The sequence below is a fragment of the Pongo pygmaeus genome, chromosome 15 (genome assembly GCF_028885625.2).
Source record: "Pongo pygmaeus isolate AG05252 chromosome 15, NHGRI_mPonPyg2-v2.0_pri, whole genome shotgun sequence".
Classification (NCBI taxonomy): Eukaryota; Metazoa; Chordata; class Mammalia; order Primates; family Hominidae; genus Pongo; species Pongo pygmaeus.
This window is the reverse complement of record NC_072388.2, coordinates 100,794,579-101,037,793: the sequence shown is the minus strand read 5'-3', so window position 1 is coordinate 101,037,793 and position 243,215 is coordinate 100,794,579. Positions and strand designations below refer to the sequence as shown.

General features: G+C 45.8%; 2 protein-coding genes, 1 long non-coding RNA gene and 1 other non-coding gene across 15 annotated transcripts; 1 reads left to right on the top strand and 3 right to left on the bottom strand.

The window, feature by feature from the left end:
• Positions 1-25,899: 25,899 nt before the first annotated feature.
• Positions 25,900-191,704, bottom strand: PPP2R5C (protein phosphatase 2 regulatory subunit B'gamma). 12 transcript variants are annotated; one of them, XM_054447708.2, is made up of 16 exons: positions 190,349-190,570; positions 189,298-189,363; positions 166,413-166,578; positions 96,221-96,420; positions 70,699-70,809; positions 69,624-69,716; positions 69,411-69,541; positions 63,020-63,079; positions 60,214-60,322; positions 58,758-58,811; positions 51,463-51,633; positions 46,806-46,933; positions 43,648-43,749; positions 41,009-41,081; positions 35,623-35,739; positions 25,900-28,490 (listed from the first exon to the last, which is right to left on the bottom strand). In XM_054447708.2, exons 1-16 carry the CDS (start codon positions 190,373-190,375, stop codon positions 28,359-28,361), a joined length of 1,740 nt encoding a protein of 579 aa, XP_054303683.1. In that variant the 5' UTR covers positions 190,376-190,570; the 3' UTR covers positions 25,900-28,358. The 12 variants fall into 12 exon arrangements, with proteins under 12 accessions (XP_054303683.1, XP_054303690.1, XP_054303685.1 ...); XM_054447714.2 differs by lacking the exons at positions 25,900-28,490; positions 190,349-190,570 and adding exons at positions 31,582-31,640; positions 191,554-191,653; XM_054447709.2 differs by lacking the exon at positions 25,900-28,490 and adding an exon at positions 31,582-31,640 and having other exon boundaries at positions 190,349-190,487.
• On the top strand, positions 142,594-156,948 carry LOC134738173 (uncharacterized). The gene is made up of 3 exons (XR_010123792.1): positions 142,594-142,709; positions 144,476-144,657; positions 155,721-156,948. It is a non-coding gene; the product is annotated as an uncharacterized LOC134738173 (long non-coding RNA).
• On the bottom strand, positions 149,591-149,695 carry LOC129013509 (U6 spliceosomal RNA). Its single transcript, XR_008493968.2, has one exon. It is a non-coding gene; the product is annotated as a U6 spliceosomal RNA (small nuclear RNA).
• A 27,966-nt stretch (positions 191,705-219,670) lies between the features above and the next one.
• Positions 219,671-221,748, bottom strand: LOC129012209 (uncharacterized). The gene is made up of 4 exons (XM_054447665.1): positions 221,698-221,748; positions 220,730-220,841; positions 220,222-220,410; positions 219,671-219,962 (listed from the first exon to the last, which is right to left on the bottom strand). The coding sequence occupies exons 1-4, from the start codon at positions 221,728-221,730 to the stop codon at positions 219,952-219,954; spliced, it is 345 nt and encodes a 114-aa protein (XP_054303640.1). The 5' UTR covers positions 221,731-221,748; the 3' UTR covers positions 219,671-219,951.
• Between the last annotated feature and the right edge of the window lie 21,467 nt (positions 221,749-243,215).

Sequence of the window (243,215 nt, the reverse complement as noted above, 5' to 3'; positions counted from 1 at the left end):
GGCTTGAGTCCAGGAGTTCAAGACCAGCCTGGGAAACCTGGCAAAATCCTGTCTCTACAAAAAATACGTAAAAATCAGCTGGCTGTGGTAGCACATACCGGTGGTCCCAGCCACTGGGTGGTGATGGGGGACTGAGGTGGGAGGATCACTTGAGCCTGGGAGGTGGGGGTTGCAGTGAGCTGAGATTGTGCCACTGCACTGCAGCCTGGGTGACAGAGTGAGACCCTATCTCAAAAAGAAATTAAAAAAAAAAAAAAAGGAGCACTGCTCAGACAGCCTATGAATAGCAACTTGGAGGCCTGAGGCCTGTTGATGGATCTTGCAAAGAAAATGGGCTGCTGGGGCCAAAGAGATTTGGGAATCACTGAGTTAGACAAAGCTTAAGGGATGTCATCACCGTAGCTCATTTCAAATCCCCTAGGAGGCCCTTCCCAAACTTACATGGCTGTGAGACTATTTTTCTTTTTATTTATTTATTTATTTATTTACGAGGCAGGGTCTCACTCTTGCCACCCAGGCTGGAGTGCAGTGGTGTGATCACAGCTCACTGCAGCCTTGACTTCTCAGGCTCAGGTGATCCTCCCACCTTAGCCTCCCAAGTAACTGGGACTGCAGGTGCACACAACTGTGCCCAGCTATGAAACTATTTTTCAGTGGAGCATCTGTGGGGCTAGAAATCTATAGGTGACGTCAGCCTGGAGAACACTGTCGTAGAACATAGTATGTGTTTAATAAACACCGGTCATTATTTTAATCTTTTTAAAGAAGGCAAACAGCCCTTCCTCTTGCTAGTCCTCATCTGGACCAGAGGGCTTATTCCACAGGCACCTGGCAGCCTCCCTCCCGGGCTTGGCGAAGGACACCTCTCTCCTGTTATCGAGGTGGCTTTGGAGGAGTTTGGGAGGCTTTGCTGGCACTGACGTGGGTGGTGAGAAAGAGCTCTGGTTCTGGAGGGATCCTGGTGCTGCCACTCCCAGATGCATGACCTTGGATGAGTCCCTTAACTACCCTGTGCTATGTTCCCATGAGCGTACCTGCCCCTGGGGCTGTGTGAAGAACAGGTGGGACCATGTGGTACAGCTGCTAGCACAGTGAGCAATCAATCATGGCTGTTGTTGCTATCACCATTGTCATTAGCAGTAGCAATGACGGTGGTGCTCTAGCCCCATCGGCACCGATCCCTGACCCCTGTTCTGGGGGTGAACCTTACTTGAGGAATGTAAAAGGCTTACAAGGGACAGACTAAAAAAAATACTTCCCTTTGCTGAAAAGCAAAAAGCAGAAGCCTTAAGTTGCATTTTATTTACTGAGGTTTTAAAAAAAATGTGGTAAAAGATAAATAAAATTTCCCATTTTAATCATTTGAAGTGCATAATTCAGTGGCATTAAGTAGATCTGTAAAGCTCTACAACCATCACCACCATCCATTTCCAGACATTTTTGTCATCCCAAAGAGAAATTCTGTACACATCAAACAGTAACTCCCCACCACTCCCAACCTGACGGGCGGTGTGGGAAGGGACACCATGCAAGGTGAAGAACCTTCCCAGTGTCCTGCATTTTGCAAGGACCTAGTGACTGCTCAGCTGTCACCCGTCAGGCAGAACACCAAAACTCAGCCCAAGCTGCTGCTGCCATCCCCAGCATGTAAAGAAGGAAAAATTAAGCAAGTATGTGCTTCTTTAGCCTCCTGTCTTAATACTGCAGCTTCAGAATTAAAACCATGGTGGACAACTAAATGCGACATGGTGTCCTGCATGGGATCCTGGAACAGAAAAGAAACACGAAGAAAATCTGAATACACTGGGCATGATGGCTCATGCCAGCACCTCCTGGGCCAAGGCAGGAGGACTGCTTGAGCCCAGGAGGTCAAGGATGCAGTAAGCCGTATTCATGCCACTGTACTCAAGCCTGGCTGAGAGAACAAGACTCCATCACTTAAAAAAAATTATAGGCAGGTGGATCACTTGAGGACAGGAGTTCAAGACCAGTCTAGCCAACGTAGCGAAACCCCATCTCTACTAAAAACACAAAAATTAGCTGAGTGTGGTGGTGCACGCCTGTAATCCCAGCTACCTGGAAGGCTGAGGCACAAGAATCACTTGAGCCCAGGGGGCAGAGGTTGCAGTGAGCTGAGGTTGCACCACTGCACTCCAGCCTGGGCAACAGAGGGAGATTGTGTCTCAAAATAAATAAATAAATAAAATCATGACTATAGACCAGGCATGGTGGCTCACGCCTGTAATCCCAGCACTTTGGAAGGCCGAGGTGAGTGGATCACCTGAGGTCAGGAGTTCGAGACCAGCCTGGCCAACATGGCGGAACCCCGTCTCTACTAAAAATACAAAAATCAGCCAGGTGTGGTGGCACGCACCTGTAATCTCAGCTACTCGGGAGGCTGAGGCAGGAGAATCGCTTGAACCCAGGAGGCAGAGGTTGCAGTGAGCTGAGATCGTGCCACTGCACTCCAGCCTGGGTGACACAGTGAGACTCTGTCTCAAATAAAAAAAAATTATGTAGTTAATATCTATTTAACAAAGAAAGTCAAAATTGTCACTGGTGAGCCTCTTTGGGCCCAGGTCATGGGTGCTGGGGTAGGGTCCATCATTCCTTCCCTTTCAGAGGGACTTCCCAGCAAAGCAATGGGATACTATTTTCTTTATGAACCAGTATAATTTCCCCTCCAAACCTCCCCTCATTCAGGCAGCTAGGCCAGAGCTTGCCATTGCTCTTAGTGGGGACTATTACAACAGGACACAGAAGAGCAAGAGCCAACTCCTTGCTTTTGACTTTCCAGAGGCTTGTGAGCACACAAGACCCATGGTAGCTCAGAGGTGCCTTTGTGGAAATGAGGAAAAGGCACCTCTCCACCTCTTTGTACGCAGGCCCAAGCCTGGACAAGCAATGTGCCAATTTCACCCCCACTGGCTCACTAAACACCTGTATAACCTTGCGGGGCAGCCTTGGAGCTGAGAGCTGAGCCGGGGATGGTGTGGAGGGAAGTGCACACCTCACAGCCAGAGTTTCTCTGGGAATATTCCACAGACCAGCGTGGGGTCAGGGATGGGAGAATCAGAGGACAGGCAGGAAGGTGAGGTGCTTGAACAGGGGCAGCTGCCCTGGACCGGACAAAGAGGATAGACACTGAGGGTGGTTTGGGGTTCTGGGAGCAAAGGGCATAGCTCCTTCTTGCTCCTAAGAGGTGTCCAGCTCAGTGAGAAAGGCAAGAAAGCTGCTGGGGGCTGCTTGGGAAGGAGGCCTGAGACCACCTGGCAGTTACAAGGCAGCTGGGTGTGGAGGCAGCTGAAGGGAATCTAGATGTGGGGTGGGACACGCTGTGCCCCATGTGGGCCATCCTGGAGTGAGATGGCCTCTGCAGATGCCAGTGGAGATGGACAAGGTGACAGGGGACCACCCACACCACCCATGACTTGGCTGCCACAACCCCCAGAACTGAAGGATGGGATCCTGGATGGACTGAGATTGAGTTTCTGTCCCTCTGTGGAATGGAAACTTGAAGCAAAAGTGAAAGGAAGGTGCCTTCATGAAGAGGAAGAAAGGTTTCCAGGACAGCGAGCCTACGGTTGGTGATCTGGAACTGGCACCCATCCAATTCTACCTTTGGAATACCTCCAAAACCCAACTCCTTTTCCCTCTCTGCACTGCTGCCACTGTGGTCCAAGCCACCCTCATCTCTGGGTTATCTCTGTAGCCCCCCACCCTCCAAGGGCTCTCTGCCCCTACTCTGGTCTCAAAGAGTTAATTCTCAACAGACCAGCAGAGTGCACCCGCTACAATGCAGAGACCATGTCAGTCCTTAGAATCCTGCCATGGCTTTATGCCACTGGGTCCTTTTTTTTTTTCTTTTTTTCTTTTTTTTTTTTTTTTGAGATGAAGTCTTGCTCTTGTCCCCCAGTCTGGAGTGCAATGGCACGATCTCGGCTCACTGTAACCTCCGCCTCCTGGGTTCAAACGATTCTCCTGCCTCAGCATCCCGAGTAGCTGGGATTACAGGTGTGTACCACCACGCCCAGATAATTTTTTTTTTTTTTTTTGAGATGGAGTCTCTGTCGCCCAGGCTGGAGTGCCGTGGCACGACCTCGGTTCACTGCAAGCTCCGCCTCCCGGGTTCACACCATTCTCCTGCCTCAGCCTCCCGAGTAGCTGGGATCACAGGCCCCCACCACCATGCCCTGCTAATTTTTTGTATTTTTAGTAGAGGCGGGGTTTCACCGTGTTAGCCAGGATGGTCTCGATCTCCTGACCTCGTGATCCGCCCGCCTCAGCCTCCCAAAGTGCTGGGATTACAGGCGTGAGCCACTGCGCCCGGCCGCCACTGAGTCCTTTTGGTGGCCACGTATTACCTCTGACCATCACCTGCTACTCAAACCCACAGTCACGCCACTGCATGATCACTTCCACCCCAGGGCCCTTGCACACGATGAGCCCCTGGCCCGCAATGCCCTTCCTTCACTTCCTTCATAGTCACCTTCTCAGTAAAGCCCTCCCTGCCTCTTTTGTGAATTTCTCCCCATCCTCTATACCCTTCCCACCTCTCTCCCCATCTTTAGCCTTTCCCTGTGTCACTTATTCAACACAGCACAGATTTTGTTGAAGGCAGGGATTTCTGCCTCTTGTTTAATGCTAGCTGCCCAGTGCCTAGAAAAGTGCCTGGCATCCAGTAGGTGTTCAATAGATATTTATAGAGTTAAATGCACTAAGCTTAGGAAGGGGGAGTTGTTTTTCTTTGGGCCTTTGACCATTTCACTCCCTCCTTCCCGTTCCAGCTTCTAGGTTTCTCATTCCCTCTGCTTCTCCTCTTTTGCTGGCTCTGGCCTGCAGCCCTCTTGCCCCTGCTGTAAAGGGCTCAAAACGCCAGACAGCTCTGCCGCCATGGGGAGGAGACCCTGACTGAGAAGCCAGGGCCCCGGCCTCCAGGGTCACCAGTATCTTGAGCAGGCTGGGGCTTGGGTGACTCCACCAGGCATGGAGGGGGTGGGTACTCCCAGCTGGCTCGCCAACCCTCGCTTCTTGCCTCGCAAGAGCAACCTGGCAGAGGGTCTGTGGGTCAAGCAGGGTCCAGCTCTAGTTTCTCCCCTTCCAGGCTGTGCGCCCTCAGCCAGGCCTCTCCTCACCTACACGGCTCGCGAACACTTCTGACCCTCACTGAGCTCGTAAAGATTACAAAAGTCAGTGGTCCACACCGACTGGCGTCGGGCCCGCCGCATATCCACTACGTACGACTGGCTGCTGAGTCAGCCGAGGCCTTGGGACTCCGCTCCACAACCCAGCCCACGGCCAGCTTTCCCGGGCTGCTCCGTCCCGCGAGGCCATCGCCCCATTCATATTCGGCAGGGCATTTCCACGCGTGCCGTCTCAGGCAAGCCCCAAAGCACCCTTTTTCGGGCAACACTGTGCCCACTTCACTGGAGAGGGAACTGAGGTCCACGTCATTGGGAGAGGAACACGTGACATATTGAGCTCTTTCCTTAGCAAGTGACCTAACCCGCCTTGCCCACGGCCGCGAGCGGAGGGCCACACCGGAAGTCCGCTAGCTCAGCTGTTCCGAGGCCGGCCAGTCTGCGAACCCTGGTCTTAAATCGATGTCTCTCTGGCCCCTTCCCGCCGCAGCAAAACCCTTATTCCAGGACTACACCCGACGGGTCACACGACCTAGGCTGTCTTGGTCACGTGTCCCGCAGTCCGGTCATGTGCACCGTCGGACCAATCCCAGCGGCCAGGAAGGAGAGGCATTGTGACTGGCCCATGCCCTCCAGGGGGCGGGACTCTTGCTGAGGAGGACCCTCCCCGTTCTCACCTCTATGTTCCGCGTGAATCTGGCTCACTCGCGAGATTGGGCGTCTGACAGGTGCCCTTAGGTCCCACAATGCACCGGCCGGAGGCGGGGCGGTCCTGCATTGGCGCAGCCTGGCGCGCCGCTTGCGTCATCTCTCGGTGCCGCCCTTGAGATTGGGGCAGTTCTCGCTGAGATCCTACCCTTGGCTCCAGGTAGCCTGGAGAAGGTAGCCTGGGCCCGGGAGAAGTTTAGGCCCGCCGTCGTCCCCTCCCTGCCCCTAAGGCCCTCTCCTCGCGACAGCCTCTGAAACCGTCGGCTCATTCCTCATTTCTGTCACGGCCTGGCTTGCATTCCAAGCCAGGCACTCATTTCGTGTTTATTGTTCCAGCTGGACTAGGGGTATTTAAAACTGTGGTGCATGGCTGGGCTTCTAGGGCCGTGACCCCCTTCAAATTATATGCAGTATGTAGGTTGTTGTGGGTGGCTTCTGTCACACTTAAATGCTGAGTGCCATCACAGGACTGGCAGGGCCCTACTGTGGTCGTCAGTGCGCTCTTTGTCAGCACAGAGCCTGACGCAAATGTCCAAAGGTGCTAATTAGACAGAAGCGAATATCCCAACTGTTATCCTCTGCACACGCCTCGGTCTACTCTTTTGAGACTACTTGCTGTTACCTGCACACACATTTATTTATTTATTTATTTGAGACAGGGTCTTGCTCTGTCGCCCAGGCTGGAGTGCAGTGGCGCGATCTCAGCTCACTGCAGCCTCGACCTCCCGGGCTCAAGCGACCCTCCTGCCTCAGCCTCCCGAATAGCTGGGACTACAGGTCTGCGTCACCACGCCCGGCTAGTGTTTTTTTTTTTTTTTTTTTTTTGAGACGGAGTCTTGCTCTGTCACCCAGGCTGGAGTGCAATGGCGCGATCTCCGCTCACTGCCAACTCTGCCTCCCGGGTTCAAGCGATTCTCCTGCCTCAGCCTCCCAAGTAGCTGGGATTATAGGCGCTCGCCACCACACCCCGCTGATTTTTGTATTTTTAGTAGAAACGGGGTTTCGCCATGTTGGCCAGGCTGGTCTCGAGCTCCTGACTGCCTCGGCCTCCTAAAAGTGTTGGGATTACAGGTGTGAGCCACTGCGACCGGCCGTTTTTGTATTTTTTGTAGAGACAGGGTTTCGCCATGTTGCCCAGGGTGGTCTTGAATTCCTGAGCTCAAATGATCCTCCCGCCTAGGCCTTCCAAAGTGCTGGGAGTATGTGAGCCACCGCTCCTGGCTCTGCACACAGCTTTTGATTGTACGCCTTCATCCTGTCATCATGCTGTTCTCTCTGACCGAACAAGTCTCTCTTCATCTTTCTATCAAACATCGATTGAGTTTGAGCGAGGGCGTGGAGGGGTTGAGCACAGTGCCAGACACTGGAGGCACGTTGGTGAACAAGACAAGCCTGGGCAATGTTCCCACAGAGCTCACGATCTAGCGGGGGAGACAGGTTGGAGATGGGGGAGCGGCTGCGGGCGTCTCAGATCTGGCACCAGAGAGATCCTAGACTCCAGGATAAGCAGTCAATAGCCAGGTCAGGGCTGGGCGCGGTGGCTCATGCCTGTAATCCCAGCACTTTGGGCGGCCGAGGCAGGTGGGTCACGAGGTCTGGAGTTCAAAACCAGCCTGGCCAACATGGTGAAACCCCATCTCTACTAAAAATACAAAAATTAGTCAGGCGTGGTGTCGGGTGCCTGTAATCCCAGCTACTTGGGAGGCTGAGGGAGGAGAATTGCTTGAACCCAAGAGGCGGAGGTCACAGTGAGCCGAGATGGAGCCACTACTCCAGCGTGGGCGACAGAGCAAGACGCAACTCTGTCTCGAAAAAAAAAAAAAAAGCCAAGTCAGGGCAAGATGTGAAATAGCACGTTGGAAGGCTCCTGGGTAAGATTTGACTTGTCGCAAGAGGAGAGAAGGTAGCTGGGGCAGCGATTTGATTTGCGGAATGGTGGTTGCTAGGCAGGGTTCGGGATGGATCAGATGGGTGTTTTTGGAAGACCCCTCTGGCTGTTAATGTTAGGGGTGCAAGGGCAGGAGGGAGTTGGGCAGCCAGAGGCGGAAAGAGAACAGCCAGAACAGAGGCTGGATGTAGAATTCTGAACATGTGTGGGAACCTTTCTGGGCCTCAATTTGTCCATCTGTAAATTGGGAGGTAGACTCAATCTTTAAGGTCCTCCCACCTCTGATTAAAATTAAGCAACACTCAGCCGGGCGCGGTGGCTCATTCCTGTAATCCTAGCACTTTGGGAGGCCGAGGTGGGTGGATTGCCTGAGCTCAGGAGTTGGAGACCAGCCTGGGCAACACGGTGAAACCCCGTCTCTACTAAAATACAAAAAAATTAGCCGGGCGTGGTGGCGGGCGCCTGTAGTCCCAGCTACTCGGGAGGCTGAGGCAGGGAGGCAGGAGAATGGCTTGAACCCGGGAGGTGGAGGCTGCAGTGAGCCGAGATCGCGCCATTGCACTCCAGCCTAAGCGACAGAGGAAGACTCCGTCTCAAAAAAAAAAAAAAAAAAAAAGAAAAAATTTAGCAACACTTCAGGTAGGTGAGAATTTACAAGTGGTTAAAACAGGGGAGAAAGATAATGGGAAGGAAAGAAGGCAGGAGGGAGGGAGGAAACAAAGGGGATACCTGCGAAAGAAGAGACTCCAGTGAAAAATCACAAAGGGTTGGTCAATGTCATGTGATTAGACCAGCTGTCAATTATATAAGTTAGGATTCTGTCTTCCCGCAGAGACTGGAGGAGTCTAAGCTTCTTCATGCTTACATTTCAAAAGGACGGCTTTCAGGTCCTTAAGAAAGACACTCCTGAGCTGAAGGAGATAGATATACATCTCAAAGGGATAGAGGCAGGATTCGTATTTGCAAGCCATTTTTAGTAAATGCTCAAAGGGAGGGCCCAGGAGTCTTTCATTAGGTGTTGGCTAAAACAAATAGTAAATTCTCCTGGCATCATTGAGCTTCTCTGGCAGGCATTGTAATGGGGGTGCTGGGATCATCCTAGGACCTTGTGCTTCTAGAAGCATGCTACTGTTTGGTCATCTCTTAGTGCAGAGGTTAGAATGGAGTTGTCACGTGCTGAGAGGTCTGCAGTTCTCAGGGTGCACTTTTTTTTTTTTTTTTTTCTTTTTTTGAGATGGAGTCTCCCTCTGTCGCCCAGGCTGGAGTGCCATGGCACAATCTTGGCTCACTGCACCCTCCACCTCCCAGGTTCAGGGAGTTCTCCTGCCTCAGCCTCCCGAGTAGCTGGGACTACAGGTTCACGACCCCACACCTGGCTAATTTTTGTATTTTTTTTTTTTTGGTAGAGATGGGGTTTCACCACGTTGGCCAAGCTGATCTTGAACTCCTGACCTCAAGTGATCCGCCCGCCTCGGCCTCCCAAAGTACCGTGATTACAGGTGTGAGCCACCATGCCTGGCCAGGATGCAGTTTTATTCATTTAGTAATTTCTTCACGGCTTCTATGTCTTTTTCATTATGGAGAATGATGCTGTCCTGAGCATTCTTGGGCTTGTAGCTGTCATTCTTTTGTGCAAGTGCTGGTGGCTAAATTCCTAGAAGCAGAATTGCAGAGTCAAAATGTATGACATTTTAGACATTTTAAATGTTTAGCATTGTAGACATTTTAAATGTTTAGCCTTGTAAACATTTTAAACATTACCTAATTACGCTTCCAAAGAGTTGTACAAATCTGCGTAGCCATCAACAGTAAACTAAAATGCTCTTTCCTCCCATCTTCCCCACTAGCATTGGAATCTCTTGTCCCACCAGGGCTGCTAATTTCTTTTTTTATTTTGTCTTTTTTTTTCCTTTTTGTGGAGAACGGGGTCTTGCTATATTGCCCAGGCAGGTCTCGAACTCCTAGGCTCAAGCTATCCTCCTGCCTCTGCCTCCCTAAGAGCTGGGGTTATAGGTGTGAGCCACCACGCTCAGCCTCTTTTTTTTGGGGGGGGCTCTGGTTGCCCAGGCTGGAGTGCAATGGTGTGATCACAGCTCACTGCAACCTCCACTTCCCAGGTTCAAGTGATTCTCCTGCCTCAGCCTCCCAAATAGCTGGGATTACAGGCATGTGCCACCACGCCTGGCTAATTTTTTCTATTTTTAGTAGAGACAGGGTTTCTCCATGTTGGTAAGGGTGGTCTCGAACTCCCGACCTCAGGTGATCTGCCCTCCTTGGCCTCCCAAAGTGCTGGGATTACAGGCATGAGTCACGGTGCCCGGCCAGGGCTGCTAATTTCAGTGGACCCCTTTCCCTCTCAGAGCCTTTGTTTTCTCAGTGTGAAATGGGGATAGGACAATGATATTAATGACAGCAGGTGTCATCGGCTGAGCTTCCTCTGCCTGCTTTACATGATCCTCCCGAAGACATACTTTTTTTGGTTGGTAGGCTATTAATTATTGCCTCAATTTCAGAGCCTGTTATTTGTCTATTCAGGGATTCAACTTCTTCCTGGTTTAGTCTTGGGAATTATTATCTCCTTTCCACGGATGAGACCACTGAGAGGCAAATGGAGCTGAAATTGCAACTCCACTCTGACATCAAGAAACTCTTCTTGGCCGGGCGCAGTGGCTCACACCTGTAATCTCAGCACTTTGGGAGGCCAAGGAGGGCGGATCGATTGAGCTGAGGAGTTTGAGACCAGCCTGGGCAACACGGTGAAGACCATGTCTCTACAACAAATATAAAAATCAGCTGTGCCTGGTGGTGTGTGCCTGTAGTCCCTCCACACAGGAGGCTGAGGTGGGAGGATCGCTTGGACCAGGGAGGTGCAGGTTGCATTGAGCCAGTATTGTGCCACTGCACTCCAGCCTGGGTGACAGAGTGAGACCCGTCTCATAAAAAGAAAAGAAACTTGGCCGGGTGCATTGGCTCACGCCTGTAATCCCAGCACTTTGGAAGGTCAAGGCAGGCAGATCATGAGGTCAGGAGATCGAGACCATCCTGGCTGACACTGAAACCTCGTCTCTACTAAAAATACAAAAAATTAGCCGGGCATGTTGGTGGGCACCTGGTAGTCCCAGCTACCAGGAATGCAGTGAGCAGAGATCACGCCACTGCACTCCAGCCTGGGTGACAGAGTGAGACTCCATCTCAAAAAAAAAAAAAAGAAAAGAAACTCCTCCCTAGAGCCCGCCTGAGCTAGAAAGTTGTACAGATGTGGGTCCCCCCAGCATTTGGGACTTTTCGTTGTCACAGCTCTGTTGAATATTATGGTAATTACCTGTTTCATGCCTTGTCACAGTTTAGAGGGATGCTTTCCTGGGGAGGCTCTGTAGGAGGAAACAAAGTTCCCCCAGCATCCCTTTAGAAGGAGAAATGCCAGTTACCTCTTGTCAATTCTGGGTCATCACCCATAGTCTCCCTTGAAAGGACATGTCCAGCGCAAATGGTGCCAGTCACTGAGGAAAATCTCAGTCCTGGGGAAGGGGGCACACAGGTGGGCAGCAGTTCTGGGTCTTCCACTCCCCCAGCCTCCCTACCCCAGTGTGGCCATAGAGAAGCCTGCCATTGGTTTCACTTTGAATTCTTGATCAAAGCTTCACTTGAACATACATAATTTGTGGAGAAACTTGAGGGTATCAGAGGGCAACTCCTTAATCCAGCCTACCCCAAATCTATATATTTACCTGCATTTGCTCCTTAAATCTTTTTTTTTTTTTTTTGCCTTCTGTTAAAATGGATTCTCTGCTCCTGTTTAAGACCAACCCCTCCCTTGAGCTCTGGCTTCGAGTTGCCTGTCGCCTTCATAAACACTGCATGGGCTTGTCCCCATCACACACAGATAGGTTCCAGTGTTTGCTTTCTTTTAAAATCTCCTCTTCTAAAATTCTCTTTTTTGTTGTGTCTCTGCCAGGCTTTGGTATCAGGATGATGTTGGCCTCATAAAACGAGTTAGGGAGGATTCCCTCTTTTTCTATTGACTGGAATAGTTTCAGAAGAAATGGTACCAGCTCGTCTTTGTACCTCTGGTAGAATTTGGCTGTGAATCCGTCTGGTCCTGGACTTTTCTTGATTGGTAGGCTATTAATTATTGCCTCAATTTCAGAGCCTGTTATTGGTCTATTCAGGGATTCAACTTCTTCCTGGTTTAGTCTTGGGAGGGTGTATGTGTCCAGGAATTTATCCATTTCTTCTAGATTTTCTAGTTTATTTGCGTAGAGGTGTTTATAGTATTCTCTGATAGTAGTTTGTATTTCTGTGGGATTGGTGGTGATACCCCCTTTATCATTTTTTATTGCATCTATTTGATTCTTCTCTCTTTTCTTCTCTATTAGTCTTGCACACGTATGTTTATTGCAGCACTATTCACAATAGCAAAGACTTGGAACCAACCCAACTGTCCATCAATGATAGACTGGATTAAGAAAATGTGGCACGTATACACCATGGAATACTATGCAGCCATAAAAAAGGATGAGTTCATGTCCTTTGTAGGGACATGGATGAAGCTGGAAACCATCATTCTGAGCAAACTATCGCAAGGACAGAAAACCAAACACCGCATATTCTCACTCATAGGTGGGAATTGGACAATGAGAACAATTGGACACAGGGTGGGGAACATCACACACTGAGGCCTGTTGTGGGGTGGGGGGAGGGGAGAGGGATAGCATTAGGAGATATACCTAATGTAAATGACAAGTTAATGGGTGCAGCACACCAACATGGCACATGTATACATATGTAACAAACCTGCACGTTGTGCACATGTACCCTAGAACTTAAAGTATAATAAATAAAAATAAAAATAAAATCTCCTCTTCTGACCAGTCCTCTACAGCAGGGCTCTGTTTCTGTTCCCTAATCACCAAAATGTCTCTTACGTGATTATCCTTTTTTTCTGAGACAGGGTCTTGCTCTGTCACCCAGGCTGGAGTGCAGTGGCACCTCCCAGGTTCAAGTGATCCTTCTGTCTCAGCCTCCCGAGTAGCTGGGGCTGCAGGCGTGCACCACCACGCCCAGCTAATTTTTTTTTTTTTTCGTATTTTTAGTAGAGATGGGGTTTCACCATGTTGGCCAGGCTGGAGTGATGATCCTTATTTCTTTTTAAATTTTTTTTTCTTTTTTTATTTGAGACAGAGTCTCGCTCTGTCGCCCAGGCTGGAGTGCAGTGGTGCAATCCTGGCTCTCTGCAACCTCCGCCTCCCGGGTTCAAGCGATTCTCTTGCCTCAGCCTCCTGAGTAGCTGAGATTACAGGCATGCGCTACCATGCCTGGCTAATTTTTGTATTTTTAGTAGAGACGGGGTTTCACCATGTTGGCCAGGATGGTCTTGATCTCTTGACCTCATGATCTGCCTGTCTTGACCTCCCAAAGTGTTGGGATTACAGGGGTGAGCCACCTCGCCAGGCTCACCTTCTCTCTTATAGACATATGCATATATTGTCTTTTATCTGATCTGATGCCCCAGCAGTCTTGATTTCCTGAGTATACCTCCACCAACAGGAACCCTCTCCTACTTGACCTTCTTATGGACCTTGTGTCAGGAAATCAACACTGTTAAAAACAATGTGAATTTGGCTGGGCGTGGTGGCTCATGCCTGTAATCCCAGCACTTTGGGAGGCCAAGGTGGGCAGGTTGCCTGAGGCCAGGAGTTCGAGACCAGCCTGGCCAACATGGTGAAACCCTGTCTCTACTAAAAATACAAAAATTAGCCAGGCATGGTGGCGCGCACCTGTAATCCCAGCTACTCAGGAGGCTGAGGTGGGAGGATCACTTGAACGCAGGAGGCGGAGGTTACAGTGAGCCGAGATTGTGCCACTGCACTCCAGCTTGGTGACAGAGTGAGACTCTGCCTTAAGACAAAACAAAACAAAAGTGAATCAACATCAGACTCCATTCCATTTCACCAGATACCCGCAAAGTCTTCTTTCCCTTCTGTCCTATTCTGTATCCAGAATGTGCATGGCAATTCCTTGCCATGACTCGTCAGCCTCCTGTCAGGAACAGCCCCTCAGCCTCACATTGTCTCTAGTGTCCTTGACAGTCTGTCTTAGTCCATTTGTGCTGCTACAACAAAATACCACAGACAGGGTCATTTATAAAGAAGAGAACTTTGGCCAGGTGTGATGGCTTACGCCTGTAATCCCAGCACTTTGGGAGGCTGAGGTGGGCAGATCATGAGGTCAAGAGATCGAGACCATCCTGGCCAACCTGGTGAAACTCCGTCTCTACTAAAAATACAAAAATTGGCCGGGCAAGGTGGCGCATGCCTGTAGTCCCAGCTACTTGGGAGGCTGAGGCAGGAGAATCACTTGAACCCGGGAGGCAGAGGTTGTGGTGAGCAGAGAGACAGAGAGACACACCACTGCACTCCAGCCTAGGCGACAGAGTGGGACTCTGTCTCCAAAAAAAAAAAAAAAAAAAGAACAGACCTTTATTGCTCCCAGTTCTGGAGGCTGGAAGTGCAAGATCAGGGCACCGGCAGATTTGTTGTCTGGTGAGGGCCTGGCCCCTGCTTCCAAGATGGTGTCTTGACTGCTGTGCACTCCCGAAGGGATGAACTCTGTGTGCTCACATGGCAAAGGGGTGAAAAAGAGTCAAACTCTCTCCATCAAGCCCTTTTATAAGGTCATCAAATCCCATTCATGAGAGCAGAGCCCTTATGACTCAGTCACCTCCCAAAAGCTACACTTCCCAGTACTGTTGCACTGGGGATTACGTTTCTTTTTTTATTTTGCTTTTTTAAAAAATATTTTTTCTACTTTGGGAGGCTGAGGCAGGCAGATCACCTGAGGTCAGGAGTTCAAGATCAGCCTGGCCAACATGGTGAAACCCTGTCTCTACTAAAAATACAAAAAATTGGCCGGGCATGGTGGCTCACACCTGTAATCCCAGCACTTTGGGAGGCTGAGGTGGGCGGATCACGAGGCTGGGAGATCGAGACCATCCTGGCTAACACGGTGAAACCCCGTCTCTACTAAAAATGCAAAAAAAATTAGCCGGGCGTGGTGGCAGGGGCCTGTAGTCCCAGCTACTCGGGAGGCAGAGGCAAGAGAATGGCGTGAACCTGGGAGGTGGAGGTTGCAGTGAGCCCAGATCGCACCACTGCACTCCAGCCTGGACGACAGGGCGAGACTCCATCTCAAAAAAAAAAAAAAAAAGAAAAAAGAAAAAAGGTTGGATAGATTTGATTTACCTGTGAAGCCTTCTGTACGTATTTAATTGACATAAGTAGTTTTTCCTTGTTTTTCTTTGCCACTCTGTGAGCCAAACCCTGGCAAATCTTCCAGCCCCCCTCATCTTCGGGTCTTTGCACGGGTCCTTTTGCTTGGGACATTCTCCACTTTCATCGGGGGAAGCCCAGTGGGAAGTCTCCCTGCAGTGCCCTAACCTCTCCCCACTGCGGTGCCAGCTTCCTGCCGTGGAGCCTGACTTGCTGGACTGTCTCAGGACATGGAAGCAGGGGCATCTGCATTGGGTTCACCACCGTCATTGCTTGGCACGCTCCACAGACACTGGGATGAGCGAGTGTCCTCCCACGGCTCTGCCCGCTTCAGGCACAGTCACTGTGGGTATGCATCCTGCTCTTTACACCTGATTCACTTCACAAGCTGAGCAAGCTGTCCTGTCTGCACCGGGGATGGAGCTGGGCACTGGAGACACCTCCAAGAAAAAGCAGATGAGCTCTCTGCCTCGTGGTGGAGGCACTTTACTAAGAAATAAATGAAATGACAAATTGTACCAGGGCTCTGATGAAAATGGGGTGCCCTGATAGAAAGTAAGGGGATGGAGGATTCCCAATTTCAGGAGGATAGTCAGAGAAGGCCCCTTTCGAGAGAAACCATTGCATTTTAGACCTGCAGGTTGAAAACAGTCAGCCCCGCCACTTCGGGGGCTAGAAGTAGGAAGTGACAGTGAGAGCGTGTGCAAAGGCCCTGGGGCGGGAATGAGGTTGGTGGGTGAGAAGCAGAAACCAGTAATGGACCAGTGGGAGCACGGCTGGCCATGGCTGCAGAGGTCAGCATGGGGAGGGCTCAGGCTTTATTTAAGTGCCATGTGAAGCCACTCGAGGGTTTTAAGCAAGAGGGCGACGTGATCTCCATTTTAACATGTTCTGGAGAGAAAGCTGTCACTGTAGACTAGGGAAGGGGCGGGGCTGGGGTGGAAGAGCAAGGCTGGGCTAAGGTGCAATCTCTAGGATCTAAGAATCCTAGGAAGGGAAGAATCATGGCCAACCTCTGGGTTTCTGGCTTGATGAGTCTGCTGGGTGGTGGTGTCAGTTCCTGGGTGAAGAAGATCACAGGGACTGGGCTGGGAGGGGGTGGGCAGGTGTGGCCCGTGCTGCTAGTACTGACCCCTCTATGCTGTGGGTGTCCACTCTGTCTACCCAGAGGGTGATGCTGTTCAGGGCATACTGAGGCCCCAGTGCCCACATGGGCCACCCCACAGATAACCGTTGATTGAAATTCTTTTCACTGTCTTCATTTGGGTCAAATCCTCACCCAAGGGGGTTGGATTTGATTTTTTCTTTCTTTTTTTTTTTGAGACAAATTCTCACTTTGTTGCCTAGGCTGGAGTGCAGCAGTGCAATCTTGGCTCACTGCAGCCTTGACTTCCCAGGCTCAGGTGATCCTCCCACCTCAGCCTCCTGAGTAGCTGGGACTACAGGTGTGTGCCACCATATTTGGCTAATTTTTATATATTTTTTGTAGATACAGGGTTTCACCATGTTGCCCAGGCTGGTCTTGAATTCCTAGGCTCAAGGGGATCTGCCCATCTTGGCCTCCCAAAGTGCTAGGATTACAGGCATGAGCCACCATGTCCAGCCAGATTTGACTTTTTACACCCTAGTTTTTCAAGGTCAACTGGTGGAAAACATAGGTACTTCTTTTTTTAAAAAAAAAATTATATTTTTTTAATTTAAAGAGACAGGGTCTTGCCATGTTGGCCAGGTTGGTCTTGAATTCCTGGCCTCAAGCAATCGACCCACCTCAGCCTCCTAAAGTGTTAGGATTACAAGCATGAGCCACCAAGCTTGGCCACTTCTTACTTATTTATTCTAGAGCTCTTTGTTAAAAATAGAAAACGTGTGGCTATAAATGAGCATTTCTGGTACATCCTGTATGGCAGACTGAAGATGATTCCAAAGATCTTTTCTCAAGTATTCTGAGAAATTTAGCTTTTTTTTTTTTTTCTTGAGATGGAGTCTTGCTCTGTCACCCACGCTAGAGTGCAGTGGCATGATCTTGGCTCACTGCAACCTCCGCCTCCCGGGTTCAAGTGATTCTCCTGCCTCAGCCTCCCAAGTAGCTGGGATTACAGGTGCACACCACCATGCCTGGCTAATTTTTGTTTGTTTTTTGAGATGGAGTCTTGCCCTGTCACCCAGGCTGGAGTGCAGTGGCGTGATCTTGGCTCACTGCAACCTCTGCCTCCCGGATTCAAGCAATTCTTCTGCCTCAGCCTCCCAAGTAGCTGGGATTACAGGCATGTGCCACCATGCCCGGCTAATTTTTTTGTACTTTTAGTAGAGATGAGTTTTCACCATATTGGCCAGGCTGGTCTCGAACTCCTGACCTTGTGATCCACCCACTTCGACCTCCCAAAGTGCTGGGATTACAGGCGTGAGCCACTGCGCCCGGCCTCATTTTCCCAGAGACTTTAAAAAAATGCACAACCTAGAAAGAAACCAAATGGGAGTCAAGATAAAGTACTGCCCACGAACGCACAACTTTGTGAAATTTTTTTTTTTTTTTTGAGACGCAGTCTTACTCTGTCACCTAGGCTGGAGTGCAGTGGTGCAATCTCAGCTCACTGCAACCTCTGTCTCCAGTGATTGTCCTGCCTCAGCCTCCCAAGTAACTGGGGCTACTGGGATGCACCACCATGCCCAGCTAATTTTTTGTATTGTTTTTTAGTAGAGATGGGGTTTCACCATGTTGGCCAGGGTGGTCTCGAACTCCTGATCTCAAGTGTTCCACCTGCCTTGGCCTCCCAAAGTGCTGGGATTACAGGCATGAGCCACTGCACCCGGCTAACTCTGTGAGATCTTATTAGATACACAACAGGGGCTGGCTCGCTAGTTATGGGGCTTTCCTTTCTCTATTTCATTTTCTGTAAAACCAGGGTTTGTACTAGACCAGGGGTTCCTAGAATTTGGGATTTCATAGGTCTGGAGGCCGATCAGCATTATCATACTATTCAAATTTTAAAACGGTATTGCCAACTTTTTTCAAGTGGAGAATTATAAAAGAAACTCGTATTTACACTTACCATTTCCAAAGGTATATTTCAATGCTGAAAGCAAAGGAAAAGCATGTCAGAAAAAGGGTCCTTCTTCAAATTGAGTTTCCAGAGGAACCCATTCCATTGCTCTTCTCTCGTTTTCTTTTGTTTTTGAGTCAGGGTCTTGCTGTGTAATCCAGGCTGAAGTGCACGGCTCACTGAAGCCTCAATCTCCTGGGCTCAATTGATCCTCCCACCTCAAGCCTCTCATGTAGCTGGGACTATGGGAACGCGCCACCACACCCAGCTAATTTTTTTTTGGTAGTGACAAGGTCAGTGTTACTATGTTGCCCAGGCTGGTCTCGAACCCCTAGGCTCCAGCTGTCTTCCCACCTAAGCCTCCCAGAATGCTGGGATTACAGGTATGAGCCACCTCACCCAGCTGTCTTTTCTCTTGTTTTGATGAGGACATGGAAACACAGTCATGCCCGGGGCAGGTCTGCAGACTGGCTGTGGGGACCCTGGCAACCACCAGGTCCTCCTAGTTATCAGAGATCCAACACTGGTTCCAGGGTCAACTTTGGTGGAGCAGATTTAGGGTCTCACTGCGGTACCATATTGATGCAAGTGCGGGGCCAAGAGTTGAGAGATTGGGGTCTGCCTGACACTGTTGCTGTGCTATTGTTCAGGGTATTGGGGTTCGGTGGTCCTGGCTGTCCTCACTCATAAAGCCATGGGCTGCCTAACATGGCCATGAGGTCTCCTCCCATGAGTCACGCCAGTCTCTACGCTGGAGAAAGAAGCTAGTGAGAGTGGCAGCTATGGTTGCTTTCCTCATCCTTAGCTGGGGCAGTGGGGCCGTGTGTGTTCTGTTATGAATAAGTGGATGTAGTCACAGAAGTTTCTTCCGCTTGAGATTTTTGCCCACTGGAGACTCTACTGGGCTTTCACCTTGCTGAAGAGCTCATTCAGGAAGACTCAGGCTCTTGGGTTCCACTGAAAACTTTCCACTCCCCTACATTTTTTTTTTTTTTTGAGATGAAGTCTCACTCTGTCACCCAGGCCGGAGAGAAGTGGCGCGATCTCGGCTCACTACAACCTCCACCTCCCGAGTTCAAGTGATTCTCCTGCCTCATCCTCCCGAGTAGCTGGTATTACAGGCGTGCACCACCACACCTAATTTTTTTTTTTTTTTTTTTTGAGACGGACTTTCGCTCTGTTGCCAGGCTGGAGTGCAATGGCGCAATCTCACCTCACTGCAACCTCTGCCTCCCGGGTTCAAGCGATTCTCCTGCCTCAGCCTCCCGAGTAGCTGGGATTACAGGCTCCTGCCACCACACCTGGCTAATTTTTTTGTATTTTTAGTAGAGATGGGGTTTCACTGTGTTGGCCAGGATGGTCTCAAACTCTTAACCTGAAGTGATCCGCCCACCTCGGCTTCCCGAAGTGCTGGGATTACAGGCGTGAGCCACAGCACCTGGCCCCTACTCCCCTACTTATTGCCGATTAGACCATACCAGATGCTTATCCAGCGATGAACTGGCTTACCACACATTCAGACTCTAAGTTGAAGGGGGAAATAAAGCTAGGTATACCCATATGTATTTAATGTTGATATAAAATAAAGCTCATCTCCAAGCTACTTCAAGGTATGGGATTGTTTTGTCTCTGAGTTACGGGGAGTGGTCCACATTCTGAAGGCAGGTTCTGTTCCTTCTCCTCTGCAAATTATTTAGTCTCATTCTGGAAGCCTCTCCTTTCTCAGATTCACTGGAAAGCAGGTGTCACCATTTAGCTGGGAAGTCCCTTCTTCTTGCTGTGTAGCGGGAAGAGCTTTGAGTTAGGGAGGTCCTGGGTTGACTGTGGGACCATCACATTGCCCTTAGCTACCTTGGCCCAGCAGATGAGCCTTTCTGTGCTCCAGTTCCTCTTGTGGGGAGGACAGCTGTTCAGTAAAGGTTCAACCTTGTTCAAACGGAAGTCTGGCCTTTTCCCCAGCTTTGCAGTAGCCGAGAGGCCCTCGGTATGCTGTGCCTGGTGAGAGTGGCTTTGTTTAGCTGGCGGCCTTGGGCCCTGCTAGACAGTCTAGGCAAACAACATGATTTACGCTGGGGGTCTCGGGCCACACAGGATGGCTCCACCTCTGGAGGGGCTGTACACTGAGGACACCATGTACACGATTAACCAGTAAAACCGTGGACGCCAAGGCTCGGGCGAGCTTCCCTGGTTGGCGATACTCCATGCGAGCTGGTGCGCACCGTCACCGGGAGAAGCCAGCGGGCCGCAGGGCTCCACGGGGAGAGGATGGCTGGCAGCTCTGAGCAGAGCCCGCTATCTCCTGGATGGCCCCGCCTTGTGCATCTTGTCCTGTTGCTGATTTTCATCAGTGTCCGTTCACTGTCATAATTGTAGCCATGTGTCCAACAGCTTTACTCACCTCCGTGAGTCCTTAGAGGGAACTCTTGAGCCTGGGGGTGGTCGGAGACTCCGGGTGGGCCCCATGTCCTCCATCTGCCCCTCCTGCCAGTCTCACGCTGACCTCTAGGCCTTTAATTATGATGTCAATTTTCTGTGGCAGGCTTTTTATTTTACTCTGTTTGAAACTCACAAAGAAGCAATCCTGAAAGAAGAAACCTCCAGGTTTCCCGGCAAAGCATTTACTAGAGAATCACCTGGGCTCTGACAGCACTGGAAACAAGGCAGCTTCTCACAAGTCATCTGATAGCAACACATGATATACATGACTGTTTGCTTTAGCTCAAGCCCCGGGGTCAGCCTTGGTTCTGTGGGGCCACGTGGGTCTAAAGAGGCTCCAGCCTCAGCATGGATTCCTGTTTGAAAGGAGGAGGTGACCCTGCTCTAAGCCTCAGGCATGGCGCTCAGTCTGGGGGTCACTCTTTGATTGAAGACCCATTTTCTTTTCTTTTTTTTTTTTTTGAGACGGAGTCTCACTCTGTTGCCCAGGCTGGAGTGCAGTGGTGCAATCTCGGCTCACTGCAAGCTCTACCTCCCGAGTTCACGCTGTTCTCCTGCCTCAGCATCCCGAGTAGCTGGGACTACAGGCGCCTGCCACCACGCCTGGCTAATTTTTTGTATTTTTAGTAGAGACGGGGTTTCACCGTGTTAGCTAGGATGGTCTCGATCTCCTGACCTCGAGATCTGCCCGCCTTGGCCTCCCAAAGTGCTGGGATTACAGGCGTGAGCCACCGCGCCCTGCTGATTGAGGACCCATTTTCAACAGGCACCTAAACACCCAAGAAGTACCTGGTGGATGGGCTCACCTGCATTGCATTAGACATGGAAGCTCCGGCTCAGGGCAGCGCACAGAGGGAACCCAAGGGAGAGTCAGCAGGGGGCTTGCTAGCAGGAAGGGAGCCTTGTTTTGGAGGCAGAAATGAAGATGGATGAGGTCACCACACCTGAGAAAGGGAGGGAGGGAGGAGCGGGGGAGAATGTCAGCCTTTGGCTTCTCAATGTTATGCTTCAGCGCCAGGATCCGGCCTAACCCTCCCCTTGCTTGGCACCCCCTCTGATCCATATTCTGATTTGGGGGTGGCAGGTGTGTGTGTGAGTGTGAGAGACACTTCTGGGAGGCAGAAGCACCTGAGCAGCGCTGTTGGCTGTAAAGTGCCCATTTAGCATCTCTGGGGCTCCCGGGCACTGGTTCTCCTCATTCTTCCTCCACTATTCTTTTTCCATCACAGCTGTGCTGCGTGTTCGTTCACCAACAGTATCTGTTACTGGTTGCTTTTGTTACAGAAATTAAGAAGATAGGTCAAAAACTCTTGGATTGCCAGGTGTGGTGGCACAGGCCTGTGGTCCCAGCTACTTGGGAGGCTGAGGCAGGAGGATCGCTTGAGCCCAGGAGTCTGAGGCCAGCCTGGGCAACAAGACCCCATCTCTAAAAACAAAGGCCCCAAAACATAAACAAAAACCCCTCTTGGATTGGCCAGTAATCAATTTGTTACATATTATCCTATAAAAGTACACAAATCAGTACACCTGGGCCAGCCCCAGCTTGTTTATTTACCTGTGTATTTCTTTTTCTTTTTTTTTAAATACAATTCCGGATTTGTTAAAAATCAGGGCTCCCCTGCTGTGCCCTTACCTGTGTATTTCTAAAAGTCCCTCAAGAGCAACCACCCTACACCAGACATGCCAGGAAGAACTGTAAGTAGGAAAACAGGAATTCTAGAGATTATGGAGTTTTTATGTGGCCCCCGCCGCCACCCCCAAGTTCTGTGGAATTTACATCACGCTTTTCATACAAAGCAGAAAGTCTTATGAGAGTAGAGAGCACTTGGCTTCTAGTCAGTTTGGGCCCATCTCTGCACCTCTAGGTCTATTCCCTTCTCTAAAAAAGGAGCTGAATTAAGCTTAATACATTTCAAACTTTTTGACAGTGGAATCCATTTTTTTTCCTCCAAATGAAATCTTATATAAAACTACATGTTAAATAAGAGCTGAATTTTTGATAATTTTATAGCTTCACTTTAGTAATATAATGAGAACAGAGGCTAATATGTTGGTGGTCTCCAAAGTGCTGAAATTTAGCATGTTTGTTTAAAAAAAATGCTGATGTTTTATAAAATCTAAACTTACCTAAAAACAAAAGCCTCAGGCTGGGCGCGGTGGCTCACACCTGTAATCCCAGCACTTTGGGAGGCCGAGGCACGTGGATCACAAGGTCATGAGTTCGAGACCAGCCTGGCCAACGTGGTGAAACCCCAACTCTACTAAATGTACAAAAATCAGCTGGGTGTGGTGGCGCACGCCTGTAATCTCAGCTACCTGGTGGGCTGAGACAGGAGAATCGCTTAAACCCGGGAGGCGGAGGCTGTGGTGAGTCAAGATCGCGCCACTGCACTCCAGCCTGGGCGACAGAGTGAGACTCCGTTTCAAAAAAAAAAAAAAAAAGTTTTATAAAATCTAAACTTATATAAAAACAAAAGCCTCAGGCTGGGTGTGGTGGCTCACGCCTGTAATCCCACACTTTGGGAGACCAAGGCGGGCAGATGACCTGAGGTCAGGAGTTCGAGACCAGCCTGGCCAACATGGTGAAACCCCGTCTCTACTAAAAATATAAAATTAGCTGGGTGTGGTAGTGGGCGCCTGTAATCCCAGCTACTCCGGAGGCCGAGGCAGAAGAATTGCTTAAACCTAGGAGGCAGAGGTTGCAGTGAGCTGAGGTCGCGCCATTGCACTCCAGCCTGGATGACACAGTGAGACTCTCTCAAAAACAAGACGAAACAAAACAAAAAAACGATAGCCTCCGAGGAACGGGAGCCACTGGACTGGAATCAAGCTCTTCTGGTTCTGGGGTCAAGTGCACCATCAGAGCCCACAGCTGTCACAGCTATCCCTTGACACTGTCTCCATAGGGGCTGCTTCCCCAATGCAACATCGGGGCTAAGCATGGGCTCCGGGCGGCCCTGGGTGTCTCCATGTGGCAATGGTCATGAAGGACAGATCCTGGGGCCCATATGACCGTGGTCACCCCTCGACCTTGCAGGGCCCGGGGTTCTCCCCAGTGTCAAGTGGTGGTGAATGCAGATGCAAGGGTTTCACCTGGAGTTCAGGATAAGAAGGAAACACTTTTTACCTAAGGTGAGCCCCCTTTCGGCGATCAGGCCCAGAGGCACGGGAATGAGACAGCAGCCACGCCCCACTCCCCCTCCTGCCTTGGGAGATCGTCTCCTGAAACCTGCTGTGTGGGCTCCAGACTGGCACCAATAGCTACGCATGTACCTAACAATGCCATGTTGGACACCGTAACTCGTGGCCTGTAGTTCAACAATGGATAGCCAATCATTCATCAAGTGTTTCTGTCAACCAGTGAGAACTAACCAAGTGTTTCTGTCAACCAATGAGAACTCCGGAAAAACAACGAGTAATTGCCCCTTTCCTGATCCGTCCTTTTCCCTTTAAATGCTGAAGCCTCTCTTTTTCTCCCCCAGAGCATTTCTCAAGGCAACTTGGAAGTGTTTCCTAGGCTGCAGCTCTCAACCTTGGCCCAAATAAGCTCTTTCTCTGTATTTTCTTTTTGAGACAAGGTCTTGCTCTGTCGCCCAGGCTGGCATGCAGTAGTGAGATGACGGCTCACTGCAATCTCAACCTGTTGGGCTCAAGTGATCCTCCCACCTCAGCCTCCTGAGTAGCTGGGATTACAAATATGAGCCGTGGGGCCTGGCCTCTCCCTATATTAATTTGTCTGTTTCTTCCTTTAGGTTGACAACACCATAACTTCACACTGTCCACCTTGGGGGTTGTTCCTATGGCCTGGCATGGTGCTGCGGCGATATACCCAGGCCCTCACCTGTGTTCACCGTCACCCATGACGCTGCCCATCTAGAAGGCATTTCCACCATGTAACATGATGGTCGGGGCTTGGACCCCAGGCCACACTGCTTGGGTCGAAACCTGGCTCCACTCAGTATTTGTGTGACCTCGGGCAAGTGACTTCACCTTTGTGTGCCTCAGTTTCCTCATTTGTGAATGAGGGTAAGAGTAGTAAATTATTTGGTGGGTTGTGAGAACTAAGTAAATTAACCCAGGGAAATGAGGCACCCACCACAGGGAAATGAGGCACCCACCACAGCTCCTGGCATAAAGGCAGTGGTAAGAAATATGAGTTCTCCTTGTCATTACTGCTGATGGGTGCTGCCAACCCTCAAGGAAGGAGACACGAAGCCAGTACAGTTTTGCCTTTATGCTTCTTGCTACCCCAAAATAGCAGCAGCATGCAGCTGGGCTGAAATCACAGCGTGCCTCTGTGAGTCCTCTCGAACTCTCGTGCTGTAGGAAGTTACTAAACACCAGGTTTCCTCCAATTTTAAGGTGGGGGATAAGGACCGCAGCGGGCGAGCACCTAGTCTGCGGAAACATCGATCTGAGTAGCGGCTCAGGATGTGAAGTCTTCTGGCTGGCGTGTCCACTTTTAGGTGGAAGTGGGGCGTGTGTGGTTCTTCAAAACAGCCAGCAAAGTTACCAGACCCTTGGGCGAAGGCCACACTCCGCCTGGGTCTCAGCCTCATCCACGTGCCCCCAGCTGCAGAGAGTGACGGTGTCCGCACCTCTGTCAGTGTGAAGGGAGCACAGATGCCACTGGGTAGAGAAGGAAGCTAAGGACAAAGCTTGCCCTCCCATGCCAGCTGGCGTGCTGACCACACGCAGCTCTGGAGAGGTGAGGTTATAACCACGACACGAGCAGATAACACTTTAGTCCTGTTTCCATGGGCTTCTTGCAAGAGCATCAGCGAGGATAATGATCTCTCCACTGAGGAGGTGGGCGAACTAGGATCCCAAATTCATACTTTCAGCAATTCCCTATTTTCAAGACTTTCATTTCTATAAATTGTATTGATTCACCTTTTTTTACTCAAAAAAAGCCCCAAAACCCAAACCAAACCAAGAGGTGGTCTATAAAAAGTCACACTGCCTTTTCCACTAAGTAAAAAAATCAGTGGATAGACTTAGCTTTGAACAGCTGTGGCTAGCATCTGGCGCAGCCAGCGCTCCAGGCGGGCTGGATGGAGATGGCCAGCCCCTCTGCAGTCAGCGTCCCTGTGTGTGGGCGGCCCTGACCTAACGGGAACCTGATAACGTCAGAGCCAGCTTGCTCAACACCATGGCTAAATTTAGTTTCATGATGAGCAATAAAATTCACATGTTCTTTATTTAGTCCATATGATACACCGTTTTTTAGAGTTTTTGAAAATTAGATAAAAGAGCATATTAAATGGCAAGTGTATGAAGTTTCTCTTCATAAACAATGTCAAAACAAAAAGTTTTGAATTACAAAATGTTAAAAAATATGTCGGTACTTAACATTTCACTAATGCATAAAGTTACAGATATTTTCTAAAGAAAAATAATTGTGCCACTTACCTATATTTGCTGTTTCTATGAACTTTTTTATTCTGTACATAGGACATTTTGTACAAAATATGAAGTCTACATATTTATTACTTATTACCATAAAACAAAGATACAATGTATGTACAATATTAAAAGGAAGCCATACTAAAGCCACACTAAGAAGACACTTGGAATAGTGACATTTCTGATGTACAGATACATTTTGGAAAGAGTGAAGATGCCAAACGCAGAACTTTATGAAGAAAAACAGTCACCGGTTTATTTTCAATGTAGTACTTTTGAAATCAGTTTGGTACAGAATAAACAGTCTCTATACAATGATATGTAAGCTGACAATTAGCACAGGAGTACTAACTAGGGAAACTTTAGGAGGCCAAAATATTAAGTAATACTCTTGCCAAAGAAAATTAGTTTCTCTGAAAACTTTTATTTTTCTTTTTGGTGAGTGTTTGTCTTCAATAAAGAGCAGAAAGAAAACCTAGACAAAAAGATGTTCTTACACACTGAGCTTTACACAGTCACCCAAACATTGATATTTTGCTTTTTCCCGAGGGCAAAAAGAGAGTCTTCCCAGAAACCTCTCTCACAAACATACTGAACATCCAAAATCAAGGATATTTGAGAATCTATCAGCTAAAGACGGAAGTTCAAACAATGGTATATCAAAATACATAAGACGCTGCTTTATACAATAAAAAGCACCCTTTTTCCCTCAAAAGGAGAAGGCATCTAAACTGTTTTTTTTAATGATAGTTTTCAAAATGGTAAAATGGAGAGATACTTGTCAAGTTTCTCAGGAAGAATTCATCTCACAAAGCGGACTTGTCCACTTTTAGCTGGGGCAATCTTCGCATTTCATACCCGCACTTGCTCTTAACACAAGAAGTCCCCTCCCCCCAGGTGATTTTCCTCCAAGACACGAGGACAGAAGCATTGCCAGTGGCTTGAAATGACAGCAGTGGGCAGCAGGTACTAGAGCTGCACAAGGAGCAATGTCTGCTTCTCACCATCTTTGAAAGGATACCCAAGACCTCGATGAAAAAACAGATCCTAAAATAAGCCACATTTTGTCTTTTATGCCTCAAGACACTTAACAGTAAGTTATATAATCTTATGCCAGAGATGAAAGAAACTAGATCACGTGTTTAGAATAGCAGTACACATCTCAAGTAGCTTTCAAGCAGGATAAATAAGTCAAAATACTGGCCACCCTGAGAGAAATAAAGAATAGACAAAGCACTAAGTTTAAAGATTTTTCTCCTTGTGCTATTCCATCTAAAACAAAAGCTCAGTACATGCAAGGAACTCTGTGGAATACGTAGCAGCATTTGAAGACCGATGAAAACTCAGACACTGTATTTTCCTTACAAGGTGTTGATAACGTGAGCTCTTTTCAACAGAAAGAGCTCCACTGAACATCATCCTCGCTGGTGCCTCCTCCAAGCTCTCAGAACCGCATTGCAGCCTTCAGTGAAGGCAGCGGCAGTGCCGGCCCCGTGCAATGCTGTTGTGTTACTTTATGCTCAAAGGCAGCTGCAGTTTGCATTAGGCTAAGAACTGGCTTAACTCAAAATGATTTTGCTCTAACTTTCCATAAAATGTGGAATTCTTAGAGACTATAATTTTATTAAATCAAGAGCCTTGTTGAAGGGCAACAATGTTTAAGTTGACGGAAACGAATTCTGCAAATAAAAATATTAACACATAATTTTTAAACTCCAATTTCTGTCAAGGTAGACAGAGCAAGCTCTTTTAAGATAAATTTCAGAGCAATCTCTTCTAAAATAAATTTCTTCTACAAGCTTACTCCTGGAATCCTGGAGTACCACAGACTTGGAAATATGGCTTTAGGTACACACAAGAGAAGGAGACATGGTATTCATGTCACTCATCAAAGTGAAGAGACCCCTTAGAAAATACCAGCGGCTGAGGATTGTCATTTGCCCAGTACGTTGTGTGAGAACTCGAAAGCAAAGAGCCATTTCACTGAGATTGAAAAACAAACGAGAAATGCTGGCGTAACAATCACGTGGAAACCATTTCAAAGGCTGTAAAGTCTTAAAAAATAGGTCCTATTTTTTAAAGCGTTCCTTTGATTTGGAAAACATTGATGTTATCACAGAACCACCTATGTTAAAAGATCCTAAGTTCCATTTGGGAGAACATGAAGATGAAGGGCAGGGTGCTTTCCTATCGCTCTTTGTGAAACAGTCTGACTTGGACTACGCTGGGGTGGCGACGACACTGTGAGGACACCGTCGTCAACCCGCGGCTCTGCCAGCGGGCTCTGGGAAGTCACCAACCATTGTTTGAACTCCTAATCTCGCGCTGAGGCGGACGCACGTTATTGCCTACAGAACGGGGTCCGAGAAAGCTTTGAGTGTAACTGATTGGTATGGCACAGAAAGTATGTATTTTCTACAGAATCCAGAAAAGAACTGGCGGGCCCAGCCCCGACGCGGCGCCCCGGAGGCTAGCGGCCGTCCTGGGAGGCCAGCTCATCGGCCCTGCAGTGAGCTTCCAAGGCTTTCTTGGTGTGGGGGTCCTGAGGCAGCTCGGACTTGCGGCGTGCAAGAGGACGGTCCTTCTTCGGATCTTTCTGTGCCTGGAATTAGAAATGCAATGGCGTTGGCTACAAACTAAGCTATCTGAAAAGCAAGCTTACTTCTGAGGTGGAAGTCAAAGGATAACCGCGAGGCACGTGTGCCTCACCCACTCGCTGTCGGCACCCTGGCCACAGGGAAACGGCCTAGGTCTTATCATGGAAATTCGCCAAAAATGTCTTGCTACTAAAAATCGTGACTCGTTTGAGGGCTGTGTGTTCGATACTGGCATTCTGGTCTTCTGAAATGTGCAGTGCTTGTACAAAGGACTCAGTACCTCTAATTTGCAGAATTCATGCATTTTAGTAAATCTCCTAAGTAACCTCCTATTTCATAAATGTCATTAAAGCCATTTCATGGGCATGTCCCCTACAGAAGCATTTCAAGAATTAGAAATTTCCGGCTGGGCACGGTGGCTCACGCCTGTAATCCCAGCACTTTGGGAGGCCGAGGCGGACGGATCATGAGGTCAAGAGTTCAAGACCAGCCTGACCAACATAACCCCGTCTCTACTAAAAATACAAAAATTAGCTGGGCGTAGTGGCGCGCGCCTGTAATCCTAGCTACTTGAAAGGCTGGGGCAGGAGAATCGCTTGAACCCGCGAGGTGGAGGTTGCAGTGAGCTGAGATTGCACCACTGCATTCCAGCCTGGGTGACAGGGCGAGACTCCGTCTCAAAAAAAAAAAAAGTAGAAATTTCCTTGGAGGTAAAGAAAAAGAATGAATGAAAAACATATTTAAATTGGATTTCAAACTTCTATCAAATTGAAAAAAATATACTCTCTTCTCCAATCCATTGTCTTTCTAAAGTCTAGGAAATTTTGGTTTCACTTAAAAAAAAATTAAGTGAATCCCATTTTTGCATGAGGATTTGGATAACTGTACCTGCAATGAAAGGGAAACTTAATTTGGGGAGTTTACATATCAAAAGCATCCATTTCCATGAATACACACATAATTCAGTTTAAAAGTAGAGACACTGTATTAATACCAATATTTTGAAACAAAACAATAAACCATCTAAATCACCCAAACATGATGTATATGCCAGAAGACTGACTGCCAATTAGTTAAACTTTTCTGGATAAAGTTTCTTAACCAGAATTAAGTCTTCCTTTTTGTTCAGTGTATTGAAAAAGACTAAGTTACCTTTGTGGTATGTCTAGCAGACAAAATTTAAGTCAGTCATTTGACAACAAAAAGAACATAAGCATAAAAACGCCTTACAGATTCCAGATGTCTGATTTTGATATGGATGTAAAATACATTTTCCTTCGCTTTAATGAAAAATTCAAGGACCTGCAGAAGTCCTGAATGAAAAGTTCAAATTTTTGCTAAGTGTTTCTCAGCAGGGTTCTTTGCAAATTTATCGATGAAAACAGCAATAATGTCAAGGTTTAAAAAGAATTTTGTGTCACATCACTTTAGGATTATTTCTAGAAATGTTATTTGAATATTAACATTCACTCATGGTAGGGGCAGGACTTTTGGTTTCTTGTTCCCTGGAAACCAGCGTGAGGGTTTTAGGAGAATCATCCACCTCTGGAGATGGTGAAGGTCACGGTCCCCTCACCCATCACGGTACTTGTAAGAGCGTGTTAATGTGTGAGGATGTAAAGCATCCTCTACCTTCAACCCATGAGAAACTCAGAGGTGAAATTCTACGCTGAATTTTATGCCCATTCTATGTTGATCTGTAAAACACAGTGAAGCAAAACAAAACCAAGATTTTTATATACTTGAAATATGTAATTACAGCTGAAACAGGCACTCCAAAGAGAAGAAACATATTCATAGAAAAAGGCAACAGTAAAAAGCTTGGAGCTGGAACCAGTGAATGCAAACTGAGAACACAAACATGACCCCAGAGCTTCTGAAAGGACAGAAAACCGGTGGACATATCTGGGCCTTTCTGCTTTGACATTTTAAATTGATGTGCAAAGCAGAGAATAATTTTACTATTCACAAGGCAAAAAAATGAGAACAGCAGGAGGCAGGGAGAACAAGACAGCATGCAGATGGCGGGCTGATGGAGGGCCTGGCAGAGGGGATGTGCCGGTGAACATGCTGACGGGGCGGAGCGGACCACGGGAGACACAAGTCAGAGAGAGGTGGCCTCTCTTCTGCAGCCCACGGGCAGACCCGGAAGGCTCAATGTAAACCGTAAATGCTGAAGAACACCAGGGGTTGGGCATACATGGCTATGCAAGTTTTCTTCCTCTTAAAAGGTGTAAGTTCAAACTTTACTACTTAATTTGAGATAGAAATAATCAACATTTCTTAAGGGACTAAATTTCTTTAAAATTTTTTATTTTTATTTTTATTGGAGACAGGGTCTCTGTCACCCAGGCTGGAATGCAGTGGCGTGATTACAGCTCACTGCAGACTCCAACTCCTGGGCTTCAGGGATCCTCCTGCCTCAGTCTCCTGAGTAGCTAGGACTACAGGCATGCGCCACATGCCTGGCTATCTTTTTTTTTTTCTTTTTCTAGAGATGAGGTCTTGCTGTGTTGCCCAGGCTGGTCTCAAACTCCTGGCCTCCAGCAATTCTCCTGCTTCGGCCTCCCGAAGTGTTGGGATTACAGGTGTGAGCCATGGTGCCCAGCCACCAAATTTCTTTCTTTTTAAAAATTATTTTATTTTTATTTTTGACACAGAGTCTCGCTCTGTCACCCAGGCTGGAGTGCAATGGTGCAACCTCGGCTCACTGCAACCTTTACCTCCTGGGTTCAAGCGATTCTCCTGCCTCAGCCTCCCAAGTAGCTGGGATTACAGGTGCCTGCCACCACATCCGGCTAATTTTTTATTTAGTAGAGATGGGGTTTCACCATGTTGGTCAGGCTGGTCTCTAACTCCTGACCTCAGGCGATCTGCCTGCCTCGGCCTCCCAAAGTGCTGGGATTACAGGCATCTGCCATTGTGCCCGGCCTCCCAGCTGCCAAATTTCTTTCTTTGTTTTGACCATCACAAGCTGGAATGACATGGACAAAAGGGAAAATACTTCATGTCCACGTTAACTCGTCAGTTCTTCTCCTGGAGAACAGGCCTTCAATGTGCTCTACACGTTCAGTAATGAGAGCCTGCACTGCCCACCTTCCGTCTCTCTACACCTTCCTGACTTGCGTGGTTGACACTGCTTTTCTCCCGACCAACTGTTAAAAATGAGAATTGCAAACATTTTAAATGTCTATAATATAAATGTCATTCACATGATATTTGCTAGTTTTCTTTGAATGTTCTGTATAGGGTTATACTAGTTTCTTGAAGGAAACGTAAATAAAGGATAGGTAAATACACGGTTGAATTTCTCCACAAAAATCCAGCCTACTCCATCCATCAGCATCAGAGCCTGCTTCCCACTCTCCAGCTATTCCTTCAACTACCTCTCACACCTCTCCCTACCCAATACTCACATCATCTCAAAGAAATGTGAAATTATTTTGGAAAAATAAAGTTAGCTGAAAATAAAATTAAAAGGGCACTGAATATAATCAAATGACTATATGTAAAAACCAAACAAGCTTAATTTTTAGCTATAATTTCTTACATCAATTTGGTCACCAAATTGTGCACATTCTTCCTGCATCCTGGTACCTTTTTTTTTTTTTTTTAATTTTGAGAGTCTGAGTCTGGCTCTGTCACCCAGGGTGGAGGGCAGTGGTGCGATCATAGCTCACTGCAGCCTTGAACTGGTACCTTCTTTTTGCTTTAACAATAGTGCTTTTCGGAATTTCCGGAAAACAACTCCAAACATTTTTCAATTTAAGAAAAGTTTATTGGCTGGGTGTGGTGGCTCATGCCTGTAATCCCAGCACTTTGGGAGGCCAAGGCAGGCAGATCACTTGAGACCAGGAGTTTGAGACCAGCCTAGCCAACATGGTAAAACTCCGTCTCTGCTAAAAATACAAAAATCAGCCGAGTGTGGTGGTGCTGGTAGTCACCGCTGCTTGGGAGGATGAGGTGGGCGGATCGCTTAAGTCCAGGAGGCCGAGGCTGCAGTGAACCAAGATTGTGCCACTGCATTCCAGCCTGGGTGTCAGAGCAAGACCCTGTCTCAAAACAAACAAACAAACAAACAAAAACAGAATTTATCATTTCAAATTTATACCTACAGACTGCACTTCATAAATACCTTCATCTGGATAGGTTGAATTCAACTGAATTCAATTGATTCAGCTGATCCACAGAAATCTACAAGGAATCAGGCCAGGCACAGGGCCTCACACCTGTAATCTCAGCACTGCAGGAGGCTGAGGTAGGAGGATCGCCTGAGCCCAAGAGGTTGAGGCTGCAGTGTGCTGTGATCGCGCCACTGCACTCCAGCCTGGGTGACACAGTGAGACCCTGTCTCCAAAAACAAACAAACAAAAACTATAAGAAGTCTTGGAATTGCATAGTGTTATTAGTCTTCCAACTTTGTTCTTTTTCACAGTTGTTTTGGCTATTCTAGATCCTTTGCATTTCCATGTTAATTTTAGAATTAGCTTTCTCAACTTCTTGAGGATAAAAAGCCTGCTGAGATTCTAATGGAGAGCACATTAATCTGGGGAAAACAGACATCCCAATGATATTGAGTCATCTGACTCAGGAACATAATTCATAGAGATCTAAGGATGAGGTGAGGGAATCACTGTTGTAAGAATATCAGTCACACAGGAAACTCGGTGACAGAACACAATTTCAAGAATTGTGAAAACAAGGAAGCAGACATGCTACAGGAGTTCTCCAAGAACTGTCCTGCCTGTGTGTGTATTTAGAAGTAGACAAGTGGATGGCCACAGGACCGGTTCCTTCCTGTCACTGTATAAGGTAACCCTCCCAGGAGGGGACATGCCCCTTTCCAAGGGCAGTGGACAGACCAAGCAGTTGGATGTTCTGGGGCCCCGAATATCACACAGATACTAGGGCTGACTTTCAAAGGCAGCTTTACTCAGGAGAGAATGCTATTTTGGTTTGCATTCTTGATCAAGTTCTTGATCTACTACAGAGCAGGACCTAAATTGCAAATATGCACACACCTTTCAGGTACATCACATTTTGGACCTAGTTTATTCTTTGTCTAGCTTTAATTCTGACCTAAGTCAAAGGCTATACCAAAAATAAAAATTCCCCAACCCTAAGCTATTTAATGTCTAAGAACTGTTTTTTTTTTTTTTTGAGATGGAGTTTTGCTTTTGTTGCCCAGGCTGGAGTGCAATGGCACCATCTTGGCTCAGTGCAACCTCCACTTCCCAGGTTCAAGCGATTCTCCTGCCTCAGCCTCCCAAGTAGTTGGGATTACAGGAACCTGCCACCAAGCCTGACTAATTTTTGTATTTTTTAGTAGAGATGGGGTTTCACCATGTTGGCCAGGCTTGTTTCAAACTCCTGAGCACAGGTGATCCGCCTGCCTCGGCCTCCCAAAGTGCTGGGATTATAGGCGTGAGCCACCACACCCAGCCAAGAATTGGCTTTTTAACTGTGTATAGCCTGGTGTCTTAAAAATGAACACGTGGCCACAAACTCCCAGGCAGGTTCCCTCACAGGAGAGACACTGACTGTGATTTCCTTCTGTGTGCAGTAACAAGGTCAGCTTACAAGTCTTGAGCAAATTTGAAGCCACAAAATCAAAATGGTAATAAAGAGGCAACCTTAAATTCCTGAGTTAAAAAAAAAACAAGAACATTAACACTCCCACCAAGAGAGAAATATATACAGATTTTCCTATTTTTGATGACATCTATTCATTGCTAAGCACATTCATGGTGAGGAGAGTATGGAATCCAACCGGATTAGATAGAAAATTAGTTACTGATGTTCCGAGTGTTCAGTGAGCTTTTCCACTGTATTTCTAGTATTTTCAGGGTTTGATGAGCTAAAAGAAGCATTCAGTCATCTATTTTGCTCTTAACCTGAGTTGAGGAATTAGGGGGGCAGAAGAGGCCGATGACCGTGGCTGCCGTGGGGACTTGGTGCCGAGAGCCGTTTCCTGTGCAACTCCGGAAAGGAGCCGGGGCCAGCGCAGCCCCATCGGGATACGGCGCCAGCCATGTGCTAATTCCAAATCTTCTAGGAGTCACATTCAAGAAGTAAAAAAGAAATGGGGGACATTCATTTAAATAACATATTTTATTTAATCCAGTAAAGGAATAAAGGAATGGCTACTCCACAGGCGGGGCGCCTACTTTCACTTTTTATCTCAGAATTTTAGAAGGGGATGTCTTTTGGAATTCTTTCACTGGTCAAAAAGAGGTTAAAGTTTCTCAGCGAGAAAGGCCAATGTCCCCAGGCCATTTGGGACTACTGTTTTAGTTGACAGGCATTTGAAACAGGGAGGGATGCTCAGGGAAACACAGCAGTTGAAAGGCTCCTTGAACCCAAGCAGGAACTGAGTAGTTGTCCTAGGTGTCTACAGGCCCAATTGAGGAGTAACAGTGGTCGGAGGCTCTCTTTGGAGGTGGCCTGTGACAAAAGCACTGAAAGACAGTGCCCAGGAGGGGGCGAGGGGGGTCAGGGGGGAGAGGGGGAGGGGTGGGGGGGCGACAGGAGCGGGGGGGATGAAGGGGGGTGAGGGGAGAAGGGTGAGGGGTGAGGGGGAGGGGTGGGGGGGCGAGAGGAGCAAGGGGGGGTGGGGGGGTGAGAGGAGCAAGGGGGATGAAGGGGGTGAGAGGGGAAGGGGACGGGGGCAAGGGGGGAGGGGCAAGGGGGGGGTGAGGGGACAGGGGGAGGGGCAAGGGGGGTGAGATGTCCTAGGGAGAAGAGTTGTTAGCACCTGCTCTGAAGAGCTAAAAGGGAGCCTCTCTGGGCCGAAGCAGAAGCCAGAGGGCTGTGAAGAAAACAGCGAGGGGTGGATATGGCTGTGAAGCTTTTGATTTTGCTGGAGTGAACATTTAAAGAATAGTTAAGAGTTGGGATTACTACTACTGTTAGTAAATGGAGAGACACATCTCAGGCACATAATCCTTAAAAACTGTTTCTAGCAATTTGATCACTAAGATCTATCGATACAATGTTTCTTGTAAGACTAGCAAAATTTAATTTTTAATTTCAGCTTAAACAGAAGGCACTGATGCAAATCACATCGCCTACCAAAAGTATGTGCATTTCTTAAGCAAGTCAGTCATGGGTGCCCAGCTGAGCTTGGTGTACTTTTACCTGATGAGCCTCGTCCTTCACTGTCTTTCTCAGCATCTGCACATCTTCAAATAAAGGCCCATCTGTCTCCATTGCAACCGGAATGCTCACGGTGCTGGCTTGACTATACACTGTGTACTGCAATGCAAAGCGTGGAGTCACTCTGTTAGGTGCCCAGGCTCTGAACTCCAAGCTTCTCATCCTGGCCAGGGACGCATCTCCCCTGCCACCCCCCAGGGCCCTCTCCCGCAGGAAGCCCACTCAGTGGGAGACTGGCCTACACCTGCAACATGATGCGGCTGCTGACTTCTGAAACCAGAAAGCACTCAGTGGAGACAGCAAAGCAGCTGGTCCCCTCCTGGCCCCTCTGCACTTGATGGACAGTGGCCCATACCCTGGCCCACATCCATGGCCTCTGCAGTTCTGACTCCACGTGAGCAGCCAAGCGCAAGGTCGCACCCTGGGCTCGGTGGCGGGAGCTGTCTCACTGCTGGCACCCTCACCTCTGGCCGCCCATTCTTTGCCAGTGACCACCAACCTCATGATTCTTTTCCCTTTCCTCTCACGATCATGTCCTCTCATCGAGGCAGCTGGCACGGTTCTCTCTCCCCTTTATCCCATTTTCCCGGCTTGCTTATGAAACCCTCTCATCACATCCCGGGTGACTTGTTCTCCACCAAAACAAATGCAGCCTGGGTGAGCCTGACGCTCCCTCTCCGTTCCCTACGGGCGGCCCTGGGACTTCTCCACTCTCCCTGTGCTCTGGATTGAAACGCAGATGGCTCAGCCCTCAGTCACTGGGCCCGGCTGACTCCATTTCCATGAGTGTAGTGCGGGGGTAAGGTCACTCCGGAGGGTGGCTGTGAGGGTTCCATGAGACAGGGTGCATGGGACAGCATGACTGTGACGAGCATCTGCTGGCTCTGAGGGCACAGGCGAAGGAAGCGGCATCTGTGTCTGCTGTGAGCTGGGAACTGTGTGGGGCGCCTGTCCTGCACGGTCGTGTGTGTGTACTGCCACCCTCACCTGGCTGATGGGGGAACTGGGACATGGAGGGGCTGGGGAACTTGCTCAGGGCCTCTGAACTCAGGAGAGGGGAGCGGGGGTTCCTGCCCAGGCTGCTCTCATCCACACCCCTCCATTCTCTGCCCAGTGAGTCCCACAGCTTCGGCCTCTTTCAGGCTGCGCCCCTGTCACAGCAGCGCCCTCCTGCTGACCTGCTTCACCCCTGCCTCTCACCTCCTGCCCCCTCACCCTTGCCCCTCACACCCTGCCAGCCCAGAGCAGCTCCGTTCTCAGCCACCGTCTGGTGTTGGCCCTCACCCTCTGACGGAGCCACCTCTGGCACGAGGCCTATGGGTGCCCTCTGGCTGCTAAGCCCTTCCCGGCCTTGCCTCACTGGCCCTCTCTGAGGAACGATGACCTGAACCTGCACCCTCCCTCGGTCTCTGTGACCCCAGCCTCTTGCAGGTGTCTTGGGCTCCTTCCTCTGTGGGCCTTTGCCCCTCCTCATTCACCCCGGCTTCCATGCCTCCAGGCCCAGGCCCTGCTGCTCAACTCTGGGCCCACCTGGCTTCCACGTCCCCCAGAAACAGACGGGACGCACACTCTCACCTGGGTTCCTTCCTTGAACGCCAGTCAGACCAGGTCCTCAGCGCCCTGTGCCTACACTCCCACAGCTTCGCCCAGCACCACGATCTCCACACATCTCCACATCCCTACCCCGACAGCCCCAGCACTCCATCCATGCTGTGCCAGAAGAGCTTGCAAAAATGCAAGTTGGGCTGGGCCATTTTGCCCTTTATGGCTCTTTAATATCTGCTGACATTTGGGGGGAATTCTGCTCCCTCTCCACCCTCACCTCTCAGCAGATCGCACTGGCCCTCCCTATAACTGACACCCCGGCAGGACCGACACCTGTTACCCACTGTGTCCCTGCTTTTCTCTACCTCTGCCGCGGGCACCTTCCCTCAAGTCTGACTGGGTGAGGCCCCCTCAGTCAAACCAAGAGGCCAGGCCCCCGTACTGTGTGTGTCTTTCTTTAGAGATGGGAACGAATAAGCTGGTCTTGCCATCTCCAGCACACTCCCCCAGATTAATACAATCTGATCATCTGAGCTGAATTCATCTGTCTCTCCTAATGGACTGTAAGCTCCCTGAGGCTGGGGGCTATGTCTTGTTCTCATCTTTGTATCCCTAGAAATTTCCACAATTCAGGACACAGCACCTTGTCCTCGAGGGGGCTCACAGTCAGGTGGGAGATACAGAAACCTAAGTGGCTGCAAGACTCCTGAGACTTGCGGGGACTGTTTCACACCAACACTTCTGCTTTTGACTACTCCAGGCAAGAAGCAGTGCTTTTAATGGGACCCACCAACAGCCTCCGCTTGGAGCACGGCTCACTGGCCCTCGGGGCAAAGGAGAGTGTCCCCATACAAGAATGCTACCGATGTTCACAGCAAAATAAACCTCACAGAGCGGGCACCGGCAGGAGAGGGTTCTGACTAGGAATAAAAACCTTCACTGAAGTCCAGGCGCGATGGCTCACATCTGTAATCCCAGCACTCTGGGAGGCTGAGGCAGGTAGATTACAAGGTCAGGAGTTCGAGACTAGCCTGGCCAACATAGTGAAAACCTGTCTCTACTAAAAATACAAAAATTAGCCAGCCATGGTAGCGTGCACCTGTAGTCCCAGCATACTTGGGAGGCTGAGGCACTCCGGAGGATTGCTTGAACCTGGAAGGCGGAGGTTGTGGTGAGCCGAGATCATGCCACTGCACTCCAGCCTGGGTAACAGAGCAAGACTCCGTCTCAAACAAACCAAACCAAACCAAAACAAAAACCTTCACTGAGGTGCGTTCCGCACATGAGCTCCTCTCTCAAAGGAAGGGCAGGCATCCGTCCCAGACCCTGCCCCGGGTCGCTTACAGCAGTTTTGGTCGTTGCAAACACTGAGCCACAGCTACTCTGAGTCTCACAGAAGTGCCTGTCTTCACTTCATATGGTTCCCACAAAAGCTGGGGGAAGTGAGTAGCAAAATATTATATGGCCCCTTTTGATGGATTAGGAGAAACAAATTTATGTTAGAAACTGCCAATATTTCATAATTTTAGAAAATTAAATCATGTGTGACATTAAAAACCCCGATAAAGCTGCCACAACTGCTCAAACAAGACACAGTCCTGAGGGCACCGCAGCCTTCCCGGGTCCCCAACGCCTGCTGGGTACGTGCTGTCACACGTTTGAGTGGACGAAGGCTCGGTCTGCAAGGACGGGGGGCATCAGGGAACACAAGAGTCCCTGGGAACCCGCCTTAAAAACAAAGCCCGCAAACCAATTCTCCACAGGCAGATCTGAGATGGAAAACCAAACTTTGAAAACCCAACTATTTCACTACAGAAATAACCAGACTGTATTATCCACAAAATTATTGACTTTTTGTTGCTGTTGTAATGGGAAGCAGTGATCAGAATTTAGAGATTTTCTCCTGAGAATGAGAAGCAAGTACGAGGCCAGAGTTTCCAGCTCTGAGGTATTGACCCATGAAGTATTTTCTGTTTAGGAGACCATGTGCCATGCAACTAGAGCATGTGGACAAGACTAAAGGGGACTGTGTCACAGATGGCATCAACACAGAGATGAGGACAAGGCAGGGCTAAGCTCCCAGCATCACAGTTCGTCAAAGCTCCTATGCAAAACCACGGCATGCCTGCCATCACCACAGACGTTTGTAAAGAGAGCAACCAAAAAGAATACATAAAGTTACTAGAGAACATTCAGGAAAAGTTGAGAAAAAGAAAAAAGAGAACAATACATATTTCAGAAGAAACATTGGTTACGTACAGTATTTACAGTAGTGAAACTCGGCCATGTTTGTCAATACAAACAACCAGCTCTTGACTTGTAATGTGACAATTTTATGCAATTTTTCAGTAAGTTATCTCTATATTCTAGGTACATAAAATCAGACCTTCTGATTTGTGTGTGTGTGGTTTGTGTGTGTATTCATTTATCACGTTTTCGAGGCTATTGATTTCAACTGCGTGTGTGCTGGGCTCCTTGACAATCCTGAGGGCTATCAGCACCCACTCTGCCTGAGGCTCTTCAGAACAAAGCAAGACACGCAGGGCAGCGTCAGGCAGGGCTGGGCCTTGTAAACTTGCCCAGGTTTATAGTGTTACCATGTTTTAAAACAAATATCAGTATTTTAATCACACTTTCAACATAAATTCAATTCGTTAAAATAGACACCTATAGCTACCTACCTCAATTAAGGACTACGCAGTTTTAGACAGTAATCTTAAAACAGTATTTCTGTCAGCATGAGTAAATACTGCTAGAAAAATGCTGGCTACCTGTTTTAGGTGGACTCAAGGGCTTACAATTAGAAATGTCATTCTGTTTTCCTGATTTGAGTTTCCTGATTGCAGTTTTATCAGAGTATACAAACCAATACGTTGTTATATAGGTAAATATATACTTTTAACTTTATATTCATGTATAACTTTTTATTAAATGTCAGAGAAATTTAAAAGCCAACTTAGGTAACTATGCATATCTCTCACTAAAAGAAATACATTGTTCGGTAAAATCTTTTCTGGAGAGTTGAAGGAAAGCTTGAGAATTCTTAAGAGTGGCAAAGATTCAGACAAAAGATTTTCTGAAAAAGATTTTCTTTTTAAGAGGCACTGTTATAATCAGGCACACAAAACGTGAAGAAACAACTGTCATAACGCTCTAATCATTTACACCAGTGTACATCAAACTCAAAGACCATGACACCAGGAAGCCCTCCCGGACCCTGGCAGCCTCGGCAGCTGGAACTGCCTGCAGCTCCGGGATGTCCGGCTGTCGGCGCACTCACCAGAGCACAATGGCACCCGCTGCTGGGGTGGGAAGGAGGTTTAGCTGCTAACGTGGCAGAATTCAGCTAATTTTTAATGATAAAAGGCTGGCTTACAGAAACCTCATACAAAGAAAGAGCACATCAAAACGTCATACTTAATCTATTTCCAATCTAATTTCCTTTCTTTTAGAACTAATTTCATATGAAAAAGAAAGGGAAATGCTGTTTGAATGACAGCATCTATGACATCTGAGAGAGGAAGCACAGTCTCGGGCTGTATTCGAGTTTTCTTTTTACCACAGTATATTCATAAGATTCAGATCTTATTTAAAAAGCAGAGGAAAAAAGTCCATTCTGTGGTAAAAACGATATGGGGCAAAATAAGTACTTGTACAAGAGGAGGGTTACAAAGTTTAAAAGTACTTTTTATTGCAGACATTTTCATATACAACGTTAGTGAAATTGAGACTCCCCCCCCCGCATGGTGAAGACATATATTCCTATCTTATAAAAACATTCAAGTAACCCTGGGCGTTTTCATGTTACTCTCTTTTTTAGTACCTGGGGATTGGCTTTGGCTAGATTTTCTATTTTAACCCATGCTTCTTCTCGTTCTTTCATTTTTAGCTTCTCTCTGAAAAACAGGAAAATGTCATCTGTGTTAGAGATGAATCAGACACAAGAACACGCTGAAGGGATAAAGGCACAGGCATGTTGAGCAGCTCCTCCCGCAGCCCCTCTGCTCCATTTCCCCACACTTCACAGTGCTGAGCACAGCATGAAAAACAAACCGAGATTTAAACATGAGAAAATATCAAAAAATTTAACATGTCCAAGAATTGGAATTCTTAAAAGAAATCTTATATAAGTAAGTCTTCTGTCTCAATCCTTCCCCCTTCCCCCGGTTAGTTGTTTCTTCATGGGACCCATATAATTTTGACAAGAAGCTCATACATCCACTGAAAAAACGAGTATGCAGTACAGTGTAAAGGGACCAGTGTAAAAGGAGCCAGCATTCCCATTCCTACAATATTAAAAAGGAAACGTCTTAAGAGCCAGGAGACCTGGGTTGTTGACTGACTCCACTGCGAGAGTCACATGACTTTCAATCACTTAACTCAGATCCAGGTTTTTTTTTTTTTTTTGAGACAGGGCCTCACTCTGTTGCCCAGACCAGAGTGCAGTCGTGCGATCTTGGCTCACTGCAACCTCCACCTCCTGAGCTCAAGCGATTCTCCTGCCTCAACCTTCCGAGTAGGCTGGGATTACAGGTGCGTGCCACTACCGTCGGGCTAATTTTTGTACTTTTAGTAGAGATGGAGTTTCACCATATTGGCCAGGCTGGTCTTGAACTCCTGACCTCCAATGATCCACAAGCCATAATCTCCCAAAGTGCTGGGATTACAGGTGTGAGCCACTGCGCCCGGCCAGGATCCAAGCTTTTCAACACAGAAAATGTACTACACAACCTTTAAGGTCCTGTTGGGAAAGCTGTGGGACTCCATGAGGAGGATCCGCCATCAGACGACCCTGCTGCTTGCGTGCTTCCTACCTGCGAACTGCACTGAGAGCTGAGATGAGAACGGACCATGCAGCTGGCAGCTCTAGAGGAATGGCTGGCCTGTCTCCCTGGCCCTTTCCTGACTGATTTGTCATCTCTCATGCTCTATAGTTCACTTAGGTGTATTTTGCGTTCTTTTTTTTCCCACACTACCCAGAATATAAACCCCAAAAGGGCAAGGATTTTTTTTTTTGAGACGGAGTCTGGGTCTGTCGCCCAGGTTGGAGTGCAGTGGCGTGATCTTGGCTCACTGCAAGCTCCGCCTCCCGGGTTCCTGCCATTCTCCTGCCTCAGCCCGAGTAGCTGGGACTACAGGTGCCCGCCACCACACCCGGCTAATTTTTTTTTGTATTTTTTTTTTTTGAGATGGAGTCTCTCTCTGTCTCCCAGGCTGGAGTGAAGTGGTGTGATCTCAGCTCACTGCAAGCTCCGCCTCCCAGGTTCACACCATTCTCCTGCCTCAGCCTCTGAGTAGCTGGGACTACAGGCACCTGCCACCACGCCCCGCTAATTTTTTGTATTTTCAGTAGAGACGGGGTTTCACTGTGTTAGCCAGGCTTGTCTCGAACTCCTGACCTCACGTGATCCACCTGCCTTGGCCTCCCAAAGTGCTGGGATTACAGGCATGAGCCACCATGCCTGGCCTTTTTTTTTTGTATTTTTAGTAGAGACAGGGTTTCATTGTGTCAGCCAGGATGGTCTCAATCTCCTGACTTCGTGATCCACCCGCGTCGGCCTCCCAAAGTGCTGGGATTACAGGCGTGAGCCACCGCGCCCGGCCAAGGGGCAAGGATTTTGGTGGGTTTTATTCATTGCTATATTGTCAGAATCTAAAACAGGGCCTGGTGTATAGGTAAATATTCACATACTTGTCTAAGGAATGACTAAATGGCAGTTGTTTCATATATATATACATATATACACACATATACATACACACATATATATACGGTGTATTTTGAATTACATTCGTGCAAAGCTTATCTACCTTAGCCAGTTTTAAGCGACAAGCAAAAAATAAAATCTGCCAATAGTCCATACTCAACTTGGAATAAGTGACCTCCAACAACCATTTAATCACATTATTACTTGCACAGCCTAGGAACGAAGTACTTTGTCACTTAGATCATCCCTGGACACATGTGGGCTCAAAGGCACGAGGGCAGGACCCTGATTTTGCAAAGGACAGACTAGATTCCAGAGAACGCTCACATTACTGAGTTCATTAAATCAGAATAAAGCTACATTGAAATGAAGATTCTTGCTCTCTCGGATAAACGTTATAGGATATAATTCAAATCCCTGCCTTATAAACATGAAAATGGACTACACATTATAGCCTTTAAGCCCATTATAGCCCAAGAAAAGAAAAAATTCTGAATGTTAAATTCTTGCCTACACAAGCACATTTTGCAAAGATGATTAATCTGGCAATACAAGCGGGGGAGAATAGCTAACTTTAAACACCTGTTCTTTCAAGATACGTTATTATAACAGTTTCAATTTGCTTTCCAAGTATGAGAGGCCTGGTTTTGCTTTCAAGTGAAGAATAACGTTTTAGGACAAAACAGTGGAAGAGGTTTACTTAGGATTAAGAAAAAAATCCTGGAAACAGTAACTTGTGAAAGGAACAACTCACTTTAGTTTCTCTGCTTTGAACTGTTGTGTACAGTCATCAAATAGCTTTTGGTTCATCTCCATGAAGAGTTTCAGGGCGTTGTATATCAAGCCATGTATTGTCCTATGAAGAAAACCACACAGTGAGCCTGGGAGCATGCGTTCCTGCTGAGCCCTTGCCTCTCCACACTCAGGCTGCTCCATATTCCAACAGTCCCACATTGCACAGGATCCCCAAGCTCCAAAATGCAAGGTCTGCTCATTCCGAGTTACTCGTTTTCTGACAGCCACACATCCCGAGACTTTCTTCACAGTGGCTCTCACATAACCACGGAGGCCACTCTACTCACTCTCTCCAGCTGACAGTAGCCAAAAACGACCTTGCTCAGAAACTGAATTAAAAACATTGAAACGTGAACAAATATGGTTAAGACAAAATTATAAAGAGGACAATAATGGCTATACTTTATTTCCTATAAATGTCAGTTTCTTTTCATCTTATTCCCTGAGGACAGAAAAATTAATTTTAATAATGGCAACATAGAGCTTTGAAAGAGAAAAAAAAATGAGCATAAAACAGCTTAATCAATGCTTAGCTCTCAGGCTCTGACACACATGGAGAGGGAAAGAGGCCAAATTGTCCCAGCTGAGCCTCTAGGTGACTCTAGTCCCAGCTGCCATGGGACTGCAGCCCTGTAAGAGCCCCGATCCCCCAGCAGACACCAGCGAAAGCCTGTGCAGCAGAGCCTGCTCGACCCACAGGATCGTCAGCAACAGTTGCCAGTAGCTAAAAAACAAACAAATCCCAAAAAATGTAACACTCAAATCATAATTCCTTCTTAATCCACTTTGTAATAAAACCCAAGTTGTACTTAGAAAACACTTAAAAGAACATTTTTTTCTTTGCAATGGGTGGGGATTGAAAGTCAGTTATGAATTGTACTGACTTTCATACCACACTAAATGACACACAAGAAACATGGTGACGCTCCAGGGGCTTTTATTGTCATTGTTGCGATAAAAAAAAAAAAAATCAATGCAAGCCAGGCGCGGTGACTCACACCTGTAGTCCCAGCACTGTGGGAGGCTGAGGCAGGTGGGTCACTTGAGGTCAGGAGTTCAAGACCAGCCTGGCCAACATGGTGAAACCCCATCTCTACTACAAATGCAAAAATTAGCCAGGAGTGGTGGCTCGTGTCTGTAGTCCCAGCTACTTGGGAGGCTGAAGCGGGAGAATCACTTGAACCTGGGAGGCGGAGGCTGCAGTAAGCCGAGATGGCGCCACTGCACTCCAGCCTGGGCGACAGAGCAAGACTCCATCTCAAAAAAAAAAAGAAATAAAATAAATCAATGCCACAAAAAACAGGCTGTTGAGGGTGGATGTGCTGTATGAACAACTACAACCACCATGCTTTTGCCATGAGGGTCTTGGCTGCTGCCTCCACTGCTATCAGCGCGGCTGCTGGCCCTATAACCACTAAGTGACAGCAAATGCTTACCTGGTGCCTATCATAAGCCAGGTACTTTATGCATATTAACTTTATCTTAATCCTCACAACCAAGTGAAGATTGTTGCAAGGCAAAGCACTTTACTTTCTGTTTTTCCGAAAAGAAACTGGCTGAGAAAGATCTGGTGAGAGCTAACTTCCCCGGGTTCGGACAGCTGCTCAGGAGGAAGGCAGGAATGTGAACCAAAGTCATCCTCACTCTGATCTGCCTGCCCTTCTCTGTTGAATTCCTAGGAGGCAACCCTCAGAGGACTTGATGCAAATGGACTGGCTGGACCCTCACTCGGGGGTCTGGCTCAGAGCTCCAGGGCTAACACCTGTCTGGCTGCTGCTCTGCAGAATTCTGGGAAGGAGGCAGTGCCACCTGCAGCCTCGAGCGGACAAGGAGAGAGGGTGCATGGGAGAGGGCTGGTCCACCGGCAGCAGGGTGACTGTGCGGCAGAGCCGGAGGGGTGCCCAATAGACACGGCGAGTTAGGAGACCGCACCGGGCCAGAGTGCCGCTCACCAGCTTCGGGACCGCAGACTGGGCTGCGAATGCCCTCCAAGTCTCACCTTCCTCACCCATAAACTAAGGGAGGAGGGCTGGATAGCATAACTGTTCTTCTTTAAGTTCTGAGTTATAATTACAATATACACTGGAAAGAGATGAAAGAAGGTAGGGAAAGAAAAACTCAGATACTCGTATTTCTTGAAATACAGGAATATTAGATGATACCATATTAATAAATAATATAGCCTGGGCGCAGTGGCTCACGTTGTCCCAGCACTTTGGGAGGCTGAGGTGGGTGGATCACCTGAGCCCAGAAGTTCGAGACCAGCCTGGGCAACATGGCAAAACCCCGTCTCTACAAAAAATACAAAAATTCGCCAGGCGTGGCGGTGGGTGCCTGTAGTCCCAGCTACTCAGGACCCTGAGGCAGGAGGTTTGCTTGAGCCCAGGAGGTCGAGGCTGAAGTGAGCCACGATTGTGACGCTACACTCCAGCTGGGGGGACAGAGCAAGATCCTGTCTAAAAATAAACAAATAAAATACAAAATTTAAAAAAGAAAAATAAATAAATAATGTGGCACCCATATCAACAGTTTCCTTTTAAAGTCTCAGAAGACTACTGCTCAGTAAACAGATTTATTCATCCTCTTTAAGTCAAAAGATGAAGGAGTGGAGTAGGAGGAAATGTCTTTGGCTCCTGGGGCTATGGGGCTGTGTTCAGATCACCTGGCTTCCCTCTTCTTCTCCAGGTAGTGACCACCGTGGGGTGGTTCTTGGGTCTCACACAGGGGCTCATCCAGGGTGCATGTCAGCAGAGCTCAAGAGACACCCCGAGAATGCGGTGGCCACTGTGCCCCTGCCGGGGCTGAGCTCCATGAACTCCGCAGAGACTTTCAGCTTCTCTGCAGGACGCTCAGGAAGAGGCCTAGAAACTGCTGCTACTGGGAGGTGGCTGCAAACCAATGTGCCTCTATACTGGCAGGAATGAAGGTATAAGGTGGTAAAATCAACGGCCACAGAAACAACCCACACTGCTACTTAATTTATGAGTCCACAAAGCAACTGACATTCTTGTTTTTTAACTGATATTTAAAATTCTGATATTTATTCTAACTGAAGTAGCAGTAAAACGTGCCATATTTTAAAATGACTGAAAAAGATGGCAGCCAGTTCTTTCTTACTTGTTCCAATGGGTCTTTGAGTTGCGGTATAAGGAAGGAAACATGATGGGCAGAATCTTCGCTGCGTTGTCACTGATTAAACTCATGATGTATTCATTATTCCAGTAATAGAGAGCTCGCTCTGCCACCTGAAAGACACAAGTGGATGGCTTGCTGGAGGTTGTGCCTGAGACATCGGGCAGCTGTCCTTGCTGTTAAACCTGTGAGTCGGGTAATGAACTACCTTGGACCAGAAAATCATGATTATTTCTATAAATTCAAAATATTCTAGACTGTAACCTGTAACCCTGAAAAGCCTTCAACAAAGAGGCAGACAACTTCTTGTACATCAAGTCATCAGGAACATTGTCACATATTTCTCCACTTATTCAGTAAACATTTATGCTAGACGCTGGCTAGATGCTGAGGAGACAACTCAAAGGAGGCCATTCCACCTATCCGCCTGCCTCCCCCATCTGTCAGGTCAAGAGGGTGTGCTGTGTTCTGCTGAGCGTTCAGCACTGAACAAAGCACGGCAGAAATCCTTGACTCCACGGAGCTTACATTCTAGTGGGGAGGAGACAGGTGATGGATGATTATTAACTTACTAGAAACGATAAGTCACATACAAAGGGCAGCAGGGCAGGGGAACAGGCAGCAGCGGTGCGTGTGGGGTGGGGTGGCTTCAAGGGGGAGGAGGTGACATCTGAGCAAGGACCAGAGGGAGGAGAGGTCCTGAGTTGTCAGCACGGGGCTGGCTGAGGACCACTGCAGAGGGCAGTGGGGGCATGAATGAGAGGAGGGCAGGGGGACAGGGCCTGAGTGCACTGGCCCTTACTCATGGGAAGCCACTAGAGGGTGGTTCCCCCATTTTTCTTTTCTTTTCTGAGACGGATTTTTGCTCTTGTTGCCCAGGCTGGAGTGCAATGGCGTGATCTTGGCTGACTGCCACCTCTGCCTCCCGGGTTCAAGCGATACTCCTGCCTCAGCCTCCCGAGTGGCTGGGATTACAGGTGCAAGCCACCACACCTGGCTTTTTTGTATTTTTAGTGGAGACAGGGTTTTGCCATGTTGGTCAGGTTGGTCTCGAACTCCTGAGCTCAGGTGATCCACCTGCCTCGGCCTTCCAAAGTGCTTGGATTACAGGCGTGAGCTACCATGCCTAGCCCATCCATTTTTGTTTTCTAAAGGTTTTTTTTTTTTTTTTTTTTTTTTGAGATGGAGTTTCACTCTGTTGCCCAGGCTGGAGTGCAGTGGTGCCATCTCGACTCACTACAACCTCTGCCTCCCAGGTTCAACCGATTCTCCTACCTTAGCCTCCTGAGTGGCTGGGACTACAGGCATTTGCCATCACGCCTGGCTAATTTTTGTATTTTTAGTGGAGACGAGTTTCAGCATGTTGGCCAGGCTGCTCTCGAGCTTCTGACCTCAGGCGATCTGCCCGCCTCGGCCTCCCAAAGTGCTGGGACTGCAGGCGTGAGCCACTGTACTCGGGTCCCCCATTTTTATTACTAAAACTTTCAAAAACAGACAAAGCTGCAAGACTAATATAATGAGTGCCCACCTCCCTCCACCCAGATTCAACAACTGTTCATACCCTACCCTATTTGCTTTTTCTCTCCATAGTAAATCAGCACACAAGTGCACGTTCCACAGAACTATCTGGGAGTTCGCAGCAGTCGCCAGGACACTTGGCCTGTCCCCATCACAGCATGTGTGCCTCTGGGAAGAGGAGCTTCTCCTGTATAACTACTGTCACCACGCTCCATCTGCACACAACTCACAGCAGCACTTGGAGGCTCTGAGAAGTGTGGGGCTGATGCTTCTCCTGCCAGAAGCCTACAGCTTAAGAGATCCTGAGGTTGTGGTGCGGTGTGTATGCGTGGGATGCTGAGAGAATGGCGGGTGAGCCTGTGCCAGGCTCAGGAATCAGGGCTGATGCCTCAGAGGCAGTGAGCTGGGATGAACTTTGCAGAACAGAAGTGAGTTAGGTAATGGGGGAGGGGAGGGCATGCATGAGAGTGTGGCGTGGATTCAAAACAAGGCACAATCGCATCACAGCTCCTAGGCTAGTCCTTACTTAAGAGTTCAATACCTTGTACTTTAAAAAGCAACCATCTAGGCCGGGCGTGGTGGCTCACGCCTGTAATCCCAGCACTTTGGGAGGCTGAGGCAGGTGGATCACTTGAGGTCAGGAGTTCAAGGCCAGCCTGGCCAACATGGTGAAACCCCATCTCTACTTAAAATACAAAAATCAGCCAGGTGTGGTGGCAGGTGCCTGTAGTCCCAGCTACTCGGGAGGCTGAGACAGGAGAATCACTTCAACCTGGGAGGCAGAGGTTGCAGTGAGCCGAGATAATGCCATTGCACTCTAGCTTGGGCAACAAGCGCAAAACTTTGTCTAAAAAGAAAACAAACAAAAAACAAAACCATCCATCCAACCACCCACCCACCCACCACCCACCAATATATTTGGGGGTAATATTTTAAGCCTGATTTAGAAAACAGAAGCTTCAGATGCTTGATGGTTTAAACTTTAAATTTTTCCAGTTTTTAAAACCAGTACTTTTTTTGGGTGGGAAAAAAACATCTACAAGTTAAGAATGAGCCGGCGCAGTGGCTCATGCCTGTAATCTCAGCACTTTGGGAGGCCGAGTCGGGCGGATCATGAGGCTGGGAGTTGAAGATCGGCCTGGCCAATATTGTGAAACCCCCGTCTCTACTAAAAATACAAAAATTAGCTGGGTGTGGTGGCACGCACCTGTAATCCCATCTACTCGGGAGGCTGAGGCAGGAGAATCACCTGAACCTGGGAGGCAGAAGTTGCAGTGAGCTGAGATCGCACCACTGCACTCCAGCCTGGGGGACACAGTGAGACTCCATCTCAAAGGAAAGAAAAAAAAATTAAGAATGAGTTGGCCTCATGTATATGTGTCTGCAAAAGATTCTGGAATGTACTCTGTGCTGATCAGGTCCTCTAAGAAGCAGAAGCCAAGATGGGCACAAGCGTGTGTGGGGGACACAGATGAGGGCGAGTCAGGGGGCTGGGCCTGCAGCTGAAGGCCTGAGGGGGTCCTGGCGCTGAACTCCCTCATCAGAGGCATGGCAGGCCGCCCTGGCAGCCTTCATGCTCTGTTCCTGGCAGGGATGTGAAGGCTTCTGTGACATGTGGAGTGGCACCCAAGCCCCTGGCAGCTGCGCAGCCACCTTGGCTCTGCTTTCCCCACCTGGACTTCCCTTCCTCCTTGCCCTGTCACATGCTTTTATACAAAACAGCACATTGTGAGTCTGCTCGTCCCTGTCTTCTCTTGGAAGTCTAACGTTACCCATATCGATAGCTAATTTTGCATCTGGGGAAGGGGTTCAAGTTTTTGGGACACTTCCCACGACTGCCAGTCTCTCCTTGGCATACGAACGCCCTGTACTTCAGCCAGGGCTCCGTGGCGCTGGTCTCTACAGTTTCTAGGAAACCATGCTCCTTTGTGCAAAGTGCTCACACTGAAAGGCTTGAAAAACATTATTTTCTCTGTAGGCCAGGATTGATGAAAAAAAAAAAAAAAAAAACCCAAAACATCATTTTCCTTTCTTAGTTCCTAATGTGAAAACTCACTGGCATTTATAAAATGAAAATAACCTGAATATTTGTAATGGAAGAGACTACACCGCGGCAGTTCCCTCCTTTAACCTGACTCAGCCTGGCCTCACTTTACTACGGCTGCCACGTTCCAGAGCTTCTTACTCGTCTATCACTTGCCTTCTTGTCTTAGTTTTGTTGGTTTCAATGATCTCTTTTCAAAGCCATCTTGAAAGGCTCAGTTTGGAGGACCCCTCCTTCTTGTGGACTTTTTCTAACCACTTAGACTTGTGCTAAGGTAACTGCCCACGTGTTTCCGAGAGCCTGCTGCACACGCCACCTGGCCCTTCACGTTTGGCTGTAAGGTGGTGGTGTGACATGGTCACACTCTTGCACTGTGTGGCCTGCTCCCTGGGTACCGGGAGGTCTTATTTTGTGCCTATTTTCACCTTGTTCATGATGAGTGCACAATAAAATCCGCTCAATGATGCAAAAGGACAGGTGGCTAGCACGTCCAACAGAGGCAGGCAGGCTAGGAAGGTGGGTGGGGGTGGCCTTCAAAGGAGGTGATGAGCCGAGGCTGGCTTGAAGGGTTAAGGAAATTAAAAGAAAGTAGAAAGTAGCTCTGACCAAGGTCGCCCTCTCGCCCAGGAATTTGGACAAAAGTCAGAGCTGTCAGCCTTTTTGAAAGGGTAAAGGGAGACAGATTTACACAATGTCAGGAATGAAGTGCCTCAGCAGCAAGAGCATCTCAGAGCCGAGGCTTTGGCCACCCGTTGTCTATCCATATTGATGCTCAGGTGTGGAAAGGAGGGTTTTATGAACTTGGAAGCATACTGAACATGAAGACAAAGACAGCTTTACAGAGACGCCAGATGACTGCTCTTATTGAGAAAAAGTATTGCGGTAGAGGGGACAAGATGCTCAAGGGTATTCTATAGAATTCAAGTTACAGCATCGTATTTGAAGTATAATTCAAGTAAAAACTTGGATTTTACCTTTAAATTGCATGAGAGGCAAAGCATGGCCAGCTACGCATGGAACTTTTCCTTTCCCAAATGAACACTGGAACGATTTAATCAGGTCTCCCCAAGCCCCGCATACCTGGAAGTGTGGGCTGGAGACACATTTGGCCAACTGCCGGAAGAGGGGTTCCATGATCTTCACAAATTCTGATGGTTCAATGACATCTAAAATCTCTTCTAATTCGTTTAAGAACATTACTTCTTTTGGACTGTGAGTCTTTGGCCAGTATTTGAGAAGTGCCATCACCACCTACAAAAGAAATGACATGTGGAGTGACTGATGCCCACGAGGCCCCAACACCTGCATGGTAAGAAGTCTGTGTTTTCACTGCAGTGGCCCCACTGTAAGGCAACACAGGGAGATGGTGCCATCTTCCTTACAGAGGGAACAGTGACTCAGTCATTGTATGTGATTATCTGTATTTGAGAAGTAGGTCTGTCTGTCTGGTTATCTAACTATCTGATCAATCAATTTATTTAGAGATGGGTCACACTATGTTGTCCAGGCTGGACTTGAACTCCTTGGCTCAAGTGATCCTCCTGCCTCAGCCTCTGAGCAGCTGGGACCACAGGCACGTACCACCTGCCTGGCTTAATTTTATACACTTCAGAAATTACACAATTTTAGTTTATATAACCCACTTTCTCTGATCAAACACCATTTCAGTAAGAGTCCATTCCTTTTTTTAAAAAAAGAAAAAAAAATAAGAAGTTAGGACAATAATTTAGAAAGAATAAGATCAACGGAGAAAACACAGAGCATTATCAATTCATGTGTACATTTTAGTGTGGAAGCACTGAAACTGTTGGCCACATGTACACAACCCATTTCTTTCTCAAATTTATCAACCATCCATATGTGTTTATACACAAACACACATACTTTTGTATGCATAGACAGTGTTTTCAACTGTGTTAAAATATATCAAAAAGAGTGATGTGAACTAAGCTGACCTTATTAACTCACATCCACAGGTGCTGTGATGGGACCCCCTGGGAACGGCGCACTGTGCTCTCTGTGCACACACCTGTGGGCGTCAGATGCCACAGCCTGAGCAGTGCTGGGCCTGCAGTGAGCAGGCTGCAGCGGCAGCTGTAGCTAGGATTGTCACCACCCAGAGGGTCTGTGCCACCAGCTCTCTGCCAGGCACAGCCCGTCGGACTGCAGTGGTTTCCCACTTTGTGGATAGTGGATGTTTTATGTTCCTTGGCCAAGTCAGACAGCTAGAAAGGATTTCCACTGGGCAACCTTTCTTTATATGTTCCTGTAGTTTCCAAATGTCTTACCACAATCATACCAGTACAAAATACTGAATTTGAATCCATGCAGATTTCATATTTTTAGAGTTTAGCCATCTTAGTTCTAAAAAAGTACAACAATCCAAAACAGGCATTTGCATATGAAGTGCATATATACGCTTACACACATAAATTGTACAAGTGCAATCCGGTACGTTAGAGTAGCCGTTTGGCCTAGTCACAGCAACATCGTGGGGCTTCTACCCGACTCTCGTGCTGTGCAACTGCCGCAAATGCTGGCCCCTGGGACCGCCTGGTCGTTTTCACTCACTAGTCATTTCCAGCTCAGTAGATGGCACCAACTCATGGCTTAGCAGGCCAGCCTTTTAATCATTACAGTGATTTTTTAAAAAGGTGGACATTTAACATCCATTTAGAAAAATTTTGTTTTGATGCTTTGGCATTTGGGCTCCCAGATAATCTTTTATGATATTACACTTTATAAAACTCCAAAATCTATGAAACAAAGGCAGTGAGGCCGGGCATGGTGGCTCACGCATGTCATCTCAGGACTTTGGGAGACCAAGGTGGGAGAAATGCTTGAGCCCAGGAGTTTGAGACCGACCTGGGCACCCTGGTGAGGTCCTGTCTCTACACAAAATTTAAAAATTAGCCTGGTGTGGTGATGGGCACCTGTGGTCCTAGCTACTCAAGAGGCTAAGGTGAGCGGATTGCTTGAGCCAAGGAGGTTGAGGCTGCAGTGAGCCATGACTGCGCCACTGTACTCCAAGACTCTAACAAACAAACAAAAACCCCAAAAAAGCCAAATAAAAATAAAAAAGAAAGTGCTGCTAGTTTTGAAGTTTGACATAAAAATCTACCATACAAGTGTCTTTAAAAGGAATTATTTCTAAAAATGCATCACTTAATGGTTCTCCTAGCTCAAAACTATTGAATAAGTATTTATTGTGTTCCTACCACACTCTGCGTGTATTGGAATCACTATTAAGGACACAGCAGATGGAAATCACTTCCTACATCTATTTCTCTTCATTTGTCAAATGGAATTTTATTAGGAGAAATATGTTAATTTGTGAACTATATAACACAACTGATTTAGCTATTCCGTTTCTCTGGAAAAGGTATCATTTCTGGAATCGGATTCACACACGGGCCTTCCTGTTCACATTGTTTGGAATGAGCTGTGATCGGTACCAGCTATTTTGCCGCGTCAGTGTGGCGTGCTCTGTGGAGGAGGGTGTCTGCTCAGGGAATGTGAATCCGAGGCAACAATGGCTGTGTGCTGCTGGGTGCAGCACAAGGCCTCGAGTTTTCCTTTGGAAGCCCAAGGACTGCCCGCTCCCTGCAGAGGGCAGACGAGCCAGTGGCCCCAGCCTTGAGTCTTGGGGAGCCCCCTTGCTGTCCTGGTAGACCAAGGAGAACGGAGAGCCGCTACTATGCCATGTAGTAAAACGTGATGAGACTGAAGAGGCAGGTGGGTGAAAACGGAACACAGTTTTACTTCTGTAAACTCTCTGATGAGCTTCTGTTATTCTTCCAACAGAGAAAGTGTTTCATGTGCCCAGAAAGCTTTTGAGCACTTACAAAATCAGCAAATGAAAAATACTAATTACAGGCTACAAACGGGGCAACACATGTCCTTCGTATCTCAGTCTTCTAAGCGGATCTTACTTTAAACATTCCTGAGCCTGGACATTTGATGGCTTCAGGAGTCCCTTTGGTGCAGGCCTGGGAGATAGACGTGGACACCAGGTGTCCTTAGTGCTACCAAGAGATGTACACCTGCACAAAAGCCTATACTTTGATCATCTCATTAACAAGCTTTCAATGCTGAAGTAAGACAAAATGGCCTTTGTGTTTTCATAAATAGGCATCTCAAAAGAGGGAATTTACTGACATGAGGGTCTGAATGTTCTTAACATGTAGGAAATTAAATCTGCTTTCTAAAGCCAGGACAGTACTATTACATTATCTGTGCAGCAGGAAACTAAGCAATGAAGTGTCCCTGGGTGGGAATATCGGGGCCTGGGTTGGTGGGGTTTGCACCTCCTTTGTGGTGGTGCCAAGTCAGAGTCCTGCATGTAACATTTACGCCAGAAGGACCCAACTGAAGCCAGCACGGGGTCTCTTGCCCTCTTTTAGACGCGACTGCAATTAACAGCTCTCACTCTTGCAAAGTGATATTCACTTTATTTACTATATTAGTGGGAATTAAAAACATTCACAAACGTTCTCTGCTTTTGTGTTACTTTTCGGTGGAAGAGAGAATAGGGTGGGGCTCATTCACCGAGCCCTCGGTGGAGAAGGTTAGGGTCAGGCTGACAGACAGTGGATGGTGGGATAGAGATGCTTGGACAGCGGCTTAGGTGGGAACAGCCTCTGTCTGTGGTAAATGCAATGTGGCACTGGGTGAATTGTTCAGCCACTACAGGATATGAGAAATATGCACAAAGAAAATTCATGAAAGAAAACTACATAATTTCAAAAAATCTCTCCTTCCATATCTTTTTTTTCCTTCTATTTGTATTTACTTATTTATTTGAGACAGGGTCTTACTCTGTCACTCAGGATGGAGTGCAGTTGGTGCGTTCATAGCTCACTGCAGCCTTGACCCCCTGGGCTCAACCGACTCTTCCACCTCGGCCTCTCAAGTAGCTGGGACCACAGGTACACGTCACCATGCCCAGCTAATTAAATTTTTTTTTTTTTTTTTGGTAGAGAGGAGGTCTCACTATGTTGCCCAGGCTGGTCCCAAACTCCTGGCTTCAAGGGCTCCTCCTGCCTTGGCCTCCCCAAAGCTGGGATTAGGGGCATGAGCCACTGTGCCCAGCTCTCTTTTATTTTTGAATAGGAAAAGGTGGGAGAGAAGGGGAGAGATAAATTTTTTTTTTTTACATATTACTTTCTCCAGTAAAACCTCTGTGATAGTTAATACTCAGTGTCAACTTGATTGGATTGAAGGATGCACTGGGTGTGTCTGTGAGGGTGTTGCAAAAGGAGATTAACATTTGAGTCAGTGGACTGGGAAAGGCAGACCCACCCTTAAGGTGGGTGGGCACCACCTAAGCTGCCAGAGAGGCCAGAATATAAAGCAGGCAGAAGAATGTGAAAAGACTAGACTGGCCTAGCCTCCCAGCCCGCATCTTTCTGCTGTGCTGGATGCTTCCTGCCCTCGAACATCGGACTCCAAGTTCCTCAGCTTTGGAACAGGCCTGGCTTCCCTGCTCCTCAGCTTGCAGATGGCCTATTGTGGGACCTGGGTGACAGAGTGAGATCCTGTCTCAAAAAAAAAAAAAAAAAAAAAAAAAAAAAATACAACCTCTCACCCTTCAGTTTGGAGAATACCTCAAATATAGGCAGAAGAGTTAGGGCATGTAACCACCGGAGAAAATACAGTGTAAAAAAAAAAATCCCCAATGAGTTTTATTAACACTGTTCATTTTTCTTTTTCCTACCTAAACATGTCTTCAGTCAGTTAAGGAGGATAAAAATAACACCTCCTCACCCTAAGCCTTGACTATGCTTGATGCTGAAGTGTGATGAGATTTGATACACTTCCTTGGGAGGTCCCCAAAATCTCAGGCGGAGGCATCTAGGGGCTGGAGGGAGAATGTGCAGGCACGCGTCCCTCCACGAGGGCCCGGCAGGGCAGGGCGGGCCCAGCTCGCAGCTCTGTAGCACCTGCTACCTCTGCAGTCATAGGACAAGAACTCTTCTTGAATTTTGTGGGTGAAGTGGAGGGAATCTACACATAGAATTTAAAAGCTTAGAAGAAAGCAGAGTCCAAAAGCCAGTTTTACTCAGAAATTCAAAGTTAAGAATTTCTCATGCAATTTCACTATAAAAATTACAACGTCACAAGAGAACCGTGAAAGAGAGAAAGGGCCCAGGAGTGACAAGATCTACCTTTTCTAGTCTAATGGTGACTTTTAAAAGAGCATTCAAACATTTGAACTGGCTCCTAACATTCCTTACTTTGATACTCAAATAATTAAAAAAAATGGGCAATGGATTTAAATGGACATTTCTGCAAAGAAGTTATACAATTTCTTTTATTTTTTTGGAGACGAGGTTTCACTCTATTGCCCAGGCACACACCATCATGCCTGGCTAATTTTTGTATTTTTTGTAGAGATGGGGTTTCGCCATATTGCCCAGACTGATCTCCAAGTTTTGGGCTCAAGTGATTCACCCGCCTCAGCCTCCCAAAGTGTTGGGACTTATAGGCATGAGCCACCGCACCCGGCCAAGAAGATATACAGATTTTGGTCAATAAGCGCTGAAAAGATGCTCGACATCATCAGTCATTAGGGAACTACAAATCAAAACCACAAGATACTATTTCACACCACTAGGATGGCTATAATTGAAACAACAGGTCGGGTGTGGTGGCTCATGCCTGTTATCCTAGCACTTTGGGAGGCTGAGGTGGGTGGATCACTTGAGGTCAGGAGTTTGAGACCAGCCTGGCCAACATGGTGAAACTCCGTCTCTACTAAAAATGCAAAAATTAGCCGGGCGTGGTGGCAGGCACCTGTAATCCCAGCTACTCGGGTGGCTGAGATAGGAGAATCGCTTGAACCCAGAAGGCAGAGGTTGCGGTGAGCCAAGATTGCACCACTGCACTCTAGCCTGGGTGACAGAGTGTGACTTTCTCTCAAAAAAAAAAAATAAATAAAATAAAATAAATAAAAAGAAAACAATAGCAGCAGCATCAGCACTGGTGAGAATGTGGGGAGACAAGAGCCTCTGTGCATTGCTGCAGGGAATGTAAAACGGGGCAGTTGCTGTGGAAAACAGTATGGTGGTTCGTCCCACAGCCAAACATACAATTACCGTAGGATTCAGCAATTCCACTTCTGGATATATATCCAAAGGAACTGAAAATGGGGATTATAGCAAATATTTGTACGTCAGTATCCAAATAGCAGCATTATTCACAATAGCTAAAAGGTGGGAACAACCCAAGTGTACACTGAAAAAACAATAAATAAACCCACTGTGTTCTATCCATATGGTAGAACAGCATTCAGCCATGATGAGGAATGAAGTTCTGATATGCAACCCAAGGATGAGCCCTGGAAGACATTATGCTGAGTGAAATAAGCCAGGTGTGAAAGGACAAGCATTTTATGATTCTCCTTATATAAGGTACCTAGAATAGTCAAATTCAGAGATAAAGTAGATTACAGGTCAGCAGGGGCCAGAGGGAGGGGGAATGGAGAGTTATTGTTTAATGGGTAGAATTTCTGTTTGGGATGATGACAAAGCTTTGGAAATAGTGGTGATGGTTGCGCAACACTATGAACATCATTAACGCTAGTGAACTGTACATTTAACATGGTTAAAATCACAAATTTTATGTTATATGTATTTTACCACAATTAAAAAAAATTCAAAATGTAACATATCAAAAATTTTTGAATTGTACTCTTTAAATGGGTGAATTGTGTGACATGTGAATTATATCTCAATAAAGTTGTTTCAAAAAATGTATTTAAATGCTTAAACTGGCACCTGACATGTCTGGCTTTGCTAACCCTGGCTATGATGGCCTATTTTAATAAACATAAGATGTTAAGAAAATTATAAATCCTCTGACATAATTACAGAGGCTGAAAAAAAATTACAAATCCACACACAGAACAGCAGTAATCTAACGTTCACTTGTGATGCAATGATCATAAAATAGTTACAGTGTAACTTGGGAAGTATTTTCAAGGCAGTAAAGCCTCTTTAGTACAACAAGAATTTCAAACCCTAACTATAATTCCTCTGATCATAATCAGTTCAATATGTTGTCAAACCAAGCAGATGTGAAACTACTGAATTGCACACTAAAATTTAGTGGCTACAACTGCTCAAGTGCTTTATGTTCAAACAGTAAAGTGCAATGAGGGACAAGGTGGCAATCTCATTACATAAAATAATCACTATAATAAAGGAATCTGCAATTAAAATGACTATACTTTGAAAACCTATAACCCATGAATGAAATGAGCCTGTTTTTTAAGATGAAAAAGTCTGAATGGCAATTTGGCGAAGCAAATGTTGTAATATTTACATTTAGTGAAATGCACACATCTTACAAGACGCGCTAGCAACAGTACTTACTGGTTCCGTGAGGGTGCTGTCCTTTTCTAAAAACTGCACTACACAGTATGCCAGCTAAAAAGTAAAAGGAGAAAGAGCATTAACATTTCAACATAAAAATGCTGCTGTGCTTCTTCTAGAATCGTAGTTAAACACCTTCCTACAGCAAGACAAGGACCCACGATACAGACAAAGCCCTTGTGTGATTAACGGGCATTAACATTTATGCCCATTAATTGGTGACAGATCAGAAAGCTGAAACATAAAAATAAGAAAAATAAATCAGGAAACAGTCTTTTTAGTCTAACTACCACTAAGTCAATCCAGTATGATGGGATTTTCTTGGGGTCCTTATGGAGATTACAATCAACAAGTCATCTAACAGGGGGGAACAACAAATTAAAATCTGGTTCCATCTTAAATCTCTGAACTATTAATTTCTTTTGTACAACAATTAATATGATAATCTGGCTGGATGCAAAGACATTACCAGTTAAGAGCAGTCAGAGAAAATACATATTTTCTAGGAAGAATCAATTAAAGAATATACTTTTTGTCATTTAGCCCCTACCACAAGCTCTGAAAGTGGGGCCTGGCAGAGAGGAGCCTTGTGCACCCCTATGCCTGTGCTGGGGCGTGACTGCTCAGTGCCTGGCCCTGTGACAGCTGAAAGTGAACAAAGACGCCCACCACAGCCAAAGAGTGAAAGAAAACCAAATCCAGGTAAATGCAGCCCATTAACCACTTATTGACCAATTTTTCAGTACAGCTGTACTTAGATTGCTACAGTTTTAAAAATTCACAACTTTATTTATTTATTTATTTATTTTTGAGATGGAGTTTCACTCTTGTTGCCCAGGCTGGAGTGCAATGGCGCGATCTCGGCTCACTGCAACCTCCGCCTCCCGGGTTCAAGCGATTCTCCTGCCTCAGCCTCCCGAGGAGCTGGGATTACAGGCATGCGCCACCACGCCTGGCTAGTTTTGTATTTTAAGGAGAGATGGGTTTCTCCATGTTGGTCAGGCTGGTCTTGAACTCCCAACCTCAGGTGATCTGCCCACCTCAGCCTCCCAAAGTGCTGGGATTATAGGCAGCTTTATTTTTTTAAAAAACGTTTTCACAGGTCATTCATTGGCCATGGACCTATACAGGCTTTTCTCTTTAAGGTACTGAATTTTAGATTACGCTACAGAAAACTCCTCTCAGAAGTCTTCCTAGACTCCTTTCAGAGAGTTACTCCTTTCTCTATGCTTAAAATGGAAAAATTCTGTATTACAGAGATTTTTCTGAATTTCTTAAAAGGAATCTCTCTTTATCCCCTTATTCTTTCAATTATCACCAGAAGCTTGTTACCAAAGTCAGTAGTGTCCTATGAAGAAGAAAGCACTCTCAGTTAAGGCTGGATTCACTATCTCGTGTTCAATCCTGATCAAATGCCAACAACAGCTGTGTTCCTAGAGCCCCCGCTGCCCCTTACCTGGGGATGGTAGACACTCAGAGATTTCACTTTGTGCAAAGGTAGTAACACCTTCAATAAGAAAATCTTGTGCTCTTCTTTTAGTGGTAAGGCAAATCCATTAATTATACTGTAAAAAGAACATTTATTTGGTTTGAACATTTACGAATTCCAGGTTTTAAACAAGTATCTTGACGTTTTTCTTTCAATTTTTGTTTTCACCATCAAAACCCAGCAGGCAAAATATACATAGCCAAGCATGTTGCCATGCACCTGTGCCCCAGCTAACTTGGGAGGCTGAGGCGGGAGGATCATGTGAGCCCGGAGTTCGAGACTGTAGTGTGCCATAATCGCACCTGTGAAGAGCCACTGTTCCCTAGCCTGGATAGTATAGCGAGATCCTATATAGGGGTCTGTGGAACACTTCATATAGTACTCCGGTCCCTGCAACAGCCTAAGAGGGAAATCCGAGGATTCTTCCTATATATACATATGTGTGTGTGTGTATATCAGAAAAAAGAGGATACCAGCAAAAAGTTTAAAAATACTAAATGCCTACCAGGAAGTACAGTTATTTTTATCTTTGTAACTACATAATTTAAAAATTCTGGGTTTACAGGTGTTACCCAGAACAGCAGGAAGCTGGCGCAACAGCAGGAGCTCTTGGTGGCAAAATCTTCCTCCCTAAACAGGCCAGGAAGACGGGACAGTTCATGTGGGACCCCCCCACCCAACACCTTCCCTCAGCCTTATCCATCTGTAGGAATTCTTGCTGCCTGGAGTAATTCAGGTACGTTATTCTAATGTTGGTAACAGAGACCCACTGGATGCTGGATGAGTGCTGGTTAAAAATCAGTTAGGGCCAGGCAGTGGCTCACACCTGTAATCCCAGCATTTTGGGAGGCTGAGGTGGGTGGATCACCTGAAGTCAGGAATTCAAGACCAGCCTGGCCAAGATGGTGAAAGCCCGTCTCTACTAAAAATACAAAAAAATAGCCAGGCGTGGTGGCGGGCTCCTGTAATCCCAGCTATTCAGGAGGCTGAGGCAGAGAACTGCTTGAACCTGGGAGGCGGAGTTTGCAGTGAGCTGAGATCAGGCCACTGCACTCCAGCCTGGGCGACAGAGCGAGACTCCATCTCAAAAACAAAACCAAAACCAAAAACCAAAAACAAACAAACAACAAAAAAACAGTTAGAAAGCTGTTCCCTTGTGCTAGAAAAGGGGTCCTACCTAGAGCCTCCAAACCAAAGTTTTTGTCTCAAACAACTAGTTTATTGTCTTGGTTTTGTAATTAGGCAAATGGGAGTGACTGTCACTGAGCTGCAGAAGTAGACAGAGCTGTCTCTAACTTGGTCTTCCATTATTCACTCTGCTTGGCACGGCGGACAATGCGGAAAGGGCGAGCCTGAAGCGGCCCATCAAGGAGGGTGTGCTCACTCACAGGGTCACCCACAGGCTCAGCCTCATCTGGAAGAAGGATAAAACTAATCAGCCTCTTGGTGGGAGCTGCTCAGTGGCCCTATGCATGCGGGGGCCCCATGCACACGGCATGGCGGGCTGTGGAACACATGTCATACAGCGCTCCGGTCCCTGCAACAACCTAGGAGGTAAATGCGAGGATGCGCCTATCTTATAGAAGTACCTGCCCATGGTCACACATCTAGTAAGAGGCATCCTCTTCACTCACTGCACTGCACAGCACCGAGGGAGAAACCCCGCCCAAGTTTGTCTAAACTAAAATAATTGTCAGCGAGGACATTTTTTCAAATTACATCTAAAATGGCAAGAACAGCTTTTCTCAGAACTACTGGGCAGGACCTGATCCACCATGAGAAGAGAGTCTTGTGCTCAGGAGCCGCAGGGCGTCACTAGATTCACCCAGAGTGCCAGGCTTCTCCACCACAGGCTCCTAAGAACCCGGAACTGCCCATCTACACTACATCCCTAAAAAGGTGCAGGAAAAAGCACTTCCACACTTACTAGCCATGGGACCCTGAGGAACTCTGGGAAACAGTGGGTTAGAAGGTCTAATATAAAATCTACGGGTTATCAATTAAATAAAAGTGGCCGGGCATGGTGGCTCATGCCTGTAATCTCAGCACTTTGGGAGGTGAGGCGGGCAGATCACCTGAGGCCAGGAGTTCGAGACCAGCCTGGGCAACATGGCGAAACCCCATCTCCACTAAAAATACAAAAATTAGCCAGGCATGGTGGTGGGCACCTGTAGTCCCAGCTACTCGGGAGGCTGAGGCAGCAGAATCGTTTGAACCAGGGAAGCAGAGATTGCAGTGAGCCGAGATCGCACCACTGTACTTGAGCCTGGGCGCCAGAGCAAGAGTCTCAAAAAGAAAAAAGAAAAAAAAAAAAGGCAACTAAAAACTTTACTTGGATAAAGATGATGAAAGTTTTGAAATATTTTATAAATATACATATAAAAAACCAAAGTAATTAAAAATATTAGCATTTACATGATACCCCAAATGTACAATCTATTCTTCTTCCAAGCTTCTAATATAAACCTTCTTAGGTAACTATTTTTAACACTGCTCTTGAGGAAATAACTGGAATTGTGTTTCCATAGTAATGATACTGAGGTATATGAAGTAGAATCTACGTACAGAACCATAAAAATGGGAGAGATTTGTCATTTGGCGTGCTCTAATCTAAGAGCTCACCAACTCCTGCTTTCAGTGACATTTTATTTGAATTCTTTTAGAGAATGGTTTAAACTGCCTTGCTTTAAAGCGCGCAGCTGGGCTCAATGAAATGGCTCACTCTGGTAGAAACTCCATCTACAGCCGTTTGCTACCCATAACAGAGGCTTACCTTCCCAATATTTCCAGTAACTCTGCTATGCCATTATGATGCTCTGTTTCATAAATAAACCTAGAAAAAACAATTTTCCCATTAGAATTAGACACTGAACTAACCTGAATAAGAAAACAATGCTCTAGGAGGAGCCACGGAGCCAGGCAACAAGAAGCGTGTCTATCTGTGCAAACACTGCTCGTGGTGAGCAAGCAGCCCTTCAGGAACCAAAGAAACTCCTCAAGGCCTGCAGCTGTAAATGCCTCGAGGGCAGAGAACTTGGTCTTGCATGAATTTTTTTCTCAATATTTTATTTGGAAAAATTTCAAGCATCTAGGAAAACGGAAAGAATTCTACAGTGAACACCCATTTCAACCACCCAGATTCGACCACGAGCAATGTGCTCCATCTGCTTGATCACATACACATCTGTTCATCCATCTTTTACTCGTTCATTAATCCATCTTATGTTTTTGCTGTATTTCAACATAAGCCAATGTCTTACTTAATTTTAAAGCCTGCAATATTTAGCACAGTTCCTGCAAAGGGTAGAAGTGATTCCTGAACACCTCTTATTCTACCTGCCCAGTTCCCCACTGACACCCACACGCATCCTCCGTGCTGCCTCAGGTGCGATCTTTCTGAAGCACCCATCTGCGACGGACCCAGCTCCCTTCCTCTGAGACGTCTCTGTCCACTGCGCCTGCTTCTAGGGGACCCCCAGGATATGCATCCCACCCTCTGTGCCAGCCCGTCTCCCTCTAGATGGGGCCACTGCAAAAACAGGGCCAAGGACTTCTCGTGACTATGTTCCCAGGGCTAGGAGCAAGCCTGGCATCTGTTTGATGATGAAAACATGTCTGCTGAATAAACCAGGGACATGTTAGGAAACAGGAAAATGTCCTCCCCACAAAGGGGTCCTACAGAAACAAAGAAGCCTCTCCTGCCCCAAGCCTCATGCACCTGGAGTTGGTCTAGAGCAGTCCACGAGGGGTATCCTGCACGCAGTGAGAGGGTCTGAAAGATCCCTGCCCATCAGATGAAAACCATTTGATCAGAGACAGCTCTAAGCCAAAAATAAGACTGGGAAGATTAAAAAATTCAACTCTGAAATTTCATTCACTTTGTTTGAACACAAATGAAATAGTGTGACCTTAACATCCACAGACGTGAAACATTTTTGAAGACTGGGTCTTAACATTTCTATATTCCTAAACGATCAGAATGCACTGAGAGGTGGTGCTTGAATTGGGTCCTGAAGGAGGATTTTAACAGATTTTTTTTTATATGGCAGTGTGGAGAGGGAGAAGAACTCGTTTGGCTGGAACAAAGGTCTGTGACATGGAGTGGGGTAGGCAAGATGCGTGGAGAGGCTGGAAGGCCAGCTTAGAAAAACCAAAATCTGGCCGGGCACAGTGGCTCATGCCTGTAATCCCAGCACTTTGGGAGGCTGAGGCAGGCGGATCACCTGAGGTCAGGAGTTTGAGACCAGCCTGGCCAACATGGCAAAACTCCACCTCTACTAAATATATAAAAATTAGCCAGGCATGGTGGCGCATGCCTGTAATCCCACATATTTGGAAGGCTGAGGTGGGAGGATCACTTGAACCTGGAAGATGGAGGTTGCAGTGAGCTGAGATGGTGCCACTGCACTCCGGCCTGGGCAACAGTGACCCTGTTTCAAAAAACAAAACAAAACAAAACAACAACAGAAAAACTGAGATCTGCTCTTGCAGGAACCAGGAAGCAGAACCTTTAGCAGCAAGACACAGTCGCACAACAATGCATGTGGCCAAAGCCTAAGAGTGAGGGAGGGACGTTACTAGGGCAGAGCTCGGTGCCGTGGGTGACAGGAACGACACTGGTGCCATGACAAGAAACAGAAAATGCTCGCACCTGGTGTCCCTGAGCCTGCACCTACCCTGAGGCTTGGAAGCTGTGACCAAGCAGAAGTCAGTCTGTGTGTGTCTACACTGAGAGGTGCTTTAATTTACGAAACTCACCCTGCAGGCTCCCTTTGCATACACTGCAGCTGTGTGGCTTCAGTTTACTATTCCTCTTGCATGGACCTTGGAGAGCTGTGCTCTGGGCCCCTCCGAGACAAAGACCCCTGAACCCCTTCTGGTCTAGCTCCATCAGCTTTAACATTTACATAAGGGTGGCTTGCAGTTATAAGCCATTTTGTTTTCCTAAATCAACATTACTACATTCTTACTGATACATTCTTAATTTCTAATTTTTTAAACCTGCTTTGAAGTAGGCAGAAGAAAGAAAAAATAAGGACAATTCTTTTCCTTCTTCCTTTTCCAGTGGGAGACAAACAGGGACACCCTGGGAGGGAAATAGAGATCCTTGGGAGCCGGCGAGAGTGTTTCTCACTCTTTCAGCAGAAAGGGAATCAGATCCCCCAGACACTGAGCTGGGAACCTGCTGGCTATAGAAGTCTCCAGAAGGGATTCTAAATGCCTTTCCTGCCTGTATGATGTGCTCTGGCCTCACAGGAAGAGGTGGACTGTATTTCTCCTTCCTCTGAAGCTGGGCTGTCCTTGTGCCCTGCTTTGACCAATACAAAGGGCAGAAGTCACTCTGCACCAGTTCCAAGCCAAACTCTTAGGAGGACTGGGGGTCCTGCCTCTCCCCTCTTGGATGTGGCTGTGGCTGTAGAAACTCCCACAACCTGGAGGAGCTCAAGACATCACAGAGGCAATGTAGGGACCGGCTCAACAGCCCCTGTGAACACTCCAGCCTCAGCACACGCCATGGAGCAGAACCGTCTGGATGAGCCCAGCGCAGATGACAGCATCACGAGGAGTGATGGACCATGCTGACGGAAGCCACTGAGCTGGGGGTGGCTCCTGACTCCAGGATGGTGTGAGGTAGTGACACATCCTGGCGATGACGGGGACAGTTTGATGGCATCTCTCTGTGAGATAAGAGCATGAGCAGGTGCTGCACAGCCTCGCTGCAGGGCCAGGGTGAGGACAGAGCATGACCCATGGCTGGTTACGCAGCAAGAGAAGGAACGGCACACTGCCCTGCCTGCCCAGCCTCCAGGTCCCACTGTGTGCCAGAGCAGGCACCATGGGTTATGGACAGCACCGTTTAACTCACACTTAAGCTGATGATAATGAGAAACCATAGAAATAAACAGCAACCTTATATTTACATTTTCAGTTAAGTTGAACCAAGTATGTTCAAAATGTTTTTTTCTTACAAGACACAGCTGTACTATATTGAATTTAGATAAGCTGGCTGGGTGTGGCTTATACCTGTAATCCCAGTGCTTTGGGAGGCTAAGGCAGGAGGATCACTTGAGGCCAGGAGTTTGAGACCAGCCTGGGCAACACAGTGAGACAGATCTCCATCTCTACAAAAATTTTAAAAGTTAGCCAGATGTGGTGGCACACATCTGTAGTCCCAGCTACTTGGGAAGCTGAGGTAGAAGGATCCCTTAAGCTCAGGGGTTTGAGGCTGCAGTGAGCTATGGAGTATAGCATCACTGTACTCCAGCCTGGGTGACAGAGTGAGACCCTACCTTAAACAAAGAAAAAAGAAAAGAAAAAAAAACTTAGATGAGCTGAATGCAACTCTCAAGATCTTTCTTCTTATTTTTTTCTCACATGAAATGAGGAGGTAGTGGTATTGATAATGAGGACCCAAACCAATTATAGAATCTAGATAGTATGCTTGCTTTTGATTTCATATATCAGGACAATTACAGAAAAGATTATTAAATGCATGCACACAGACACAAATGCCATACTCTAGCACCAAACCTTTAGTGAGAACTGAACTAAATTATATGTAATAACTTTTGAATACTAATCTATTTAAGTATTTCGTAAGGTTCTTTAAGGTATGAAACATTTTCTACTTTTTTTTTTTTGAGACGGAGTCTCACTCTGTCGCGCAGGCTGGACTGCAGTGGCACGACCTTGGCTCACTGCAAGCTCCGCCTCCCAGGTTCACGCCATTCTCCTGCCTCAGCCTCCTGAGTAGCTGGGACTACAGGCGCACACCGCCACGCCTGGCTAATTTTTTGTATTTTTAGTAGAGACAGGGTTTCACTGTGTTAGCCAGGATGGTCTCGATCTCCTGACCTCGTGATCCACCTGCCTCGGCCTCCCAAAGTGCTGGGATTACAGGCGTGAGCCACCACACCCGGCCCATTTTCTATTTCTTAAATGCAGATGTTCAACAGATTTGTGATTCTGCTATCTGAACAAAACCTACTAGAATTAAGAAAACAGAAATATGTTAGGTAGAGCTTTAATTTTAGGTCAAGAAGACTGGAAATTTAAATTGTACCTGTTGTATGTGAAATAATGTATGTTTTCATAGATAAGTACATCAAGCAAGTAATGATCTTGTTAAAAAGGAATCATGATACCAAGAAACATAAAATAGAAACATAACATTTAGGAAAGAGACATCATTCTCTGTTACAGTTAATGTGTCAGGTCTGGGCTATGTCCAGCACTGGGCTCCATTTTACAAATGAGATGTGGGGTACTTGGAAGGAGTTCAAAGGAAAGCCACACACAAAATCAAAGGCTCTCATGCCGAAATGCCCTATCAGGTGTGGAGGTTGGGAGGGAATGCAACCCTCATGACTGCAGAGGGGAAAGGCAGGGTGCTCCCGCCGCAGGCTGTGCAGGCCGGCATGGGACGGGAGGGGCCAGGGCTGTGGGTTTTGGCAGGGGGGTCTCAGATGCCCCTTTTCTTTTCCCTTGCTTGGTCACTGTGACTAAGAAAGGTCCCTGAGGCCTGTGTTGGGCGTGGCTGACACCTGGCCCCTTCTCTAGGCCATGGCCCGTGCTCTGTCCACACCCTGGCCCTGCAGCGAGGCTGTGTGGGACCTGCTCATGCTCTTATCTCACAGAGACACGCCATCATACCGTCCCCATCATCACCAGGATGTGTCGCTACCTCGAAACATCCTGGAGTCAGGTGCCTTAGAGGCAAGCTGACCCGAGAAGCTACAACTTGTAGAAGAACCTGCTCATTTAGTGAACTTTCCAGGAACAAAAACAAACGACAGGAACTGTTTCCTCTATTGACATTCAGTTGGTGCCACCGCAGTGGGGAGCACGAAACTGGCAGTGGGGTGGGGCGTGAGACAAATCAACTGACATGGCGGCTGCCCTTGCGGGAGATCAGACCCACCGCCAAGTCAGGCAGAGGCTTCCAGTGAAGGGATGTTTCAGGAAGCCTGGGAGGCTGAGGGAAGGGCTGGTGTAAACAAGACATCCCAGGAGGCTCAAACACTGGCTGCAGAGCCCTGGTGTGGAAGGAGCCTGGAGCTGAGCAGAGGCTGGCTGAGGAGGCGCGGGCCTGGAGGTGGGCCTGCCACTGGACGCTGTCCTCCTCCACCCGCTGCTCCAGCGGGGCTTTGCATCCCCTGGTGCACAGTGGGAGTCTCCAAACCTTTAACCGAGGTGCACCGATCTCAGGCTTTCTACAGATGAATGACATCACTCCTCGCCCCGCCTCCTCTCACTGAGAATCCACGGGAAGAATGAGGTGATGCACAGGTAGAAGGAAAAAGCTGGTGTGAAGGTTAATACTGAGTGTCAACTTGACTAGATTGAAGGATGCAAAGTATTGTACCTGAGTATGTCTGTGAGGGTGTTGCCAAAGGAGATTAACATTTGAGTCAGTGCACTGGGAGACGCAGACCCATCCTTAACCTGGGTGGCCACCATCTAATCAGCTGCCGGTGCGGCCAGAATAAAGCAGGCAGAGGAACGTGGAAGGGCTAGACTGGCTGAGTCTTCTGGCCTCCATCTTTCTCCTGTGCTGGACGCTTCCTGCCCTTGAACATTGGACTCTAAGTTCTTCAGCTTCTGGACTCTTGGACCTACACCAGTGGTTTGCCAGGGGCTCCTGGGCTTTCTGCCACAGACTGAAGGCCGCACTGTCCGTCTCCCTACTTTTGAGGTTTTGGGACTCAGCCTGCAGACAGCCTATTGTGGGTCTTCATCTTGTGATCGTGTGAGTCAATTCTCCTAATAAACTCCCCTTCATATATTCATCTATCCTATGAGTCCTGTCCTTCTAGAGAACCTTCACTAATACAGTTGGTTTGGATGGAACCAATTCATCCACATTTCCGGGAAACTTGACCTTTCAGTAGAAACAGGAACGATGGAGGGACCCAGGGTGAGGCGCTGGGGAGCTCGGTGGCTCAGGAGGGAGCTGTGGGGAGAGGGGAGGAAGGCAGGGAGGATGAGCCCCGCAGCCCACTGCACACAGTGCACAAGGGGGTCTACCTGCACATGACAAATAGGCTTTGAGAAACCCCCTCCACGTGCTGAGTCCTGTCAGAGGAGACAATGGGGTGGGGGAGCATCGAGGGGGAAATGAGCATCACCACACACAAGGACAACGCCATCCACACGCGACTTACCTATAAAATATATTATTTATCTGTTTTCTGATGTAAGCTCTCAAGCCTAGGAATTTCCCATAGATTCTGTGAAGGGTGGTTTTAAGAAAATCTCTCTCCCGAGGATCTTCACTGTCAAAGAGCTCTAAAAGCTTTGAGAAGAAAAAGACACTTAGTGGCTGGGTGTCACCACTCCATCAGGGCTTTGAGAGTGTCAGCTAATTTGTACCTTACCTGCAATACAAACTTCTGATCAATATATTTCTTCGCTATATTAGGTTGGAAATCTGGAGACTCTAAAAATCTTAAGAAAAATTCATAAACAAGCTAGGAGGAAAAAAAAACAATGAGTCAAATAACATGAGATTTTATTGAATGGAGATTAAAATATACCAGGAATTGAATCTTTATTGGTCTGCAAATATTAGCCTCTTAAAGCCACATATCTACAGAATTAATGCTAAATTACATGGCTTAATTTAATGATAAATGGTGATGGTAATTATTTTATTTGGTGAGACCCACAGACTACACCCTTAAACGGCATTTAAACAAAATGATCGCCATGGCTGATGTCATCAGTTATAGTACACTGTTCAGAGACTATAGCGCACAGATGCCACAAACCAGGCCATGACCCAACTCTGCGGGGGGGATTTGCAGCCTGTCACCTAGGAGTGTTCCACAATGCCAAGGCGCAGAGCCAACCAAATGCACAGGAACTCTGGGGCTGCCAGGTAAGAGGGCCCTGAGATGTGGACCCTGAACCGCGACCTCCTGGAGCTGGGACGATTCTTTCCCTGTGCAGACATGCTGGGTGGGACAGCGTGGGCCGCCTGTCACGGATGGATGGTCCTCCCACCCGCATGCCTGGCTCCTGCTCTGCTCATGCCGACCCTGGCGCCTCCTTGCCAACCACCCTTCTGCCTTACAAATGCCCTGGGAAAAGGCAGTGGCCAGCGCAGGACCTGGGGGCCCAGCAGGCACATATTAAATATGAGGAGCAAAAACTGGGAGACTGTTGGCTTAGGACCTCTGGGCCTGAATTCAATGGCCATCAACACAGCGGCCATTTTCACTGAGAACATACTCACAATTCCACAGCTTCACTGGCTGTTGTAAAGTGGTCAAACACACACGTCAACTTTATTCTGCTGAAATATTTTTCTTGTACGTATGGGTTTGCGAGGACCATGCTACTGAGGAGGAGAGGTCCATCTGCCCAGACCAGTGCGCCCGCTCTGTGGACCCTAGGCCACTCCCATGCATCACCGGTGCCCTCCGATTCTGGTCACCCAGAGCTCGATACCTGTAGATGAGGCCAGGCTGCTTCTAACGTTGGTTCGTCTTCCTCTGGGTCAAATTCCGCTCCCGTAGGATTGGAGGAAGGTGGTAATGTTCGAAACATGTTAACTGCAAACTAAAATCCACATATTCTATAATTACAATCAGGGCATTTAAAATATTTACAGACAACATTTTATGAAGTCTTAGGTAATTCTAACAGTAGCTGCTTCCCGTGGTAACTCAGCTCCTCCATATCCTCAAAATGCAGAAGCTGTGTGGGTCCTCAAAGAGAGCCTGGATCAAAACTGCAGCAGGAAACATCACTTTGGACAGGTGAGCACGAAAGTTGACCACTAAAGTTATTTGGACTCTTGACTGTTAAACTTTGAATGACAACCAACACCAACAAAGGCTGATGGCACAGTGATGACTTCTGAGGTCTTATACTATCCAGTGGGTGCAAGACCAAGGAGAACGTTCAAAATGAGAGTAAGAAAGGGACGAGATGATGAAGGACACAGCAGAGATTCACAGCTGAAAATGCTGGAAATGGCAAGGGCTGCGTCACGCAGGGAGGACCCGTGTGACAATGGCACCGACATCCTCTGCAATCTGCAACGATGAGGAAAGCAACAGTCAGGGTGGGACGACCTTTGAGTCGGCAGCTAGGATCATTTCCAGAGAAAGGACTGCTCGGGGGCACAGTGGATTGGTAGGGGTAGCAGGGCTGTGCATCCAGGCATAGGCTGTTAGATTTCTCTCAGTCTGTTTGGACTTGTATAACACATACCGACAGATCAGTGACATAACAGAAAAGATTACTGTTTCCACGTCATACATTTATAACCTATTTTTATTTTGTACTAAGTCTATGTATGTATTTATTTATTTTTGAGGCAACATCTCCCTCTGCAGCCCAGGTTGGAGTGCAGTGGTGCGAACTCGGCTCATCACAACCTCTGCCTCCTGGGTTCAAGCGATTCTTGTGCCTCAGCCTCCCGAGTAGCTGGGATTACAGGCGTGCACCACCATGCCTGGCTAATTTTTGTATTTTTAGTAGAGATGGGATTTCACCATGGTTTCACCATGTTGGCCAGGCCAGTCTCGAACTCCTGACCTCAAGTGATCCGCTCCCCTCAGCCTCCCAAAGTGCTGGGATTACAGGTGTGAGCCACCATGCCCAGCCCTCTTTTGCACTAAGTCTAAATAAGATTGGTTACCTTACTGAATCTCTGAATGGATCATATGCCAGTTACATAACTGGACTCTGGTGAATGCCTCTTACAGGTGATCACAAAAAGCCCCAGTTCCACCACTCTCAGAAGCACAAAATCAAAACTTTTGACATAAAAGATTAAAATCTGACTCTACGACAACAACGAGAAGATGTTTCTAGAGAGTCCAGGGCAAACTTGGCTGGCTTTAGATACCCAGTCTTGTAAAGACCAAGCTAATACTCAATGTCACCACTGTTATTTCTTCCCTTCTTTTTCTTTTTTCCTCTTAAAGACAGGGCGTCGCTCTGCTGCCCAGGCTGGAGTACAGTGGCCATCATTGCTCACTGCAGCCTCCAACTCCTGGGCTCACACGATCTTCCTGCCCCGGCCTCCCAAGTAGCTGGGACTACCAGCACGCACCACCATGCTCTGCTAATTTTATTTATTTTTTGCAGAGACAAGAACTCGCTGTGTTGCCCATGCTGGTCTCAAACTCCTGGGCTTAAGCAATCCTCCTGCCTTGGCCTCCCAAAGTACTGGAATTAGAGGCATGAGCCACCGCACCTGCCTGTTTCTTCTCTTCTTTACTGGTATTGATACTGAACTCCAAACCTTAATATCATTTTTCAGAAAGTCATCAGCTATAAAAGCTCTGAGCATCAAGCATCTGAGCTTGTTCTCTGTGTCATCTGAGAGGGGAGCTGATGTAAAGACCAACTGTAATAGCCTTCATGGATACTGTAGAAACGCAGGGATGAAAAAAGGGGCTGAAAAGCCAGGAACAACTAATTAAAAAAACTTTTAGTAAAAGTATGAGTAATGTTCCTAAGACATAGGTACAAAGACAAAAGTTTGCAATCTAAAACCGAAAGTTAACCTGACTCTCACTGGTGTATGATTTCTGGCAATGTCTACTCTCCAGGGACTGTCCCCTCCTCTGTGAAGCTGGTGTGTGTACAGGGCACCGCAAGGAGCCTCCCAAAGAACAGTGATTGACAGGTGGATGGCCCTGCCTCAGTTGCTGGCCCACAGGCACTCGGTGCAGACAGGGGTCTAGTCTGCCCCTCCTGGCGCCCTGACCCCAAAGCCCACAGATGTGAACAAGGAGATGCTAAAAGCTCAACTATCAAGGAAAGGCCACACACACACACTCTGGGCGGGCCGCCATCTCCTCCCAGGGTGTGTGGAGATGTAACACAACTGGTCCTGTCATCAGCAGCCACTGCCGAAGCTCTCCATATCTTCTAGCGCCACGAAGGGCAGAGAAAGGAAAGTCTGAACTGAGTCTTTAGCCCCTACGGGGAGTGTGGCATTCGTGAACTAGGGTTTTCTATCCTCTCTCTCAAAGCCAAGAGACTGGGGTCAGGGTCCAGTCACCCACAGGACAGGGTCACCTTCAGGAAAGGGAGATGGCACTTTGCTGTTCGGTGGGTTAGAGCTGTGGGCCCTGCCTGGTGCCAACAGGAGCAGAGCACAGTGTAGGGAGGGCAGAGCCTGGGCACGAACTCTGGGTGGCAGAGGAATCTGTGAACAGGACTCTGCCTGGTGGGAGACTCTGGGAACAGCCTGTGACATCAGGGCCTGAGGAACCATGGCGCCTGGAAGGAAAGCAGGGTCACCGCTTCTGAGGTTTCTGGGGCTGCCCATCAGGGACACAGAGGCCAGAGCAGGAGCTGTAGGGCCACACCACCCAGGAAGCTGCCAAGGGAGAGAGAGGTCAGCTCACCCACAGAGGAGGCTGTAGGTCTCAGGGGAGAGGAAACAGCCATCCCTCTGGAAGAGGCCTGCTGCCCGAGAGTCACACACATGCCACAGAGGAAGACAGCACCATTCTGGCCAAGGCCACAGGGAGCAACTGAGCAGAACAGGCAGCTGCCCTTCCCCTCTGCTCTGGGTTCTGCTCAAAGTCCCGGGGGAGGGCAGGCAAGAGGGGCTCGGAGCCAACCTTGCTTCCCCTCCTCTCCCACGGCAAGTCCCTCCCTGGCCAGGCTGCCTGGGGTGCGGCTTAGATGCCATTTGGAGAGGGTCTGAGATTAAAGCTTTAACCTAGATTGGATTTCTGTAACCAGAGATGACTAAAAAGTTAACCAACTTGCCCAAGATGTATTTAGGGACAGGAAAATGTGATTTCACCCATCATGGTTAAAGGCGATAACTGAAAAAAAGTAAAACATCCCCGACTGTGCCAGCTGGCCGTATGTGTCAACCTGGCTAGGCCACAGTGCCCAGCTGTCCAAACACTGCTGTGGGTGTTGCTGTAAAGGCATTTTATAGATGTGGTTAACACCTATAATCAATGGACTTCAAGTAGTGATCACTCTTGAGAATGTGGGGGCTTCAACCAATCAGCTGAGAGGCCTGTGAGACCCAAACTGCGGCTTCTCTGAGAAGAGCCCACCTGCGGCCTGCAGTGTCCACCACGGCCAAGTCTCCTGCCCGCTGCCTGTCCGCGGAGTCCAGACCTGCCCGCTGGACTCACCCACTGCAGAAGGCAAGTCCTTGAGATCTCAGTCTCTGTCTCTCCTGCTGTTTCTCTGGACAGCCCTGACTGAGTCACCCAGTCAGCTGAGATTCCTAAGTAAACTGGTGGTTTCTACTAGCAGGAAAGCTAGTGATTAGGGTTTCCAGTTGAAGCTCTCCCGCACAGCGATAGTCAGCCCAGCAGCTAGGCCCCGTCTCAAACACCTGCACACCCACTGAATCCTTGATGCTGAGCTGAGGGCCTGTAAGGCGACTCAGATGGCTTGCTCTGAACACAACGTCCTCTCTTCAGTATCTGTCATGGACTCAATGGTTGTAGCCTCCATTCCTCACATTCATGTTAAAGAACTAAACCCTGGTGTGGCTGGATTTGGAGATGGGTCCTTAAAGAAAATAAGGAAGGGTGAGTGAAGTCATAAGCGGGGGCCCTGGCCCTCCAGGATTAGTGTCTTTGTAAGGAGGGATAGTAGAAGGCTCACACTCGCCTTCTCTGCACTTGCTCAGAGCAAAGGCCATGCGAGGGCACAGTGGCCGTCTGCAAGCCAGAAAGAAGCCCTCAGCAGGGAACAAACCCTGCTACACCCTTGAGTTTAGACTTTCCAGCCTCCAGAATGGAGAGAAGATACATTTCTGTGGTTTAAGCCACTGAGCCTGTGGTATTTTCTTATGGCAGCCTGAGCAGACTGATACAGCGTCCTTGACCGATGACCGACCTAGGTCCAGGAAGGTTCATTCCAGGCCAGTTCTGATTGATTGAAAGTCATTTTTCGTGTGTAAGGAAAAAAACTTGCACTCCTAACTTCTACACACCTTTTGTACCACATTACATTGCATTAATTTAGTGCATATCTCTACAAAAGGTTAAGTAAAAAGTAATATTGGGTGGGGGGAAGGAACAGAGGGCAGACGGTATATCACCTCAAATTCTTCTCGGGTTTCTAACCTAGCAACATTTCTTAACACAAAAGCTGCAGGCGCAAATCAGGGGCAGGAGCCTCAGGTACAGAAACCTGGGGTGCTGATGTCTGTGTGCAAATGTCACTGCCATGCTACCTGGATGCATGGATCCGGTCTGAGGAAACAGAGAAGACATCAATGTCATGCAGTGAACACCAAAGAAGCTCTGAGGTCCAAGGAGTACTGGGTCTTCTGTGCAGCACACAGGTTCACTGTGATCTCTCAAATGAGACCTACGGATCCAGCGCACACCCAGAGGCACAGACACAGAATCACACTGCCCACGAAAGGCAGCACAGCCTCATGGAAACAGTCTCTCTACATCCTCTTTCCACCTAGAAGAAGGACCTCAGACCAAACAGCCTGCCTGAGCCTCAATTTTCTCCTCTGTTGGAAAGGGGTAAAGGCCAGGCGCGGTGACTCATGCCTGTAATCCCAGCACTTTGGGAGGCCGAGGTGGGTGGATCACTTGAGGTCAGGAGTTCAAGAGCAGCCTAGCCAACATGGTGAAATCTCCACTAAAAATACAAAACTTAGCTGGGTGTGGTGGTGGGTGCCTCTAGTCCCAGCTACTTGGGAGGCTGAGGCAGGAGAATCGCTTGAACCTGGGAGGTGGAAGTTGCAGTGAGCCGAGATTGCACCACTGCACTCCAGCCTGGGCGATAGAGTGAGATTCCATCTCAAAAAAAAAAAAAAAAAGGGTAAATCCTTGTTTTATTTTTTGCATTGGGCTGTGGTGAGAATCACAGAAAACGCATGCAACAGCACTTACTAAATGGGAAAACCTTATGCATGAACAGTTAGCATTACACAGCACTTCCCAAACGTTTGTGACTGTTTGACCTCCACACGAAAATAAAGGCACGCACGTGAGTGCACACGTATGTCTGCATGTGATTCACACGGCCCCATCTGTGCCAGGACTGACTCTGGTTAATATCAGGAAGCACCTGCTTCTGCTGCCTCCCTGCCACTTCCACTTTCAGTACTTACATCAGTCCTGCAGATGTTCTCCAAATTGCTAAATTTATTAAATTACATGTAAACTAGAATGGCCCAAGAAGCAACTTTACGGAAAATTCTTACAATTCAGCAATATCATGCAGCCTTTCTGTATGTGTTATCATTCATTACCAATGAGTGAGTATTTATGCCATAACTGCAGCAGTGTAACATATAAAAATTTTAAGACATGAAGGGATACATTTCAAAAACAAAAACAAAAACAAAAACGCTGATAGTCTAACTTTAGAGGCAACAGGAAAGAAAGGTTTGATTATTTACAGTTCTCTGTTCAAAACCACAAGGGCTATTCTGTTATTTATTCTCTGTTTTGTTCATGTCAACAGGATTTATAACAGATGAATCCATCAAAGGCCAAATTACAGTTACTGCAGAACACTTCCTCCTGTGATGGAACTGTTAGGTTCTACCAGTCATATTGCTAAGAGATACATTTCTGGGAAGGGCAGAATGTGTTAAGCCCCTTCAAAAAATATATATATATATTTAAATACAAAATTGTCATTTGTTTGCAAATGATATAGCTGGAAAACAGAAGCAACAGACAGACCATCACAACTAGACTACCACATGCAAATATCAAAAATACGAAACCAACAGCAACCACCTTTCCACTAACAATTAAGCAATTACAAAACAGAAACAGAGACGAAGACTCCAGCTACCCAGACACAAAAACTACAAAGTGCCTGGGAATTACTGACCTAGTTATAAGGCCTTGATGGAGAAAGCAGAAAACTCTAATAAAAGGCACTGAAGAATGCCCGAAAAAACGGAGGAACCTTTGATGTGGGATGACATCATATTACAAAGATGGAACTTCACAGAGCAATGTATAAAGCAGACACAATCTTAAACTGAATTTTTGATGAACTCAATGAACTTAACTTAAAATTTAGGTAGAATAGTAAAAATCGTAGTAGCAGTCTTAAAGGGAGAAACTACCCCTTTCCCCATTTGTAAAGTGAGTTTGAATCTGCTTTCATGGCACCAGAACTCAGCTATCATCTAGAGAACATAAATGCACAGCAATCCCAGCACCTACCACCGTGCCTGGCACCTAGGAGGTCCTCAAACACTTGCTGAGAGTAAATGGATCCTGGGAAAAGCGCGCATCAGTCACCTTATTAACTGCAACACCAATTAATTACCTGGAAACTGTGAAAAATGTCTCATTAAACCTTTATGTCTCAGCTGCAAAGTAATTACAGTCCTAATTGGGCCCCTAATTTTAAGCTCTTCTATGATGCTGTACATTTTCTTTGGAATATTTATCTCAAGTATGACTGGGTGGCCGGGAAGTCCTTGCTTTAATGTCCTCCTGCACATGAGTGCTCGGCAGTGACGAGAGGTAAGAGAGCAGAGCCTTCTTCCCACAAATCCACCTCGTGCTTCCTCCACAGCAAGAGCTGCTTTCAAAGAATCGATTTCACCTCCAAATAGATGCCATGACGTGACAGTCAAGAAAAGAACCACAACGTTGAAAATTCTTACTTTGAATAACTTGTTATTTTTACAATCTATTCAAATATGTTCCTAAATAGCAGTTAAAGATATGGAAATAAAAACTTACGGGCTAGGCGTGGTGGCTCACCCCTGTAATCCCAGCACTTTGGGAGGCTAAGGCGGGCAGGTCACCTGAGGTTAGGAGCTCAAGACCAGCCTGGCCAACATGGCAAAACCCTGTCTCTACTAAAAATACAAAAATTAGCCAAGTATGGTGGCGCAGGCCTGTAATCCCAGCTACTCTGGAGGCTGGGGCAGGAGAATCGCTTGAACTTGGGAGGTGGAGGTTGCAGTGAGCTGAGATCATGCCACTGCACTCCAGCCTGGGTGACAGAGCAAGACTCTGTCTCAAATTTAAAAAAAAAAACAAACAACTTACAAACCTTTGTAGAATACTTAATAAAGGAAATTTAGTCTAAACTTTTCAAACAACAAATATTTTAATTTTCTACAATTTCATAACAATATAGGGTATCATCTTCAGATAAGCATGAAAATAAATCATTTATAGTTATGTGCATGAGTTTATTTTTTTTGAGTTTAGAATATTTATACATAAGAAATAATTCATAATACTTATAATTCAATTCAACTAGTGTCATTTAAAGATAACACTGGATTTGGAAGTGCTCTTAAGTTACTCTGGGCCAAAGATTAGTTTTGTATAGATTCTGAATGATGTATTCCCAAGGTTTTCATTATGAAAAATTTCAATGCAATACAGTTGAAAGAATTTTATAGTGAATAGCTATCATCTAGATTTTACCATTAACATTCTAATATATTTGCTTTATCATGTATTCTGATTTCTTTTTGCAGTAAGGTATGAGAAAGTTTAGTAATGCTTTAGAATAGCAGAACATACTCTGTATCCAATGTGATATAAATCAACTGAGAAGGGAAGTTTCAGAGCTAAACTCCTTATCACTTCCCAGTCATGTATGCACAGCCATGCCCCCTAACCACCAAATGACGTATGAAATTATGGCATTATAAATTATGCAAACAGTCTTTCATTTTTATAATAATTGCTAGATCCCCTGGGTGGACGGAGTTAAGTGTTTATTGAGTATCTATTATAAATGAAGCAGACTTGTGCTTCCAGACGAGATGGAGTAACAAGGATGAGGTTTATGCTACTGCCTGAAACAACCAAATATTTGGGCAAAAATATATAAAATTATGGTTTTCAAGACACTGGATTTCAGACAACGAAGGATAAGGACAGTGATCCCTGAGATGGGAACAAGTGAGGCGCGTCCCACACCGCCCCAGGCTCCTGCCTTGATAGATTTTTAGGTTGTAGTATAGGGAGAGAAAGAACCCAGGTGGGACCCAGGATTCAAACGGGATTAGAATTTGCAAGGCAGAGTTCCATAGAGGAGACAGCTGCACAGAGAGAAGAACTACAGTGATTTGTAGAGGTCGCTCAACTATTCAGCAGAGTACAGATCAGCATACTTGTGTGAGGAAACTATCAGAGGTTGGGAAAAGAACCACCTGAAAGGATTAGTGAGAACCCAGTACTTGCTCAGGGCTGGGAACAGTGTCTGTTCCCACCAACCAGACGGGAAAAATTCATAATCCATAGGGCACCCGCTTCCTAATCAGAAAGAAAGGTCTCAGTGGTGGAGAATAATCAGCTCTGGTTTTAATATAACTGATCCTGCCTAAAACATCTTAAAAAGCAAGAACTGAAAGGATCAAACTATTTCCAAGTAACTTAACTGCATTTCCAAACAAATCTCAAGAACATGAATAGAGATATAGCACTCAACAAAGCAAAATTCACAATGTCAGACATCCAATTAAAAATTACCAAACACGCAAAGCAGGAAAAGGATTTATAATGAGAAGAAGAACCAGTCAACTGAACTAAACTGAACTGACACAAATGTTACAATTAGCAGACAAGGACATGAATACAGTATTCTGTGTCCAAAAAGTTAGGTGGACATGAAAGGTATTTTAAAAAGACACAAATCAAACCACTAGAGATGACAACAACAATACGTACCCACAGATCTCTAGTTGCTTAACTAAACTTGCTCACTTAATTAAAAAAAAATGTGTGAAATGAAAAATTTACTGTAATAAGAATTAACAGAATAGACATGGCAGAAAAGATTAAAGAAGTTGAAGACAGCAAAGGAAACTATCCAAATGTAACACAGGGGGGGAAAAAAAAAAGAATTAAGAGAAATAGAGCATCAGCATCAACTCTAAGAAGCCTAATACACGTTATTGGGATCCCTAAAGGAGAGAAAGGGTCATGGGACAGAAAAAAATATTTGAAGAGACAATGGTTAAACAATTTCTCAAATTGATGAAAATTATAAACAAACGCTAAACACAGGCCAAATGAAAGAAACCATGCCAAGGCCCATCATAATCAAATGGCTTAAAAAGAGCACTACAAGAGACAATTGTGAAAGCTCCCAGAGGGGGAAAGGGTACATTATGTCCAAAGAAAAGAATGGCAGGAGACGTCTCATCAGAAATAATGCAAGCAAGACAACAGGCGAGCCAAAGTTTTTCAAGGATAAAACGGTCGACACAGAATTCTATATCAGCAAGCAGATCTTTCAAAACTGAAGGCAAGACCAGGCTCACGCCTGTACTCTCAGTACTTTGGGAGGCCAAGATGAAAGGACTGCTTGAGCCCAGGAGTTTGAGACCAGCTTAGGCAACCTAGTGAGACCTTGTCTCTACAAAAAGTAAAAAAACTAGCTGGACATGGTGGCATGTGCCTGTCACCCCAGCTACTGGGGCAGAGTTGGGGTTGGGGGTGAGGTGGGAGGATTGATTGAGCCTGGAAGTCAAGGCTGCAGTGAGCCATGATTGCACCACTATACTCCGGCCTGGGCAACAGAGCAAGACCCTGTCTCAAAAAAAAAAAAAAAAAAAAAAAAAAAAGCAAAAGAAAAGAAAGGCTTTTGCAGATACACAAAAGCTAAAAGAATTTCTCATCAGTAGACCTGTGCTATAAGAAATATTAAGACAGTCCTTCAAGCAGAAGGTAATTGATATCAGATGGATATCTGAATCTACACAATGGAATGAGGAACACTGAAAATTGTAACTATCTGGGTAAATATAAAAGATTTTTAAAAATCACTTAAATTTCTTTAAAACAAAAATAATAAGATATTGTGGGGTTTATAACATACTAACTAAAATGTATGGTAATAGCGGAAAGGCTGGGAGAGAAGAAATAGAAGTATACTCTTGTAAATGTCTTATATTCTATACGAAATAGTATGTTATCGCTTGAAGGTAGATTGTGATAAGTTAAAGGTGTATTCTAGAAAAGACTAACAATTAAAATCAAACAATATGGAGTTATCATAAAGAAGTCAACAAATGAGATAGAATGGAATCATAAAAAGTACTCAATTGATCCAAAAGAATGCAGACAAAGAGGAAAGAGAAACGATAAACAGGTGGGACAAATAGAAAAAAAATAGGAAGGTGGTACATTTAAACCCAAGTACATTCATAATCACATGAAAAATAAATGGTTTGAACACCCTGAAAGACAGGGATTGTCTGACTGAATAAAAAAGCAAGACTCAGCCGGGCACGGTGGCTCATGCCTGTAAGCCCAGCACTTTGGGAGGCCGAGGTAGGCAGATCACGAGATCAGGAGATGGAGACCATCCTGGCTAATACAATGAAACTCCGTCTCTGCTAAAAATACAAAATTAGCCAGGCGTAGTGGTGGGCGCCTGTAGTCCCAGCTACTCGGGGGAGGCTGAGGCAGGAGAATGGCATGAACCTGGGAGGCGGAGCTTGCAGTGAGCTGAGATTGTGCCACTGCACTCCAGCCTGGGCGACAGAGCGAGACTCTGTCTCAAAAAACAAAAAACAAAAAACAAAACAACAACAACAACAACAAAAATCAAACCAAAACAAAACCAAGACTCAACAATATGCTATCTACCATAAGCCCACTTTACATATAAAGATATGAACTGATCAAAAGTAAAAGGGAAGAAAAAGACATACCATGCCAACACTAGTCAAAAGAGCACTGGAATGGCTATACTAAGGTCAGACGGAGTAGATTTCAGAGCAAATAATAATATTACCAGGAATACAGTCATATCTATCATGGTAAAAGAGTTAATTCACCAAGAGGATATACACTGAATATTTGTATGAATATATATAACATGAAGCAAAACCTGATAGAATTACAAGAAAAAAGACAATAAACAATTACAAATGGAAAATAAACAGATCTATTTACAATGACAACCAAAAACCAAAATACTAATTTATGAGTCTAAGAAGATATTTATAGCATCTGTTTGCTGACAACTACAAAACAAGAAGACCAAAATGGGGAGACATGGTATGTACACGGACTGCAAAGCTCACACTGTTAAGAGGTCAATGGTCTCCAAGTCTACATGTTCACTGCATGCGGTAAACCCCTGGAGAATATTTTGTAGATAACAAGCTGATTTTAAAATTTATATGGAAAGGTAAAATAACTAGAATAGTCAAAACAATTTTCAAAAAGAAGAAAGAGGTTATAGCAGAGTCACACAACCTGATCTCAGAATTTACTATCAAGTACTGTACTGAAGACAGTGTGAGACTGGCAAACAGAGATACACAAACACTCAACAGGACAGAGTCCAGAAGAAGGCTCACAACATGCTCAACTGGTTTTTGACAAAGGCACAAAAGCAGTTCAATGGATATTCATCAGTCTTTTCAACAAACAGAACAATTGGCAATCCATACGCCAAAGAACGAACTGCAGACAAAATGGATCACAGACCTAAATGTAAAATGTGAAACGATGAAGAAAATACAGGAGAAAAATCTTGGTGAGCTTAGGTTTGGCAGACTTCTTAGATATGCTACCAAAAGCACTATTGATAAAGGACAAATCCTAAGTTGGACTTTATCTAAATTAAACATTTGTGCTCTGTACAAGACACTTAAGAAAAAAAAAAAAAGACAAGCTACAGACTGAGACAAAATATTTGCAAATCACATATCTCGCAAAAAATCTGTACCCAGATATGTAAAGAAGTCTCGAAACTAAAAAAAAAAAAAAAAAAAAGCCCAATTGAAAAACAGGCAAACGATTTGGACAGACACTTCACCAATGAAGATATACAAACAACAAAAAGCGCAGGGAAAAAATGCTTGGGCCAGGTGTGGTGGCTCACGCCTGGAATCCCAGCACTTTCATAGGCTGGGGCAGGGGGATCACTTGAGCTCAGGAGTTCGAGACGAGCTTGGGCAACACAGTGAGACCTTGTCTCTACTAAAAATACAAAAATGAGGTGGGTGTGGTGGTGGGCGCCTGTAGTCCCAGCTACACTCAGGAGGCTGAGGTGAGAGGATCACCCGAGCCTGGGAGGTGGAGGCTGCAGTGAGCCATGATCGAGCCACTGCACTCCAGCCTGGCTGACAGAGCAAGACCTTGTCTCCAAAAAACAAACAAACAAACAGACAAACAAATAAGCCTGGCATCATTAGTCATTAAGGAAATGCAAATTAAAATCAAAATGAGATAAAAGGACTGATGACACCAAATATTGACAAAGATACGGGAGGCATGAGAACTCATGCACTGGTGGGGGAATCACACGGAGCAGTCACTTTGGAAAACGGTTTGGCAGTTCCTTAGAAAGCTCAACACACACTTACCATTCACCTAGCGATTGCATCCCTATGTGTTTACCCAAGTTAAATAAAAGCTTATGTCTAAAATTGGTATGTAAGTATTTGCAAGAGTTTTATTGCTCCAAATAAAACTGGAAACACCTCAAATATCCCCCCATAGGAAATGGATAAGCAAATGGTGTTACTTCTATCTAATGAAGCAACACTGAGAAGGAAAAGGAACAAACTGTGTGACAACATGGATGAATGTCCAATGCATCAAGCTAAGCGAAAGAAGCTAGACCCAAAGGCTACACATTGAATCCATTTCTATGGTGTTTCCATTCTGGAAAAGACAAAATGATGTGATAGAGAATAGACTAGTGATGGGCAAAGAGAAAGGAAGGGGAAGGCTCTGACTACAAAGTGGGCATAAAACCATGTTTCTGGAGGTTGAAGAAACTGTTCTTCTACTCGGGAGGCTGAGGCAGAAGAATCACTTGAACCCGGGAGGCGGAGGTTGCAGTGAGCCGATATCATGCCACTGCACTCCAGCCTGGGCAACAGAGACTCCGTCTCAAAAACAAACAAACAAACAAACAAACAGAAGAAACTGTTCTATATCCTGACTGTGGTGGGGAAGCAGTGACTATACAGATTGATCAAAGTTCCGAGAACTGGCCACAAAAAAGGATGAATTTCACTATATGTAAATTAAAAATTAATTTAAAAAAAGTTATGGAGAGATATTCACTAGGTCAAAAGTTCCCAAAACTTCTTGGTTCACAATGCCCTTGGTGTCTTAGTAATTTAATTTCTTCACTGCACCCCTAGACCAAAAGAAATACCTAAGAACTTTGAACATCTGAAAACACCCAGCTTTACTGAGACATAATTTATATACAGTTAATTGTACATATTTAAAGTGTACAATTTGATATTTAACATATGCATATACCTGTGAAAAAATCATATAATCAGATAATGAACATACTCATCATCCCAAAAGTTTCTCAGTAGCCTTCTGAAAATACAATAAACATGAACTGGCTGATTGGAGGTAGAGATGGGTAGAACTGGGGAGGGGTGAAGTAGGAAAAAGATTAACTTTTTAAAGTGCTTTCGTATTTGTTTCATTTGTTATCACATAAGCATGTATTTCTTTTATAATTTAAAAACATCAAAGGAAAATCTCAAAATTGTAAGAACAAACAAACTTCTAAAAAACAGCTTACTGATATTTAAAGTAGAAAAATCATTCTCTGGATTTCAAAAAGTGCTTGGGAATGCATGATTTAAATCCTCACCTGAAATAAATTTGTTGACAGAAACTCCACTGGTCAATATACTATCCCTTTTAATTCAACACATTCTTTCCTCTCCCAAACTATCACCACCCTTACAGCAAGTAAAACTTTCCAGAACACACTGTAAATATCAGCTATAAAAATAGAAGAAGGAACGTGCCCCACATCAGTCCCTAAGTGAAGCACAGGACACCCATCTGGGGGTGCAGGGTGTAAGACCTCCCCCAGGACCCGGCCAACAGATCCTAAGAACACTCTCATGCCCATAAAACGTGTAAGTCAACATCAAATCACTTACAGACAGTGCGGATTAAAATAATGTGATGAACTAGTTTTCCCTGGAAACAACAAGAGTCCTGATAAAAACAGTACTACTATTACATACAGATAGCTTGTTTTTATTTTATGTTTTTAATTAATTAATTAATTAATTTTTTTTGATGGAATCTTGCTCTGTCGCCCAGGCTGGAGTGCAGTGGCGCAATCTTGGCTCACTGCAACCTCCACCTCCCAGGTTCTAGCAATCCTTCTGCCTCAGCCTCCTGGGTAGCTGGGACTACAGGTGCCCGCCACCACGCCTGGCTAATTTTCATATTTTTAGTAGAGATGAGGTTACACCATGTTGGTCAGGCTGGTCTCGAACTCCTGACCTCAGGTGATCCACCTGCCTTGGCTTCCCAAAGTGCTGGGATTACAGGCGTGAGCTACCGCGCCTGGCCGCTTGTTTTTATTATTAAGAAAGAAAAATATCTTTACTGGTTTTTGATGATGACAAATGTGGTACATAATTATTAATTTTTTTTTTTGAGGCAGAGTCTTGCTCTGTTGCCCAGGTAGGAGTGCAGTGGCACAATCATACCTCATTGCAGCCTTAAGCTCCTGAGCTCAAACAAGCCTCCTGCCTCAGCCCCATGTAGCTAGGCATACAGGCGCAGGTGTGCGCCACCACACCCAGCTACTAAAAAACTTTCTCTTTCTTCTTTCTTTTTTTTGACAGAGTCTCACTCTGTCGCCCAGGCTGGAGTGCAGTTGCATGATCTCAGCTTACTGCAACCTCTGCCTCCTGGGTTCAAGCAATTCTCCTGCCTCAGCCTCCCGAGTAGCTGAGATTACAGGCATGTGCCACCACGCCTGGTTAATTTTTGTAATTTTAGTAGAGACAGGGTTTCACCACGTTGGCCAGGCTGGTCTTGAACTCCTGACCTCAGGTGATCTGTCCGCTTCAGCCTCCCAAAGTGCTGGGATTACAGGTGTGAGCCACTGTGCCTGGCCTAAAAAAATTTTTTTTGTAGACACAAGGTCTTGCTACGTTGCCCAGGCTGGTCTCCAACTCCTGATCTCAAGTGATCCTCCTGCTCTGGCCTCCCAAAGTTGGATTATAGGCATGAGCCACTGTGCCTGGCCCATTGTGAATTTTTTTTAAAATTACAAAAGTGTATAGTAAAAGGGAAAAATTCATGATACCACCCAAAGACACCTACTATTAACAGTTTGTACTATATTCCTTCAGCTTTATTTTTTATTTATTTATTTTTTTGAGATGGAGTCTCGCTCTGTCCGTCAGGTTGGAGTGCAGTAGCGTGATCTTGGCTCATTGCAACCTCTGCCTCCAGGGTTTAAGCGATTCTCCTGCCTCAGCCTCCCAAGTAGCTGGGATTACAGATGCGCGACACCATGCCCAGCTAATTTTTGTATTTTTAGTAGAGATGGGGTTTTACCATGTTGGCCAGGCCTTCAGGTTTATTTTAAAAATCTATCGATAAAATGGAACCAAATCAATCTGCGGTGTGGATGGTGCCACAGGGCTGGGTCACCGTACTCTGTAGAGTATTTCACAAGTTGCTTTCTCTCCCTAAGTTTGATTTTATTTTCATGAATTTGTTTATATGTTACAAACATGAAATCATACTTCAGACCACGTATTTTTAATCTTCCAATCACCATTTAAACTAATCTAACTAACTCTCTATGAAGTAGTTCCACAGCATGATAACTTTCTAAATAAGAAAATAGAGGCTGGGCGCGCCAGCTCACACCGGTATTCCCAGCACTCTGGGAGGCTGAGGTGGGCAGATCACCTGAGATCAGGAATTTGAGACCATCCTGGCCAATGCGGTGAAACCCTGTCTCTATTAAAAATACAAAAATTAGCTGGGTGTGGTGGCGCATGCCTGTAATCCCAGCTACTTGGGAGGCTGAGGCAGGAGAATTACTTGAACCTGGGAGGTTGCAGTGAGCTGAGATTATGCCACTGCACTCCAGCCTGGCGACAGAGAGAGACTCTGTCTCAAAAAAAAGTTAAGTAACCTCAAGGTATCAGAGTCTGGAGTAAGAATTAGAAATAAGTCCCATACTAATATGAAGAAAGAAGGCTGCATTGAGGCGTCCCCCTGGTAAGCGTTCTGAGAAATCTTGGAGGCTTGTCCCTTTCTGGCCACTTCCGAGGACACTGACAACTTTGTCACAGGGGCTGCCCAGCTTTCCATGTGTTCCCCTTTCATCCTAGCTGCTCTGTGAGGCAGAAGCATTACAGTTATTTGTCTGCAGCACTAACTGAAGCTTGCAGAACCAAGCCGTTCACCTAAAGTAGCACAGTTAGCGGATTAAAGTTGGGTACAGATCCGACCGTTTCATCTGCCCAGAGAAGCACACAACTCCCTCCCTTCTGGGGAATTCTTGCTCCTTGACTCTATCGCATGGTTTGGTGGGCACATGACCCAGTCTGAGTCACAACCACAGTACTCCATCTCCCTAGTTACGGTCATGGGATCAAGGGCAGGTAGGAGACAGGAGGCATCAGGCCTCTTCTGGCCAGCCAGCAAGGGCCATGCTTTCCTCTGTCATCATAGAGGGATGCCCCAAAGAAGGAAGGCTGCATAGAGAGAGCGGGGACATGGGACACGGAAGGAAAAGCTGTTCCTGTGAGTCTGTGGACTAAGTGTGAATGACCCAGTGTCTGCGTGTTAAACTCCCTTGTGAGTGTAAACAACAGTGAATGGGATGTCTGCCTCCGTTAACCCAAAGAGTTCTAAATAATCTTAACAGATGAGACCCATCTCAGGCCTTTCCTACACCAGGGCCATGCTCTTTCCCCTGAACCAGCGTTCCACTTGCTCAAGTCAGAAACCTGCGTGTTGGTTCCTCTCCCCAGGAATCTCAATCAAATCCACCCCGAATCGTGTTTCTACCTTCTTAATATCTCTGCATTTGCCCATTTCTCTCTGCCATCAAAGCCGCTTGGCTCATTCCACCACTTCTCTCCTGAAATGCTGCAGTAGGTGTTGAGCTGGTCCCTTCATGCGTCATTTTGACACCCATTCCCATCTATTCTTCACACTGTAGCCAGAGCAAACAGGGTGGTCCCAGCTCTCCCATACGACTTCAAGTCCTCAGGTTCCATCAAGCTCCCCAGGATGTAGACTCCAGCTCCACCCAATCGGGAGCTCCAGGCTTGGCTCAAACCCAAACACGTCTTACTTTCTCTAGTCTTTGGGCCTTGGAGGAGCTGTTCCTTCTGCTGGGAACACTCCCCTCCCCTTCCCTTCTCTATATTGCTTTCACTGAGCCAGCTAGTCCTGAAGCGTTGGCTGCTGGTGTAGAGGCCACTTCTCTGGGGCGCCCTGGCAAGGGGTTAGGCCTCCTATGCCTGTGCTCTTACCAGACCCTACACTGACCGCCACTGCAGTCCTTGGCCCTCGTATCATGTCTGCTGCCTCTTCTTGTCTCCCAGACCAGTAAGGGTGGATGCCATATAGGTAGAGACTATATTATTTTATTCCTTGGGGTAGCCCCAAGAGGTAGCATGGTGTCTGCAATACACATTTCTTGCATGATTGAGTACACCAGGCTGCCTTCTCAGTGGTCCAGCACAACAGATTTGGGTAATTCTAGAGAGGTCCACTCTAATGCGAAGTACTTCTGAGTCATCCGACTCATTCAACCACCAATCCAAGCAATTCCTTTTCTGATCTTCAGGTTATTTTCATCTGTGACTGTTAAGACTAGTCTTAATGCCCAAGTCTATGCAGAAAACCTCATATTGAATATTTATTGAGTCTATAAAAGGCAGTGTGCTGAATTCAGTGGAAGAAATGCAAGAGTATAACAAGTTGTTCTCTGAGGGAATTGACGATCCAAAGATGGGACAATGCAGGACGATTACTCAAAACAGTTATGAAAGTGTTGGGTTGCCTGAGGATGACCTGGAGAACAGTGAAAACACACAGCACTGCAACACACCCCCAGAGAGTCCACAGGTCTAGGGTGGGACCCAAAGAATCTGCATTTCTTTTTTTTGGAGACGGAGTCTCACTCTGTTGCGCCCAGGCTGGAGTGCAGTGGTGCGATCTCGGCTCACTGCAACCTCCCACTCCTGGGTTCAGGTGATTCTTCTGCCTCAGTCTCCCAAGTAGCTGGGATTACAGGTGCCTGCCACAATGCCTGGCTAATTTTTTGTATTTTCAGTAGAGATGGGGTTTCACCATGTTGGCCAGGCTGGTTTGGAACTCCCAACCTCATGTGATCCGCCAGCCTTGGCCTCCCAAAGTGCTGGGAATACAGGTGTGAGCCACCACACCTGGCCAAGAATCTGCATTTCTAACAAGCCTAAAGGCTGTTGAAGCTGCAGCCTTTGAGTGGCACTGTTTTAGAAAAGTAGCTCTCAAACTTTTTGGTCTCAGGCCCCTACTAAACTCCTCAAAACGGTTGCAAATCCTAAAGAACTTTTGTTTACAAGAATTATATCTATTGATATTGGCCATATTAGAAATTAAACCAGAGAAATTAAAAAAAAAAATCCCAACTTAGGAGGCTGAGGCGGGATGATTACTAGAGGCCAGGAGTTCAAGACCAACTCAGGAAACACAGCCAGACTCCATCTCTTTTTTTTTGAGAAGGAGTCTCGCTCTGTTGCCCAGGATGGAGTGCAGTGGCTCAATCTCGGCTCACTGCAACCTCCACCTTCCAAGTTCAAGCGACTCTCCTGCCTCAGACCCCCAAGTAGCTGGGATTACAAGTGTGTGTCACCAAACCCAGCTAATTTTTGTATTTTTAGTAGAGACAGGGTTTCACCATGTTGGCCAGGCTGGTCTGGAACTCCTGACCTCAGGTGATCTGCTTGCCTTGGCCTCCCAAAGTGTTGAGATTACAGGCATGAGCCACTGCGCCTGGCCCAGACTCCATCTCTTAAAAAAAAAATTAGCCAGTTGTGGTGGCGCACACTTGCCGCGTAGACTCAGCTACTTGTGAGGCTGAGGCAGGGGGAGGGGGAGGATCGCTTGAGCCCAGGAGTTTGAGTCTGCAGTGAGTAATGACCATGCCACTGCACTCTAGTCTGGGTAACAGAGCAAGACTTCATCTAAAAAAAAAAAAAAAAAAAAAAAAAAAAATCCATCATGTCTTAGTGTAAATGACATGTATTTATGAATGATAACTATATTTTCCAGAACAAATTAAGTGAGCAAAGTGGCATTGTTTTACACTTCTGTAAATCTCTTTAATGTCTGTTTTAATAGAAAAATGCTAGATTATCATATCTGCTTCTGTGTTCAGAATGTTTAGGTTGAAATTAGGATGAAAGTCTGGTCTCACACAGATAACGTAGTTGACAAGGGAGGAGTATCTATCTAATAGTGTTTTTAGGTCATTGTCTACAACAAAACTCAACCAGTAGTAGTTTATTAGGGGTGAGCTCCTGCATGGGTGCTGAAACCTTATCAATGAGGGTCTGTACTCTCACATTCAAATCCGGTGCTGGATCGTGAACTCTGAATGGCTGTCTTGCCACAAATGACTCTGTAACCTTTATCGGTCATTTGGAAAATACTTCTTCACTGAGTTAGGTGGCTCTTCCAAGTGGTGACTCACTTCATCATATCCATTAAAAATCCCGCTCATTCCCATCACCACTGAGCTCAGCAGGAGTGTCTGCAGCACTGGGAGGCTGAAGCTCACCCTGGTGCATATAAATTTTCCAAAAGTGAAAATTTCTGGCTGGGCGTGATAGTTCATGCCTATAATCCCAGCACTTTGGGAAGCTGAGGCGTATGGATTGCTTGAGCACAGGAGTTCAAGACCAGCCTGGCCAATAGAGTGGAGACCCTGTGTCTACAAAAAATTTAAAAAATCAGCTGCGTATGGTGGTGCATGCCTGTGGTCCCAGCTACTCAGGAGGCTGAGGTGGGAGGATCACTCAAGCCCAGGAGTTCGAGGCTGCAGTGGGCTATGACTGTGCCACTGTACTCCGCCTGGGCAACAGAGCAAGACCGTATCTCTAAAAACAAAATGAAACAAAACTTCCCTAGAAAGCTCAAATTTTATCACTGACAACAAACTCTGTCAGTTATTTTCCTTAAAGTGACTTTCTCATTTTGCTTATTTTTTCAGAAGATGCCTGCCAAATATTCAAAGTCTGAATAACCAGTTTGTCTGTCAGTTTTCAGGTAAAAATGGTGTTCCATGAAAACAGCAGCAAGTTCGGCTGACAGCTCCATTGCACAAGCGTTTTCCCTCCTGACTTGCACCAGCAGCAGAAGAGCTTTATGAAACCTTCACCTTTCGTCATAGAGTGCTAAGACCATGTGTGTGCAAGGGTCATGAACTAATACAATTAATCTATTCTACTGCCTCATTTAGACCACTAAGTGAAACTGGCCGTTTTTGTTTCTACTGGGGTGTGTGGTTGTCAGCTTGGCGCCATCACTGTGCTTCTTGCTAAAGTGCCCAATGTTGTACCCGCTACTGCTTCTGCACCATCGGTACAAATTTCAACACAGTGAGAAAGTCAATTAAAGTCTTGGCAGTATGATGGAAATAGCTGTAACATCACAGACCCTCTGAAAGGCTCGCAAAGAGGCCAGGTATCTGTGATCCCCTGACTTGGGTAAGAACCCCGATTTAGAAGATAAGAGACTCTACGTTTCCTAATTTGGGGTCTACTGTAGGCTCTAAGAGGCTTGAACCCTCTGAAATCATGTAAAAACTGCTAGATATGTCAATTTTTTCAGATTTTGAAAGGGTGCAACTCCTAACCTTAACTCTTTAGTTACTGTTACCAAAGCCCCTTTACTTTTAACTACATTGAGTTTTTAAAAGCTACAATTAGTTTTGCTACTGGTATTTTGACTATCAGAAGAAGGTCCATGCCCGAGAAACAGATTAACTAGATAATTTAATTGAAAAAACAGGTGGCTGATTATATTTAAATACGGCTGAAATTAATGATGGAGCTGGTATAACTTAGGCCTGGGAAACTGCACGCCAAGAGCTGGCTCCCCTGGGAATTGCTCCTCATCACCCGCATCTCTCTGAACCCAATAAGCCTTTTTATCTGGAAAAGAAAAGGGTCAAGCTAGATGATCAGTACGTTTCCATTAATTTCTAGGTCTAAAGTCTGTGATGTATAAAAATACACAACACACAAGGAGATGCTCAACATAACCGGTTGTCAAGAAATGCACATCAAAACCACAGTGAGATACACTTCACACCCACTAGGACGGCTGTAATAAAACAGATCATAACAAGTGTTGAGGATATGGAGAAACTGAAACCCCCGTGCACTGCTGATATGAACGTAAAACGGTGCAGCCACTGTGAAAACGGTCTGGTAGTTCTTCAAAATGTTAAAGTTACCATATGACTCAGCGACTCTACTCCTAGGTATATGCCCAAGAGATATGAAAACACAGGTTCATACAAAAGCTTGTGTATCAATGTTCACAACAGTCATTCATAATAGTCTCCAAATGGAAATAATACAGTGTCCATCAACAGACATATGGATAAATAAAATGTAGTATATCTGTATAATTGAATATTATGGGGCAATAAAAAGGCATCAGGTACTGGCACGTGGATGAATCTTGAGAACATTATGCTAAGTGAAGGAAGGCCGACACCAAAGGGTACATATTCCGTAATTCCACTTATATGAAATGTCCACAACAGGCAAATCCATAGAGACGAAAAGTCAATCAGTGGTTGCTCAGGGCTAGGGGCGGGTGAGGGAGGAGGGAACAATGGCAGTGACTATTAATGAGTACAGGATTTCTTTTTGAGGGGATGAAACTGTTCTAAAACCAGATGTGATACTGGCTGTACAATCCCATATTCATATTAAAAATCACTGACTCATACACTTTAAATGGGTGAATTCTAAGCTATGTGAATAATACCTCAGTAGATCTGTTTAAAAAAACCATCTAGCAGTCCAGTCTAATAAGCAGGATACTTAAAAGTAGCAGCATCAGGAGTACAACAACTATAAAGCTTTGGATTCTTCAAAAAAAAAAGTGGAAATTAATATCTCTAAAATTATGATGACCAAAATATACACATCCCCACCCCCAACAAGAAACAAAGAGAACAGCAGGCATGGCTACAGGCTGCTTAAGTGTTGAGCACACAGGGGCTCTAAGCTGCAGAGCTTCTCATCACACGTGAACCACGAAGAGGCCCAGGCTTTTGCTGCCTGCCACACCAGGACCGGGCACTGCTTGGGACAGAGGCCTTGTACTGGTTGCTTAAATTCCTGACAAGAGGGTCACAAACCATGGCCAGGCACCACCCCACCGCCTGTGTTCTTCCTTCTTCTATACTTCTCATCAATGCCCTCTAGCTACAGAACAAAACAACAACAAAACCAAAAATCCAATCTGTCCCCGCCCCGTATTCTACCTCCAGATGGGGTAGGGAAAGGCTATGTTCCCTTCTGAACTCAGAGCAGAAAGGAAAGGAAATGAACTGTCCCCTGCTCTCACAGTGACCACAGACAAGCATCTCATGTGTACCCATCTTCACGGGACAGTCTAATTCATCACCAGTTTCCACTCCGCGCCCTCTTCCCACCCACGTGGGCATAAGGCAGAAATCACATTCCCAGTCTTGCAACTCTATCTATTTCATCTGGATTACTTTTATTCACGGCATTACCGTAATCTAAAATGAAAATTATTGGTTGGCTTATTTTATGGTTGTCTCCCACGTGAAAATGAAAGCTTTAGGTGAAAATGAAAGCTTTAGGAGGGCAGAAGTCTTGTTCGCCATTCTATTTCCTCACCCCAAAACGTGCCTGGCCCATGGTAGATGCTCAGTGTCTGCTTACTGCTTAGGGAGCCCAGGGGCTGGCAATGGTCTGGAGCCCAGCGTGAGGTTTGGGTGGGAAACAAGTTAATACAGCAGGAGGAGAATCAAGTTAGGAAACAATTATAACAGGGAGAGGAGAGGCAATGATGACTTAATCTATAAAAACAGCCTCAAGGGCTTTTAAGTATCCTAAGTGGTACCAGTAACCCACACTGCTACTGTGAAATACAAACGAGAGGCGGTTTCAAGCAGTCGGGAGCACACTCGGTTCAAGGGCGGGCATTTGACCTGAACCAGGCCAACGGGAGTCTTGTCATTCTTTGTAGATTCTTCCCTCTTAGGTTAAAGAGTGGGAATCAGAGACTTTCTTAAACATAGGAAAATCTTCCACACGTGTAAACTTAATATAGAATTTATATACTTATAAATCTAACATACAGTAAAATAAAATGAACACATAATAAGGAAGCATTAAGCAATAGGGGAAATGAAATAGTCAATACATGATGTAGGAAGCAATAATTTTTCAATAATTTTAGAAGAAAATAAATTTAAAAGAAAATGAAGTTCTCTCTCTAACCCACATCATAAAAAAACAAAAACAAAAACCAAAAAACAGAAAACTGGAATGCTCCTAACACAAAGAAATGATAAACGCTTGAGGTGATGGAAACCCCAATTACCCTGATTTGATCATTACGGATTCTATGCTTCTACCTAAATATCACACATACTCCATAAATATGTACAACTATTACATATCCATACTTAATGCTTCTACCTAAATATCACATATACTCCATAAATATGTACAACTATTACATATCTATACTTAATGCTTCTACCTAAATATCACATATACTCCATAAATATGTACAATTATTACATATCCAGACCTAAAAGAAAAAAGATTATAAAATGTAATGCGCAAAGCAAAATTATGAAAGTAACAGGAGAAAATATTAGAGATTTTTATGATTCTGGAGCTAGAGTGGGCTTCCAAAGTAATTGAGAGTTAAAATTAATGAAAGAAAAAAGCTATTCCCCAAGTATCATTAGTCTGAACAGGTAAGGTTTTAGGGTGCACATTCTCTGCTCAGTTTATGCCTATTACTCTTCTCCCGGCACAAGTCTGGGACAGGAACCCACATGGCCTTTGCAGTCCTTAGGCCGACTACACGGTAGCCATGCCAGTGAATTCTGAACCTTAAGAGTTAACAAGTTAAAACAATCAAGTTGATCTCAACCTCTGACACAGTAGACTGAACTACAACAAAGAACATTACTTTCATCTTTTTCCAAAGCAAACATACTAAAGAAGGAAATAAAAGTATTTTAGGTCAAGAAGTCCAGTCAATTCTGAAATATACAGCTTTGGAAAAAAAAATCAGTAACTTAACAAAGAGTTCAATGAAAATTGGACTTAACATTTTACACTAAGCCACAATGACTCCCCAATAAGTGTGTGTGTGTGGGGTACTAGTTTCAAAGGCAGATAAAATATCAACAATTCAAGAAAAATCAACAGAAAACTGGATTTCAGTGTCAAACAATGAATTTTGGTAATGGCACTGAATGAAGTATTTCCAGGTGGTACTGACTGAAGAATGGGCTGTAAAGCATGACGCTTCAGAGGACTGAGATCTGGGGGCTAAATGAAACCAACAGTGAACTAACTGCAGGATGAAAAGACTATCTCAGCCAGTCAGGACATGCTGTCATTGACAGAGGAATGACAGAGGAAGCACTGACAGAGGAAGGCCTTCTCAGCCAATCAGCATGGGCTGTCCTGATCCCAGCACTGACAGGTGGCGGCCTTCTCAGCCAATCAGCATGGGCTGTCCTGATCCCAGCACTGACAGGTGGAGGCCTTCTCAGCCAATCAGCATGAACTATTCTGACACCAGCTTCATTCTGTCAATATTTCAACTCCGTCCCATCATTAGAATTTTCCTGCACATGGATGGACAAAATGTTTACTTCTGAACTATAAAAGGGCACTAGTATATTAATGTCAAATATGTTTTAAAAAAATTTTAAGAGGATAAAATAATAGAAATACAAATTCTAACATTTCTACCCCATTGGGTAGTTGTGAGGATTAAGTGAGTTAATAAATGCAAAAAACTTAGACTGGTCCCTAGAAGGCAACTGACTTCCCTTACTATTATTATCATTATAATCCAGGATACAAAGAAAATTTTCATTCTTCAAGTACAACTACAAATTCTGGAACATGAGGATTCTTCTCCTGGGTAGCACTGTGTTAGGCTCAGAGGTCTTGGCCCGTCCTGTTTATAAATCAGAACTGGGACACACTGGTTAAACTGTAATCACTTACCATATGGACTACTTCTGGGTAAATAGGCTCTGTGATCACATTCCGATTATGGGTGATATACTCTACCATTTCACTTAAAGCAGCTCGTTTTACTTCCTTCCACTTTAGGTCACTTAGTGGATCAGAAACAAAGTCAAAGAGGACGCAACACTGACGTAACTTCTGGATAAAAAGCTTCTCTTGATCAGCAGGAGGAACATCTGAAAAGCAGAAAGCAAAGTATATTGATCACAAAAGTGCTAACCCGAAGTTATTATGAAACACATTTAAGCTTTCTTCTATTTTTATTTTGAATAGAGATTCTAGAAAAAAGGAGATGAGGTGGGGTAAACAAAGGTTAAATATTCCTTAAAGAAAATAAAAAGAAAAAAACCAGCTAGTCACTGGTCATATTATATGTTTGGTACGAGGAAGTTTTTATGCTTTTAACTCTTTCAAACGATGTTGAGAGCACTGTTCGAAATAACTCCATCTACGTGTGTTCATTCAACAAATACTATCTGAGCAGCAATGATCACGGGCACCGTGTTGGACAGTGGAATAAGAGGCAACCAGTAAGGTCCATGTCTGGGGAAAGGGCGTGGACACATTCACACCAGGTGATATCTGCAGAATTTAGGTTCAGGCAGGGTAAAAAAGACCAGAAGGAGAAGGATGCCTCCTTATGTCTGTCTATAGGCCCTCAGCTTACAACATGGGAAGGGCAGGTGGTTGTCCACGCTTGCTAGATGACAGAGCAACTGGCATCAGTCCAAAGATGTAACAGTCCAAACTGACTGTTACTTCCAAACATTCAAAGAGTTAGCACCTTAGAGCCCCACCAAGCACACTGCATTTCCCTCATCCTGGTCTACAGTCAAGGCTTATCACACATGATGACTGACGTTAATGATGATGGCAATTTAGAAACAGCAATAACGATAACTATTACTTAGTGAGTGCTTACCTGGGCCAGATATCATCCTAAAAACTTTACACATATTGACACTTTCTTGCCGTTTAATCTTTATAACAGCACAACAGACATAAAGAAAGGTTTAGAAAATCACTCAGTGCTGGCAAGTGGATGAAGCTAAATTCAAACCAAGCTCTGAATGACTGTCCAGTATTCTGGGAAGTCTGGAAAACTTCTGTCTGCCACTGTGAGCATGACATCTTCCCTGGGCTGAAGAGATCAGTGGTGATACGAATAAACGGGACTGACTGACATACATACTGAAATGTGTCAAAGATTTGCAAAATGTTTTAGGAAATTTGCATAACTCGGTGAACAAGTATTTTCCAAATGATGAATAAATAGTATTAACACCATTCAAGGGCAAAAGAGCCATTCAAAGTACATAGTAGACCACTTGATTTAATGGAATAAAATTTACAGACAGCTTTCACTGATATGGTTTCAGATTCCACATTACAGATTCCTTTAAGAAACTACCCATACTAACTTTTGGTGTAATATCAAAGCAAATGTCCACAACTATCTTAAAAGTCTACTAAAATACTCCTCCCTTCCCAACCACGTTTTCCCAAACTTCCACCAAAGCAACATATGGCAACAGACCGAATGCAGAAGCCGACAGGGGAATCCTTGTCTTAATGTCTCCTATTAAGCCAGACATTGCAGAGATTTGCAAAAATATAAAACTATGCCACTCTTACCACTAAATTAGTTTTTGTTTTAGAAAACATGGGTATTTTCTTTCTTTCTTTTTGAGACAGAGTCTCACTCTGTTGCCCAGGCTGGAATGCACTGGTGTGATCTTGGCTCACTGGAACCTCCGCCTCCTGGGTTCAAATAATTCTTGTGCCTCAGCCTCCCCAATAATTGGGACTGCAGATGTGCACCACCACACCCAGCTAATTTTCGTATTTTTAGTAGAGACGGGGTTTCACCATGTTGGCCAGGCTGGTCTTGAACTCCTGGCCTCAAGTGATCCACTTGCCTTGGCCTCCCAAAGTGCTGGGATTACAGGTGTGAGCCACTGTGCCTGGCCAACGTGGCTAGATCATTAAAAATGTGTTATTTCTGTTAAAATGTAATATGTTTATTATATTTTAATAAATTAATAAATACATGTTTAAAAATTTCTCCAGTTTAATTTCAAATAGGTCAGTAGCAATAGCTGAATTCACATAAAGAGTGCTCTTTTGAGTCCTGCAGAGGTTTTTAGGAGCATTGGGGCCCTGAGACCCACTGCCCCATGCCAGCCTCACTCCAGGGAGTATCCTGGGGGCAGCGGGGTTTTGCTGCTTTCCTGCAGCTCCCGTGCTTCCTCTGGCGCTGAGCATTTCCACACTCCTCTTGCCCTTCCCTGCCCCTGCTGTCAACTTCCTGTTGAGGTTTCTTCTACAAGGCCTTTCCTTACTGCCTAGGTAAGATGTATGACTCTGAGCAAGCCATTTGGCACTTTAAACAGTTAGCTATCTGCTTAGGACCTCTTACTCCCAACTACATGCTTTTTGAGGGTAGGTGCCATGTGACTATGTCTTCTAGTTCTCTATATGCTAAATGCCCAACATTGAGCCTCGCAAATAACAAGCACACAGACTCTGCTGTCTGAGCGGACCCATTCTGTAGGAAGCTATGGTTTCTCTGTTTCCTACACTGCATTCAGAGATCAGAAGCACACATGCAAGGCCACGGGAGTGGGGTGTACTGCCTGTAGGATCCTAAAACACCATGAGAACAAAAATTTTATTCCTAAACACTCTGAGAACTCAGTGGCGGTGCAACTATTTGAAACGAGTTAACTGTCATTACAGTGTTCAGGACTCTTCACATTCAGATATCCCGTCTTTTTCGATGAAAAAGGTTCATTTTGGGAATTACCTCTTTGCTTGCCTTCAATTCTCATCAATTCTACACCTTTGTACCCTAATTTGACAGGATTACCTTAAATGAGCTCGTGTGTGTTGTCGCAGCCTGTGTATTTGGAGCTGTTTGGCATTCTCACATTCTTGGCACTACAGAGAACTGAGATGAGAGTCCACCGTTCTCCCTAAGAGCCACACTATGCACAGCTTGGCTCCTAAGGAGTGGCCAGTTAAGTCGTTTAAGAACGTGTCCTCGCCAAATCCTCCTAACAGCAGTTCAAGCCACTGCCATTACCCCGATCTGGAGGCGAGGACCCAGGTACGAGAGCCAACACAGCTTGCCTAAGGCCACAGTGCTATGAAGTGGCAGATACAGACACGAGGGCCAGATGCACCCTTTTCAGGGAATTGAAACTCAAAAGGATGTTGGGATCATTCAGAGTGGAGTTAAATAACTCTTACATGCCTCAAAATGCCCTAAAAGCATCATTTGCTTTATAAACACTGCACAATAACTGATAACTCAGAATAAAAGACTAAATTGTCATCCAAACACAAAAGCAAATTTATTACAATTAAGAAGGAAGAGCAGAGTAACACTGTTTTTAATAAAATTTCTATCCAAAATGTTCTAAAAGGCAAGTGAATTTCAATTCTCCTAGGCTTCCAGACAGGGTGTTTCTGTACTATTTTTGCTTATAGATCATAAGCAGATACACTTGTGATTATAATCTCAAGAGCTCTATTTTTTTCATTTAAAAAATATCATTTGACTTTTTTTTTTTTAAAGAATTTTACTGTTTTTAAAAAAACTTGTAACAATGAATTGGGTACAAAAGTAAAAAACTGCACCCTTGGGCCTATCAAATATTTCCATATTTTTTTTTGAATGCAAGTTAATTTAATAACTTCTTCATCAACATATTTTAAAAATCTTATTTTCTGCTGCGTTAACAGGACTGCACCACAGGGAAACAGAAATGGGTGGAGGTGGTGGAAGAATATACCTTTATGCATTCTGATTTGTAACAGTAAAATGCTATTACAAATGCCTTATACTTGTATAGATCATTTTAGCTTTTCCCATTATTTTAATTAATATGTTATTGTGAATTTGAGACAATTTCCAAATATTTCAAGATAAATCCTCGATCATACCCAGGAGCAATATACATGGACATACTCATGCAAAACCTGTAGGGAAAGAGGAGAAAAGACCCAGGGCATCCAAAAGGACAGAAAGAAGGTAGAGATAAGAATGTGCTATTCTGGCTGGGTGCGGTGGCTCATGCCTGTAATCCCAGCACTTTGGGAGGCCGAGGTGGGTGGATCGTCTGAGGTCAGGAGTTCAAGACTAGCCTAGCCAACATGGTGAAACCCCATTTCTACTAAAAATAAAAAATAATTAGCTGGGTGTGGTGGCAGGTGCCTGTAATACCAGCTACTTGGGAGGCTGAGGCAGGAGAATCGCTTGAACCCGGGAGGCAGAGGTTGCAGTGAGCTGAGATCACACCACCGTATTCCCACCTGGGTGACAGAGCAAGACTCTGTCTCAAAAAAAAAAAAAAAAAAAGAAAAAAAAGAATGTGCTATTCTTTAAAAAAATGTATTTACTAAAGGGAAGCCTGTTATTAATCAGTGATAAATAGAGATGCTTAACAAAAATGTCCTTTAAAGTAGGCTGGGAGCACTCCTGTCTAGCTCCTGGTCCCAACAGTCAGGGAGGTACAGGAATTGAATGCATTTCACTGGTCACTGATATCTAGAGTGCAGGGTGAGCCTGGGGGTTACTCAAGATTGGGACGTAGGAAGAAAACATCAGGGTGTCTATTTATACTTTCTTCTTCTACAAAGAACAAGAAATTACAACACACTAATATTCGATATACAAATTTACACGCAGTGGAGGTGTGTGCTGGAGGTTGTTTTTGCTGCCAGGCCAGCGTGGATAGAAGAGTTTGGAGACCACTACTGGGCAGTGAAGGCTTTTGTAAATGAGTCCTAAACGGCGAATACCACAGCCAACTTCACTGATGCTGCTGGCCACACGTACCTCAATTACAGAAGGGAGTGAGAGCTGCGACACACACGCTTAGTCACCAAATCACAGAATATGAGGAAGTAAGGCTGAGTTACTAAATTGTCACTATGCACCAACAGGCATCATGTAAACTGTTTGTGGAGAGGAAACTGAGTGAAGAAAGGAAGCCAAGCCCACATTTACATGACAAGTCTTGATGGTCAAAAGAAATGCTCCAAGACACCATAAAGGACCAACTTTCAGCATGGCAGCTGCAGAAAGACAGCAGAACCAGGACTTTCTGCCGCACAGATGTTGGGGCCTTCCAAATAAGCATTTCCCCGATGGCGCAAGGAGACACAGCTGCAAAAACTACCAGCCTAGACAGCGACAACTCAAAAGATACCCCAGAAGGTGCAGGCTCACCAGAGTGGGAAGTACTTCCTGGTCACTCACGTAATATTCACTAAGCAGCTGAAAGCAGTCAAGTTTCAAACACAGAGACCACAGTGTCATCAGGTCAAGCACCACCCTCAGCTTCCATGCATGTTTTTATTTTTTTTAACTAGAGACAGGGTCTCACTATGTTGCCCAGGCTGGAGTCCAGTGGTATAATCCTGGCTCACTGCAACCTCGACCTTCCAGGCTCAAACCATCCTCCTGCCCCAGCCCTTTGAGTAGCTGGAACTACAGGCATGCACCACCACACCAAGCTAGTTTTAAAATTGTTTATAGAGACACAATCTCACTATGTCGGCCAAGGCTGGTCCTGAACTCCTGGGCTCAAGCGATCCTCCTGCCTCAGCCTCCCCAAAATGTTGGGATGACAGGCGTGAGCCACCACGGCAGCCCCACATGTATTCTTCCATGCAGGGTGCTCCCAGGGTCCTGGGGAGGTCTATGCAGGTGGCGAGCCCACAGACAAGAGATCTCACGCAAAACAGAAAGAAGCGCTCAAGCTCTCGGAAAGGCAGGAGCCAACCTTCAGCGATGGTGCCATCTTGTCTTTCAAATGTATTTATTCTTAGTACAAAACGAGTAGGAATAAAGTTGAACTAACAACTTGGGGCAAATTTGGGATTCATCATTAATATGTACCAAATTCCACTCCCCTCTATGTCCCAGATGAGGAAACTTAGCAGAGGATGAGTTTCCCCCACCAAGTAAACAAAAGCTCAGCAGTACTATTTTGTTTTAAAGATAATATTTACGTGCCATTTTTTGAAATGACCGTTTCTCCATGACTTCTAGTGTCTCTTCTGTCCTAGAGCAGTGTCTGTGCAGGCAGGGCTCTCTCTCTTCTTGGCCACTGCCTCATCCTGCACCACCTAGAGTCTGAGTTTCTAGATCCCTAGAAGACTTAATGTCTGGTTGATTCCTGCGCCTGGTCCCTCCTCACGTTTTCACTGCTCATGGACCTTTATATTTCCCATACAGATCTGGGGAGAACTTAAGAATTTGGCAGGATTGAGTCTTCTAATCCAGGAACATGGACTATTTCGCCAATTACTGAAGTTCTCTTTAAATGTCTCCCAATACAGTCTTCTAATTTTCTTCTAAAAATGTGCAAAACATTACATTTTAGATTTTATTCTTAGGTATTTGCTATGTTTTGATGTGATTGCCAATGGTATCTTTAAAAACACTTAGATTTTCTAACTGCTGTTGCAATACAGAAAAAATAGTTTTTGAGTATCACTTTCATATGTAGCTATCTTGCTAAATCCCTCTGGTTTTCCTTTCATCCGCAAGTCCCCACACCATTCTTCTCTTTCTTATCTACTGCGCTGACCGGGGCCTCTGAGCAACACTGAGGAGCAGTGAGAATGGCCCCTTGGCACTCGTCCCCGACTCAGAGGGGAGCTTCTACTAGCTAACCATTGATTTGATGCTTGCTCTAGCAGCCTGTGGGTAACAGTTACCCGAGTAAGAAACTGACCTATGGATTCAATGCCATCCCAATCCATATCCCAACACACATCTCTGTGGAACTGAATACATGGATTCTAAAACGTATGTGGAAATGCAAGGGGTTAAGACTAACCAAGACACCCCCAAGAAGAACAAAGCTGGAGGACTTGCTGTTCCAGAAATCAAGACTTCCTGTAAAGCTTCATGAATGAAAACAGCCAGGCTCTGTGCTGTCACACAGGCTCATGCACAAATTGACACCTGACTTGTGACAGCAGCGGGTTGCAGAGGAGTGAGGAGAAGTCGGCCTTTCAACACGTTGTGTTGGGACAACTAGGTACACAGGGACAAAAAAGAAAGAAAAGAACAAAGAAAGAAAGGAAGAAACTGGATCAAACTATATACATATATATTAAAAAAAAAACTCCTGGTGGGTTATAGACTTAAATCTGAAAGGCAAAACTCTAATGCTTTTAAAAAATAATATAGAAGAATGTCTTACATAGGGAAAGAAGTAGAGAAGGACTTCCTGAGACACAAAGCCAGTAATCATTAAAAGACTGGTTGATCTATATTGAAATTAAACATTTTTCTTCATCAAGACACCCACAAGGATGAAAAGGCAAGTCACAGGATAGAACTATTTGAATACATATAACCAACAGACTCATATCCAGAATATATAAACATGTCCAATAACTCAGTAAGAAAACTTCAGAGTACAAATAGAAAAACAGGCAAAAGTCTTAACCAGGTTCTTCACAAAATATATCCAAATGGCTAACCACGTATGAAGGGATCATCATTCTCATTAATAACCACCAGAGAAATGCAAATTAAAACCACTATGGCCAACACCAAATAGTGCCTTAAGGAGCTGCTTTGTGGCTGGAGCCCGGACACCACCCATGGGCGGGGCAGTGCGTTATCAGTGGTGTTGAGGATACATGTGGCTGACAGCTAGGACAGCACTCCTGGCATACCACCTCACGACACTCACACCTGCACCACAACCTAGGTAAAGGAATGTCCACAGCACACCGTCCTAACAGCTCAGACTAGAAACAACCAAATGCCCATTAGTGGTGGATTAGGTAAATGCAAATGCAGTCTATATAACATTCCAAAGCGATAGAGATGAATGAAATACAGCTATACACAATATGGATACGCCTTACAAAACACTGTTGCATCAAAGGGTCAGATAAGGAGGATTTATTCAGTATAATTTCATTTGTAGGAAGAAACAGGAATCCCTAAAACTATAAAAGACTTACATGGGGGTTTTAGGGTGCCCAGCCTGAATGGTGGTTATGTGGGTATTTGCTTTACAATTATTCACTACACATTTGTTTCATATGCTTCTGTATGTGAGTTATATTTCAAATAACAAAGGCTAAAGATACATACATATGGCTAAGAAATGAAAATGGAAAGAACCTAGTGAGACGTGAGTCTCCTCCCACACACCCACCCTCTGGCCTCCCTCTCTTCTCCCAATTCCCGCTGTTGCCAATCGGGGTGTCCCTGGGCTGCTCCAGGGGTGCACTCGGGTGCACGATTGTCAGCCATTTCCTGCGTAGTTTTAGATGTGTCAACACCGACGACCTCTAAACTCACCTGGATCGACCTGAGACCAGAAGACACACTTGCACTCATGAAATCCCAACAGTTTCTTTTCTTTTCTTTCTTTTTTTTTTTTTTTGAGACAGAGTCTCGCTCTGTTGCCCAGGCTGGAGTGCAGTGGCGTGACCCAGGCTCTCGGCTCACTGCAAACTCCGCCTCCTGGGTTCAAGTGATTCTCCTGCCTCAGCCTCCTGAGTAGCTGGGACTATAGATGCCCGCCACCACGCCTAGCTAATTTTTGTATTTTTAGTAGAGATGGGGTTTCACCATATTGTCCAGGCTGGTCTCGAACCCCTGACCTTGTGATCCGCCTGCCTTGGCCTCCCAAAGTGCTGGGATTACAGGTGTAAGCCACCACGCCCGGCCCCCCAACACAGTTTCTAACGTTCCTCTACATAGTGTGTCATGTTGAAGAATTTAAGCTTCGAATTTTTTGATTGAAAAACTTTCCCAATTAAGATAAGGATCTAGGTGATCTCTGATTTTTTTCTATTTATATAAAGATTCTCTCTTAAAAGAAAGATCAGTAATTATGCTTGCAAATGGATAAAATAAAAACTGTGGTATGACGTGCTTATCAGATCTAAAGCATGGGTGGGGAGCAATTGGGATATAAGAACTGAAGTCTCAAGGCTGGACGCAGTGGCTCATGCCTGTAATCCCAGCACTTTGGGAGGCCGAGGAGGGCAGATCACAAAGTCAAGGGATTGAGACCATCCTGGCCAACATAGGGAAACCCCGTCTCTACTAAAAATACAAAAATTAGCTGCGTATGGTGGCACGTGCCTGTAGTCCCAGCTACTCAGGAGTCTGAGGCAGGAGAATGGCTTGAACCCAGGAGGCTGAGGTTGCAGTGAGCCGAGATCACGCCACCACACTCCAGCCTGGCGACAGAGTGAGACTCCGTCTCAAAAAAAAAAAAAAAAAAAAAAAAGAACTACAGTCTCAGAGCAGCCCCAACCATGAGGACACAGCCTGCATCACTAGGAAGTATTTTGCAAACACATCCCATACATACACGCCAGGCACTGTGCTAGGCACTGATGATAGATACATTAAAACACAGTATCTGACCTAAAAGAAAACTACCAGAATATGGGAGGTGATGAATTCTGCTGGGAGACATGCGGATGAAGGCTCAGGGAGAACAGGAACCACAGCTGAGGAGAGGCTGCAGTCGCTGGGAGGGCACTGAAGGCCGCACTAAATGGGGAGACTGTCTAGAGGCACTCACTTGTCAATCACAGGGGCCTGAAGTTACAGGAGAGATTAATCAGGCTGCATTCTCCTGGAAAACCAATTTTCCTCAAAAGACAGTATCTTAAAAACGAGGACAATTGATTATATTTTACATACCCTACATTAATCATACTGGATGCTTAATTATAAATTTTCTCAGAGGAGGAACTGTCTTTTTACCATTTTTATCCTCAGTATCTAAAACTGGCCAGCACATAGTGGGACCACAGATGTTTGCAGAATGAACAAATCCATCTGAGGAAAACAAATTCAGGTAATTTAACAGAGAGGTACTGTAATTTGAAATATATTTATATCAAAATAACACCACCTGTATCAGAGTAGAATGCAACATCTACATAAACTTTTAAGATAAAACTCAGGTCTTCAAAGAAACTGCTCTTAGTAGGCATTTCTCTTCTGTGGAATCTCTGCAGTCAGAGGTGCTTTGATAAAAAATCTAAAAAGTTCTGTGGGAAGAGAGATTTGAATCAGAGGATTTTTAAGCAGATGAGCGATCCAACTTAATCTCTGTTCAGGAGAGACATGGGAGAACTGAAACCAAGAAGCCAGAGGTAGGCAGTTCTCCTTCAGAAGAGAAGACACTTAGCTACAGCCCATGAACCCAGCCCTCAGTCCTCTTCTAGGCAAACCCGACACACAAGCTCTGCCTTCCCGGGTACAGGCCTGCCAGCCCTCATTTTTGGTAACAAGGATCTCTTACTCTATAAATCCAAGCTCTACAACTTGAAAGCTCGATAAACATAACAATGAAATACTTCTATATATCTACAAAATGTCAAGACTAACTTCTACCCTGACCCTTAGCACCTACATAACTTCAAAATTGGGTTAATCTTCTCGCACTGTTTGTAACTCAGTTGATGACTTCTGAAATTTACAATAAATCTTTCTTAATTTCAAAGTGCAAGTGTCTTATTTTATCCATTCTAATACATACATTTTCCATATTAATGTCTCTAAAATCAAGTTGCATCTTTCACTTTCACTTTTTTTTTTTTGGTAATTCTTTAAAAATGGTTTGGACTACAATGAACAGTGCCTTAGGTGTGATGAGATATGGTATCTTAGCTTCCCTACACACGTGTGCCTCTGCTCAGGTTTCTAAATGGATATTATTTCATTCAAATGTAGCCAATGTCCCCGCCTCCCTCCGGGTCTGTCTGTACCACCCAATGTGAAGGAGTTGAAGCAAGCTGGCTTCAGCGTGCCCACCCTAAGTGTTCCCGGTTCCAGCGTGTGGCTGCCTGTAGCTAGGTCTGTTTGGCGGGGCTCCATGAGAAACCTGGAGAGGCGGTGCACAGCCCTTCCTGTCACCAGGGATGCTGAAACCATCTTTCCACTCCGTGTGGGTGGATTTCGGGCAAAATGAACAGTACCGCCAGGTACACTTCATTTGGGTATAAATTTGGTAACGCGGAGCTGGTCTGCAGTTTCTACACTGACACACTTGTTTACATGTTTGGATAGAGACAACCCATGGCTCACAATCCACCATGAACATTCCAATGCTGTGGTTTATCCAGCTTTGTTGTACACATATACCAAGGTTACATTATCTTTCCTGGAGAGGAAGATCTGCTAACCCCAGGACCAAGCTGGGGTTCCCTCACAAACCTGAGCTGCTCCTACCTTAAACCCTTTGGGTTTTTCTGATTTGTTAGCCTGGTTTTATTTGCATATGAAGAAAGGGGTAGTATTCACTTTCCCCACAACTTTCTACCACCAACCCCATCATCCCTTTCTCATGAAATTAACAGTATAATTTAATAAGGCAGATATTTTTCATTTCAAAAGGCAGTGGTTGAAGCCAAATTCTAGTTCATTCATGCTTTCCACCCATGAAGACTGGCAGCTTCTACCAGGGAATGGGTGGGAAAGGGTGGGGTGGAGTGGAGTGGAGAGGCGCCCGGATGGAGCGAGGTCAGGCTGAAATGGGCACGCTTTCCTCAGAAAAGCTCTTCAGTGAATTTTTCAGTAAAGGGAGTCACATGGAAGAACAAACTGACTTCCGGTTCAGACTCCGCCAAATCAGAACATGGTAAAGTCATGAAATTATTCTCAGCCTCCGGTTCCTCAGCTGTAAAATCTCCTGTGGACACACATGCACATTCAGAATGAACCTTCACTCCAGCTGCAGGCAACAAGAGGAATTCAACGGTGTTAGCTGAATTGGAAGATTCAAAAATTTTTTTTTTTTTTTTTTTTTTAACAGGGAAAGGTTAAGACAGGTCAAACAAACTCCTAGGGATAAAGATATAAATCCAGCACAGCATTATTTCCGGATACAGGCCGTATTTCCCACTTAGGACTCTAGTTCTAAAAAGCCTTGGGGAGAACAGACACTCAGGGCACTGATTACTAAATGCTCAAAACCCTTCGTGCAGCCCGTATCACTTTATCTTCCACTTTCACTAGCATGATTGGTGAAACACTGAATATTAATATTATTACTGCACCTAGTAACCAGAAGCTCCAACAATGCAGTAGCTCATTTATCCAAAGAATAAAGGCAGGTACCGTCTCAGGAAAAGTAACAGCTCTTAACATTTGACAAGAAGGTGTAATAAGTTATTTTCAATTCCATCTTGAAATTGATACCGGAACCTTCAATATGTTTACCAGCAGACAAAGCAGTATAGAGGTGTGAAAAAGATACACTGAAAATACACACACATTTTTTTCAGCCCCTTTTTATGTTCTCTACTTCCTTTCTCCATGTCTCAGACAGAGGAGGTTCAAGCGCTTCCTTCTAGACATGAACTCTTGCTGAAACTTGGCTCTTCCTTCAAATGATGTCCAGCCGGGGGATAGCAGCAGAGAGGGTCGGTGAAAGACACAACCCAATGAGCATGCAGCCTGTGTGCCGGGACCTACCGGGCCCTGGGCTGCTCCCGGAGCTCCAGCCTTGCAGAGGCAGCTGGGGGATCAGGGCCACAGAGGGACACAGGAACCATGTCATGTGCCAGAAACCACCATATCAGGACTGTGTGTACGTGTGTGTCCAGTCTCTGGGGAGGTGAGACAGAGAGAAACCAGTGCCAGACTGCTCCGGCCCCTCCCGCAAGCTGCCAGCCTCCTCAAACTTGTCACATACCCACCGCTCCACTCTCTAAGATTCGAATTAGTTACCTGGTATTGGTATTAACCTACTTTGCGTTCCAGCCTCCACCTCAAAAAAAAAAAAAAAAAAAAGATGATCACTTTAAGATGGAGGATGATGATGAAAATGAGCACCAGCTGTCTTTAAGTACGGTCATAGGGGCAAAGGATGAATTGTGCATTGTTGAAGCAGAGGCAATGAATGATAAAGGTAGTTGGATGAAGGTAACACCGATGGCTTTGAAAACATCTGTACAGCCAAGGGCTTCCCTCGGGCTATGAAATACCACCACCTGTGGCCTTGTGGGTGAAGTGTGGTTCAGGGCCCGTGTGTATCAATGGATGGCACTTAGTAGCTGGGGAGGAAGATGCAGAGTCAGACAGACAGGAGGATGTGAAACTCTTCAGAATATCTGGAAAGCGATCTCCCCCTGGAGGTGGTAGCAAGGTTCCACAGAAAAAAGTAAAGTTTGCTGCTGCTGAAGATGATGATGATGAAGATGAGAAGGAAACTGAAGACAAATCTCCAGTGAAGAAATCTATACGAGATACTCTACCCAATCATGCACAAAAATCAAACCAGAATGGGAAAGACTCCAAGTCACCAATGTCAAGAAAAGGTCAAGAATCCTTCAAAAAATAGGAAAATACTCCTAAAACACCAGAAGAACCTAGTTCTGCAGAAGACATTAAAGCAAAAATGCAGCCAAGTATAGCAAAAGGTGGTTCTCTTTTCAAAGTGGAAGCCAAGATAATCAATTATGTGAATGGCTTCTGGATGACTGACTAGTGGGCTATTCAAGATCTCTGGCAGGGCAGGAAGTCTCTTTAAGAAAATAAACAGTTAAAAATTTTCCATCTTATTTCATATCTCTAACAGTTGATATCTGGCAGTCCTTTTTATAATGCAGAATGAGAACTTTCCCTACTATGTTTGATAAATGCTGTCCAAGTTCCATTGTCAAGAATGTGGTGTCCAAAATGCCAATTTGTTTTGGATAGGGTCTTGCTCTGTCACCCAGGTGGGAGTGCAGTGGTGTGATCACAGCTCACTGTAGCCTCAACTTCCTGGGCTCAAGTGATCCTCCCACCCCAGCCTCCCAAGCAGTTAGAACCACAGGCACATGCCACCACTCCTGGCTAATCTTTTTTTTTTTTTGTAGAAGACAGAGCCTTGCTATGTTGCCCAGGTTGGTCTTGAACTCCTGGGCTCAATCAATCTTTCCCCTCTGGCCTACCAAAGTGCTGGGATTACAGGTGTGAGCCACAGCGCCCAGCCCAAAATGTCTGTTTAGTTATTAAAGATGGAACTCCACTCTCTGCTTGGTTTTAAGTACGTATGGAATGTTATGACAGGACATAGTAGTAGCGGTGATCAGACACGGAAATAGTGGGGAGATAAAAAAAATACATGCGAAATAAAACTCAGTATTTTAATAAAGTAAAAAAAAAAAAAAAAAAAAAAAAGAAAAGAAAAAAGACACATCACTCCCATCCATGCCCTCCCGAGCTAAGGCTGGTCTACCCATGCCAGGTGTCAGCAGGCACCACAGCCACGCTGCTCTCAGGGGACTGACCGCACCTGGGGAGGGCTGGACACAGATGCATGACCTGGAGGATGATTCTGGGATAGAAGATAAGCAGGTGCCCCTCGGGTGGTGACTGTCGGTGACACACAGCTCCCCTCATGCCTGTCACCAGCATACCTGGGTGGGGACCCTGATGAGTGCACGCAGAGCACCCTGGTCGGGGCCGAACCCCAGTTTGCTCCTCACTCCCCTTTCCTCAGGATGCTCCAGTGGCCGCTCCCCAGCCAAGAAAGCAAACCAACAAGCAAAGTAGCCACTGAGAGCCCACGGGTGCTCCTGCTCTCTCCTCCTGTTTCAGTGGGGACTCAAGGGGGCAGGCTGCACCTGGAAACCTTGGATTTCGACCGCTTTCTCAAAGGGCCCATCGTATCACACTCCCTAAGTAACATGACTGTAATACGGCTGACCGGTTATTCAAGAGGTTTACCAGCTAAAAGGTTCATTTTTCCACTGGAGAAGAATATGACATCTAAAGATTTGATATTTTTATTATTCATGGAAATGAGGAACATTCCAGTGTTCGGGTAAGTGTTGAAAGACAGTGGACCCTTTTCTACCCATATGTCTGCGCTGCCACTGAATTGGGTTTGGTGGGGGGAACCTGCAGGTATAACGAGGGCTCTCCGGGGCCTCCGCGAGCTGGACTCTCCACAGGAGCCGCGAAAGGTGGGCACTAGAAATCAGGTGCCAGGACGCTCGATGGGGAGCTGAGAGCTCAGTGGTCTCTGAAGGAGGAGGCGCTCCCCACCTTCCAGACTAAGCCTGGGCGGCCTGTGAGGGACTGCACGACTCCAGCCTCCTGGCTGTCCACCTGGCCCTGGAGCCCTGCTCCCTGACCTGGCCCCACTGCCCCAGTTGGCCTCAAAGGGTCCCCTTTGACAGGTGCTTCCCTCCCCTGCCTCCCAGAAGCGCGGCCGACCCTCTGCCTTATTCTCTACAGCTTTTGTGTCTGCGACTGGAAGGTTTCATTTCAAAAAGAACACCACAATGACCGTGGGCAACCCCCTTTCCTCGCCCCACCTCCTCAGGTGAGGACTGACCGCTCAGCAGGGAGTCTGGCCTCTGGAGGCACAGAGTGAAAGTGTCTGTCTGGACACGGAACGAGCCGGCCCCGTCTTTCAATGCGGAAGCTCAGTTTGGTGATCTGACAGGTGGTGGCATTTGGGGAAACCTCCACAAGCCGTCCTCTAGAGTCTACTTTTCTGTACACAGTACTTCTTAAGACTTGCTCCTTATGGTCCAAGTTTTATAGCTAAACTAAAAACTTAACCCTCAAGGCACGGCACTTTGAGGCCATTACTAGGCACAGTTGCCCCCTTCATTTCTAACTTTGAATCCTTCGTTTAGCAAATACCTGTAAAGCCTCGAAGACAGGAAGCAGCAGTAAAACAAAGGTGTTAAGAACTCAGGCAGAAAGCTCAGTTGGAATCCCAACTCCACCTCTGACTACCTTAGTGACCCTGGGCAGAAAATGATCTCTTTGGGCCTCAGTTTTCTCAACTGGAAAATGGGAATAATTGTCTTTACTGGGGTTGATGTGAATTAAGAGATGTACAGTGCTTAGAAAAATCCCTGAAATATACCGTGTCCTCAATAAATGTTGTTTTTGTTTTTTGTTAATGATGTATCAAGTGACTTACCAGCATCTATAACTTAATCTTGTTACTCTCCTGATGGTAACGGAAGCAACTAACGGAAGCAACTAACGGAAGCAACATTTTCATCCTCTCCAGGCATGTCCAAGCAGGCCTCTAATGCACTGCACTCAGCAACTAAATTTGTACCAAATGAAAGGCGGAATCTCAATTTGACAATGTCTGGTTCTGCATAATACAATTATGCATATGCCCTGATAAACAGCACAGCAATAGTGCTTTGCTGTTCTTGATCTTGTAACAGGGCAGTGCAATAGGAACTACTTAAATGTTGGTTGAAAGAGGCTAAATGAACCCCAAATCCAATTATTACAGATGTACCCACTAGGTCATGGGGGAGCCAATCTGTTTGGTGAGTTCACAAACATCTTAGTATTATCAATCTGTGGCATAACTAGATTTGAATGGAAAAATATCCTTAAAGTTTGATAGGTTATAAAAGACCGGTGGAGTGGAGCTTTTTTTTTTTTTTTTTTTTTTTTTGGTGGTGGGGGGAGCAGGTGGTGCTGGAAGCTCACATGGGTAAGAAGATAAAAACCAGAAAGCTGCAAGCAGACGAAAAAGGCAAGAGATGCTGCTATTAACTAGCTGCGACCAGTTGGTTGACCTTTTTGGGCCTCAGTTTCTACACCTGAAAAATGAGGTTCTTTCTGACTCTTTTGAGACTATGAGAGAACGCTTCTTTCAGGAACTTGAGTGCCAGCAGCAAATCCCAGAGAGGGGAAACAATGAAAATACAACAGGGTCTCTAAACAGGAACAGAGAATAGAATAATGTGATATGTATGTTTTTTAATCCAGGAAAATAAGGTACAAGGTGGGCACTACAAGAAGGACCATATAAAAACCTATAAATGAAATCTTTCACTCTACATATAGTGACCACTGGTCTTTACATGAAACAACTTAGTATTCAATGGCTAATGTGATATGCAAACATGTATAACTTATTTTTGAAGAATTTTCTTTTCAGAAAAATAAAACATGCTCATTGTAAAATAGAAAAAAAAAAAATCCAAACAACACAGGAAAGGCCAACCCAGAGAGAACACTGCTGGCGTCTCCGAGTGTGTGCGGACGAGCGCACCACTGCAAGCCAGGCTTCATGGGCTCCTCTGTTCTCTACCCACACCCCCGCATCCAGGATGTCTCACACGCCAACAAATAGGTAATGCCATTGTCAACTGTTTGAAATTTCACTTCACATGTGTGCTACGATTCAATAAATCAAGTCAGGCTTCTCATGGTGTTCTTTAAAAACATTACATCACAAATAATGCTTTACTTTATGATTACAGATGGAGGATGGAATACATTTATCTGAGTCTACTCTCTTCTAAAACCTCACTAAAAAGACAGGGAATTTTGTAAAGAGTTTACACTTTCCAGGACATGGGATCACGGGGCCGGAGGGCAGGCAGGGAAGCAGCCAGGTGTGCACTGATGAAGCCTCACCGGCTCAGGTCAGGGTGTCCACAGGTGCCCGTGGAGTAGGGGCACAGATGGGGAAGAAGAGGACTGGCAGGAAGTCCTTGCAGGCTGTTCTCACAGGCCCTGTGCCACCTGTGATCACATAACTTGACTCTGGAAATGAGTGTTTTTTTTTTTTTTTTTGGAGACAGAGTCTTGCTCCGTTGCCTAGGCTGGAGTGCAGTGGTACAATCTTGGCTTACTGCAACGTCCGACTCCCGGGTTCAAGTGATTCTCCTGCCTCAGCCTCCTGAGTAGCTAGGATTACAGGTATGCACCACCATGCCCGGCTAATTTTGTATTTTTAGCAGAGATGGGGTTTCACCGTATTGGCTAGGCTGGTCTTGAACTTCTGACCTCAGATGATCCACCTGCCTCAGCCTCCCAAAGTCTGGGATTACAGGCATGAGCCACTGCGCCCGGCCTTTTTTTTTTTTTCTTTTCTAATTTGAGACAGAGTCTTGCTCTGTCACCCAGGCTGGAGTTCAGTGGTGCAATCTCGGCTCACTGCAACCTCTGCCTCCCAGGTTCAAGCGATTCTCCTGCCTCAGCCTCCCGAGTAGCTGGGATTACAGGCGCCTGCCACTACGCCCAGCTAATTTTTGTATTTTTAGTAGAGACGGGGTTTCACCATGTTGGCCAGGCTGGTCTCAAACTCCTGACCTCAAGCGATCCGCCTGCCTTGGCCTCCCAGAGTGCTGGGATTACAGGCATGAGCCACTGTGCCCAGCCAAAATAGTGAAGATTTATACAACCAAGAAGAAAGGACAACACAACCCTCAAGGGATAGGCTGTATGCCAGGGGCTGCCTCCTCCTTCCCTGGGGCTCCTCCTTTCTGAGAAGATCATGTGCCTGGGAGGCACAGCACTTTGCTTTTCACAGCCTCCTGGGGCGAGGGGGACAAGAGGTGAGGCCAGGGCCCTGAAGGTAAAGGAGGGGCTGGTAAGACTGCCTGCTTGTTACAACATATAGAGCATATGAGAGAAACGTGCAGCAAATGTGGCAAAATATTGACAAATGGGTGAAATTTTGATTAAATTCTTTATATCATTCTTGCAACTTTTCCATGCTTTTGAAATTATTTCAAAAAGTTAACAAATAAGCAAACAAACTACAAATCAGGAATGGAAAGTGAATTTTACCAAACGCCATCTTCAGATTTACGAGACGCTTGCATTTACCTTCCTTCGACGATTACTACTTCTTGCACGCTATGATTTCTCTCCTTTTTCCACCACACCGGCTCCAGGTCTACTTGTCTTTACTCTCCCTGCTTCATCGTTGTCTGCCCCCTTCCAAAACCTGCTCTTTGGTTTCATTCTCTCTTTTTCTTAGTTGATTCATTTCTGCTTTTGTCTTTAAAGAACACAGTAATTCTTCAACTTACTTTGGTTCTTTTCTACCTCTTTAGTGTTTAAATCATTTCATTCTTATAACAATCTTTACACATTAACTCTGTAAGCCATTACCTTATCTCATTTTTTCATTAATTTGGAGGCAATGGTGGTTCCGCACATGAGAACACAGCCAAGTCTGACAGCCCAGCCTGAATCTCAGTCTCCCACTTGCCAGCTGTCAATTCTGGGGCAAGTGACTGAGCCTACCCTTCCCATTCCCCCATCTGTGAAATGGGGATGAGGACAGCACCTCCTTCAAACAGGGACTGTGAGGAGTGAGTGACATAATAAATGTACATGCTTAGAATAGTGCTTTCAACATATTTTTTAGGATTATTAGCTTTTATTCATTTAACAAGATTTGTTCAGAATCTACTTAGTGCTAGTGTTCTAGAGGTTGGAGATAAAGCTTCCAACAAAGCCTACGGTCTTCGCCTCCATGGAAGTTTTGCTTGAGCGACGAAGCTCTTCTCTGCCCCAAGGGACTCCCACGGATGCCTGGTTTCTGCCTGTGTGTTTATTTCTATTTTTATTGCATTATAATGTGAGAATAAGGTGTCTAATTATTTCAAATTTTTGGAAATCACATCGGTTTCCTCTGTAAACTAGTATATATTAAGTTTAAAAACTTATACCATGAGGGCCGGGTGCAGTGGCTCACGCCTATAATCTCAGCACTTTGGGAGGCGGAGGTGGGCAGATCACCTGAGGTCGGGAGTTTGGCACTAGCCTGACCGACATGGAGAAACCCTATCTCTACTAAAAAAAATACAAAATGAGCCGGGCATGGTGGTGCATGACTGTAATCCCAGCTACTTGGGAGGCTGAGGCAGGAGAATCACTTGAACCCAGGGGGCGGAGGCTGTGGTGAGCCGAGATCGTGCCATTGCACTCCAGCCTGGGCAACAAGAGTGAAACTCCGTCTCAAAAAAAAAAAAAAAAACAAAAAAAAAAACTTATACCATGAGCATTTGTTTCCCAGCCATCGAACCTGAAAGTCTCTACTGGCTCACAGTAATAACAACTTACGTCTACCACATGACCAGTGAGGGGCCAAGAAGTCCAGGCGCGTCTCCCACCAGCACTGCACTCACTGATTTTGTCTTTAATCCCCTAAAGTTCTTGCTTTATATGTTTCAATGTTCAATCATTTAGGTAAAATTCATGGTAGTTATATCATCCTATGGACTGTACACTTTAGCGTGAGGAGTAACCCTGTTTCATTGATTATTGTTTTGTCTTCACAATTTAGCTTTGCCCAGCATTAATGTCATGACCCTTGCTTTTCTTCTGCATCTGCCCGACGTATACCTTTACTCTCTATTTCTTTTTAATACTCTTTTATATATTACCTATCTCTTCTTAGGATTTAAAGCCAAAGTTAGAAGATCCATGTTTGTTTAATTTGTTACTTAGAGTAACGCATCTATAAAGGTAAATGTAACTGAAATTATAGAAATAATTTTTAAGCTTTGCTGCCTAGAAAAATGCATGCAACACCCCAGGCATTTAAAGTAGAGATATTGTATTTAAAGAAATTTATTTTGTCTAAACAGTATTTTGAAAAAAACTATCTGCAGATCCTGGCATGAGACGTAAGTTTCCAAAATAACAGAATGACTCATTTACAATACAAAACCAGCTACGACAGTGTGTGTGATTCTAGCAGCTCTGATTTTACGCTAAGGTTGGCAGGTCGGGAGTAGAAGAAGGGCAGGGGAGAAGGCTGGCAGCTCTGTCCACGCTTTGGGGGCTGCGGGGTTCTCCATGGGTTTGCTCTCCCTGCTGCTCCGTAGGCGGTCACAGCTGAAGGTCAGGGACTTCCAACCTCAGCTCAGCTGAAACCCTGCCCAGCTTCACAGCCTCAACTGCAAAAAAACCTTTCAGCTGCTAGGAAATCTAAGTTTCTTATTTATTGTTGCTTGTGGATTGAGGAATTTCCTTAAGTAATTAAAAAAATTTAATTTCCCATTGTATTTTATCTTACTAGTGTTTCCTACTATTTTCACTTTTAATTATTTTAAGGAATACTAATAGTTCATCATTATTGGGTATTTTCTACATGCTGGTAATATATTGCCTAACTTTTCTCAGCCCACTAATCCTAGTAAGAACACACAGAGGGGCTACCATCATCCCCATTAGATAGACAAGGACAGAGGTCTACAGAGAGGTTAAGGTGACAGCTCAGATGGGACAGTGCTGATGCCTGAGCCCAGGCAGGGCAGCTCAGAGCACCTGGTGCTCTGCAAGGGCAAGAGGCACCCCGTGAGGGGACAGCTGTGCAGGCGGGGGGGTCCCACACATGCTACTGGTCCCTTATGGGGAGAAGAGTGGTCAAACCGTTCCTGGTCAAGATGAAGACTGTGTCTGTCCCCTGGGAGACCTCAGATGCCTTAACGAGAATATTACTTCTAAGACCTTTAAATTCCTCAATGGAAAAAGCCCGTGAATTGAAATCAATGGTTCCTAATACAAATTTGACATGGGCCAGGTTTCCCATTAGCCGGTATTACAGATGACAAGTGGGAATGAGCCCTCTGAACGTCTGGGACACTACCTTAACTGCAAGTCTGACTTGATAACATGGTCACCAACCAAATACCTGAATCATCAACATTCCCCTCTACTGAGTTCTCTTGAGCACTCAGCTGACTGTAAACTGTGTTCCCAGGTGGAAGTCACCGTGGAGTTTAGGCCACGTCAGTTCCTCAGAGTAATGTACCTCCCAGCTCTGTGCCAACACCCCGCCCTGGGCTTCCCTTATCCCAATTCATCCTGCTCCCCCAGCCATAGGACAGCACCACATCTTTGCTTCCTTAGATGGCCCCAGCTGAGCAGCCCATGCTCCCAGAACTGTGAGGAGCAGCCCAGAGTCTAGCCTACCAATTCTGGGGTTGCCGGGCAGTCGGCTGTGCTGGAGTCAGAGATTCCCAGTCCCTAAAGACACAGGCTGCACTTTTTTTTTTTTTTTTTTTAACTGTGAATGTGCTTTGAATACACTCCTAAAAAGTAAACAAAACACTTCTCCAAGCCACTGGCAAGTAGGCTTGGCCCCGCCAAGTGGGCGGAGCAAAGCAGAAGTCTGGCCAGACCTTCTAACCTTCCTCTGAGGCTCTGTAGCCACAGGCCTACCAGCGAGCTGGGTATAATCAAGTACCAAGTCAATCTCTGAGATTTGAGGACTTTTTCTCACAGCTTTTTGGCAAAGTCATCTTGGGAGAGGAAAGAGTAGTGGCAGGCAATTAGAGAGCTGATTTCTGATTTTCCCAGCATGTAATAAAGATCCCCTCCTCTCATCCCCATCCAGACTCCTGATAACCAAATTAATAAATCCTCAGTATGAATGTCCCCAAGCAACTTGACAGGCCTGGGGCTTCAATGCATTCTATGACCTCATAATTTAAAGAGATTTGGAGGCCAGGGCTGGCAATGCACCAGCCAAGTTTCACCCACCAGACACTGAGTCTGGGAGGAGAATTTCTCCTTGAGCCATTTCTGCTGGAACAGCCGCCTGATCACAAGAGGAAAATGCCTCCTTAGATTAACTTGCTGGTGGCCTTGTGAGATACCTCAGCAGCCGTACTGAGACGCCACATCAAGGGACCATCTTTAGTTCCATTTTTTGAGAAGACTTTTTGTTTGGCTTGAAGAGGGTCCCCCTGAAGCTGACCCTCAGTGCTGCTGTCACTGCTGCAACCTCAGCACCTCCATGGCCTGCATGTGCAGACAGGAGAACCGGACCAGGTCAAGGTCCCACCAGTTCTGCAGACAAGGGTCTGGAGTCCAAGTAACCACACAGCACGCCCTGCTCAAATTCTCAGGGTGACTCTTCACATGGGATATAATCTGTCTTGAATGGATCATGTTTGCCACCCAGAGGAAGAGACAATGTTAAAACTTTGATTCAGGCCGGGTGTGGTGGCTGACGCTTGTCATCCCAGCACTTTGGGAGGCTGAGGCAGGTGGATCACTTGAGGTCAGGAGTTTTGAGACCAGCCTGGCCAACATGGTGAAACCCCATCTCTACAAAAATACAAAAATTAGCCGAGCGTGGTGGCAGGTGGCGGGCGCCTGTAATCCCAGCTACATGGGAGGCTGTGGCAGGAGAATCACTTGAACCCGGGAGGCAGAGGTTGCAGTGAGTGGAGATCGCGCCACTGCACTCCAGCCTGGGTGACAGAGCGAGACTCCGTCTTAAAAACAAAAAATGCCAAAAAAACCCTTTGATTCAATAAAGCTGGGAAGTGAAAACCCCTAGTCACGTTAGGGAATTTCACATGGCCTGACCGTTTAGCATAATACCTTGAGAAAACAGTTTTGGAACAGTGAACTGACTCAGCAATTCATCTGGCTGGGGGTGGTGGAACTCAAGTTTAGGTCCATGTGCTGCTCCCTCATACTGTGTCCTCTCAATGAAATGCATCCTTTACAAAATCGCAAGGAGGCGTGTCTTTGGGGCCAGACAATGAGAGCAAAAGATGAAGGGAAAATTAAGAACAATGGTTCACCCAAGGTGGTGGTTTCTGAAGAATGATCAAACCATATAATTAAACCAATCATTTTAGGTAACTGTGTGATCCTCTAACAACTTTTGCCAAACTTGGAGAGTCTAGGAATCTTTGGTAACCCTATCTTCTTCAAACATCTGACCAATCAGAGCTGGCCAAGACATATCAGGCAAGACTCCTCATTACCAGAATGGCTGAGAAGCTCCACCTCGAATTAAAACCCTGACACCGGCCATGTGAACAGCAGCACCGGTGGCCTCTGGCCACGGCTGGCCGAGGGGCGGACCTAGGCGCCCCTGTTTTTCCTGGACCACACTCCAGGGCAGCTTGGAGCGAGAGTAAACATCTTGATCAAGGACAATGTTTTGACCAAGTCAAAGTTTTCCTCACGAAAACTGAAGCTACCGACGACTTCTCACTAGACGGAACATGGGAAGAATCAGGCAGATCTAATCACTGCCAGTGTGGACATGATTGATTCCAGCACGTTTCAGATGCTGTGCCTAGTGTTCACACCCCAACCTCCCTGACTATCCACAACTGTTCTGTGAGAGAGAAACTGTTATCACTCCCATTTTACAAATGAAGAACAGCTACTCAACAATTCAATACTTGCTGGAGGTCCCACAACTGCTAACTGTATTATGTTACTGAGTAAATGCAGAAGAGCATGCAGAGAAATTACACGGTAAAGCACGGGGAAGAAGGGGCACGACACACAAAGACTGGGAGTGGCGGGGGTGGACGAGGACACAGAGGGGTCACTCACGCTGCTGGAGTCTGGACCCTTCTGGCTCCACAGTCCAGCTCCACCCTGCTCCTCTGTGTGGAGTCCCTCCGTGACTGTGCCTTAAAAACACTTGTCTTCATCTATGCAAGCCCAAGTGTGTCTCCACTGCTTGTAACCCAAGAAAGAGATGGGAAGGTGTCTTCGGAACAGATTCCCCAGGTGGAACCCAGAGTCGCCCACCCTGGGGTTTCCCATACTTCAGTCCTGCATGAACACCTTCAAGATCGTCACAAATCTGTGTACAGTCATGCTCTTATTTACTTGGTATTTTGCTTTAAATGGATACACTTTTTACTAAGCCCTGTCCTAAGCAATAATAACCCAAGAAACCATGGATTTGATGTGCTAATTATATATTTTCACATTCATCAATATGTAATTATTAAAGTAAAATAATACTCAACTCTGAATCACTTAAAATAACTGCCATAAGCAGTGGTGTGCACTTGCTACATTTGGAGGAATCCTGGGCTACCCCACAGTATAAAGAAAGAAGATAACAAGAAATCCTCTATTTGGCCTATGCCGTAGATTTCTATGTTGACTATTATTGCTCAACAAATCTCCAATGATTACCTGAATGAGGAGCAAGAAAATCACTTTACCTCTGTTGTTCTGTTCTGCTCCTTTTCATCATGAGGACAGACAGACCACTTGCTCTCAGCCTTTGCTGATCCCCCGCTAGTCTTTGGTTCTACAAATGCAATACTATTTAGAAGCCCAGGGTTAGAATCTTTGCATGGATCCAAGGCTATCCATGGGTTCTTTTAAGTTTTGCCTTCAAAGCTGTATCATAATATTGCTGCTTAAATAAGAATGCCTTTGGACAAGTTAAACTCAACTTTAAAGCCAATGTAAGTAACAGACTACAGTGATCTATGTGGGGGATTGGTTCTAGGACCACCACGCTTACCCAAATCCACGCATATTCAAGTCCCACAGTCGACCCGCAGAACCTGTGCGTATGAAAAGTTGGCCCTCTGTATACATAGGTCTTGAATCTTGTGCATTTGCAATCTGCATTTGGTTGAAAAAAATCCCCATATAAGTGGACCCATGAAGTTCAAACTTGTGACATTCGAGGGTCAGCTGTAATTCTTGTACTTATTTAAGGAATGTACTACGATAAGAAGTTGTGTCCCATCTTACAACTCAGGATGATAAGCATCTTCCTTTATGCATCTGCAATGGTTTTAGTACCACAAACTGGAAGGAAGCTTAAAAAGATGCTATGCCCATTGGCCCATTAGTAGCGTAAAAAAAATTTCTGAAACTGTTGAATAGCTCCATTCCAAAGCTGAACTGGTTCTCCTAACTGGCTTCTAGTTATTTTGTTTTCTTTAATAGCCTGTTGCACACGTTTTAATAGTTTAAGCCTTATCAAATTCTTTTCTGGATGTAGCCAAAAATAAACATAATGTCATATATAAGTATAAGCATGTTTTATACATTAAGATATCCATGCCAACATATCACAGATAACATATTAAGAAGGGTCATATTTCATTTATGGTAAAACAAGCGCAAATAAAAAAATAAACAAAACTCAGCACACCTCTTTTCTCCCCAGGTGCGGGGTGAGGTGCCCTTCTGCTGGGCTCTGTTAATGTCCCCATGTAGCTGCCAGCCCTGCACATGCCACACAATGTTGTCATTTGCACATGGGTTGTTAGTCTATAATTTTCCACCAGCTATAACAGGATCAGACACAAAAGTGCTCGGAAGTGTTTGCTGAATGAAGAAACTTACAATAAAGCCCTAATACCTGCAAATGCTGCCGTGACGGTAACTAACTTATCACTCTAACTGAAGGCAATCTTTGCATCCTCTCACTCCCTTAGCGACACTTCCATTTTACTTTAAATTATACATATTTATGTTCTCTTAGACTGCAAGCTCCCTGAGGGCAGGCAGGCTCTATTGCTGCTTCTCTGTATTCCTTGCTGGATGAAACTGAATTTTCTATTTACATCTTTAAACCTCGGTATCTTATATTTGACCCAACTTAACAGAAGCTGCAGGTTTCTTCTAATGGAATGACATGTTTATATTAATTGTAACTAAGTACCACTGCTAGAGTGGTACTTAAAATGATCCAGATACACTTCAGGATGAGTGTTTAGAGCACAGTCAGAAGCCCGCCTCAGGATTCATTCAGGTGCAGGCTGTGGACCTGCTGTCCGAAGCACGTCCAAGCCGGGGCCCCACCTTGGGTGGATTTTCTGTTGCTCTGATTTATGCTGATTTGGGCCAACACTTGGCTGTCCTCAGCCTCACAGCAGGACTGAATTGGGTCACAACTACCAAGGGCACAACGTAGCATTTGTTTACAGTTCTGAATGGATCATCCTTTGTTAATGTAAGTGAAACCCTGTGTCTTGTCTGGAGATAGCAGTGTAGAGTTCCAAAGTTCTACTTGTGATAATCAAAGGTTTCAGTGAAATAAAACTTCATATGGGCTGTAAAATATGAGTTGGTAACAGGAACCCGAATTAATGAACTTGGAAATTCTCACTCTCCTATGGATTAGAACATACTTGTCTTGAAAAATGAATGGGAGAACAATTTGGCATTTCTAGGAATTATTTAGATCTACCTTGAATATAGATGCTTTTCTTTACAAAATGGCATTGTACACACTCTGAGGGTTCAGAAAATACCATTCACATCCTAATCTGGTTTCTGGCTCTTACTAGGCAGGAAAGCTAAGCAACAACTTGGGTCACAGAGCACCAAACAGAAACAAGTTTTGAAAACAATTTTTTTTTTTTACCACTAGAGACACTAAAAGCAGTGTTTGGTCCCCAGGGATAACATTTCAATACTGCGAAAAAAGAAAAGCACGACGGCGGCAGAGCAACCAAAGTGAGACTAAGCAGCACCTTTGAAGACATTCCATTTGAAGGCACTGTGTTAAGGATGAGCTGGGGGCAGGAAGGCCACCACGTGGAGCTGGATGTCTGAGCGGGGGCGCCTCATGTTGCCTGCTCCCGCTGTAATCAGGGTCCGTGCATGGAAAACTGTCTAAACACTGACCAAACACACACACACAAACACAGAGGCAAGGTTAAGAGGAAAAATCGCCTTCCTCAAAAAAATATCCAGCCTTATGGAATATTACAAAAGGTCTTCATGCTCAGTTAAAAGTAAAGCACAATCAGTATTTTAACTGAAGTTAAGGCAACAAGCTCAATTACTTCAGGAAACTAAGAAACCTGTGTTTAGGCTGCCCAGAACCCCAAGTCCAGGTGAGGCCCCTAGCCTGGCACTTCCCTGATGTAGGTTCCTTCTGCTTGGCCTTCTTGCCTGGTAAGAGCTATAAATGAAATCAGGAAATGAATGGTAGCTGGAGATTGAAGAAGGAAGCAGGAGAGGGAGAGAAAAGAGTTAAAAAGATGTTGTACTCAGAACTCATAGTAAGGATTCTTACAAACTTAAAAATAATACAGGGTGCTTTTTCTTTTCTCTTCCTTTCCTTTCTCTTTCTTGGAGGAATGGAGAAGGGGAAGGCAAGTCCCATGCTCCTATTTCAAGTTAGAACCCCACAGAGAGAACCCCACTAACTTCAGCCTGTGTGGACCAGAGTTCCACTAAATACCAGGAACACATCAACCAGACTCAGCAATAAAAGAAACACGATTCAGATTTATCCTGAGGATATTGTCACGACTTCAACTTTCCACTGTGAAAAGTTGAAAAACATAGTTTCTGAGGTAAGAAAAAGAATATCTTTTGAGGCCGGGCATGGTGGCTCGCGCCTGTACTCTCAGCACTTTGAGAAGCTGAGGAGGGTGGATCACTTGAGGCCAGGAATTTGAGAACAGCCTGGCCAGCATAGTGAAACCCTGTCTCTATTAAAAATACAAAAAATTAGCCAGGCGTGATAGCACATGCCTGTAGTCTCAGCTGCTCGGGAGGCTGAGGTAAGAGAATTGCTTGAACCCAGGAGGCGGAGGTTGCAGTGAGCCGAGATCCTGTCACTGTACTCCAGCCTGGGAGGCAGAGTGAGACACTGTCTAAAAAAAACAAAAAAAGAGTATCTATGAATTTCAGTTAAGTGTTAAATCTTTCTGCTTGTGCCAAAGCAGAAAGTTTTTATTTACCTAATCAGCTTCTAATGATCATACTTAGAAACAGAAATTAATAATAGGTATGTTCTTTGTGTATATGTATTTGTGTGTGTGTACAAGCATACAGAGTATCCTTGCCTTGATGTATATCCTCCGAATACAACACTCCCCCTACACCTTCCAGTCTTCTTATATATCATTATATCCCTGAATAAAATGGGCTTTTCAAAAAAATGGAAAATTCATATAACATATAATGAACCATTTCAAGTACACTTCAGGGGCATTTAGTGCATTTACAATGTTGTGCAATCAGCCCTCTGTCGAGTTTCAAAACTTTTTCATGATCCCAGAAGAACTCCCCGTCCCTGTAAGTAATTACTCCCCCTTCCTCCCTCCCCGCAGCCCCTGGCAACCTCTAATCTGCTTTCTGTCTCTATGGATTTGCCTATTCTGGACATTTTATAAGAAAAGAATAAAAAAATGGGCTTTTAGGTTACATAAATCATTTGAAATATTATGTGGTAACTACAAATGTAAACAAGGTAAAAATCTGGGATTTGTGGTCTAAACTGAAATTCTAGAGTTAGAATTTCACAGACTAGGAACATTTCACAAAGAATCCTGAGGACTGACACTGGGTTATCATCCTAACATACAAATAAGATCAGTAAAAAAAAGATCCTACAGAAAAGACATTTTAATACCAAAAAAGACAGTATCTCACTTCCAATATGAGGTTATAGGGAACAAGACGACAATTTCAGAATAAAAGCTAGCCCTGTACATGGAATAAATTTAGCTTAATGGAAAACTCACATGACATCACCCTTATTTTCGCCTTTGACAGGTAAGTCCTGTCACAGAGCGGCACAGGTGTCTGGGGTGCCCTCCTTAGCACACCTGAGCCTGCACTTATGGCCGAGAACTGACTTCCCAAAACAAGATAATTTAGGAAAATAATGGATTTCATCCCGTAAAAGTTCAATCTTTTTGACGACCAAAATTGACAAGATCCAAACCTATTTTAAGAATCAGCAGAAAATGACAGCAGCTTTGCGAGAGAAAGCAACAGCTGTGAGTCAGGTGAGGCCATCTTGCCCAGTGCAGATGGCAGCAGATTAGTGTTGTCTCTGCCCTTTAGTTCTCCTGTGCTGCCTGTGGTCTGGAGAGGTCAGAGGGCAGACAGTTAAGGAAACAAGTTTTATAAATCTAAGAACTCCAGCAGGCAGGTTTCTCCCTAACTTGGCCTTTTATGCTGGGGTATGCATTCTGGAGGGTGCATAAAGCCACAGGATAAACGATAAACGCAATATACATCCTAGGATATCAGTTTTCCATGCAGTTGAAAAATGTTCAACAAGGCTGGGTGTAGTGGCTCAAACCTGTAATCCCAGCACTTTGGGAGGTCAAGGCGGGCAGATCACTTCAGGTCAGGAGTTTGAGACCAGCCTGGCCAACATGGCGGAATGCTGTGTCTACTAAAAATACAAAAATTAGCAAGGTGTGGTGGCACACATCTGTAATCCTAGATACTCGGGAGGCTGAGACACAAGAATTGCTTGAACCTGGGAGGCAGAGGCTGCAGTGAGCCGAGATCACTCCACTGCACTCCAGCCTGGGCGACAGAGCAAGACTCCGTCTCAAAAAAAAAAAAAAAGAAAGAAAGAAAAAAAAAGTTAAACATTTTTACACTTAAGTATAATAATCATGAAACAGAATACTAAATTCAAATAGCTTTTTACAATACAACCAGGGATTTCAGAAACTTAAACATTTTAGGGGTTCTTTAATGACCATTTCAGACTAAGTGCCCAGATGGCCCACAGGTTCTCTGCTCACAGTCAGAGCAGCTACTGGGCAGATTCCGGGGAGCACTGTCCTAGTCTAACTGATTCTAACCCAGGAAAGGCTACAGAATTAGAAGAAAGAGACAAGGAACATTGCTAAGCTGATCCCAAAATTCATATAGAAATGCACATATCATTACACCATTGAATAAAATGGACCTGATATACCAAAAGGGACCCAAAATACCAAAACAATTTTGAAAAAAAGAACAAAGTAGGAGAGTTCACACTTCCTGATTTTAAAGCTTACAACAGAGCTACAGTAATCAAGACAGTGTGGGACAGACATAGGGACAGACATACAGACCAATGGAATAGAGAATCCAGAAATAAACCCTCTTATTTATAGTCCATTGATTTTCAACAAGTGTGCCAAACCCATTCAATAGAGGAAATAATTGTTTTTTCAACAAACGGTTCTGGGAAAACTGGATATTCACATGCAAATACAGGAAGTTGGACCCTTACCTCACACCTTATATAAAAACTAACATGAAATGGAACAAAGACCAAAATGTAAGAGAACTCATATTAAAAAACTCTTAGAAGAATGTGTAAGAGTAAGTCTGGATTCAACAATGGTTTCATAGCTATGACACCATAAGCATAAGAGACAGAAGACAAATCAAGATAAACTGGTCTTCCTCTAAATTAAAAACGTGTGCTGCAAATGATACCATCAAGACAGTGAAAAAGACAACCCACAGTATGAGAAAAATATCTGCAAAACATATATATGATAAAGGCTTGGTTCTCGGAGTACATAAAGACTTTGCTGTGACAGCTGTGAAAGCCACATCTGACCACGCCCTCTGGGCCACCTCCTACTCTCACCGATCCTTGGTCAGTTCCCTCTTCATTCTTCATGCTTGTCACTTATTGTTCCCCCTCAATTCTCTAGAGGACTCCTCTCTTGGACCACCAGAAAAACCAAAGCCATGAGGCCCTACCTTCCCCAGCTTCCTTCTTAGATTTCCCTTCCTGCCCCAGAAGTTTCTGATAATCCCCTCTGCCGAAGATGACACTGAACATTTTGGTTTTCAGCAGATCTGGTTTTGACAGCTTTACCGTTCACCTACAAAAACTGAACAGGCTAACTACACAGTGAGAGTATCTGAAATACAACAAAACTGGTTCATTCAACTAAATGAAATGCCAACATGAAAGTTCAGTGAAACCCGAATGATGGAATCGGAGTGAGACCCTGGCTAGGAGGTGGAGTGGTGACTGACCTGCACAGTTCCGCCTGCGTGCTGTGTTCTGTTGCCCTCACCGATGAGCGTGTGCACCCCAAATAGGCTGGACAAAAGCTGGGAGTGTGCACTCTACGATAAGGACTAGGAAAGCTACCTTTTGGCCAAGTCTCAAATCTTAAACCCATGATCTTTGCCTTTCAAAATTGTTCTAGCCAGTTAAGTGACTAAAATCATAGCACTAACTTCTAAGACACAGAAAGATAGCAATGCCCGGATTCCATTATCTGTATATGTCTCCCACTTTTAATGCTATGCCTTCTTCACATTTTTTAAATAAGTAATACATTCATCAATACACACGCACATACACACACACACAGAGACACAGTGAAAACCCTCTTATCCCATCCCTCTGCCAAAAGTATCACTTTCAGTTTCTTCTGTATCTCTTGAGTTTCATCCTGGAACCAAAACAAATGTATTCTTAGCCCAACTTCCCCTTGTGTAGTGACGAAGATGGCGCGAGACGCCGCTGCTGTGTCTTGCCTTCCACTTAACTGCTCTCTGCTGCTCTCCTTTCATCAGTCATAAAGGGATGCTACTTATTTGACATACACCCTTTTCCAGGAATCTTCTCACCACAGTGCGACAACCACCCCCAACACATACCCCAGCAGGCTGAATCATCCCATCTTCCCAACTGCATCCCAGGACCACCAATTAGTTTATTAAACTTCAGCTAACACATCACTTCTCCTGGGAGGCCTTGCTGGGCCCCACAGGGCCTGCTCCCTCCTCCTGAAGCCAGCACAGACACGCACCCACAGCACCTATAACACGACCAGTTCTTAGCACTAAGCACAGAGCCAACCACCAAGTGGGTGATTTCTAAATATTAGTGAGTGAGTGAAATACAGCTTTAGGTGGACATAGGGCAGAAAGTCAAAACTAAATTTTGTTCTCGTCTGCGTTAGGTATCATGTTGTCCTTCCATTTGAAATGAACTCAAATTTTTTTTGTCTTAATTTTAACCTTGTTTGGCACAACAAAGGACACAGGGTTACCAACACTTAAATTAGCAACAGCACATACGCAGAATCAAAAGCAAAGAATGAGGAAGGAAATCTTTGCAGAGCTTTATTAAAATCAGGAACATGTGCGCTTAGGTTTTTTTTTTCACTACAATGTAAACATCACCTCAATTGTATACATCAAGAAATATTTCTTGATGCTTTCCTACTGTTTGCCTGTAGACAAATATCTACACTAAAACAGAGCCAGTTTTCAGATGAATGCCTCTCTCCCCGACCCCGCAAGAACTTCATGCTATATCATTACCAATGAAAAGAATATATCTAATTTTGTACTAAATCCTAAGAATTACTCATTAAGAATCTTTATCAATAGTAAGTTTACGTTTAGCACGAAAATACTCTTGCCAGCTATGTCTAAAATGCAGCTTGAACATGAATCTCTCGGGATGTGCGAGCTCCTAAAATCAAGTGGAAAGTCAGTCCTGGAGTCTGTTTCCTCAACAGGAGCTCTGGGGCTGTGCCACGGAACAAGTGGGCACTGTGCCTAGTGAGACAATGTAAGGCTCAGATAAGTTAATTTCATCCATAACCACAAACTCTAAAAGTACAGCCTTACCTTCGTGACCCAGAATCTGCATCTCTTGTTTTTCTAGATGACACCATAAGATCAACTAACCTGGTTTTAGCTGCACTGCACTCTACACCACTGTAAAAAGCTGAGAGCAGAAAGTACCGTGTAGATAGATCCCTGTGATAAAGAAACCTGCAAGAGCAGGCTCAGGGCATGCTCAGAGAGGGGTGAGCCCAGAACCGTGAGGCAGAAAACCCAAGTGCTGGTATCTGGTCTCTGTCACCAGCTCCTTCTTGGACCTCAGGCAAGTTGGAGAACCTCTCTGCTTCGGTTTCCACCGCTGTCAAAGTAGGACTAATCATAGTTGTTTACTCTCTCACAGGAAAGAGGGCGACGGTTAATGAACCCTTTTGCGAGGAGCTTTGAAGATGAAAAAGGTTCCAGGGTGCTAATGACAAACAATAACAGCCTCTCTATTCTCATTTGGGTATCTATCATGCTGTGGGGGAGAGGGTACCGAATTACTCCGAGTAAACTGGTCTTCTAGGATTCTTGTTCTTAGGGCTAAACTATTTTGAAAAACCCTAGAAGAGATGAATGACAGTAATGCTTGGAATACCGGATAATACAAAAGAAATCAAACATTGGCGGCTGATGCTTTAATTTCACTGCTCTGAACTGCTCGGCCCGGGTTCTGCAGCACTGCTTGCTGGCATAAATATTTACATCGGCAGCATGTCTTAGTTACTATGGATGCCGTAGCTAAGGCTATTAGCTTGGCTGATAAGTCACCATTTCCTGCCAAAGAACTCTTTACCAAACATGCTTCTTAAACTTTGCTTTATTTTTAATAAACATTTAAATGTCAAGTAGTGTTCAAAATCGTTTTAGGGGTTCCAAGTTTAGTTTACGTTTCACTTAAAGGCTCTCCTCCTTTTTACAAATAAAGGGTGAAAAGGCTCAAATAAGCAAACGTCTCAGCCCATACGTTACACTATACAAGACTATAAGACTGAACTGGTTTTTGTTGATATTTGGTTTTACATAAACACATGTGTGCATATACACACACAGCCCACCAAAAGATATTTTTCCAGTCTATGTAGGCAGTATAATTTATGTTCATTTAATTGGATAATAATTCCAGCTCACACAAAAATGTGAAAATTCAAGATTAATATTTTGAAAGTTAACATTTAAATGATCGTAAGATTTAGAAGTAAAAAAATGCAGAGTTCATACCCACTGATATTAGATTATTTGAATGAGAAAAGTCAGTCCCCAAAAGTTTGCATGTCTTCAAAAGGCCAGTTTCAATACCTGATAGCCTCAGCCAGGATATAAATGAGAAAATAAGAATGGGGTTCTTAAGGGAAGGAAGTAGGGAAGAGAGGAAGGATAAGTAAAAAATTTCCCAAAATCACAACTTTAACTTTGGCTTAAATTTAAATGTTGTTTAAGAGTAAGTCATAAAAACACTTATCAACATAACGTCATTTGTGACTTTGTGTAAAAAAAAGTATCTGAATTGATTAGATTCTTTTAAAAAACCCTACCCATTGGATAGTCATTTAAGTTTTCTCCTGGCAGAGCATTTCTCTTAACTAAGAATAATATAAAAGGAGAAATGTGTTCATTCTCGTTCGTGTTTTTCTCTTTGGGGGATTAGATCGGAACGCCAATCACAGAATTCTTCCAATTCCCTCTAAAATAAGTAATTTAATCAGATGCATTTTTAATGTAACTTATTTGGAGATTCAGGAAAGTAAGGCGACTTAATCAAGAAGCTCAGTAACTAGTAACACTATTAGGCCTTAACCCTGGCTCTGATAGCGCCAGATTCCTGTATGATTTGATGTAATAATTTAGCAAGGGATGTGTGTGTGTGTGTGTGTAGGGGCGGGGGGTGGTGGTGGTGGTGGGGTCACTAAGTTAATAAGACCTCAATGTTTTCAACATCTAGTAAAATACTCCTAAAAGCGTCAATGATGTTCTCTAAAGGGAAACATCTCCTCAGGACCAGGTCCAAGAATTGAGAAACAAAATTCCACATTTCCAGCAGCTTGGTGAAGCATAAGTGACCTCGGTTCTAAAATCAGACAACATGGTTTCACTCTGGCCCGGTCATTACACCTGTAAAATTAGCCTAGAGCACCTATGCACAGGCTGTGGGGGCTGAGTGTCTGTGACAGCTCCACCTTCCACTTGTCACCGCCGCCTCCTAGATGCCCAGTTTAAAAGTTTAAGCCAAATTCACAGAAAAACATGCAAGACCACATTAAGCATTTATGTAATGTATGTATACACAGTACAATACAGGATAATATGACGTAACACCAACTGAGCATTATGAACCGAGAGGGCTATCAAGATACTAACAACGTATAAAAGGTTTTTGTTACTAAAACTGCTCTCATGTCAATTTTTTAAAGAAATGAAACAATGCTATATACTCTGTGAATAAATACATATTTATATTATTTATGTGGATAAATACACACACACACACACACCCCACCCACCGCAGGGAGAAAATGGTCTGGAATGAACACACAGCAAACTCCAAGCAGCAGTCACTTTGAGATGTGGGGATGGTAAACCAATCTCAGGGGATGAGGTTAGGGAAAATTTCAATTTTATTTGCAATGAAGAAAAAATGTAAATGTGGCTGTATTCACATATTAATTGATTACTTGAAAATGGCTTTAAAAAAAAGATTTGAAAAACACAGAAGGAAACTGACCAAGGCAGAAGGAAGGCTCAGGGTTAGGTGGGCTCCGGATGCTCTCAGCTCTCACGGTCCCAGACACCAGTTTAGATGATTCCGCTACTTAATTTTTTTTTTTTTTTTTTTTTTTTTTTGGAGAAAAGAGGGGAAAAACCAAGGAGGCTTGGTAAAAACAGGGTCAGGGTCACATCCAGCCCATTCGAGAAAAATTTCTAAGTCCAAGTGTTTTCCATTTTTTTGGTGTCAAGACGTATTTACATTCTTAGAAAGTATGGAGAGCCCTAAAGAGCTTTGATTATGGGGGTTATATCCATTGATATTGACCATATTTGAAAATTTTAAAAATATTTACTTATTCACTTAAATTAGCAACAGGTTCACTTCATGTTAAGTAACATTTTATGAAAATAACCTTATTTTCAAAAAGAAACCAGCAAGAAAATGGCCCTGTTGTACATTTTTGCACGTATCTTCAATACTCAACAGAAGACAGGCAGAACTGCCGACGTGCTTCTGTGTTCAACTTGCTGTGATATGCTATTCTGGTTCAAGTATATGTAAAGAAACACCCCAGGCTCAGACAGACATGTCTGGTGGGAAAAGGGAGGTTTCAATGCTTCTCAAAAAATTGCCGATGTTCTTCTTTGCCTATGCTAAAATTCAACAACGGATAGTTCCTTATAGATTAGTTGCAATGAGGAATCTGAAACCATGTTGATGAACCTGTCAGTTACATGAACACCCGGCAGTGTGTCTTACACTTTGGTGGCTCTTCACCCACGCTCGTATGTAGCATCGTTTGTTGGTCACTGAGAACACACTGCTGCATGTGGTGTGTGACCTTCCACTGTATGCATCAAGAAACCCCACTTGCTAATGTCACCACCCCTGTCAGCAGAAGAGTCTGTGGCACTGGGAGCTGCCACATTTACACTGGCAGATAAAAGTTCTCCAAATTTCAAATTTTTCTTGAAAGCTCAAATTTTATCATGGGCCAAAAACAGTGTCGCAGTTGTTTTCCCCTGAATTGATAAGCTCACTTCATAGATTTTCTAGAAAATATCAGCCAAATATTTAAGTCTTAATATCCACAGTTTGTCTGCTTTTTGTTCTGTCAAGTAAAAATGATTTTACATTACTATTCTCATAATTTAAAGTTCCTGGAAAAAGTGGCTATTTTGGCTCATAACTCACACATCACATGGGCACTTTTCTTCGAGACGGCCATCACACTTCAGCATGCTAGAAGGGCTTTATGTGAACTCCGCATTTCGTCGTGCAAAATTAAAAAGGAGGCTGGGTGCAGTGGCTCAGGCCTCTAATCGCAGCACTCTGGGAGGCCAAAGCAGGAGGATCATTTGAGCCCAGGGGTTTGACACCAGCCTGAGCAACCCAGTGAGACCTCAGCTCTACCGAAAAACAAACAAACAACAACAACAACAAAAAAAAACCACGCTGGGTATGGTGGTGCTTGCCTGTAGTCCCAGCTACACAGGATGCTGAGGTGGGAGGAATGCTTGAGCTGGGGAGGTTGAGGCTGCAGTGAGCTGTGATTGCGCCATTGCACTCCAGCCTGGGCAACCAAAAACCCAAACAAAAACAAACCCAAACGAAAACAAAACTAAAAACAAACCCAAACAAAAACAAAATTAAAAAGGTATACAAAAGAGTTGAGATTTAAAAAACCAGTAACTTCATGCTTTATCAAGGACATTCTTGGGTCAGACTGGTGTGCTGCTAGCTGAACACCGCTGTCCTGCTTGATGAAAGAAAGGCGCCATGTTACTCGCCATTGCCTTTGCACCACCAGGGCAAACGTACACACAGCAAAAGAGGTAAATTAGATCTTGGTAATCTTATGAGGCAGTGATGGCCTTGCAAACCCCCTGGAAAGCAGCTCTGTGACCCCAGGGGCCACAGGTTACCCAGGGTGAACACTGCTCCATGCAAAGGCTTCAGAGTTCCAAGAGAGCAATTATCAAATGCTACCCCCTTTGAGATGTCTGATCAACTACATAAAGCTGGGAAAAAAACCAAAACCGACAACCCATTCCTAATTATGTATGTGCAGAAACTGTCTATAAATGTAAACACACATATACAGACACCCTCACCACCCACCTCTTCCTTGAAGCCCACCAAGAATAAGAACCAGTAACTCAGGAAGAAGTGGAGGTGGTACTTTAGGGCTTGAGGGTTCTTCAGGACTTGTTCCCTAGAGTGAAACATTACTGTTTTCATAAGTTATAAGTTAAAATACCATAATTAGAACACATTGCTCATGAGTAACACAACCAGCAGACAAAAATCCATGTGTATTATAACGAGGTCACATACAACGATGACAAAGAAACTGAAAAAACCTAATCACTGTCAACAGCTCAAATTCTACTGAAAACACCAAAATATCAACATTTAAAAACAATAAGATATAAGGTTATAGTTGGGACCCCACTTATTTCAAATATTATTTAATTAAAGCAACATCTGCATTTAAAAACAACTAAAGGGAAATGACATGTAAAGCCACCCTATTTGAGATTAACCACAGATATCGCTAACTTTTTTTTTTTTTTTTTTTGAGACAGAGTCTCACCCTGCTGCCCAGGCTGGTGTGCAGTGGCGTGATCTCGGCTCACTGCAACCTCTGTCTCCAGGTTTAAATGATTCTCCTGCCTCAGCCTCCCGAGTAGCTGGGATTGCAGGCACCCGCCACCACGCTGGCTAATTTTTGTATTTTTAGTAGAGATGGGGTTTCGCCATGTTGGCCAGGCTGGTCTTGAACTCCTGACCTCAGGTGATCCACCCACTTTGGCCTCCCAAAGTGCTGGTATTACAGGTGTGAGGCACTGCGCCTGTAATACTAACTTTTAAAGATGAAATTTCTTATGAATGTGATACTAAAACTCTTTTCTTCAGAAGAGTTAAAGATGAGGAGGGGAGATGTATATAAATGCCAATTTCTTATTTTACTCTAGACTTCACGGACTGGAGCACGGGAACAGAAAGACTGAATAGGGAGCATTAAGTATACTCTGAACCGAGGCCATGGACATGTGCTTAGGACCATCTTAGCAGGTAACTATACACAATCTATAAGCAGAGCATAGTGCAAACTCCAGAAGTACTGATGATACTGATTTCTTTCAAATGGTGAAATGCCAAGCAAACTGCGAGAGATGAAAAGGCTGGATAAAAGAGAGAGAGAGACAGATGAGCTTCGAGATGAACAAATACAGATAATACAGCTGGAGAAAAAGAAAACAGATTATGGCTAAGTGGTAGGGCTCTGGAGTACCACATGCGACCTACAAAAGAGACAACCACAGGGCACTGAGTCTCACAACACTCCAGGCACCATTTTAAGCTCTTTATGTGCATTCACTTAACTTTCAAAAAACCCCAAAGAGGTGGGTTGTATTATTATTCCCATTTCACGTTCCATTTCTAGAAACAGAGAGTGAGTCACGTGCCCTAGACAGTTCAGCTTGCCTGGGGTGGGCAGGGTGGGGGGTGGTGGTGATCTGACCCTGGTGTGTGGCTCCAGGTCCTACCCTTAACCACCAAACACCCTGCCTCTTAAAGTGCGGAGGAAACTTTGGTTTTATCTTATCTTCTAGTGTGCCTTAAAGGCAGTTACACTCCAAAAGACCAATAAAAAGGCCAATAAACATCAAAAACGGTTATGCACCCCAAAAACGCTGTTTGGTAAGATGGTGTGGCCGTCTGTGAAACTACTGTGAGTTACAACCAGAGGACCAACACTGGCTGGCAAAGACTCAAACATGAAAGGCCACTGCTCACGGCTTAGGAAACAGTAGCTAAGTTATTACATTTCCTTTGTACATTTTTTCCAAAGCAGAACCTTTTTAAAGATATTTCCTTCACCAGTGAATATTGAAATGATAAGAGAGCGAAACAGCCTTATTTTTTAAAAATATATTTCTCATCCTGGGGCAGTGGCTCACGCCTGTAATCCCAGCACTTTGGGAGGCCAAGGCCGGTGGAACACGAGGTCAGGAGATCGAGACCATCCTGGCCAACATGGTGAAACCCTGTCTCTATTAAAATACAAAATATTAGCTGGGGGTGGCAGTGGGTGCCTGTAGTCCCAGCTACTTGAGAGGCTGAGGCAGTGGAATCCTCAGGAGGCGGAGGTTGCAGTGAGCTGAGACTGCTCCACTGCACTCCAGCCTGCAACAGAGCAAGACTCCATCTCAAAAAAAAAAAAATAAATAAAATAAATAAATAAATATATATATTTATTTCTCTCAAACATTATGAAAAAGTTAAAATCTCCATAGAATTTCAATGAATAATTGTATATTGTATATCCCCTCACCTGGATTCAACAACTGTTCATGCTTTGACGTATTTGCTTTTTACCCACTTTTCTCTTTACCATTTGAAGTTGCAGAGATCACGATCCTTCACTTATTAATACCTCATTCTGCATTCCCTAAGAATAAGAAAAGTCCCTTACAAAATTTGGACACCTTTTTACACCTAGAAAGTTCGCAGTAATTCCACACATCCAACATCATTCTGCACTCCACTTTCTCCAGCTGCCTTCAAAATGTCTCTAAGAGGTTTGATTTTACACTTTTTAGAACAAGGATCTGATCTAGATTCACTCACTGTACCTAACTGTTATATCTCTTTAGTCTTTTTTCTTTTTTAAACTAGAAGAGTTTTTGATTTATGTGTAATTCAAGGACCTCAAATAAAGCCAGACTTCTACCTGCTGTGGGAGTACTGGTTTCCCCCATGCATTTTAGCCAGTGTCTTTCCAAGATGTCAGTGAGAGAAATGATTTACCCCACGTTTAGAAGTTCTCCACTTGGCGGTCCTATTTCCAGTGTGACAGGGAGCGGAAGCAGCGCCTGAGCAAGGCCTAGAGTGGAGTGGGCACCTGTGTCTGCTCTTTCAACCAGCCACCTTGTGTAAAGTCTGTCACCTTGTTGGTAGTCTTACTCTTGCACTTGGGTATAACGTCTGCTCAGCAGGTTTTTGCCTTGCAACAAAAGCCATCTCCTATATATTTTTCATTGAAATACATTAACTACAGTGTATAGAGGATTGAAAGAAAAATAAAGCACAGCTTCTCATGAGCTTCTCATTCCACTGATGAGGTATTTAGCTAAGAAATACACCAGATAGGCCGGGTGTGGTGGTTCATGCCTACAATCCCAGCACTTCGGGAGGCCAAGGTGGGCGGATCACTTGAGGTCAGGAGTTCGAGAGCAGCCTGGCCATCATGGTGAAACCCTGTCCGTATTAAAAATACAAAAAATAGCCGGGCGTGGTGGCGTGCACCTGTAATCCCAGCTACTCGGGAGGCTGACGCAGGAGAATCGCTTGAACCTGGGAGGTAGAGGTTGCAGTGAGCCGAGATCACGCCACTGCACCCCAGCCTGGGCGACAAAGCGAGACTCCATCTCAAAAAAGAAATATAGTAGATAGCTATTTCCTGAGTGATCACTCAGAGATAACTTTTAATTTTTAATCCACTGACACTAACTGATGCCTCTACTCTAGGAATAATGCTCAGTGTCACCAGAGAACAAGTTCAACAGGACTGTCCTCAGGATACTCCTGATTTTGTGGAGGAGATAAGTCAACAATTACTAGCTGGCAGATTTGGTAAGTGAACTGGGACAGCAGGTAAGCTTATCAACTTTCTCCCTGCACACCAAGAACATATGCATGTAAACCTTTAACGAACTCCTATTCAACCCTGAAATGAGTTTTGAACTCCAGACACTCAAATATATTACCACTGTACAGAAAACAGTAAAAATCAAAAAGTACCTATGAGTTGGGAGCTTCCACCAGCATCTCTCAACACTCTGATGTCTGCAGAGCAAAGAACATGAGCTTTGATATCAGACTGATTGAGGCTCAAATCTTGTTTCACTACATTCTCTGTGGCCCTGGGCAAGAGGCTCCCTTTTTTCTCCCAGGGCGGGAAAAAAAGGCAGGGGCGGTGGTGAGTGGGGGAGGATTATAATGCCTCACAGTGCTGGGCAGATTCAGAGAGAGAACAGAGGTACAGGGTTTCAGCCATGACCCAGCACACTGAAGGCACTCAATGCACGCTGCTTCTCCTCTGGGACAGCCACCAGCAGCAGCTTCGGGACCTCGTACTTGGTGCTGCCAACAGCCCTGGACTGGGCCCTCCAGGCTGGGTGACCTTGGGGAGAAGAAATACTAGGATTGTCCTGCTCACCTGCCAGGCAGGAGTGCTGTGAGGAAGAAGTACATGAGTGTTCATAACAGCTTGTCACAATTGGCAAAGTGCTGTAGGACCCAAAAAGAACCACCTTGCAATTTTATTTGACATGTGGAACCAAAAGTTAGGATGTATCCCAAACCACTTTGTCTTTGTGTTTCTGTCTATTCTTTTCCTGGGTTTAAAAACACACACCCTATTCTTGACTAATAACCTTACCTCTATTTTTCTTTCATTCCTCTACACAACATACTTTAATGAAAAAATTTTAGAAGATAGCTTTTGTTGCAAGGCAAAACCTCCTGAGCAGACATTAGACCCAAGTTGAATGGTAAGTTTTTGTTTTTGCCTCTGAGATTGACAGCATATGGATGAGGGAGGTGGATGAGAGTGTTTATGAGCATAAATGTGTGTGTGTTTAAGGAACAAAAAGGTGTACAGACTTTACACAAACATACCCACCCCTGTTTCCTCAGAGAGTTATCTGTTATTTGGTTACCTTCCATACCACCAGGAATACAAAAGAAACAACTTTACATATAGGATACAGGATTGGATACAGGATAGGATATGGGTACGGTTAAGGCTATAGTTCTATAAAGTCACTTTGCAGAGAGCTACAGTTACATAGTAAATAGATGTTTGTGAAGTAAAAATCTTGAGCTGAGACACTGTTCCGAGAATCACTGGTTTAATCATTTGAAGAATCTGTTTAGTCATCATTCAAAGATTTTTCCTTCCTAATTTTAGGGACTAAAGATAACAGGGGACACCCATTCTCACTAGTACTTACTGACTTCACACCATGCAGGTGTGTTACTAATTTAGCAACCCATGTGCACTATGTACAGCTATTGTTATTATTAATACAGGTTAAGTCACCAGATTTAGCGCAGCAGGAAATGAAAGCCATGGGGTTTGAGTTCTGTGCTTGCTTCTTGCATGTTTTTTAATTAATTTTTATTGGCAAGGTGAAGACCTTCAACAAATTGGTGACTCAGGAAGTACTTGTGAGAAAATAAGCTTTTCCATTAGACCTCCACTTCCCAAGAAAAAATGGGTTTACATCAAAAGAATGGTTTGTTCTCCAACATCCCACCAGGCTGGAGCTACTCCTGAGTCTTTCAAAGACAGACTCATCCACTGGATGTTTGCTAATGACTAGAACAAGACGAGAGCAGTTAATAACATTCTTGAATCCCAGAATAAAGGCCAGCTGGAAAAGGCTCAAAACTGTGTGCTTCCTCTCTGACCATTTCCATCTTTCCGGCTTGGCTGTCACTGCCTTAAACCTGGCTCCTGAAGTGAGCGTGCACTGCAGGGTGGGGAGCGGGCCCGCCCACCACGCCTCATAGCATCACGGCTGGCCCAGCTTCCCAGCACAGGGAGGAGGCACTAGACTGAAGGCCTGCAGGAAGCATGCTTTCCTATCCTTAACAGGCAATTCCAAAAGTCAAAGAACAGTCTAGAACAGGGTTGGTGAACTATGGTCCATGGGCCAAATCCAGCCTGTCACCTGTTTGTCAATAAAGCTTTATTGGACCACAGTTATGCCTATTCATTTACTGTCTATGGCTGCTTTCACCCACAAAGCCAAAGCTACTTACAATCTGGCCCTTTTCCAAAAAAGCTGAACAATTCCAGTCTAGGACTGTGCTGTCCAATATCCTAGCCACAAGACAGGTGTGTCCACTTAAATTTACAATAACTATAGTTAAAAATTCACTTTCTCAGCTGTATATGTTAAGTGCTCAGCAGTCACAGGTGAGCAGGGGCTGCTGCAGAGGATAGCACAGAACATTTCCACCACAGCAGACAGTTCTGGACACAGCTGAGAGTAACGATTTATGTCACCAAGCTACATTCACAGCCATCAAGTTCCAGGTGACTCTACTTCTACAGACAGAAGGCCTTACACTAACTCTCAAAAATATGTCCCTTTCACACTCTTAACTTATTAGGATGTGCAAATTCACCATTTTAATCGCAAACTCCAGACTACTTGATAGACAATAATGGTCAAAGCAATCGTGACAACAAATCAGGTGATCATTTTCCTTACTTACTTGGTCCCCACCCCGACGGATGGTAAACTGGGAAAGCTGGGCCATAGCCCCTGCTCATATCCACATTACAACCCTGCTGGCATGTGGTATGGATCAATAAATATTTGTAAAATGATTAATAAATGAGCCCAAGGTACAAAACTGTTACACAAAAAGAGGCTACCGAGCCAAATAAATGGTAAGGCATTGGGGAAAATACCACTATTGTAATCCTGTAGCAAAATGTTCTTCAAGCAGCCTATTTTAAAATGATTTTTTAAAAAAGATCCAAAACAAAACAACACAACAGTCTGGGTTTGGATTCTGGCTCCACCACTTCCAAGCTGTGTGACCCTGGGTAAGTTATTTCTCCTTCAATGGGAAAGACCCCTCCTTCCTAAATAAACGGGAAGGAAAGCGCATCCCCACCCCATCTGAGTGAGCAGGGTAGCCCAGGGCGCAGCCCTCCTTGGTTCCTTCTGCTCCCAACACCAGCCCCTGCTCTCCCGGGCACCCTGCCGGTGTGTTCTTGCTCTAGCCCTCTCGTGGCAGAGTTCCTATGCTGGGTCTCTCCATTTGCTCCTTTGGGACAGGGGCTGCAACTTAATCACTTTAATGACCCTCAGCACTTGGCACACAGGAGCTGCTCAATGGATGTTAAGCTAAGACTCTAAGGCCCAATAAATAAATCACATTTTGCTAAATCTCACATTAACATGCTCGCTCCGGAAAGTCTTTATGAGTAAATCAAGCGTTCTTCAAATTCTGAAGTTAGAAATTACCCCCACTGTTTGAGTCAGAAGTTAGTCTTAGGTCTCCAAAGTTATCTCTTCTTAAAAACTCAAGTCTCTTTCAGGCTAATACACTTCACGACTTTTTCCCTCCACAATTATACAGCAAGCAACCAACCACCCAACCAACAGCAACAAATCCAAACTGGCCATAATAAGGTCTTGGAATTAAAAAAAAAAAAATCAATGTGGTTCAAGACACAACATGAAATGATTATATTTCAGAATAAGTTCATAATTCAAAAACTGAGTAGTATATTAGGCATCTAATAAAAACCAGAAAACACAAACCAAAAAGATTTATGTTATTTATAAGTGGATACCTTAAAAGTATAAAAATTTACATTTTATATGCAGTCAATTTATCTTACTGCTAACTAGTTTGTTTTTAAGAACTAACTTGGCCAGGTACAGTGGCTCTTACCTGTAATCTTAGCACTTTGGGAGGCCGAGGTGGGAGGATCGCTTGAGCCCAGGAGTTAGAGACCAACCAGGGCAACATGGCAAAACCCCATCTCTACAAAAAATATTTAAAAATTAGCTGGGCATGGTGGTGGTGCGTGCCTGAAGTCTCAGCTACTGAATAAACTGAGGTGGGAGAATCACCTGAGCTCGGGAGGTGGAGGCTGCAGTGAGCTATGATCATACCACTGTACTCCGGCCTGGGTGACAGAGTGAGACCCTGTCTCCCAAAAAACCAAACAAAAACCATCTAACTTAAATCCAAACACTTACATTTTATTCTTGCCCATCTGGTTCTTGCAGCTAAAATACCTGAATGTTACCTGTAGGCAATCTTTGCTTTTTACTGGGTGCACTACAAAAACAATAAATTCACAGCCTGTCCTACAATTTGGTCATTGAATGCTGATTTCCACCTTCATGAAAGATGGTTTGGAGAGAAAAGCACCGCCCATTTTATTCCAGTAGATTGAGTATGCATGTGCCTGGGTACACCCTAGGATCTGAAAAGTCTGGTCTGGCATTTTAGTCATAGAGATTATTAGTCACCTAGAAATCTTGCTCCCACCCTTCCTTAAAAGATTCTGAGAAACAGTTTTGTTGGGGCACAGCTCTGACACTATAAATTATAAAGTGATCTGATGAAGCTTAAAATCATTTTTCTATTTCACCCAATTATGACCAAAAAAAAATTCATATATCTTAAAATACCAAGAATAAGTAGGCTACTACCCTAATGCCTGTAGTTCAATATAACTGCTATTAATTACTAGAGTAGTTGTGCTTTTAGGCTAAATTTTGAAACCAAAATATGCATAAAAAGAAGCAAACTAATTATTAAAAGTGATCTCTATATACCTTGAAAACTTGTTGCCATTTAAAATTTTAAAAGCCAAATAGCAACATAGAGCCTATTTAAATGCAAAATATTTCCTAATATTCCACGAAAACGCTAACATTTCAAAAATGATGACCCACGATAGATTTCAATATTTCAAAGTGGAGCATATTTCTCTCTCAGGCCCCAAGGCAAGAATGAAAACAATCCTTTTAAAGGAAGTTCTTTTCCAACCAATTGTGCATATTTTCTGACTGCAATTCATTTTTAATTCTGAGATGTGTCCTCGACAAAACCTTTGCAGCATTAAGCCACACATATATAACAGAAACTCTGCGTACGGACAACTTGGCCAGGCGCGACGGGCCCGCCTCTCCTTCCTACCCCCACCCAATACCTTCCCTGGGCAGTGACTTCACATCCTTTGACATCAGCACAGCTTTGAAAGGGGGATGGGAGAGCGAGCAGAAAGCAGAAAAACCAGCTTTGAACTATGCATGCAAGGCCTCTTTCAAGCCTCAAATTCTGTAAGTAGTTCGTAAAATGCCAAACTGCAGTGACACACCCAACCTCCTCTGGTTAAGTCTGCAGCGAAATGGGGTGAATTCTGCTAGAAAGGACTTCCTGCTTTTCTTATCTGAAGCACAATAGCCATTTATTAACTACCCACGGAAGGTTCCGATTCAGTGAAACACACAATAACTTACCTCGAATATGGAGAAGGGCCACGGGCTGGAAAGGCCCATTGGAGTTGGCCGCATCCACCACCATCCTGCTGCCCGCTTTATTACATGTCAACATCTAGACTTCAGCGGGAAAGGCAATGGGCTCCTTAAGGCAAGAAACCAGCCTCCATTTTAGTTTAAAAAAAAAAGACAAACTGAAGCTCTCTGCAGCTGGAGGGAACTGGCTGGTTCGTGATGTCAGCAGGCATGAAGCTCGCTGATTGGCCGGAAGCTGCAACTTAAAATGACACTAAAAAAACTGCAAACGGAAAGAGCGTTCTGTTTGGCTGTCAGTGTGCATTAAAAGCTTGGACATTTTCCGGCTTTTTGCAGCCTTCGTTTCTCAGTAACTTTTAGGCAAAGATCCCATCTCTTAGGGGAAAGTACTGGAGGTCACAACCCTGGCCAGACTGTAAACAAATGATTTCGAGGGAGCCACCAAAAAAAAAAAAAAAAAAAAAAGTGTGTGTATATGTCTGTGTGAACTTTAGCATTTCCCAGTTAGGGATCCCAAATTCATTTTATACCCACCTGTGCAACTTCGACTTGCTAGTTCTAATTAATATCTGCATCTTAGGTAGGATTCTGGCAACCCAGTGTTTTTTTTGTTTTTTTAACAAATGGCTAATCAAATATTACACAATTCTAATCCATTAGTTTGGACTCTTATTCAACTTCCCTTACCAATAGGACAAGTTATTAACTTATGATCCCAAACACTTTTTTTCTTGAGATCTATTTTTTCCCTGAAAAAATTAAGCTTAAAAACTTACGTAGAAAATGAAAGCTGCTTTATAAATTCGCTAGCTAGAAAGTGATGCAAGTTGAAATATTTATATCACCTGGCCATGGGAGTAAAGGCATAAAATGAAATGGAGTGTGCTTATTTTTGTATTGCAAATATGCTGACATATTAAATACTTTTTAAGTTTTAGATATTTTGTTTAAATTTAAAATTAAAGATATTTCACTTATTTTTATGGGGCTATTAAAAGCTGCTATTCAGATCTAAATTTTCTATCTTCAAATACGGTTAATGTAAAAAGCTATTCCAAGAAGAAAAACATTATTTCTGAATTGGAGTATTGCAGGATCCCATGAGGGGGTGCGGTGAGATGATTCCTTACAAAAATCAGTGTTATTAGTACTTCCAAATGAAAACAAACTATAAAAAAAGCCTCTTTGGCAGGTAGAACTGAAAAAAATTCCTCCTCTCTTCACACCAACAAGAAAGTTTGTCCAAACCATGGCTCCTCATTTTTAATAGTTTCTCACACAACTTCCCTGCTCTTTTCCCCCACTTGTGAAGGATACAAAAGCCCTTTAGTTCCTAAACGTAATTCAAGGTAGAGTAAGAAACACCTGAAACACAGCTAGGGCTCGCAGTTCCAGCTGAGGGTTTAGCGCCAGATACATTCAATGAGTAAGGGAACTGCCGCCACCTTTCAGGGCTGCTAATCAAGTCCTCCCTCACAAGAATGTAGCTTTTATTGTGTGTATCAATAGCAATTAAAATAAATAAATAGATAAAAGCAAACCAAATCCCACCCTTCCCTCTCTTTCTCCAGAGCTGACAGACACTGCTGGATTCCATGGCTGGCCAGGAGATGATGTGATTTCTAACACATGTGGGCAGTGGGCACCCACCACCTGAGCAGGCTGCCGGCCTCACACCTGCTCTGACTTTGCTGCTATCTGAACAGCAGAATTACATTTTTTTTTTTTTAAAAGAGCACGTGCTTTCAGTTGGGTAAGAGGAATTTAGATCTTAGCTGCCCTCCTGCCTCTGAGCCTTCACTGCTGACCTGTGGGTTGTCTGTCCAGAGGGGATGGCCACCAACCACCAACGACCACTACGAAGCAGTGTTGATGACTCTCACTGCCACACACCCCAGCCTCCTCCTCCTCTTCCTCCTCTGAGTGATGCCAGATGAACTCAGACATAATTAGGAACGAGGCGTTCAGGGGCTCAGGAAGGAGCCCAGGAGCAGATGCTTATTGAAGATCTGGGCTTTAAGGAGACAGAGACCTGCCCTCCAATGATTTAATATTTCATACGAGATAAGATGAAAAAATGTGCCTATCCTACAACTGTGCTGATGAGTGGGAATACAGAAATAAGGGGGAAAGGCTCCTAAGAGCTTTATACATAATATACAGAATAGGTGTCCAAGAAACAGTGAAGACACTTTTTGATGTATTTTTCCTAATGATCTCAGATCAAAGGATCTCGCCTTTATTAGTGATTTACCCCACGCTCTTTTGAAACCCTATGCATGTAAGTAGTTCTTTAAAGAACTCCAAGGCTGATCTGGCCATCATTGATAAAACAGACTCTAAGATAGAAATAAATAAACAAATAATATGAGGGAAGAAAAGAAGACTTGAATAAAGGTAAGGTGTACTTCTGAATTGGAAATATAAAAATATAAATAGTGCAGCCATGCTGATAATTTTCCCCCAGACTAATCTACAGGTTTAAAGTATTTCCAATTAAAATTCAGGCAGGCCTCTATTTTTCCAGGTACTTAGCAAAAGTATTCTAAAGTTCACCTGCAAAAAATAAAAGAACAAGAAGAATGAGAACACTACTAATGAGAAAGGCAAGTCCTACCAACTATAAAGCTGTGTGAATTAATGACAGTGGGATGGGGCAAAAGAGGCAGATTAATGGAACAGAAGCCACAGCCCCAAACTGAGAAATATGTTGACATAAATGTTATATAATAAAGAGTGTATCTCAAATCAGTGGGAGGGGAAGAATTAGATAATTGCTTGGCAATCTTGGGGCAGACAACTGATTAACTATATGCAGAAAAAAGTCAATTTAAGTCTTTTAACATCACACCAGAATAAAATTTGAGATGGCTTAAACAGTTAAATAAAAATCAATCAAAACCACCCCCTAAAATCCCTATAACTTTTAGAAGAAAGGGAAAGTGAATAATCAATTCTCAAGCAAAAAAATAACATTTAAATACCTCTGAACAAACCCCTCAGGAATAGCGCTCATATTAAAAATGACAAATTTCTGTGGTTTGTTTTTTTGAAGGCAGGGTCCTGCTCTGTCACCCAGGCTGGAGGGAAGTGGTATGATCTCTGCTCACTGCAGCCTCGACCTCCTGGGCCCAAGTGGTCCTCCTGCCTCAGCCTCCTGCAGAGCTGGGACCACAGGCTTGAATCACCACAACTGCTCATTTTTTTCATTTTCGGTAGAGATGAGGTCTCTACTATGTTGCCCAGAATAGTCTTTAACTCCTGGGCTCAAGTGATCCTCCAGCCTCAGCCTCCCAAAGTGCTGAGATTGCAGGCATGAGCCACCATGCCCGACCTTGAAATCACAAATTTCTGTATGTTCTCTCCAAAAGCAAGCAAAAGGAAATATAAATGCTATAAATACAAGGAGTTAATAATATTATAATTGATTAAAAAACAATCGTCTAAAAATGGTGCCACTATTTACAATAGCAAAGACTTGGAACCAACCCAAATGCCCATCAATGATAGACTAGATAAAGAAAATGTGGCACATATATACCATGGAATACTATGCAGCCATAAAAAAGAATGAGTTCATGTCTTTTGTAGGGACATGGATGAAACTAGAAGCCATCATTCTCAGCAAAGTAACACAGGAACAGAAAACCAAACACTAAATGATTTCACTCATAAGTGGGAGTTGAACAATGAGAACACATGGACACAGGGAGGGGAACATCACACACCAGGGCCTGTCGGGGGGTGGGGGACAAGGGGTGGGAGAACATTTGGACAAATATCTAATGCATGCAGGGCTTAAAACCTAGATGACGGGTTGATAGGTGCAGCAAACCACCATGACACATGTATACCTATGTAACAAACCTGCACGTTCTGCACATGTATCTCAGAACTTAAAGTAAAATAAAAACAAAAAAAAAATAAAAATTGTGCTAAAATACACATCAACACAGAATTTACCATCTTAACTGTTTTCAGCATACAGTTCAGTGGCATTAAGCACATTCACAGTGTCTTGCAACCCTCACTACCATCCATCCACAGAACTCTTCATCCTGCAAAACTGACACTCTGTCCCCATTAAACAGTAACTTTCCATTTCCCCACCTTCCAGCGCTGGCAACCATCACTCTACTTTCAGTCTCTATGAACTTGTCTACTCTGGGTACTTCACATAAGGAGATCTTACAGTGTTTGTCCTTTTGGGACTGGCTTATTTCACTTAGCATAATGTCCGCAAGGTTCATCCATGTTATAGCAAGTGCCAAAATTTCCTTCCTTTAAAGGGCTGAATGATATTCCATTGGCATACGCTGAAGTTGTTTATTCACTCTTCTGTTTACGGACATTTGGGTTGCTTCCACCTTTTGTCAACTGTGAATAATGCTGCCATGAACGTGGGGCTACAAGTATCTGCTCATGCCTCTGTTTTCAGTTCTTTGGGGTGTATATCCAACAAGTGAAATTGCTGGATCATATGGCAATTCTATTTTTATTTTTTTCCCATTCTATTTTTTATTTTTAATTGATGCATAATAGCGATACCCAGTTTCAAGGTATATGTGTAATATTTGGAAGAACTGCCATACTGTTTTCCACAGTGGCTGCACTATTTCACATTCCCACTGACAGTGCACAGGGCCAGGTGTGGTGGCTCACACCTGTAATCCCAGCATTTTCTTTGGGAGGCTGAGGCAGGCAGATCACTTGAGGTCAAGAGTTCGAGACCAGCCTGGCCAACATGGTGAAACCCTATCTCTACTGAAAATACAAAAACTAGCTGGGCCTGGTGGTACGTGCCTGTAGGCCCAGCTACTCAGGAGGCTGAGGCAGGCTGCAGTGAGCCAAGATCACATCACTGCACTCCAGCCTGGGTGACAGAGTGAGACTCCATCCCAAACAAACAAACCCTAAAAAACAAAAAACAGTGCACAACAACAGTTCCAATTTCTCCACGAGGACATTAACACTTATTTTTTAAAACTTATTTTTAATTTTTATGGGTACATAGTAGGTATATATATTTAAGAGACACAAGAGATGTCTTGATACAGGCATCCAATGTGAAATAAGCTCATCATGGAGAATGGGAACGGGGTATTCATCCCCTCAAGCGTTTATCCTTTGAGTTACAAACAATCCAATTGCATTCTTAGTGTTATTTTAAAATGTACAATTAAGTTATTGTTGACTGTAGTCACCCTGTTGTGCTATCGAGTGGGTCTTATTTATTCTAACTTTTTTTGCACCCGTTGACCATCCCCACCCCCAAGCCCCACTACTACCCTTCCCAGTCTCTGGTAACAATTCTTCTACTCTCTATGTCCATGAGTTCAATTGTTTTGATTTTTAGATCCCATGAATATGTGAGAACGTGTGAAGTTTGTCTTTCTGTGCTTGGCTTATTTCACTTAACATAAAGATCTCCAGTTCCATCCATGTTGTTGCAAATGACTGGATCTTTTTCATGGCTGAATAGTACTCCATTGTGTATATATACCATATTTTTTTTATTCATTCATCTGTTGATGGACACTTAGGTTGCTTCCAAACCTTAGCTATTGTCAACAGTGCTGCAACAAACATAGGAGTGCAGATATCTCTTTGATATACTGATTTTCTTTCTTTGGGGTATGTACCCAGCAGTGGGACTGCTGAATATATGGTAGCTCAAGTTTTAGTTTTTCAAGCAACATCCAAACTGTTCTTTATAGTGGTTGTACTAATTTACATTCCTACCAACAGTGTACGAGGGTTCCCTTTTCCTCACATCCTCTCCAGCATTTAGTTACTGCTTGTCTTTTGGATAAGCCATTTTAACTGGTATGAGATGGTATCTCATTGTAGTTTTGATTTGCATTTCTCTAATGATCAATGATGTTGAGCACCTTTTCAATGCCTGTTTGCCATTTGTCTGTCTTCTGAGTAATGTCTACTCAAATCTTTTGCCCATCTTTTGATCGGATTATTAATTTTTTTTCCTATAGAGTTGTTTGAGCTCCTTATATATTCTGGTTATTAATCCCTTGTCAGATGAGTAGTTTGCAAATATTTTCTCCCATTCTGTGGGTCGTCTCTTCACTTTATTGATTGTATCCTTTGCTGTGCAGAAGCTTTTTAGCCTGATGTGATCCCGTTTGTCCCTGTTTGCTTTAGTTGCCTGTGCTTGTGGGGTATTGCTCAAGGAATTTTTGCCTAGACCAATGTCCTGCAGATTTTCCCCATTGTTTTCTTGTAGTAGTGTCACAGTCTGAGGTCTTAGATTTTTTTTTTTTTTTTGAGATGGAGTCTTGCTCTGTTGCCCAGGCTGGAGTGCAAGTGCAGTGGTGCGATGTCCGCTCACTGCAACCTCCGCCTCCCGGGTTCAAGTGATTCTGCTGCCTCAGCCTCCCAAGTTGCTGGGACTACAGGTGCCCGCCATCACGCCCGGCTGATTTTTTGTATTTTTAGTAGGGACAGGGTTTCACCGTGTTAGCCAGGATGGTCTCAATCTCCTGACCTCGTGATCCGCCTGCCTTGGCCTCCCAAAGTGCTGGGATTACAGGTGTGAGCCACTGCGCCCGGCAGAGGTCTTAGATTTCTTTAATCCATTTTGATTTGATTTTTGTATATAGTGAGAGAGAGAGAGAGAGGTCTAATTCTATTCTGCATATGACTATCCAGTTTTCCCAACGCCATTTATTAAAAATATGCAACTGCTTCACGAATTTGCATGTCATCCTTGCGCAGGGGCTGTGCTAATCTCTGTATTGTTCCAATTTTAGTTTATGTGCTGCTGAAGCGAGCACTATTTTTATTGTTAGGGACAGGGAGGGTCTTGCTTTGTCACCCAGGCTGGAGTGTAGTGGCATGATCTTGGCTCACTGCAGCCTTGACCCTCTGGGCTCAAGCAATCCTCTCACCTCAGCCTCCCAAGTAGCTGTGACCACAGGCATGTGCTACCAGCTAGTTTTTGTATTTTTAGTAGAGATGGGGTTTCACCACGTTGCCCAGGCTGTTCTCAAACTCTTGAGCTCAAGTGATCTGCCTGCCTTGGCTCCTTTTTTTTTTTAAATAGTAGCCATCCTACTGGGTGTGAAGTATCTCACTGTAATTTTGATTTTCATTTTCCTAATGACAGAGATGTTGAGGATCTTTTCATGCACTTATTGGTCATTTGCAGATATTATATTCTTTGGAGAAATGTCTATTTGAGTATTTCACACATTTAAAAAATCAAGCTGTTTTGCTCAGTTGTAGGAGTTCTTTAGATATTCTGGATATTAACTCCTTATCAGTTATATGATTTTTCAAGTATCTTCTCCCATTCTGTGGGCTGCCTTTTCTTGTTGACTGGGCCCTTTAATGCAGAGATGTTTTCAATTTTTATGTAGTCCAATCTATCTATTTTTATTTTTGTCGCCTGAGCTTTTGGTATCATAGCCAAGAAATCATTGTCAAATCCAATGTCATGAAATCTTTCTCCTATGTTTTCTCCTCAAACATTATAGTTTTAACTCTTAGGTTTAGATGTTTGATCCATTTTGAGCTAATCTTTGTATGTGTTATGAAGGTAAGGGTCCCACTTCATTCTCTATTTTTATTTTTATTTTTGAGAGAGTCTCGCTCTGTCACCAGGCTGGTGTGCAGTGGCGCGATCTCAGCTCACTGCAATCTCCGCCTTCTGGGTTCAAGCGATTCTCCTGCCTCAGCCTCCCGAGTGGCTGGGACTACAGGTGTGTGCCAACACACCCAGCTAATTTTGTATTTTTAATACAGACGGGGTTTCACCATGTTGGTCAGGATGGTCTCGATCTCCTGACCTTGTGATCCGCCTGTCTCAGCCTCCCAAAGTGCTGGGATTCCAGGTGTGAGCCACCGCGCCCAGCCAGGTCCCGCTTCATTCTTTTGCATGTGAGCACCCAGTTTTCCCAACGCCATTTGTTGAAAAGACTGTGTTTTCCCCATTGAATGGTCTAGGCAACCCTGTCAAAACTCATTTGACCACCTATGTGAGGGTTTGTTTCTGGGCTCATCTTTATGCCAGTACTACACAGTCTTGATTACTGTAGCTTTGCTGTAAGTTTTAAAATCAGGATGTGTGAGTCCTCCAACTTTGGTCTGCTTTCTCAAGATTGTTTTGACTATGCTTATCTCTTTGATATTCCCTATGAATCTTAGGATGAAACTTTTCTATTTCTGGAAAAGAATGCTGTAAAAGTTTTAATAGGGATTGCACTGAATTTGTAGATTGCTTTGGGTAGTATTGACATCTTAACAACATTAAGTCTTCCAATCCATAAACAAGAGATGTTTTTCCATTGATTGGTGTATCCTTCCATTTCTTTCAGCAACATTTCATAGTTTGCAGTGTGCAAGTCTTTTCTCTCCTTGATAACTTCATTTCTAACTATCTTACTCTTTTTGAGGGCATCATGTTTTATTTATGGTTCTAAAATACTGGAAACTACTTTAATGCCAAAGGGATTATCCCACATACCTAGTGAAATATTACACATCCATCAGAAATACTTATAAATGTATAAAATGAAAATATAAGTGAAAGAGGCAGTGTGTAATCAGAAATAGAATGATCATAGGAAGAATCACTCCCCAAATAACCACAGTGTCATCGTTGGGTGGTATGGGTATGAGTTTTTCTTTTTTAAAATTGATACATAATAGTTGTGCATATTTGGAGGGGACATGTGATATTTTGATGCCTGTTAACAATGTGTAGTGACCAGGTCAGAGTAACTGGGATACCTGTCACCTCCAGCATGTATCTTTTCTTTGTGTTGGAAACATTACAATTCTTCTCTTCCAGCTACTTTGAAATATATAATAAATTATTGTTAACTATAATTCCCCTACTGTACTCTTGAATTCTAGAACTTATTCCTTCTGACTGTATTTTTGTAGCCCTTAACCACCTTCTCTCCCTACCTTCCCTTCCCAGCCTCTGGTAACCACCATTCTCCTATCTCCATGAGATCCATTTTTTTTTTTTACCTCCCACATGAGTAAGACCACATGGTATTTGTCTCTCTGCGCCTGCCTTATAAAACTTCCCCCCTTTTTTTTTTGGTATTGCTAAAACAAGCACATATTACTTTCAGAGTAAATAAAAGTGACAATTTTATTTTATATATATTTTTAATTTTTATTTTATTTTGAGTTAGAGTCTTGCTCTGTTGCCCAGGCTGGAGTGCAATGGCACCATCTTGGCTCACTGCAACCTCTGCCTCCTGGGTTCAAGCAATTCTTGTGCTTCAGCCTCCTGAGTAGCTGAGATTACAGGCATGCACCATCATGCCTGGCTAATTTTTTGTACTTTTAGTAGACACAGGGTTTCGCCTTGTTGCCCAGGCTGGTCTCAAACTCCTGAGCTCAGGTGATCCGCCTGCCTCGGCCTCCCAAAGTTCTAGGACTACAGGCATGAGCCACCGTGCCTGGCCTAAAGTTACAATTTAAAAAAATACATATATTTTTTGAGACAGGGTCTCACTCTGCCACCCTGGAACCTAGTGGCACGATCACAGCTCACTGAAACCTCAGCATCCTGAGCTCAAGTGATCCCTCCACCTCAGCCTCCCAAGTATCTGGGACTACAGGTGTGCACCAGCATGCCTGGCTAATTTTTAAATTTTTTGTAGGGACAAGGTTGTCCAGGCTGGTCTCAAACTCCTAGACTCAAGGGATCCACCTGTCTTGGTCTCCCAAATTGCTGGGATTATAGGCGTGAGCCACTGCACCTGGCCTAAAAATAATTTTTAAAAAGAGATATAGATTAAGTCACTGCAGGGAGAATCCCTTAATGAATACTGTCTCTTAGGCACGCTAGGAACAAAGAAAGGGCTGTGATGAGAACCAAGGAAGTCTGAACCAAGGAAATCTGGATAAAGGAGATCAGGTACATAAAAAACACAAACAAAAATTAGCTGAAATGAGGCATGAAAAATGGAACCAACACAGATTAGAGGAGGTTGTCTCCCTGTCTCAAATCAGTTGTGAACTGCCTGGACCTTCTCCTGTAAGCCTGTCACCTTTGCATTGAGTCTGTACGCTCACTGAAGCTATCAGGGTTCAGTTGGGTCTCCAGAGTACTTTCCTCACTGATGAAACAAACTCTCAGTAAATGCAACCCAGAAGAGGCTCATAATGCAACCATGTCGCTCGCACTGGGCCATGTTTTCATCACCTGCTCAGGGAGGGGCTAGACAGAGGGGACAGCTCAGCATGGGGAGCAAGGCTGCCTTCAATAACCCCCCACTGGTCCTTTCCTCACCTGTAAAAGGGCGTATATGTCATCTTCCTATCCCCTCACGTTTAGAGAAGCCAGCATCAGATATGGAGTGCGCTCCCCATGCTGAGTTGAGGTGGACAGCTTGGGAGGGACTGAGGCAGGACACAACTAAACACAGCTCCGGCCATCAGAGCAAAATGCAGGAAGCAGTGGGCATTGTCCCACTGGAAAAACACGGGCCATCTTGCCAACAGAAAGATCCCTTCAGCTGCGGCGTGGGGATGCAACAGAGCCACCTGAGGAATCTCTGCTTAGACCACCCTCATCCAGGCAGGCTTCCTCTTCCCTCCTGGTCTGTGGCTCAGACCACAAGCTCTTCCTTGGTCCAGCTCCTAGAGAATGGCTGGCATGCAGGTGTTCCATCAAATGTACTGAATGAATGAATCAAGCAGTTGCACCCAATTCTGATCTTACAAAACCACCTTGCTACCCTTTACACCTCTTCCGGGTAGCACATAATTAAGAGGGATATGCCGTCAAATCATCTCAAGAACAGCATTTCCCTCTCCCCTGAACACAGACCCCATTCCAGGCCTCCCATGATGCACTTGCTAAGGAGTGGACGCCTTCTACTCACCACCAGTGACACGCCTACCTGCCTTCTACGCTGGCCTCACAGCAATGTTCTGAACCTTTCCTGAGGCTGTGGCTGCCTGTGAAGGGCTTGAGCAAGGACCAAGGAAGGGCGCTTTGCTGGGCCCAGCCCACCTAGTGTGCCTTCCACAGCTCAATGGGCCAACAAGCCCAAAGTGCTCAATATGGTCTCCCATCAAATGCCGTAATACAATAATCTATGCACCAGACAATAATGAAGAAACAATTCTTTATTTCATATTTTTTTGGAGACAAGGTCTCCCTATTTTGCCCAGGCTGGCTTGAACTCATGATTCACCCCCTCCTCAGCCTAGTGAGTAGCAGAGAAGTCAGGCGCACGCCACTGTGCCTGGCTTGAAAAGGAATTATTCTTTATTCTTTGATCCCTCTGTCACTGTTTTATTCTTTACTTAAAAACAAACTGCCTGTAAATACATCCTACTGATTTTATTTCTAGGTAGTATTTCTGATTAAAACTTTCAAATTTTCATTTCTACATCATTCAGCTGAAGGTTTTATTTTTTAAGGCTCTCCAAGCAATTCTGTAGGCAAATTAAATATGCTTCTATTTTAGTGAAGACATTTTATCGTAATTAACGGAAGGCTGGTGTTCTGAACCTAGAGAACGGTGGCATCATGCGCGCAGTGCACTCACACTGTGCTGGCCAGCACTTTTTTTTTTTTTTTAAACTGGAAACTATATGAGCATGGATGATGTATGCTTTGTTGGGTAAGAATCTGACCTAAAAAAATTGGCTTCACTTCACAGTTTAAAATAGACTTTTTCCTTAGACAGATCAAAGATACCCAACATTCAGCTATGTTCAAAGGCTGCCAGGGAGCTTCTGCTTGCCAACAGCAAGGACACAGGGACAGGCACTTGTTGCTGTGTGAGCGAGGCCTGGGAGTGATTAAAGAGGACGGATGAGCTTGTCCACAGGGAAGCTCAGCGTAGGTGAGTGGAGTAGATGAAGTGAAATCCACCCAGAGCGCTGGGGCTGTGTGTGAGACCTTGGTTACTTTCATACTTCCTACAGCTAGTCTGGAAAACCTTTCAATCCAAAGCAAGTACTCACACTCCTTCCTTGTTCTAAGAATGTAGGGAACCAACACGAAGGAAAAGTATGCATACATTGGAGTGCTTTCATGCTAATTTTTTTTTTTTTTAACTTGCCGACACCCTTTTAGGAGCCTACACGGTAGGTCAAGTGAGTCAGGTGCCTCATTTTCCAAGAGGAAATCCGAGATGGAGGGAGGTGAAGGGAGTGGTGGGCCTGGCTGGGGTTTTGGCCACCCCACGAGAGGTGACACCACAACCATCTCTGTGAAAATGGAGGGGTGGAGAAAGAGGGCAGAGGGGCCAGGAGGGCTTTTCATTCCTTCAGGGGACACACTGTGTGTTTCCTGGGTCCTTGGCAGATGCTCGAATGGACGACACAGGCAGACAAGCATGCAACTGTTAACACGTGTACTAAGTGAATGTGTGTGGCGTGCTCTGCAACCCACGTGTCCATCCACTGATGACGGGATACGCGGAATGTGTCCGTCCACACATCATTGAAGGATGGCATCAGCCTTCGACGGGAGCAAGGGTCTGGCACATACTACAATGTGGGGGGGACCTGGAAGATATTATGTTTAGGGAAATAAGCCAGGCACAGAAAGACAGACACTGTACGATTCCGCTTCTAAGAGGCTCCTACTGTGGGCAAAATCATAGAGACAGAAAGCAGAATGGGGAGACAGTGACTTACTGTTTAATGGAGTTTTTGTTGGGGATGATGAAAGGTTTTGGGTACAGATAGTAGTGATGGGTGTACAGCATTTTGAATTTATTTAATACCACCGAGTTGTACACTTATGAATGGTTAAAATAATAAATATTATGTTTTAACATGTGTATTTTACCCCAGTTTTTAAATTTTTTTTTTTAGATAAGGACGGCTTGAGCCAGGGCAGTTCAGAAACACTGGAGGAGCAGAGGCAGCAGGGCGCTGGACCAGACAGAGGACGGGACTGTCCAAGGAGTGGTCTCCTTGTGAGGCAATGAGCTGAGATTACAGCTGGCAGCTAGAAACCACACCCCGTGGGTGCCACCCAGAGAGAGCTGAGACTGACCATGGAGTAACGGCCGAGGTCATGTGTGTAGCCCCGGGCCATGGAGAGGGGGTACCCTGGAGGGGCTGGGCTGGTTGGCTGGGCTCAGGCTGACAGCCAACGGGCTCCCCAGTGTTCCGAAGAGGGAGTGGCCCTGGTGGTGCCTTTCTGTGGCTTAGAGGGGCTGAAGCTAGAACACTGCTGTGACTCTGGGCCTGCTGGTTCCCTGAGGGCAAGGGCCACCTTGGGTCATCGCTCTGAACACCTCCCCTTGCTCTGAGCAGCACAGATGGCCAGTGTGAACTGCCTCAGCAATCCAGGGACTGTGTCCTCTCATCAAGATATCATGGGTAATCATGAGAAGACACAAAAATCAAAACATGTGAGAGAAGAAAAGACTAATGAAAGCAGAGATTCCCTGCGCGGCTCTTTCTAAGCCGACTAGAAGAGCAGCAGGCACTCCGATAACTTCCGCGCAGTCCACTTTTATTATTCTTCAACTAACAGGCAAGAAGCCAAAGTTCCTGTAAATATATGCATAATTCATTTGTAAGCAGTTAAACCTCTACTTTTATGGTAAAGCTTTCAATTGTATTGGAAAATAGGCAGGGTGCAGTGGCTCATGGCTGTAATCCTAGCACTTTGGGAGGCGGAGGTGGGTGGATTGCTTCAGCCCACAAGTTCGAGACCAGCCTGGGCAACATGGTGAAACCACGTCTCTACTAAAAATACAAAAATTAGCTGTGCGTGGTGGTGCGCACCTGTGGTCCCAGCTACTCGGAAGGCTGAGCTGGGAGGACTGCTTGAGCCTGGGAGGTCCGGGCTGCAGTGAGCTGACATCGTGCCATTGCACTCCAGCCTGGGTGACAGAGTGAAACCCTGTCTCAAAAAAATAAAATAAACTGCTTTGAATGAGGGTGAAGTATTGTATTTGCATGAGAGGAGAGCAAGAGATGTAAAATATTTAACTGGTATTCAAAAGCCAATTTTAAACAATTCAAGTAAATTCTAACAATAATGTAATGACTTCTTTCACAAAAGACCAAATACTCAGCAACTCTTTTGCCCCAGGGTCTCTAGTTAGTTAGCCGATAATAAGTCCTACATTATTCTGCTATAACTTTGACTTCTCCTAGTCTTTTCTTTTCTAAAAATGGCCTTAAAAAACAAGTCCATGATTAATTTACTCTTCCTATAAGTATCTTAAAAAAAAAGGGTCTCTTTATTTAACATTTAACACTTCTACCTTCCAGTCCAAAAATGTTAAATGAAGGCATTAATTCAGAATAATCTTACAATGAACAGGTCTGAGGGCTATATATTCAACCTCACTGTTAAAAAAAAATATGAAATACCTTTTTCTACTCATCAAATAACTACAACTTTTACATGATCTCAGCATTGGAGAGGTATGATGGACAGGCATCTCACACACTTTGTATGTGGTGCCACTCTCTGGAAAGTGTGTAGACAATATCTATTAAGGGTTTTTGGAAATGCCTGCTCTTTGATCCAGTACTTCCTTCATCAAGCTTAAGGAAAGGTTCAAAGATGTGAACAACAATGATAACAAAAGATGAACAGAACAGTATCATTTATAATAGCTGAAAAACTGGGGTATCCACAGAATGAAATAAAAAACGGTTGCTAAAAATCATGCCTCTCGTTCCCACTAATGTCAGAAACAAGACAAATATGCCCACTCTCACCACCACTATGTAATATTTTACTGAAATTGTTTTACTGAATTTTATTAGTCAACTGGAGAGAAAGACATGTGAGTTTACAATTATAAACAGAGGTGAAATTATGTGCAGATGCTCTAATTAATACCTGAATATTCGAAAGAATCAACTGAAAAACTGATGCGAACAAGCAGGTAATTCAGTAAGGAAGCAGGTTATGAAAGCAAGACCCCCAAATTCAATAGCCTTCATATAAACAACTAATAACTAGAAGACACATGGAAGAAAAGACCCCATTTACAACAGCAATGATAATTGATTATCTAGGCATTAGCTTAGTAAGAGATGTGCAAAACCTACAAGAGAAACTTAAAAACAGCCTTAAAGGACATGAAAGTGGCTTTGGAAAATAGTCATAGCATACTCTTAGAGCAGGCACACATCACAAGATGCCAGCCCTCCCTCAGATATTTGCAAAATGTAACAGGATCCCAATAAAAATGCCAACAGTAGCCAGGCATAGTGGTGCATGCCTGTAATCCCAGCTACTTGGGAGGCTGAGGCAGGAGAATCATTTAAGCCCAGGAGTTCAAGACCAGCTTGGGCAACATTGCATGGAACTATCTCTAAAATAAATAAATAAATAAAGTCAACAGCTGTTTCTTTCTGCAATGACTATGGGTCAATTCAAAGTTCCAACTGTTTCCAGTAATATCAATATTGTTTTTGGGAACTGTTTAAGAGAATATACCCATAATTACATTAGTGATGCTAGAAATCAACATTTTCAGTGTAAGACAGAGATAAAACTATGAAAGCCAAGAAATAAGTGAAAATGATAGGAACAGGAAGCAGGGAAGTTCTGGGCAGAAAAGGGCAGGTCCCTGGTGAGGGCCCTAGCCTCAAGCCGAAAAGCCTGGAACCTTGGCCCAAAGTGAGAACATGCATCCCTGTTTTCTCACTTGAATGTTGCCTTTTCCACAACAACCCATGGCTTGCCCCATTCCTCCATCCTGTGCCCATAAAAACCCCAGGCTCAGCTGGTACAGAGAGGAGAAGCAACTGGACATCGGAGACTACAGTTGGATGTTGGAAAGAAGTGGCTTGACTTCAGAGGGACAGCTTGATGGCGTAACTTCAGAGAAGAATCCGGCTGGAGACAGCCAGACTTCAGGGGAAGATTACCTTCCCACTCTGTCTCCTTTTTAGCTTCCCTTCCCACTGACAGCCACTTTCATTGGCAATAAAATCCCCTGCACTTACCGTCTTCAATTCCTTCATGCAACCTCATTCCTCCTGGATGCTGGACAACAACTTGGGTGCCATGAGTGCGGGTGTAAAAGGTTGTTACACTGACCCTCCACTGAGCTGTTAACACTTAAGTCATCCACGGATGGCAGAGCTAAAAGAGTATTGCAACGCTTTCTCTGGGGCTTCAGGGATCACAGGGACCCCTGAAGATGCTGCCATGGGGCTGGTACGGGGTTTGCTCCTGCTGGTGCCCAAAAGTGCTCCTGCACCAGCTCACCTGCACTTCCCCTCCCACGAGGCGTGGAGCAGCGAGTAAGTGGAGCTCGCCCCTGCTGGCGCTGAAGGGGCCAGCTAGTTCCCACACCCACACACTCCAGTTCCTGCCTGTGAAGCAGTCAGGGAAATATCCTGCTTCAAAAACACTATAATGTTAAAATTAAATTTAAAATATCAATATGAACATACAATTCAGAAAATTTATATCCTCGCTCCCTCTATTGAAAGCATTTAAAAGTAACGTCAGACCACTAGCAATAAACATCCCTCTGACCCAGATTTTGGTTGCTAATATATTTACCACTGAAAGGAACCAGGGCTCTTTGAAAAATGGCTGATTTGGCCAGGTGTGGTGGCTCATGCCTGTAATCTCGGCACTTTGGGAGGCTGAGGTGGGTAGATCACTTGAGGTCAGGAGTTTGAGACCAGCCTGGCCAACATGGTGAAACCCCATATTTACGAAAAATACAAAAATTAGCCGGGCATGGTGGCACACGCCTGTAATCCCAGCTACTTGGGAGGCTGAGGCAGGAGAATCGTTTGAATGTGGGAGGCGGAGGCTGCAGGGAGCCAAGATTGCACCACTGCACTCCAGCATAGATGAGACCACGAGACTGTCTCAAAAAATAAAAAAAAAGAAGAAAAGAAAAGAAAAATGGCTGATTTGAAGTCTGGGGAAGAGAAGGTACTAAATGAGCCCAAGGGATGTCTCACTGTGTCAGAAATCAAGGAATCAAAAATAAATGAGGCTATGTAAAAAAAACAAAAACAAACAAACAAAAAAACAAAAAAACACACAGTAGCTACCCTAAAGGGCACTCAATGATTGAAATTATGCCATCTGAACACCAGAAAGACTAACGATTTTGGTACTTGAAAACACACTGAAATCAACAATATATTAGTCCACAATGATATTAAAGAGAAAGCTAGAAAAAGTTTCAGCTGTCACCATTAGAGGGAACTGGTAATAAAAGACAAAGAGTTAAGCTTATCCTTCTTTTTCAGTAGGAGCTCCATTTCAAGATAACCAAGTATCTCTGGTTGGTAAGAAAAATCACTGCTTTCAGAAGAATGTTAGAGTAAATGTTGAATTCTCTAGTGAAACTGAAAGTCCTGACTCAGGCAAGGATTATCAACTGTTGTTCAAGACATTAGTGTATGGTTGACAGGGAATACACATTGGCAGGATGCCAAAATATACACTGCAGATTATTACTAGTACTTTTGGAATTGTAAAGGGAAATATGTAATTGTTCAATAGAGATATCAATCTGTCATCAACTGAATTCACTAGTAAAACTGAAAATTTAGCATCACTTCTGATGATAGGCAACCAGAAGCTATGCATCTCTCACAATAATGTCACTATCTCCTAAGTTATAAAGCGTTGCCTCTGACGTATTTCAGCCAAAAAAGGTTTCCATTTACAGGAACCACAGTGGGGTAAAAGTGGGATATATTGCAGAACAACTGGGTCGGTTGATTTAACAAACCAGTGTTGTGGTTTAAGGCACTCCCAGATTGGCAGTGCCTCCAGGTGCCTGGCAGAACAAAAACAAATCCCTATTGAACAAGACACTTTGATTCTAGGTTTCAATTTATTTCAAATATCTGAATACAATGACCAATATATAATAAAAAAATCAGGTACACAAGGAAATAAGACATCATGAACAAAATGTGACAAACACCTCAGATAATAGTGTGACCTGACGCAGGCTATAAAACAGCTGCGTGTACTATACTTATGACAAGTTTTGATGGTATGTTCAAGAGAATAGGAAAATACTTTAAAATGGCACTGCAGACTGAAAAAAGAACCAAGCAGAACTTTCATAAATGAAAAAAAAAACCCTGAAATTAAAAGCTCAAAAGAAGGGTTTGACACATATAGACAAATCTGAAGATTTACAATGAATGATAAAAATTGAGAATAAGTGTTTCGAAACTTTCGTATCAACTTAACGGGGTAATCTTATGTCTACTGACTATAATAATAAAAACACTATTTTATACGAAGTGTATTTTGTACTTCACTTCTGTAATAATTTATTTTTATTGTATTTTATTTTCTGTTAAAATAAAGGACTCATATCTGGGATAACATACTGTTACAATTCAACAAGAAGAAGACAACCAACTTAAAAATAGACATCTCATCAAAGAAGAGAGACAAATGGCTAACAGACATATGAAGAGATGCTTAACAGTTCCAGTCATTGGGGAAATAAATGCAAATGGAAACCACAGTGAGACACCATTACACACCCACAAGAATTAAGCTATAATCGAAAAGACAATAGTAAATATTGGCAAGAATGTGGCCACACCACAGCCCTCATACATTGTTGGTGGAAATGTAAAACAGTACAACCACTTTGGAAAACAGTTTGGCAGTTTCTTTTTCTTTTCTTTTTTCTTTTTCTTCTTTTTTTTTGAGACAGAGTCTTGCTCTGTCGCCCAGGCTGGAGTGCAGTGGTGTGATCTCAGCTCCACTTCCCAGGTTCAAGCAATTCTCCTGCCTCAGCCTCCCGAGTAGCTGGGGCTACAAGCGTGTGCCACCATGCTCAGCTAATTTTTTGTATTTTTAGTAAAGATGGAGTTTCACCGTGTTAGCCAGGATGGCCTTGATCTCCTGACCTCACGATCCGCCCGCCTCGGCCTCCTGAAGTGCTGGGATTACAGGCGTGAGCCACGGTGCCCAGCCAACAGTTTCTTAAAAAGCTAAACATAAATTTACCACACAAGCCAGGAATTCCACTCCTAGGTATCTACTCAAGAGAAATGAAATATCTGCTCACACAGACTTCTATGCAAAAGTTCACAGCAGCACTGTTACTCTTACCAGCTAAGAAACAGCCCAAATGTCCATTAACTGATGAACGGATAAACAAAATGTGGTATATCCATCTGACTGAATATGATGCAGCATTGAAAAGAAACAAACTACTCAACACAGATGAACCTCAAAAACATTACAGCAGGTGTAAAATACTACCTATGGTATGACTTTGCTTATATGAACTGTCCGGAAGAAAGTAAGTCTAGAGACAGAAAGCAGATCAGTGGGTGCCTGCAGCTGGGGCCAGGGGTGGAAATTAATGGTGAATGGGCACGAGGTAACTTTTGGAGGCAGATGGAAATGTTCTAAAACAGAATTGTGGTGACGGTTGCACAACTCTATGTATTTTCTAAAATAACTAAATTTTCCAGTTACAATGGGTGAATTTTAGGATATGTAAATTATGCCTTAATTAACTCTAAAAAAGAAAAACCTATGACTTGAAAAGTTAGGAAAAAATAAAATCTAGGGATAGGGCTGAAAGTTACACTCAGAATGAATACGTGGCTTTACATTCTTTTATTATTAAAAAGCAAACTAAAAATAAGTGAACTCTTTACTCAACTTAATAAATGAGGAAAAGGTTAAAATAAAAGACATAAGATAATTAAAGATAAAAGTGCAGATGAATAATACTGAACACAAACAGAACAGTCAAAAGAATAAATGAACTTATAAGGAGACATAACCGCCACTGATGAGGAAGAGATTAAAAGGTCCATTAAACAATGACCATGTACTAGTTAACAGACTCCCCTTTCTAAATGGACCCACTATGGTAAGAAGCCACAGATGTTTCATAGAGAAAAGCAACAGGCCAACTGAGTTCCAAGTCAACCTTTCAACTCTATTTTATGGACACATTCCACATTTTATTGTTTCTGAAATCCGAGTCCATCTTATCATCCCTGTTGTGAGGTGGCAGTGTGAGGGAGCTGTGGGAAAAGCTGCTGCAGGCCACCCCAGGAACCATCACGAAGTGCTGGTGACAACAAATCTTAGACGGGACAAAATACAGGTTTATGAAAAAGAAGAAAACTACAGACCACCTCCATGTAGTAAATATGGAAGCAAATATTCTAAAGAAAATTAGTTCCAAACACTATGAAAATACACTGCAACAAAATTGACAAAATGCAAAGATATTTCAAAACCAGAAAAATCTGTCAACACAGCAATTATAATAGTAACATCTTAAAGAGAAAATCATATGGCATTTGACCAAATTCAGCAGCAGTACCCACCCAGCATGCACTGGCATGGTGCCAACCAGCCTGCATGGGTCCAGGAAGAGTCCTGTGAGTTTGGACTCCGGAGCACCAGCGGCCTCGCAAACACTGCTTACCAGAAACCAAGAGCCACTTTCCCATCAACTTAGGAAACGCTGAAGCCATTTACTAAAATGGGAGAAAACAGGAATGCCTGCTATCACCTCTGCTCCAGGTTTTATTGGTCCTTCTTAGTGGTAGAATAAAATTAAAATAACTAGTCTATGTTGGCATGAATAGTGGAAGAGAGATAAAAGAATCCATTGCAAACAACAGGACTATATATGTAGACTGTAGTGGAAACATTAATTAAGACTAATACGAAAATGTGGTAAGGTGATGGCAAAAGAAAATATTTAAAAACCAATAGCTCTGCATGAGATTAGCAAAAACCAATCAGAAGTGGAAATGGGAAAAAATATAACCCAGTCACAAGCGTGACAAAAGCTATACAGTATTTGGAAATAAATTTACTGGAAAGTTAGAGATTTACAAGAAAACTGTAAAATTTTATGTCAGAAAACAAGACCCAGAAAAATGGGGGATATATACCATCTTCCTAGATGGAAAAAAGGTATCAATTTTCACCAAATTAATATATAACTTTAATTCCAATCAATTATTATTTTTCTGAACTAGGTGAAATTATTTTAGTATATATACAGAGGCATTAATGTTTTCGAACAGCCAAGAGAGAATTATCAAACAAGACCAGTGAGGGGAACCGGCTTGATCCATGTGAAATTCTCCTGGATATGTGGATTTACTACGGAGAATTTACCCTTTTGGGGAAGAGTGAAAATGTAAGTGTCAGTGGAAGTATATTGCATGCCATTCTTACTAGGTATAATGAAAAACGAAGGAAACAGAGGTTGAGAATAGAAAACAGATGTAGAAAGAGGCTTGTGCAGCGACTCCTCAGAAGAGGTAAAGGAAGTACGCTGGAGGCCGGCATACACCGGTACTTGCATGGGCTCTGTCCAGTGCATGGAATAATATATGGTGACAAAACTGACAAATGCAAAGATGGTTCAAAACCAGAAAAATCTATCAACACAGCAATTATATCTTAACATCTTAAGGAGAAAAATCATATGGCATTTGACCAAATTCAGCAGCAGTACCCACCCAGCATGCACTGGCTGAGGCAGGGTACGCATGGAAAGGTGGGGCACACGGCCAACCTTCTGTATCATGGCAGATCCAAGCCCCAGCTGTGATGGGCATTAGAGACAGGGCTTGGGATACGAGGGCCCAACAATGGTTATACAAAGCCTTTTCCCTCCCTCTGACTCTGGGCCTCCGGAGGGTACTGGAAGGAGGAGTCGGTACCTATCCTTTTCCTTGCTGTCTCACCAATGGGTTGCTCACTCCAGGAGAATAGGCGCTTGGTTTTGTGTAATTCTGTACCCCTAGTACCTAGAATAGCTTTCACAGGCGCTCAACACATATTTGCTGAATGAATGAATAGCATGAGAAAGGTATATCCTATTTGGGAAGAGGAAGACTAATCAAAAATGACTTAGTATGCATATTATCTACCACAAAGGTAAACCAAATGTAAGCCAAATACAAGCTCCAGAAAATGCAAGCGAGAACCTGGATTTTTTTTTTTTTTTTGAGATGGAGTCTCTCTCTGTTGCCCAGGCTGGAGTGCAGTGGCACGATCTCAGCTCACTGCAAGCTCTGCCTCCCAGGTTCACGCCATCCTCCCGCCTCAGCCTCCCAAGTAGCTGGGACTACAGGCGCCTGCCACCACGCCTGGCTAATTTTGATTTTGTATTTTTAGTAGAGACGGGGTTTCACCATGTTAGCCAGGATGGTCTTGATCTCCTGACCTCGTGATATGCCTGCCTTGGCCTCCCAAAGTGCTGGGATTACAGGCGTGAGCCACTGTGCCCGGCCGAGAACCTGGATTTCTAGCAAGTAGGGGGCAAGAAAATTCATCCGCCCATAAATCCACCCACCCATCCACCCACCCATAAATCCACCATCCACCCAGCCTCCCTTCCTTCCTCCCTCCTTCCACCCGGTAAATCTGCTATCTGCTTGACAGTGTGGAAAGCCTGGGAATACAGCTATAAACATGACAGACTGCCTGCTCTCACTGAGTTCATATTTACTTTTCTTTTTCCTGAGACAGGATCTCACTCTGTCATCCAGGCTAGAGTGCAGTGGCACGATCATGGTTCACTGTAGCCTTGGCCTCCCAGGCTCAAGCAATCCTCCCACCTCAGCCTCCCGAGTAGCTGGGACCACAGGTGTGTGCCACTATGCCCAGCAAATTTTATTTTTTTGTAGAGACGGAGTCTCCCTATGTTGCCTAGGCTGGTCTCAAACTCCTGGGCTCAAGTGATCCTTCTGCCTCAGCCTCCCAAAGTAATGGGATTATAAGCCTGAGCCACTGGACTGGTTGTTGAATTAATATTCAGTGGAAATTAATTGTAAAAGATCCATTATTATAAATTTAAGGTATGAAAAATGATATTTTATTTAGTATATCTGTCTTATATTTTAGTAATTATAAAGGTTTTAAGAGGTTCACATTTGACTTTAGGGTCCTTACTCTGTTTTCCTTGATAAAGTTTTAAGCACCTCAATCTCAAAATCTAAAGGAAGACTTTTAGGGATTAAACAACCTGAGATGGAAAGGAATGGCTGTGTCATTTGGGGGGAAATTCAAAGTAAACAGCACTTTTTCCTAATTTCATATAAGAAACGCTTGAGTAGAGGTAATCCTCAAATGACTCATAACAAAGCAAGTCCATAATGTACTATAGCTACAGTCCTTACTTTAGAAACATAGAGAACTTCTACTGTAATTTTTACAATTACTCTACTTCGAGTAATTCCTTTCGGAATTGCTATAGTTCTAAGACAAACAAATGAGAATTAATTTAAAAGAAAAACTGGCTAGCTTAATACCATAAATAAAAAGATGTTCAGCTTTTCCTGTTTTCTTAGTGTATTATGTCTATACTGTGTTGTTAAACTTTTATGTTAAATAGCTCTGGAATTTAAAATGCTAATTGAGTAAATAAGTTAATGACATTCAACCTAAAAAAAAAAAAAAACCCCTCAATACAGAAAAGATGACCCCGCAAAATACAAACACAGCAAAGGAATAAATTAGCACACTATCAAAACATTGCTCCTTCACTCCAACAGCCACAATTCAACTTTTAAAAGACAAATAAAAATTACCTTTTAAGGATGGTAGTTTTTGAAGTTCTCTATTATTGCTTGCGCTAAACCTTGAAGAATTTTGCCGTTTGTCTTTCTTCACTATGGGCTGAGAGACTGGTACTTTTATTTTAGTAGATACTGTAGACGGGACAGCAACAAGGCTGTTTTTCCTGACGGAAATTTGCTTCCAAAACAAAAACAAAAACAAATGAATATGTACAATGGTTGTATTTTGTAGCACTATTAAAATATAGAAAAACATATACACGAGTCTTACTCTGGGACATTCCCATTCACTCCATGGAAGACATCATTCCTTACAGTGGCTGGAGTATGGGGCTTATGTCTCACCTTCTGCAATATTAGACTGAGAGATTCGAAGATATGCCTAATTTCTCGTATCTTCCTTCAAACTTTTGATTGCTAAATATTTACCACATACGTTGATGTGGTAGACTAAATAATGACCGCTAAAGATGTCCACATCCTAATTCCTGGAACTGGTGAATATGGGACCTTGCTTGGCGACAGTGACTCTGCAGATGGGATTCAGTTAAGAATCCTGAGATGGGAAGATGATTCTGGATCATCCAGGTGGGCCCAAGGGAATCACACAGGTCATTACAAGAGGGAGGCAGGAGGGAGACAAGCGAAGGCAACGGGACGATGAAAGCGGGGTTCAGAGAGAGATGAAGATGCTACATGGCTGGGTTGGAAGATGCAGGGAACGAGCCGAGGCAGGCAGGTGGCCTCTAGAAGGTGGGAAAGGCTGGAAATAGATTCTCCTTTAGAACCTCCAGAGCCATCACGACCCTGCTGACACCTTAATTTTGGCCTCACTTCAGACCTGCATGCCAGAACTGTAACATAATAAGTTTATGCTCTTTGGGGCCGCTGCACGTGTAATTTGTACAGTGGCGCGAGGAGATGAACATGGCTATCTCACAAAATGCTAGGTGCTCCCTGCTGGCTCACCACTCAGCCTTGAACACGCAGAGCAGGCCGTCTGAGTGCTTCCCCTTGAGCCCCAGGAAACGCTCTGCTGGAGCTGTTCTGCTGCCATTATCCTAGGCTCCTGGTGTGCGTGCTCATTCCCAGGCTGCACCATAGCTCCAGGGCTGGTCAACACCCCTGCGGCCAACCTGCAACGCTGCCATCTGAACTACTCAGCAGAGGTGGAGAAGAGTCTGAGGATGCACGAACCAGAGGAACCAGGGGTCCCCCATCATCCACACAGGCCAAAGGAGCTCACCAAGGGGGCCCACGGAGCTCAGCTGTGCTCTGGGCCCCCCAGCTGAAGGGCTCTCTAGGTAGCAAGCAGTGACCTGGCCCATAGCTGTTTGCTGCCACTACTATCCAGCAGCGACAGCCAACAGCTGCTGTGTCCACCGTCAAGATGATTTACATAATGTGCTCGTTGCCCACCCTTCTTGTCTGCCCAAAGAAAGGGAGTCTGTCTGCATATGTGCTCTTTAAAAAGGCTATCACACTCTGAGACAGTTTGCTTCTATGTCGCCACCCAAATCTCATCTCAAATTATAATCCCCACAAGTCGAGGGAGGGACCTGGTGGGAGGTGATGACTGGATCGTGGGGGCAGTTTCCCCCATGTTGTTCTTGTGATAGTGAGTGAATTCTCACGAGATCTGATGGCTTAAAAGTGTTTGGCAGTTCGCCCCCTCCACTTTCTCTCTCTCTCTCCTGCCACCACGTAAGAAGTGCCTTGCTTCCCCTTCGTCTTCTGCCACGATGGTAAGTTTCCTGAGGCCTCCCCACCTATGCAAAACTGTGAGTCAATTACACATCTCTTGTTTATAAATTACCAATCTCAGGTAGTTTTTTATAGCTGTGTGAAAATGAACTAACATAGACTCCATCCTGGAAACACAAACCCACCTAGTTTAGGGCCAAGGAGAGCAGACACACCAACTCCAGCCCCAAACATTAATTTTTTCTCATCCTTGAATGAAATTTTCATAAGCAGTAAGAGCTGCTTTACTTTCTACTAAGGTGCTTAGGAATGCCTGGAAAGAGGTGTCTGATGTGACAGACTGCCAGGAACAGCAGGCAGCCTCTGACCTGGGAGGCAGGGGTCTCGGTTCCCTTCTCTCCCTCAGTCTGTGGCTTTTTCCTCAAAAGGTACTTTCTTGGGCTCTGAGCTTGACATCTGTCAATCTTTTACCATGAAAGCCTGGGTCTTTCTTCCCTAAAAGCCCCTCCATAACCAGCTCCTCCACAGAATCCCCCAGTTAGACGGTTTCTGCTCCGCCTTCTCTGGGTGCCCCTGGCATTGATTCCATAGTCTGGAGGAGCTCCTCCTAGGAGCTGTCCCGGCTTTAGATGTTCAGTCACATATGTGCGTGTTCCAGTAGATAATGCTCTCCATCTCCTTTTTATTTCACTATAGTGCCAGCCCAGCACTCACAGCGAGGACCTTGGGTAGAGGCCAATGACAGGGCTCCCCCGTGGCTTCTGACCCCAGCTGGAAGGTCGGCTGCATGGAAGGTGGCCCGGCCTAAGGGGCTGGGAGGCAAGTCCATGGGTCTTGACTGCCACAGGGACACATTGAGGATAGGCTTCTGCCCCTGAGAAAATAAGTCAGCCCTCGGGCACAGTTGCAAAGGGGCCCTTGGCCCTTTGGCCACCACGCCCCACTCCTCTCCCTCCTCAGGGCCAAGACCAGAGAGAGGAGCCACTGTGCCTGCCCTGCCCAGCCCAGCCACTGGCTGCCTGCCCCACAACACTGTGACCTGGTGCTCCCACCAACTCTGAGGGGGCATCTTCCTCCCTGATGGGGAGAGAGGAAGGGGGAGGGGGAGAGAGGGAGAAGGGGAGTGGGGAGGGGCAGAAAGAGAGGAGGAGAGAGGGAGGGGGAGGGGGAAAAGAGAGGAGGTAGAGAGGAAAGGGGGGGAGAAAGAGAGGGGGGAGAGAGGGAGGGGGAGAGAGAGAGGAGGAGAGAGGGAGGGGAAGAAAGAGAGAGGGGAGAGGGGAGGGGAAAGGGGAGAGAGGGAGGGGGAGAGGGGGGAGAGAGGGAGGGGGAGAGAGGGGGAGGGGGAAGGGGGAGGGGGAGAAAGAGAGAGGGAGGAGAGACGGAGGGGAAGGGAGAGAAAGAGAAAGGGGAAAGAGAGGGAGGGGGAGGGGGAGAAAGAGAGAGAGGGGAGAGAGGGAGGGGGAGAAAGCAGAAAGAGAGAGAGGGGGAGAAAGAGACAGGGGAGAGAGAGGGAGGGGGAGAAAGAGTGGGGAGAGAGAGAGAGGGAGGAGAAGGGGAGAAAGAGGGGAGGGGGAGGGGGAGAAAAAGAAAGGGAGGGGAAGAAACAGAGAGGGAGGAGAGAGGGAGGGGGAGGGGGAGAAAGAGAGAGAAAGGGGAAAGAGGGGAGGAGAAAGAGAGGGGAGAGAGAGGGAGGGGGAGGGGGAGAAAGAGAGAGAAGGGAAAGAGAGGGAGGGGGAGAGGGAGAAAGAGAGAGAAAGGGGAAGGGGGGAGGGGGAGAAAGAGAGAGAGGGGAGAGAGAGGGAGGGGGAGGGGGAGAAAGAGAGAAAGGGGAAAGAGAGGGAGGGGGAGGGGGAGAAAGAGAGAGAGGGGAGAGAGAAGGAGGGGGAGAAAGAGGGGGAGAGAGGGAGGAGGGGGAGAAAAAGGGGAAGGGGGAGGGGGAGAAAGAGGGAGGGGGAGGGGACAGAGGGGGAGAGAGGGAGAGGGGAGGGGAAGAAAGGTTGGGGAGAGAGGGAGTCAGAGAAAGAGAGAGAGACGGGGGAGAGAGGGAGTCAGAGAAAGAGAGAGAGACGGGGGAGAGAGGGAGGGAGGGTAGGAGAGAGAGAGGGAAGGAGAAACACAGGGAGAGAAGGATGGGGGGAAGGAGGGACGGAGAGAGGGAGGGCGAGGGGCTCCCTTGGGAGCAGCTGCCCAGGGCGGGTAGGCACAGACGAGGGTGGGAGCGGGAGCGGGTGCTGGGGCGGGATCCTGGGTGCCACTCCGGGACGCCTGGCCACGGCCACGGCCGGAGGATGAAGCCCCCGAGACGGGACGGAAAGGAAACGGGAGACCACGGTTCGCGTGTGGCCAAGCAGAGAGTTGGAGCGCGCAGCGCAGGAGGCCAGATCGGCGTCCTCCGCTTCTTCCCCGGGCGGCCGGTTCCCCTCCTCCGGGCTCCGGGGCCACGCAGCGGAGGCTGGGGCAGAGGCGGGACCGCGGCCTGGGGCCCATGCCGGAGGCTCCGGAGGCGGCCGGCGGGAGCTGAGGGTCTCCTTGGAAGGCCAGGACAGACGACACTCTTGAGAAAACGTGGTTGGGGCAAAGGGGTGTGTCAGGCACCCAGGAAGGCGCAGGCTCGCAAGGACAGGGGCGGGGAAGCTGGGGGGGCGGTAGGAGGGCCCGGCGGGAGCCCACGCGGGTCCGCAGCGACAACAAGAGTGAGGTCGAACCTGGCCCCACGCGCACAGCGCGCCTTGGCAGCCTAGCGGCTCAGGGGCCAAAGCCGCCAAGGTCGCTGTGCCACCGGGAGACGCAGGGCGGGTTGAGGCTTGGGAGGGTGGGGAAGGTCTGAAGTCCCTGGGCAGAGGACAGAAGCCAGGGTCCCAGGAAATACGGCGGCTGTAAACAAGCCCTCCTCCTGGGCGCCAGACATCACCAACACCGCTGGTTCGTGGACACCCCGGCAGGGACCCTGCCGCAGCCCCGACACCCAGCTCCCTCCCTGCTCCTTGGATGTCTGGTAAACCTCCAAAGACTCCTCCGCTGGCGGCACCAGAAGGCACCTGTAGCTGGAGGGAGACGGCTAGGGAGGAAGGCTGGGGAGCGGCTGCACCACGCTGCATTCATCGTTCAGGCCGAGCTGGCGCATCCTTAGCTTACAGAGAGGAAAGCAGGGCTCAGGCTGCGGGGTGAGCGCCTGAAATCAAGTCAGTGCTGCAGCCAAGCCCCAGCCTCAGTCTCTGGACTCTGGGTCTGGGGTTGAGCCAAATGCTGGGCCCCAACTTCCCCCTTAACACCGCAAGCCCGAGCAGTTCCATGCTTCAGTGCCTCTCAAAATCCTCCCTTTCTGCAATTTTATCATAAACGGAACAAACTGCCACCACTTATGTGCCAAGGACTAAGTGATATTCCACTTAAGAAGTATTTTTAATGCCGGAAAGTCCAGCCTGCATCTGATCAAGCCCTGAGGTCTAACCACCAGTTCTTAGGAAAATACGAGAGAGGGGAGTGTGTTAACCAACAGCGATGCGATCGGCACGCAGGGAACGTGGGGGAATGGCAGGAGGTGTCCTCCTACAGCACCTGGCAGTCGCGCCACCACACTTCAGCCCAGGTGAGCCTCGGCTGTGGGCCCTGTTACATGCAAGCAGCCCCTCCCCCAAACGGCAACAACTAAGAACGTCTCCAAACATTACCAAATGTCCCTTGGGGGGCAAAATCACCCTTGGTTGACTATCACATCTCTCAAACGTATGCGAACAACCTGATTTAACAATTAAATTCCAAGGAGAAAAAGGAGAGGAGGAACCAGCACATATCACAGCCTAGTGTAATGTATGTACCTGATTTGGATCTCAGGACTCAATTCAATTCAGGACCCAAACCAACCAACTGAAAAAGGGAGGAGGGGAGGGGAGATTTAATGCTTACTCCTGAGAGTAAGGAATTGCAGTTAATATTTTTAGGTGGGGCAATCACGTTCTGGTTCTTGGAGTCCTTGTTGGAGGATACCACAGGTGGGACTTAACAAATAAAATATGATGACTGAGATTTGCTTCAAAATAATGTAGTGTGAAGAGAAGGCCATGCATATGGAGGAGGAGGCCTGGATAAGACAAGATGGGTTGCATGTGGATGATGGCCAAGGCTGGGCAATGGGGACCTGGGGCTTCCCTGTACGATTCCCTCAACTACTGTGAATGTGAAAATAGTCCAAATGAACACGTTATTCCTCCCTGCATTAACGCCAGCCTCTATAGACCAGACAATCAGAACACCTTCCCTCATCTTTCTCCCAATCATATTTTCAGTGTTGGTGGTACAGTGGTGAGCACAGCTGCCTCCAATCATATTTTCATACCGTTACTGGACTGACCTTTCTAAAGGTCCATCAGACCATTCCCCTGCTCACAAGATGCCAGTGGCGCCCCACTGCCTGCAGGAGAAAGTTCAAACTCCAGCACGGGGTTTGAGCTCAGCCGCTGTCTCCCCCACACTTATTTTTCCAGGACTCATCTCTCAATGTATGGGAGAGATGAGTCTCTCCTTTATTTCAGGAATGCTGGGCCACTCTCAGATTCTCAAATGTTCTCTGACCCTGCCCTGTTTCAATGCCTGTTTCTTCAGCATGAAATGCCCTCTTCCCGTTCCCAAACTCTCACCCCCACACAAAGCTTCTGATCTACTCAGCCTTCAGTTCTAGCTCAAATGCCATTCTCTTTAATGTTTTCCCCACTCCTCATACACGCAGTCAGGCCCCACCATCTCCTCAGTGTTCTTAAGGGGGTTCCCTTACGCTTACATCAGGCTTGGAATCCCATGTCTGCTTCTACAAAGAGATTCTGAGCTTGTTGAGAGCATGGACATACCTCATGTCCCCGTTATCTGCCAACACTCAGGCAGGCTCCGGAGCTTGCTGCATCTCCTTCACACAATCACTGTCTCTCAAGTCCTTAATTCCAGCCTTCACACAACCACTTCCATGCACACTTGATGTTCCAGCAATACCAAACTACTTGTCCTCCCAAACAAAGCCTAGTTTTGTATGTCTTTTCAGCTATTTTATTTTTATTTTTAATTTTTTTGAGACAGGGTCTGCCTGTCACTCAGGCTGGAGTGCAATGGCACAACCACGGCTCACTGCAACCTCAACCTGTTGGGCTCAAATGATTCTCCTCCCTCAGCCCCCTGAGTAGCTTAGTCTACAGGCACTTGCCACCACGTCTGGCTAATTTTTGTATTTTTTGTAGAGACAAGGTATCACTATGTTGTCCAGGCTGGTCTTGAACTCCTGAGCTCAAGCAATCCAATCTGCTGTGGCCTCCCAAAGTGCTAGGATTACAGGTGTGGTGAGCCACCGCACCCAGCCTTGGATCTTTTAAAAGTGCATTTGGCTCAAGGTAGTATGATACTGGCATAAGGACAGACATACAGATTGATGGAATAAAATTGAGAGCCAAGCGCATTCACTGGGGAAAGAACAGCCTCTTCAACAAATGATGCTGGGACAACTGGAGAGCCATATGGACAAGAATGAAGGTGGATCCCCCCTCACACCACAGGAAAAAAACGAATTCAACATGAATCACAAACCTAAACAGAAGAGCTGAAACCACACAACTCTTAGGAGAATACAAAGGTAACGCTTCATGACCCTGGGTTTGACAATGGTTTCTTCGCTATGACATCAAAGGCACAAGCAACTAAAAAGAAAACAGATAAACCAGATTTCATAAAAATTAAACATTTTTGTGCAAAGGATACTATCAAGAAAGTGAAAAGACAACCCACAGAATGGGAGAACATACTTGCAAATTATATAAGGATCTAGTATCCAGAATATGAAAAGAACTCTAACAACTCAATAACAAAAAGAAAACCCGATTAAAAAATGGGCAAAGGACTTGAACAGGCATTTCACCAAAAAAGATACACAAATGGCCAAACAAGCACATGAAAAGGTGCTCACCACCTTTAGATGTTAAGGAAATGTAAATGAAAATTACAATGACATACCACTTCACACCTGCTGGGATACCTATTCTTTTTCAAACTGAAAAATAACATGTTAGCATGGCCAGGCACCATGGCTCATGCCTCTAACCCCAGCACTTTGGGAGGCTGAGGCAGGAGGATTGCTTGAGCCCATAAGTTCAAGCCCAGCCTGGGCAATATAGTGAGACCCCTTTTCTACATTAAAAAAAAAATAGCCAGGTATGGTGGCATGAACCTGTAGTCCCAGCTACTCAGAAAGCTGAGGTGAGAGGACAGCTTGAGCCCAGGAGTTCAAGGCTGCAGTGAGCTATCATTGTACCATCGTACTCCAGTCTAGGTGACAGAATGAGATCCTGTCTCAACAAAAAACAAGTGTCATAAAGGACGTGGAACAACAACTGGAACCCTTGTATATTGCTGGTGAGAATGTAAAATGGGGCAGCTGATATGGAAAACAGTTTGGTGGTTCTTCAGCAAGTTAAACATAAAATTACCATCCAAAGCCAGGTATGGTGGCTCACGCTTATAATCCCAGCACCTTGGGAGGCTGAGATGGGTGGATCACCTGAGGTCAGAAGTTCGAGAGCAGCCTGGCCAACATGGTGAAACCCCATCTCTACTAAGAATACAAAAATTAGCCGGGCATGATGGTGCTTGCCTGTAATCCCAGCTACTTGGGAGGCTGAGGCAGGAGAATCGCTTGAACCCAGGAGTCAGAGGTTGCAGTGAGCTGAGATAGCGCCACTATACTCCAGCCTGGGCAACAGAGCGAGACTCTGTCTCAAACACACAAACAAAAATGACCATCCACATGACCCAGCAATCTCACTCCTAGGCATATACCCGGAAGAACTGAAAACAAGTGTTCAAACAAAAATCCATACACAATGTTCACAGCAGCATTATTCACAATAGCCAAAAGGTAGAAACAACTCAAATATCCGTCAACTGATGAAACGAAATGTGCTATATCCAAACAATAGAATATTAGCTATAAAAAGGGACGAGCGTTTGGGAGGCCGAGGAGGGCGGATCACGAGGTCAGGAGATCGAGATCATCCTGGCCAACATGGTGAAACCCTGTCTCTACTAAAAATATAAAAATTAGCTGGACATGGTGGTGTGCACCTGTAGTCCCAGCTACTCGGGAGGCTGAGGCAGGAGAATGGCTTGAACCTGGGAGGTGGAGGTTGCAGTGAGCCGAGACCATGCCATTGCACTCCAGCCTGGCAACAGAGGAAGACTCCATCTCAAAAAAAAAAAAAAAAAGGGAATGAGGTATGACACATGCTACAACATGGATGGACCTTGAAAGCATTCTGCAAAGTAAAGGAAGCCAGACACAGAAGGACAAATATTGCATGATTCCATTTCTAAGAACTATTCAGAATCGGCACATCTACAGAGAGCAGACTGGTAGCTGCCAGAGGCTGGGGGAAGGGGAGTGAGGAGTGACTGCTGGTGGGAATGGGGCTTCCTTTTAGGGTGAGGAGGACTTTCTGGAATAGGTGGTGGAGAGGGCCGCACTACCCGCTGAGCATCCTTGAGTCTTCTGGGCTTATGGTGAGAACAGCAAGGGCCCCACGAAGACAGGGAGACACACACACACGCTTTGGGAGGATCACCTGTTCTCAGTACAGAGAAGGCATTAGTGTTGGCTGAACAGGAAGTGAGAAATAACAGGTGTGCTTCCTCAGTTTAAGTGTTTACTCCTAAAATAAAAACTGGGTATCTATCTTAAAATGATAAGAAATCGCAGTAAAGAAGTATGATACTGTTTAGCGATCCAGTTTGGGCAACATCTAAAAAAAAAGGACTTGGTTCTTCTCCTTTCACCCTCTTCTGGAATGCTGGTTACGGGGAACTCACTCAGTGAGGGGAGAGATGACCTAGAATTTACTTTGGCCTCTTGATGTCTGGCTTAATGATGGGAAATTATTTTTCAAATTCAGTATTATCTATCAAACCCAAATCAAAATAGTTGGCCCTTCCCTTCAGTAGAAGCCACTGAAAGTCGGTGGTCCCAGAGGGTTTCAAGCGAGCACCGTGGCCTCCACCTGTCTCAACAGTGGCTGCACACGAGCAGCAGCTGCATTTTCTAGGAGGAAGGCGGGGGTGGAGTGGGTGGGGGGGCACAATCTGAAATGCTATTTGAGACACTTGTCGGCCACTCAAATGGAAGCTACGGGAATAAAGAGGAAGTCGTTCCCTCCCCTTCCCAGAGCCTCTCCACTGAAGAGACATGTGGTCCCTGGGGGAGGATGTGTCTTGCTGTGAGGATCTGGGATTCTGGAGTCTCTGGCTGGGGGAAGGAGGTGGTGGGGGTGTCTGGAGACAAGGGAAGATGAGGTGGCCAGTCCACTTGGGAAGGCAAGGTGTTGCCCAGAAGGGCCTTGAAATGATGCAGGAGTTCAGGTTCCTAGCCAGGGTAGGTGAGCTGCTGGCCCTGGGCCCAGCCCCACTGCCAGGCCCACAGGGAGGAACAGGGCAAAGGGCGTTGCCTGCCTCAGTGGTACATGATCCTCTCCCAAGTCTTTCCAGCAAGCATGGCTGCACTTCCTCAGGTAGAGGAAACAAGACGCCAGAGGCATCCCTCACGCTCAGGGACAACGCTCCATTAGTTTGTAACAGAGACACAGTGAGCCCGAATGTCCAAGTGTCCTCACACCCCACAACCTTCCGTGCAGCCAGGCAACAACACCCCAATATATTGGGAGTAAAAGGCAATCTGTGTAGCGGATACGTGGATGCCTATTAGTCTCTCTACTTTGAAATATTTCATGGACACAGCAAAAGGGCAACTGGATTTGTGACAAAGCCTCTCTCCTAGATGTTTTATCATATAAGGGATTTACCAAATGAAACAAGCAGCTCTTTCCCTTCATTTAAACACTGCAATTCTAAAAATTCACAACTAGATATAAAATATTTATTGTTCAGTTGGACAGGGCCAAATCACTGATCTCTCAGTATCTCTTAGATGGTGAATAGAGTCAAACAAAAAAGATACCTCTTCCACAGACCATGGCTAGTACTGGTTTCAGATACAGGCCCAGGGACCCATACTAGCAGCTTCTCCAAGTGCCAAACCCGATTTGGATTCCAGTAGGCCGGGGCTGGGAAGCCACAGCCCATGAGCCACATCTGGCCTCCTGGTTATTTTTGTAAATGAAGTTTTATTGGCATACACTCACGTCTATTTATCCACCTATTGTCTATGGCTTCTCTCTTGCTGCAACAGTAGAGTTAAGTAGTTGCAGTAGAGACCATGCGCCCCCTAAAGCCTTAAATATTTACTATCTGGCCCTTTACAGAAAAAGGTTTACTGATTCTTGTGCCAGGACAACAATTTCTGGATGAGAGGAAGAAATAAAGGAAAACAGGACAGATTTCCCTGATCAAGGTCGATGATGCACTCACAATCAGCAAACCTCCTGAGCCTGCCTTACAAGTGAGAGTGAAGGAAGAGGCAAGTTACAACTTCCAGTAATAAAAAGATTTGCGGAGGCAGTCACTGGTGCATCTCAGCATAGCAATATTCAACAGATGCAACTTCCATCTGGCAACCACAAAGCAGTGTGGGGCTGGAGGGAGAAAGCAGGTGCTCTGTCCCTACAGAATCCCCCCGAGGCCACTTACTTGGAGACTGGGTATAGCAGAGGATAGGAGCGAGATATGCAGCTGAAAAGGAGATTGATGTTAGGTCTGAATGCTGATCTCTCCATAGCCACCTTATCCCCACATACCTTCTCTGCAGAACAGTGGTAAACTCAGTGGTTATGACAAGAAAAAGGGATTCTCCAAAGAAACCAGTCTGTCTAGGAAAAACTAAGGCTGCTAATGTAGGAGCTGGCACCTCAAAGCAAATTCTCTGCAGTTTAGTCTCTAGGGGCCAAAAGTCACAAGAGCCAGCTCCCAGCCAAGGCCTCTAAAGCAAGTGGTCAGCTGACAAGCCCACCCACGGCCAGCTGTGCCAGTGCCTCATCCTTGCCTGTGTGAACAAAGAAACCCTTCATCTGAGAAGCAAAGTCTTCCAGTTGGTCTCCTTGTTCAGCCCTTGCCCCTCGTTCCCACACAGCAGCTAGGAAGATCCTCTTACTTCCCTACTCAAAACACCCCAGTGGCTTCCCATTACCCTCAATAAAAACTCAAAGCCGAACCAGACTCAGTGTTTCATGCCTGAAATCTCAGCACTTTGGAAGGCCGAGGTAGGAGGATCGCATGAGGCCAGGGGTTTCAGACTAGCCTGGGAGACACAGTGAAACCCCTTCTCTACAAAAAAATACAAAAATCAGCTGAGCATGGTGGTGTGCACCTGTATCTCAGCCACTTGGGAGGCTGAGGCTGGGGGACTGCTTGAGCCCAGTAGTTCAAGGCTGCGGTGAGCTAGGACTACGCCACTGCACTCCAGCCTGGGCAACAGAGTGAGACCCTGTCTCTAAAAACAAAAGCCCAAAACAACTTCCCCTCCCTGCCAAAATCCCAAAATCCTGTCTAGGCAGGCTGTTTATAAGACCCTACCCTACCTTGTCTATGCTCGGCTACCTACCTCCATCTCTCCCGCTCTGCCTACCCTCACTTTTCCTTAGCCAACTGATCACCTGGCAGTGGACACGGCAAACTCACTTCCTCCATGGGGCCTTTGCACTAGCTGCTGCCTGTGGCTGAATGAATATCTTGCCCTAGATCTTTGCACTGTGGCCTCCTTCTTGACATTCACATTTCACTTTTCGTGTCATCTGCTTGGTGAGACAATCCCTGATCAATCTCCAGGAGAGGGCTGAAGCAGCCTCCCAATCTCCAGCACAGGGGCTGCCAGAGGGTCCTGTCCACCAGCGGTGTGTGGAGCTATGTGAGTGGTTTTGGTTGTCACCATGGTGTTGAGATCCCCAGGGCCATTGCTCTGCAAAGGTGAGACGCTCTTACGCCCCACAGAAAACACCTGCAGCTCCGCACTCCACTTTTGTGCCCTCACTGAAGGCAAACTCCATGAGTGCAGGAACTCTGCACCCGCAATGGTGCTCAGCACATGCTAGGTCTCAGAATGAACCTGCTGGATGACTGAGAATGAAGGAATCCCCTGGAGGGAAGCCACAATGTCAGAGAAAATGGCCAAGATAAACAGGAACATGATACCGAGAGAGGGTATGATCCCTCCAGGGGACAGAAGGGGGACCTGACTCCAGAGCCCAGCCTCTGCCACACTGCACAGCTTCCGTGATCTGGACAGTGGCCCCATTCATAATCAGCAGGACAAAGTGGCTGTGGTCTGTGAAGCAGGTCTGAGAATGGGAGGAAGGTGAAGGGAGAACCTTGATTTCCGTATTACTTTATTTTTTATTTATTTATTTTTTGAGGAGGAGTTGCATTCTGTCACCCAGGCTGGAGTGCAGTGGCGCAATCTTGGCTCACTGCAACCTCTGCCTCCTGGGTTCAAGGGATTCTCCTGCCTCAGCCTCCTGAATAGCTGGGACTGCAGATGCATGCCACCACACTCGGCTTTTTTTTTTTTTTTTTTTTTTTTAATTTTTAGTAGAGATGAGGTTTCACCATGTTGGCCAGGCTGGTCTCGAACTCCTGACCTTAGGTGATCCACCCGACTTGGCCTCCCAAAGTGCTAGGATTACAGGCATGAGCCACTGCACCCAGCTGCATTACTTTATTTTTTAACCATGTGTGTTTTGACCCCAAAATAAATAAATAAATAAGAGAAAATGTCTATAAAGAAAGACTAGGAGGACAAAAGGTCGTGACTGCTCTTGGGTCTGTCCAAGTCCCACTCCTATGGGCAATGGAGTCTTTCTCGTGTGGGTATCAGGTATAGGCCAACCACAGACCAAGCAGTAGACAGGGCCTCCCTCCCGTCTCACCACGCATTCCCTCTTCTTCTCGCCCTCCTCTTTCCTTAATTTTATCTACTTCCTTCTCTTTTGCCAATATAAGTCTTCTCTTCCTTTAAATTTAACCTTAAATTTGATATTTCATATTAAGAAGATAGGTAACAAAATAAATTCAATTAAATTAAATACACTCCCATAAGAATTATTTTGGAAAATACTGTTAGGGTCTGAAGTAGCTCTGTCGAACTTTCTGTGAAGCTGCAAATGTTCCACATCTGCTGGTCAACAGAGTAGCTGCTGGCCACATGTGGCTACTGAGCACTTGAAATGTGGCCCGTGCAACCAAGGGACTGAATTATTTACATAATTTTAATTTTCATTAATTTAAAATTTAAAATAGCCATATGCAGCAAACAACAAACATCTTGGCCAGGGCAGGTCTAACCCCTTCCGAGCCCCTTAGTAATTTGATATTACCACTAGGCGATGCCAGCCCTTGGTCAGAGCTAACACCTGCAGGCTGCAGGGTATCTGAAATTAATCTCTTGGGGGCCATTTTTGTGTTGTTGTTGAGATGGAGTCTCACTCTGTCACCCAGGCTGGAGTGCAGTGGTGTGATCTCAGCTCACTGCAACCTCTGCTGCCCAGGTTTTCAAGCAATTCTTATGCCTCAGCCTCCCGAGTAGCTGGGATTACAGGTGCCTGCCACCGAGCCCAACTAATTGTTGCAGTTTTAGTAGAGATAGGGTTTCACCATCTTGGCCAGGCTGGTCTTGAACTCCTGACCTCATGATCCACCCGCCTGGGCCTCCCAAAGTGCTGGGATTACGGGCATGAGCCATCGTGCCCGGCTGCTCAATCTTATATTAAGAAAATATATACAAGATAGTGTGGTGGCATGCACCTGTAATCCCAGCTACTTGGGAGGCTGAGGCAGGAGAATAGCTTGAACCCAGGAGGCGGAGGTTGTGGTGAGCCAAGATCGTGCCACTGCACTCCAGCCTGGGCGACAGAGTGAGACTCTGTCTCAAAAAAATACACACACACACATGCGCGCACGCGCGTGAGATGAAGAAAAAGCCAAATGCCCTTAATAAAGCATTTTTTTCCCCTTCTGGAGAGCTTAATTTCTAGGCTTGTTCTCTCACTCCCCCAGGTGGAGAACACGAAGATGACAACGCTGTTTGGATTTGGGAAGCAGCACTTACTTCACTGCAGGAGCACTGGAGAGTCGCTGCTTAACACAACATACTGATAGGAACATGCGAGGTGATTAGAGAGGAATTGTGCAATTGTGCTAAACCAGACACCACTGTGCCCTGCCCTTCGGCAGGTACCCAGTGTTTAAGGAAACACTGGAGACCCGTTTTCGAATTGAAATACTCCAGATGAATCTTCCCTGTGATTTAGGAAAACATCACCGCATTTCATGTTGGTAGCAGACTGACTCACTCAGCTCCACTAAGGATGCAGGTGGAAACCTTTCCACCATCATATGGCAGGGCTATAAGTTGCCATTCACCCTGCTGTTGCTTTAATGTAGGAACTTTGAGCTTCTTTCTTCAACTGGAAAATTTTAGATTTCATATCATTTGCTTGATGAGCTCTTTCTAGAATTACATATACCGTAGCGAAGCTTTTACCGAAGAGGGAGAGGAATGCTGATCTTATCTATTGGCTTTAACCATAATACACACCCTAGGGTCCAATGTGCTTTCTGGAACTCCATAATTTTATGGTAAGCCTGTGTCTGCATAGATGCTTTAAAGCGTCTGATTTTCTCACCCAAAGCTCCAGATGGCTCTTTACATGAAATGGGTTCCATCTTGTCCCATCTACTCAAGGACAATAAGATCTAACTGAATGGGGGCCAAGTTACTCCCAAGTACACTGGATGTCCAGAAGCAACAGGTGCTACACTTCAAAAATGATGGAAACAGCCAATACTTCAGTTCCTAACAGGTCTTTATCTCCTCAATCCTCAACACAGTGCTCGCACAGAACAAGACGTGCTCAAAACAAACCCTACCTTATAAAACATATTAAATATATATGTAACTATGCTCTACTGAGAAACATTCCCAAAATAAATTAAGAAACACAAAGCATAAAAGATCACAGAGAAACCTTTACAGTCACTGCCACATAATAACATTTCAGATAACACCAGACTGCACAAATGATGGTGGTGCCTTAGATTATAACACCATATTTTTATGCTATCTTTTCTATGTTTAGATACACAAATTCTTGCCATTGTGTTACAGGTGCCTACAGGGTTCAGTTAAATGACATGCTGTACAGGTGTGTAGCCTGGAGTGACAGGCTATTCCATATGTCCTAGGTGTGTAGCAGACTGTACCACCTAGGTTTGTGTTAAGCACATGCCATCATGTTTACAAAACAACAACATTGCCTAACAACACAGCTCTCAGAACGTACCCCCCTCATTAAGCGATGCATAACTGTATTTAAATGGAAATCCTATTTTGAAATGCTTTAATTAAAATAAGATCTTACGAGGCTATACTTTTTACCACTGACCTTTTAACCAAGATCTTATGAGACTACACTTTTTTCCACTGAATATGTAAAAGAAAACTAAGAAAAAAACCAAAATACTCTACTTTTTAAAATTTTCACAAGACATTAGGAAAAAACCTAAGTACCATAATCTTCTGCTTTAGTATACTGTTATTTATTTAAAATGAAGTACACGGAATAAAAATTCTACATTAAAATTTCCTTATTGGATCAAAAAAGTGATCTTAATAAACAAGTTTTTTTATTGTTGTTGCTAATGCCTCTTAATAAACAAGTTTTTTTATTGTTGTTGCTAATTTACAGTATCAGAAAAATCAGCAACCTAACTGACTTCAAGCTCTCCTTTCCAGCACTTTTAAAACCCACCAACTCAATACTTCCTGAGTCTAGGTCCTAATATATATGGCAAGATCAAAGAAGAATCGAGCTCAACTGATGCCTTCAAGGACTGAATCTAGCTAGGAAGGCAAGTCACAGGGGAACAAAGGTCATCTAACGCAGTATACATGACACACAACTGCGTACAGCCAGCCACTGGTCTAGTAAGTAATTGCTATAAGCATTTAAAATATAGAAAACACAGAGTCCAAGATGGTGAGAAACAGCTTCACTGACGTTTCTGGATAGATGAGCTTGAGTTGGAGCTAAAAAGATGAAAGGGGCCAGGCACAGTGGCTCACACCTCTAATCCCAGCACTTTGGGAGGCCGAGGCAGGTGGATCATGAGGTCAGGAGATCAAGACCATCCTGGCTAACACAGTGAAACCCCGTCTCTACTAAAAATACAAAAAATTAGCTGGGCGTGGTGGCAGGCACCTGTAGTCCCAGCTACTCGGGAGGCTGAGGCAGGAAAATGGTGTGAATCTGGGAGGCAGAGCTGGCAGTGAGCGGAGATTGCGCCATTGCACTCCAGCCTGGGTGACAGAGCAAGACTCCGTCTCAAAAAAAAAAAAAAAAAAAAAAAAAAAAGAAAGGATTCAGATGACCAGCAGAGAATGGGGGTAGAGCATTCTGAAAGAGGGGTTCTCAAAGTGTGGTCTGGGGTGTGTCCCTTGACCCTTTCAGGGGTCCACAAGGTCAAAACGGTTTTTATGATAACATGAAGATGTGAATTGCCCTTTAAAGCGTCATTATGGGGAGTTTTTCACAGGCTACACATACGAAATCAGAACAGCTTGCGTGCAGGGGCAGACAGCTACCTTCAATGGAGCCGGATGTTAAACAGATTTCCAAAAACAGAGCCATGCCACTTTTCTCAGCAAATTAAAAAAAAAAAATTCTTTCCACATAAATGTTTTTTATGTCAACATGTAATGGGTGTTATTGTTATTATTAGATGAACTATTTAAAAACTTTCAGCTTTAATTTCTAAGGAAAAATATCGGTAGATAGATATAACTCACTAAATAAAAGCTCTTTGGGGTGCTCGATAATTGTGAAGAGTATAAAGGAGTGATCCCCCTTCTGTGTGAGCACTCACTGCTGTTCTAAAGGAAATATAATGCTCAGAGAAATATGTGCCAGGCATGGTTTGTAAGCAAATGTACATATTTTGGAAAGGTGTCTTTATAGAGCAGTGGCTCAACAAGGGGCGATTTGATCCTCCAGGAGACATTAGGCAATGTCTGGATGCATTTTGGTTGTCACAGTTGGTGGGGGTAGTGGGCCACTGGCATCTAGGGGTAAGGCCAGGGATGCTGGTAAATGTCCTACAAAGTAGAGGACCAACGGGCAGCCCCACAACAAAATATCTGGCTCCACAGTCAAGTGTTCAGATTGGAACCCTTGGTCTAGAGCAGTGGAGGTCACAAAGGAGGTACCTGGGATCTACTGACCTTGCAGCTTGTGATGTAGGACAGGAATGGGGGCTAGAGAAGGGAGCCGCTTAAGGAAGAACCCACCACTCCCTCATGCCTCAAGGGCAGCAAGCTCAGGACATCTGCCTCCTAACAACCCCAAAGCTCGGGAGCTGAGGCTGCGGCTGCCAGGGATGGATCCTCCCCGCAGCACCTCTTTCTGATGCCCCTGGGCTCTAAGGAAAGACCATCGGGAGGCACTGGGAAGAGGGAGCCAAGACGTGGCAATTAAAAGCAAATGATTCCATTTACTCCATAATCACTACACATGAATTTCAAAAAGATTTTTAAAGTATTACTTCTCTTGGTATTCTCTGGGTTTCACTGAAGTTCAGCTTAGGGTTATATGGAAAAAAAGATGGGAAGAGACTGACGGAAGCTAAGGCATGGGAGGTTCTAGCAAAAGCCCCAAGCTCAGAAGTGAGCCTACAGGGGTGTCAGGGGCCCTCCTTGGAGGGGTCGTGCCGAACAAAACAACTGTCCTTGTCCTCCTCCTTACTCAGGTGAAAACTCTTGCTACAGAGACTGTGAAAAGGAGTATTTCTTGCAAAGATATTTTTCATAACAATATTATTTGTTAACATTTAATGGGTGTATTATTAAGTATTTTTAAAATTTCAGTTTTAATTTCTAAAAAAAATACCCTTCTGCCTAGCACCTATGCGACCTGAGGTGACTGTCAGTCTCCCTAGGTCTAGACCTTCAGGGAGTGGTGGCACTGGAATGTAAAGGGACAGATTATAACAGGAAAAAATTTATGAAAGGTAGAAAGTGGCAAAGCTAGCTAACGAGTTGGAGAGAGGATTGCTCTTTCTCTTCAGCAACAGATATTATGTAAGAGTTGCTGTAGAGACTTTCAAACAAAACTAAGCTGAAACAGGTGTAAAATACATGACAATACTCAAACGACCTTTAATGTGCTTAAAACAAATCACTTTACAAAAAGCATGAACACTTCTAAAAATGTAACATTGGACACAGTACACAAACTTAAAAGAAACAACACCCTCCTATGGTCTGATCTTACAAAATGGACTTGAGGAAACTCAGAGCAATTTATTAACATTCTAAATAATCATAAAATGTGCCTAGTTAGGTTTCCACAGATTTGAAGGTTACACTGAGAACAGATGCTCAAAAGTCAGTCTCCTTTGTCAATATCCACAGAATTTTCCAACTTCAAGTGACCCATGAGCCCGTTTTTTGCCTCTTTCCTTAAGACTTCCTATGAAATAAACCAGCAATAAGTAGTGGGAAGAAACTTTTATTTCCAGGACACACGTGCATAAGCAACAAGTCAAAATTAACCATTCTATCTGAAAGAGAAGAAACATGCACCAACACATGTCATTCAAGGAGTAGAAGTAGAATTCTAGAATAAGGCAAAAGTTACAGGGCAGCAGTTATGACCTTTAACAGAATTTTGTTACACTGAAAGATACAGCCTGCCATATTTGCAGGGAAAATGTCTTTCAAGAAGGGTAGCACCCAATCTCTTCCATACATTTAAAAATAGCCTAATCTTAAACTTATCAAATCATTTTAGGGATGAGAAAACAGGGTCACCCAAGTTAGGTGACATCATTTATGGCAAAGCAAGAATCGGCATGTTTATTTTCTAACCCCCAGGCTGAAATATTTTCCACTGTACCACTCTACCCTATACTCCAGGACTTCATCTTTCTTACTGAAAAACCCAAACCATCAAATGTGCCCTTGTTCTACCCAAGAATTGTTCTGCAACATACGCCATCTGCTTCCTTGCCTTCTACGAGGCTGAAGATTAGACAGGCAGGAGTTTATTATACAGACCTGCCATATACTTGAAGTAGTGTGTTAAGTCAACTAGAGGCCAGGTTCTTGAATGCTTTCTCTGTTGGGATTATTTCCACGCTGTCTGGCTGCTCTGCCCTGGACAGGTCCCTGCTCTGCACATCTCTCAAGGCTGTGAAGCCCCAACTAGGGTAACTGTCCCATCAGAAGGTGAGTTCACTGGGTAATGGGAGCAACTGCTCATTGTGAAGGTGACATGATGTTAAAAGGCTTGAAAGGGGCTGCGTGGTGGCCCATGCCTGTAATCCCAGCACTTTGGGATGCTGAGGCAGACAGATCACCTGAGGTCAGGAGTTCGAGACTAGCCTGGCCAACAAGGTAAAACTCCGTCTCTACTAAAAATACAAAAAAAAAAAAAAAAAAAAAAATTAGCTGGGCATGGTGGCAGGAGCCTGTAATCCCAGCTACTTGGGAGGCTGAGGCAGGAGGATCACTTGAACCCGGGAGGTGGAGGTTGCAGTGAGCCGAGACCGCACCATTGCACTCCAGCCTGGGAACAAGAGTGAAACTCTGTCTCAAAAAAAAAAAAAAAAAAAAAAAAGGCTTGAAAGCAGCATGGGAATGTCAAGCCTATTTAAACTGTTCAGGTTAAAATATTCAAGTTAAGAGTAATACTGAGAGAGAGGAGAGGGAAAAAGTGTGCAATAATGGTTGAATTCACCTGCATGAGTCAATCATATTTGGTAAGTGGGTGGAACTAGAAGTGAAGCAGTGAGCTGAAGACTGAGGGGAAAAAAAACAATAATAAAATTTAAGGGTCAACTCAAAGGTCAAATGAACAGAAGTGTCCCAACTTGTATTCCTGAAAAACAATTTACACAGTGATCTGCCAAGTGTCAAGCTTAATATGCCATGTTGCCTCTGGTATCCTTATGAGGAAGCAGTGAAGGGCCCAACATTTCAGTGTTTTCAGTGGTAATTTCAAGCTCTGTAGCTCCAGCTCTTAGACAGTAGCACTAGAAAACATACAAAAAGACAAGTGGGGCATCATACTCAGGCACTGCAGGCCACACCGCAGGTCTCACACGGCTGGCAAACTGCTTTCAAAACACACATTTCACATAGTAGTGGTTTTGGTATCTTTGAACTACTGACAGATTTTTCAGGTTTAAACTTAACATTATTCATCCTTACAGCCAGGATCTTCCCACTAAAAATAGAAATAAATGAAATATACACATTGATGCTCCTTTGTATAAGGAATATAGCTAAAGTAAGAGGATATAGGCACATTAGGAGGAAAGCTCTGGGGAGAAGAAATCTTAGCAGTTTTAATGAAAGATCAAAAGACCAAAAAATAAAAAAAAGGCATATAGCGTATACCTTCATAAAGCACCTACATTTCATCTTCATCTAAATGAATTTAGTCAAAAGAGTGACAGGGAAGAAATAAACAAGTCAAATCCCAGCATGGCACAGTAAACCTCAGTTGTCTGCTATAAAGACAGGGAGGGACAGACTGGCACAAATGATCCTAACTATTGACATTTAAGGAACCTTTTGGATTTCTGCTTTTTGCTTTGGGGAGGGCAACAGATTTGCTGGAATAAACCACCTGCTGAAGAGGAGGGAGGTTCAGAATACACCAAATGATGGAAAAGAGAGAATGCAGGGCTAAAAAAAAGTCCACTGCAGATCACTGCCAGTTAACTGTGTTTCCCAGACAGAACTGAACTCATTCTAATTTGGCTTACAGGAAGAAGTCCGACACTGGCAAATAAACGTCATTTGTGATAAGACTGGGACCTCAATGATCCAGTTCTGGATAACTGACACTCTATTAACCCAATTATCTGCTACCCATGGATTCAAAAGGACCTATCGGCTCTGCCTGGGTCCACGCAGCTCCTGGACCCTTGGCCCTAGGTGTTCTAGTTCAACAATTAGTCACAAGGAAGAAAAGGCAAAGGAAAGTGGTGACTCTGCAAATCCTCTGAAGGCACTTCACGGTGTGAAGGAACAGCATCAACCTTGGTCAAGTAGACGTAATCCTCACTTGGCATTCCAGCTGTTCCTCAATGAGGCCAAAGCCAAGAAGCAAAGAAATTCACAAGTGGCCGATGCGCGCGCGCGCACACACACACACACACACACACACACACACACACACAATGTGAACAATAATAAAATACCAAAACTAGGTAAATTTTTTCAAATACCAACATTGGGGAAAGAGGCCAAGGGACCTCCAACAGAAATAGGGAGCTAGCCCAGGACGTCAGTAGCAGAGATGGTTTGAAGGAAAACAAGGTGATGGAAGAAAAAGAACAAACCACTGAGTCGCCTGGCAGCTTGCAGTGGAAGTGGCGGTGGGGGGATGACCCTAAAGCTAAAAGCAACATAGCAACACCATAGACCGCATAAGACCAATCTATACAGGAAGGTTGCTGGGTTTGAGGTGTGGGAAATGAACTTAAAAATACCAGATCCAGGATGGGCACGGTGGCTCAGGCCTGTAATTCCAGCACTTTGGGAGGCCAAGGCGGGCAGGTCACGAGGTCAGGAGTTCAAGACCAGCCTGACCAACATGGTGAAACCCCGTCTCTAATAAAAATACAAAAATTAGCCGGGCGTGGTAGCGGGCACCTGTAATCCCAGCTACTCAGGAGGCTGAGGCAGGAGAATCACTTGAACTCGGGAGGCAGAGGTTGCAGTGAGCCAAGATCGCGCCACTGCACTCCAGCCCGGGCGACAGAGCGAGACTCTAAAAAAAAAAAAAAAAAAAAAAAAAAATAGCTGGGTGTGGTGGCATGTGCCTGTGGTCCCAGCTACTTGGGAGGCTGAGGTAAGAGGATCACTTGAGCCTGGGTGGTGAGGGGTAGCAGTGAGCAGAGATTGAGCCACTGCACTCCAGCCTGGGTGACAAAGTGAGACCCCATCTCAAAAAAATAAAAAATAAAAAAACCCCAAAAGATCCACAAACAAACTCCATAGGCAAGCACAATTTTCATAAAATCATTAATAGTTTTCCAAAGCAAAACAGTAAATACCTAAACAACTAAAATTGAGGTTTATGAAAGACACCACACACACAAAAAAACCTCACATAGGGAACATTTTAGAAGATTCTAGGCTTTATCACTCTCGGTTTTTCTACCTTAAGTTAAAAGCTGTGTATAAAATACAAAGTCAATATTTGATGACAGTTACCTCTGATTCTACTGTGTCTTGTCCTTCTTTTGAACTTTTCCCACTCTTCCCTGCTTTTGGTGATTCCTGGTAAACATCAAGCAAAGTCAATTAATCTTCTCACTTTTTAGACAGGTAAACATCAGATAAGCCAAATACAGTTTTAAAAGTGATTTATACAACTACAGCTTCTGGTATTTTAAATTCATACCATTAGGAAAGTCTATATCATATCGTTTAGGGTTCCAACAGTGCAATGACCCCCCACCCCCCATTCAGATTCTTTTCGTTTTATCTGCATTTGAGGTTGAAAACTTTAAGCAGAAAACAGATAAATCCAATTTTATACAGTGCTTCTGGCATTTTGAGATCCACATCACATCCCTTTCTTCCCTCCCACCCTGAACCCTATGAGTGAGGATTTCTGGGGTGATAATGAAACGGTACAGAGCTCCACCTGGAGCAGAAACATACCCGCCCCCCCGAATGCAAACGCAGCACCCTAGCTCGCAGCCCTCACCGCCGCCGCCACCCAGGATAATAATAGTGTTTGAGAGCCCCAGAGCGTCCCTCCGGGGCGGCAGAGAATTCCTTACCAGCTTTCAGCGGGATCCCTTCTCGCTCCCTTTCCACCGTCCAGGGGTCCCTCCCCAGGCATCTACAGCCCCCATCCCTGAAGCTCCTTTCCAGGAGACTGCGAGGCTGCGAGCCCCCTCGGCGGCCGCACCTGTCCGCCCAGGCCGACGGCGCGCTGTCGGGGTCGGGCGCCCCTCCGACCCCCTCCCCAGGCCGCGCCCTCCCTCCACGCCCAGCCCCGGCCCATCAGGAAGGTCCCAGCGGCCCGGGCCTGCGCCCCGCGGATCCGGCGCGATCCCCGGGCTCCCCGCCCCCACCGGGCATGAGGGCGAGAGAAGCCCGGGGATGCCTGGCCCGGCCGCCCTCGGGGACGCGAAGCCCGCGGCGTCAGGCGGGGAGCTGAGCCGGGGCCCGGGCGCAGGACCCCGGTGCCGTCGCGCCCTCCCCCGGCAGTCCCTCCCCATTCCCTCCGTCCCGCGACCGGGCCCGGACTCACTTTCTCCTTCTTGTTTTTATTCGGCATGGCTGGAGCGGGCCGCCGCCGCCGCCGCCGCCGCCCCTGCCGCCGCCTGCCCCCGCAACAGCAGCGCCCCCGCCCCGGCCGTCGCGCCCCCGCGGCCGCCGCCGCCGCCGCCGCCGCCGCCCGGGGACTGAGTCTTTCGCTCGCTCTCGCTTCCCCTTTTCCAGGCTCCCAGAAGCTGCGGCAGCCGCGGCGGCGGCGGCGGCGGCGGCGGCGGCGGCGGCAGCGGCGGCGGCGTCTCTCCGCCCCTCCCCCGGCCGGCCCGCCCCGCCCCTCCCCACCCCCGTCTGGCCGCCCCGCCCCGCCCGCCCGCCCGCCGCTCGCCCCGCCCCCGCCCCCGGCCCCGCCCCACTGCCCTCAACAGCGCCCTGCCATTGGTCGACGCGCCCCCACGTGCCCTAACGCTCCCCGCTCCCCCCACCCTCTCCGCGCGACCCGTTCACGCCCCCGCCCTCCGTCGCGAGTCGCCGCGAGCCGGCTTCAGGCAGGCCGCGGCCTCCTGGCGCGGAGCTGACCGCTGAGCAAAGCTGCGCCGAGTCAGGGGAGGGAGCATGTGGCTGCGACTGCGGTGACAGGGCCGTGGCCCGCTGTGGAGGCGCAAGACAGAGCGTGAGACGTAGGAAATGCACATTTGAAATGTATGGCAACAACTTCTGCAGCCGGCGAAACGCGAACCGTGGCCTCTTGGCCTTACCCCCCACCGCCGCGGCTCTCGCTGCAGTCAAGAGTGCCCGGCACGCTTTGCACTGAGGCGCACGGGGAGGCCCGGGAACCGAGCTAGCGGCAGTTCCGCGGGACACCGCTGGGCCCCGCCTCCCCTCCCTTCCCCTCCCCTCCCCTCCCTTCCCCTCCCCTCCCCTCCCTTCCCCTCCCCTCCCCTCGACCAGCTCGTCCCTTCCCCTCGACCAGCCCGTCCCCTGCCCTCTCCTCCGTCCCCTCCCCTCGACCAGCCCGTCCCTTCCCCTCGACCAGCCCGTCCCCTGCCCTCCCCTCCCCTCTACCAGCCCGTCCCCTGCCCTCCCCTCCCCTCGACCAGCCCGTCCCCTGCCCTCCCCTCCCCTCCCCTCGACCAGCCCGTCCCGTCCCCTTCCCTCGACCAGCCCCTCCCCTCGGCCGGCCCCTCCCCTCGACCGGCCCCTCTCCTTGACAGGCTCCTCCCCTCGACCAGCCCCTGCCCTCACCAGCTCAGCTTTCCGCAGTTTCTCCCGCAAGGTCCCGCCTACCCGACAACCCCGTCCTTTCCTGGTTGGTCCCGCCCTCCGCAGCTCTTGCCGCGAGGTACCACCCACCCGACAGCCCCTCCCCTCCCCAGTCGGCCGTGCCCTCCGCAGCCCCCTCCGCGAGGTCACGCCCACCCGTGCAGCCCGTCTCCTCCGGCGTCGGCCCCGCCCACCGAGGCCAGGTCTCAAAGACTTGGTGGCCGCTGCGCCAATAGGATTTTATTTTTATTCTTTAATTTGGCTTGATCATAAATCGTGAGGAAACCTCTGCATGATGACTGGGAGTCACCTGATTTCTCTCAGCTTGTTAATAGCTGTGAGGAGAGGGTGTCCAAGGGAAAGACGTTAACTTTTCAGTACAGTACTTGAATACAGTACGCAGTCCACCTCGTGCCCAAAATTATTGAAGACGCTAATGACAGGCGTCGCAGATTGCAGAAATGCATTAGGTATTAAGACTCTAGGAGCGTACGGATTTCACGTGCGAGAGGCATTGGTGCTTCACCTGTGATGATGAAGGAGCTGCATCTTAACTGGCAGCTTAAAAATCATCGCGTTCTCTTAGCCCCCGGGGTTTTGTTCTTGGAAGTTTCCAGGCAAAGCACTTGCCATTATTCTCAGCAGTTCTTCAATGAGAAAGCTGAAAGACGGGGTAAGAAAAAAAAGATCTAAAGTGAGGAATGTTGTGGGAGGTCCAGAAAGTAAGTTCTGTCTGCGGGTGTCTGAATGTCTGCGGGCTCTTAGACGAATATCTGTAGGTAAGCAGGACAGTCTCAAACAACTATTTGTGTGGAATAAATGGCTTTTTTATTAATAATTTAAGTGGGTTAATGGTGTCTCCAAAACAATTTTGAGGATAGAGTGATGCCCCTAGTTAACTTAATAACATTTTAAAAATAAAATATATGCTATCAATTTAATAAGCCCAGGATATATTCATATCAAAAAGGAGTAGCTCTGAAACTATTGGTTTATGGCCATGAACTCTTAGGGAGGCTTAGAGGCTTCTCTGAGACAAGCCTGTGCCACCAAAATCCTTGTATCATAGCTCCTGATCCGGTGTTGCATACAATTCATTCATTCGACCCACATTTGTTGGATAACTACTATGTGCAAAGCATGATGCCAGAAATTTTATGGTGAACAAGGCACTACCCTTGTCCTCAAGCAGTTCGCATGCTTGCATGGAAACAGAAAAAACCAGCAATCAGAGGGACATGACATGTGACCAGTCTACAGGACTGGAGTGAGGGGGGTCAGGCTTGGAAGCATGACAGAGCACTGCCCAGGACGTTTTGTTATGGCCAGAGATGAGACTGAAGGAACAACGACGCTGAATTAAGACTGGTAGACCTTGCCAAGATATTGTACTTCTTTTTTAATGCATTTCAGGGTCACTGACAGATACTGAAGTGGGGAGTGATGTACTCATATTTGCATTTTAGAAGACATCGGTGGCAGGAGTGTGGAGAAGGAGGTGAGGGTGGGAGTAAAAGCAGGAGGCAGAAAGAGCAATCAGCATCCAGCTATGGTTCAGGTGCATGCCGGGGAGGCATCTCCACAGCAACAGGGGGAAGGATCGCCGACGTGACAGAGAGCCAGAATCGAGGATAAAAGGCGAATGCTCACGCTTGTAGTTTGGGCAACACAGTGAATGATGAGGAAGGGATGCAAGTGGAGGGCGTGTTTGCAAGGGAACAAGATTCCAGTTTGGGACGCGTTGCTGTGTCCGCAAAATGTAGGTAGAGGTGTCCAAGATGGCAACTGGAAATATAGCATAGAGGACTAGTTGCATGTCAGGTTAGAGGTTTCTCAGGTCAGTTTAGAGTCTGAGGGAAAGCACAGGGACAGGGTACCAGCAAAGCTGCCTAGTTACCATCCAGTGACCTTGAAACCATAGCAACCAGAGAAATCTGACTCAACACCATTACCTGTACAACTGCGTGTGTACCTCACTGGCCATTGGACTGGCTTCATTTGCCCGCATTAGGGAGGACCATCTTTAATGACAGTTAGCTACCGACTACTCGAAGAACACACTGGGTTTCGTGCAGTGTCTTGGGTGCTGTGGTATTTACAGGAACACTAAAGATAGATATAGCTCCTGCTCCCAAAAGAAGGGATTCAGGACAGGCTATTGAGAACGGATATAAAGCCATTATGTGGGTGTGCGTGTGTGCACACACACTTGTGTGTGTGTGGCTGAGGATTACCTCTTCCAGGATGGCCCCACATTCCATGTTCATGAAGGCACTGCTCACATCACACAAAACTCCTTCTCTTTCACCCCTTGCTCTTTTGGGACACTTCTTTGAGATGGTCCTTGATATAGTTAGGATATTTATCCCCACCCAAATCCATGTTGAAATGTAATCACCGATGTGGGAAGTGGGCCTGCTGGGAAGTGTTTGGATCACGGAGGCAGATGCCTCATGAATGGCTTGGGCCATCCCCTTGGTGATAAGTGAGCTCTCGCTTGGAGTTCACATGAGATTTAGTTGTTTAAAAGTATGTGGCACCTCCCCCCACCTTAAGCCTGCTTTCACCATGTGAAGTGCCTGCTCCCCCTTCACCTTCCACCATGAGTGAAAACTCCCTGAGGCTTCACCAGAAGCTGAGCAGATGCCAGCACCATGCTTCCTGTATAGCCTGCAGAACCATGAGCCAATTAAACCTCTTTTCTTTATAAATTACCCAGTCTCAGGTATTTGTATATAGTGATGCAAGAATGGACTAATACAGTTTCTAAAAACCCAAACATACTTTTTCCATGTCTGTCTTCTCTGTATGTTGGATTGCTTTATTTGTGCCCCTGAGGTCTCTGGAGGATCAGAGAGGTTCCCAGAGGACTGAGGTCTTTGACCTCACTGCAGCCACCAGCTGCAGCCCTACACTGTTCACTGCTTCACTCTGGATAACATAAGTGGCACATATGAGCAGGGCAGAGAGAAGATGGCCCTTGACTGAGAATCAGCCCTGCACCCTTCCCTGTGTCTGCCCTCGGAAGCCCTTCCTGCGTCTTCTCTGTGAAGATGCCTGCAGCACAGTTGGCCCTGCCTGCTCCTCTGAGGCTGGTGTGGAGCTGCCCTGCCTGCCAGGCTGCAGCTTTGGTCACCCTGCCCAGAAAGCCTTCTCTCTTGGCTCTCACAGACCGCGGCCTGTGGGCTTAGGTTTCTTCATGTCGTTCTTAGGCTTTCTGGGCATCCAGGCAGTCTTGCATACTTGGATTTTCAGCTGAGCTTCCTAGGGGCAGTGATCATGTCTCAGGCATTCTGTGTTACTCAGTGCCTAGCGTTTGAAGAAACTAATTCTAGCTGGGTGTGGTGGCTCACGCCTATAATCCCAGCACTTTGGGAGGCCAAGGCGGGAGGATTGCTTGAGCCCAGAAGTTCAAGAGCAGCCTGGGCGTGGTGGCACGCATCTGTGGTCCCAGCCACTCAGGAAACTGAGGCAGGAGGATTGCTTGAGCCATCACTGCAGATGGAGGCTCATGCAGTGATCATGCCGCTGAACTCCAGCCTGGGTGACAGAGCGAGACACTGTTGCATCTCAGACTTGTTTCTGACTTTATGCCGCCTTTCTTTAACTGCTGTCTTTCTCCAGCTTTGTGGTGTGCTTATGGGCCCTCCTCTGTGTCACTAGCTCCCCCAGGTGCTCAGCCCCTCCTCCTTACCTCTCCTGGCCCAGGGCTACCTGGATTGGGTAGTGACTTCCTTTCAGGCATCCCTGAGGCCTCCCCGAAAACTAGATGTTCATCACATCTACTCCTCCCAACTTTCCTCACTTCCTTTCCATGAAAATGTCATGAAACACGCATTTCGTACTGAATTTGTATCTATTTATTCATGCACCAGACTCCTTCCACTACAAATTTGCCTGCAGAGTTGGAGTAGAGAGTATGTTAAGTCAGATTACATTTGAATTAATTATCCATATATCAAGAGTGCGGATCACACTCTAGGCACGTATCAAGCACTCAGTAAGTTTAACAAGTGGACCATGATTTGAAATGAGGTGCCATTCGGTTCTGAGGAGTCCAAGAAAATACCCAAAAGTTAGTACTTTCAGGCCCAAGGGCACCCAGAGAGCTTATTAGACTAAGCCAGGCATCTTGTTTGGCCCCTGTAGAGCTTTGAAAAATGCCGTGAGCCAGTTAGTCCCCAACAGCTGAGAATAATGCCACGAGTGCCTGGAGTACTTTCCCAATGAGATCCAAAAGGTAGAAAGAAATCTGTGAAAGTTTCCAAAACTGAAAATTTCATAGATTACTCTAAAAACTGTGAAAGTTCAAAATAATTCTAAAAATATCTTAATAAAAGTTTGTATCCAAGTATTGAAGAAAAATGGAAAACAACACAAAATAATTCATTTTCATATAAATGGAGTGAAATACAATCCCTTTCTTTTTTCCTCCCAAATCCCTAAGTCTACTGGAGGAGATAAGACGGGACAGAAATAACTTAAAGCAAGGTGGTGGTGGAAGCACACCGTAAGAGCATTAGCGAGCAGGATCAGGGGCTTTCAGAGAGAGGAGATGTATTCAATAGAGCAGCAGAGAGCTTGCTGGAAGGGAGGGTGCGGATAATCAGCTGCAGCGTGTTCAAGTGCTGACTTTTAGTTCTTGTCCTAAGTTTGGGCTGATTGGTTTTAACAGGCTGGAGCAGATGAGCCAGTCAGAAGTGTTTAATTGGAAATAAATGAATGAAAGATCCATGCACAGAGCCATGCAAGGGTCACACCAGGGACGAGGGAGTGGGAGGCAGGCAGGGGCTGTGGCTGCGGGAGCTGTCCTTGTTCCCAGGCCTCACTGGGCAGGGGGAGGCAGAGGTCATGCCAGAGCCTGGTGTAGCCAACTCATTGTCATAGTCCCCATCGGTGTGCAGGGAGGGAGGCCAGGACAGGTGAAGACACACCCCACCCTCTCGCTTCTCCCCTCCTCTCTCTCATCAGTGGCTCCCATTTTGCTGACCCACTTGAGCCAGAGGGCCAGGAAGCCCAGCGAGCCCAGCGAGGCATCCCTTGATGTCCTGCTCTAGGGAGGAGAAGGGTGAGGAGTGGCTGTCAAGGGGGCCTTAGGTGGAGAAGAACTTGTTGTCATGGTGGAGTGGGAGATCTGGAATTAGAAGACTTGGGTTTGTGCAGACTCTGTGTGAGTCTCAAAACCTTTAACCTAATGGTTCTGAAACGGGTGATTCTACCCCCCAGGGGACCATTGGTGATGTTTGAAGACATTTCCGGTTGTCACAACTGGGTGGGTGGGGAGGGCTACTGGCATCTAGTGGGTAGAAGCCAGGGATGCCGCTATACATCCAACAATGCACAGGACAGCCACACACAACAGAATCCTCTGACCCAGAAGATAATAGTGCCGAGGTGGAGAACCCCGGTCTAAACTCACGAAAAGCGGATATGACACAACCTGCCCTGCCCTGTCTGCTGGTTACCAAGAGCATCACAGAAGACAGTGGGCATGAAAGCCAGAACTGTACCACAGACTTCATGTAAGGAGAATTTCTTGATCTGGATGGAACTCCACAGTTTGCTGAATGCACTTCACTGCCTCTCCCCCTGCTCCCTGCCATTGTCGTCTTTCCTGCCCTTTGTGTGGAGAAAGAGACAACCTCCACTGCATCTTCGAAAGAGAGCAGCGCCCTACTCCAGTGAGCAGGATTCTCTTCCAGGTCACTACTCCATCCTGGGAGACCTGAAGAGATTGCCTTTCTGCATGAACTGGCATCTAAGTTATAACAGAGAACTAATGAGAGTGCCTTTAATTTTGTAAAATTATGACAAAATACATACAGCATAAAATTTACCATCTTAACATTTTTAAGTGTATAGTTCTAAGACATTAAATACATTCACATTGTTGTGCAAACATCACCACCATCCACCTACAGAACTTTCATCTTCCCAAACTGATGCCTGTTCCAACCGAACCGCTCCTCGTTGCCCCTCCCCAGCCCCTGGCAACCACCATTCTACTTTCTGTCTCAATGACTGACTACTCCAGGTGCCTTAAATGTGGAATTATGCAGTATTTGTCCTTTTGCGATTGGCTTATTTCACTTAGCATAATATCCTCAAGGTTCATCCATGTTGTAGCATGTGTCAGAATTTCCTTCCTTTTTAAGGCTGATATTCCATTGTATGAATATTCATGTATTGTATTGTTTATTCATTCATCTGTAGGTGGACACTTTGGATGCTTCCACCTCTTGGCTGTTGTGAACAATGCTGCTATTGTAGCAGGACGAGCCACAAGCAAAACTCCTCAGACACCAGATTAAAGAAGGAAGAGGTTTATTTGGCTGGGAGCATTGGCAGACTTACATCTTAAGAGCCTAGCTCCCTGAAAAAGAAATTCCTGGCCTTTTTAAGGGCTTACAACTCTAAGGGGTCCACGTGAAACGGTCGTGATAGATCGAGCAAGTGTGGGCAATGTGACTGGGGGCTACATGCATCAGCTAACAGAACCAAAAGTTTTACAGTGCTTTCTCATACAACGTCTGGAATTTACAGATAACACAAGTAGTTTTGTTCAGGGGTTAATATTATTATTATTATTATTATTTTAACCACCAGGGCCAGGTGGTAGCACCAAGGTCGTCTAGCTATTTATCTTACTTCTGTTTCTTTCCAACTTTTTGCTTTCTCCTTTTTCTCCTGTCTTATAAACTAGGGAAACGGGGACGGGGGGTGTGGAAAAGAAGGGAAGGTCAGCAGGAGAAGTAGTGGTCTAATTCCATGCTATTAACATGGGTGTGCAAATATGTCTTTGAGACCCTGTTTTCAATTCTTTTGGGTATATAACCCTGGATTAGTTTATTCTCACACTGCTATAAAGAACTACCTGAGACTGGGTAATTTATAAAGAAAATAGATTTAATTGACTCACAGTTCTGCAGGCTGTACAGAAGGCATGGCTGTGGCGGGGGGCTCACAAAACTTACAATCATGGCAGAAGGGTATAGGGGAAGCAAACATGTCTTCACATGGTGGGAGGAGAGAGAAAGAGAAGGGGGAGGTGCTACACACTTTTAAACAACCAGGTCTCGTGAGAACTCACTATCACAAGAACAACAAGGGGGAAATACAACCCCATGAGTCAATCACCTCCCACCAGGCCCCTCCTCCAACATGTGGGGATTACAGTTTTACATGAGATTTGGGTAGAGACACAGAGCCAAACCGTATCATACCCAGAAGTGGAATTCTTGGATCATATGGTAATTTTATTTTTAATTTTTTGAGGAGCCTCCATATTATTTTCTATAGAGTCTGCACCATTTTATATTGCTACCAACCATATACAAGGTTCCACTTTCTCCACATCCTCACCAACACTTGTTATGTTTTGTTTTTTCAGTAGTAGCCATCCTAATAGGTGTGAGATGATATCTCATTATGGTTTTGATTTGTATTTCCATAATGATTAGTGATGTTGAGCATCTTTTCATATGCTTTTTGGCCACTTGTACATCCTCTTTGGAGGAATGTCTATTCAAGTCCTTTGCCTATTTTTAAATTGGGTTATTTGTTTTTTCTTCCTGCTGTTGTTGTTGTATTGTAGTAATTCTTTCTATATTCTGGATATTAATCCCTTATCAGATATAAGATCTACAAATATTTTCTCTCCTATTCTGTAGGTTGCCTTTCAATCTGTTAATTATATCCTTTGATTCACAGAAATTTTAAATTTTGATGTAGTCCAATTTATCTATTTTTACTTTTGTTACCTGTGCTTTTGGTGTCAAATCCAAGAAATCATTGCCAAATCCAATGTCATGAGGCTTTTCCCCTATGTTTTCTTCTAAGAGTTTTACAGTTTTACCTCCCATATTTAGGTCTTTGGTTCATTTTGAGTTGATTTTTGTGTGTGGTATAGGGTAAGAGTCCAACTTCATTCTTTTGCATTGCATATCCCATTTTCACAGCACCATTTGTTGAAGAGACTGTCCTTTCCCCATTGATTAGTCTTGGCACCTTTTTCAAAAATCATTTGACATTTTATTTCTGGGCTCTCTATTCTATTACATTGGTCTATATATCTGTCTTTATCCCAGTACCACACTGTTTTGATGTCTGTAGTATGTTTTGAAATCAGGAAGTGTGAGTCCTCCAACTTTGGTCTTCTTTTCCAAGACTGTTGTGGCTATTCAGCATCCGTTTAGATTCCATATGAATTTTAAGATGGAGTTTTCCTCTGCAAAAACTGCCATTAGAATTTTGGTATGAATTGCATTAAATCTGTAGGTCACATTGGGTAGCATGAACACCTTAACTATTAAGCCTTCCAAATTCATGAACACAGGATGTATTTCCATTTAGTTGTCTTTAATTTTTTTCAGCAACATTTTGTAGTTTCCAGTGTACAAGTCTTTTGCCTCCTTGGTTAAGTTTATTCCTGATAATCTTATTCTTTTTATGCTATTGTAAATGGAATTGTTTTCTTAATTTCCCTTTTGGATTCTTCATTTTTAGTGTAAGAAACACAACTGATTTTGTGGGTTGATTTGGTATCCTGCAACTTTGTTGAACTCATTGATTAGTTCTAACAGGATTTGTTTTATGTGTTTGTGTGTGTGTGTGTCTGTGTGTGTGTGTGTGATCTTATCATCTGCAAACTGAAACAATTTTACTTCTTCCTTTCCAATTTGGATGCCTCAGTTTCTTTTTCTTGTTTAATTGTTCTGTGTAGGACTTCCAGTGCTATGTTGAATAAAAGTGGCAAAATAAGCATCTTTACCTCATTTCTAATCCTAGAGAAAAAACTTTCAGTCTTTCACCATTGAGTATGATGTTAGTTGTTGGCTGTTTATATACAACCCTCATTATATTGGGGTGGTTTCCTTCTAATCCTAGTTTATTGGTTTTTTTTTTTTATCATGAAAGTATGTTGAATTTTAGCAAATGCCTTTTATGCACCAGTTGAGATAATCATGGGGTTGTTTTCCTTCATTCTGTTAATGTAGTGTGTTACAGTGATTGATTTTTGTATGTTGAACCATTCTTGCATTCCAAGAATAAATCCCATTTGGTCATGGGGTATAATCCTTTTAATGTGCCATTGAATTCTGTTTGCTAGTATTTTATTAAGGCTTGTTGCACTGATATTCATCAGAGATATTGGTCTGTAGTTTTCTTTCTTTATAATGTCTTTGTCTGACTTCAGTATCATGCTAGCTTCATAGAATGAGCTACGAAGTGTTCCCTCCTCTTCAATTTTGTGGAAGAGTTTGAGGACGGTTGGTGTAAATTCCTTAAATGTTTGGTAGAATTCACCAATGATGCCATCTAAGCCTGAGTTTTTCATTGTTGTGAGGCTTTTGATTACTGATTCAATGAGGCTGCCTTCTTAGAATGAATGTTATAAATTTTATGGCCAAACAAATTTCCTTTTTGAGGAATAGTTCTTTACTTTGCAAGGTGATGTACCTTTTATAACTATGTGCTTTTCTCAGATTTTTAGAGTATCTTTTTGGAATAATAAGTTTTGATGACTTTATTGCCCTAGTTTGTTGCTATTACTTCACTTCATTGCCAGTTTGCTTTCTTTTTCTTCTTTTTCTAGACAGAGTCTCGCTCTGTTGCCCAGGCTGGATTGCAGTGGCATGATCTCGGCTCACTATAGCCTCTGCTTCCCGGGTTCAAGTGATTCTCTTGCCTCAGCCTCCTGAATAGCTGGAATTACAGGTGTGCACCATTACGCCTGGCTAATTTTTGTATTTTTAGTAGAGATGGGGTTCTGCCATGTTGGCCAGGCTGGTCTCGAACTCCTGGGCTCAAGCAATCCACATGCCTCAGCCTCCCAAAGTGCTAGGATTACAGGCATGAGCCCTTTGTTTGGTGCTGCTGTCTTCTTAAACAGAAGTAAACCCAGACATTAGTCTCTACCTTATGCAACTTGACACACATTACTCTTGGCTCTTGTAGATATCAAATCCACACTTGAAGATGAAAATTTCCTACAATTTCAGGTATGTAACAGCATGTGCTACAGGCTTGTAAATGAGTTCTAACTCACAGTAAATTAGCTTATGACTAACAACAGATGGGTCCAGTCCCAAAACCTACATTCTAACAGGGGAAGACAAACTATAAATTTGTAAACAGTTGAGAAAGATCATTTCAGACAGTGATATGCTATGAAAACAGAAACAAGTGGATAATGGTTTGGCCTATGCTGTCTATTACACTAGCCACGTGCCACATAGACATTTACTTTTAAATTAGTGAAAATGAGAGATTCTGTTCCAAGATGGCTGAATAGGGACAGCTCTGCTCTGCAGCTCCTAGTGTGATCGATGCAGAAGATGGTGATTTCTGCATTTCCAACTGAGGTACCTGGTTTATCTCATTGGGACTGGTTGGACAGTGGGTGGAGCCCATGGAGGGTGAGCTGAAGCAGGGTGGGGCATCACCTCACTGGGGAAGCTCAAGGGGACAGGGGATTTCCCTTTCCTAGCCAAGGGAAGCCATGATAGACTGTACCTGGAAAATCGGGACACTCCCACCCAAATACTGCACTTTTCCAATGGTCTTAGCAAATGGCACAGCAGGAGGTTATATCCCATGCCTGGCTTGGCGGGTCCCAAGCCCATGGAGCCTTGCTCACTGCTAGCACAGCAGTCTGAGATTGATCTGAGATTGAGGCAGCAACCTGGTAGTGGGAGGGGTGTCTGCCATTGCTGAGGCTTGAGTAGGTAAACAAAGTAGGTAAACAAAGCTTCCCTTGAGTAGTGAAGCTCAAACTGGGAGGAGCCCACCACAGCTCTGCAAGGCCTGCTGCCTCTGTAGACCCCACTTCTGCGGGGGCAGGGCATAGCTGAACAAAAGGCAGCAGAAACTCCTGCAGACTTAAACATCCCTGTCTGACAGCTCTCAAGAGAGCAGTGGTTCTCCCAGCATGGTGTTTGAGCTCTGAGAACAGACAGACTGCCTCCTCAAGTGGGTCCCTGACACCCATGTAGCCTAACCGGGAGACACCTCCCAGTAGGGGCCGACTGACTCCTCATACAGGAGGTTGCCCCTCTGGGATGAAGCTTCCAGAGGAAGGATCAGGCAGCAATATTTGCTGTTCTGCAATATTTGCTGTTGTGCAGCCTATGCTGGTGATACCCAGGCAAACAGAGTCTGGAGTGGACCTCCAGCAAACTCCAACAGACCTGCACCTGAGGGACCTGACTCTTACAAGGAAAACTAACAAACAGAAAGGAATAGCATCAACATCAACGAAAAGGACATCCACACCAAAACCCCATCTGTAGGTCACCAGCATCAAAGACCAAAGGTAGATAAAACCACAAAGATGGGGAGAAACTAGAGCAGAAAAGCTGAAAATTCTAAAACCAGAGCACCTCTTCTCCTTCAAAGGATCACAGCTCCTCACCAGCAATGGAACAAAGCTGGACAGAGAATAACTTTGACGAGCTGACAGAAGTAGGCTTCAGAAGGTCTGTAATAACAAACTTCTCCAAGCTAAAAGAGGATGTTTGAACCCATTGCAAGGAAGCTAAAAACCTTGGAAAAAGATTAGATGAATGGCTAATTAGAATAAGCAGTGTAGAGAAGAGCTTAAATAACCTGATGGAGCTGAAAACCATGGCATGAGAACTACGTGACACATACCTAAGCTTCAATAGCTGATTAGATCAAGTGGAAGAAAGGGTATCAGTGATTGAAGATCAAATTAATGAAATAAAGCGAGAGGAGAAGTTTAGGGAAAAAGAGTAAAAAGAAATGAACAAAGCCTCCAAGAAATTTGGGACTATGTGAAAAGACCAAATCTACATTTGATTGGTGTACCTGAAAGTGACAGGGAGAATGGAACCAAGTTGGAAAACACTCTTCAGGATATTATCCAGGAGAACTTCCCCAACCTAGCAAGGCAGGCCAACATTCAAATTCAGGAAATACAGAGAACACCACAAAGATACTCCTCGAGAAGAGCAACCCCAAGACATATAATTGTCAGATTCACCAAGGTTGAAATGAAGGAAAAAATGTTAAGGGCAGCCAGAGAGAAAGGTCGGGTTACCCACAAAGGGAAGTCTATCAGACTAACAGCGGATCTCTCGGCAGAAACCCTACAAGCCAGAAGACAGTGGGGGCCAATATTCAACATTCGTAAAGGAAAGAATTTTCAACCCAGAATTTCATATCCAGCCAAACTAAGCTTCATAAGTGAAGGAGAAATACAGTCCTTTACAGACAAGCAAATGCTGAGAGATTTTGTCACCACCAGGCCTGCCTTACAAGAGCTCCTGAAGGAAGCACTAAACATGGAAAGGAACAACTGGTACCAGCCACTGCAAAAACATGCCAAATTGTAAAGACGATTGATGCTAGCAAGAAACTGCATCAACTAACGAGCAAAATAACCAGCTAACATCATAATGACAGGATCAAATTCACACATAACAATATTAACCTTAAATGTAAATGGACTAAATGCCCCAATTAAAAGACACAGACTGGCACATTGGATAAAGAGTCAAGACCCATCAGTGTGCTGTATTCAGGAGACCCATCTCACGTGTGGAGACACACATATTCTCAAAATAAAGGGAAGGAGAAAGATCTACCAAGCAAATGGAAAGCAAAAAAATAGCAGGGGTTGCAATCCTAGTCTCTGATAAAACAGGCTTTAAACCAACAAAGATCAAAAGAGACAAAGAAGGCCATTACATAATAGTAAAGGGATCAATTCAATTCAACAAGAAGAGCTATCCCAAATATATATATACACCCAATACAGTAGCACTCAGATTCATAAAGCAAATCCTTAGAGACCTACAAAGAGACTTAGACTCCCACACAATAATAATGGGAGACTTTAACACCCCACTGTCAATATTAGACAGATCAATGAGACAGAAGGTTAACAAGGATATCCAGGACTTGAACTCAGCTCTGCACCAAGCAGACCTAATAGACATCTACAGAACTCTCCCCTCAAATCAAGAGAATATACATTTTTCTCAGCACCACATCACACTTATTCCAAAACTGACCACATAGTTGGAAGTAAAGCACTCCTCAGCAAATGTAAAAGAACAGAAATCACAACAAACTGTCTCTCAGACCACAGTGCAATCAAATTAGAACTCAGGATTAAGAAATTCACTCAAAACCACACAACTACGTGGAAACTGAACAACCTGCTCCTGAATGACTACTGGGTAAATAATGAAATGAAGGCAGAAATAAAGATGTCCTTTGAAACCAATGAGAACAAAGACACAACGTACCAGAATCTCTGGGACACATTTAAAGCAGCGTGTAGAGGGAAATTTTTAGCACTAAATTCCCACAAGAGAAAGCAGAAAAGCTCTAAAATCAACACCCTAACATCTCAATTAAAAGAACTAGAGAAGCAAGAGCAAACAAATTCAAAAGCTAGCAGAAGGCAAGAAATAACTAAGATCAGAGCAGAACTGAAGTAGATAGAGATGCAAAAAAACCTTCAAAAAATCAATGAATCCAGGAGCTGGTTTTCTGAAAAGATCAACAAAATTGATAGACCACTAGCAAGACTAATAAAGAAGAAAAGAGAGAAGAATCAAATAGATGCAATACAAAATGATAAAGGGGATATCACCACAGATCCCACAGAAATACAAACTACCATCAGAGAATAAACTAGAAAATCTAGAAGAAATGGATAAATTCCTGGACACATACACCCTCCCAAGACCAAACCAGGAAGAAGTTGAATCTCTGAATAGACCAATAACAGGCTCTGAAATCGAGGCAATAATTAATAGGCTACCAACCAAAAAAAGTCCAGGACCAGATAGATTCACAGCTGAATTCTACCAGAGGTACAAAGAGGAGCTGGTACCATTCCTTCTGAAACTATTCCAATCAATAGGAAAAGAGGGAATCCTCCCTAACTCATTTTATGAGGCCAACATCATCCTGATACCAAAGCCTGGCAGAGATACAACAAAAAAAGACAATTTTAGACCAATATCCCTGATGAACATCGATGTGAAAATTCTCAATAAAATACTGGCAAACCGAATCCAGCAGCACATCAAAAAGCTTATCCACCATGATCAAGCCGGCTTCATCCCTGGGATGCAAGGCTGGTTCAACATATGCAAATCAGTAAATGCAATCCATCACATAAACAGAACCAATGACAAAAACCACATGATTATCTCAATAGATGCAGAAAAGGCCTTTGACAAAATCCAACAACCATTCATACTAAAAACTCTCAATAAACTAGGTATTGATGGAACGTATCTCAAAATAATAAGAGCTATTTATGACAAACCCACAGCCAATATCATACTGAACGGGCAAAAACTGGAAGCATTCCCTTTGAAAAGTGGCACAAGACAGGGATGCCCTCTCTCACCTCTCCTATTCAACACAGTGTTGGAAGTTCTGGCCAGGGCAATCAGGCAAGATAAAGAAATAAAGGGTATTCAGTTAGGAAAAGAGAAAGTCAAATTGTCCGTTTGCAGATGACATGATTGTATATTTAGAAAACCCCAGTGTTCTCAGCCCAAAATCTCCTTAAGCTGATAAGCAACTTCAGCAAAGTCTCAGGATACAAAATCAGTGTGCAAAAATCACAAGCATTCCTATACACCATTAACACACAAACAGCCAAATCATGAGTGAACTCCCATTCACAACTGCTACAAAGAGAATAAAATACCTAGGAATCCAACTTACAAGGGATGTGAAGGACCTCTTCAAGGAGAACTACAAACCACTGCTCAACAAAATAAAAGAGGACACAAACAAATGGAAGAACATTCTATGTTCATGGATAGGAAGAATCAATATCATGAAAATGGCCATACTGCCCAAGGTAATTTATAGATTCAATGCCATCCCCATCAAGCTACCGATGACTTTCTTCACAGAATTGGAAAAAACTACTTTAAAGTTCATATGGAACCAAAAAAGAGCCACATTGCCAAGACAATCCTAAGCAAAAAGAACAAATCTGGAGGCATCACGCTACCTGACTTCAAGCTATACTACAAGGCTACAGTAACCAAAACAGCATGGTACTGGTACTAAAACAGAGAGATAGACCAATGGAACAGAACAGAGGCCTCAGAAATAACACCACACATCTACAACCATCTGATCTTTGACAAACCTGGCAAAAACAAGAAATGGGGAAAGGATTCCGTATTTAATAAATGGTGCTGGGAAAACTGGCTAGCCATATGTAAAAAGCTGAAACTGGATCCCTTCCTTACACATTATACAAAAATTAATTTGAGATGGATTAAATACTTAAATGTTAGACCTAAAACCATAAAAACCCTAGAAGCAAACCTAGGCAATACCATTCAGGACATAGGCATGTGCAATTTCATGACTAAAACACCAAAAGCAATGGCAACAAAAGCCAAAATAGACAAATGGGATCTAATTAAACTAAAGAGCTTCTGCACAGCAAAAGAAACTACCATCAGAGTGAACAGGCCACCTACAGAATGGGAGAAAATTTTTGCGATCTACCCATCTGACAAAGGGCTTATATGCAGAATCTACAAAGAACTTAAATTTACAAGAAAAAAAATAACCCCATCAAAAAGTGGGCAAAGGATATGAACAGACACTTCTCAAAAGAAGACATTTATGCAGCCAACAGACACATGAAAAAATGTTCATCGTCACTGGTCATCAGAGAAATGCAAATCAAAACCACAATGAGATAGCATCTCACACCAGTTAGAATGGCAATCATTAAAAAGTCAGGAAACAACAGATGCTGGAGAGGATATGGAGAAATAGGAATGCTTTTACACTGTTGGTGGAGTGTAAACTAGTTCAACCATTGTGGAAGACAGTGTGGCAATTCCTCAAGGAGCTAGAATTAGAAATACCATTTGGCGCAGAGATACCATTACTGGGTATATACCCAAACGATTATAAATCATGCTACTGTAAAGACACATACACACATATGTTTATTGCGGCACTATTCACAATAATGAAAACTTGGAACAACCCAAATGTCCATCAGTGATAGACTGGATTAGGAAAATGGCGCATATACACCATGGAATACTATGCAGCCATAAAAAAGGATGAGTTCATGTCCTTTGCAGGGACATGGATGAAGCTGGAAACCATCATTCTGAGCAAACTGTCACAAGGGCAGAAAACCAAACACCGCATGTTCTCACTCATAGGTGGGAATTGAACAATGAGAACACATAGACACAGGGTGGGGAACATCACAAACTGGGGCCTGTCGTGGGGTAGAGGGCAGGGGGAGGGATAGCATTAGGAGAAATACCTAATGTAAATGACGAGTTAATGGGCACAGCAAACCAACATGGCACGTGTATACCTATGTAACAAACCTGTTCATTGTGCACATATACCCTAGAACTTATGTATAATAAAAAATGAAATAAAATGTAAAGTTCCATGTTTAATTAACACTAGCCATATTTCGAGTGCTTATAGCCACGTGGCGAGTTGACAGCATAGACACAGAAGAGTCTCATTGTCACAGAAAATTCTATGGACAAAGCTGGATTAGACTCTATGGGGTGCCTGCTAGAGGATGTTGGCTATATTAGCTACGATGGTCAGGGAAGGTTGCTCTGAGAAGGTAAATTTGAACTGGGACCTGACAAGGGAGTCAGCCATGTGAGACACTGGGAGAGAGCACTGGCACCTGAGGACCAGCTGGTGCGAAGGCCCTGGGGCATAGATAACATCTAACTTAGGCCATCAAAGGAATGCTCTGGCTAATGGGTGGGGGTGGATGTATATGAAGGTGGGATGGAATGGGGTGGGCAGAGGAAGCAGGGATGCTAGTTTTCAGCTTTCATTAGTGGTCTTGGCTGACATAAATTTGACTTGGGCTATTTTCTCTGCTACACATTGCTGCTCCTATTGCCCTGGATGATTTTGTGTTCTCATTCTGCTACCGAGATGATACCAACCAGCATGATACTACTGTGTTAAAAAACTGCTGTTTGAATCAGCTTTGCTATGGAGAGGAAGAACCTGTTACAGTTGTGGGCTTTTTCTGCTTTTTTCAAAACTTAACTGACTCCAAAAGTAAAATATTTACTGCACAAACCTTAGCAAGTGCAGGTAAACAAGAGAAAGGAAAGTAAAAAAAATTTATAATCCCTTCTCCTAAAGGCAATTATTGTTCTCATTTTGTGTATCTGTTTCCACTTTTTTGTATGCATTTTTAAATTTGTTTTTTGTTTTGTTTTTGAGACAGAGTCTTGCTCTGTCGCCCAGGCTGGAGTGGAGTGGCGTGATCTTGGCTCATTGCAAAGGCTCCTGGGTTCAAGCAATTCTAGTGTCTCAGCCTCCTGAGTAGCTGGAATTACAGGCGTGCGCCACCACACCCGGCTAATTTTTTGTGTTTTTAGTAGAGATGGAGTTTCACCATGTTGGCCAGGATGGCAGGCTGGTCTTGAACTGCTGACCTCAAGTGATCCACCCACCTCAGCCTCCCAAAGTGGTGGGATTACAAGTGTGAGCCACCGTGCCCAGCCTCTATGCATTTTTTTCATTGACACATATGTAATTATACTAAACCTAGTTTTGCATCTGAGTTACACTCAACATACTGTGAGCAAGTGGTGGCACCCTTAACCCACAGCCATGGACCTTATGGATGCTTCTACCGGGGAAACTGTTTTTTTGTTTCATCTTCCTCCCTCATAGCATCATCCTAGTTATCCTTTTGGGGTACCCAGTTGGAGGATCAATAGTTGTTTTAAATGATCCCATATCTCTGATAATTTCTTACCTGATTCCCTTCTCTAATGAATTCTGCCTGTGGTTACCAGTTAGTGTCCTCTACATGGGCTGGATCATGCCACATCCCTCCTCAGGCACCTTCAATAGTACTGATATGGTTTGGCTCTGTGTCCACATCCAAATCTCATCTTGAGTTGTAATGCGCACATGTTGAGGGAGGGACCTGATGGGAGGTGATTGGATCGTGGGGGCAGCTTCCCCCATGCTGTTCTCATGATACTGAGGGAGTTCTCGTGAGATCTGATGGTTTTAAAAGTGGCAGTTTTTCCTGTGCTCTTTCTTCTGCTTTGCTGTGGCAAGACATGCTTTGTTTCCCTTTTGCCTTCTGTCACAATTGTAAGCTTCCTGAGGCCTTCCCAGCTATGTGGAACTGTGAGTCAATTAAACCTCTTTTGTTTATAAATTACCCACTCTCTGGTAGTGTCTTTATAGCAGTGTGAAAATGGACTAATACACAGAATTGGTACTGGAAGTGGGGCACTGCTATAAAGATAATCTGAGGCTGGGTGTGGTGGCTCACGCCTGTAATCCTAGCACTTTGGGAGGGCAAGGTGGACGGATTCCCTGAGCTCAGGAGTTTGAGACCCGCCTGGGCAACATGGTGAGACCCCATCTCTACTAAAAATACAAAAAAAAAAAAAAATTAGCTGGGGGTGGTGGCCCATGCCTGTAACCCCAGCTACTTGGGAGGCTGAGGCATGAGAATCGCTTGAACCTGGGAGGTGGAGGTTACAGTGAGCCAAGATTGCACCACTGCACTCCAGCCTGGGTGACAGGGTGAGATTCTGTCTCAAAAAAAAAAAAAAGATAGCCTGAAAATGTGTAAGTGACTTTGGAACTGAGTAATGGGCAGAGGTTAGAACAATTTGGAGGGCTCAGAAGAAGACAGGAAGATGTGGGAAGGTTTGGAACTTCCTAGAGACTTGTTGAATAGTTTTGACCAAAATGTTGATAGTGATATGGACAGTGAAGTCCAGGCTGAGGTGGTCTCAGATGAAGAAGAGGAACCTGTTGGGAACTGGAGTCAAGGTCACTCAGGCTATGCTTTAGCAAAGAGACTGGTGGCCTTTTGCCCCTGCCTTAAAGATCTGTGGAACTTTGAACTTGAGAGAGATGATTTAGGATATCTGGTGGAAGAAATTTCTAAGCAGCAAAGTATTCAAGATGTGACCTGGCTTATTCTGAAAGTGTTCAGTATGCATTCAGAAATAGATGGTTTGAAATGAGAACTTATGTTTAAAAGGGAAGCAGAGCATAAAGGTTTGGAAAATTTGCAGCCTGACCGTGTAGAAAAGAAAAACCCATTTTCTGGGGAGGAATTCAAGCCAGCTGCAGAAATTTGCATAAGCAATGAGGAGCTGAAAGTTAATAGCCAATACAATGGAGAAGATATCTTCAGGGCTTGTCAGAGACCTTTATGGCAGCCCCTCCCATCAAAGCCTGGAGACCTAGGATGGAAAAATGGTTTCCTGGGCTGGGCCCAGGGCTCTGCTGCTCTGTGCAACCTCAGGAGTTGGTGTCCTGTGTCCCAACAACCACTCCATCTCTGGCCATGGCTAGAAGGAACCAAGGTGCAGCTTGGGCCATGGCCTCAGAGGTTGCAAGCCCAAGCCTTGGCAGCTTCCACATGGTGTTAGGCCTTTGGGTGTGCGGAAGACAAGAGTTGAGCTTCAGGAGCCTCCGCCTAAATTTCAGATGATTTGAAATGTCTAGATGTCCAGGCAGAAGTCTGCAGAGGGGTGGAGCCCTCACGGAGAACCTCTATTAGGGCAATGCAGAGGGGAAATGTGGGGTTGGAGCCCCCACACAGAGTCCCCACTGGGGCACTGCCTCGTGGAGCTATGAGAAGACAGCCACTGTCCTCCAGGCTCCAGAATGGTAGATTCACTGACAGCTTGCACTATGCACCTGGAAAAGCTGCAGGCACTCAATGCCAGCCTGTGAAAGCAGCCATGGGGGCTGTACCCTGTAGAGCCACAGGAGTGGAGCTGCCCAAGGCCTTGGGAGCCCACTCCTTGCATGAGCATGCCCTGGATGTGAGACATGGAGTCAAAGAAGGTCATTCTGGAGCTTTAAGATTTAATAAGAGCTCTGCCTGGTTTTGGACTTGCAAGGGGCCTGTGGCTCCTTTGTTTTGGTGAATTTCTCCTATTTGGAATGGGAACATTTACCCAATGCCTTTACCCCCATTGTATCTTGGAAGCAACTAAATTGTTTTTGATTTTACAGGCTCATGAAGGCAAGGCAGAAGGGACTTGCCTTATTTCAGATGAGACTTTGGACTTGGACTTTTGAGTTAATGATGGAATGAGTTAATACTTTCGGGGAACTGTTGGGAAGACATGATTGGTTTTGAAATGTGAAGAGGACATGAGATTTGGGAGGGGCCGGGGTGGAATGACATGGTTTGGCTCTGTGTCCCCACCCAAATCTCATCTCAAATTGTAATCTCCATGTGTTGAGGGAGGGACCTGGTGGGAGGTCATTGGATCATGGGGACAGTTTCCCCCATGCTGTTCTCATGATAGTGAGGGAGCTCTCATGAGATCTGATGGTTTAAAACTGGTAGTTTTTCCTGCGTGCTCTCTCTCTCCTGCTTCACGTGGTAAGACATGCCTTGCTTCCCCTCCACCTTCTGCCATGATTGTAAGTTTCCCGAGGCCTCCCCAACCATGTTGAACTGTGAGTCAATTAAACCTCTTTTGTTTATAAATTACCCAGTCTCAGGTAGTGTCTTTATAGCAGTGTGAAACTGACTAAGACAGCACAAATAAGATGCATCCAGCTCCTCAGCAGGCCAGCAGGACCCTCTGAGCTCCGACTTTGCTTCCACTCCCTCTGCATCTCACAAGGCCCCTCGTCCTCCCTGGCATCCCCAGCCCACATGGGCCTGCCTCTGCTCTTGCCTGCCTCTGCACTGGCCTTTCCCGACTTCCTCACCTACTGAAGTTCCACCCCATTCCAAATGCCTCTGTCAGTCTTCCTGTTGGAGTCACTCCCTCCTCTGGATTCCAAGGACAGCATCTCTGCACTTCTGGGAAGTGTTTTCTCTGTCCTCTCCTGAATCCTTGCAGGCTGCTTGTCTGCGTACAACCCTCACCTCCTGCTCCATTGTGCTGAGACGACCACGTCAGCCCAGTGTGCACAGCCAGGCTATGTTCACACCCACCTCCTCCACTTCCTAGTCCCCTTTGCAAGGAAGTGACTGAAACTGCATGCCACAGTTGCTGCATCTGCAAGGTGGGCGAATGATTGTGCCGCCTTTGTAGACTGCTATGAGAATGAAAGGAAAAGACGTGATTCGTTATGAATCTCCCTTTTCATGAATCTGTAATCCCTTTGGGGGCAGGAATGATGGAATATTCATCTTGGTGCCTCCATCTGCACCCCCAACCTAGCACAGCACCTGGTGTACAGTAGTCACTCAATAAACAATTGTGGCGCTGGGCTGTCAGTTAAGGTTGTGCACTCCTTGTGTGACGAGCCCTTCCTGTATTTCCATAGGACCTGGGATATTTTAGGTACTCAGTAAATATGTTTTGAATCAAACATGGATGTATGCTTTCCTGGAAATTGAAAACATGCCCTCACTTTTTTCTCACAGGTCAGGATACTGTGGCCAGGTGCTAATTCATGCTGGCTTCTTTGCCCTGAAGGAGCAAAGAAAAGTGGCATGAAGACAAAAGGGGCCATATGCCCAGCAGATTTCACTGAGACACTTGGCATCTATAATTATTCACTGTTTGCAGGGAAAAGACGGCATTATAATTTATGCGCTTGGCATTCTCATTCTTGTCGTGCTGAAAACCTTCTGCCCAGCAGCACACAATGTCCACATGCTGCAGGGACTGATTTCTTTCTCTCTCTCTTTCCTTCCTTTTCTCCCTCTCCCCTCTCTGTTCTCTCCTTTCCCACTTCCCCTCCCCCTTTCCACTTCCCCCCTCTCCTCTCCCTTTCTTTCTAATAATGCAGAACTCTCAAAAGGCCAGTTTAAAATGAGTTTCAAATGAGCTCCTAGAATTATTAAGATCCTGCATGATGCATTACAGAAAATATCTTTTATCTGCAGTTGGCTACACCCAGAAAATATAACCTCACCTCAAAAATTGTCTAAAGCCATGATCTGTATCCATGCAAGAGGGGAGGGGTCATGAAAGCAAACGAGATGCCATCCCTTCGGGCTCAATATTCTACACCCTACAGAACAGGCCAAGCCTGTCGTGGCGCTAAATAAATGAGGTTATTTTGGACCCAAACTATGATTAGTTCTTCTGGATGTTGCTGAAGACTATAAAATATTCAGCACACCCACGTTCAGACTTGTATACTGAATAATTTGTAACCATTATGAATCTGTATTAAATCAATTATTTAGGCATTTATTAAGCACCTACAACGTGCTTAGTGATTAGCTAGGAGCTGTGAGGACTGTAGCAGTCTGAGATGATTCCGTTTACATGGTGGCTGGGAGAATAACTTATGTAAAGGAAGCAAGTAAAGGACTTTATGTAGGTTGGTGGTGCAGACCCCTAGTGCTCAAGCATGGTCCCTGGCACACTGTCGGTGCTCAATGATTGCTCATGGCATGAATGAATCCGTGGCACTTGCCCTTTACAGAGCACCACCATGTGGCTGTCTCATTTCAGGAAGTCAACAGGGCAGGTGGGTTTGTTGCTAGGGCTGCCTTAAGAAGGTCCCACGGATGGGGGCTGAAACAGCACATGTTTATTGTCTGACAGCTCTGGAGGCTGGAAGTCCAAGATCAAGGCATTGGCAGGGCTGGCTCCTTCTGAAGGCAGTGACAGGGTCTGCTCTGGGCCTCTCTCTGTGGCTTGTAGATGACATCTTCTCCCTGTGTTTCTTCACATTGTCTTCCCTCAATGCCCGTCTGTTTCCATGTCCAAATTTCCCCTTTTTGTAGGGACACCAATCATGTCACACTAGGGCCCATCCTAATGACCTCACTTTACCTTGATGACCTCTGTAAAGACCCTATGCCCAAATATGGTCACATTTTCAGGTTCTGTGGGTTAGGACTGCAACAGATCTTTTTTGGGGGAACACAACTCAACCCATAACAGCAGGGGCGGTTACTTGTGCTGTGGGGTCCAGGAAAGTTAAAAGCTTGTCTAGGGTTGCATGACTAGGCTGAGCCCACATTGGAGTCTTTTGGCGGGAGCCTGTGCTTTCCCCACTGTCTCCTGAGGCCCCTCCACGAGGACTAGCCAAAGGGACCACAAGTGCAGAGTGGAGGTGCAGAGCAAGGGCCAGCCGTGCCTGGAGGGAGCAGGAGCCACTGGGAGGAGACCCCCAACGGGACCCCAGTGGGACCTATGTGGCATTCAAGAGCCTTTCCAGACTCATGTCGAAATTGAGATTGCTGGACCAGTTTCTTCCAAGGATGAAATCCGTTGTGATCAGGTTCTAAAATTAGGGTTAGCATTTGGGGGTGAGGAATTCCAGGATCCCAGATACTTGGTATGGGCTCCAGGTGGGCTTATGCCCTTGGCCCTCCCAGCTAAGTGGCTCTGCTGGAGGTGGTGGACCATAGTGGAGCTCTCAAAGGGGCTGATGTGATCTGGGGGTTGAGGGAGAAGAACTGAGCAGTTTAGGTTTTTCACAGGGGGAAAAAGGGGGAGGGAGATTGACTAGGAGTCCAAAGGTGGGGCTGGGGGAGTAATACATTGAGAAAATCGGTCAGTCCTGAGTCTCTAGTGCTGGAAGTCTTGGAAAAGTTCGAAGTTATGAATTTGGGCTGCGGAGAGAGGTTTCCTGGAACAGAGAAAATAGAAGGCAGAAGGGACTTCTCATGCACGATGAAAGCCCTTGGGAGAAATGAATCCTGAGCTGTCTTTCTAGGAAGGTGGGTCAGGCTAAGGGAGAGCTGGGTGTGTCCCCAGCATCCAGGTTGGCATATGGGCCTCTCGGAAGAGGTCCCACCCAGCAGGCCAGGTGCACCTCCTGCCCATCAAAGTGCAGGTGCCCCAGGTGGGAGCCTCAGAGTTCTTGCTTCCCCCTGCTCTGTCCTCTCTCCCACCCGCAGATGTGAGGGGGAATGCAAGCAGAAGGGGATGACGGATTGCAGCTTCTTGCAAAGTGCTTGTGACCTGTTAGGAAAGCAGCAGTTTGGAGGCAGGCAGTGTTCCGAGCAGCCTTTGGTAAAGCGCTCACCTGGAGAACAGCATCAGCTTCCCAGCTGGGTCCCAGCCAGGCTCCTGCATCCGTTAGGCTCAGGACAAAGCATCTCATGAGTCTCCACAAAAGTCAGGGGCCAAAAAAAAAAAAAAAAAAAAAACCCACATACGGGGTTAGCTGATTTTATGCCGATTTCTTTAATTGGTTAAATTGAGTATTAACATAAAGCTATCTTGAAAACAATCACTGGGTTAAATTTTCCTACTTTGCAAGGATTCCTGAGGATAAAGTATCACCTTTAAACTTGAGCGTTTGGGGGTCTCGGCCCAGGGCTCTGTGCCTTTGAGGGTCCCACTCTGGTCTGCCTCCTCCAGCAGAACCACTTAGCTGAGAGGGCCAAGGGCACGAGCCCACCTGAAGCCCACACCAGGTGTCTGGGATCCTGGGATTCCTCACCCTCAAACCCTAAGCCTTTTTCTAAGGACTGTGCAGACCTCTTCCCTGGTCTCCCGTGTGGGCAGACCACACTGCTGGAATGTTCACCCTGGACCTGAGGTGGGGTGGGGTTGGGAGAGCTGATTAAGGGGCAGGGTGGATGGAGCTCGGACATGAGGGCCGAGACGCCCACAGCCATGCATGTGAGGCCTTTGCAGATGTGGGCCAGCCTCCGTGTGTACCCTTGTCCCAGCCTCATGAAGATGAGGAGTGAGTCTGTAGGTGTGCATAGTCATTGTCCACAGATCACAGCCAAGAGTCGATGAAATGTACTACAGCCAAGGAACTTCAGAAAAAAATTAAATTTTTTTTTCCAAATACATATTCTAGCATGGAAGAATGACATTTCAAATATAGATTGTGCTGTTGACCAACAGAAAGAAACGGAAGCAAAATTAACACAGGTAGAGAGTTTATTTGGGCCACAGTTGAGGACTGCAGTCCAGGAAGCACTCCCAAGTTACCTTGGAAAGTGCTCCAGAGAAGAGAGGCTTGAGCTTTTAAATACAAGAGGACAAATCAGGAAAGGGGTGATTGCAAAATTGTTTTTCAGGAATTCTCATCGGTTTACAGAAATAACATTGATGAGTGATTTTCTATACGTTGTTGAACTACAGGGCATGGGTTATGGTCTCCAGTGTGTGGTATTGTTAGGTTCATCCATAGCTACTGGTACCAGTCAGCCTAGAGCCCACACAGCAAGTGGCCTCAGGAGATTTCTTTTCTCAGGTGGGGCAGTGAGATGTGACAGCTGTCTCATTCCAGTGCCTCTCTAGGCCTGATCATTTAAAGGGGGCTCGCCTTCCTCAGATAAAAAGTTTCTTTTCTTTGTAGTGGGTACAGTTCAATGTGCTGGGTCTGATGCACACTGGGGCTTCTCAAACTCTGAATCCTGCAGCTTCTGAAGTGGCCACCATGCCCTCCCCAGAATCCACTTCTTTTTCCTTCAATTCCACTGTGCCCAGCAGCCAGCACCACCCCTTGAAAACCCAAATCTTAGCTGAGCCCGGTGGCTTACGCCTGTAATCCCAGCACTTTGAGATGCCAAGGCAGGCAGATCGCCTGAGGTCAGGAGTTCAAGACCAGCCTGGCTGACATAGCAAAATCCTGTCTCTACTTAAAAATACAAAAATACAAAAATTAGCATGGTGGTGGGCGCCTGTAGTCCCAGCTACACAAGAGGCTGAGGCAGGAGGATTGCTTGAAACCGGAAGGTAGAGGTTGTAGTGAACCGAGATTGCGCCACTGCACTCCAGCCTGGGTGACAGAGCGAGACTCCATGTCAGAAAAACACCCCGAAACCAAAAAAAAAACAAAAACCAAAAACTCCAAAATCTTATGGTATTACTGCCCTCCTGAAATCCCTTTAGTAGCTTGCCACGGCCCTCAGGATGAAGTTCCACCCCTGGCTTGGCTCCCCAGGCCCTTGGCCATCTGGTTTCCACTGACTTCAGCTTCATCTCTTCCCCTCCCCGCCCAGCCTTAGTTACACCGCTCGCAGCGCTCCTTGGGTTTCCACAGCTGCACCCCTGCTGGAGGCCTCATGTCACCCCACGTCCCCTTGCGTCCCCCCGCATCCCCCCGCATCCCTCCGCCTCAGGCCGCTCTGGCTGCTTCCTTCTCTAACACATGACTTGGGCTTTTCCTGGATTCGCTTAGCCCTGTTCTTCCCTTTTCCCTGTTACCGCCTGTCCCTGTGGGCAGGGATGACTCTTCTCCACCCACCTGTGACCTGTGGAGGTCACAGCTGCGTCTGAATCATCTCCCTGCCCTGGGCACAGCTTGGAGCACACTCAGAAGTGGGCCTTCAGTGCTGAGGATGGGAGTCTAAAAAATGCGTGAATTCTAACCCAACCCTGTTGCTAGAAGACTAGAAACTAGCCTTAAAAATGATCTCTCATGAGTTTCCTTTGGGAGGGAATGGCCTTGGCATAGAGCCCCGTGCTGGTTATGGGAGGAACCCTCACTGTCACGCTGGGCCACACCGTGTGGAGCCTGTCCCCCAGGTGGAGCCTTTGTTGTCTTCTGTGTCTGGTGCGGCTCCGAGGAGCACTGAGTGACCTGAAAGCCCCGAGCATGCTGTGCACTCGCCTTCTTTCCTTTCATGCCACATCTCTGTGGATTTGACTCTCAAAGAAATAGCCTAAGGCTGCTGCATGTGAATCTCAACTGCAGTCTGTTTGCCATGCTGAAAGACGGACATGGGAAAATCAACCTGCACCTCTGGGAAAATGCTATTTTCTGGGGAGCTAATCTACTCAGCTTCAGGAGCAGCAAGGGTTACTTGGAGGATGAATCTGCCCCGAAATATGGCAAAGTCACTCTTACTGGGAAAGTGGGAAGAAGATTAATCTGAATAGTAAGAAGTCAGAATTATGGATTATTATCGTCCAAGAAAATGCATGCTCATTAATTGTAAGTTCGTAACACAGACAGTGATGCCGCTAGAGTCACAAAGAATCATCCAGCAGGCCTCCTTAGAGACGAAGTTTAAGGAAAACACAATGATTTACTATTCATACTTGGAAGGTAGGTGTGGCAGGTTTCACTTTCCAAGGTGGCCGGAATAAGGCCTCCCATCCTGCTTGCCGTTTTTACAATGTGGCAATGACAGTCCTCCTGTTGAGAGGTAGGACTATGTTCCCTTCCTTGAAACCGGGCCGGCCTGTGAGTGTGGTAAAACTTACACGACTGATGAGACTAGGCCGTAAAAGGCAATGCACCTTCTGCCCACCTCTCTCAGGACGCTGGGCCTCAGAACACAGCCGCCATGCTAGGAGGAAGCCCAGTCCACGCGCAGAGGCCAGCACTCCCAGCCGGGATCCCAGCCAACAGGCAACACCAATGCCAGCTGTGTGAGTGAGGAAGCCTTCAGATGACTCAAACACAAGCCACTGACTGCAACTGGATGAGATACCCAGATAAGCTGAACCTAGTCAGCCTCCAGGGCTGGGGGAAATAGTCACCCAATGCTTGTTACAAAACACTCATGGCTGTCTTAAGCCACTTGGTTCTGGGGTGATTTATTAGCCAGCAAGAAGTAACTGGAAGTCCGGGCGTGGTGGCTGATGCCTGTAATCCCAGGACTTTGGGAGGGCAAGGCGGGCAGATCACCTGAAGTGAGGAGTTCGAGACCAGCCAATGCATGGTGAAACCCCACCTCTACTAAAAGTATAAAAATTAGCCGGGTGTGGTGGCACATGCGTGTAATTCCAGCTACTTGGGAGGCTGAGGCATGAGAATTGCTTGAACCTGAGAGGCACAGGTTGCAGTGAGCCAATATTGCGCTGCTGCACTCCAGCCTGGGCAACACAGCGAGACTCTGTTAAAAAAAAAAAAAAAAGTAACTGGAATAAAATGAAAATGGTGCTTATAGGACGTGAGCCAAGCAGATACACGCAGTTGATTTTGTACAGTTGTTTACACAATGCACGCTTCTACATGCACGTGTACCTTGCATATTGGATGCATAATTACATCTGCGCCACTTAACTTTCAGACGCTCTCCGAGATGGGTGGGGGGTGCGATGGCACAGAAATGCATTACGTTGTCAGAGTCAAGGCCCCCCTGACAATGTGGGTGCTCATTAGTTAAGCAGATATTATTAGGCATGTTTACCTGAGAGGAGAGGAACATTCTGTGAAATAATAAATCTGCTGGTTTCTATTCTTCTCCCTTTGCAGACTGAGTTTTTATTATTTTGGTCCCAGTACCCATTAGAAACACACAGTGTCTAAATATTGAAATGCTTTGCTTCAAAAGCTGCTAAGATGCAGTGGCAAAGGTAGCCTTGCAATGAGGTTTTATCTCCAGAGTCCCAAGTTTTTGAGACAAATCCAATGACGCAGGTCTTGTGGTCAAAGGTGATGCAATGGCGCTCCGGGAACAACATCAGGCTCTGTGACTTGGGTGCCTTCTGGGTGTGTGGCGTGTTCCCGGTCTGGCAATCCCTAGAACAACCCTATGAGGTGGTAATTATTATTCTCATGCTGCAGGGGATATCTCCTACCTCCTATGTGGACTCAGGTCTCGTGGGGCTTAATGCTTTTAAATTTGAGCTGACTTTTGAAGGGAAAAGACTACAAAATTATGAATACAAAATGAGGTTAAGGTCTTGGGAGGGGCCCGTGCAAGCTGGGGGCTCTGCAGGTAAGCTTGTTTAGCTTCCCAGCAAATCCACCTCTGAGCTTGCAAATTATAAAGCTGGAATTTGAACTCACATCTGCTGGATGCAAAGTCCGAGGTCTTCCTGTAGCATGACCATCTTCCTGTGTGATGAGAAACATCAGGCTGCTGAGGCCAAACAGTGGGTGTGTCACTTTCCAATGAGGCAGGTGTGCGGGACAGGAAGTGGGAGGTGCTCCTTGCAGGGGAGAGGCTGCTGCCAACATCGCAGCTGGTACCTGTCCCTGAGAATGGTTTGGCAGGTGGGGGCCACTTGAAGTCTCTGCTCCTACACCCCGTCACCCTTCCCAGGCTGCTTTCAGAGGAGGGCAAAGGGTATTCATTCCAGCCTCCAATTTCTTCCTCCCACTCCTCGAAAGCATTTAAGTGAGGAAGGCAGGGAAAACGTAGATGATTCTACTATTGACAGGAGGCCTTTTTTTCCTGCTGGAAGTAAAAGGAGACACTCTAGCTGGGCAGCCGGTCCCACCCTCCAGGGCTCCATCTGGCCTGGCCGAGGCTGGCCAGCCCCTGCTGTGCATGGAGGGGTGCTGGGAAGCCTACCTTGCTTCACACTTTCCTCTTCCACACCCGGCCTCTGACTCATGCCTGAAACGCCTCCGTTCAAGCAATTCTTCCTTTTATTGTGAAGCACTGCTCTCTTCCGGCTCCTCCTCTAAGTCACCACGCAGGGGAGACTTAAGGGAAGGGTTATTTCCCCACCGTGTTCAGGGACAACCCTGTGATCATGGTTTTGGTCACATAGCTTCCAAGTGAGTGTTGTGCAAACATTTGCTAGGATCTCTCGGGGAGCGTGTTAGAAAAGAAACTCCTGAGCCTGCTCCAGAGCTTCTGTTCAGCAGGCCTGAGGTGGGACCAGACACCTGCCTTTTCAGCAAGCCTCCCCCACCTCTGAGGATGCACCCCAAAGCTAGAGAATTCCTGCTCTGAGCCATCTCTGAAAGCACCAAGAGCCAGGTTTGGTTTTTTGTTGTTGTTGTTATTATTATTATTTTTTAATTACACCCAGACCTGGGTACCTGAGCAATCACTGTCTCTGGAATCAGTGCAAAGTTACTGGGAGCTGCAGAGGCCCAGACAGACTGGAAGGAGGGGAGAGCTTGGCTCTAACCCATGCAGCCTCCCCATTGCCCACGTCCACCCCCAGACCACCTCCCTGCAATCGACCACGAGCTTTGTAGAGGGCAGGCATGCCCCAGGGGCTCTCAGCATCACCCCCCCGCCCCTACCTGTGACCAGAGTCTCCCTGGACTCTCGGCTCTGTCTTCCCGACTCGAGGAGCCTGCCAGGCCCCACCTGGGTACCCTGTCCATACTGTGGCCTGGAAACCCTGTCAAGAAAGGAAGCTGGGTTAATTGCAGGCTCACTTTATTTTCCACATTCTCAGAAATCATTGTGCCTAGTTGCCTGATATCCAGTGTATTAGTCTGTCCTCATGCTGCTGATAAAGATATACCCGAGACTGGGTAAATTATAAGGAAAAAGAGGTTTAATAGGTTTAATGGACTCACAGTTCCACAGGCCTGGGGAAGCCTTGCAATCATGGCAGAAGGTGAAAGGCACATCTTATATGGTGATGGACAAGACAGAATGGAACCAAGTGAAGAGGGAAACCCCTTATAAAACCATCAGATCTCATGAGACTTGTTCACTACCATGAGAACAGTATGGGGGAAACCACCCCCATGATTCAAATATCTCCCACCAGGTCCCTCCCACAACACATGGGAATTATGGGAGCTACAATTCAAGATGAGATTTGGGTGGGGACATAGCCAAACCATATCATCCAGTGTCTTGAGAACTCTTGTTTTATATATTTGGTCCAATTTATTTTGATTTTTTTCAGGCAGGAGAGGAAATCCAGTCTCTACATTCCATCTTATTTGGGAGTGAAAGTGTTCATTTTCTTTTAAAACAGACAATATCCTTCCAAATCTATAGTTAGTTGACTCATCCATCACTCATCCATAACCACTGTTAATATTTTGGCCTACACTCTAAGATTTTTTTTTCTGTGCATATGTGTGCATGTAGCAGGGTCACAAAATCACTCACAATACATCAGATGTGCAAAGAAAATAGAGTGTCTTCATTTTCCTACTTAATTAATCTGATCTTTCTTGAAAGGTACTCTCTGCTGGGTAATACAATGGGGAAAAACATCCATTCTAGTAACCTTGGTTTAATACAAACATTTAACCAGTTCTTTGAGCAGCTCAGCATTCTGAGGCTGAAGTGTTTGGCCAGTGGGGCTTCTGATGGCTGCCACTGTCTACTCCTCTACTCCAGATTGTGTCTGGGCACACAGCTGGTGGGCTGCAGGATTTGGGGATTCTTTTGGTAGCCAGGAGGAAGGGGTCCTCTGGTCCACACATGTTCTCCAAGTTTCCCTGAGTTTGGCTGCAGAGTAGTTGGCCTGGGCTACTCCATGGAATGGAGTGGTGGCTGTCGAGGAGCAATGAATCATGGGAGATCAGGTCACATAGGGTCTTGTGGGCACTGCGAAGACTCTGGCTTTATTTTTGTTTTTTGAGACAGGGTCTGGCTCTGTCACCCAGGCTGGAGTGCAGTGGCATGATCTTGGCTCACTGCAGCCTCAACCTCCCAAGTTCAAGCAATCCTCCTGCCTCAGCACCTCAAGTAGTTGGGATTACAGCCATGTGCCCGTACACATGGCTAATTTTTGTACTTTTTGTAGAGATGGGGTTTCACCATGTTGCCCAGGCTGGTCTTGAACTCCTGAGCTCAAGTGATCTGCCCACCTTGGCCTCCCAAAGTGTTGGGATTACAGGCATGAGCCACCGCACCTGGCCAAGACTTTGGATTTTATCCCAAATGAAATAGGGAAGCCACTGGAGGGCTTCAATGTGGTGGTGGGAGGCAAATACTAATTGAAAAGGGTTCAAGAGAAAATGGGAGGAGAGAAATTGAAGATAATAAGAATAGATACTTCCAGCTGGGTGCAGGGGCTCACACCTATAAGCTCAGCACTTTGGGAGGTTCAGGTAGGGATTGCTTGAGGCCAAGAGTTCCAGAGCAGCCTGGGCAACATTGCAAGACTCTGTCTCTACAAATTTTTTTTTTTAATTTTTTTTTTTGACAGAGTCTTGCTCTGTAGCCCAGGGTGGAGTGCAGTGGTGCAATCTCAGCTCACTGCAACCTCCGCCTCCCAGGTTCAAGCGATTCTCCTCATTCAGCCTCCTGAGTAGCTGGGATTACAGGTGCCTGCCACCACACCTGGCTAATTTTTTGTATTTTACTAGAGACAAGGTTTCACCATGTTGGCCAGACTGGTCTCCAACTCCTGACCTCAGGTGATCCGCCCACCTCAGCCTCCCAAAGTGCTGCAATTACAGGGATGAGACATCACGCCTGGCCTACAAAAATTTTTTACAAATTAGCGGGGCGTGGTGGTGTGCACGTGTAGTCCCAGCTACTAAGAGGCTGAGGTGCGAGAATTGCCTGGGCTCAGGAGATCGAGGCTGCAGTGAGCTGTGAGTATGCCACTGCACTCTGGCCCAGATGGATACTTCCAAAGAGTCTTGCTATAAAGGAGAACAGAAAGGGAGAGAGAGATTTTATTAGTCTGTTCTCACGTTGCCAATAAAGACATACCAAAGACTGGGTAATTTACAAAGGAAAGAGGTGTAATTGACTGACAGTTCAGCATGGGTAATTTACAAAGGAAAGAGGTGTAATTGACTGACAGTTCAGCATGGGTAATTTACAAAGGAAAGAGGTGTAATTGACTGACAGTTCAGCATGGGTAATTTACAAAGGAAAGAGGTGTAATTGACTGACAGTTCAGCATGGCTGGGGAGGCCTCGGGAAACTTACAGTCATGGCAGAAAAGGAAGCAAATATGTCCTTCTTCATATGGCGGCAGCAAGGAGAAGTGCCGAGCAAAAAGGGGGAAAAGCCCCTTATTGAACTATCAGATCTCGTGGGAACTCACTCACTATCATAAGAACAGTAGCATGGGGGTAACCACCCCCATGATTCAATTACCTCCCACCAGGTCCCTCCCATGACAAGTGGGAATTATGGTAACCACAATTCAAGATGAGATTTGGTTGGGGACACAGCCAAACCATATCAGAGATCAAGTTTTAATTTTTTTAATGAATGAATTATTATAATGAGAGATGATGGGAAGGCTCCGATAGGGAGGACAAATCAACAATTGGTGGTGGTGGTGGAGCACTGCTGAAATAGGGGAAGCCAGAGCCCGAGTGGAGGGTCAGAATCTTTGCGTGTTTTCCTTCAACCTTGTTCAGCTTAACAGGTGCTGGCACAGTGTTGTAATTGACCAGGTTGGAGGTTTTTTCCAGGCAAGTATGAGGAAATGAGAGAAAGGTGAGGGGGCTGAAGGTGCATAGGAGAGAGGGGTGGCACAATGGACCACGGAGTCCACATGGGAAGAAGGGGAGTGAGCACATGAGGTAAAGAAGGTACAATTATATTCTATTTAACCCAAATGCATCCCAAATGTCACCTCAACATGTAATCAACATTCAGAAGTATTAGTGAAGTATTTTCCATTTTTTCCCACATGACGATTTTGAAACCTTGCATGTAGTTTACGCAGACAGTGCCTCTCGCTTTGGACCAGGCTCATTTTGAGGGGTTTGTGGCCACTCTGTTGGATGGCACGTGGGGATCTAGAGAAGGAGCGTGGGAGAGGTGGCCGAGTATGGGTAGAAGGCAAGATCATTGGAGAAGCAAAGGTCAGGGAAGAAGGAGGATCATCTCTGTGGAGATTTAAATTGCCAAGAATTAGGACAGGGATTTAGCAAGACTGACAATGAACCGGGAGTGGGAATCATCTAGGAACAAGACGGAGGGGACTAGGGTCTGCAGAGAACCAGACAGGAAAGGTAGCACAGAGCATAGTGTGATGGCACCAGCTTCAAGGCTGACAGGTTTGGGGAAGGTGGGGGTTGATCTGGAAGTAACCGCAACGGAGGACGCTCCAGGGGCCCAGGTTCCAGTAAGAGCAAGCAGGTGGAGACAAGCTGTGGGAAGGAGGAGCTTTTGCTCACGGCATGTCTCAAGCTCCAGAGGAAATGGTGAGGGTTTTGAGAATAAGGAGGCCCGGAGGTGGGGTTGGATTAGGAGGTGAGAATGGCCTTACGGGGGATTAGGGCCTGGTGTGAAGTGATGACCTGGGTGTCTTAGGTCTTTGGTGAATGAGGAAAACAGGGTTTGCAGCTGCGCCCTGAGGCTGAGTTAGAGTGCACTCGCACTCTTTGGCCTGAGTGTAGCCTTTGACACTTTCCATGGTGTAAATGGTCCCACCACGGCTCATTTCAAGCTACCAGTGGTTTAACAGCAGGCTTGTGGAATATTTAAACATTTAACAATGGGCTCTTGCAAGCTGGTGCAAGCCAGTTCCTGTAGCAGATAGCTGGGTATAGGGCACCACGGGATAGGTCCTGGAGGTCTCCACAGCAGATAGGGGGAGGGAAGTGAGAGCTGAGGGTGTGAGCTGGGGGAGCGAGGCATGGAGATCTTGTCAGAATTACTCAGAGCTCTAACGCCCTTTCTTTTTTTGAGACAGTGTCTTGCTTTGTTGCCCAGGCTGGAGTGCCATAGCATGATCACGGCTCACTGCAGCCTTGACCTCCCTGGCTCCAGTGATTCTCCTGCGTCAGCTTCCCAAATATCTGGGATCACAGGTACACGCCATCATGCCTGGCTAATTTTAAAAATGTTTTTGTGAGTCGGGGTCTTGCTGTGTTACCCAGGCTGATCTCAAACTTTTGAGCTCAATCAATCTTCCTGCCTGAGCCTCCCAAAGTGCTGGGATTACAGGCGTGAGCCACCATGTCCGGCCTTTTAACCCCCATTTGACCCCTGTCAGGGAGTCTGCAGAAATGGGCTGCATATCACAATGACTGATTTTTTTTCAATTTTTTTTTTGTTGTGGTAAAGTATACATAACAAAACATTTACCATCGTAACCCTTTTTAAGCCTACAGTTTGTAATGTGCAAACATCACTAGCCATCTCCGTAACTCTTTTCATCTTGCAAAGTGGAAATTCCATACCCGTTAAATGCTAACTCCCCATTACCCCTCCCCAGCCCCTGGTACCCACCATTCTCCCTTCTGTCTGTATGTTTTTGACTACTCTGGGTGCCTCATGTAAGGGGAATCATCTAGTATTTGTCTTTTTGTGACACAGTGTCCCCAAGTTCACCCATATTGTAGCCGATTGCATAAAGTTCTTCTTCTTTTTTTTTTTTGAGATGGAGTCTCACTCTGTTGCCAGGATGGAGTGCAGTGGTGCAATCTTGGGGCTCACTGCAACCTCCGCCTCCTGAGTTCAAACGATTCTTCTGCCTCAGCCTCCCAAGTAGCTGGGATTACAGGTGCCCGCCACCATATCCGGCTAACTTTTGTATTTTTTTTTTTAGTAGAGATGAGGTTTCACCATGTTGGCCAGGCTGGTATCAAACTGCTGACCTCATGATCTGCCTGCCTCGGCCTCCCAAAGTGCTGGGATTACTATTGTGAGCCACATGTCCTTCTTTTTTAAGGCCGAGTGATATTCCCTTGTCTGGATGGGCTACTTTTCACGTATCCACTCAACCACCCACAGACACTTTGGGCTGCTTCCATGTTTTAGCTACTGTGAATACTGTTGTTATGAACATGGGTGTGCAAATATCTCTTTGACTGCCTGCTTTTAATTCTTTAGGGTATACACTCAGAAGTGGAATTGCTGGATCTTATAGAAATTCTATTTTTAATTTTTGGAGGGATACCTATTGTATTAGTCAGGGTTCTCTAGAGGGACAGAACTAATAGGACGTATATATGTGTATATATATATTATATATATATAATATATCTAATATATATTACATATCTAATATATCTAATACATATTAGATATATAATATATATTAGATATATAATATATATCATATATAATATATATTAGATATATAATATATATCATATATAATATATATATTAGATATATAATATATATTAGATATATAATATATATTATATATTATATATAAGATATAATATATAATATTATATATATGGGATAGTTTATTAAGGAGCATTAACTCACACAATCACAAGGTCCCACGATAGGCCATCTCAAGCTGAGGAGCAAGGAAGCCAGCCCGAGTCCCAAAGCTGAGGAACTTGGAGTCCGATGTTCAAGGGCAGGAAGCATCCAGCATGGGAGAAAGATGCAGGCTGAGAGGCTAGGCCAGTCTAGTCTTTTCACATTCTTCTGCCTGCTTTATATTTTGGCTGCACTGGCAGCTGATTAGATGGTGCCCACCCAGATTAAGGATGGGTCTGCCGTTACCCAACCCCCTGACTCAATGTTAATCTCCTTTGGCAACACCCTCACAGACACACCCAGGATCAATACTTTCCATCCTTCATTCCAATCAGGCTGACACTCGGTATTAATCCTTACACCCATATTGTTTCTACAGCAGCTGCACCACTGTAATTCCCACCAACAGTATACAAGGGGTCCAATTTCTCCACATCCTCCCCAACACTTATTTTCTGTGTTTTTTTTTTTTTATGATACATCTTAGTGGATGTGAGCTGGTATCTCACTGTAGTTTTGATTTACATTTCTTTAATGTCAGTGACTTTTAATTTTTATTTTTATTGTTTTTTTTTTAGTTTTTTTCTTTTGTAGAGACAGGGTTTCACCATGTTGTCCAGGTTTGGTCTTGAGCTCCTGGGCTCAATTGATCCTCCTTCCTCAGCCTCCCAAAGTGCTGGGATAACAGGCATGAGCCACCATGCCTCTGGCTTTTAGTAAACATTTTTGTATGTTTTCACTGTGATGAGCCACCTAGATCCCCCTTCCGGGAAGGACTTGTTACCCCAGCTGCTTGGGGTGCCTTCAACTCTCAGTCTCTTCAGAGACTGTTCAGCTGCAAAGAGCCACCCTGTCCAAAGCCGGGACTCTTCCTGGGCAACTGCATTCAATGACACCTCACTGTGTGGGTCATCTCTGCCCGAGTCAGGAAGGTCTCCAGGGGCCACTCTAGCTCGGAGGCTCCTGTGGGGTCTTTGGGGCTATCACTGGGTCTGCATGGAAGTTTGCCTTCTCCCTCGTCCAATCCTGCTTCTCTCTCCTCCTTCCACCGATGCCGAGGCAAGCCCCTCGTAAACATCCTGTGGTACCTCCCTAAGAACCCAACGTGCCAGGCTCGCTTTACGTAGACTGGCGACCGGAGACTGATTTCTTTGGCATCTGAGTCAGTTTGATGGGGTGGGAAGATGTCCGTTTTAATTTGCATCTCTTTGTTAACTGTTGAGGTTGAACTTTTTTTTTTTTTTTTTTACAAGCATTGACTGAATGACTTCCTTTGTGGATTGCCTTTGCAAATGACTTCCTTTGCCTGTTTTTCTACTGAGATGTTTGTCTTTTTCTTATTGGTAAGAGTGCACATATATATTACCGTCATAAAGATATAATCTTTGCTTTTCGGATATGGCTCAGAAAATGTTCTCACGTTTTCCCCAGTCGGCCGTGTGCCTGTTACTTTTGCGGTTCAGGGCACAGGCGTGGCCACACTGCCCCGCCGCTTCCTAACTCTGTAGCTTTGGGTGCATTGCTTCACCTACCAGAGCCTTTGCCGTACCTTGTAGGTTTGTTGTGGGAATTAAATGAGTTAATACAGTACTTATAACAGGGCCTGGAATACAGCGAGTAGGAGATAATTATTTGCTATTTTTATTAGTGTCTATATTATTTTTCTTATTGGCCATATGTATAGTATGGTATTTTATGTAGTTAAAGCTATCTTTTGTGGTTTTTGTCTTTGGAGTGATATGTAGAAAGAACATCTTTATTTTTATTTTATTTTATTTTTGTAGAGACAGGGTCTCATTATGTTGCCCAGGCTGCTCTCAAACTCCTGGGCTCAAGTGATCCTTCTGCCTCAGCCTCCCAAAGTGTTGGGATTATAGGCGTGAGCCACTGAGCCCAGCCAGCTTCTTTATTTTAAGATTATATAAGTATTTACCTCCATTTTCTCTTTAGTACCTTTATTATCGGTAGAAGGTGTCCAGGTTCTTGGCGTCTTGAACAAAGAAGTGGACAAAACGCACAAAAAAAAGCAGGGAAGGAAGGAAGGGATTTACTGAAAATGGAAGAACCCTCCACAGTGTGGGGGCAGGCCTGAGCGTAGGGGCTCAAGGGCCCTGTTACAGAATTTTTGAGAGTTTAAATACCCCCTAGAGGATTGCACTGGTTACTTTGGGTATTCCTGATGTAAATGGAGAGAACGAAGTAAAGTTACACAGTCATTTAAGGTGTATGCCCTATGGAGAGGGTGTTTCCTGTCATAGCTGAAGTGTGAATCGGCCTTCTGTTCCCTGCCTCCAGACCCTATTTTCCTGCCATGAAGCCTTCATGATTTCATTTATATATATATATAAAATATATATTATTTATATATATATAATATATATTATTTATATATATAATGTATATTATTTATATATATAAAATATATATTATATATATATATAAAATATATATTATATATATAAAATATATATTATTTATCTATAAATATATAATATATTATTTATATATATATCTCCATATATATGAGGGTGTCTCTATCTATCTATCTATCTGTCTATCTATGTATCTATCTATCTATCTGCAGAGAGAGAGAGAAGAGACAGAAATAAAGAGATAGGGTCAGGGTCTCACTCTGTCGCCCAGGCTGGAGTGCAGTGGTGTGATCTCGGCTCACTGCACACCCCACCTCCTGGTCTCAAGTGATCCTCCTACCTCAGCCTCCCAAGTAGCTGGGACAACAGTCACACACCACCATGCCTGGCTAATTATTAGTATTATTTTTTATTTTTTGGTAGAGACAGAATTTTATCATGTTGCCTAGGCTGGTCTCGAATTCCTGGACTCAAGCCATCCACCTGCCTCAGCCTCCCAAAGTGCTGGGATTATAAGTGTGAGCCACTGCACCTGGCCTAAAAATATATATGTTTGGATCTTACATCCATCTGGAATTCAGAATGTATTTTGATGTGAGGTTTAATAGATCCATATTTCTTGAGTATCCAACATTCCTTTTCGGCCTCAACTGGCCCCCTCTTTAAAAAAAATTGATACTGTTGAATAAACCTTTTCTTTTAGGACGGCTTTAGAGGCACAGAATCATTGTGAAGCTAGTACAGAGCGTTCCGTACCTCTCGCATGGTCTCCCTTATTACGAACATCTCGCAGCATGTGGTACAGCTGTCACCATTACGGCACTGTTATTGACACCTTAAGTCCACACTTGATTCAGATTCCCTTAGTTTTTCCCTAATGTCCTCTTCCTGTTCCACGATTCCACTCAGGACCCCATGTGACATTCAGGTGACATGCCTCCCTAGGCTCCTCTCGACGGTGACAGTTTGAACGTGACAGTTTTGAGGATAAGTGGCCGAGTGCTTTGTAAGATATCCTTCAGCTGGGATTTGTCTGATGTTCCATTGTTAGACTGGGGTTATGGGAGGCCATTTCATTACATCAAAGTCAAGGGTCTGCGCCATCAATGCCACTTATCCCTGTTGATTCTGGCCTTGACCACCCGGCGGAGATCATGGTTTATAGGGTTTCCCCTGACAATAAAAACGGAGCTCCTCCCCCTGGCCCACCCCCGTGCTGTCCTCTTGGGATGCGTCTTTCAGTGTAGCCCACGCTCCCGAGCCGGGAGTTCTGCTGCTCCTCCTTGAGGGAGGTGTTTCTGCATACATTAGGTGAAATTCTTCTGCCGGAGATTCACCTCCTCTCCCCTCTTCAGGTGTTTATCCAGTCATTGATCTGTATCCCCACAGACTCAAGGACATTTGCTTTCTGCTTTGGGTTATAACACAGTACTGTTTTATTTTGTGGCTCCAATTGTCCCAGCCTAGGCCGTTGAGAGCTCCTTCAGGGGCCTCCTGGGTCCTTCGTCATCTCTGTGGGTTCCTTCTGAGTTCCCTGTTTCATGTCTGGCCCCTGTGATCCACTGTGTGCTGTGTCCTGTCATCCCTGTGTCCTGTGTCCCATCATCTCTGTGTCCTGTGCCCTGTTGTCACTGTGTGCTGTCATCACTGTGTCCTGTGTCCTGTTGTCACTGTGTCCTGTGTCTCGTTGTCACTATGTCCTATTGTCACTGTGTCCTCTTGTCACTGTGTCCTCTTGTCACTGTGTCCTGTGTAAGCTGCTGCTTGGCCTCTGTGAGTCTCTCAACACCTTAGCCCTGAGCTTCTGGAGGGAGTGCTTCCTGTCTATGGAAGTTGCTGAGCGGACAGGTGCACAGCTGGAGAATCACTCCAGGACAGAACCCAGGGAGGAGAGGGCCGCTGGGAGAGGCATTCGTAGAAACAGAGAGGGGTGGGGCCCAAAGAGCCCTGGAGACTGCTGCGCCCAGATCTGTGCTTGACCTATTCAGCTCTTGAGCTAAGAATCCTTCCGACTCCCCTCCCCTCCCCTCCTCTCCCCGCCCCTCCCCTCCTTTCCCCGCCCCCGCCAGAGTATATGGTACATTTGTCACCATTATGGCACCATTATTGACACCTTAAGTCCACCTTTTATTCAGATTCCCTTAGTTTTTCCCTAATGTCCTCTTCCTGTTCCACGATTCTACTCAGGATGCCAAGTGACATTCAGGTGACATGCCTCCTTAGGCCCCTCACCTCCCCTCTGCTCCCCTCCCCTCCCCTCCCCTTCCCTCCTCCCCTGCCCTTCCCCCTCCCCTTCCCTCCCCTACCCCCCCTCCCCTCCCTTCCCCTTCCCTCGCCTCCCCTCTCCTCCCTTCCCCTCCCCTCCCCTCCCCTCCCCTTCCCTCCCCTCCCCTCTCCTCCCTTCCCCTCCCCTCCCCTCCCCTCCCTCCCCTTTCCTTTTTATTGACACAGGGTCTCACTCTGCCACCCAGGCTAGAGCACAGTGGCACGATCTTGGCTCCAGCCTCAACCTCCAAGGCTCAAGCAATCCTCTTAGCCTCCCAAGTAGCTGAGACTATAGGCATGTGCCAGCACACCAGGCTATTTTTTGGTATTTTTTGTACAGACAGGGGTTTCACCATGTTGCCAAGGCTGGTCTTGAACTCCTGAGCTCAAGGGATCTGCCCACCTTGGCATCCCAGAGTGCTGGGATTACAGGTGTGAGCCACCATGCCCAGCTAGAAATTTTCCTCTGGTTAAAGTGGTTTAATTTAAGTTTCTGTCATTTGCAACCAAACGATTTAATAGATAAGCCTCTGGGTGGCATTTTCTTCTGCTCAGGCTGCCATAAGAAGTGCCACAGACTGGGTGGCTTAAACAGCAGAAACTTGTTTCTCACAGTTCTGGAGGCTGGAAGTCCACATCAGGGCGCCCGTGAGGTTGGTTTCTGGGAAGGCCTCTCTTCCTGGCCTGTGGGTGTCACCTTCTCATGGCATCCTCCCATAGCCGCTTCCCTGTCCTCACTTAGAGAGGGGGTGGTCTCTTGTGTCTTTCCTCTCTGTATAGGACGCCAACCCTATTGGCTTGAGGCCCCACCCTCATGGCCTCATAACCTTAGCTACCTCCCTGATGGCCCTATCTTCGAATGTAGTCTCATTGGAGGCCGGTGATTCAGCACCAGAATTTCTCTGAGAAATTCAGTCTGTAACAGGTTGAATTGTGTCTGCCAAAATCCATGTGTTGGAGTCGTAACTCCCAGCATCTCAGAATGTGAACTTATTTGGATACAGGGTCATTGCAGATGTATTGAAGTGAAGATGTGGTCATTAGGGTGGGTCCTAGTCCACCTGACCGATGTCTTTTTCCAAAAGGGGAAATTTGGACACAGACACGCAAACAGGGAGAGGGCCACGTGTGGATTGGAGTTCTGCCGCCCCAAGCCAAGGAACCAGCAGAAGCTCTGAGGGAGGCCAGGGACAGGCCCTCCCTAGCGCCCTCAGAGGGGGAGCACAGCCCTGCCTGCACCGTGGTCTCAGACTTCTGACCTCCAGAACTGTGAAGGGGTCATGTCTAGTCCAAGCCATGATATTAGCCAGCAAGAGCTGCTCTAACAAATCTCACAGATGCAGGGCTTCAACCACAGAAATGTGTCCTCTCACGGTTCTGGAGGTCAGAAGTCTGAGACGAAGGTGCCGGCAGAGCTGATTTCTCTGGAGGCCTCTCTCCTTGGTTTGCAGGCGGCCGCCTGCTCGCCGCGCCCTCACATGCTCTATTTTTATGCACTCACACATCCCTGGTGTCTCTTTGTGTGTCTGAACCACCTCTTTTTTTTTTTTTTTTGTTTTAAAGGACGTCAGCCAGGTTGGATTAGGGCCAACCTAAGGGCCTCATTTTAACTCAGTCACCTTTTCAAAGGCCCAGTCTCCAAATGCAGCCATATTCTGAGGTACTGGGGGTTAGGGCTTCAACACAGGAATCGGCGGGTGAAGGGTGGCTGGGGGACACAGCCTGTGAGCTTTGTTACGGCAGCTCAAGGAAACTCTACAGCCTCTAGAGGGCTGTCTTTAAGGGGCTGGACCCTCAAGCCGGCTCTGTGCAGTCCCAGGGCGGTCTCCTCTGGTCCTGCCCTCTATGCAGACCCTCAAAGCGACAGCCTGGCCTGTGACTCCCAGTGCCGCGGCCCCTCCCTTCCTTCCCAGGTCCTCTCCACTCTCTGCCCACATTAGAATCTCCCCGGCTGCCCATTCACAGGCACCTCCTGCATCCCCACTTGCACTGTGCCCGCTGGATAACTGCACCTGTGCATTCTAAATAAAGATGCATTTATTGAGTGTCTAGGGATCTGCCCTGGCGGTGCCCATGGTCTAAAAGGGAAGTCAGACAAGTAAAGACTGTGGGTTGTGAGATAATTACAACTGGGCACTGTCTGGGGCAGACACTTCCCTCCACAGCCCATGTCCTGCAGCCAGCAGGGGCGCCTTTTCCTTGTTGGCACCGAGACTCCTTGCAGGCCAGCTGAAGAGGGGGTACAGGGTGGGCATTCTGGGAGCCGAGGGTGGCTCTGCTGAGGAGTGGACACTGAGCTGGGCGTTGGTTAAACTCTCCTGTTGAGAGGCTGCCCAGGTGGCAGCCGGCAGCAGGGGGCTCCGACTCAGGAATGTGGGCAGGCGCAGCGGCGGCAGAGCTGAGAGGTGCGGAGATGCGTCAGGGGCCTGGGAGAGTGCAAGGGAGAAACACGTGAAGGCATGAGCCGAGGCAGCCACTGTGGGAATGAGAGGTTGACACGGGTGCCAGAGGAATGGAGAGCTGGTGTCCTGCAGCGGTGACTGGGGCAGGAAGCTACCCCCTGGCAGGCCTGCCGAGGGGCTGGGATAGGTAAGGTTAGTGCCGGGTCAGCGGTTCCACCACAGTCTGTGTCAATTTGAAATTCTATGCCTGCGGAAGAGGGAGAGCTTCCCAATCTTCAACACTGCAGCCAGCAGGGGAGGGGATGCAGCCCCCGGTTGGTGTCTTGACTTGGGGTGGGGCAGGCAGGTCAGGGGGTGTTGCTCAGACCCAGTGGACAGACCTCGATGAGTTCTCATCAGTGTGACTGTCCATGCTGCCCCCCACCGGCCTTCACTGGCCACGTCCTGTTCCATACTCAGGTTTCTGACCCATGATATGGTTTGGATCTGTGTCTCCGCCCCAATCTCATGTGGAATTGCAATCCCCAATATGGAGATAGGGCCTCGTGGGAGGCAGCTTTGCCAGGCCTGGAGGCCACCACCTGGTCAGCCATTGGATTTATTCATCCCAAAGGGGACTCTTGGCTTCGCTTGGGGTGAATGTCCACAGGTCCCAGATGACCCAAGAGCGGAGGCTGGAAGTGGAGCTGCCCTTGGAGAGAGGCCGGCACTGGAGTGCTGTAGTCCGTTCTTGCACTGCTGTAAAGAAATACCTGAGACTGGGTAATTTATAAAGGAAGGAGGTGTCATTGGCTCGTGGTTCCACAGGCTATACAGGAAGCATGGCAGCATCTGCCTCTGGGGAGGCCTTGGGGATCTTTGACTTATGGTGGAGGCCAAGCAGGAGCACCAAGGGGGATGGTGTTAAACCATGAGAAACCGCCTCAAGATCCAGTCACCTCCCACCCAGCCCCACCTCCAGCACTGGGGTTTGCAACTGCAGTATTCCCACCTCTCCCCAGACTTTCCCGGACAAACACTTGAAGACCTGCAAGACAGAGAAGCAGATGCCCCAAAGCTTCCACTCACAGCCCTGCAATACCTGGGCTGCCTGCCTCCCTCTGTAGTATCACACACATTTAACTCATCAACCCAAGAGTGAGATCAAGATCTTCTTCACTGCTTGTGCACGCATGAGGGGAGGGCGCCTACAACTCAGATGATCCAAGCACTGGCACCAAAGGCTCAGAATCCTCTGGACCAGCTCTGCCCAATAGGAATGTCATGTGAGCCACAAGTGCGAACCACATAGGTGATTAAAAAATTCTTAGTGCCCACATTTAAAAAGTAAAAAGAAAAAGGTGACATTGATTTTAGTAATATATTTAATGTAGCCCAAAATATGCTCAAAATATTATCATTGCAACATGCCATCAAAATAAAACTTATTAATGAGATATTTTGCCTTCATCCTTTTTTCCTACTAAATCTTTTTTTTTTTTTTAATTGAGAAGAGGCTCACTCTGTAACCCAGGCTGGAGTGCAGTGGCATGATCATAGCTTACTGAAGCCTCGACCTCCCAGGCTCAAGGTATCCTTCCACTTCAGCCTCCTGAGTAGCTGGGACTCAGGTGCCTGCACCATGCCTGGCTAATTTTTAAAAATTTCACAGAGACAAGGTTTCGCTATGTTGCCCAGACTGGGACATTTTTTTCTAGAAATGGGGTCTTCCTATGTTGCCCAGGCTGGTCTCAAGGGATCTTCCCACCTCAGCCTCCCAAATTGTTGGGATTATAGGCCTGAGCCACTGTACCCGGCCTTTATACAGAATCATTATATTTCAGTGTATATTTTGCATTTTATAGCCCATCACAATTCATACTGGCTCAGTAGCCACATGTGGCTTGTGGCTGTATCTTTGTCGTTATAGGTGTTATGGACTAAATGTTTGTCTCCCCTAAATTCATGTGTTGAATTCCTAACCTTCGACACAAGGATATTCAGAGGTGGGGCCTTTGGGATGTAATTAGGTCATGAGGGTGCGGCCCTCATGAATGGGATTAGTGCCCTTATATGAAGAGACAATGGAGTTTGCTCCTCCTCTCTCTTCTGTCTGCCATGTGAGGACACAATGAGAAGGTGGCTAACTGCAAACCTGGAAGTGAGCTCGTATCAGACAGCGGATCTACCAGCACCTTGATCTTGGAATCCCTAGACCCTAGAACTCTAAGAAATAAATCTGTTATTTAAGCCACCCATTTAATGGCAGTTTGTTACCACAGCCTGTCTTAGTCCATTTACTGTGGCTTATAACAGAATACCTGAAACTGGGTAATTAATAAAGAAACAAGAGTTATTTCTTACAGTCCTGAAGGCTGGGAAGTCCCAGGTTGAGAGGCTGCATTTGGTGAGGGCCTTCATGCTGGCAGGGACTTTCTGCAAAGTCCCAAGGCAGCCCAGGGCATCACAAGATGAGGGGCTGAGTGTGTGAGCTCAGTTCTCTCTCCTTGTTATAGAGCCACAAGTCCTACTCCCAAGAACATCTATTAGCCCATTACTCACTGAATGGAGTAATCTACTCATGAGGGAAGGGGACATATGACATAATCACCTCTTAAAGGCCCCACCTCCCAATACTGCCACATTGGGGATTAAATTTCAACATGAGGAAGGAGACAAATATTCAAACCATAGCATAGTGCAAGCCAGGGAAGACAGTAGGTCTAGTATGGCCTGGAATAAGAAAGGAACTGCTAAAACCATGCTTGAGCAGGAGACAGTCAGTGAGACACTAGAACCAGCCTTTGTAGTCACAGCAATGGACCAAGAACACCCAGCATCTTCTCACCGGCTTGTCAAGACATTAGAAAGAAAAGTGGTGCTGCAAGATTATAGTTGGGAGAGATCTCAGTGGGTGGGGAGAGATGACAGTGGGTGGGGTGAGATCTCAGTGGGTGGGGAGAGATGACAGTGGGTGGGGTGAGATCTCAGTGGGTGGGGTGAGATCTCAGTGGGTTGGGTGAGATGACAGTGGGTGGGGTGAGATGACAGTGGGTGGGGTGAGATCTTGGTGGGAGGGGTGAGATGACAGTGGGTGGGGTGAGATATCAGTGGGTGGGGTGAGATGACGGGGCGGGGTGCGATGACAGCGGGTGAGATCTCGGTGGGTGGGGTGAGATGACAGTGGGTGGGGTGAGATCTCAGTGGGCGGGGTGAGATCTCGGTGGGTGGGGTGAGATGACAGTGGGTGGGGTGAGATCTCAGTGGGTGGGGTGAGATGAGTGGGTGGAGTGAGATGACGGTGGGGTGAGATGACAGTGGGTGGGGTGAGATGACAGTGGGTGGGGTGAGATCTTGGTGGGTCAAGTGAGATCTTGGTGGGTGGGCTGAGATGACCGTGGGTGGGGTGAGATCTCAGTGGGTCAAGTGAGATCTCGGTGGGTGGGGTGAGATATCAGTGGGTGGGGTGAAATATCAGTGGGTGGGGTGAGATGACAGTGGGTTGGGTGAGATGATAGTGGGTGGGGTGAGATGACAGTGAGTGGGGTGAGTTCTCGGTGGGAGGGGTGAGATGACAGTCAGTGGGGTGAGATGACAGTCAGTGGGGTGAGATGACAGTGGGGGTGACATCTCAGTAGGTGAGATCTTGGTGGGTGGGGTGAGATGACGGTGGGGTGAAATCTCAGTGGGTGAGGTGAGATGACTGTGGCTGGGGTGAGATCTCAGTGGGTTGGGTGAGATCTCAGTGGGTCGGGTCAGTTCTTGGTGGGTGGGGTGAGATGACAGTGGGTAGGGTGAGATCTCAGTGGGTGGGGTAAGATCTCAGTGGGTGTGATGAGATCTCGGTGGGTGGGTGATATCTCGGTGGGTGGGGTGAGATGACAGTGGGTGGGGTGAGATCTCAGTGGGTAGGGTGAGATGACAGTGAGTGGGGTGAGATGACAGTGGGTGGGGTGAGATGACAGTGGGTGGGGTGAGATCTTGGTGGGTCAAGTGAGATCTTGGTGGGTGGGCTGAGATGACCGTGGGTGGGGTGAGATCTCAGTGGGTCAAGTGAGATCTCGGTGGGTGGGGTGAGATATCAGTGGGTGGGGTGAAATATCAGTGGGTGGGGTGAGATGACAGTGGGTTGGGTGAGATGATAGTGGGTGGGGTGAGATGACAGTGAGTGGGGTGAGTTCTCGGTGGGAGGGGTGAGATGACAGTCAGTGGGGTGAGATGACAGTCAGTGGGGTGAGATGACAGTGGGGGTGACATCTCAGTAGGTGAGATCTTGGTGGGTGGGGTGAGATGACGGTGGGGTGAAATCTCAGTGGGTGAGGTGAGATGACTGTGGCTGGGGTGAGATCTCGGTGGGTTGGGTGAGATCTCAGTGGGTCGGGTCAGTTCTTGGTGGGTGGGGTGAGATGACAGTGGGTAGGGTGAGATCTCAGTGGGTGGGGTAAGATCTCAGTGGGTGTGATGAGATCTCGGTGGGTGGGTGATATCTCGGTGGGTGGGGTGAGATGACAGTGGGTGGGGTGAGATCTCAGTGGGTAGGGTGAGATGACAGTGAGTGGGGTGAGATGACAGTGGGTGGGGTGAGATGACAGTGGGTGGGGTGAGATCTTGGTGGGTCAAGTGAGATCTTGGTGGGTGGGCTGAGATGACCGTGGGTGGGGTGAGATCTCAGTGGGTCAAGTGAGATCTCGGTGGGTGGGGTGAGATATCAGTGGGTGGGGTGAAATATCAGTGGGTGGGGTGAGATGACAGTGGGTTGGGTGAGATGATAGTGGGTGGGGTGAGATGACAGTGAGTGGGGTGAGTTCTCGGTGGGAGGGGTGAGATGACAGTCAGTGGGGTGAGATGACAGTCAGTGGGGTGAGATGACAGTGGGGGTGACATCTCAGTAGGTGAGATCTTGTTGGGTGGGGTGAGGTGACGGTGGGGTGAAATCTCAGTGGGTGAGGTGAGATGACTGTGGCTGGGGTGAGATCTCGGTGGGTTGGGTGAGATCTCAGTGGGTCGGGTCAGTTCTTGGTGGGTGGGGTGAGATGACAGTGGGTAGGGTGAGATCTCAGTGGGTGGGGTAAGATCTCAGTGGGTGTGATGAGATCTCGGTGGGTGGGTGATATCTCGGTGGGTGGGGTGAGATGACAGTGGGTGGGGTGAGATCTCAGTGGGTAGGGTGAGATGACAGTGAGTGGGGTGAGATGACAGTGGGTGGGGTGAGATCTCAGTGGGTGGGGTGAGATCTCAGTGGGTGGGGTGAGATGACAGTGGGTGCGGTGAGATCTGAGTGGGTGGTGTGAGATGACAGTGGGTGGGGTGAGATCTCAGTGGGTGGGGTGAGATGACAGTGGGTGGGGTGAGATATCAGTGAGTGGGGTGAGATGACAGTGGGTGGGGTGAGATGACAGTGGGTGGGGTGAGATCTCAGTGGGTGGGGTGAGATCTCAGTGAGTGTGGTGAGATCTCGGTGGGGGTCTGAGATGACAGTAGGTGGAGTGAGATCTCAGTGAGTGGGGTGAGATCTCTGGGTGGGGTGAGATCTCAGTGGGAGGGGTGAGATCTCGATGGGAGGGGTGAGATGACAGTGGGTGGGGTGAGATCTCAGTGGGAGGGGTGAGATCTCAGTGGGGGGTGAGATGACAGTGGGTGGGGTGAGATCTCAGTGGGTGGGGTGAGATGACAGTGGGTGGGGTGAGAAGACAGTGGGTGGGGTGAGATCTCAGTAGGTGGGGTGAGATGACAGTGGGTGGGGTGAGATCTCGGTGGGTCGGGTGAGATCTCGGTGGGTCGGGTGAGTTCTCAGTGGGTGGGGTGAGATGACAGTGGGTGGAGTGAGATCTCGGTGGGGTGAGATCTGGGTGGGTGGGGTGAGATGACAGTGGGTGGGATGAGATGACAGTGGGTGGGGTGAGATGACAGTGGGTGGGGTGAGATCTCAGTGGGTGTGGTGAGATCTTGGTGGGGGTGTGAGATGACGATGGGGTGAGATCTCAGTGGGTGGGGTGAGAACTCTGGGTGGGGTGAGATCTCAGTGGGAGGGGTGAGATCTCGGTGGGAGGAGTGAGATGACAGTGGGTGGGGTGAGATGACGGTGGGTGGGGCGAGATCTCGGTGGGTGGGGCGAGATCTCGGTGGAAGGGGCGAGATCTCGGTGGGTGGGTGAGATCTCGGTGGGGTGAGATGACAGTGGGTGGGGTGAGATATCAGTGGGTGGGGTGAGATCTCAGTGGGTGGGGTGAGATGACAGTGGGTGGGATGAGATCTTGGGTGGGGTGAGATCTCAGTGAATGGGGTGAGATCTCGGTGGGTGGGGTGAGATCTCGGTGGTTGGGGTGCGATGACAGTGGGTGGGGTGAGATGTCAGTGGGTCAGGTGAGATCTCAGTTGGTGGGGTGAGATCTCGCTGGATGGGGTGAGATTGCAGTTGGGAAGTGTTGAGTTCTGTCCTGTGTTTCCTCTGAGGACTTGGCTTGTGAGGGGACAAGGCAGGAGTGGCTGTCCCTTAGCCACAGTGGAAGCTTCCAGTCAACCTCTGCTGAGTGTCTAGACCCAGCCCCAGCTGCTGCTCCCCTGTGGCACTCCTTTGGCCGCCACCCCTCCCCACACTGGCTGCCCCCCTTCTCTGGCTCTGCAGCTGGGGCAGCAGCTCTGTGCAGAGGGGTCTTCATGCCGCCCCGCTGCCTGCCTCCCTCCCTTCGGGGAATGAGTGTGGGTCTGTGGCAGGGGGTTCTGCAGGGAACACAGTGCTGGAAAGAGCCTGCCTGGTGTCTATGTTGTCGTGGAGGGTGGAGGCAACAGGGTAAAGGAAGAATGCTGTTTCCTGTGTCCTGGAGCTACATGAAGCCGGGAAGGGAGGTGACACCTGGGAGGGGTGAAATTGTCAGTGGCGTGGCTGGGCTGGCCTCTGGGACATTCCAACATAGACCTCCTTGCACTTCGTCATGGGTGACAGCAGATGACCAGATGGGGTCTCCACAGGCAGGCAGGGGCCCGGCTGTTTCCTCATCCCCAGCACTGGATGGCCCGGTGGTTGAGTGAGGGGGGTGGACAGGCGGCCCCAGGGAACGTGGTCTGTGGGGTTCCAAGCCTCTTGTCTTTCTGAGCCCTCCCCAGAATCGCCCTTAATGGTTCATTCATGGCAGTGTAGGTGTTTTCTGGCAGGTACCCCCAAACTCTTCCAGTTCCAAAGCTGCTTCCACATTTTTAGGTACTTGTTACAGTAGCACCCCCCATCTTGGTACCAATTTCCTTTTAATACCATCACCTGGGAGTTAGGATTTCAACACATAAATGTTGGGGGGACACATTCAGACCACAGCACCCCCTTTCTTTGAGTTACTGGCATCTTTTTGGGTGAGCCATTGAGAGGCAGGTGGAGCTGATCCATGGGGTTCCTGTCCTAGCCTCATGCCTGGTGTCCCTAACCAGGCAGTCACAAGCCCAGTGAAGGAGGCCAGTGAGGCTGCTACCCAACAGCTGTGTGCCATTGGGTGTATAGTGGGCCTCTCTGAACCTCAGTCTCTTCTTCTGTACAAGAGGGGTAGTGAATCTGGCCTCACAGTGTGGTTTTAAGGAGTGAGTGGCCTCCCAGCGTTCTCACAGGCAGTGTGCCCTGGCTCCTAGTGAGGTGAAGACTACATGGGCTCGAGGCCCTCCCTTTGGCCAGAGCAGCTCTGCTCCTGCCTCTTGGTGTTTGGGTTCCCCTGAGATGTTTGTTGGAGAGGAGTCTTCTTGACCTCAGCTCATCTCTGAGCCTACTCCCTCTCCAAACACCTCCCATGGGGGAACAGATGCTGATTGGATTGGTGGAAGCTGAGTCACTGGTTGGGCTGTGGCCAGCAGGTGTGGTCGGTGGGCAGGGCCACTGCATAAAAGGCCCCACCTCCCCACTTTTCGCTTCCTGGATCCCTGTGCTGACCCATAGGAAGAGGGACAGGTCCCATGTGCTGGCCTGGGCTATAGGCAGGGCCTAGGTGACCTGGCCGGTCCACCTAGGATATATCTGGGGCTGATGTATCCTTCATTTCCTTCTCGCTGAAGCCAGGACCTCTCTCCTGTAGCCTCAGCTGGTCTAGCAAAGGTTCTGGAATGGTCGTGGTGGCTGGTGTTGGCCAGCTGGGGCCGATGTGAGATTGTGGGGTCAGGCAGACCTCATTCCATTTAAGGCAGAATTCAGCTGTGAGCTGTGTGTTGGTGAGGAGACCGTTTGGTCACAGAGGCTTTTTTTTTTTAACCTCCATACCCTTTATCTGTGAGCACTGTGGCCTATGGTGCCTGAGAACCCAAGACACCAAGCTTTTGGAACCTAAGTGTAGGGCACTGCTAGGCGGCACTAGCTTGGCCTCCTCCCATGAAGTCCTCCTCCTTCTGTTTGGCACAGCATCTCCAGCCAGGGAGCGAGCTGTTTTGGGGGCCCTTCGCCTCCACCGATGCCCCCACCACATGTTCTCAGCTCCTCTCAGACCTCAGTTCTTCCCTTTACCTACGCTGGCCCCTGTGGAGCTCCCATCTGCGTGCCAGCAATGCCCAGATACCTCTCCCACCCACCTCCGGCTGTCTACTCGACGTGGCTAATGATGTCGAAAATGCCCCAAAACTGCAGTCCTCGCCTTCTGTCCCTCCCCAATCCCCCACCCCTGCCCTGTTTCCCTGCATCCTCCTCATCTGAGAATGAAGGCAACGGAGGCAGCGCGGGGCTGGTGTCCAACACAGCTGCCCAGGCCTGCCCTGCTGCATCTGGGCGGTGAAAGGAGGCCCCTCCAGATAGGACCCTTCCCCAAACATTTGCACAGCTGCAGGGTGGCAGAAGCAGCAGACAGACACCCTGGGGCAGGCTGGGATCCAAGGCGGCAGGGCTGTGTCCCGGTGGGGATTATTTTCCCATGTGTTTAAAAGTTGAACCAGCCGTCTAGACCGTGCTCCTCGGCA

Bases quoted from the DNA above. Each gene is read 5' to 3' on its own strand.
- LOC129012209 (XM_054447665.1), bottom strand. From the start codon at position 221,730: ATGATTGCAAGGCTTCCCCAGGCCTGTGGAACT. The intron at 220,842-221,697 runs GTGAGTCCATTA...GTGGTGACTTAG, and splicing joins TTCCCCAGGCCTGTGGAACT to AGGAGGAGCCGGAAGAGAGC. The intron at 220,411-220,729 runs GTAGGCTTCCCA...AACCATTCTCAG, and splicing joins AGAGGAAAGTGTGAAGCAAG to GGACAGGTACCAGCTGCGAT.
- PPP2R5C (XM_063652070.1), bottom strand. From the start codon at position 190,375: ATGCCGAATAAAAACAAGAAGGAGAAA. The intron at 58,812-60,213 runs GTAAGGGGCAGC...TTTACTTTTTAG, and splicing joins TGAGTGTCTACCATCCCCAG to CTGGCATACTGTGTAGTGCA. The intron at 51,634-58,757 runs GTAAGTACTGTT...TTTCTTTTGTAG, and splicing joins ACAGCACCCTCACGGAACCA to GTGGTGATGGCACTTCTCAA.